Source organism: Mustela lutreola, chromosome 6 (genome assembly GCF_030435805.1).
Source record: "Mustela lutreola isolate mMusLut2 chromosome 6, mMusLut2.pri, whole genome shotgun sequence".
Lineage (NCBI taxonomy): Eukaryota > Metazoa > Chordata > Mammalia > Carnivora > Mustelidae > Mustela > Mustela lutreola.
The window spans coordinates 628441-864396 of NC_081295.1; the positions used below are offsets into that span (position 1 = coordinate 628441).

General features: G+C 52.6%; 3 protein-coding genes and 1 long non-coding RNA gene across 45 annotated transcripts; 3 read left to right on the forward strand and 1 right to left on the reverse strand.

Annotated features, from left to right (window-relative positions):
- Window positions 1-5690: 5690 nt before the first annotated feature.
- PHF10 (PHD finger protein 10) lies at window positions 5691-22189 on the forward strand. Of its 3 annotated transcripts, none has more exons than XM_059176490.1 (12): window positions 5691-5854; window positions 7171-7277; window positions 9315-9445; window positions 10079-10156; window positions 11111-11244; window positions 11338-11487; window positions 12113-12222; window positions 13220-13373; window positions 15943-16098; window positions 20415-20523; window positions 20791-20979; window positions 22000-22189. In XM_059176490.1, the coding sequence occupies exons 1-12, from the start codon at window positions 5768-5770 to the stop codon at window positions 22083-22085; spliced, it is 1491 nt and encodes a 496-aa protein (XP_059032473.1). In that variant the 5' UTR covers window positions 5691-5767; the 3' UTR covers window positions 22086-22189. The 3 variants fall into 3 exon arrangements, with proteins under 3 accessions (XP_059032473.1, XP_059032472.1, XP_059032474.1); XM_059176489.1 differs by having other exon boundaries at window positions 5692-5854; window positions 10073-10156; XM_059176491.1 differs by lacking the exon at window positions 5691-5854 and adding an exon at window positions 6121-6332 and having other exon boundaries at window positions 10073-10156.
- Window positions 22190-22861: 672 nt separating this feature from the next.
- Window positions 22862-23935, reverse strand: C6H6orf120 (chromosome 6 C6orf120 homolog). The gene is made up of 2 exons (XM_059176429.1): window positions 23814-23935; window positions 22862-23471 (listed from the first exon to the last, which is right to left on the reverse strand). Exons 1-2 carry the CDS (start codon window positions 23933-23935, stop codon window positions 22862-22864), a joined length of 732 nt encoding a protein of 243 aa, XP_059032412.1.
- On the forward strand, window positions 23647-221204 carry WDR27 (WD repeat domain 27). Of its 40 annotated transcripts, none has more exons than XM_059176478.1 (29): window positions 25183-32903; window positions 33086-33203; window positions 33548-33594; window positions 35128-35560; window positions 35681-36018; window positions 36210-36390; window positions 37730-37868; window positions 44086-44227; window positions 47440-47564; window positions 50259-50417; window positions 51820-51890; window positions 53516-53633; window positions 54473-54593; window positions 55673-55776; window positions 56704-56771; window positions 56985-57106; window positions 57517-57602; window positions 60019-60097; window positions 60859-60933; window positions 62697-62797; window positions 63993-64082; window positions 67273-67394; window positions 68279-68412; window positions 72224-72321; window positions 73628-73749; window positions 85566-85663; window positions 86557-86659; window positions 99612-99710; window positions 168181-169149. In XM_059176478.1, the coding sequence occupies exons 7-29, from the start codon at window positions 37799-37801 to the stop codon at window positions 168478-168480; spliced, it is 2607 nt and encodes an 868-aa protein (XP_059032461.1). In that variant the 5' UTR covers window positions 25183-32903; window positions 33086-33203; window positions 33548-33594; window positions 35128-35560; window positions 35681-36018; window positions 36210-36390; window positions 37730-37798; the 3' UTR covers window positions 168481-169149. The 40 variants fall into 40 exon arrangements, 29 of the variants coding, with proteins under 29 accessions (XP_059032451.1, XP_059032460.1, XP_059032444.1 ...); XR_009354392.1 differs by lacking the exons at window positions 35128-35560; window positions 35681-36018; window positions 36210-36390; window positions 37730-37868; window positions 168181-169149 and adding exons at window positions 49289-49402; window positions 113727-116354; window positions 116883-116931; ... (1 more) ...; window positions 117432-117536; window positions 151312-151602 and having other exon boundaries at window positions 25184-33203; window positions 33359-33594; window positions 50366-50417; XR_009354395.1 differs by lacking the exons at window positions 35128-35560; window positions 35681-36018; window positions 36210-36390; window positions 37730-37868; window positions 168181-169149 and adding exons at window positions 49289-49402; window positions 113727-116354; window positions 116883-116931; window positions 117432-117536; window positions 151312-151602 and having other exon boundaries at window positions 25184-33203; window positions 33359-33594; window positions 50366-50417.
- Window positions 207393-209037, forward strand: LOC131833340 (uncharacterized). The gene is made up of 3 exons (XR_009354402.1): window positions 207393-208025; window positions 208198-208323; window positions 208472-209037. It is a non-coding gene; the product is annotated as an uncharacterized LOC131833340 (long non-coding RNA).
- Window positions 221205-235956: the final 14752 nt, after the last annotated feature.

Here is a 235956-nt window from a genome sequence, read left to right on the forward strand (position 1 = left end):
AGCTTGAGGAGAAATGGTTGGTTAAGGGGACCTGCGGACAGAAGCGCATCTTGGGCAGCAGTGTCGGCTAGACCTCTACACGCCCACCTTCCTTAAGACCCACTTTTTCAGCCCTGCAGGGTAGGCGTACCTGCGGGGGACCGGCGAGGGGGGAGAATAGTTAGGAATCGTGTGTCAGAGTCCGAGCTCCAGGGCAGGGCAAGCAGGTGAGGCCCCGGGTGTATGCCTAATTAAGGGTGCCCTCAAGCAGAAGGATGGCCACAGAGTGGCCACCGTGGTGGGTTTGTCTAAGATGACCTCGGTCTGGTCCCCGCACACCCCTCCTACCACAGCCCCTCGAGCAGACGCTATTCTTCCTCTCCGTCCTTGACACAGCCACTCTGGCCTTCAGTGCCCCGGCTCCTGGCAAAGCCTCCGTGTGTGCTCATGCCTCTTCACGCCCCGTGCCGCTGCCGCCCCCGGCCCCTGGCTGGTTCCTTCTCAAGACAAGAGCTAGAGGACCCCGGCCTCCATCTCTACCGACTCCTGCTACCATTCTTTGTGCCTTCGATGTGCACACGGAAAGCTGTCTAGTGAGGCAGTCCCCACGCAGGCGCTGCTCTGCTATGAACAAACTCGGGTGGCCACAGTCTTGTCTTGAAACACCAGTGCCCCAGAAGCATGACTCAAATTTCAGCTGTTCTGCTGCACCGACTGAGGAGGTACATCACATCGAGCGGAGACCTCACAGCCAGTGCCCAGCCACAGATCGCCACACCGATGGCCCTCACGCAGCCCGGGCCTCCTCGCCAAGCCCGTCAGTGACAGGTCACTGCACCCAGTTACTCCTGCCTCGGGCCTCAGCACAGACAGCAAGGAGTGTAGCTGTATTGCTTCCTTGCCTCCCAGTGACAGCCCCACGGGGTGTTTTACAAAAATGGACCATAAAAAGAGTGTTTCTTTTTACGTTAAAATTTTGTTTTATAAAATGTGCCCCCAAAAGTTGAAAGCACATCAAAGAAATAAGTGAGGAGCTGACAGTGAAATTGGATGTGATTAGGAAATTTGAAAATGACAAGAATGAAGCCTCAGCCTGCATGAAGGTCCCGTCCAACAAGGAGAGAAAGCACGGTAACGTTGGGTCCACATCTGACTGTTTGTGTTGACGAGACTTTCTTCAGCTGTGGACAGAAGATGGTAACTAGTAACGGCAGAGCCCAGTGCGTCTGGCTAGCATTCAGGCCAAGTGTTGGCATTACTTGTCACGTCGAAACAAAACTGTTATTACAGACAGAATGAAAAGCGAGTTCACTGCACTCAAGTTGTGTCCTTTTGGAGGCCCACAGAGCTGGTTAGTGTTGAGCTCTGGTTAAGGTGCTGGGCCAGGCCAGGGCACTGCTGGGAACCCTGCATCCGGGTCACACAGATCAGTTCGAGCAGGTGACCGACAAAGGTGAAGGGACACTGATAACAACTTCACGTTAAGGACACTTGAAGGTGTCGTATGACATTGAAAACACAAAACATCAGATGTTGGGATGTTATCAAGGCACAAAAGGTAAGTGATGGCAGGAGAAAGCAAGTTCCAACTACTCTTGGCAAAGTGTTTACACAGAAATAAAGCACGAATTCTCGTGTTTTTCGTATTTATAATTTACTAAATATTAGTTTTACAATTTAAAAAATGCTCTATACATTTACAATTGGCAGTAAGGGAGTTTTAAACGTTTTACCAAAAGTTCTGGGCAATTATAAATTTTCTCTCTGACCACGAAGATCACTGTGCGGTCTCAGTTCCTGCGGTCGTTTCTACAGTCCAGTGCACTGCTGAAAACTGGGAAGTCTGTCCTCTAGCTTCCTGACTCCTTGACCAGCTCCCGTTTGGTGACCTCTTGCCCTGGCTCACCTGGCTCCTCCGTTCCCCCTGTAGACTCTGCTACCATCAATAGCTGTATGACCTCTGAAATCCTGGACGCCAGCAGGTTATTTTTATACAACCCTTTTCTGTCCTTAGGACTCAGCACTGTGGAATCCTACTGAAATCTCCATTCCATGCCATAACCCACCATTAAACAGCTCCCTTACAGACACACTCGGGTTCCTTTGCCTCTCTTGCGGGTCTGGGAAAACCCTTCCTGAAGGAAATGCATATTCATAGCCTGAATTCAAGCAGCTCAGTTTGACTGAGAACATGGAAAAACCAGACCGACTGGTTTGCCTTGAAGCTCCCCACCGGAAACAAACCACGTGGCCCCCAGGAACGTTGCTCCTCCTCCCCCTCCCCCTCCTCTCTCACTTCCGTGGGTGGTTTCACCTCCTATTTCAATCAGGAGAGAGAACGCGTCAGAGGAAAATCTTTCAAGTTTTCCAGCAGCGAGTCTCAAAACCTCCCTGCGCCTGCAGCCACATTCTGTTCCATCTTGTCGCAGTGGACCCACCGTGTTCTTGCTGCCGGCGGGGGGGGTCACCCAGGCCCTGTGCCGGCCGCAGGCCTTCCCGAAGCTGTCTCCCCCAGCTCCTGCACCTGGTGTCCCCTCTGCGCCCCCTCGCCAGCACCCAAGCTTGCTCGCCTCTGTCCCACCTTAAAGACGACCGCCCTGTTCTCTAGCTACCTTCTCTCTCCGGCGCTGGCGCAGACTTCCTCCCACGGGCACCACCTCGAGGAACTTCAGTCTAGCTTCTGAAGTTGTCACACCTTAGAAACAGCTCAAAATAATGAAGTTTGCTTTTTGGCCCCAATTTGCTAAATACAACGGACATTTCTCTGTTCTCATCTTATTCAGCCTCTCAGTTGAGACGGTTGACTGTTCCACTGTATGAAACGCTCTCTCCTCGGAGTTTACAGTATCTGTCACCTAGATTTCTGCTCCTTTTCTGTTTCCAGCTGGGTGCATATACGGGGTATTGATGGATGAGTGAATGATTCCTACGGTCTCCGTCACCCTACGTAATTCTTAGTTCATAGTTGCTTTTCCTAAAATGTTTGTGGAATAACTGGATGGACATTATTATTTTAATCCTACAAATGAGGAAATGGAGATTGAGAGAGATTAACAATTCACCCATTCGACACGGACCACGCGGCTATTATGTGACACAGTTGGTACTGACCACACTCTTACCTCATTTTATTTCCGAAGAGAGGGAGGGGCAAACGGGAAGGGAGAGAGAGAGAATCCCACGCAGGCTCCACGCCGAGCAGGGAGCTCCAGGCTGTGCTCAATCTCACCACCCTGAGATCAAGACCTCGGCCAAGATTAAGAGTCAGGTGTTCAGTTGACTGAGCCACCCAAGTGCCCCCAAAATCTTAACTCTTTAAATAAAAGATTTTATTTATTTGATGGGACGGGGGGGGGGGGGAGACACAAGCAGGGGTAGTGGGAGAGGGAGAAGCAGGCTGCCGGCTGAGCAGGGAGCCTGAAGTGGGACTTGATCCCAGGACCCCAGGACCAGGACCCCAGCTGAAGGCAGAAGACTGAGCTACCCAGGTGTCCCCAAAATCTTAACTCTCACCATTCGCTCATGCCAGTACCGTGTAGATTTCCCCCCAACTCCTGGCGTCTGCCTTCACGTACCCGACTCTCAACCCACGCGGGCTGATGTGCCTTTTCTCACCTCAGCGTTTTTCAGGCTTGAAACCCTATTTCCTCTTCCGATTGTCCCTTCACCTGGAGTTGTCCTACCTCAGTCTCTTAAGATACTTTTCAAATTCTATGTCAACGTTAAAATCGTAACTTTTGTAAGTTAAGCTGCCTTTAAATACATTTACATATTTGTGTCCTGGTCTTTCAGAGCCGAAACTGCCCGTGGGTAGGGATTGTCCTCCACAGAGGGTCTCCTTAGTATTCGGGCCATAGGGGCGCCTGGGGGCTCAGTGGGTTAGGCCTTTGCCTTGAGCTCGGGTTATGGTCTCTGGGTCCTGGGATCGAGCCCCAAGACCGGCTGTCTGCTCAGCGGGGAGCCTGCTTCCCTCTCTCTCTGCCTGCTTGTGATCTCTCTCTGTCACATAAACAAATAAAATCTTTAAAATAAATATTCTGGCTCTAATAGGATCATTGACTTGGAATGATGAGTTTTGAACTTGTGTCTGATCTAGAGACGGAGCACCCGAGGGAAGAGAGTGGACCAACCTCGGGGCATACATGCAGCTATCCTCCGCACAGGTCCGCACACACTTCATGCTGAGTTCTCCCCGGGATCTGAGGGGGGCCCTGAGCACTGAGAGAGTTTGGGGTTAAGCTGTTGATCTTTCTTTTTCAGCGGGTAGGGAAGCAGCTGGTCCGGGGCTGAGTGCGAGCAGAGTTTAGGTTCGGAGGGCTTTGGGAGCGTCCAGCCCTGGCGCCACTTCTGAGCGGACCCGGACAGGGTCAGGAACCGGCTGCCGGACCTGTGGCACCTTTCCCAGGTGCGTTCGCCGAGGGGAAGCAAAACCGCAGAGCGATCAGTCCCGGGCCCGCTGTCCGGAAGGAGGCCGCTCTCGGACCAGGACGTGCCCGCTGCGGGGTCCGCCCCGCAGGTCTGTGTTCCCTTGTCGTCGCACGGTCCGCCGTGTCCCTGGAAGGTTCGGTCCCGCCGTGCGCGGGTCGCCCTGCAGAGGCCCAGGTGAGGCCCAGGAACCGGTCCGTCCAGCCCAGAGAAAACTCTCCCCGCGTGTCGCCGCGTGACCAGCGGCCGTCGCCGGGGACCTCGGCGCCGCGCGGACCACACAGGAGGCCCCGCAGAGTCCGGAGGGTCCCCCCACCCCCGGCCGCCTCCCGGGCTCCCCGCGGAGTCCCGCGTGCGAGCCGCGCTCCAGCCGCTCTGGCCGGGGGCTGCGGCCGGCCCCCGCGCAGGTGCCCCGGAGGCGAGGAGGAGCGCGAGCCGCCGGCGGAGAACAAAGGCGGCCCAGGGCGGTGGCCGAGGCCGCCTCGCGAGGAAACGGGCAGAGGCCCCAGGGCCCCCCGGACTCAGCCCACGGGGACGGGGGCGGGGGCGGGACCGGGACGGGGGACCCCCGGGGGGAGGGTCCGTCGGGAGACCGGGGCAGGAGGACGGGGACCCCCGGGAGAAGGGGGCCGGGAGGAGAGTCCCTCGGCGAGGGGGGAGGGGCGGAGGGGACCCCCGGGGGCAGGCGGCGGAGGGTCCCGGGGAGGGGGCGGGGTTGGGGTTGGGGGCGGGGCGGCGGGGACCCCCGGGCGGGGCGGCGCGGGCGCGGTGGGAGGAGCGGGCGGGCGCGCGGCGGGGCCGGGCCGGGGGCCGCGGGGAGGGGGCGGCGGGCCGGGGCGGGGCCGGGGGCTGGGGCGCCGGCGGGAGGTGGGGCCGCGGAGCGCGCCGGGCTGCGGCGGGCGGGGAGGAGGCGGCGGCGGCGGCGGCGGCGGCGGCCGGAGGATCGCGCGGGGCCGCGGGGCGAGCGGGGCGGCGGCGGCGGCGGCGGCGGCGCGGGGCCGGGGGCGCGGGCCGAGGGGCGGCGGCGCGGCGGGAAGAGCCGGGGCCGGCGGCGGGGCGGGCTGACGCGCGGGCCGCCGGCGGCCTCCTTCCGCCCCCTCAGCCGCGGCGGCCGGGCGGCGCGCTGGCGGCGGCCATGGCGGTGGCGGCGGCGCTGGCGGGCCGCGGGGCGCGCGGCGGCAGGGGCCGGCCCCCGGGCGGCGGCGGCGGCGGCGGCGGCGGCGGCGGCGGCGGGCGGGCGGAGGGGGCGGGGCCCGGGCGGCGAGCGGCCCGCGCGGCGGCGGCGGCGGCGGCGGCAGCGGCGGCGGCGGCCGGGACGAGGCGGCGGCGGCGGCGGCGGCGGCGGCGCGGGGCGCTCGGGCTGATGGCGGCGGCGGCCGGGCCCGGGACGGCGCTGTCCCCGCGGCCGTGCGACAGTGACCCGGCCACCCCCGGAGCGCCGTCCCCGAAGGTAGGAGCGGCGGCCGGCGCGGCGGGGCGGGGACGGGCCGGGGCGGCGGGGCGGGGCGGGAGGCGGCGGCGGCGGCGAGGCCGGGCCGCGGGGGGTCGCCCCGCCGGGAAGGGCCGGAGGCCGCGGTTCCGCTCCGCCGAGGCCGCCCTCCGCCCGCGGCCCGGCCCCGTGAGGCGGCGGGGGCGGCCTGGCCGCGAGCGCGGGGCTCGGAGCGCGCGGGGCGGAAGCGGCCCCCGGGGTGCGGCGTCCCGGCCGCGAGCGGGGAAAGCGGCCCGGAGGCTGCGGGGCGGCGCGGGGCCTGCGTTGGGTCGGCGGGAGCCCCCGTCGCCCGCGAACTTCGCCGGGAACCGCAGCAGCCCGCGGCCCCCCCCGACCCCCGCGCCGCCCTTCCGGGCGCTGAAGCGCGGGAGGCGCCGTGTCCGCGAGCTCGGGGCGCCGCGTGTCCGGCCGGAGGCGCCCGAGAGCCGCGGGGCCGAAGGTGGGGGCTGGGCAGGCCGCGGGGGGGACGCCCGGGTCCCCGCAGGCCCCGGCAGGGCGCACTGAGCGCACGCGGGGCGCCGCCGGCGGAAGTGCTGCCGCGCTGCGGGGACTTTGCCTTTTTAACTTTTTCCGAGCGGTTCCACTCGGAGGCGGGGCGAGCGCGGCGGTCACGTCGCGGCCAACTTTACGGGACGCCGAGTGGCCCGCTGGGCCGTGCGGGGCGCGCTTCCCCGCAGGGAGCCGCCCGCGCCCGCGCCGCGTCTCCGTCGGCCGACACGGAGGGGCCGCGGCCGGCAGGCGCAGTGCCCGTGGGGACCCGGCGGAGCGTCCAGTCTCCGCCGTGCGGGACCGAAGTCGCGGCCGGAGGACCCGGCCCGAAACCCGTGCGTCCTCGTCGCGCGCGGCCGCGTGTCCTGCCCGTGTGTCGGCGGCGGGGCGGGGGGCGTGGGCGGGGACACGCTCGTGAGCGGCTGCGTTCGCTCGCCCGACCCGGCGCGCCTGCTCGCTGGGAGGTCAGGGCGCCGCTCGCACCGTCCGTCCCGCAGCTCCGGGCCGGGCGCAGGAGGCTCGCGCGGGCGCTGCGGGCCGGCGAGAAACCGGCGCGGGAGGCGGGGCGAGCGCGGACGCCCGCCGGGGACTGTGCGGGTCACGTTTATTTTCATAGTTTCCTTCCCGGTCCCGCCGCCCCGCGTTGCCGCCCGCGAGGAGACGCGGGGAGGATCCTTGTCCCTCGAAAGCCCTTGAGTGGAGCCTTTGGGCAAGTCCGCGGAGATGCGTCACCGCGCTTTGCTCCCCGCCTTCCCGTGTCTCACGTCTTCGCTCTTCGGGACGTCTAGGGTGACGCCGACGCCGACTCCAATGACGGGACGCCCGCATCCAAACGGCGGCGCACGGGCTCGGGAGACAGCTGCCGGAGTTGTGAGACGGCCAGTCAAGACCTGGGGTACGGTCCTGTCCCTGCCCCCGGTTCCCGCGCTGCCCTGCGGACCCCCCCCCCCCCCCCCCGGCCCGGCCCGGCCCGCCGGGGCCGAGGGAGTGACTAGGACCAGTACTTGGGTCATGTGCAGCGCGGGACGCGGCAGGACTTTGGCTGTCCCTGCGATGTAAACGTGATCGTGATGAAATCCGCGTAGAAAACCCACCGTCGTAGTGACACTGGGGTGTGTCACTCAGCGGCACGGCTGCGTCCAGCGCCCTGCAGCCGCCCCCTGCGCCCCCATGCGTCTCTACCGCGCGGAAGTGGGCCGGCCTGAAGCCGTGGCCGTTGCCACTGCCTCTTTCCCCGGCGCCGGCAGCCTCCGACTTCGGGTTCGCCTCGTGTAGATGGAATCCTACAGTTTCTGTCCTGTTGTGTCCGGCTCCTTTCAGCATCGTTTCTTGAAAGCTCCTGTTGGAGGCTGTGTCAGAACCTTCTTTCTCTTTAGGGCTGAACTGAGCTCCTTCGTGTGGACAGATGCCTCTAGTCTGTCTTTTCATCGGACGGACAGTGGGGTGGTTTCCCGCTCGGACTGCTGTGAACTGGGCTGCGGTGAACGCTGCGGGGTCAATAAGTGTTCAGTCCCTGTTTTCAGTCCCTGTTTTCAGTCCCTTTGGGTGCATCCCTTGGAGAGGAGCGCTGGATCGTGCGGTGATTCTGTGTCTAGCACTTGGAGGACCCACCAAGCTGCTTTCCACAGTGAGCACCTCATGTTCTGGTCCCAGCAGCGGTGCAGTGTCCAGGGCTGTGGGTTCTGTCCCACTTCTGTGAATGGCCATCCTGCGGGCCGTGAAGTCGCAGCCCGATGTCATTTGCATTTGAATTTGAATTTCTGAAATGGCCAGTGAAGTTGACCACCTGTCAGTACTTCTCTGTGGCTCCTTTGGGGGGGTGGAGAGGAAATGCAGAAAAGCATTTCTGAATTGGGTTGTTTGTTCTGTTGCTGCTGCACAGCGGGAGGTTCTTATGCGTTCTGGGTGTTCATCTCTTGCCCATCTGCAATTCTGACTCTGCCGGTTGCCTTTTCACTTTGTTGGAAGAGTCCTTTGATGCACAAAATTTTTAATTTTGTTGAAGTTTGAATCATTTTTCTTTTGTTGCTCATGGTTTTGATGTCCTATCTAGAACCTGTTGCCAAATCTAAGATCAGGGAGAGTTTCTGCTGTGTTTTCCAAGAGTTTTCTGGTCTGGTTCTTCTGTTGAGGTTGTTGATCTGTTTTTGAATGTGATTGGAGGTAAGGGTCCAATTTCACACTTTTGCATTTGGATATCTGATTTCCCAACACTGTTTTTGAGAAAACTCTACTATTTGGTCATTACTTCTAATTGGATGCTATTCTTGCCACTGTATCCCCTGGTGAGATTTAGAGGTTGGGTTGGCAGGTCCGGAGCTCTGTCGCTGGCTGGTCAGGACTAGGACTGGTCCCCGGGACTCGGACGGGTCCGCAGGGTTGGGACCGGGCACCTTCACACCGGGTCTGTTCTGTGTTTCTGGCTTTGTGGAGTTCAGGAGAACAAACAGTACGGTGTATAGTTCAGCTCTTTGAGAAACAGGTTTCTGGAGTTCTGCTTTCTTAACTGTTTGACTCGCTGAACAACGTGTGGGAAACGCCTTGGGCGGGAGAAATAGCGGAGTAGGTGTGGAGCCCAGGAGAGGGAATTCTGGAGGAACGTTGCCACCGATTTGGCCGTGTAGACCTCTTACGCCACAGAATTCCTCTACAGCGGGCCGTGCTGAGCCTTGGTTCTTTGGGGTGTGTGGTTGTGGGCTTTCGTACACTGCTTGCTTTCTCTCCCTCTGCCCGTTCTGTTGTGTTATTGGACGCACAAGACCGGGGGATCTTGTATGTATGGCAGAGTCAGAACACTGAATGAGAATTTAACTAATTAAAGTAGTTCTCTAAAATTCCTAAAAATAAAACTCAAAAATAGATCCTTAAAATAAAAATGAATAAAACTTAATAAAAGCCACATTTAAGGCATAATACATATTTCTCTGCTTAGCTTTAGCTACTACCCAGCAGAAAATTTGATAGAGTACAAGTGGCCGCCTGACGAAACAGGAGAATACTATATGCTTCAGGAGCAAGTCAGTGAATACTTGGGGGTGACCTCCTTTAAACGGAAATATCCAGGTATTACGTCTTAGTTTATGTAACAGATTAAGCCTGACTTTGAACTACTAGTAATCGTTTTTGATAAGTTATCAGCTTCTGGATCTTTGCGTATGGGTTATGTGTAATACATTGTCCGTTCTGCTGCTGATTTTCCCTACTCCTGTCACCCAGTACTTCTCTGCGCTCTCAGCTTGCTCTTATGCCTTATACATGGACTTAAAAGGACAATGTGGAAGGTGAATTTCCTGGGGAAGAGTCTTAGAAATAAGTCCTGTTGCGGCTGAAAGCAGCAGGAGTTTGATTCTTTCCCGTTGCTCCCTGGCCTGAGTGAGGGAGGCAGCTACATGGGGCTGTGTCTGGATTTGAGAAAAGCTGTCGGTGCAGCCAAGTTACTGTTCTTGCTTTGGGTTATTCTGTTTTCAACTTTAATTTAGCTTTAATTCCTTGAATTTGTAAGATTATTTGCGTGGTCTCTTTAGTAATCTTTGGAATATATAACACGCAGTACTTTTTTAAGTCCATAAAGAATTTAACTTTTTAAAAAAAATCTTAAAAAGGTTTTTAAGTTTTTAAAAGTTTGAAAAATGCATAATGTTACAAATGCAAAAGACTATTTTTCATAGTCTTTTGTTCTTTTCTTTGGAGATTTAGAGCGACGAGATTTGTCCCATAAGGAGAAACTCTACCTGCGGGAGCTGAATGTCATCACGGAGACGCAGTGTACTCTAGGTAACAGAGGCTCTGAACGGGGATTCTGAAAGCTAGGTGTTTATGAGGAGACACTGCATGGGGGTTTGTCCTCTTTGCTAAATTTAAAGTGTTTTACAAAATTAATGGCATAGATTGAACTATTTAAGTGCTAACTTGTTTATATTTGGTTTTTGTTAAAAACAAAAAAAGGAGAATGACATAACATTTCATAGAAGTGTGTGTGAGGGTGTGTGCAAAATTTGTATGGTAGTTTTTACAAGTCTTGGTCTTTATCTCTAGTGATGCACATTTTGCTCTGTTTTTTGTTCCGTGTGATTATCTCCATGCTTTGTTGCCAGTTTTTCTTTCGTAAACATTTTTAATGCACCGTGGCTACTTTTTAATGTGAAACCATGGTTGTTCATCATAGCAGTTGGTCTGACGCGATGCTCTGACTTTTGAAAATGGCCTGTATGACTTGCGTGTGTGCTGGTGCTTCTCGTGGAGTGTGAATGGACTCCATGTAATATTCCTAGTGTACTGAGTTTGAAAACTGAGTACTGCAAAACTAAGTACAAAAGACTACTGAAAAACTCGTTTTCTTCTAATATCCTTCCTTAGTTAAGGATATTAGATTAAGGATAATCCTTAATCTTCAGTGGCCTGTAGTTAGTATGCACCGTTATTTAGCCATTGCTTTTAATAAAGGGTATATGTTTGTAGTATGTTGAATCTTAAAAAAATGTGGTTGAAAAATTGATTTATTTTCCTTTGCAACTTGATGAGTTTCCTTTTTTAAGTGTTTGACCTTATATTATGAATATTGTTTGTTTTTTTTAAATGTATTACAGTATTTTCCCTTGACTACTGGAAAACTTTAAATATAGAGTAGATTAAAGAAAAAGCAAATTTTGAAAACTACTTTTGCTCACAGCCTTAAAAGAGGTTTTTTTTTTTTTTTTTTTTTTTTTACCTTTTTTTGGTGTAAAATAGGTTTAACAGCATTGCGCAGTGATGAAGTGATTGATTTAATGATAAAAGAATATCCAGCCAAACATGCTGAGTACTCTGTTATTTTACAAGAGAAAGAGCGTCAGCGAATTACAGATCATTATAAAGAGTATTCTGTAAGTATTGAGGTGACTGGCATCTCTTACTCGGTTGGGGAGAGTGACATGTGCAGTCACATGTGACTTCCCACTGTCATACTTTTATTTCAGCAACTGCAACAACAGAACACTCAGAAAGTTGAAGCCAGCAAAGTGCCTGAGTACATTAAGAAAGCTGCCAAAAAAGCAGCCGAATTTAACAGCAACTTGAACCGGGAGCGTATGGAGGAGCGACGAGCTTACTTCGACTTGCAGACGCACGTAGGGCTGCTTCGCGTTCTGAGCTCCCGAGCCTCCCTAGAGCCTCCCTAGCGCTCCCGGGGCAGAGCGGGCGGGGCCTGCTTTGCGGAACCGCTGTTGTTCTGTACCGGGAGCGCGTCCTTTTCTGCCCCAGAAGTTAAGACAGAACTTCTGACCATGTGCCTGTAATACTCTGCTTGCTTCTGTGTGTGAGTGTGTGTGCGTGTGTGTGTGCGCGAGGCAGAGAGAGGAGGGAGGGACGTGTGGTTTGCTCTGAGGTCGATATCCTGCTGCTTGTCCCAAAGGTTCTTTTAAGAAATTTCCATCTCCATTCACGTAAGACTCAGTTGCCACGTGAGGCTGAAGCTCGCTCTTCTCGTTCCGTAGATGAGGACGCGCGTGGCGTTGCCCAGGCCCCCTGCTCTCTGCGGGGGCAGAAGCGCACGCGTGTCCCTCAGCACTGATGGCTGCGATGAGCCAGATGCGACTTCCCTGTATAGCGAGAAACACTGTCCTGTGTCCTCGGGCTCTGGTTCCTAATGTCTCCTGCCGGGGAGGGGGCGCCGCGGAGAACGGGTGGCTCCGTGCTCTAAAACCTTGATCCCGAGGCGCAGTCAGTGTTGCATTTCTCTTCACCTTAACCCAGGTCATCCAGGTGCCTCAAGGGAAGTACAGAGTGTTGCCGACAGAGCGAACCAAGGTCAGCTCCTACCCGGTGGCCCTCATCCCTGGACAGTTTCAGGAATACTACAAAAGGTACTCACTGGTTTTATGACCATTGAGCAGAGTGGCCGCCCGACGGGCGCGACCACCTGCTTGTCCCCGCCGCACGCCCGCCCCTGCTGCTGCTGCTGCGCGCACCCGGCGAGCGAGAGTGTTGCTCGTCTGGCATTCCCGACGGATCGTCGTGGAAACTCAGGCTAGCAGGGGCATGTTGTTTGAGAATCTCCGCTTTTACATCAGCCTTAAACCTTACGTTCTTGAGGAAAGAGACTGTTCCTTAAAGGCTAGTGTGTAAAATAGAAAGTCATATTTAAATCATGCGTTAGCAGACTAATTTCACTTCTGGGCCAGCAGACTTAAAAGCAATATGCCAGGGTAGCAGGCCTTTGCTTTTTGCTGTGTCTGCTAGGCAGTGCTGAACGCAGATTGCAGGGTTTGGACAGGGGGTGATGTGGGCAAGGGTGGCCTGTGGGTGGGAGTGACCCAGATGTGTCCTCTGGTGTGGCTGCTGCTGATCTCTAGTGTCAGACACAAAGGGTTCATTTGTTTCTTCAATAATGTGGACCGCGTACTGGCGTGCGGCAGTGCATCCGTTGATGCGGCCTCGTCCGCCGGGGAGGCGGCCGCGTCGTCACCGCCCCCCCCCGGGTGGAGCAGCAGTGATAACTCGGGGAGCAGGGCTGGGGCGCTCGGGCCGCATGGCTTCTGTGCAGGGTCCTTAATTGCCACAGTTCCCGCTTTAGTCTGCTGACTTCTTTCCCTTCTTTTTGGGTTGAAGATGAAGGAGAGAGACATGATCTTGATAATAAGAATCAAATACGCATATTACACTCTTAGTCTGGTGCAAAAACGTTTAAGCTTTTTATTACTTTTCTTACTTGGTAAAAATGAAAACTTCCTTGTCACATCTGTAGTCATTTTCCAGAAGTAGCTGGGCTAGCAGGCACAGTGGGCTGCGTTTGAAGCTCGTGGGTTAGAGCAGCCCTGTTCCTCACAGACGGCAACTGACGGTCGCTTCTCTGAGCCGCAGGTACTCCCCGGATGAGCTGCGGTATCTGCCGCTCAACACTGCGCTCTACGAGCCCCCCCTGGACCCCGAGCTGCCGGCCCTTGACAGTGATGGTGACTCGGACGATGCCGAGGACGGTCGAGGCGACGAGAAACAGAAACACAAAGGGACTTCGGTAGGAGTGCTGGTCTTCACCAGGAGGTGCCCCTTCCCCTAGAGGGTTTGCTGATCGCTTTCCCAGATGTTGAATGGAACGTGCATCGCCACCCTCTTTTTGAAAAGGGGCAGTTGCATGTGCTTTCCTGAATGCTTTCATCAGGAAAATTATTTATTCTGTGCATTAGTAGAGACAGGCTATGGATGGCCTTTGGTAAGTTTTATTTTTAAAGTTGCCTTTCAGGTTATCACAGGCAGGTTCCAAAAGGGCACCGGACATGAGTTTACAGTCCTGTGTTGAACTGTCCTGGTTTGGGGAGTACATGAACTTGTGTTCCTATTGCTTAATTTTTTAAAAAAATATTTTTTGTATTTATTTGAGAGAGAGACATACGGTGACGGAGAGCACAAGCAAGAGGAGAGGGACGATCAAGCTCCCTGCTGAGCCGCGATTCCCCACTCTGGGCTTCGTCCCAGGACCTCGGGATCTTAGCCAAAGGCAGATGCTTAGCCCACAAGGCACCCCGTCCTACTGCTTAATTAATAATTTAGATTTCCTATAGGAAAATTTGAAGGTGTTATTATGTAGGTTTTTCTTGTACGACTTTTTTTTTTTTTCCCCTCTTTTTAAAGCAAAACGCAGTTGCATGACTGGGGAGAGTTAGTGTGCTCGGTGGAGGGTGAAGGAGAGCAGAGGGTTCGATGTGATCGGGCGCGGCGCGCTGAGCGGCTCTGGCCATTTTAACCCTCCTTACAGCCAGCCTGCGCCCGAGAGTGTGCTCCGTTAAATGGGCAGCAACAACTTCTAAAATATTTGATGATACGTGTTACGTAAAATGAGATGCTCTTCAGATATTAAAGCGATGGCGCCACTTTTTCCTGTCCTACTGGTAAAAGGGGAGCTGCGGCGGAAGCAGGATATATTGGGGTTGATTTTTACTCACTCTGCCATAGTAGTCTGTGGGGCGCCTGGGGGGCTCAATGGGTTGAGCCGCTGCCTTCAGTCCAGGTCATGATCTCAGGGTCCTCGGATCCAGCCCCGCATCGGGCTCTCTGCTCAGCGGGGAGCCTGCTTCCCCCTATCTCTGCCTGCCTCTCTGCCTGCTTGTGATCTCTCTCTCTCTGTCAAATAAATAAATATAATCTTTTAAAAAAAATAAAGTAATCCAGCATTTCAGGAGAGCATTTAACAGTTTATACCAAGATTTTTAACTTCCACAGAATTTGACCTAGCAAATATACTAACAGAGTTTACCTGAAGGATAAAATTTAATTAGGAAAAACATGGCCATTGTAGTGTTAACAGTATTTTTTATAATGGAAATTAGGAATAAATTTAATGTCCATAAATTTAAGGTGATACATTACATTTACATGACATGTGGTAAAATGCATATAATACTTAAAACAGTTGAAAAACCCATGAACACACACTCAGTGGAATCCAGTGTGTGTGTGTGTGTGTGTGTGTGTTTAAGATCTTATTTAAAGACTTACTTATTTTAGTGGAGTGGGGGAGGGTCAGAAGGAGAGGGAGAGAGAGAAGCTTAAATAGACTCCACACTGAGCGTGGAGCCTGACATGGGGCTCGATCTCACGACTCTGACCTCAGCCAAAACCAAGAGTCAGTTGCTTAGCTGACTGAGCCACCCAGGTGCCCCACCAGTGTTCTAATAAAATGAGGAATACGTGTAGGTGGGGTAAATGTTTGAGTGTGTGCATGTGTGAATCTGGGTATTTATGCAGACACACAACTGATGCATTCACGTTTCCAGGGGTTGTCTCAGAATGTTTATCAGAGTAGTTATGGATGACCTAATTTTCTCACTTAAAATTTTCATAATTTACTTGAGCATAGCATTTTTATTTAACTAGAAAATTTTAAATTAATAGATGAAGAATTCAGTGATGAGATATCCAAGTGTTAAACTTTGAACATATAAAGTATGTCAGATACTGTCATGAGGACTTGTGTGGGATGCAAGACGGAGCTTGAAGAACCCGTGACACTCACTACTCAGGAAGAATACCCACACTTATCTAAGACAGTGTATTTTTTAAGCAGTTTTTTTTTTTTCCCCTAAAGATTTTATTTATTTATTTGACAGAGAGAAATCACAAGTAGGCAGAGAGGCAGGCAGAGAGAGAGAGAGAGAGAGAGAGAGGGAGGCAGGCTCCCCACTGAGCAGAGAGCCCGATGTGGGACTTGATCCCAGGACCCTGAGATCATGACCGGAGCCGAAGGCAGCGGCTTAACCCACTGAGCCACCCAGGCGCCCCTTTAAGCAGTTTTTTTGTCTGAAACAATGCCCCCCGTGGTTGAAGCACCAAAGCCGACAGTCCTGTCGTGTTACGTCAGGAGACGGTGCGTTAAGGTACTGGCTGGCGTGAGTGGAGTGAGCTCTGAGCTCTCACGTATTCATAAGGCAGGTGGGTGACTTTTAACACGACTTCTTTCAGTCTGCACTGGAAAAAGCTTTTTCTATTTAGCTTTTTATTTTTAGATTGATGGAACTTTAAAACTTTTTACAAATCACAGTCCAGTCTGTGCATTCCAAGGAATTTCTGTTTGTGTTTGTGACCTCCAGGACAGCTCCTCCGGCAACGTGTCCGAGGGGGAAGGCCTTCCCGACGGCCAGGAGGAGCCTTTCCAGGGAAGACAGAGATCCAAGGACAAAGCTGCTACTCCAAGAAAAGACGCTTCCAAACGTTCTGTACTGTCCAAGTCAGTCCCTGGGTACAAGGTAGAAGAAAAAAGCCCCTGACTCTGCTTCCTTCCTGACCAGCCTCTTTCCCCGACATAGTTTTAACTCTGACCTCCAGAGCGGGGGAGCTCTGCCTGCCGCCCCCCACTCGCTGTTCTGTGGTGTGTGCCCTCTGTCGGCTGCCTTCTCTTCTGCTTTCTTTTCTTGGTGGCTTTGCTGTCACTTTGGCCTCTGGTTCAGCTTCTGTTTCTGGAGATGTACAATTTATAAGAAAATCTTTTTTTGACTTTTAAACAATAACCAGGCAAGTATGGGTTTTTAAAAAAATTTTATTTCGTAGGCAGAACTTTATAGTTTGTTTCCTTGGAGTAAAGAACGTCACTATCTGACGTCTAAAACATGCTAGTGTTGAGCAGAGCTGAGCTGTGAGGGACGGGTGGTTGGGCTCTTAGAATAAGCTGCCTCTTCCGGAAAGAGATCTGGGTTTTATCCCGTGAATATTTGATCTGTTGGCCAAATTTAGCTGACTCTGCAACGGAAAGTAGTACGACCTGTCACTTACACTGTGGTGATTTGTAGCGTAGCCTTGGCACATAGCGTCTCTAACTCCAGGACCGCGATGTAGGCACCATTTAGTGACATAGCCTGGCTCAGAGTAAGGCCGTGTGCTCTCAGCCATGTTTCTGTCAGCGTCTTCCCCTTCAGAAGTCTAGGTGAGAGGTGAGTAGCCTTACCCCTGCGTGGGGGGTTTGGAACGTCCTGGAAGAGGTGACATCAGCTGCACGGTTTTACGTTCTGGACAGTAATGGTAAGATAGACCATTCATACAGTCCGGGTTCTATCAGATTATGCCTTTTATTGTGGTTGTGAAGGTGTTTGGAAGGAGCGTCTTAGAGTAAGGCGAGGGAGCGGTTTGCTGAGTGGGACTGTTGAACCATCTTGTCGTGTGTCAGGATTGGGGTCGCGGTGGATGATCTTGAGAAACAGGTGCGTGCGGGCTACCGGCCAACTTCTCTTCCCCCGCTGGACCCTTCTTGCGGTCCGCTCGCCTTTCTTTTCCTGAAGTAAATAAAGCAACTTAGCAAATTAGTGTGTTTAATCCACATTCAGTTTGAAGATGCCTTTATATAATCAGTTTAAAAATATATGTTTTTTCAGCCTGTGGCAAGCAAATCTTAAGCTTCGTTTGGCAAAGGTCGGCTTCCAGGGATGGCTTGAATAGGCCGCAGACGTGCGATTTTATACTTGTTTTTACACGGATAGCTTACCTAATTTTTTAAATGTAAAAGCTGTAAATTAATGCTTCATAATTGAAAGCAAGTGAAGTCCAAAGAGTTAGTCTTGGAAAGCTAGCCTGCCGTGCGCCGCGGAGGGCACTGAGCACGGAGGAGACCGTTCACCACAAGCCTGGGTTCATCCTGGGTTCGGAGGGGAGAGTGGTGAGATACATGTTTTAATAGAGGCTGAAAAAGAAGAATTATTCCACAGTATCATTGATTTAATCTAGAAGAAATCCTATAGATTAACCTAAATTGATATTACTCAAGGGAGTGTAATATGCAAAATATACATTTTATAATTTCTGTGAACATTTTTAGCACCTAAAAATGTTTCAGGTGTTTCAAAGTTTGGAACAACCAGTATCTAGACTTAATACATTAATATGGACATGTTTGTTAAAAGTAACCTCTCTATGAAAAATATTAATAAGCCAAGATGTGCCTAAATATTCGGGTGCTGACAAGCTGAAGGTCATATATATATAAATATGTTGGAGTTACAAGAAATGACGACGTATCTGATGTCTTGCTTAATAAGATTCACTAGTGCTTGCCCTTAATTTGTAGGACAGTATTGTTTAGGTTACATTAACCTGCAGTGAAAGCATAATTGTTAGGATTCAGGCCTATGCGACAAGTTTATAATTAAAGTCTATACTATATTAGTGTTACCGTGAAAGTCTCCCTTATCTTTGGTTCTTTCCCGAGCAGGAAAGTCAGTGTATTGTGAGCCTTTTATTTGAGATGCTGAGAACCATTAGGATGGGTATTTTAATGTTCTTGCCAATAGTGAAGCTTTGATGTTGCAGTTACTAGAGGTAGAGCAGTCAGACACAGGGTCTGTTCCGTCAGTCGCCGCGGGAGTTACGCGCGCGGTTCCCTTCCTCCTCCGTGGGAGGAGTCTCCGTCAGAGACGAGCTTCCCGGCTGGCGGTCCTGGCTGTGAGCAGCGTGGCTTCTCAGAGAGCTCGGAGTGCTTGAGTGAGCAAGGAATTGCCATAGGAAATGCTACAAAGCTCTTTCTCTCTTTCTCTCTCCCTTCTCCACCCCTGCCACTCCCTCTTTTCATCAAGATGAAGACTATTGGGTAAGAACAATTTTAAGTGGCTCAACAAAATATTATGATTTTAAGCTTAGAAGTAAACCTAGAATTTTCTTGGTGTCCCTATTTATCATAGGTGTTTAATGTATATTTTAATGGCTGTAGAACTTGAATTGCTCTAGAATGTGAATGACGAGCTTGTGTTTGATTCCTTTTTGACGTTTGTAAAGGATCTCCTATAAGGAGTTCTTTTAGAATTTAATACTGTGTAGTTACGTCCCTGACTTCAGTGAGAGATATTCAAGTACTTGGTATGCCAGTATCTAACTTCAACTACAAGTATTAAATAAGTCTGTCTTTTACATTCAGTGCAGGTGCCATGGCCAAGAGTTCTTATTTCGGTGTATCGAGAGAGCTTTCTGCTGTGTGTTATGGCAGTTACAGGTGTGGTCAGCACCAGATCAGAACTTGGATCATAGAAGTGCACTTCCGGGTGTTTTGTATTTAGGTGTAGGAAACACAGAGAGAACCTCCTGCTTATTAGAATGTAGCAGCAGCAGTGGAGGGTAACTGCACTGTGAGACGCACACGGTGCGAGCATGGGACACGATCTGTTTGTTGGGGGAGCAGGGTATGAGGACACACGTACAGGAGATGTAGAATAGTTAACGGGAAAGTTCTCTATGTATGTTTTAACTTCCATATTTATTATTTTGTAGAGACATGTGTGATTGTTTAGAGTTACTGTTTTTATTATATTTATGTATAAGGTTGACTTTTTTTAAATAAATAAGCCAAAAATTATTTTTGAATGCCTCTGTCATCTTTTGCAAAGAAAGACAATTTAAAACATAAAAAATTTAAAGAATTAAGAACAAATTGTTTAGGCCTAACAGGTTTTGAAGGTGGCAGGGAGACATTCCAAAGCTGGAATGCTGTATACGAAGGTGGAGTTTCCTTGAGGCTCCTCTTTGTTTCAGTAACTTAGGAGAGGGACAGAGAAGATGCGTTTGGCGGGGTTGGAATAAAACATACCACAGTCCTGCTGAAGAGCATCTCCCGCAGGTCCTGTGCGCACATCGGCCGGCCCGTCTCCTCCTTGGCCCGTGCGCGCCCTTCCTTCTCTGCCTCCGTCACTTACGTGTTCAAGTAGCGTGAATGAACGTCGTCTCACTGTGGTCAGAGCTGTGGTGTTTGTATGTTCTCCCTCCCCAACGACCGTAGGTGCCCTGCATCTTTTCTTCTTCGTCCTTTCCAGTGTGTTGCTCAGTGTTATTTTAAAGCCCAAGTGCTTTCATCGGATTGAGCAAGTCTTTAAGCTGCACAGTGAATGGTACTCAAGAATATGAGGGTGTCTGTGATTTTTTTTTTAAGTTTTTTTTTTTTTTTTTTTTGGCTTGTCTGAAAACTTACTTTCCTCTTTTATGTTTTGTATCTCATGTGGAATGCTTTCTCCCTAAGCACAGGCTCTTTTATTATTAGATATGCAAAGGAAATAACCACAGCTTGGTTTCCAGAAACACTTATGCACATGACAACGTATGGATGAGACATCTTTCAATTAAAAATGTTAAAACAATGATTCTTGTAACTTAGATTTCATAGATCTGTTTTTACAACTTCGGAAAACAGTCCGTTTTTAAACAAGACCAGTATGTAAGCTGCTCCACACGGAGCCTTCCGTTTTCCGGTAAGCCCGACTATACACGTAATGGTCATTTGGTACCTGGATTTCCTCTTCCCGGTAATAGAGCAATTTTTCGTTGTAGTCTTCCCTTCTAGTTCACGAAGGGAGTGTAGGATGCTCCATTTAATCCTAACACGAGATCACGTTGTTGACAGAATTTTTAAAAGAGATCTGAGGCTTTTAGTCGGGAGGCCATTGTATGTTGAAAGCTGGCTCTCAAGTTGGGCCCTTCGAAAAGGTCCTCGTTAGCAAGTTAGCCAAGAGTAAAGATAAGGCAGTCACAATTCCTTATGAACCCACAGTAAGTTCTTCTGGCATGAATTTATAGCCCTCTTCTACCCTTCCAGCCAAAGGTCATTCCAAATGCTCTATGTGGAATTTGTCTGAAGGGTAAGGAGTCCAACAAGAAAGGGAAGGCTGAATCCCTCATACACTGCTCCCAGTGTGACAATAGTGGTGAGTACTGACCTGTCTTCTTCGCATTGTAACCGCCCTATTCATTGCTTCCAAAGCCAGGAGTTTTAGTTGTCAGCTAGACCTGAATCAAAGAATCATCAAATATATAGAAGAAGCCCATGTATTTTTCTCTACTTCTTATATTTTCATTTCTTTGGTGATTAAACATTGTAGCCATACTCGTGAACTTGAAGCAAACTAGCATTTTATTATGCCATATTAAGTTCAAAATTCTTTTGTGAAATACTAATGTTGGTTTTGGTTTAGGCCATCCTTCTTGCCTGGATATGACCATGGAGCTTGTTTCTATGATTAAGACCTACCCATGGCAATGTATGGAATGTAAAACTTGCATTGTATGTGGACAGCCCCACCATGAAGAAGAAATGATGTTCTGTGATGTGTGTGACAGAGGTTATCATACTTTTTGTGTGGGCCTTGGTGCTATTCCATCAGGTAAAGACTGGAAAAAGGAGGAACATTATCTTTGAGTGAAGGGATTATCCCAGCGTTTTTTTAAAGGCTCCGCATAAACACCATAAAGATCCTTCTGTTCATAAGACGTGACCAAAGCTGTGATTATCCAGATAACGTCCACCTGCTTTTCTTTGCTAGGCGACCCGAGTAAAAAATGGGATGTCCCATCCAGGTGCTGGAAGCAGAGTTCACCGTACAGGGAACTCATGTCTTTCCACTGGAAGAACTAAAAGCAAGAGCATCAATTTGTTTCAAAGCCTTGATTTTATTTTTAGCTCATCTATTCAGAAACTTAACAAAAACGACCGCTGTGCCTTTATAAATATTAAACCAGATTTCTATAAAATGAGGCAGCATGACAATTCCAGATAACTTTGGAATGAACACAGAGTTGGAGAATAAATCACAGTAATTGGACTAAAATATTACACATAATTGTGTAAATTTAGAACTTATTTGCATAGTTAACACTGTATAATACTTTTATAAAATACATGCCTCGAGCTAAGTTTCCTGGGAACCATTAAGAAGCAGGCGACTTGACTCGGATGGGAGTACGCGGCACAGCTCATCCCTGGTCAGCTTAAAGTGCTGTGTCTGGTGTGCGCCCGGCCTCGGGGCTGCCACTGGGCAGCGGAGGGAAAGGCTGAAGACAAGCCAAACTCTGTAACAGGTTTTATCTGAGGATTTCTGTATTGAACTCTGAAGTAGGAGAGTGACTGGATTTCAGAAAGGATCGTAGAAACTTTTTAAAATCAGTATCACTGTAGAGAATCGCCCCCGCCCCAGCCCCCGGCACCGAATTTCACATGATACTGATCGTGCTAATGAAGGGAAGTTTCCATTTTTCTCCTTCGGAAACTCGTTAGTGTCCTTCATGTCACAGATCCACAGAGAAGTATCCTTAGTGATAGCTAAGAAAGGAGAGCCAAATGGATTTAAAATTCAGTCCTAAAACATTAAATTTCATACTATATTAACTAACAATTTTTCTCCTAGGTCGCTGGATTTGTGACTGTTGTCAGCGAGCCCCCCCAACACCCAGGAAAGTGGGCAGAAGGGGGAAAAACAGCAAAGAGGGATAAAATAGATTTTTGACCCAATATTGTAATATGGATTTAAATGAAATATTTGGTGCCAACTTATTTACATTCTCCATTTTATGCCAATAAAAGATTTCTGAAATTAACTCCGTGCTTAAAATCTGCCAGTTGATTTGTTCTAAGCTACTTTTACCCTTGAAGCCAAGTTCAAGTAGAGAAATAATCATTTTCCCAAAGTGTTTTTAATCTCTTTCGTACTTTGGCTCTATGCAGAAGCGCAGTCGGAAACCTTCGGCGCTAGTCCTGCGCTGACCCCACAGGGGCTAGTCTTTGCGGGAAGCTGGGCTGATCCGAACTGTTTCCGGCCTATCCCGGGTGGCGAAGCAGTTACTCGGTGATGGGCGGGTCTGAATTCCGGGTGGCCCCGGGACATTTCCAAGGGGCCGGACCACCTTCGGGGCGGCTGGTACGGGACGGACCCGGGTCTGTCCGCAACCCCGGGAGGGCGCCGCTCCCTGGACCTGGGGAGCGAGCAAAGCCCCGGAAAGGAGGACCTTCCGGACGCGCTTCCACGCCTGTCCGAGTGCGCCGGCGTGTCCGGCCGGAGGGCCGCTCCCGGGCCCCCGCGCCCCCGCAGTCAGGTCAGCCACGCGGCGAGCGAACGGAACGAGTGGAAACGCTTTATTGCGCGCGTCCCGCCACGGGGATTCGGACACCGGGAGGAGCCCACTCCCCGCTGGCCCGTCCGTCCGTCCGGGCTGCGAGGGGACAGGACCGTATGGCGTGGGTCTTCCCGGGGGCCCGCGCCCGCCCGCGGCTCAGAACAGGACCTCCAGCACCAGCTTCAGGAGGCTGATGAGGACCGTCCAGAGCACCGACTCCTCCTCCGGGGGCGCGTCCTCGGGGGCCTGCGCGGGCCGGTGCCCCGGGTCCCCGCCGTCCGGGGCCGCCGCGTCGGCGAACGGGGCCGGCTCCACGCTGCGGTCCAGGTACACCTTCATCTCGAACGCGCTCTCGCGGTGTGACGGGTGCCCGTACACGCCGATGCCCACGGGCCGCCGGAAGTGCGCGGGGATGGCCACGGCGTCCGCGCCGCACGTGACGGACTGCAGCGCGTAGTCGTCGAAGCTGGGCTGCAGCGTGCTGTCCGACACGTAGAGGTCGGCGTCCCCGCTCACGCTGCGCATGCGCAGCACCACCTTGCCCTCGTGGTTCAGCCTCAGGTAGCTGTAGTTCCCGGCGCCGACCTGGCCCTGCACCACGTGCAGCAGGACCCAGGCCCCGGGCGCCTCGTCCTCCTCCGGGAAGCCCGCCGGGGACGCCGCCTGCCAGGCCAGCAGCAGCAGCAGCAGCAGCAGCGGCGGCAGCGCGCGCTGCCAGGCCGCAGCCATGCCCGCCGCCTGGGTCACCCGCTCCCGCGCGGACGTCCTGCCGGAGCACCGGAGGGCGCGCTCAGCGCGGGGGCGCGGCGCCAGGCCGCCGCTCGGGGCGGGTCCCCGGAGGCCCGCGGAGGACGGAGGGCGGGGAGAGGAGGGGGAGGGGCGGGGAGGGGGCGGGGAGAGGAGGGGGAGGGGCGGGGAGGGGCGGGGAGGGGCGGGGAGGGGGCGGGGAGCGGCGGGCGACCGAGCAGGGAGGGGGCGGGGACGCCGCGGGGGAGGGGGGGAAAGGGGAGGCGGCGGGGGGAGCCCGAGCGCGAGGCCGGGCGGAGGGCGGCGCTGGGGGCCACGGTCCTGCCCGGAGCGCGGGGCCGCGGGAGCCCTGGCCCGGTACTTACCGTCGCTCCCGGAGGGGTCCCGGGTCTGGAGCATCCGGGCCGAGGCTGGGCCGCCGCGCCGCAGCAGCCGGAAATGAGGCGGCGCCCGGAAGCGAGGCGGCGCCCGGAAGCGCGGCATGACCCGGAAGCGGAAGCGTCCTGGGCCTCTGGCGGAAACGACGAGAGGTTGTGGGCGCGGCGCCGCGGCGGCTGGTAACCAGGACGACGGGGCGGGGTGGGGCGCGGAGGGCGTCCCCCTTGCGGGCCGCGGTGAGAGGCAGGTGCCCCCGAGGCGAGCCGGTCGCGGCGCCCGTCCCCTGGCCTCGGCGCCCGCAGAAACCCGAGGCCTTCCGAGCGGATTCGGAGGCGCCGCGGCGGGGAGGGGCCGGGCCGGGCCTTGGACCGGGTCCGCGCGAGCCTCTGCGCTCGGGTCCCCGTCCGGGCGCGGCCGCGGGCGTCCGTGCGGTCCCGCCGCGGACGCTGGGGCCGGGGCGGCGCGTCGCGGGCCGCTGCGGGGGACGGCACCGCCGGGGCGTCTGCCCGCCCGTGCGGTGCCCCCGCCGGCCGCGCGCAGCCCGGGAAGCCGGTCGACGGGGGTCGCGAGCCGCGGCGCGGAGCGGCCGGAGCGTCTCTCGCCCTTTCCGTTTAGGAGCAGTTGTCGTTCCGGGGGGCCGCGCCGCCGAGCGCCTGCAGCGAGTCTGCGGGTTGGCCGCCCGCCCGCCGGTTCGGGCCCCGGGGCGGCCGCTCGGCTCCCGCGCGGCCCGTCAACCGCCAAGGACGCGGCCGGTTTGCCGAGTCTGGGACGAGCTCGCTCTCGGCGCGTCCTGTCGCGGGGACGAGCGCTCCAGCGGCCTCGACACGCTTGACCTGCGCCCGCGGGGTTCCCGGCTTCGTGGGCTTCCCAGATCCCCGGAGCTCCTCGACCTTATTCGCCCGAGGCCTTGTGCTGGGCCTCGTGCAGCTGCACTTGGGCCCCGTTCGATCCGGGATCCCGTCGACAACCTCCGCAGTCCGCGGTCGGGAGTCTGGGCGGCGCGGGACAGGACGCGGGGCCGGACGCGGGACAGGACGCGGGGCGGGACGCGGGGCGGGACGCGGGGCGGGACGCGGGGACAGGACGCGGGGCCGGACGCGGGACAGGACGCGGGACAGGACGCGGGACAGGACGCGGGGCCGGACGCGGGACGGGACGCGGGACGGGACGCGGGGCCGGACGCGGGGCCGGACGCGGGGACGGGACGCGGGGGCGGGACGCGGGGACGGGACGCGGGGGCGGGACGCGGGGCCGGACGCGGGGCCGGACGCGGGGCCGGACGCGGGACGGGACGTGGGGCGGGACGCGGGGGCGGGACGCGGGACGGGACGCGGGGACGGGACGCGGGGCCGGACGCGGGACAGGACGCGGGGACAGGACGTGGGAGGGATTGCAACCAAGGGGGCCGCTGGAAATCCGGGGCTCCGGGAGCTCAGAGCTGAGAGGCGCTCACCAGGGCCCCGGAGGCAGGGCCGGAGAGAACCCGGAGTGCGTTCGGCTACCAAGCCTGTGTTGTCTGGGCCCCGAGGCTGCCCCGGACGGTTCACATCCCCCCGCGGCCGCTGAATCTGTTCAGTCACTAAAACTCAAGTGAATAAACTTAAAGATCACGTTGGCTCTTGGGTGGTGCCGAGTCGGGCTGCGTCCCCAGCGAGCCTGGGAAGGAGCTTGGCTGAGCTGTAGGGACCGAGAGGCTTCTACGGGGCAAGGGCATGAGAGGGGCGGTGCTGACCACGCGCTGGTCTGGGCAAGGCCGCCTTCCTCGGGGAGCAGAAGGGGTCTGTGGGCCCGACGACCCCACTGCTGTGAGCAGGAGATTCCCGGCCGAGTGTGAGAAGTTGCACTCCTGGGGATGGAGACTGCGGTGAGATTAGGTATGAGGTCTCGGTCTGCTGCTGCGGGGTTTAGCACCGCGACTGCACGCGGCTCCTGCTCTCTCTGTAGCGATCAGATGCGGCTGAGTGCTCACCTCGAATCCTGCCAGGGTACATAGCGAGACAACAGACACGTTTCCCCTTTCCCAGAGCTAGACATTAATCAGGTATGTAATTGCGTGTGTATCTATATACACCTGACCTCTGAACAAGGCGGGGGTTCGGTGTGCCCCCCTCCCGTCCCCCCATATGGTGGGAGATCTGTGTGTAACCTCTGGCCCCCTGAAACCTGGCCGCTGATAGCGTACTGTGCGGGGGAGGCCTTCCCCGTAGCGTGAACAGTTGGCTGACGCACACTTCGTGCGGTGTCTGTGCTGTGTCCTGTGTTCTTACAGCAGGCTCCGGGAGACGAACGCTAAGGAAGGTGTGTTTACGGTGCTGACGGACTCTGTGTCAGTGGGCCTGCTCAGCTCCCACCTGTGTTGTGGAGGGACAAGCAAATCTGAGGAATGAGCTGGGTCACAGGAGGACAGCGAACGGGGCCAGGCACATGGGGCGGGGATGTGGTGTAGGATGAGCTCCAACAGCTGGGCTGGGCCACGGGTTTGGTCTTTATCTTCAGAAAGACGGGCAGCTGTTGGCAGCATCGAAGCAGGACATTGCGTTCATACCTCAGAGTTCAGTCATTCCTTGATGGTGGGTCCAGAAGGAGCTCCTTACAGACCTGAATCCCCCTCAGGCTGCTTACGGACAAGTAACAAGGACTGGCCTGGGAACCGGTGCATCTCAGAGAGAACTTCCCGTAACCCAGCAGCCAGCACCCTACGGGAATGGTGGAGCCCGGACAGTGAAGGTGGTGCCCCAGGTGCAATGCATAGTGCACGAAAGCATCCGGCTACAAACCTGAGAAACCTGCACCGGGCTTGGGAATTGGTCCTGAGTAAATGCAGGTGATCATGCCGCAGCTCTGGGAACATGAGACGTGGGCATCCCACAGCCCTGCGGACTGCGGTCCTCACTCCCTGCCTCCTTCCCAGAGGCGTCTGCGTCCAGCCCTGCCGGCTGCTGGACCGCTGCTGCGCAGACACGATTGTGTACGTGCTGTCGTGAATATACCCCTCTTTCCTCCGGGCTGCGGCCCGTGGGCGTTGGGCTGTTTCCAATTTTGGACTTGGGGACAATGCGGCTTTGAGCAAGCTGATGGGTGTCCTGTGGTCCGCGTTTCTTGCTGCGTGTGTCCGTGGTTCCGTGTGTCCTTGGCGGGGAATTGCCCGAGGTCCGTGCTGGTTCCAGCTTACCTGGCCCCTCCCATGGGGTTTGGAAGCTCATCTGCACTCCGTGTTCTGTTCTTAGTCTTTCCGGTGTGAACCATTCTGGCCTGTGTGTGTGGTTTTCGCCTCTCGTTTCAGTTTGCATCTTCTCCGGGTAGTTGGCCGTTTGGAGGTCTTTCATGAAGGGCCTTGTGCACATTCTTCTGTTGGCTTCTCTGTCTTAGGATCTGTACGAATTCTTTGTACGTCCTGGGTGTCTTGGTCAGCTTTTGGTGCTGTCCGTCTTCCCTACTCTGTGGCTGGTCTTTTCATTCCCCGAATGGTGTCTTCGGAGGAACATAAGTTTTGTGTTTGTGGATTTGTGTGCTACGATACGGTATTATCGTGGATGGATGTTACTGAAATTTCTACCTTTCTTGACCATCTAAATGGTAATATAGACTTAGACAAACATGGTTTTTTTTTTTTTTTTTTTTTTTTTTTTTTTTTCTTTCTCAGTATCTGTTCCTTTTATGGCAATAGTACTTGCATTTCCTTGAGAGGCACATCTTTTCCCTCTCCTGGCCAGGCCCCAGGGGTCACGGTTCATGACATGTGGGGCTGACTTGTCAGCACAGTTTTATCCTTCTGATCACATGGTAAATTCAAAGATGAGAAATGGCCCCAAATGGCCCAAACTCAATGACCTCAATGTTGAGGCTTTGGCAGGAAGAGATGGTCACCTTTCCCAGGGTGCCGGAGCTTGAGAGAGTGGCTGTGGGAGCCGCTGGCCAGCAAATGGCAACAGAAAGGAGAAAGGAGAGCCAGATAGACCGTCACAGCTCAGAGACGGAGAGGCCAGGCCCGGCTGGCTCAGGCTGCTGCACGGAGCCCTGCACACACCTTGCAGTTAAAGGCCTGCCCCTCCGGAGATGCCCTTTCTTCAAGGCCCATCCGGCTGAGCTTTCTCTAATCTGCACTGGGAGGGTTCTCACTGACAGGCAGAGTAGCTGTCATGGTGTCTACGCTGTGTCCCACTGAAGGTAAGGACCACCATTGCGTTTTATATTCTACTTAGTGCTATTTTGGACATCCTGAAGAAATGGATCTTGGGAAATGTATAATGATTTGCTTGTTTTAAGTTTATAGAATGAACATTTATGAATCAATATCTAGTTCTTTTTTTTTTTTTTTTAAATTTGACAGATCACAAGTAGGCAGAGAGGCAGGCTCCCCACTGAGCAGAGAGCCCGATGCGGGATCGGACCCTGGGATCATGACCTGAGCTGAAGGCAGAGGCTTAACCCACTGAGCCACCCGGTGCCCCAATATCTAGTTCTTAAAATATTTTGATACACATTACCAAATAGCCATAGCTCATGCATATTTATTTTCTTACCAGTGGAAAAAGTCTGCACAGGATATTTTTGTTTTATAATTTTAGTTATTGCCAAGTTGGTAGATGAAAAATGATATTCTTTTGTCTTATGTTGTATTTCTAGATTACTAATTTTTGTTGGGCTCTGGTATTAATCCTCTTGTGAATTTATTGCTCCTGTTTATTTTTTTATTTTAAAAAAAGTCTTTTTTTATTTTGTGTTTTTTTCCATCATGATACATGTACTCCGTCATCCGCATCACCCATCTTCCCCAGGCCCCAACCCATCTCCCCTCTGGTGACCAGCAGTCTGTGCTCCGTAGTTGAAAGTCTCTTTTTTGGTTTGTTTCTCTCTTTCTCTCTCTTTTTCCCCTTTTGTTCATTTGTTTTATTTCTTAAATTCCACCTGAGTAAGACCTTCTGGTGTTGGGAGAAACCATTTTGTGCTTAGTGTAACACTCTCTGCGTCCATCCGTGTTGTCGCGAACGGCGAGATTCCGTTCCTAACCGTGGCCGAGTGACACTCCGTTGTGTGTCGTCTTCTGCAGCCGTTTACAGTCTGTGGGCACTTGGGCTGCGGCCATTACTTGGCTATTGTAGATGTAAACATAGTGGTGCATGTCTCCTTTTGAATTAGTGTTTTTGTATTCATTAGGATAAATTCCCAGTAGTGTGATTATTGGGCCAGAGGGCAGGTTTGTTTGTGTGTTTGTTTACTTGAGAGAGAGAGAGGAGAGAGGGAGAAGCAGCTTCCCAGCTGAGTGTCTCCACTCAGTATCAGTATCCGCGCGTCTACCGGATGCAGAGCTCCATCCCAGGACCCTGATATGATGACCTCACCCAGGCAGATGTGTAACCAACTGAGCTGCCCAGGAGCCCTCATAATAGGGCAGTTCTATTTTTAACTTTTTGAGGAACTTCCGTATTGTTTTCCAGAGTGGCTGCAACTGTTTGCATTCCCACCAGTGCACGAGGGTTCGCCTTCCTCTGCATCCTCTGTGACACCGCTTGTTTCTTGTGTTGATCTTAGCCGTTCTGACCAGTGTGAGGTGATACCTCACATCTTCCTCGTCCATGCACCAGTCGATGGACACGTGGGCTGCTTCTGTAGTGTGCCTGTTGGAGAGATGCTGCTGTAAATACGGGTGCACATATCCCTTTGAATTAGTCCTTGTGTACCTAGTAGTGCAATGCTGGTCATAGGGTAATTCTGTTTTTAACTTTTTGAGGAACCTCCATGCTGTTTTCCAGAGTGGCTGCACCAGCGTGCGTTCCCACCAGCGGTGTCAGAGGGTCCCGTTTCTCCGAGTCCTCGCCCACACCTGCTCTTTCTCGTGCTGTTAATGTTAGCCGTTCTCACAGTGCGAGGGGTACCTCACTGAGGTTTTGGTTGGTATTTCTCTGATGATGAGTGATGTCGAGCACCGATTCATGTGTCTGTTGGCTGTTTGTATGTCTTCTTTGGAGAAGTGTCTGCTCATGTCTTTGGGTCATTTTTAATTGGATTATTCATTTTGGGGGTGTTAAGTCAAAAAGTTCTTTATAGATTTTGGATACCAGCCCTTTATCTGACATGTCATTCACAAATATCTTCTCCATTCTGTAGGTTACCTCTAAGTTTTGTTGACTGTTTCCTTTGCTGTGCAGAAGCTTTTTATCCTGATGAAGTCCCAATAGTTCGTTTTTGCTTTTGTTTCCCTGCCTTTGGAGACAGGTCTTGAAAGCAGTTGCTGCGGCTGAGGTCAAAGAGGTTGCTGCCTGTGTTCTCTAGGATTTTCGTGGACTCCTGTCTCACATTCAGGTCTTTCATCCGTTTTGAGTTGATCTCGGTGTGAGGTGTGAGAGAATGGTCGAGTTTCAGTCTTCTGCCTGTGTCTGTCCCGTGTTCCCAGCACCATGTTGAACAGGCTGTCTTCTTTCCATTGGACATTCCTTCCTGCTTTGTCAAAGATTCGTTGACCCTAGAGTTGAGGGTCCACTTCTGGGCTCTCTATTCTGTTCCATTGATCTACGTGTCTGTTTCTGCGCCAGGACCACGCTGTCTTGGTGATCACAGCTCTGTAGTAGAGCTTGACGTCCGGAATTGGGATCCCCTCTTCATCAGTTTCCCCCACCCTCTACTACCCCCCTCCCCCCCAGTTTCCTCTCTGTACTTAAGAGTCTTTTCTTTCGGGGGGAGTCTCTCTCTCTTTTTTTTTTCTTTGTTTTTCTCACACGTAAGTGAAATCATGTGATACTTGTCTTTCTCTGGCTTATTTCGCTCAGCATAATACCCGCTAGTTCCATCCACATCATTGCAAATGGCAAGATTTCATTCTTCTTGGTGGTTAGTGATACTCTCTTTACACATATGCCACATTTTCCTCATCTCTTCAGTGGGGAGATTCTTTTTTTTTTTTTTTTTTTTTTAAGATTTTTTTTATTTGACAGAGATCACAAGCAGGCAGAGAGGCAGGCAGAGGGGGAGGGGGAAGCAGGCTCCCCACTGAGCAGGGACCCTGATCTGGGGCTCGATCCCAGGACCTTGGGATCATGACCTGAGCTGAAGGCAGAGGCTTTAACCCACTGAGCCACCTTGGCGCCCCAATGGGGAGATTCTTAAACATTTTTTAAACAGTTATAATTTTTGATATATTCTTACACGTTTCGTACAATATTTTATGTTTGGGGGAAGCACTTGGTGGAGCCACACAGTCATTTCACTGCATCTGTCGGGGTCCCTCCCCTCATCACCAGCTACATGCTGGCCCCAGTGCTGGGCACTGGTTCCTTTAAAATAGTCAAACCTACAAAGCAAATTGTGGTACCCTTAAAACATTTAGCTATTTTTTTTATATGAAACTGCTTTCCATGTCTTGGCAGTTTGCAAGAGTAATAAAACCAAGTTTATGAATTGGAGAAGATTGTACATTAAAATATCGAGAATGTTTTTATTTTTTCTCACAAGCTCTTGCAGAATTTTCAAGTCTATGACAATTGCGTCTCGTTTGCTTTAACAGAGACCTTTTGTTCTGTGGGAGCGCGCGAGCTCTCCCTGACGACTGACGACTTTACCGCTTAGATCTCTCCGCTCGCCTGGTCCGTCGGCCTCACAGAAGCTGTGGTCAGGGTTTCCCGTCGGGTCTCCTGCCGGCGTGCTGGCTGCCTGCTTCTGGGGCGCTTCTCAGTAGCGTAGCTCGGGCGCACAGTCTTGTAGGTCTGCTTTGTGCTGTTCAGTCGTGACCACTGTCCCCCGCGCTTGAAGGTGCCTGTGGCCGACTGTCAGCGCCTGGGTGCTGTGTCCTGTGGGCCTAGCCCCCCGTCAGGTGTCCTGGAGGCTTTCTGTGGGAAGGCCCACCCCGTCCGCGGTCCTGGAAACTCTTGGGCCCATCTGAGCTGGCACCGTGGAGCTGCAGGATTGCAGCCTGGTGCCCTGACCCCAGCCCCGTATTTTGCCTCTGAAGGGGTTACTTGGGTCAGGGTGTGTGAAGGCCAAGGAGGGGCACATAGCAGGTGTTTGTGGCACTCAGCTGAGACCTGACTGGGGAGAGGCCGGCAGGTGGACAGCTGGAGGGGAAATCTTGAGACAGAAGAGACATCCGAGGTGAGGAGAAACAGCTCTTCTCTTAGAGCCAGGAGCAAGCCAGCATGGTGGGTGCGGAATTGAGATTTGTTAGCCTTGAGGGCCGCCGTGCCGCCGGGCCCGGGGGAGGCTGCCCTTCGGGAAAGAGGTGGTGTGGGCAGTCTGTGGTGTCCTCACCACTGTCGGGGCGGGGGTGGTTTCTAGATTGTTTTGTAGATTTGTGTGATCTTTCTTTTGGGTATTGAGGCCAAAGTCCTCTTGGAGGAGGCCAGGCCTCGGTGTAGATTGGGTGCGAGAGAACAGGGAAGGAAGGGCTGCCATTCGCGTGGGCTCGTGTCCCTGGAAACCAGAACATGTTTCTGCTGTGAAGAGAGATCTGGACGTAGAAGGGGTCGACCTGAGAGTCATCCGCTGTCCAGGCTCCCTGAGCCAGAGCCCTGTGCCTGGAGCGGGGACCGGGCCCCTCTCTCCCTCCCTGTCCCTCCTCATCCTGACGTGTCCGTTGCGCCAGACTGAAATGTGCGTTTTCCCGAGTAGCTTCGTTCAGCCCTCCGGCTCTGACCCGAGCTGAAGCGCAAGCCTCTGTCTGCTCCGTTGCCGAGCACAGCAGGCCGCCCCACTGGACGACGTCCCCTCTTGTAACTTCATCCCGTCGCCGCTGGGCACTGCCACCTGGTTTTCTTCTGCCTGGACCGCCCTTTTCCCCGTGAAGCCAGCGTGTGACGCACAGCTGGTCCTGTGAGTCCACTCGGCCACCATGGTGACCAGATGGTTAAACCCTTTGTCCATAGCCACGTCAGCACACTCTGTGGGTGAGCTTTTCAGGCCTAATGCCCGGAGTGAGGCGCGGTGGAGCGGGATCAGGGCGACTGGAGGACAAGGGAGAGCGCCTGCGAAGTCCTTAACCGGGAAGCGGGCAGGCTGAAGCGGCTTGTTAGTTTTGTCAACGTTTCATTCATTTGTGCTTTTATAAGAGGGAGTCAGTTAATCAGCGACTGTATCACCTCAGGTAATCGACTTAAAGGACACGATGTTGTGTCACCGTTGAACAAACCCAAGGGAGGCGGCAGGGGCCTCGGTTAATGTTGCACTTCACGACCAGCTTGCGTGGAGATTTGGGAAATGATTTCGTCTCTCGAGGTCCTTGTAGTGGTGAGCAATGTCAGTAACGACTTTCTGTTCGCTCCTCAGTGCTGGTGCCGGGCTCGTGCGCGGAGGACCAGCCTCATCGGCGCCTCCGGGAGGTGCTGTCGGCCCGCTTGCTGGCCGCGGGAGGCGTGTCAAGCAGGAAGAGGGGCCGCGAGTCAAGGTCTGTTGTAAAGCCCGTGGGATGAGTAGCTGTGGTGTGTGTGTGTGTGTGTGTGTGTTTGTGTGTGTGACCCCTCTGGGACCTTCAGTGATGACTTGGGAGTGGGGAGGGGTGGCGAGTAAGTGGGTGTGACGAGCTGTGGTGTCTGCATTCAGTGCCGTCCCGTGGTTGTCCTCTGCACACCTGTGCCCTCAGATCGCAGATGGAAGACGCCCGAGGGATTCTCTGTGCTGATGGCGGCTGCCTCGGTGATGTGCTCACAGAGAAGGGCCTGGTGGCCCCGAAGGAGCCTGTGGCCCACGTCCAGCTTGCTTGTAGTGCTCAGTACTGTGCTTTCCCTGCAGATGGGAACACGCTTTGTGTGTGGAGCACCGAGGACCCTTCGCACCAGGTATCTAGAAAGGCGTGTGTGTGTTTCCTTGGATCCGGTAACACAGGCGGCCTTGTGCTTGCCTGCCCGCTGCTCGGATGCCCCGGGGCCCTCCAGGACCCGCTGCAGGAGAGATGCAAACCCTGTGCCGGTGGTGGCGTCCCAGAAAGCAAACAGCCTGGAATCACCTGGTTAAAGAACGTTCTTGGGTAATGGACGCCTGAAGTGTTGGTGTGAATGTGACCCAGACAGGTTCAGTTTGTCGGTTTTACAGCACGTTCAGGAGGGTCACTGCATCTACTGCCGAATCTTTTACATGAAGCTGACAGTTTTAAAGACACTAGTTTTCATTCGGAAATTGCGTCATGGCCGGTACCCTTATGGGCAGGCTCTTGACAGTGGGTCTCCCTGGGCTGAAGGAGTGAATCTGGAGTGAATCCGGTGTCGGGACCCTCTTTCTGCTCACTTCGGGCTTCGGAGCCAGTCCCCTGTTTGCCCGAGTTCCCGGTGCTCCGTCGGGGGCAGGATGCGCTCGCGGTGGTCCCTGGGAGTCCCCGAGCGATGCCCCCACCGAGTCTCGGCGGGTTTAGCGCGTTTCTGCGCACGACTTGCCACCCGCGGGCGGGCTCTGGCCGCGGGTTCGCGACGCGTCGGTCCCTGGGCGGCTCCGGGCCTCCTCCTGGCGCATTTTGGTGCCGCTGCCGGGGCGCAGGGGTGAGTCCGTCCGGGTCGGCGGGTCACGCCGAGAGGGTGTCCGGGGCGCTGCGGGGCCGCGGGATCCAGGCTTGTTCGAAGGCCACGTGAGGCGCCCGCGCGGTCCGCGTCCGTCTGTCCGTCCGCGGATCCCAGTCGGGGCCTCCCGGCGCGGGCGGATGCGGGCGTCGGGGCGCTCGACGGCGCTGAAGGCGCTTCCAGGTTTGGACGTGCCCCTTTGTGACCGGCGCCCCGCGGCTGCGGCCGTCTCCGGCCAGGTCGTCCATCCGTCCGTCCGTCCGTGTCCGCGCGAGCTCTCGGCCGTGCGCGCCGCGGCTGCCGGGAAGGAGCCGGCGCGTCCTCTCCGGTCCCGCCGCTTCCCGGGACCGTCGCCGCGGAGCTGACCCGCGCCGGCCCGGCCGCGCCCTGCTCGTGGCCACGTCGGGGCCTCCCGGGACCGTCGCTGCGGAGCTGCGTCCTGCGGCCGTCGGTGGCCGCGCGGGTGGTCTCACCTGGCGCCTCGGACCACGGGCCGCCGCCCTCGCTGTCTGAGGCCGGGCCCGTCCGTAGCGCCCGCGCGGGGCCTCGTGGGGGCCGGACTCGGGGCGCGCCGCGGCCGCTCCCTCCGCGCGCGCCTGTGCGGGCTGCTCTGTCCGGCCCGGTCCGTCGGCTCGGCCGCCCGCGCTGGAACCGCCGCCCTCGGCCAGCCCCGTGGGATCTGCGCGTTTGCTGCTGAGGGTCAGGTCACAGGAAACGCTTACCTCGGGGGTATTTTGGCTCCATTTTCCGTTCTAGGGGCTCCTCTTGACCTTTCTTAAAATTGTAAGACTTTATTATTGTATTATTTTTCATATTTTAAAGATGACGTATTGGTTCGGCGCAGAGCACGGCGAGCAAAGCAGAGCGGGGAGGGCCGGAGCGGGGAGGGACCGGCTCCGCGGGAAGCGGGGCTCGTCCGGGACCTGGAGATCACGGCTTGAGCTGACAGCAGACCCCTGACGGCGGAGCCCCCCAGGCGCCCCAAGACCTTATAAATGTTTGTAAAGCAGTTTGAGGTTCACAGCCAAACTGAGGGGTGGGTGCCGGGATGTCCTGTGTAGCCCGTGTGCCACGGGTGACCCACGGCCACCTCGTGGTCAACACCCGGCACCAGAATCCTGCCTCGTTGCAGCTGATGACGCTCCGTGGGCACGTCCTGGTCACCCAGAGTCCACAGTGACCTCAGGGGTCACTCCAGGCGCTGCACATTCTGTGGCTTCGGACCCATGCATAGTGACGCGTGTCCACACTTCGGGTACCACGTGGAGAGTTTGCATGGCCCTAAAACCCTGTGCTCTGCCGCCTTCATCCTTCCTCCCCAACCCCGGCAGCTGCTGAGCTTTCCCTGCCCTTAGGGCTGTGCCTTTTCCCGTAGGTGGGGCCACCCAGTGTGTAGGTTCACACCAGCTTCTCGCACTGGGTGACACGGCCGAAGGTTCCTCTGGGTCTGCTCATGCTTCGACGGCTCATCCGTCTTTAGCTGTCTGGATGCAGCAAGTCTGTGTTTCCCTGCGGCTTCCGAGTTGTGGCGCTTCTCAACAAAACTGCCGTGGACATCCGTGGCAGGCTCGGTGGCCACACTTTTCAGCTCCTTTGGGTGAATACTGAGGAGCACGAGTGCTGCATCATCGTATGCGAAGAGATGATTTGGTGTTGTAAGAAGCCGCCAAACTGCCTTTCACAGCGGCTGCACCGATTTGTCACCCACTGGCAGTGAGTGAGAGACCCACCCCTCCACACCCACACTGGCAGGTGGACTTGTCGGAGTCCTGGGTGTTGTTACCCTGGGCGGTGAGGAGTCGTGACATTGTGGTCTTCATCCGTATGTCCCTGATGACTCATGACGTGGACTTTGCTTTCTTGTCACCTGTGTATCTTCTTTTGTTTTTTTTTTTTTTTGACAGAAATCACAAGCAGGCAGAGAGGCAGGCAGAGAGAGAGGAGGAAGCAGGCTCCCCGCTGAGCAGTGAGCCCGATGCAGGGCTCGATCCCAGGACCCTGGGATCATGACCTGAGCCCAAGGCAGAGGCTTTAACCCACTGAGCCCCCCAGGCGCCCCATCACCTATGTATCTTCTTTAGTGAGGTGTCTGTCATGGTGTTTGGCTCATTTTTTAACTTGGTTATTATTGTTGCCTCCTAAGAGTTCTTTGTATATTTTGGGAATAGTCCTTTATCAGACATGTCTTCAGCAATACTTTATCCCAGTCCGTGCTTTGTCTGCTCATTCTCTTGATGGAATTTTTATTTATTTATTTTTTAAGAGAAGTTGCCAGTTTATTCTTCCCATTATAAAGTGGAAACTAACACTTACTTTCACTTTTTAAATTTTTTTTTTGTGTGTGTTATGTTAGTCATCATAAAGTACATCATTACTTTCTGATGCAGTGTTCCAAAATTCATTGTTTCTGCAGCACCCCCAGTGCTCCGTGCAGTCTGTGCCCTCCTTAGTCCCCACCACCAGGCTCACCCATCCCCCACCCCCCTCCCCTCCAAAACCCTCAGTTAGTTTCTCGGAGTCCATAGTCTCTCATGGTTCACCTCCCCTTCCAATTTCCCCCAACTCCCTTCTCCTCTCCATCTCCCCATGTCCTCCATGCTATTTGTTATGCTCCACAAATAAGTGAAACCATGTGATAATTGACTTTCTCTGCTTGACTTATTTCACTCAGCATCATCTCCTCCAGTCCCGTCCATGTTGCTACAAAAGTTGGGCATTCGTCCTTTCTGATGGAGGCATCATACTCCATAGTGTATATGGACCACATCTTCCTTATCCATTCGTCCGTTGAAGGGCATCTTGGTTCTTTCCACAGTTTGGTGACTGTGGCCATTGCTGCTATAAACATTAGGGTACAGATGGCCCTTCTTTTCACGACATCTGTATCTTTGGGGTCAATACCCAGGAGTGCAATTGCAGACTCATAGGGAAGCTCTATTTTTAATTTCTTGAGGAATCTCCACACTGTTCTCCAAAGTGGCTGCACCAACTTGCATTCCCACCAACAGTGTAAGAGGGTTCCCCTTTCTCCACATCTTCTCCAACACATGTTGTTTCCTGTCTTGTTGATTGTGGCCATTCTGGCTGGTGTAAGCTGGTATCTCAATGTGGTTTTAATTTGAATCTCCCTGATGGCTAGTGATGAACATTTTTTCATGTGTCTGATAGCCATTTGTATGTCTTCATTGGAGAAGTGTCTGTCCATATCTTCCACCTATTTTTTGATGTGATTATCTGTTTTTTGAGTGTTGAGTTTGAGGAGTTCTTTATATATCTTGGATATCAGCCCTTTGTCTGTACTGTCATTTGTGAATATCTTCTCCCATTTTGTGGGTTGCCTCTTTGTTTTGTTGACTGTTTCCTTTACTGTGCACAGGAGTTTTTAATTTGTTGACTGTTTTTTTGTTGACTGTTTCCTTTGCAGAAGCATAAGAAGCTGCTGCACAGGAATTTTTAATTTTAATGGAAGTCCAGCCTATCGGTTCTTACTTTCATGGATCATGCCTTTGGTGTCTTATCTGAAAAGTTATCACCAAACCTAAGTCATCTGTGTTTTCTCCCATGTATGTATGTATGTATGTATTTAAAAGATTTTATTTATCTGACAGAGAGAGAGAGACAGCAAGACAGTACACAAGCAGGGGGAGTGGGACAGGGAGAAGCAGGCTTCCCGCTGAGCAGAGAGCCTGATGCGGGGCTCGATCCAGGACCCTGAGATCATGACCTGGGCTGAAGGCAGATAGTTAACGACTGAGCCACCCAAGCACCTCCCATGTTATTTTTAAGGAGTTTATGGTTTTCTTCGTTGTATCACCTTTGTCCCTTAGTCAAAGTTCATTTGACTGTGTTTCTGACTCTCTTCCTTCCCATAGATCTGTTTGTCCTCTCACCAGTCCATACACTTCCAGTCAGTGGAGCTTCCTCATGAGTCTTGAAGGCGGGTAGTGTCAGTCTTCCAACTCGACTGTTGTTCTCCAGTATTATGTGGCCATTCTGGGTCTTTTGCCTCCGTATAAACTTTAAAATCAGTTTGTTGATTTTTTTTTTTCAAAATTAAGGTTTATTTCCCCTATATGCATCTAATTCTTGTAGGTCATTACATTCGTCTTACGAAGTTCCGTAACAAAGTTGACCCCACACCAAAGGAGTAGTGCAGATGAAAAGGAATCCCATTCAGTGTCTCCCGTCCATGTTCTGTCAGGACTTTGGTTTTTATCTTGTGATGTTTCCTTCTGTGCTCAAATGTGGTCCACATTTGAGTCTAAAAAATATTTATATTTTAATGGGCTAACCGCTGTAACTTCTTTTATTTTGTTTTGTCTTTTTATTGTAGAACATTTCAAACATAACAAAACTAAGATAGTAAAATGAACGTCATGTACCTGTCACACGTTTTTATTTTTTAATTTTAACTCCAGTATAGATAACATACAGTATTACATATTTTTAATAGTTATTCCTATTTAACTTTTTTGTTAATCTTCCAAATGTTTTTGACTGGGATATTTTAAAGCCAAGTCAGTATATTTTAGCATTTCCCCTCTACATATTTCAGTATGTATCTTGAACAGATAAGGACTTAATATCTAGTAATTTTTCAGATATTAATGATTTTAGTTGGTTTATTTGAGTCATGATTTAAAAGACATCTGCTCATTGCATTTTGTTGGTATGTCTCTTATATGCCAGCTTTTCTGACTCAAAGTGCCTACAGAACAAGACACGAACACAGTGACAGCAGTGCCGTGATGCAGCCTTCCTGTCCCAAACTGAGTGCTCAGGTCATTTCTCTGTTGCTGCAAACCGCTGCAGTAAATGTCCTTTATGCTTATTCTTGCACATTTGTGTTTTTATTTCTACACAATATATTCCTACAGATTAGACAAGTCAAATTGTGTGTACATTTTAGATTTTTAAGATTATGCCAAATTTTGGAATAGTTTACATTCTCATCATTAATGTATGAGAGTGCTCATTCCCCATACCATCACCAGGAGCAAAAAATAAGGACTTCCTTTGGAGCCATGATGGAATAACAGGTTTAAACAGGGACTGTTATCCCCAACAAAAGAGGTACAAATTAAGTGAGCACTATGATTGTACCAACTTTCCACCTGGAGACACCTAAACTACCAAAACTGAAAGAGGAAGAGATAGAAAAACAGACTGATAGCCAGCAAATAAATTGAATCAGTAACCAAAAAAACTACCAACAAACAAAAGTCCAGGACCAGATGGCTTCACAGGTTAATTCTACCAAACATTTATTTTTTAAAAAATAAAAATTTAATTTTTATTTAGATTTAATTTTAAGTTAAGATGGGAGAGGAGAAGGGAGTTGAGGGGAATTAGAAGGGGCAGACGAACCATGAGAGACTGTGGGCTCTGAGAAACAATCTGAGGGTTATGAAGGGGCGAGGGTGGAACGTTGGGGGAACCAGGTGGTGTGCTGCATAAACAATGAATTCTGTTACACTGAAAAGAAATTAAATTAAAAAAAATTTTTTTAGCTTAATAATAAATACCCCGATTTTAAAATGAGCAAAAGATTTGAGGATATTTAACTAAAGAACTTATGCAAATGTCAAATAAGCACATGAAAAGATATTCAACATCTTGTCATTACAGAAATTTAAATCACAGCAAAATAAGCAAATAGTATACACCTATCAGTATAGTTAGCATCTAAAAGTTGACTACACCACATGCTGGCAAGGGTGAGGAGGAGCTGGATCTCATACACTGCCGGTGGGAATTTCAATGGTAAAACAGTTTGTTGATTTTGATTTGAATTAGATTAAGTCTATAGATCAAGTGGGGAAGAATTGACATCTCGACAATATTGAGGCTTTCTATCCACGAACATGGGATAGTTCTCCATTCCTTTAGTTTTAAAAATTGCTCTCAACAGTTTTATTTTTCCTCATAAAGATCTTATATAATTTTAAAAAACTATTTATTTATTTGAGAGATAAAGAGTGAGAGACAGTACAAGCAGAGGGAAGGGCAGAGGGAGAAGCAGCTCCCCTCTAAGCAGGGAGCCCAGTGCGGGACTCGATCGCAGGACCCTGGGACCATGACTTGAGTTGAATTGAAGGCAGACGCTTAACCAACAGAGCCACCCAGGTGCCCTGTAATTTTTTTTGTAATAGAGAAAGTGATCACGTGTGGGTAGGAGGCGAGAGAAGATCTCAAGCTGGTTCCATGCCCAGCGTGGAGCCCGACCTGAGGCTCAGTCTCACAGCCCTGAGATCATGACCTGAGCCCAAACTGAGTTGGGTGCTGAACCAACTGAGCTATCCAGGCACCCCAGAGATGTTACACAACTTTGTTAGATTTGTTAGCGTTTCGTTTGTTGGAGTGCTGATGTAAATGGTATTGTTTTTAATTTCAAAGTCTACTTGTTTATTGCTGACACATAGGAAAGCAGTGGAGTTTTGTATGTTGACTCTGTATCCTGCAACCTTGCTGTAAGTGGTGAGTGTCCGGAGCGTCTTGCCGATTTTTTTGGATTTTCTACACAGATGATCATGTCATCCATGGATAAAGACAGTTTTATTTCTTTCTTCTCCATCACTAGACTTTCTATTTCCTTTTATTGTGTTATTATATGAGCTCCGATTCCCAGTATAATGTGGAGGGGAGCGGTGAGAGGGATGTTCTTGCCTTGTTCCTAATCTTGGCAGGGCAGTTTGTAGTTTCTCACCTGTTCACAGATTAGCTTCGGGTATTTTGTAGATACTCTTGGAAGGTTGAGGAAGTTCCCCTCATTCCTAGTATATGTATGGGGAGTTTTTATCATGAATTGTTGGATTTTGTCATCTGCTTTTTTCCTACATTTCTTAAATGAACTGTCCTGTGAAGCAGCTACTATTTCTATTCATTTGTTCGTTTGTTTACTTGTTAGAGTGCAAGCACATATGACTGTGGGGGCAGAGAGAGGGAGAGAGAGAATCTTAAACAGGCTCTCGGCCCAGCTGGAGGCTGACACAGGGCTTAGTCTCATGACCCCGAGATCATGACCTGAACCAAAATCAAGAGCTGGATGCTTCCGTGCCTGAGCTACCCAGGCACCTGAACATTTTTTGTTATTTTCATGTGATTTTTCTTCTTTAGCCTGTTGATGTGATGCACTAATTGGTTTTCAAATGTCCAGCCAGACTTGCATATGTGGAATAAATCTCCAAATTCTACTTGGTCATAATGTATAATTTTTTAGTATATTCTATGGTTTGATTTGCTGATATTTTGAATATTTTGTTGATATTTTCATCCATATTCATGAGGGGTATGGTTTTTTAAAAAAATATTTTATTTATTTATTTGACAGACAGAGATCACAGGTAGGCAGAGAGGCAGGCAGAGAGAGAGGAGGAAGCAGGCTCCCCACCGAGCAGGGAGCCCGATGTGGGGCTCGATCCCAGGACGCTGGGATCATGACCCGAGCTGAAGGCAGAGGCTTTAACCCACTGAGCCACCCAAGTGCCCTGAGATATGGTTTTTAATTTTCTTTTCTTGCGATGTCTTTGTCTGGTTTTGTATTAGGGTAATCCTGGCCTCATAAGATGAGTAAGGAAATATTTCCTCTGCTTCTTTTGAAAATAGTGTTTCCCTCCATTTTCTTTCTTCAGTTTTCTGAAAGAGATTGTAGAGAATTAGTAAAATCTCTTCCTTAAGTATTGGGTAGAATTCACCAGTGGAACCATCTTGGTCTGTTGCTTTTTGTTTTAGACGATTATTAATTATTGATTTTTTTATACTTCCATTTAACTTTTTGAACGTACGGAGTAGAAGTATAATGATTGCTTTAATGTCCTTGTCTAGTAATTCTGCAGTCTGGGTCAGTTCTGGTTTGGTTTCAAGGCCTGCTGGATCTGGATGACCCATGGGTGGGTGTTTTCCATGATTAATATTTCTCTTGGTTTTTGACTCCTTGAATACCTGATTATTTTTGATTGACTGCTGGACATTATGTATGACAAAATGCACAGCCAGTTGGGCTCTGGGTGATCCGAACTTCTTTCCGGGAGAATTTACGCTTGCTTCTCGTAGCCGGCTGGCTGAGGGCACTGGCCGTCCCAGGTCACGAATCCAGTTGGACTGTGAGAACTTGAAGGTGGGCCTGTGAACACCTTCTCTTGCCCGTTCACTGTCCTTCCTGGGGCCTGGCCCTTCGGGTCACTGCTCTAGGCCTGGGCATTTGAAAACATGCCCTTCTCTCCTACCTTAGTAGGTGGGTATGCTTTTTTTAAGGGGAAATTTATTAAAATCCATTTGTAGTGTTTTAAAGGAAAAGCAACGCGCGGCGGCCTCAGCCTGAAGGTCGCCAGCCCTGTTCTCTGAAGTCTTTGTCCAGCTGTGGGATTCTTTGCCCTTTTCCCAGTAAGATAGTTCTGTTTGTGCCTGAAAAGGATGCATTTAACCACACCATTTTGGGGCTCCTACTGGAATAAGTGTCTCAGGTTTCAACTGCCTTTCCTGGGATTGCGAAGCCTGCCGTTGGACAGAGGTCTTCCCGGGTGAACGGCCTCCCATGTAGATCCTCCTCTGTTTCCTTCTCTGGTCTTAAGTCTTTGTTGCGTTCATTGCTCTCTCATGTCTTAAAGTGTATCGGAATGTTCTTGGCAATTTCCCCCGAGAACAAGAAGTTCTCATCAGGAGCGTGGTGCCGGTGAACGGGCCGCTGTGAGCAGAGCTCTCCTCGTTCTCGTGTTTGAGCGATGGCTTCGCATCCAAGTGCCTACTGTCTGCTGACCTTCAGCTTCTAAGTCCCTACTTAACACTGCCCGGTGACCTGTGTTCCCTCCTGGTTCTGGTCCCCCTGCTTATGCTGCAGTCACCCAGGGTTTCCGCCTGGGGCGCTGATTATCGATGCTTCTGCCCCTCCCCCAACCCTCCGTGCCCACGGGTCTGAGTCTCCGTCTCTGCCACCCCAGTTCAGGCCTTTACTGTGCTTGCTTTGGCACGTTTGGTCCCACTGTCCCCACTGCGGTCCTTCTTCCATACTTGCAGCAGTGTTGAAAGTTTGCTCGTCTGAAGACGAGTTTGCTTGTCTCCTGCTTCTGCTTGTACCGTTGCTGCCGGCTTCCCGCTGCCCACCGTGCTGGCAGCAGCCCGCACACAGCGCCCGGCCTTTCTGGGGCACCGCGGTGTCCCGCGCTTGTCCCAGGACCCTCTGACATGCGCCCTGTCGGCCAGCAGCCCGAGCCCTGCCCTCCTCTTGGGGGTTTGTCTTCATTGCCATATCTTTCATGTCCGGCGCAGCCTTTCTTCTCAGGCAGCTGGCACGGATGGGGTCAGCACTCGCCTAGTTAGTGACTGTCGAGGAGGTGGAAGAGCGAGGTGACCTGTGCGGCTTCACGCGTGCGGCTCTCGGAGTCGCGTCGCAAGGAGAGGGCTCACTCGAGGGAGTGACCGAGTAGAATATTAACAGGAATTTTAATAAATGGATATGTGGGGGCGCCTGAGTGGCTCAGTGGGTTAAAGCCTCTGCCTTCGGCTCAGGTCATGATCTCAGGGTCCTGGGATCGAGTCCCACATCGGGCTCTCTGCTCCACGGGGAGCCTGCTTCCCCCCTCTCTCTGCCTCTCTGCCTACTTGTGATCTCTGTCTGTCAAATAAACAAATTATATCTTTAAAAAAATGGATATGTGAACTAAATGTATTTGAAAACTCAATCCGTTTGATTTATTAGGTTCGAGATCATGCTATTATGTATGTTTTCATGCTTTAAGTGTCGTGTGTAGTTTCTGAGAGTTTCGTGTCTGTTCCCTCTTGCAGCCTCTGACCCTCGGAGGCCACCACGAGCCGGTTACTGCCGTGGCGTTCGGAAACGCAGCGAGCCCGCGCCTCCTCTGTTCTGCCTCACGAGATCATGTTATAACGTGGAGACTACACGAGTGCAGACAAAAAGCTCTTCAAGGTACATGAACATTGAAAATAGATTTTAAACATGTACAAAGGGAACAGCTCATCCTTCAACACACTTGGTTTTCTAACGGGGCTGGGAGAACTTTTACTCCTCCGACCCGGAGACCAGCCGGGTGTCCGAGGTGGGTGTTCTGCATGGAAGCGCATCAGACGCTCAGATCTCGGACCCCGGCCGTGTGTGAAGCTGACAGGATAGGCTCATTGGTTTAGGCTGCCGTGTGTTGTTATTTTGAACCCTGTGGTCTTTGTACGCAGGCAAGGGGAAATATTCTTTCCTTCAGGCATTGAGGAGCGGCAGACGTGTATCAGATGCGCAGGCGACTGGTTATGACTTGTGGGGAGCACAGCAGAGAGGGCAGGTGAGGGGGCAGAGGACGTGGGCAGACGCCCTCACGTGCTGCTGTCTCTGGGGAGGCGGCCTTTGAGCCAGAGGAGGGAGGGGGAGCCGGATGGCAGGGCTGGCGCCGGGCAGGGGCACTGTGCTGGGCGTGTGCTCAGGCCCTCTGTCCCGAGAGCTCTACCTGCAGGGCACGCCGAGGAGGGGCCCCATGGTAGCAGCACGGGGGGTGTCAGAGAGCGTTGTCAGGTGAGGTGAGAAGCGAGGCAAGGACCGTGTGGCAGAGTTTGAGCTTTAGGTCACGGAGCCCACGGAGAACTCCCAGGATCGCTCTAGAAGGCGAGCATGGGGGGTCTGAGGCAGCAGCATACGGAGTAGTTTATGCCTCATCTCGTGTACTTGGCAGTTGAGTGTGTTAGCACAGATACATATGCACAGCCGCATACACATGCATAGCTGCACACACACGTGCAAACCACACAGAAGCACAGCCACACACGCACGCATGTGCAAACCACATGCAAGCACACCACACAGCCACACACATGCACACACAGCACAAATGCACAACCCATGCACACATGCACAGCACACACATGCACATGTACACAGTGCAGAGTACACATGCACCACACACGTACATACACATGTGCACAGCTCACACGAGTGTAGTAAATATACAGCACACATGTAAATGCATCTAGCGGTGTATACATGTAGTAACGCAATCCCCTGTGTACATACACACATGCACATGTACGCTACACATGCACATACAGTCAGTGCACACACGCACACAAGTACGCACGATTCGGAAGCATGTTCATGTGCGTACAGCGCAGGCACACCCATGAACGTCGGTACACGTGTCTGTATGGACAGCGAAGCACGTGTTTGTTATCTGCTCCCACGGAGGTCTTTGTACACAAGTACCCTTCCCTGTGGGAATGGACTGCGCTCTTTGGAACTCAACGTGCCCGTGGATGCAAGTGGTCTGGTCCGTGGACAGGGGTGTAAGCCGTGCCTGAGCCATAGCCTGGCGCTCCCATCGGTGCAGTGGGAGGCAGCTGCTCCTGCGTCCCGGAGCTCCAGCAGTGGGGCTGGGTAAGCTGCCCATTCCTCCTCCAGGGAGGCTGCAGGGGCCTGGGCCGGCTGCAGCCCCACCAGGCTTGGTTTCCATCCTGTGGTGGGTGTGGGCAGGTGTGTCGGATTATAGCATGTCCAACATGATTGTGTTTGCACTTGGACTAGAAAGGACGTTGTGACCTGGGGCTGTCCTTGGTCACTTGTCCCCAGTCTCCTTTGCTGGCTCTGTGTCATTCTCTCATCTCTTCACATTGGAATGGGGGCTTTTCCTCTTTCCCATCAAAAATTACTGCTTTAGTGATGCCAGCAGGCTCTGACAGCTGCCCCCTCTGCTCTCGCCGAGGCCTCCCTCCTGCCTGTGGTCTCCCATGTGAACTGCGCCGGACCCCTGCACGCGGACGTCTGACAGCACTGCCGCTTGCCTGTCCCGACCGCCTTCCCCGCAGCAGCTCAGGTCACAAACTGTGGCACTGTGCTTCTTCCCTGCACACCTCCACACCCGACCGACCCCAAGTTCTGTCTGCTTTACGTTCAGACTGTAACCAAACCTGCACACTCCTCACCCCGTCCACTGCTCCCCCGCAATCCGGCCACAGCGGTCACTCAGCGGGGTACCATGTTCGGTCCTCCTGCTCCCCTTGCCCAGGCCTTGCTCTCTACTCAGCAGCCAGGGGTCCCTGGAAGACTGGAGTCTTGAGCACACTACACTTCTGCCCAAGCCCCCCAGTGCCTTCCCACCTCAGGCAGACTAGGGACTGACAGAGCTCTGGGACCCCCAGCCGAAGCCCCCGTCTCAAGGAGCAGCTGCACTTAGTCCTGCCCCTGGGCCTTTGCACCTGCTGCTCCGTCTCAGGATCATGGTGGGTTCTGCCACATCCTTTAGGGTCTACTCAAGTGTCTCCATTGCCGTGGGCCCTTCTGGCCACCGCCCTGGGCCCCAGTCCCTTTGTGCACTTTGCTTTTTCCGACAGTATTCACTTCCTTCTGTCATTGTACGTTGCTTGTTTGCTAACTTTGTTTATTGGTGTCTAACTGTCCTGGCCCTACCCCGGGGAAGCTTTCCACAAAGATAGGACTTTGTCTCCTTGTTCACCGATCTGTCCCAGGTGCTGAGGGAGATGCCTGGGGTAGCACAGGTGCCTGTTGGACACTCAGGGAACGAGACCATGGGGTTTTAGCCAAGAGAGAACTCCAGTGATGTGTGCACATCTCCCCTCTGTAGTCCGCGGGCTCACTGTGACATGACCGTGCTGGACAGGGCCCCTCCACAGTGGTGCTGAGTCCCGCTGCATGGTGGCACGTTGGTTGAGGGACGCTGTGTGAGGCTGCGGGTCTGCACATGTTGTCACCTCAGGCCTGCAGGCGTGCCTGGAGACATCCTCCTGGGGGTAGAGAGGCCCCGGAGGCTCAGGTGGGCACCCGGTGCCCTCCGCCTGTCTGACACGGACCTGAGCAGCTCACATGACCGAGATGGGAGCTGGTGTGGTCACGGAGGAGGGAGGGTTGGGACTATGCGTGATTCTGCAGGACCCCCGCGTCTGTGCACACGCAGCCTTCCTAGAGACCCGTTATCTGTGATGACGTGGAGTCATTTTCTGATGGTCGGTCCCTGCATTCCAGGGGACCAGAACTGTTTACACTTAATGTTTTTATGTCAGGGAGCTGAAGTCACACCTAAGCTCGTGGTCACTCTGCGTGCAATGTTAGGGGAGAGAGCCACATTGTCAGCGCCTTCCTGTGGCCTCCCAGTAACCTGCCACTAACGCCGAACCTCCATCTAGGGCTGACTCCTCGGGGGCTGGTCGTGGGCACCCTGCTGGGAAAGGTGCTGTGTTTGAGGTTGAGCCCGGACGACCGCGTGGCTGCTGTGTGTGCTGGAAAGAAGATATTTGTGCTGGATACTGCGGTAAGGCTTGGCACCTGCCGCGTGTGGGTGAGCACGGCTGCCCCCTCTCAGGAGCGGTACTGCTTCCTGGCAGTGGGGGAAGGTGTCCGGACCCTGTCCTCAGAGAGTTGCCCGGATCCCATACGGCTGTTGTGTCCGTCGTGACGCCGGTCCTTGAGATCAGGCCATCGGCACGCTTAGCAGGCGTGTTCGGGCAGATGTTCGCTGCTCTGATTTCTCCTCCTTTGGTGATTGTCCAAGCCTTCCCAGCTCCGTGCTTTGTTCATCGCTTTTCTCAAAGCCCGCTTCCTGCCCAGAGCTGGACTTCCTCACCTTCTCTTACCTGGGTTGGTTTAAGGAAATGTGTCTCCTCTTCTAGGCTCCGCGACTTCTACATCTCGCATCTGACTAGGAAACGGGGGCCCGCTGGGCTCTGCTGGGTGGGCATGAGAGAGCAGGGGTGGGCTGTGAGGGCGACCTCCTGTGTGCTCAGAGTGCACCCTGCGCTTGAGACCTGCTCCGGAGACGGATACCCAGGGCCTGGCCTTGGCTTCGGTTTGCCAAGTGAATGCAGTTGACCAAGCTGTTGGCCCGCAGGGAATTTTCTGCCCTATCTACTTAAAAAAATAATCTCGGTTAGGGAAGATGTCAGGCATAAAATCTTTTTTTTTTTTTTTTTTTTAAAGATTTTATTTATTTATTTGTCAGAGACAGAGGGAGAGAGAGCGAGCGAGCACAGGCAGACAGAGAGGCAGGCAGAGGCAGAGGGAGAAGCAGGCTCCCTGCCAAGCAAGGAGCCCAATGCGGGACTCGATTCCATGACCCTGGGATCAAGACCTGAGCCGAAGGCAGCTGCTTAACCAACTGAGCCACCCAGGCGTCCCAGGCATAAAATCTTAATTGGGGATTAGCCAATGTGTGCTAGGCAGTTTGGGGCACAGAGTGTGCCTTTCTGTGTTCATGTGATTCTCGGCTAAATTGTGCAACTGAGGCTCAGCGTGACACAATTTAACTGAATGCTCATGTTGTAAGTGAAGTCCCAGCCGATGGGACGCGTCGTAGGGTTCAGTGATTCCATTAAGGCACCCGCCACACGTAGCAAAGCTCACCAGCTTCGTATTGGGAGAAGGAACACAGAGAGCTGGGGGTACAGCAGGCATGTCGGCTGGGAAGGAAGCTGAGCTGTCCCGGAAAGAGAAGGCGAGGAGCCCGAGTCCGGCCTCGACCGCGCGGACGGAGGGCGAGGGGGCAGGTGCCTGTTCCAGACTGTGCGGCCCTTAGTGACCAGCTTAAGAACTTCGCTTTGAGAGACGTCAGCTGATCACAGAGCATGTACGCTGATGTCACACATGACCATAAATAGTGGAGGGAAACCGGTATGTTCCGGGATACGATGTCATCACAGACAAGGACCATTCCGTACTGTAGACGTTGGAGGTAGCAGAAATGTGCATTTCCTGACATTCAACCTGGGGAGTATCCGTGTTCTGATGCACATTATGGCCCCCCGTTTTATTTTTAGTTGTCTGGCGATAAGAGGCATAAGGGGCAGCATGTGCCCCCTCAGCTCAGCCGTCTTGAATTTTCACTTCTCGGTTTACGTACAGGTAGCCTCACATTTGGAAAGGGGAGTTATGCAAAGTAGAGCTTAACGGAAACCGTTTTCTGTGAGATGTGCATAACTTCTTAATAACCACAATCGCCGGAACATTCAGTTACTGATCTTTCTTCACAAATCCTCCCAGAGCCGGTCTACACTAGCCGAGCTGGAGGGTCACCGGGGCGCCGTGACCGCAGCCGAGTTCTGTCCGTGGCAAACACGCATCATCGTCTCGGTGTCTGAAGACAGGAGCTTTAAGGTCAGCCGTGGATACCGGAGTGCTTTGTCCACTGCCACCGCACACCTGTGATTTTATTTCTGCCACGCTCTGTCCTGAAGTTGGCCCGAGATGCCAGCTGGCATGTCCCAGCATTCTCGAGGGGCTTGGGTCAGCTCTGGGACCTTCCCCCTCAAATCCAGGGCCCAGGGGAGCTAGAACATTAATGGACTCCACAGTATTTCCCTGGGGGCCCAGAGCAAAAAAGCCATTTTCCAAAATCAGAGGCTTCGATCAGAACTCAATCGAGCTGAAGAAGAAAATAATTTAAGACGCCAGCTCTGTTCTCCCCCAGCTCCCAGCCAGCTGGTGTTAGCGTTGCTATGCTGTTGGCCCCGTGAGGACTTGTACAGCGGAACTGGAAGAAGAGGTGTGGGTGGTTTACACCGGCAGGGGCGGGGAGGAGAGAGACCGCAACTCCTTCTCGGTCATCTGGCCGTTTCCCTGTTGGGCCCGCCCCAGCCCCGCCAGCTGCCACAAACACACAGGCCGTGCCTAGATGCGTGCGAGGGTGCCCATCGTTTCATGAGGTTTTTGAGAACGGGAGCTGAGTTCGGAAATCACTAGAGTGGGTCCAAAAACATGCCCTGGCACCTTACAGACGGCAGGGAGCATGGCCGGCCCCCTCTCCCAGGCAGGCACCTGACAGATGGCGGAGACTCTGGCCGGCCCCTCTCTCTGGGTGCCGGAGATGTCTGCACCCTGTCTTGGGTCTTCCAGACCCGCAGGTGCTTCCTTCTGGAAGTGTTCGCTTTTTCCCATATGATTCTGAAATCTTTTATGGTGTTTCTACAGTTTTATTATGTATTATTATATATTTTATTATCTTCTCCTTCAGGTAACTGCTCACACAAATTAATCTGTAGCCGAGTAGACGTATCAGTTCAAGCTACATCAAAGCAAAATTTATGTGTATCTTCTGAAGAAATGTGTGTCTTTCCGAAGGTTTGGGATCATCATGTGGAATCACTGATCTACAGCTCCTCAGTGCTAACAGGTGCCTTAAAACTCGTGTGTCGGATTTGCCGGTGGGCTTCTTGGAGTCGTTATTTCCGCGTGTGTTTATAAGCTGGAGGTGTCCCACTCAAGGGGGTCGAGTTTCCCTCTCATCTACACCTTGTAAGGATTCACTGAACAGGTGTATTTCTTGAAGTTTTTAACTTAAAAGTAAGCTTATGCTTGCAGACTGAGAGGCATACTGGTGGGGGGGAGAAGCGTGCAGCCTGCCTCTGCTGTCCCCGGGAAGAGGGGCGGCCAGGCCAGCACAGGCTGCGTCTGCCTCGCGGATCGGAGGCTGTGCTCAGGCGGGAGGTTCTGTCCAGCCCCGAGCTCTCAGTCTGTCTGGCGGTGAGTCCCCCGTATAGGCCACTAGGTCTTCACACACGTCCTGGCTGGTGTCCCGTGCTCCCGGAGCTTGTCCTGCTGCCCAAGGAGCCCCTTTCTCGGGATGAGTCGCACAAAAATGCAGCTTAGCACACGGACCATGCCTCGTTACCCAGCGCCGTCCCAGAGACTCCGTGTGCTTCCTGGCGCCACAGCCGTGCGTGGAGGAGGAAGCTTTATCAGCTGGGATGCATTGTCAGTCTCAGGGACAAAACCCATTTCTTGGAATTCCGTTGACATTTTTTTCCTGAAATTAACTTGTGGAATTATTATTGGACTGTCAAGAAAATAGTTACTAACTCAATTTTGATGTCATTTAGTTTATTTAGGACATGTTTTTAAATGTCTATTTGTCTTAATTTTCCTCCTGAATTTTCTTTTTCTTTTTTAAATGATATTATTTATTTATTTGAGAGACAGAGATCACAAGTAGTCAGGGAGGCAGGTGGAGAGAGAGGGGGAAGCAGGCTCCGCGCTGAGCAGAGAACCTGACGCAGGACTCGATCCCAGGACCCTGAGATCATGACCTGAGCTGAAGGCAGAGGCTTTAACCCACTGAGCCACCCAGCTGCCCCAGTTTTCCTCCTGAATTCTTGACAGTGTAGATTCGGAATAACTTTTAAATGACATGCGAGGCAACAGTTCAAACAGTAAGCATCATTTAATTGCTGTTTTCCTGACTGATGCCATAAATGTGTTACTTCTGTTGCAAGTTTCATGGCTATTGGGTGCAGCATGGGTGATGGTGCTGCCGGGCCTGGGGGCACTGAGCAGTGGGAATGGCCTGTGCCAGTAGGGCCGGGCATCCGCAGGGAGCTGCTGTGGGCTGTGGGGGGGGCGGCTTCGCTCCCTCCCCACGCACGCACTTTCTCGAAATGTGTATACACTTAGGGTTTCTGCTTCCTGCTGCGGGAATTACTTATGGAGCGTTCAGACTGACGACAAACAGTAGAAGTTAAACTCAGATACCTTCAGCGAGAGTTTTGACAGATACATGTCGCGTGCCCCGTCCACAGCCTCCCCTCTCCTGAGTCTCCTCATCCACGCGGGGAGCCGGCAGCTGGTGACAGGATGCGCGCATGGCCAGGTGAGGGAAGCAGGACCTCCAGCGCCGCGGCCAGATGCCATGGTGACCACGTACGTGAGTGCCGCCGAGAGGTCTGTGCTCGCTCCCCTGTGCTGCTCCTGCTGGGAGGGACCGTGGGCCCAGGGTCGCGGTGGGGCTCACACTTACATGTGCCCACACACGGCCGGCACAGGAGCCAGCTGTACTGTAGAGTTTGAAAAAGACACTTGATTTTTTCAGAACTTACTTTTTTTAGGGGAGAAATTCAGGTGTATTCACAAAGCGTGGGTCCTGTTCTCTTCTTAAAAAGTTGCTGCTGAGTAATTTGGGCAAGATGCCCTGTTGGCAAATAAGGCAGCTCTCGCTCCTCCCATGGGCGGAGCACCTGGCCTCTGGCAGTTCGGGTCACCCCACGCGCGCGGTGTGTCCCTGTGCACGGGCCGCACCCCACACGCCGGCCGGGTGTCCCGCAATGTCAGCCAGTTGTGACGCCATCTGCCTGGAGCCCCGGGAGATGGGCCCCTTCACACGCCGCCCACGGAGGTGCGGCCTCGGGCTCCGCGTGACCTGGCCACTTCGGGACGGGCCTGCAGCCCCGCTCGGTTCCACGGACCTGCCGGAGCGACCTGCGGACCTCAGGGGACGCCTCTTGCCGGCGCAGCAGCCCAGTGCACGAAGACTCGGTGTGGGTTGGAGAGCACACGGCGGGAGGGCAGAGGCCGTGGGAGAGAGAACCTCGGCCACTCCCCACCCAGCAGAGCCGGGAGCGCGACCAGGGTTTGGTCCCAGGACCCTGAGACCCCAACCTGCGCCGAAACCAAGAGGAACGCCTCACCCACGGAGCACCCGGCCTCCCGCTGCCGACCGGTCTGGTCAAGGAGGCAGCAGAGGACGGAGACGAGCCCCAGACGGAGCCACACAGGGGGAGGTTGGGGAGGGTCCCCCTCCGGCGCGGACTGTGCACGGACGTGCTCAACGACCTGGAAGCTGGGACTCCCTGGAGGCCTCAGTACGCAGGCCTGACCGATGACACCGGTGGCCACTGGTGACGGAACCCACCCTCCAGCCCCCACCCCTCCCCAGGGTGGGCCTGAAAGGCACCAGCCTCTAATCTCGGGATTCATTCTCCTGGCAACGCGGCCCACCCTTAGGGTCTTCTCACCAAAAAACACCTTTGTCATTCAATGCTTGGGAAGTTCTTAGGGTTTTAAGAGGTCTGTGCTGGAAATAGGAAGTCCAGAAACGTGTATTTCTTGTTCTAAATCACAATATCACAGATGTAGTTTTGGAAACTAAGAAGTTATACTTTTCCTTTTGACAAAGGTCACTGCTCTTACTATGCGTTTTTGTCAGTGACGTGCCCACCGGACTTGTGGCTGTGTCCCTGGTGTTGGGTTTCCCTGGTGGGGATCAGAGTGCACGCCCTCTTGGGCTGTGGTTTATAAACTCGACGTCTGCGGAACGGGTGTGCGGGGCTTGGAAGGGGCAGGGAGGGGTCAGACTGGCAGAGGAGGGTCTGGCAGGCTCTCCGGCTGCGCGGCGCCTGTCTCGGGCTCCACACACACCCTTCTCTGGGGGCTGGTCCGCGTGTCCACCCGTGCCCTGGGATGGCAGACCTGCGGTCTGTGCCTTGTTGGCTTTTCCAGCTTTGGATCTTCAGTTTGGTTGAAGGACATCATTACCGTTGTGTGACACGAGTTGACCTGAAGAAGAAGAGAGAGAGTTTCTCCCGGAGGACTGAGTCCAGGCTGTGCAGCCTGCCAGGTGGGCGGTTTGAAGGGAGCACCGTGCAGGGACAGCTCTTAGTGGGCGAAGTCTAGCGTCTGACCTCAGACAGGCCCCAGCACCAGGGACAGCGCAGCTCATTCTGTGCGCAGGGGTGAGGTCCGCTGATGAGGAGAGCGCCCCGCCCCCCCGTCCCCTACCCCAGGCACCCTCTTCTCACCTTCTGGGGGTTGTCCTGGGCCAGCCCCATCTCTGCAGGAGCCCCTCCCTCTGCCCACGTGGTTTCCACGTGGCCAGGCCTTCCTCGCCATTTGTCCAGTGCCTGCGCAGCGCCACCGGCACAGGAGGATTGGGGAGGTGCTGGGGGTCTTCCTTCCTGCGGCCGCGCTGTCATCTTCACCTTCCGGCAAAGGCGTCTTTTCCCTGCTGCCCTCAAGCTTCTCATCACCGCTCTTCCTTCGGTTTAGTTCTCATCTCGTGTGTGTGTGGCTTTAGGCAGTTTCTTTTGGAAGAAGGTCAGAGATCACCTTTATCCACCATATCTGTTTTCTTCCTACTGCTTTCAGTCTTGGCTTTCATTGTTTCTTGTGTAAGTGCCGTTTATTTTAGGTGAACGTGATCCTGCTTTCGGAACAGAGTTAACCTCTGGTGTGCCTGGAGTCTCCCTTTCTGCCTGACAGGCCTCATACGGGGTGTGCTTGGCGTTGATCATCTCAGTCTGAGTCATGTGCAAGTGTGGCTGTTTTCCTTGATCGATAACAGATCTGAGTGGCTCTGACCCACATGCACTTCCTCCAGCGTCCCGTGCTGCCGGCTGTCTGCCTGCGACTCGGTGGACCCTTTAGTGCCGTAACTCAGGAGATCAGTTCTGTTCCTAGAAGACAGTTCGCATCCCAGCACAGACGGCTGGAAGGAGAGAGAGGAGGCCGAAGCAAGCCTCCCGGTCCTGGGTCTGGCGTCGTGCGATCTGTCCGTCATCCTCCCTGCCGAGTGTGCGGGGTGAGTGTGCTGAGCTGCCCTCATGCCCCGAGGAAAGCCTCGGAAGTGTGAGGTTCACTTTTTAGGAATGATTAAAATAAAGCCAAAGTATTTTTGTCTTTTGAAGTAATAATATTAAGTATTTTTAGGATTGCATATTCTAAGTCTTAAAGCTGGTAAACTGAGCAGTTGTTTTTAAGTTTGTTTAATAAATGGAATTGTTAATTTCGCTCAGCAAAGTCTAGGCAGATCGTGATCATAACAAGGTAAAGGGGGCGTAGTCGTAAGTCATTCTGAACCCCCCCATCTGCCCTGCCGCAGACAATTTAGAATGTACTGTCACGGCTTTCACTACGGAGTCCCGAGAGCACTAGGGACAAGGAGGGACGAGCCTCTGTCTTCCCGGACAAGGTGGGGCTTAAAAGGATGGGGAGCCGGCCTTGCTGTGGGCCAGGTCTGTGCACAGGCGCCCTGCTGGATCTGCCCCCGACGCAGGCGGTGCGGGAACGGGCATCTGAGATGGCCTGTGCCGAGGCTCCCTGAGGGTCGGCTGGGCTTCCTGCCCCAGATGCACAAGGACTGGTTTGGCCGACCCGGGAATGGCTGTGGGAGCACGAAGGCCCCCGAGAGCGCACACAGGATGTCAGGGTGGTCAGAGGCTCCAGGGGACTGAGAGGCCGGTGGCAGAGAGGGCGCCAACTGTGGTTCTGGGTCCCAGGTCTGGCCCAGCCAGAGGAGGCTTCTCCATTGAAAACTAGGGAGGCAGGTCTGTTTGCCCTCCCCGGGGCTCTGCGGCTTCCGTCTGTTTGCTGCTGCCCCGCGTGGCAGGACCCGCCGTGCCGCGCTGCGCCTCTTGCAGGGACGCCCCCTGGGCAGAGAGTCCCGTGGCCTCAGAGAAGGGAAAACCGTGCAGATCGTGATCGAGTTGGGATCCACTGTGGCTCTTTAGTACTTGTCTGCACCGGACGCCAGGTGTCCCCGGAACCTGAGATAGCAGCCGAGCGCCGGGAGCCGCCGCCTGCAGCAGCCGCTCGGGGTTGGGGGATGGCAGCCTGAGGAGGGGGATGAGCTGGGCGTTTTCTCTTTTCCCTTTAAATTAGTCAGTCTTCTGAGAATGCCGTGTGCTTATGGATCGGAAGCTCCGTGGGCCTGTTCCTATTTAACTTGGCAAGCTTTGAACTGGAAGCCGCCTTACATTACAAGGGTAAGGTCGAGTTCAGTTCCTCTTTTGCTCTGGCGTCTGGGAGACTGACCCTCTCGGTGTAGGACGCTTGGCCGTCAGAATGTGCAGCAGGTCACGGGCAGCCTCTGTGCATAGGGTCCCAGGGACACACTTCAAGTCTGCTCCCGGCTCTTGGTGGCGCTCCCTGCTCTTGGTCCCCAGCCCTCCCGTCCTCCAGGTGTGTGCAGGGCTGCCAGGGACACTTGTTTTCCTCAGCACTCCCGTGTCTGTCCCAGCTCTTGCCCAGGATTCCGAAGTCCACACCATCAGTGTTTCCCCTGGGGATTTAACACCATGATCAGGTGACTCACAAGCTTGTCAGACTCAACTTGTCTGAACGGAGCTGGGCGCCCTCCTGTCCAGCCCTGGTTCCGGCCCTCAGGTTCTGTGACCACCATGCGCGGAGTCGTCCCTCTGCCTCCCTGTGTGCCCGCAGCCAAGGTCGCCTCTGGATGCAAGTTCCCTCCCTTCTCTTTTAAGGCCCTCGTGGTTGGGGACAGAGTCTGAGTTCTTAGCTTGGGCCAGCCCATCCCCCCTCTTGGTGGGAAGTCACTGTGCCTTTCCTCACCTTCGGGACTTTGCTAGAACCCTCCAAACCTCTGCTGGCCTGAGCTCCTTTCTCTCCTCCGCTTGCCCTGGAAGCTTCACCTGAACCTGCTCTGGGAGCCGTGTTCTTCCCAGCTCCCCGTAGCTACAGTGTGTGCAGCGTCTGTGGTCTCTCTGTGGGCGCCCGTGTCCCCATGACTGTGGCTGCTCGGGGCCGGCGGGGGTCAGGGCTCTCGTAAGGGCCTTGCTCCTCGTGCCCCAGCAGCCCCAGCACAGGCCTCTGAGCACGGCTGTGTCAGCGAGGGGCCGGTCCCCCGCTTACCGCCAGCGTTGCTGCTCTGTTTCTCTTTGCCGGGAACGAAGACTTCAGGAGCCTCAGCATTCAGGTTGCCGGGTCCTGCGCAGTGGAGAGCGGAGCAGGGGGTGACAAGGTGAGTCCTGCCTGACGCATGTCTCCGGGCTTAGCTGCAGGCTCACTCGGACCCACAGAGGACCGTGGGGCTGGCTGGCGGGTCGCCGTCTCGTAGGCGGCAGGTTGGGACGCACACGGGGCCACGCGCGGCGACGGTGACTACTGACGACATCGCGACCGTGCTCACAGTGGGTGTCGCGAACGTGTGCTCCGTGTTGACTGTCCCCCGCAGGCCGTCTGCTTACTCACGTCCTTGTTCGGCCATAAGATCGCCTTGCTGGAAATCCACATGGCCGCTCTGGTGACGTCGCAGCGGAGGCACGCCGCGGGAAGGGGTCTGTCCGTGCTGCCTCGGTACGTCTTCCAGCGCAGGCTGTACGTGTGCCGCTGCGGCGGCTCCTAGAGTCCCCGTCCCTTCTGGCCTTAGGAGAGAAAAGTAAAGCCTAGTGAACTCCAGGTGTGCTAACCCTGTGTGAAACAGGTGATTGCTCCTGGCTTTACTTCTGTCTTGTGCAAGACCAAACGATGCCTCGTTGATCTTGCTGTAACCCAGGATGGAGTGGAAATTAGGAAATAGCACTTTGATTAAAAATACTACAGTGTATTTCTTAGAAGGGTAAGGACAAGCTTGACTGGTTGCAAACCTTGTGTGCCCATATGTACGGGCGTTACTAGCTGCTTGTGACTGTCCTGAAATGCAGGTGTCCTTGCGACGAGCCCATGTGCGAGTTTGCTCTCCTGGTGCTGTTTCTGTTTCTCCTTAGTGCCCACGTCCTGTCCACGTCTCCGCTGCGCTTCAGACCCGCTGAGGAGAGGGCGCAGCCGGCTCTGCAGGCGCCGTCTGGTTCGGGTAGTGTACTTGGGCGCTGCGCACCAAGCATGGGGTGCTCTCCGGGCCCGCGCGCGTCGGCACCTTTCTCTTGCTTTGTGAATTCATGTTGGGCAGCAAGAAAGTTCCACGATTCCTCCCTTCTGGTGTTCCTTCATTTCTCTGCCTCGCACATGGGCGTTACCTGCCGTTTGTGGTAGAGAACGTGCTAGATGTTTCTTTTCCTGAATTGGGTAGAAGTCTTAGGACTTCAGAAACATTTAGAAACGCTGATGGCTCTTGTGGCCAGAAGAGCAGTGGTACCTGTGGCCGCTCATGTGTCGCGGGAGCGATCTTTCCTTGCTCCTCTTTGCTGAAGAATTTTCACGCCCATCACAGACATCGTGCTGTTGGCCCTGTGGACGGCAGCACGCGTTTCTAAGACACGTGCACATTTGCTTACCTCGTCCTGATGCCGTTACGTGGAAACCGGGGCTAATTCTCTGGTGTCTTGTGTTAGCCAGCCCATATAAATTGTTTCCCATTGTCTCCAAAATTTTCCTCATTGTTTTATTACAAGCATAAAACAAATTCGTTTGTTGCTTTTTACAAAGAAATGACTTTAAGATGAACTTCTGTTTTAAGACGATAGACTTCGTTACATCCCATTCGTTTCCATTGTAATAATCATTGATAAGGGTTGGTTTTTTCCTTCAGTGACCAATCCAGCATCCTAATCAGTCTTGTTAATAAGCCCCTTATTGACCTAATTAAAAGCCAGTAGAATAGTAGCTCTAAGCAGTAGCTCATTCAGTCTGCTTTTATCTCCGTCTCTGGTGAGGGACGCAGCTCCTGGAGGCTGAAGTACCGGGCAGGGCTGGGCGGGTGGGCTCCACTGCTCGGACCTCCAGGCTCTCCGCTCAAGGGGATCCTGCCCTGCCCAAGTGGGCCCCTGTGTCAGCTGTCGCCTCCCTTCTCTGGGAGACCTTCTGACATCCTTGACTGTCGTCCTGAGAAAGACTGTGCAGAGCCCCCAAAGGCCACCCTCACAGGTCCCCTGCCGGCCAGGTCCCCTGGGGATCGGATCCGCCCCACCCCCTTCTGACCCCTCCTGCTCTCTCTGCTCCCCCCTCCCTCCCGCTGGGTCTGGAAGCCAAGCCCGAGCACTGCTCAGCAGGAAGTCGCTGCGGGTCCTTATTTAAGTAGCAGCTTCCTCAAGGAATTACCCATTCCTGTGTCTTTGTGTTACTCAAAGTGGAAGCAGTGTTTCACTCTAATGCTTTGGGCGTTTATTCAAATAGTATGCATTTACATATTCGTGAGCTTTCTTCCAGTAATTTCAAGACCTCCTCCTGATCACGTATACTAATGCCTCCGTAAGCTTATTATCTGATCCCGAAAATACTTTCCTCTTGGCTTTACTTTTCGTGGACACTTTTCCTTCCCCCAACACTGATGGGGAGAGGTTTTCTGGGGCCCCTGGGGTGTAGCTTCATCTCCAGGCGTCCCCTGAGGCGCTGGCCTCTCGCCCCCGAGGGCAGGGCTCTGTCTCCTGTGAGCCGGAATGTGTCCCCATCCCCGTCACATACCTGTCCTGTTAATGGTTTGCTCCTCGGCTTTGCTCGGCTTCGGAAGGGAACGCAGTCCAGGTTGTCAGGTTTGAAACAGTGCCAGAAACAGAACGAAATCTGTTTTTTTTTTTTTTAAAGAGAACTATTTTAAAAATAACTAAAATGTTATTCAATTATCCATTTTTCTAAAGTTATTTTTCTACTCTTGTACAGAATGCTCCTTTTGGATACCAAGTATTAAACGTATGTAAAAATAAGTAATTCTGGCAGATTTTTATCTCCTCTGAGAGAATTTTTGAGATTTATAAATATTTGTGGTGAGTTCACACAGTGTCAGAGTTTTTATGGGTCTGCAGTGTTGTGGGAGACTAAATAGGATAGTAGGTTTATTGCCATCATGTTTTAGCGGCTTTTCTTTCTTATTCTGCCTTATGGTAAACAAGAGCAGAAATGAGGAGTCTGAGTTCACTTACGATCGTGGCCGTTCTTGTCCGTAGGACAGACGGCGTCGCCACAGGTTTCCGGAGCGAACGGCTCCTGACAATGGGTCTTTATCGTCCCGTGGACAGAACTTCACACAGGCCGGGCGAGGATGTGGGCTGTGTGGTTGCAGCGCGAGCAGATGTGTTGGTCAGGAGTGTTCGGAATATGGGATGGTGACGTACGTTCAGTACCGTCCTAGGAACGAGAAAAACCCGTTGTTGTTTCTTACGCTTTTAATGCCCTTGATGTAACCTTCTTTGCTGGTGGTGGTGGGTTTGGCGTCAAGTGTGAAAGCTCTGAGGTCTTTAGGTCACAGCCTTGTCCCACTTGTGTGGCTTTCTGTTCTCGAGGCACTGTGTTCTGGTCACGTTCAATGGCTGCTACCTTTGACGCTTGTTTTACAGCGGGGCAGCGCGCCGTTAAGGACCGGCCCCTGGTCTTCCACAGCAAAGTGAGGTCGTCTGGGTACGCGTCCACACCGCGGTGAGTAAATGGCTCCGAGGCTGCTCGTGCCGGGACGTGCACACAGGGCTCCGGACACCTGAGCGCTCTTCTCCCGTCCCTGCTGCTGGCGTCCTGCCTCCTCTGTGCTGCAGCCCCTCCTCGGCCCCGGGGGACCTGCGGCTCCCGCAGCAGATGCAGAGCCTGCGGCGCTGGCCCGGGCCTGGGCCACCCTCTCCTGCGCCCCCCATCCTGATGGCTCTGGGCACGGCCTATGCAGAGTGTGCTGCTTGCCGCCTGCTCCGGGCCGCTTGGATGCAGGTGTGGGGGGCTGTGGCTGTGCCCCGTGCCACCCTGAGGCTCGCCACCTTGGGTCCCAGCATCGCTGGGGTCTTGTTTCTTCATCTGAGTAACAGGCCAGTACCGGGCGACTGTTCAGCTACCACCAATATGCGAAAATCCGATTTTATTAAAGGGGGGATTCAGCGTGACTTCCCAGCGATGTCACTTCTGCTTCTGAGTAGGTTCGCACATAATGTCCACAAATGCAGCTCAGTTTCTGATATGAGTCTGTAGTTTTGTTCTCCGGAAGGAGACTGTGTGTCCAGGATGCTTCCACAGGTGTCTCAGGGAAGGATAGTTGTTAGGGTTAAAGTAATTGAATGTTCAGTGTATTTCTAGTGTGGGACACAGAAAGCATAAATATATTTAAATATGTATGTACATTTTGCTGCAAAATACAGGTCTCTTAAGAAGGAAGCTTGAACTGAAATCTTTAAGGGTAACATGGTTTCTTTCCACAGCACAACTATGTTCTTGCCAAAGACCAACACCAGGAGCAGCGGTGGCCGCTCTTTCCCACGGAGCCACGGTCACAGGTGGTACAGCTCGTTCTCCCAAAGTAGACGTGATGTGATTTAGGGAGGCCTTTTGAGTACTTCAGGGGACTTTGTTTCCGGCAGGTGTACGGCCTAGGACATGTTTGGGGACGCGTTATTACTTGGCTGTACATGGCCTTGTGGTCACATTCGGTTCTTCCTTATGAACCCTTTTCCGGACAGGCTGCTCTCTTCATGAACTTAACAACTTAGGAATTTTAATTTTGGTTAAAATTCTGTTTTAGAAAGCATTGGGGTCAGTGAATGACGCTTTTGGATAAGTTTGTTAGGTAGTAACTGGATGGAAGACCGTGAGCACTGACAGGGCTGTCAGCCCGAGATGAGCTGGACTTGCTTCCTGTCCAGTGGGCGCTGCACCTGCGTGCGGGACCTCGGCCAGCACTGCTGGTCCCCGGGCCCCGTGCGCCTGCACAGGGAGGTGTGGGGAGACCCCAGGATGCTCCCGGTCGCAAACATGGAGGTGTCACATCTGGGCAGAGATTCCGGGTGGTGGTGCTGGCTGAAATGTCACTTGCTCTCGTCCCCGGCACATCTGTGCTTGGGCGGTCACTGGCAGAATGCTGGTTTCACCCTGTTCTGTGATGTTTCCTCTGCTCTGAGGCTCTTCCTACCCTACTGTGCTGCTCCTGTCTCAGCATCGATGGCAAGGATGTGACCCCAGCAGGTGCCCTCAGACCCTGTGATACCCAGACCGGGGGTTGGGGACAGAACACAGCACCAAAAGCTATGCTCAACTCTGCTTTTCTTGGTGACATTTTCCTATGAGAGCCCAGCTCTCCAGACGGAACCAGTGGCCTTGGACGCGTTTCTGGCCCGGGGGGCATTCCGCTGAGGGGTTTCAGTGAGGGGAGGACCCCAGACAATATCCTGGGCACAGGCCGGTGTTCCTCTGGGAATGGCTCCTCTGATCACCTACCGAATTTCACTCCAGAGGGGTGGCGCTGCCGGGCTGTGGGGCAGGCTCGCAGGGCCAGGCTTTCCAGCTTGTTGAGCCTCTGAAGGTGTGACAAAATGTGACTTGTCGCCAGTAACTTCCAGCTTTGACAACAACCTCTGCCGTGCGCCTGGCACCTTTCCAGACTCCCCAAAGTGTGTAGAACACTGTGTGACAGGTGGCTCTGGGCTGAGGTGGAGGGGCTGGTGGGGGGCACGGGGGTGTCAGGCAGGAGCCTGGCCTCCAGTGCTCTGGCCAGCCCCCGTGCCCGTGGCCTTGCTGCTGCTCAGAGGCTGCCGAACTACCTGCTGAAAATGAACCCGGAGGAGACTTTGCCTTAAGTTCCAAGCACCAAGCTTAAGACTTTGCCTTAAGCACCAAGGCCACCCCAGTGCGTGTCCTAGCCGTCGGTCCTTTTCCCCAAGCCATCCGTGGTCTCTTCCACAGACTGGGAATGTGGTTATTTTCATGGCAGATGCAGGCTGTGTGCAGAGGACGTGAGCAATTCACTGTGTGACGCACAGAGTAGGGAGCCGAGAAGGACAGTATGTCTGTCTCGCCGAGTCCTTGCACCGTCGCCCATGAGAAGCCCTTGATGGTTTGCCCTTAGAATGCATGTGTTTTGGCTCCCTGGGACGGAAGTGCACTTTGCGGAGCTGTTTCGTGGATTCGCATGCGTTTACGGGCATTCAGTGGGAGAGAGAGGTTGCGCGGGTAAACGGGAGAAGCCAGCATTTCCAGCCCCTCGTTTTGTTTCTTATCTCACTTGGGACTCTCTTCATCTTCATGGTCCTGCTGTTTCTTCAAGTAAGGAGTACCCTTTGGAGCTTTCTCTGCCAACCAGAGTCCACAAGCAGCTTGTCCTCGCGCACGGGCCGCCCGCCGCCGCCACCTGCGTCCAGTACTCAGGTACGCTGCGCCCGGGCTGCCTCCGCTGTATTTTCAAGGATCTCTGAACTGCCACTGTTCCGTCATAAATAGAGCTTTAGAAATCCTGGTGGCGTGAAGTTCCCTGGCATTGTTGGAGTCTGGATGAAAGTCAAAGGTCACGTTGCCCTTGAGTGGCCTGGTGCTAGGGCCTTTGCGCCGGCTGCCACCACAGCACGGGAGCTCCTGCGTTTGGATTTAGGGGCTCGCCTGGGTTTGTGCCCTGTGTGTGACCCTCCCTCTCTAGTGCTGGAGGGAGCCACAAGGGGGGTGAGGGGCTGGTTCGCGGAGGTTGGGGGAGACCGCTTAGGGCGGGTGAACCTTGATGTCCTCTGTGGTCACCATTGCTCCTCAGATGGAGCCTTTCCTGCCGGGCCCAGTGTGTCTCGGGCTGCTGGCGGCCATGTCACTCTCAAGTGCATTGAAACGCCTCTGCCAGAGTCTTCTCTGGTCTTCCTCGGGAGAGGAAGTGGGTGGCCCGGTGATCTGAGCTCTGTCTTCAGAGGCACGCGCTGTTTCTGGTTTCTAGACTCACCTCGAGGTGAGATGTGTTTGCCCTCAGTCCAGGGGGCTGGAAGGCCACCCCTCAGCATTTTGAGGGCAGTCCTGTAGTTTTCACTCCTTCCAACCATGCTGAGTTCCTTGCATTTTTCTGTGAGTGTAGCCCAAGCATGTTTGAGGCATGTGGGGAGATAAGATGCGTGCTGTGGTCAGTGAAGTAGCTTCGTGGTGTGAGAGAAGAGGTAAGGTCTTATCTCTGCTCCTGGGATTGTGTGGTAGGGTTAGCAATAAGGCTGCAGAATCGTGGGGGCCTCTGGCTTAGTTCTGCCCCGTGTTAGGGGTAGGGTTGGGTATTCCTGCGTGGCTGAGTACTGGGTGTCTTTACTGTTGATGGGAGGCAGGGTGCCTTGGGGTCAGGGTTCTCTGGGTTCAGAACCCCGTGCTGACTCTGACTAGCCCTGCGGCTCCTCACTTCCGGATCCTGTCTCTAAAGGATGTCCTGGGCAAGGCCACCTGGTGGCCCTGCAGAGGGTGATTGGCCACTGAGCACATGCTGTTGTAGGATCTCTTACTACCTGACAAATCGGGTTGGCTACAGATTCTGTATTTACCTGCTGCAAGCGTGACTCCTGGGAGCTCTGATTTTACAGGGATGTCCCTTACTGTGTTTAAGCAGGAGATGGACGGTGGCTCGCCTGCGGCTTAGCCAACCACTTGTCACTGGTCCTCCGCGCTGATCTCGCTGGGACGCCTACTGTTTTTTCAGGTATGATGTGTGTTACTTCTAGTTACTATGAATCACGGTGAGTCTCCTTGTCTGGGTACGGGTTGCTCTCCTGTCCAAGATCAGACTGGCCTAGAAGGAAGGCTTGTGTGGAGGTTCAGCGAGCTAGACGGGCCCTGCTGAGCCGGGCAGAGGGGGTGGAATCGGGGGGCCAGGCTGCAGGACCGTCGCGGTGCTCCAGTCAGGGAACACAGCTTCTCCAAAGTTCTGTGGGGGCAAAGTCTGATCTTCCCGACATGACTGAAGCACATTTGGAAAATTAGGAGCATCTATACATAGGCATTTTTTAAAAAGATTTTATTTATTTATTTGACAGAGAGAGATCACAAGCAGGCAGAGAGGCAGGCAGAGAGAGAGAGGAGGAAGCAGGCTCCCCACCGAGCAGAGAGCCCGATGCGGGGCTCGATCCCAGGACCCTGAGATCATGACCTGAGCCGAAGGCAGCGGCTTAACCCACTGAGCCCCCCAGGTGCTCATAAAAACCAATTCTTTAAAAAAGGGTGAACTTGAGTGAGAACGCGTTGCTTCCTGTGTTAAGTTCTCTGGCTGCTGTGGCCATCCTGCACTCCTTCTCCGAGGCATGGGGCCCCACGTCTCAGGCAAGGCCCCGGCCCCAGGGCAGGAGAGCACTCGGATGTGTCTCGTTCCTGTTCCTTCTGTTCCTGAGCTCTTTCACCCCAGTGTGCATGCGGCAGGGGCACCTGCCGTCTGAGGCGGGAGGCCGCCGGTGTGGCTGGGAGGGCAGGAGGGTGTGCGGCAGGGCAGCCGAGCTGAGTGGACGAAGGACAAGCCCAGCCCAGGTCCCTGCTGGGCATGCCGGCCTGCTCGCACCGGGGTCCCTGCGCCAGGCCTTGAGGTCAGAGCTGCTTGTGTGCGGAGTGGAGCGGGGAGCAGCTCCTGCGGGCTCCTGGTGTTGTCATTCGCGGTCAGCCCTGTCCCTGCCCCCCCGGCTCACGCCCCAGCAGGGTGCCCCTCACAGCTTGGCGACGAGAGCACGTCTGTTGTCCTTGGCAACTTCGTGGACCTTGTGTGGACGCCCAGGCTTGGAACACGAGTGAGCAGGGAGGGACGGAAGGAGGGGGGTGTCCCTGCTCTGCTGTGGATGACCACTTCATTGGCAAGAATTACACGCGGCTGAATGGTGGTGACTTCGCTGCGTGTGTCCCTCTGACGCGCGGGTCGTCGGCCTCGCCACTGCCTGGTGAGGTGGTGCCGGTCCGCGCTGTGCTCTGCGGCGTTGAGGAAAGGCTGAGAGCTTGTGGGCTTTCAGACACACTGACCCTCGGTGAAACCTCCCACGCGCCGTTCCTGGCACAGAGACCGCGTGGTGGCCCTGGCCCAGGCAGCTGTGGGCGCCACAGGGCCTGCGTCCTTCTGGGTAAAGCCCAGAACCGACACCAGGGGGCAGCAGAGCTGTGTCAGGGACTCCGCCGCTGTCGCGCCGCTCAGGGCCGCAGGGCACTCAGGTCTCGGGGCTTCACGGCTCTCCTGGGCGGGCTCTCCCGGGCTGGTGCAGCTTGGTCTGATCCGCGGGTCTCCAGCCGCAGCGCAACTGTCCTCGCGGGACGCTGGCTTCTGTGCTCGGTCATTCGTGGGCTGCTGCAGCCTGAGGCTGGCTGGTTCCGGGGAGACACAGAGGAAGGCAGCTGTGCTGTGGCGCTGGGGTGGCTGGGCCTGTCCCGTGTGCCCCGTGTGGCCCAGTGTTGTCCAGAATGCCCAGCTGTGCTGTGGTCAGGGCAGTCGCCCCAGCCTGTCCTCTCGGCCCCTCCTTGCTGCAGAACGCCCACGGTTTCATGTCCCCAACGGCCCATCTGCCTTTCCGTGGTACCTCTGCTTCTCCGAGCAGCAGGTGGCAGCAGCCTCGGGACCCCGTGGAGATTGCCTCCTGGCTAGTGACCTGTCCACAAGGCCTCTGAGGGAGGTGGGATGCAGAGTCGGCTACGAGAGCGAAGACAGATGCCCAGTGGGAAGGAGCACGGCTGGCGGGTGCTGGTGAAGGGGTTGTGGGTCCGGCTCCCCCAGGGGCGCATCCGTGTGCTCCCTTCCGCACCCTCAGGGCCTCGTGGACTGCTTGGGCAGCATGGAGCTGAGGCCCATGGGGGCAGGGAGCCCACTTGCAAGGACAGGCTGTCCCACTGACCCTTATGTGATGGGGTAGTTGACGGACCACTTTGGGTGCCCAGCCCCCAGCAATGCACACGCCCTGGAACCGAAGGAGAGGGCACCGCACCAGTGGCTGGGCCCGTCCCCGGACACTTAGGGATCTGACATCCTGTTGGATGGACTCGAGGAGGGGTCACATCAGGAGGCATGCTTTCGCTGTCTGCCAGGTCAGGGCCAGTGCTGGTGGCAACAGAGGTCAAGGGGTCATAGCGGCTCAAAGGACAGACTGCAGCTGGCATGGTGGAGCTTCTCTCCCGGGGTCTCAATAGGGAGTGAGAAACGAGTAACCGTGGAGTTCTTGAGCCCCTGGTGGGGGTTCCTTCTCATCTCACGCCTGCACGTCCCCCATCTGCTGCTGAGGCCGTTGTGGGGCGCGACCCTGTCACTGGCAGGCGGCCTGTGGGCGACCGTCCCAGAGCTGAGCTCCACCGCAGCCCGGGGCCCAGACCCTGACAGCCCTACAATAATCCGACCGTCTGTGGCCGTGCTCAGCAACTCCGCTGACCACCAGCGTTAAGGGAATGACGCTCCTTGAAGACGCGTTACTGGGAAGCCCACAGATTTCGGCACATCTTGTGATGCTACATTCTGCGCGTTTCTGCAGCTTATGTTCTTTTTTTTTTTTTTTTTAATATTTTATTTATTTATTTGACAGAGAGAGATCACGAGTAGGCAGAGAGAGCGGGAGGAAGCAGGCTCCCCGCTGAGCAGAGAGCCCGATGTGGGACTCAATCCCAGGACCCTGGGATCATGACCTGAGCCGAAGGCAGAGGCTTAACCCACTGAGCCCCCGCAGGCGCCCCACGCAGCTTATGGTTAATGCGCTTTTTAAACATAGGCTTTTTACTCAGCCTTTAAATGGAGTGGAATTCATGTCCTTGGGCTTCGGTGTCCCTGGTGCCACCAGAGCTTGGAAATGCCCTGGCTCTGTGCTCTGCTGGACTTCTGGTGGGACTGTGCTCTGCCAGATGGTGGTCCCAGTAGCCCCCTTGTCTCTGTCTTCCATTAGGTCACGACGGGCCGGTGAGCACCGTGTGCTGGAGCCAGGACAGCAGGTGGCTGCTCTCTGCTTCCCAGGACGGGACGCTGCGGCTGTGGTCGCTCCGCAGGGCAGAACACGTGTTGTGTGTGGTAACGTTCAGGGCTTCCCTGGCTAGCCCTGTGGTCCCCAGACCGGCGGTCCCGGAGGCATGCTGGCGCTGTCTCAGGGCCCTAGGCTTGTACCCTCTCCGGGAGTGTGGGATGCAGGGTGGGGGACTGCTGCTGGGCACCCACTGCGGTCGCTGACGCATCACTTTCGTGTGTGTGTGTGTTGTACGCGTGTGACACACACGGGCATGTGTACACTTGGACATGTGCATAGTTACCTGTTCGCACGCGCTTAGCGGAGACCATTTGGAGGCTGTAGGGGCAGTGAGAAGGGCCAGTGTGGCGATGTCGCGGCTGAGACGGGCAGGGGAGGGGTACCGGGGCCGTTTCCCCACGAGTCCGATCAAGGCTGGCGAGCGGCAGGTTCTCAGAGCTGGGTTAGCGTGGACCCCCTATGGGTCTCACTGTGAAAGGGGGACTCAGCTCCAGGAAGACCAGCAGGAGGGGAAGCCGTCAGACCGGGGGCTCCAGTGCGGGCACGGGTCTGCTGCGGCGCCGTGGATGCTGTCCTTTCCCACGCGTGACCCCGGGGGTTCTGGAGGGCACACCTGAGGGCTGACGCCTCAGAGCTGTGTCCACGCTTAGAATTTGTCCTTAATAACTGCACCACTGACGATGCTCACTGCCAAGTATCTACTTTATTTTATTGCCAAGTTTTTAAGTAGCCGGGATTCAAATACTCGTTACAGGAACATTTTAGTCACGTGACGTCGTTTAGAAGTGGTCAGAGGAAGACACACGGGAGAACTAGTGTCTACGTCCGCAGTGGGCATGTGGGTTGGTGGGAAACCGTCTCCGCGTGTCTGTCGCGCGTGTCTGTCGTCTGCCTCCGTTACAGGGGCCATGATTCCCGATTTCTGTTCCAGGGCAGGGACATGTTTTCCAAGCCCGTTGGGTCCGCACAGTTTTACTACCTGGACGCTTTCCTCTTGTCGTCTTCCGGCCCCGAGCTCCAGCTCCTCAGGCACCACATGGACACCAGCAAGGATGAGATCCGCAGGTGCGCGGCCGGCTCTTCTGCCCCTGCTCCCTGTGCTCGGGAGGCCGTGGCTCCTGCTGCGGCACAGGCGCTGTTGCACCAGCTGGAGTCACCGCACCTCGGCTCCTGGGAGAGCCGAGGGGTGGGCTTGTCCCTCCTCCGAGCTCGTCTGCAGGGCCGCGTGCGGGGGCCTCGGTGTGACCAGAAGCTCTGGGCTTCGGAACGTGGAGCTCTTGCCTTGGCTCAGCCGTGTCTCTGATTTATGTCGGACGATTCCTGCTGGGTGTGTAGTGAAGTTAAACCAAGAACCGTTTCCTACACACGCGCACTAAATACACAGCTCAAACGTGTTCGCACCTCCCTGTGCAAGTATTAACACTTGTTTTGTTTTCAGATTTTTTAAAGAAATAAAACAATATAGGGATATTCCGTGGCCTTCCCAGGCTGGCTCCCACCCCTTCTTCCCTGTTTTTTTCCCCTCCCGTGGCAAGTGAAGCTGCCGTCCGTCACCATACGCGTCGCCCAGGTCTGTTCCCCGTGTCCCCTGTGCTGCACTCCCAGCCCCAGGACCTGCGTGTCGTCCTCCCCTATTCCCACCCGTCCCCACCGCCCGCCTCCGCCGGCCACCGGGTCGTTCTCAGTGAGCATGAACCTGTTCTGTTCTGTCACTGCTGTTCCTTGTTTCTTAGATTCCACGTGCAGGGGAGCTCGTGGGGTATCTGCTTTTCTCCGACTTCGCTTAGCGTCCCACTGTCCAGGCTCATCCTTGCTGCACACGGCAAGGTCTCCCCCTCTCTGACGTCTGAGTCGTGTCCCTCGGGGCGTTGGATGGCTCATCTGTCCGTGGACACCCGGCTGTTTCCAGTCTTGGCTGTTGTAACTTTCCTCTTGTGGAGATTGGCGTGTTTGCTCCCGTGCCTGCAGCACACCTGTCGCTGAAATCCGAGTTCTGTTTCTGAGATTTAGCCACACTTGTCAGTTTGACTTCAGTCTCTTTGCCGCAGCTGTTAGGACATTTTATGCAACAAGATAAACCCATCCTGGATCAGAGGAAGACACACGGGAGAACTAGTGTCTCAACAACCCAAGATAAATTCCTCTCCCGTCCTCTTGTTGCCAGAGATCAGCTTCTTCCGACTCAGCCTCGTGCTCGAACCCGGGCGGCGCTGGATTCCTTGTGCCTGTGCGCACACGGACCCTGGGGGCGTGATTTCACTCGGATCCGCTCTGCTCTGTCGGCAGCGAGCCGTGTGTGGCACTCACAGTGAGGGCAGGTTTTGTCTTTCTCGGAGGCTGTCCTCCTGTCTCTGCAGGGGATGCTGTCCTCTTCCTGTGACTAAGCAGCTGACTGTGGTGCTTCATTCAGCCTGGGCCGGAGCCGTCTAGGGAGGAGGCTGACGGGCTCGAGGACTGTGTGCTGTTCTGTTCCACTGCTCTCATGTATGATTCCAAGGTGGCTGCTGTGGCTCCAGGCATCACAGCCATGTTCTTCCAGGAGCACAAAGGGGAAGTCCGTGCCAAAGCCAGCAGGCTGCAGACCCGGGAGCATCCCAGGCCTTTGGGGCTGGGACCTGTCTCAGGAACGCGTGGGCAGGGATGGTCGGGTTTATACACTGGCGGCTGCTGGAGACCCCTCCCCCATCAGCGTGTCGGTGGTCTTATCGTGGGGCTTCTGGAGTCTGAGCTCAGGGTCTGTCTCGCGTCACTGTGGGTTCTTTTTCACCCCAGTTGCTTGTGTCCGTCGGGAGACCTGTGGGCAGGTTTTCAGCTTAGTAGCCTTATTAGGTAGCTTTTCAGCTGTGGAGGAGGAGCACACCTGGCAGGTGCCCCCGGATCTCAGCTGGAAGCTTCGCCGCCTCCTAGGTCAGCCGCTTGGCTAAGAGCTGTGTGCTGAGGCCAGGATGGGTTTGGCTCAGGTGTGGTGTACCCAGGGGTCACGGCTGCCCGTGAGCCGGGCGTGGACGGCGTGGCCGGCCCACGGCAGAGCGAGCTGCGGGCTCCCTGCCGCGTTTCCCCCGCAGCTCCTGGCCCCTGGGCTCGCGAGGCCGTGGTGTGTCGTTCTGTGCCTGCCCCTTCCTGGCCTGAGTCTGGGGCAGGTTAGGGACTGAGTGTGACGAGCCTGGTGTTTCTGACGGCTTCCCGGTTTTGACAGTGCGGTTCCCTGGAAGGAAGTACTGTGTTTGCAGACCGTCCGCTTCCGGGCCAGCAGTCAGAGCCGCGGCACGGAGACGGCCTTCACGCCTCAGTCCTTCCGCGCCGGCCTCCCACGCGCTCGCGGGGTCCCTTGTGAACTGGGGGACCCTCCTGCGTGCTCGTGTGCGGCCCGGGCAGCCTCACTGCCTCCGTCTGGGGAGACGCTGCGTGGAGCTTGCTTGAGAAGGGCCCTTCCCGGGCCTGCTGCTTGCCTGGGCTGGGGCTGCTTTCCCGCTTCAGCGCCCGCGTCCGCCAGGGCAGGTGACTCTCGGGAACCGGCCAGGCGGCGAGGCTTCAAACGATGGGACGCCAGACCTCACAGGGCTGCAGGCATGAGCGCCCCTCGGCCCCGCTGTCTGCTCCTCGGGCAGGGCTCTGGCCAGCCCCTCAGGGTGCCGTGGCCCCTCTCGTGGAGCAGAGCCTCCCCTGCCCATCCACGTGGCCGGCTCTGCCACAGCAGTACTTGGGCCTTAAATACGGACGGTCCCTTCCCTGTTCCCACACCCCCAACGCCCCCTGATTTCAGACACGTGTGTTCTCCCTGGGCTCGAGGGATCTTTCTGACATGCCTCGCCTGGTCTGTGGTGTCTGCAGAGCATTCCCATGACTCTCCCCACGAAACGGTGGCTTTCTACCCCATTCATCACCTACTGTATGATCCCATGCATTTTTGCAACAGTGATGCGTAGGATCACTGTGTCGTGATCTTTGTGTCGTCACTGAGCTTCCCTTCAAACCTCTCCTGTGATTCTGTTTGCCCTTGAGTCTGTGTAGCTGACCCCTGCATATCTGTTGCCCCCAGGACCTGCTCCTGAGTCACTGTCTCTGTGCCTAGCCTGCATATAGGGCCGCAGGCCCCCGTGCAGCACTCACCGCCTTGTGGAAGGTACAGGCTGATGGCCTGTTCTTCCCCACTGCCCCCTGCCACGCAGGGCCATCCCCAGAGATCTCCCCTGGCTCTGCCTGGGCCACGATCACATCAAAATATAGCTAGCAGGTTTCTTTCCTTTACAAAATTGTTAGGGATTCTTGAGGTCATATGTTTGTTAAACCAATACTAACTGCTTGCATTATCCTTTAGAAAACATTAACAACATATGTGTTCGTGGAAATACAGATAATTTATAACTAGTTGGAAGTCTTCTTAAGTATACATAATTATTTTAGAATTAGGCGAAAAATTTGCTTTCTCACAGACAATAATGAATTATTTGGAGCTTTATATGATATTTTTTCATGAAGTTTTCCTAAAGGAAAAGTTAGAGTTTCCTAAAAAAAAAATTAAGGCAGCCGACTTACTCCTTTGATGTTATAAAATAGAATTATTAAGTGATATGAAAACTTTCTAGGGACGCCTGGGTGGCTCAGTTGGTTGGACGACTGCCTTCGGCTCAGGTCATGATCCTGGAGTCCCGGGATCGAGTCCCGCATCAGGCTCCCAGCTCCATGGGGAGTCTGCTTTGCTCTCTGACCTTCTCCTCACTCGTGCTCTCTCTCACTGTCTCTCTCTCAAATAAATAAAAAAATCTTAAAAAAAAAAAAGAAAAAGAAAACTTTCTTCATATTCAGCTTTTTAATGGCAGAATGCTCAGTTGTGGGAGAGAAACAGAAAGGTCGATTATCCTTATTTTTTTTTCAGATACAGACAGAAGAGCTGGTGCAGGCGTGTCTTCAGGCTCCGGACGACCGGTGCGACGGGGATTACCAGTTTATCGGCCGTGAACGACTTCTACTCCTGTATCCTCTGCTCTTGGTTTCCCCAGCCCGAGCTTCGGCGTCCCGGCAGGAGCGTCTGCTGAGGGTCCCGGCTCCAGGCGCCGGCAGGGGCCGCGCGACTCAGGGCGCGCACGTCTTCTGTGTCATTACATGCATAGCGATCCCATCTCCGTGGGGAGAAGAACTTCACAGGAAAACTGGACATGCGTGCGACAGAGCGCATGACCCACAGCAGGGTGATGTAACCGGCATTTCTGGTCTGTAGTTTATTGTACAATATGTAGTAATTTTGTGCTTTTAAAAAATGAACCAGTACACTTGGGATGAGCATCCTTCCGATAACAGAAGTCGGCCCTGGCTCTGGAGCCTGGCAGAAGTCGCAGCAGAGACGCCGAGTAGGAAAAGGAGTCGAGGAGTTTATTTTTTGACTTTTTTTTGACCGGCATCATCCCTTTTAGTTAAAAACATTGATTTTGATTTATTTAGAAGAAAAGCTCTGATCTTCAGGAATTCGTCTTATAAAATCTGAAGTTATTCGGAGGTCTAAGTTATGTTCTTTGAAGAGTTTTATAGTTGAAATTTCAGAAGGACTGAGATAAGGCATTAGAGGTTTTAGAGTATTTTAATTAGAAATGTGATGCCAGAGCCCCTTGGTACACACAGAGCACAACACGTAGCAGACATGTGTCCTTCCGAGTACTCTGGCCTTAAACGGTGCTTTCTGCATATTTTCGCATGAATGCTGGGCTAGTTACCGAACCTGGTGATCTTTCTCCCACGTACGCCACTGATGGCAGTGTTCTGGTGGCCACTGGACGTGGGTTTGTTCTGGTGCTGACACGAACCCCGAGTCCATGTGCTGCTGCTGTTGCCCCGAGTGTGGACGTGGGCAAGGCGTGGCTGGTGGCTCGCCGCGCTGGGAGGGGCGTGCGTTCGCGCGGCCGGCTCCAGGCGGCACTGTCCACGTTTGCACTTGCACTGCCTGGTTTGACCCTTAGACCGGTCTTCGGAGCTCCGTCCCTAGCGATGCAGCTGGGCTTCTGGCTCCTGATTGGGGCCTTTCCTGGACACCTCAGATCTCATTGCGCTGAAGTTAGACCTCTGTGCCTCCCGCTGGAGGTCTGCACCACTGGGTCTGCTCTCGTCCCTGGCTCAGCAGCCGCTGCTGGATGCCAGCGGCAGAAGGGGGGAGCGGGGCTCTGCGCGCAGACAGTTGTAGCGGTCATCGCTTGGGTGCCTTCTGGTGCCCCAAAGTACTCACTGCAGATGTGGGGCCGCCCTCCCCCTGGTGGACGGTTGAGAGGAGTTCCCTAACTACGTCACGCAGATCTGGTGCTTGCGGCTGGCAGGAACAGGACTCTCGAGGTTTTCGACCTCAATGCAGCGCGCAGTGCAGCCGTGATAGTGGAAGCCCATTCCCGGCCTGTCCACCAGATCTGCCAGAATAAAGTGAGTAAGCTGTTGACAGCGCTTATCATTTGTAAATTGTATCTTTAAGTGTTGGACTCGTACAGATGTCTGATGCAGGTTTCTGACAGTTTGCTAGCAAATACCCAATGCTATTTTTTTTCTTATCATCAGTTTTCTAGGCCTTGATGTTTGACCTTAGCAGATGGTTTAATATCGTATGGAATGTGAAACTTTGTATTTTTGTCTTTGATTATTTTCTGGGCCTATTTTTCAACTTTACTAGTGATGCAGTCACACTTAAAACTTGGTGGAGGGTTTGGGTGTTTCAGACTAAACAACCAGTGAGTCACGTAGCTCCTGCTGGAATGGAAGCCACCGTCAGGAACCAATGGTTTCCCTCTTCCAGATGCACATGCTCTGTCTGGACAGGGTGGGGGTTTAAGACTACCCCCAGCTGAGGGTTAGAGCCTGGAGATGAGAAGGGGTGCTGTTTTGATGAATTCATTGTCTCATACTTTAGTTTAAAAGATACTTTGCAAACCAAAGACCTCTAAGAGATTTGTAAACAAAACTTCTCTTTTTAAGACTACAACTACAATTTTGTTTTTTGATATATTTGGAATAACTTTAATTTATAATGCCTTCTGAAATCTGCATTGTGATTTCAAGGGTATCATTGTTCTTTGATTTCTGGGGTTTTTTAGAGGGAGAAAGAATCCTAAGCAGTGGGGCGCCCGGGTGGCTCAGTGGGTTAAAGCCTCTATCTTCGGCTCAGGTCATGATCTCAGGGTCCTGGGATCAAGTTCCACGTCAGGCTCTCTGCTCAGCTTCCTCCTCTCTCTCTCTCTGCCTGCCTGCTTGTGATCTCTGTCAAATAAATACATTAAAAAAAAAATCGTAAAAAAAAAAAAAAAGCATCGTAAGCAGACTCCACGCCCACTACCATCACCATCATTTTTTTTTTTTTTTTTTGCCTCTATAAACATATATTTTTATCCCCAGGGGTACAGGTCTGTGAATCACCAGGTTTACACACTTCGCAGCACTCACCAAAGCACATACCCTCCCCAATGTCCATAATCCCACCCCCTTCTCCCAACCCCCCTCCCCCCAGCAACCCTCAGTTTGTTTTGTGAGATTAAGAGTCACTTATGGTTTGTCTCCCTCCCAATCCCATCTTCTTTCATTTATTCTTCTCGTACCCACTTAAGCCCCCATGTTGCATCACCACTTCCTCATATCAGGGAGATCATATGATAGTTGTCTTTCTCTGCTTGACTTATTTCGCTAAGCATGATACGCTCCAGCTCTACAGGAAATCTTGAAAGGGGTCCTCTAAGCAAAGAGAGAGCCTGCAAGTGGTAGATCAGAAAGGAACAGAGACCATATACAGTAACAGTCACCTTACAGGCAATACAATGGCACTAAATTCATATCTCTCAATAGTTACCCTGAATGTTAATGGGCTAAATGCCCCTGTCAAAAGACACAGGGTATCAGAATGGATAAAAAAACAAAACCCATCTATATGTTGCCTCCAAGAAACTCATTTTAAGCCCGAAGACACCTCCAGATTTAAAGTGAGGGGGTGGAAAAGAATTTACCATGCTAATGGACATCAGAAGAAAGCAGGAGTGGCAATCCTTATATCAGATCAATTAGATTTTAAGCCAAAGACTATAATAAGAGATGAGGAAGGACACTATATCATACTCAAAGGGTCTGTCCAACAAGAAGATTTAACAATTTTAAATATCTATGCCCCCAACGTGGGAGCAGCCAACCATATAAACCAATTAATAACAAAATCAAAGAAACACATCAACAATAATACAATAATAATAGGGGACTTTAACACTCCCCTCACTGAAATGGACAGATCATCCAAGCAAAAGATCAGCAAGGAAATAAAGGCCTTAAACGACACACTGGACCAGATGGACATCACAGATATATTCAGAACATTTCATCCCAAAGCAACAGAATACACATTCTTCTCTAGTGCACATGGAACATTCTCCAGAATAGATCACATCCTCGGTCCTAAATCAGGACTCAACCGGTATCAAAAGATTGGGATCATTCCCTGCATATTTTCAGACCACAATGCTCTAAAGCTAGAACTCAACCACAAAAGGAAGTTTGAAAAGAACCAAAATACATGGAGACTAAACAGCATCCTTCTAAAGAATGAATGGGTCAACCGGGAAACTAAAGAAGAATTGAAAAAAATCATGGAAACAAATGATAATGAAAATACAACGGTTCAAAATCTGTGGGACACAACAAAGGCAGTCCTGAGAGGAAAATATATAGCGGTACAAGCCTTTCTCAAGAAACAAGAAAGGTCTCAGGTACACAATCTAACCCTACACCTAAAGGAGCTGGAGGAAGAACAAGAAAGAAACCCTAAGCCTAGCAGGAGAAGAGAAATCATAAAGATCAGATCAGAAATCAATGAAATAGAAACCAAAAAAACAATAGAACAAATCAACGAAAGTAGGAGCTGGTTCTTTGAAAGAATTAATAAAATTGATAAACCCCTGGCCCGACTTATCAAAAAGAAGAGAGAAAGGACCCAAATAAATAAAATCATGAATGAAAGAGGAGAGATCACAACTAACACCAAAGAAATACAAACTATTATAAGAACATACTATGAGCAACTCTACGGCAATAAATTTGACAATCTGGAAGAAATCGCCATCATTTTTTGTGTATGGAAAGTGGTCTGTCAACATTTCCATGACGATTCCTATTTTCTTTTTCATTCACTTGCTCTATTCTTTATTTCTTTCTGGGCCTTACTGCAGAGCCATGAAAACTTTAGATGAAACTTATTATGAAAATCTGAAAATCTCAGTCTGAGATTTATTTTTTCCATTTGGTTCTAAATTTGCTTTATATTGTTTCAGCTGATTAAATTGGAAATACAAAATAGAGTTTTGGAGTTTGAAATGCTTTTTACTTATAAAAAATATAACTAGTTTTAAGATAATGGTAAAGATAATTCTTTTAAACTAAACAATTTTCTCATGTTTTCAAAAGACGTTATTTCATTTTGAAAAATACTGGGATGCTACTCTGTCTGACAGCTTAGGGTTTCCTTCCATTCCTCTGTTCCCATATCATGGGAGAAGACTTTCAAATCTTTTCATCCATTACCTTTCTCTGTTGCAGGGGTTAAGTGAGATAATGCAGGTAAATCTCTTAACATATTCCTAGTTCATTAAATGACAACCATTCTTCCTGTAATTTTTAATTATAAATTTATGAAGGTTGATGGGCATTGCCTTAAAAACTCTCACTTCTCAAATCCACCTAATTTCACACAAGCCCTTTGTTCCTGTCACTGTTGAGGGTGGAGGCTCCGGAATGTGCTGTTTGCAGTGGAAGGTCGGAATCTGAACTAAGAAATCGCTTTCAAAGAAATTATAACGCAGACGGTGGTGGGTGGGGACAGGGTCATTTTACACCAAGCTGACTGTGCGAGGGCCGTCGTGGGAGACGGCGAGGTGCCGGTGGTAATGACGTTTGCGGGGTCCGGGGAGGACTGCAGAAAGTGCACCGGGCTGGGCCTCTCCCTGTCCCATATCGTCAGGCAAAACTTGATTTTAGGAGGAATTTGAAGGCACATAAAGTAGGTTGCCTTAGCCCATGCAGTTGGTGCATCTGGGCTAAAAGCCAGGAGGTTCCCTGTGCTCCGTGCGTCCTCACAGCCTGACTCCCATACAAAGACCCGCGTGTGAACGCCGGAAGTACGCCCAGTGCTGCCCGGTCAGCCACTGCCTGTGCAGTCTGTGTGTCTGTCCTCGGCCCCAGGCCCCACCTGCTGCCACCCCAGTCCGCTGTCTCTGCAAGGCTCTTCCTCAACGCAGTCGCACTCCCACTGCTGACTCCAAGTGACCATGTCACTGTCTTCCTTGAAACTCCTCAAGGTTCCCAGGGACTCGTCAGACAGAATTGGACTTGACTGCAGGCCCTTGCTGCCCTCCTGTCTCATCCCTCTGTGGACTTAGGTCTCAGGCTGGGCCTATGAGGGAATCTAGGGGTTGCTGAGCCCAGGCCCTCGTCTTATTCCAGAGATGGCTTCGGTGGGATGTGTCATGCTCTGGTGACTTTTAGCTCCTGGCAGGGGGCACTCGCCAGGACAGGAGGAGGCAAGCCCCCGGTGTTTGCCTGTGACACTCTTACAGGTGCACACGCTGTAGCTCACATGTATGGACATGGCGGGCTGAACGTGCATGAGCTCCGTCCTCCGAGACCCTGATGCATGCACGCGGACGCTGGGACACTTTGTGTCAGTTCCCTGAGCCGCATCAGCGGCGAGTGCGCCCTCGGCTGAAGTGCCGTGGGGTGCTGTGGTCTCGGGGCCACCGTACCGCGTCTCTGTGTCCAGGCTTGGGCCTTCCCCACAGCCGGGTCATGAGCCTGAGGAGCAGAGCTGGGGTCCGGTCCCTCCACGACTGCCACACTCACTACGGTGAGGTCGTAGGGGACGGTGGAAGCCAAATATGCCAGAGCCTGCCCCTTGTCCCCACCAGTCTCATGGCCTGCACCGGATCGGGACATGCAGATGCACACATGAACACGTGTACTGGTGTGCACACGTGTGTGTGCACATGTATCAAGCCAGTGACCGATTCATCTAGATGTGTGTCTCGGCGGGTCTGCACCGGCGCGGTAGTGAGCCGTGGAGTGCACGTGTGCAGGAGAGAGTGGGGTCCTCACAGCTGACGGATCGGGATCCTTCTGCAGGGGGGTGGGTTCACAAAGCCACACACACGCTGTGCCGAGGCCCCTCTGTGTGCTCTCTCTGAGGAGGTGAGGTGGGCACTGGGCCAGGCGGTACGGGAGTGGCTGCGTGTGCGTCAGGAGAGCAGCATGTGGGCCCATGCGGGAAGCCCGAGGTGCAGCTTGTGGGCTCTGGGCACCGGGTGAGCTCTGTTGCGGGTCCAGGGCAGCTGCGGTGGAGGCCGAGCAGGAAGGCGAGGGACCGCGCCGATGCTTGTGTGGGTGTGCGTGAGGGAGCTGCACGGGCACTGAGACCATGACCTTGCGCCACCGGCTCCGGCTGGAAGGGCTTGTGCTGCGCTCTGTGCGCTCCTCCATGGGCAGGGCGCGGTGCGCGGGGAGCGCGTGGTGCTGCGCAAGCCCCCTCCATGGAGCGGCGGGTGGGGGGCGAGAGAGGGACGGGTTGGAGCGGCGGGTGGGGGTGGGATCCCGAGCGGCCGCGCCAGCTTGCGCCGCGCCCCTGCACCTGGTGTCTTCCCGGCCTCCGGCCGCCGGGGCGTCCCTAGCTGCTGCATGGGCACACGCGCTGCTCCCTCCACTCCGGAGATGGAGCTCCCCCTGCTCGGGTAGCCGCCTGGGGCCGCTCCTGCCCACATGCTGGCTCCCTGGCTGGTGTGGAGAGCTTGGGGCTGCAGCAGTCCAGGGGGCAGTGGGCTTAGGATGGAGCCTGTGTCCAGGGTATGGTGTCAGACTGGACGGAGGGTCCCCTTCCTGAAGGACATGGGGTCTCTGGGACGGTGTCTCTGCAGAGCCCGAGGGAACTCCGCTCCGGCACACCGGTGCAGAACCACTGCTGTGAAGAGACAGCTGTCCTTCCTCCTCGGAGACACGGTGACTGCTCCGTCCCTCTCATGAAACCTCTCGTCGTTCCGAGTTTTCATGCATTGGCTGTAGGAAACTGCTTAGCATTTCTTCTCCATTAAGTAGCAGCTTATGCAATGACCCAACAGTAGCCTGGTCTACCTCAAATTGATGTGGTCGTCCAGTGACGACTGGTATTTTGGGCATCATGGTGGTGTGCTCTTGGGTGGGGGGTGTGGTATGAGGAAAAATAGTCCTGAGGTTTTTACTTACTGGGGACAAATAACTGGTTTGATTTCCTGAAAATACCCCTCTGAGTGGTATGTGACGGGAGGGTAGGACGGAGGGTGATAAGGTTACGGACGCTCACACTGTACTCTAATAGCTTCTTCTCCTTTTCTAAGCTTCTCTTAAATTTTTGTCCAGTTACACAATACGCATTCAAGTGTTCTGACTGACCGCGGCCGTGTGGGGGCTGCTGACCCAGCAGTGCTCATGGAGCACAGACCCTAAGTGGCCCAAATGTCCAATTTCCAGTAAAACGTGAAAGAGATCATTCCGAATTTCTCTCGAGCTCAGGAAGAGCCTAGCCACGTTCGGCACACAGCAGGAACGCTCTTGTGCAAGCGTGCGGCCGTGCAGACTGAAACGCCTCTCCTGGGGATTGCCCCGCGATTCTGGCTGGAGAAGCAGACTGTTCCGTTTCATCACATTCACAAGAGTTCCACAGCGAAACATGAGCGCCATAGTTTCCTATTTTAAAATGATGTGATAATATTAAGTGATTTATTTTTACAATGAAAATACAAAAATCTTTTTTTAAATTTATTTTTTATTTAATTTTGGCATAACAGTATTCATTATTTTTGCACCACACCCAGTGCTCCATGCAATCCGTGCCCTCTCTAATACCCACCACCTGGTACCCCAACCTCCCACCCCCCGCCCCTTCAAAACCCTCAGATTGTTTCTCAGAGTCCATAGTCTCTCATGGTTCACCTCCCCTTCTGATTTCCCCCAACTCCCTTCTCCTCTCCATCTCCCCATGTCCTCCGTGCTATTTGTTATGCTCCACAAATAAGTGAAACCATATGATAATTGACTCTCTCTGCTTGACTTATTTCACTCAGCATAATCTCCTCCAGTCCCGTCCATGTTGCTACAAAAGTTGGGTATTGTCCTTTCTGATGGAGGCATCATACTCCATAGTGTATATGGACCACATCTTCCTTATCCATTCGTCCGTTGAAGGGCATCTTGGTTCTTTCCACAGTTTGGCAACCGTGGCCATTGCTGCTATAAACATTGGGGTACAGATGGCCCTTCTGTTCACGACATCTGTATCTCTGGGGTAAATACCCAGGAGTGCAATTGCAGACTCATAGGGAAGCTCTATTTTTAATTTCTTGAGGAATCTCCACACTGTTCTCCAAAGAGGCTGCACCAACTTGCATTCCCACCAGCAGTGTAAGAGGGTTCCCCTTTCTCCACATCCTCTCCAACACATGTTATTTTCTGTCTTGCTAATTTTGGCCATTCTAACTGGTGTAAGGTGATATCTCAATGTGGTTTTGATTTGAATCTCCCTGATGGCCAGTGATGATGAACATTTTTTCATGTGTCTTATAGCCATTTGTATGTCTTCATTGGAGAAGTGTCTGTTCATATCTTCTGCCCCTTTTTTGATATGATTGTCTGTTTGGTGTGTGTTGAGTTTGAGGAGTTCCTTATAGATCCTGGATATCAACCTTTTGTCTGTACTGTCATTTGCAAATATCTTCTCCGATTCCGTGGGTTGCCTCTTTGTTTTCCTGTTTCCTTTGCTGTGCAGAAGCTTTTGCTTTTAATGCCATTCCGATCAAAATTCCACCGGTATTCTTCAAAGAGCTGAAGCAAATAATCCAAAAATTTGTATGGAATCAGAAGAGACCCCGAATCGCTAAGGAGATGTTGAAAAACAAAAATAAAACTGGGGGCATCACGTTACCTGATTTCAAGCTTTACTACAAAGCTGTGATCACCAAGACAGCATGGTACTGGCATAAAAACAGACACATAGACCAGTGGAGCAGAGTGGAGAGCCCAGATATGGACCCTCAACTCTATGGTCAAATAATCTTCAACAAAACAGGAAAAAATATACAGTGGAAAAAAGACAGTCTCTTCAATAAATGGTGCTGGGAAAACTGGGCAGCTCTATGTAGAAGAATGAAACTTGACCATTCTCTTACACCGTACACAGAGATGAACTCGAAATGGATGAAAGACCTCAATGTGAGACCATCAGAATCCTTGAGGAGAACATAGGCAGTAATCTCTTCGATATCAGCCACAGCAACTTCTTTCAAGATATGTCTCCAAAGGCAAAGGAAACAAAGCAAAAATAAACTTTTGGGACTTCATCAAAATCAAAAGCTTCTGCACAGCAAAAGAAAATACACAAATCTTTTATGATTTATTGATCTCTTTAAAAATTATAGCTATCATTTTTCCCTTATATATAATAAAAACTTGGCTGTTACTTCTTTTCAATGCCTGAATAAGAGATACACATTTTTGTGATTTGGATACACAGTGCTATACAGCTCATTTGATGTAAAAAATTAAATATGTAATAGTTGAAATAGTTTCTTATGGAAAATCATATCACACAGAGAACTTTTTGTTTTCTGCAGGAATGGTCAGTAAAACCCATATGATCTCCTTGAAATGTATTACTTTATTATCTTTTTTTTTCTTAAAGAAATGAAGTGCTTGGTCAGACACAATCTGCTCTGTATCTTTCTGCCTCGTTCTTCTTTGATGACCGCAAGTGGATTTGGTGCGGCTCTTTCCCAAGACACATCAAATGACGTCCGGGTCATGTGCTGTGTTGTTCTGGCCCATAACGGCAGCAGACTGTGCGTGTCCCTGTGCCACCTGATGCTTACTCCCCACTAGAGAGTTTCTAATTCCCAGTATGACTTTTTTTTTAAAAATCTAGACTTTATTTAGTTGTGTGCTTTTAGATTTCTACACATATGAGCTTGTTTTCGGTAAACTTTTTGTGGCTGATTTCTGATTTCATGGATGGCATTCTATGCACATGACCCATCTGGCACTGATTCTCCTCTGCTGCTGGGATTTCTGCATTTATTGAGAAACCGGCTCCCTGGTGGATTTTTATGGCTATCACGTGTGTGTGTATGAAAGGAAGGCGTTCTCGCCCACCGTGGTGTACAGATGTCTATTGGCCCAACTTTATCAATCGTACTCAGGTCATTCATGTTCCTAATTTTTTGTACTCTCAATTGTTTTTATTTATTAGAGAAATGTATTAACATCTCTTCCTATGATTGTAATCTTGTCTATTTTTCTTATAATTCTATTACTTTTTGCCCCATATAGTTACAGGCTGTGTCATTGGGGATATTTAAGTCAGCCTTCTTGTATTTCCCTTGCAGTGCTCCTTTTATGATATCTACAAACTATTTTTAATGAGGTCTTATTTGCCTGGTGACTATTTCTTCGAGTACTTAAGCAATCTATCTTGCCTTGTTTTCTTTAGTATATGCTATTTCCCCCCACCCTTCACATTCAGCCTTCAAAAATAATATTTTAAGAGCTTTTCTTGAAATCCAACTAAGAATCTTTTTTTTTTAACTTGTTTAGTCTGCAATTGGTATGATTATTCATACATTTTATGCTTTCTACATTAAAGAGAAAAAAAAAACTTCTGTATTTCCTATTTATTATGCATTTTCTTTGCTTCTTCCTTTCTTCTTCCTTAGTCTTAATTGGATTGATTGAAAAAAGATTTTGATTCTCTTTTTATCCCTGTGAATGCTTGTGGTTTTTTACTGGTTAGCTTCAGGAAACCGGCTATGCTGTAAGGTATCCTAACTCTGCCTTCCTGTTGAGCTAGGTCTGGGACTTGTTCCCACTCAGGGCCTTGCGCCATGCCCAGTGTCCGTGCGTGAGCTCTGGATGTGTGCTGGCCGGCTGGGGAACTGTCTGGATGTTAGAATTACAAGGTGTCTTGACCTTGTCATCGTTAGTGGACTGTTAAGCTCTCTTGAGAGGCGTAGCTGGGTGGCCACGAGTGGATTCCTCTGTCATGTTTCTCACCTGAAATGGGTATAAAACAGTTTACGTCTCATAAGTTTGTTAAGAGGATGAAATGTTCAGTGTTTAGAATGCTGTTGGCACAGAATTAAGACTCTGTTAGTCTGTTGTTGGGTTTATGTAAACCTTCATTTCCTATTTGTAACTGAGGAATGACCTTGACGTCCATGCACACTGCGAGGATAAATGCTTTCAGATGTACTTTATTACGTTTTTCTCTCTTTTTAAAAAAGATTTTATTTATTTATTTGACAGAGAGAGACCACAAGTAGGCAGAGAGGCAGGCAGAGAGAGAGGGGGAAGCAGGCTCCCCGCTGAGCAGAGAGCCCGATGTGGGGCTCGATCCCAAGACCCTGGGGTCATGACCTGAGCCGAAGCCACTGAGGCACCCATGCACTGAGGCACCCACCCACTGAGGCACCCATGCATCACTTTATTACATTTTTCTTAATAATATGGATATTCTTGGCATGGAAGGAAGATGGACATTTTTTTCTTGTGTTATGTTGGTCACCATACAGTACGTCATTAGTTTTTGATGCAGTGTCCGAAGACTCATTGTTTGGGTGTAATTCACTGTTCTCCAAAGTGGCTGCACCAACTTGCATCCCCACCAACAGTGTAAGAGGGTTCCCCTTTTGAATAATTATTAATGGTACACTTTAACCTTACGAACTGTTGGTGTATGTTTTTCACATATGAAATACCACTGAGAGTTATAAAAGTATGATGAAAGATCAAAACACTACAATATTAATACACCAAAAACTATTTTTAAAGTATAGATCATAATCCGTCTTCAATAAATTATCTGAAAGATGCTCTGAATGGGGCATTTGAAGTCTGAGATCAGTTATTAATGTACTGGTCATCACACCCAAAGCCCCCATGTGTCTCTGGCTGGGGTCACTTCAAGGACCCGCCTCTGATCCAATCGATCATCGCCTCCCCTCACACTGCAGTCAGAAGGAAAGCCGAAGTGACAAAATACCTCCTGGAAAGAGCTGAACTACACTCCAGGTACAGAACCATGTTTGGACGCAAACCTTAAATAACTAGGGTTCATAACAATGTTCATCTTGGATATCCAAGATCTGTAAAGAACTTCTCGAACTCAAACGCAAAAAACAGGTAATCATGTCAGAAAATGGGCAGAAGACATGAACAGACACTTCTCCAAAGAAGACATACAAATGGCTAACAGACACATGAAAAAATGTTCATCATCACTGGCCATCAGGGAGATTCAAATCAAAACCACATAGAGATACCACCTTACACCAGTCAGAATGGCAATAACAAGACAGTAAACATGTGTTAGAGAGGATGTGGAGAAACTGTTGGTGGGAATGCAAGTTGGTGCAGCCACTTTGGGAAACAGTGTGGAGATTCCTTAAGAAATTAAAACTAGATCTTCCCTAAGACCCTGCAATTGCACTACTGGGTATTTACCCCAGAGATACAGATGTCGTGAAAAGAAGGGCCATCTGTACCCCAATGTTCATAGCAGCAATGGCCATGGTAGCCAAACTGTGGAAAGAACCAAGATGCCCTTCAATGGACGAATGGATAAGGAAGATGTGGTCCATATACACTATGGGGTATGATGCCTCCATCAGAAAGGATGAATCCCCAACTTTTGTAGCAACATGGACGGGACTGGAAGAGATTATGCTGAGTGAAATAAGTCAAGCAGAGAGAGTCAGTTATCACATGGTTTCACTTACTGTGGGGCATAAGGAATAACACAGAGGACATGGGGAGACGGAGAGGAGAAGGGAGTTGGGGGAAATTGGAAGGGGAGGTGAACCATGAGAGACTGTGGACTCTGAAAAACAACCTGAGGGGTTTGAAGGGGTGGGGGGTGGGAGGTCGGGGTACCAGGTGGTGGGTATTGTAGAGGGCACGGATTGCATGGAGCACTGGGTGTGGCGCATAAACAATGGATCTTGGAACACTGAAAAAATTTAAAAAGGCAAAAAAACCCCAGAATTCTTCAAAAGGATATTTTTGGAGACCAGTTCTGAAATTGTTATAAATAAGAAAAATCTTTGCGTCTGTTTCTTACTTGACATTCACTGTTGTTCGTCATCATTGCATGGTTTATGAATTCAGCCTCTAAAGAGCACGTCTCGTTTCCTCCCCTTCGACCCTAGGGATCGTCATCCACCACCCTGCAGCCACTGCTGTATAACCTGTTTGCCACCACAGCTGCTGGGGACGGCATGAAGCTATGGGACGTGAGAACCCTGAGGTGAGGCCCGTTCCGGCCTGCAGGCCACAGGTGGGGGTACACTGGGGCACAAGGGCTCAGTGCCTGTGAACTCAGTTTGACATCTTTTTCCAAATACGGCGTGATTGTGGTGAACCCGTTCCCGCTGACGCATCTAAGAGAAGCCTGACTTATACACAGAACAGGTCATAGCAATTTGGAATGCTAACGGGAGAGGTGCTGGGCTTTCCTGTCTGTGCGTGTGCCCTGTGCCCTGAGGGTCAGAGATGCATGGAGGGGGCAGGTCATGAGATGCTCCTAAGCGACAGTGATGCCAGTGCACGTATCAGGCCGTTCCTGTTCTGTTACGGGGAGTGACCACTGAACAGCGCATGTAGCCGAGTGTCAGCAATGCTCCTGTGTGCGCCTGCACACGGCTGGGTCGCAGGGGTGGCGTGGACAGTGTCCCCGCTCTCCTCTGTAATGGCAAGGTGGGGATAAAAGGCCCTGTGACGTGTGGGGGCGTGATCCCAGGGGCCGGCTCTGGCGGGGGCTCGTGTGGCATCCTGGAGCCCCCGGAGCCCAGCCCCGTGCTGGCCCACGCTGACGCAGGCTTTCCTGGATCTGCCCCCCGCCCCCGTCTGTAACACTTTGTGGGTGGTTGGCCAGAGCACCTGACCTGCTTGAGAGAGCACAGCGCCTGCCCAAGTCTTCGATCACTGATCCAAGTAATCTGCGGTTTGGAAATGGTTGTTTTCTATTTTGCATGTCCAGGACGGCCTGCTGGCCTTTGATGACTCGTGAGTGCAAGCCTCAGCACTGGTTCGCCGTTGTCGGGCAGACAGCCTGTCTGCCTGCACGTCAGCGCCCTTGGCCTCTTTGTGTTAGACTTAAAGAATCATGTCTTTCTCCTGGTGTTTCTCCTTTTCCTATAGATGCGAGCGCTGTTTTGAGGGACATCCAAACCACGGATACCCCTGTGGGATTGCCTTCAGCCCATGCGGACGCTACGTGGCTTCTGGTGCGGACGACAGACACGTAAGTGCCACCACGGCGCGTCGCTTCGTCTTCAGTCCTGACCCCCTAGGCTCATTCTTGTGGAGACAGTTTATAAGCACGAACACCTTTAAGTGTGACGTGAGAGCTGTGACCGGCCCTCCTGTGTTAATTTTGGTGAGGCTTGATTTTTTAACCCCCCAGTCACACGTTAATTTATTTCTTTATCCATTTATCCGTCATGGCACAAGTTGTGTACCGCGTGGAAGGAGTGGCTGCACGCTGCTCTCCTGCGGATCACCAGGTAGCAGCAGTAATGAGTAAAGACCAGATCCGAGGTTTTCACCGGGAGTGTTTCTTTTGGATATCTTCGGGAACAATGTACTGATTTTATTGTTCGTTTTTCTGACTTTCCAGAGAGGCGCTTTTATTGGTTCGTAGGGCTTGGGAAGGGGAAGGACGCAGGGAAAGGGACTTGCAGAATCGGCCCTGGGACGGCGAGGACCTGGCAGGGTCCGGGCCACAGTCTCCCGTGCGTCCTGGCGGTCACTGCCTATCATGAGGGTGTCCTGCGTCTCCCGGTTGGCCACTTTGGGCCTGATGCACAGGCCCTGGTGACGTCTCAGCCCCGGGCCGGCTCCCTCACGCTGCGGTAGCTCTGCCACGGGTTCCCTTGGGGCCGTTCTGTTCGCAGATGTGCAGTGTCGTCGCAAGGAGCCGCCGTGTGGGGGTGTCCCCGATCAGCCCGCACTGCAGATCTGGTCACGGGTGGTGCTGGAGGGGAGAGCCGGGCGCCCCGCCTCCGCAAGCAGTGGTCCAGTTCACTGTCTGACGGGGTGGTCACTGTGGTGCCGCGGCCGCTGCTGGTCATCGTACTTGTTCGCCGGCGGCCCGGCGGACCCCGTCCTCGGCGGCTCTCAGGCTGCTCACGGCCCCTCCCCTGCCGAGGTGGTTGTGTGGCTGCGTGTAGGGGTGAGACGAGCAGACACACGCGGGCTCCAGCTCGCTTGACTCTGTTTCCCTGAGCAAAAGCGACGCCACCCCGGTTCAGCTGTGCTCACCGAGCCGCTCAGTGAGCGGCCCCGAGACCCTAGAGCCACACGGGCAGCTCGGTCCCCCCTCCCGCCGCTTGGTCTCGGGGTGCAGCTGCTCAGACAGAGCATGGGGCCTCTTTACTGGACGGGGTCACGGGCGGGGCTGTTCTGCTGTCCTGGGCCACGTTCCACTCTGCCAGCACCGGCTGGTCAGAAGGACACCCGTCCCTGGGCTCGGCCACGAGGTTGCATGACCCCGGGGGCCGCTCCTGGACGCCTCCTGGAGAGCTTGTGGCCGCAGGTGGCAGGCAGGTGCTTCCTGCTTTCATCGTTGTCTGCCGGAGGACCCGCTTTTCTCTCTGCCCCCGCCTGTGGCTTCTCATACCCTTCACCATCGGGTCCTTCTGCGCCGGTTTGTCGCGGTTCGGAGAACGTGTGTGATTGTCCGAGAGTCGAACGCCAGTTCCGACACTGTGACTGTGTGGCTGGCCGCGCACTCCTCCAGTAGAATCTCCAGCCCTCACTTTCTGACACTTGGATCTGTCCACACTTCGAAGTTTTCTGTCAGTGCTGATCTCACCGTCAGGGACCCAGTCCCCGGGCGCTGAAGGTGCCAGCAGGAACGCCCACATCTCTGAGCGCCAGACTCCTGCCTCAGGTTCTTACCTGATGGCAGATTGGTTTTCTGCTGCTTCCTCCTGTGGGGCACAGCTCCTGTGGAGCCTGCCAGTCTGAAGTCAAGGTGTTGGAGGGTTGGTTCCTCCTGGGGGCCCCGACGAACTGTCCGCCCCCGTCCCCTCCTGACGTTCGTCTGCTGGTGGTCATCTTGGTTCCTTCCGCAGTTTGGCTCTGGGAGATAATGCTGCTATGAACATAGGGCTGCATGTCTCCCTTCAAATGGGTGTTTTTATATTCTTTGGGTGGTGCAATTACTGATCCATAGAGTAGTTCTACCTTTAACTTTTTGAGGAACCTCCACACTTTGCACCAGCTCGCATTCCCACGAACAGTACACGAGGCTCCCCTTTCTCCCCGTCCTCACCAGCACCTGTTGTGTCTTGCGTTGTTGATTCGAGCCGTTCTGTCAGTGTGAGGTGGGATCTCACTGTGGTTTTGATTCCATTTCCCTGGTGAAGAGTGATGCTGAGCATCTTTTCATGTGTCTGTTGGCCATCTGGATGTCTTCTTTGCAGAAATGTCTGTTCATGTCTTCTGCCAACTTTTTAATCAGACTGTTTGGCTTTTGGGTGTTGACTTGTATGGGTTCTTTAGAGACTGTGGACACCAGCCCTTCATCGGAGACGCCGTTCGCAGACATCTCCCATTCCGTAAGTTGTCTTTTACTTCTGTTGATGGTTTCCTTTGCTGTGCAGAAATTTTGATCTTGATTTTCCCCCACTAGTTTCATTTGGGCTTTGTTTCCCTTCCATCCGGAGACATATCAGGAAAGTTTTCTATGATTGATGTCAAAGAGATAACTGCCTATGTTTTCTTCTAGGAGTTTAATGGTTTCAGGTCTCACATTGAGGTCTTTCATCCATTTTGAGTCTATCTTGGGGTGAGGTATAAGAGAATGGTCCAGTTTCAGTTTTCTGCATGTGGCTGTCCCGTGTTCCCAGCATCATTTATGGAAGAGACTGTCGTCTTTCCATTGGACATTCTATCCTGCTTCGTTGGAGATTAATTGACCGTATAATCGTGGGTTTATTCCTGGGCTCTCTGGTCAGTTCCACTGATCTGGGAGTCTGTGTTTGTGCCCATACTGTCCTGTTGTGTTCGTTCCACCCTTGTAGTAGATCTTAGGATCTGGGGTTGTGATACCTCCAGTGTTGTTTTTCTTTTTCAAAATTGCTTTGATTTTTTTTTTTTTTATTAATTTCAATTAGCCAGCATGTAGTACATCATTACTTTTGATGTACTGTTCAGTGATTCACCGGTTGTGCGTAACACCCCGTGTTCACTCGTCACACACCTCACTGCACACGTCGAGTTCCCTCCTTCACGCCCATCGCCTGGCTACCCCGTCCCTCCGCCCTCCCTTCTGTAATCCTCAGTGTGTTTTCTGGAGTCAAGAGTCTCTCATGGTTAGTCTATCTCTCTCTGATTTCTTCCCATTCAGGCTTCTCTCCCTGCCTCTGTGGGCCCCACGCTGTTCCTTATGTTCCGCGAGTGAGTGAAACCTCGTGATTGTCTTTCTCTGCCTGACTGACTTCACTTAGTGTGATCCCTTCCAGAGCCATCTGCAGATTCAGCGCAGTTCCTACCAGAATACCAACAACATTTTTCACAGAACTAGAACAATCCTAAAATTTGTATGGAACCACAAAAGACCCCAAATTTCCAATGCAATTATTTTTAAGAAGGAAAAGACACTTTAAAGAAAAAATTAACAGAGATAGCACAAGTGGTGGGAGCAGCAAACACAGCGGGAGAGAGAAGCAGGCTTCCTGCTGACAGGGAGGCCGGTGTGCGGCCCAATCCCAGGACCCTGCGGTGATGACCTGGGCCAAAGGCAGACACACACAACCGACTGAGCCACCCGGGTGCCCAGGAAAAGACCCTTTATACTGCCAAAGGCTAAAACTCACAAGGAAAACATAATGTCTATTCATCAATGAAGATAAACAGAAGAGCAAATTCGTAAAGCCGATATACAAGCACCGAAGCGGTAAGTAGCCAGACACCAATGATGGGACTTTAACAGATCCGTCTCTGTGCTCAGCGGACCAGCTGCACCAGCATGGTGAGGTTATGGATGGCGTGATCAGTCGTTTATCATCTTATAGACGTGCAGAGCTGTGGTTGCACACCAACAAGGAAGGCACATCAGACACGGGAACATGAACCATATATGAATCCACAGAAAACACAGCAAATTACAACATGAGCAAAAATAGCACTCTCTCCATGATGCAGTCAGCCCGTAAATCGGTGATGAGACATAAAACAAGAGTTCCTGCTCTGTGCGAACAAAAGTTCTGTCGGGGAGCGCTGGGTTTAAAGATGTAAAACAAAATGAAATTGTAGTATCTTTTGAAAACAATGATACTCCCAGCATGATATTTCAGTGTCTCTGGAGTATAATAGAGCAGTGCTTGGAGGAGATTTTAGGGAAGGGACAGTAGGTGAAGTAACTCTGTCTGTAAAGCAAAATAATTAAGTAGGACATTGCTTGAGATGAAAGACAGAAGAGACAATACTGACTTTTAAAAAACACAAATTACGAAATCAACTTCGGCTAACCCACATTTTTGAGACAGAGCTTAATATATAATTAATAACAAATGATGAGGGGAGAATGGAACAGAGGAACTTCTGAAAGTTGGGAGAATGCTTTTCAGTGTATGCTAATAAACATGAAAGGCATATAAAAATGGATGAGTTAACATAACACAATAAGAAATAAGAATTAGTGGATGACTTGCAGGAAATACATCAGAATTTTCCCAAAAGACAAATGAACAGATTAGTTTTTATAGAATAGAAAAAAAAAATTCCGAGAGTGTTTCTGCAAAAAAGTACTAGACCCAGATGATTTCTCAGGGGACTTTACCAAACTTTTAAAATCAGAAATTCGTAACTCTTGAAGGTAAATAAGGAAAGCTTCCAGATCATTTTTTTTGAAATGAACATAACCGATATGAATACTTGATGAAATTTCAGAGAAAATCTACATTTTACTTATAAATTCAAAAATCTTAAGTGAGATAGGAATAAACAGAATCTGACCACACGTTTACAATAATTTATCAATGCTCATGAGATTCCAGGACGGCTCAGTATCGAGGAAGCCATCAGCCACTGTAATGAGATTGTGTCATCGTTTTCACATATGCAGAAAAGCCATTCCAGCACAAGTCCCCATTCATTTCATACAAAACATCCCTTACGGGATAAATGTGTGGACGCTTGTTTTAAATGATAAAACACTTGTTCACATGCCAGCCTCTTACAGGGCAACAGCCGAGGCATCCTCTGATCAGGAACAAAGCAAGGATGCCCATGAGCCCCACCACTGTTTCATGGAGCAAGATACGAGAGACAGTTGTAACTGAAAAGGAAGAGTTGAAACTGTCATTATTCATAGGTGATAAGATTACATGGTCGTTATTAACAGTGAAGTCAGTCAGGAAAGTGTTGACGGGAGGATTTGAATTACTATCTGGAATTTCATGGTCTTTACCTATGAAAACAATGATCGGTGAGAGATAATGATAACGAGGAGAATCCATTTAAAAGACGCTTAAGAAGAATAAAATGTGGGGCACCTGGGTGGCTCAGTGGGTTAAGCCTCTGCCTTCAGCTCAGGTCATGATCTCAGGGTCCTGGGATCGAGTCTCACATCGGGCTCTCTGCTCAGCGGGGAGCCTGCTTCCTCCTCTCTCTCTGCCTGCTTCTCTGTCTACTGTGATCTCTGCCTGTCAAATAAATAAATAAAATCTTTAAAAAAAAAAAAAAGAAGAAGAAGAAGAAAATGTCCAGGCATAAACCTAATAAGAACTCTGCAAAACGTGTATGAAGAAAACTTAGTTTTTCCCCAGAAATGTAGACTTGAAAAAATGCAGTGTCTTGACTTTTCTTACATAGGATAATTCTGTCTCACAAAGAAATTGGTTCTCTGTAGGTAAATTGTAAACTTAACACTTTTGCAACAAAAACTGAACAGGTTTTCCTGTAGATAGTCACATTGTAAAATTATTTCAGACAGCAAAGAAGTAACAATTGTTAAGACACTCTGGAAAAAAGCATTATGTTGGGAGCAGAGAATCTTGCTTCACCAGTTTTCAAAAACATTGTTAGAAGGTCTCTAATTAAAACAGTGCACGGGGCGCCTGGGTGGCTCAGTCCATTAGGTGTCCGACCCTTGGATTGGGCTCAGGTCATGACCTGTGGGTCCTGGGGTCCAGCCCCGGCTCTGTGCTCAGCAGGGAGTCTGCGGGTGGACTCTCTCCCTCTCCTCCTGCTTGTGTGTGTCCTCTCTCTCCCTTGCTCTTTCTCAAAACACATCAATCTGTAAAACAGCCAGCGTGGAACGGCTGCGCACACATGAGAACGGGGTCCTCACGAGCACCGGCCACTGCTTCCAGCCCTCCTGCACGAGCTTGCAGAGCCCCCACCTGCCATTCCCTCTGACGGGCACCACAGTTCCCTGAAAGATGAGCTGCTTTCAGGTCAGTGGCAAAAAGATGGGCCAGGGGCGTCTCGTGCCAAAAGTAAAGGAAGAAATCGAGGAGTGATGGGTCAGGTCGCGGCCGCCGGGAGCAGCACCAGACCGTCGTCCAGAGAAGGCGCCACGGAGCACCGAGGGAGTCCTGACAGTAACTGATTTTAAAACCTTGCATATCTAGGTTCTTTCCACAGTTTGGCGACCGTGGCCATTGCTGCTGTGAACATTGGGGTACAGATGGCCCTTCTTTTCACGACATCTGTATCTTTGGGGTCAATACCCAGGAGTGCAATTGCAGGGTCATAGGGAAGCTCTATTTTTAATTTCTTGAGGAATCTCCACACTATTCTCCAAAGTGGCTGCACCAACTTGCATTCCCACCAACAGTGTAAGAGGGTTCCCCTTTCTCCACATCCCCTCCAACACATGTTGTTTCCTGTCTTGTTGATTGTGGCCATTCTGACTGGTGTAAGGTGGTATCTCAATGTGGTTTTGATTTGAATCTCCCTGAGGGCTAGTGATGGTGAACATTTTTTCATGTGTCTGATAGCCATTTGTATGTCTTCATTGGAGAAGTGTCTGTCCATATCTTGTGTGATATGATTGTCTGTTTTGTGAGTGTTGAGTTTGAGGAGTTCATTATAGATCCTGGATATCAACCTTTTGTCTGTACTGTCATTTGCAAATATCTTCTCCCATTCTGTGGGTTGCCTCTTTGTTTTCTTGACTGTTTCCTTTGCTGTGCAGAAGCTTTTGATCTTGATGAAGTCCCAAAAGTTCATTTTTGCTTTTGTTTCCTTTGCCTTTGGAGACATATCTTGAAAGAAGTTGTTGTGGCTGATATAGAAGAGATTACTGCCTATGTTCTCCTCTAGGATTCTGATGGATTCCTGTCTCATGCTGAGGTCTTTTATCCATTTTGAGTTTATCTTTGTGTATGGTGTAAGAGAATGGTCCAGTTTCATTCTTCTACATAGAGCTGCCCAGTTTTCCCAGCACCATTTAACACTCCAAAAGGAGTAACTAAAAGCAAACAAAAAGCAAACAAAGCCTGACCAGTTCCCATTTGGAGGTGACTGGGGCAGCGGTCCCTCACTCAGAATCATGTTCTTTTAAGGGAAATAATTCAGCAACTGTCTTGCCTTTCCTGTTTGGACACTGATACCCTCTTTGAAGAAGAAAAGTTATTTTCTTAGGAAACCATTCCAGACAAATGGGATGAGTGGCAGAGTTAGAATATTCCCCTCTTGCAATCTCAAAGTAATTGACTTTGGCGAGTGTCCTCAGTAGATGACATGATCAGATAAAGTCAATGGTCCCTAGACAGCTCGAAGAGACGTTTCTCCAAAGAAGACATAGTAGTGGCCTGCAGGTTCATCATGCTTCATCAGGGAAATTCAAGCCAAAAGCAGTGACACATCACCTCACAGCTGCTAGGATGGCCATCCTTGAAAATCCGGGAGATAAGTGTCGGCAAGCATGTGGGGAAATTGGAATCCTTTTGCACAGCTAGTAGGGATGTAAGTTGGTGCAGCCACTCTGGAAAATAGTGTGGAGGTTCCTTAAAAAATTAAAAATAGAATTACCATAGGGTCCAGTAATCCCACTCCTGGGTGTTCATCCAAAAGAATTGAAATCAAGAGCTTGAAGAGACATTTGCTCTCCTGTGTTACTGCAAAATTATTCACAATAGCCAAGATGTGCAAATGCCCCAAATGTTTATTAATGGATGAATAAGAAAATTTGGCGAATACGCGTAGTGGAATGCTGTTCGACTTTAAGAGAAGGGAGTCCTACCATTCGCAATGAAGTAGATGAACCCGGGGGATTTTCTACCAAGTGAAATACGCCCGGCCCATAGGACAGGTACTGCATGGCTCTATTTCTGTGAAGATTCTGAAACAGTTGCACTCACAACGCAGGGAAGTGGACTGGTAGCTGGCAGCCAGGACAGGCCTTGGGGAGACAGACGTTGGTCAAAGGCACAGAATATCGGGTATGCAGGACGAGTCTGGAGCTGTCGAACCCAGGTCCACAGTCAGCAGCACCACACCTGCACTTGCACGTTAACAGACCTCATGGGAAATGTTCTCACTCAGTTAACAAACAGGCTGATGGACGTTCTCCAAGGACGTTGTGCCGTCACACCCAGCCCTCCTTACCGACATTAGCATCATTCAGCGTGCGCTACGTTAGACGGTATGGGCATTCCTAGAGATATTTTGGGACACATCTCGCTAATAATCACCATAAAGTATTCTTATGAAAAATCAGTAGAAACTGGAACTGAATTGAGTCTTTGTAGATAATTTCTGGCTTAGGGCACATACACAGGGTGATGGAGCCATTGGAAGACATTATACAGAGGGGAGCAGACAAGTCCTGAGTGGAACATTCTTCAGGACACTGACCCCTTGTCTTCAGCGAGTCTCTGGCATGGGGGAAAGGATTGCTCCAAACAGCCGTGCTGGAGAGACGTAGCAGCCCCATGCGGACCCTGCTGGAGGCCTGCATGCAGGGACACTTGTGGACGCCGGCAGTGTGCTCTGACTGGACTCTCCAGACTTCCTCTGTTGCATCTGGGTACAAAACAGCAGCTCAAACATGCGCCCAATGTCTGTGTTTCTAGAAATCCTCACAAAGTACGGGGCATATCATCGTAGCAATTTGCTAAAAACGCTTCACAATCCTCAGTCACAAAAATTAAAAGGACAAAAGTAAAGAACAAACGTTTGGCAGGTGGACGAGCGGAGCGGGATCTCGACAATGTTGGCTTTGGGGTATGCATGTATGGGCGGGTTATGTAATTCCCCATACTTTTGTATATATCTGACATTTTTCATAATAAAGCCAAGCACAGACTTTGGAAACAGAAGCAGACACGAGACCTGGGTTTTTCCATTGTGCGAGCCCTGCTGTGCCGGAGGAGGACCCTCAGGTTCGAGGGAGGCGGGCTCTGTGTCCCAAGCCCAGACCCGTGGGATTTCCTCTGCAGCGGTGTGCAGTGATGGCTGCTGTGGGTTGAGGTGGGCTCTGGAGCTGCGTTCCGGGACACTGGCTTGAATCTCACCTTCTAGACAGATGCAGTCAGACTGTGGTGGCTCTGTCAGGGTGTTGCCAATGGCACAAGGATCCAAGCGGCGTTGTTGCCAGGTCCTCTGCCCCGACGTGTGATCACATTCTTGAAGAATGAAAAACAGGTCCCTCGAGATGACTGCTTATGTAAGTGGTCTTAGGTCCAAGGACGCTGGCAGAGTTAGAACGCGGATGACAACTCATGCAGGACTCCGCTGGGTGGGCAGCTGGCGGTCCACACCATGCCAGGGACCCCCTGCGTGGCTCTGCCAGACCACGGTGAGGTCTCTCCAAACCTGAGGGTGAGCCCAGAGTCCCACCAGTAACGTCCATTGTTCACGTGCTGGTGGCTCCGTGTGCCAAAATCCAGGGCTTCCTGACGGAGTCTTGGCCTCTGCTGAAGTGGGCAGCAGTTCTGTCCTCGTGGGATTAAATAAGGCTGGGGGCTGAAGCTGGGACCCCTGGGCCTTCTGAGAAAACTGTAATTCGTGTGTGTGTGGGAGCCAGAAAGGCAGTGATCTGAAGCAGCACGCACAGTTCTGGGAAACATTGCTTCTGGAAACACTTAAAAAAACACAAAAAACCAAAGTGAATGAGCATCTTCCCCTGCGGACAGCATCACCGCTGTTGGGAAGCTTCTGGAGTGCGCATTAACTTGCGTTTGCAGTGCCTTTCCCTTATTCTGTGCAGAAAATCCAGGCAGTGCGCGGCGAAGGACATGGTAAGAGTAACGTGAGACGAGAAAGTGGAAAGTGAAAGCAGCTTCATCTTGGAGGACACGGTTCAACAGAACGGCAAAATGCTCGCACTGAACTGGTCAGAGCAGCACTCGGGCTGAAACACACGGCCCTTCTGCTTGTGACTTTAGTTGCAGAGTGACTGACTTCCTAAGGGTTATTGCAAGTTTTATTCATTTCACAGTACATTTTAGCTGGGGCTGGTTTCCCTTGGGTGGGGAGGACTAGCTTCATGAGTTTTGTTTTTTTCAAAAGATTTTATTTGACAGAAAGAGAACACAAGCAGAAGGAGGGGCAGAGGCAGAGGGAGAAGCAGGTTTCCCGCTGAGCAGAGAGCCAGATCCCAGGACCCTGAGATCATGACCTGAGCCAAGGTAGAGGCTTCTCCGATGGATCCTGCCAGGCCCACCGGACTTAATGAAGCTAATTAAAACCTTGTGTTCTGCACAGGGACTGTAGTGGGTTGAGCTGTTATTCCTGTGTCCTCAGCATCAAACAGGTGCGTCTTGTGCATTGCCAGGAGACTGTGGCCACTGTTTGAAAGCGCAGCTGGTGGCAAGTATGTGTCTAATTAAGGATACTTCTGACATTTACAGCTGCCCACGGCTGCTTTTGTGTTGAAACCTGGCCACAACCAGAAAGATTAAGTGGATTCAGGAACCTTCCAGGCAAAAAGATGTTTCATTTAAAAGCGTTTTCATATGGAAAACAAAGGGCTGTCTCTTAAATGACCCTTATCTAGACACCTGTCATGATATCACAGCATCATTTTATCTGCTTTGTGAGATCCAGGGCCACAGCAGGGCCGTGCTGATTCCCACTCAAAATTCGGTAAACACGTAAGGAACCTCAGGAAGGACTTTGCGGACGCTGCTCTGAGAAAAAAGCACATCGCCCTCCAGTGCCCGTGCTCTCAGAGCCCGCCCACACCTGTCGGCCTCCCTGCCCTGGCCTTCCTGGGGAGGGAGGGATAGGCGGTCCCCGTCTGCCTGTCCTCTCCGGCCGGCCCCCAGGTGCGTGGGCGCCGCTCTGTCCGGACCCTCTCCGTGCCTGCTGTTCTCCATCTCCATCTCCGGCCGTGTGAACCAGAGCCGCCACCGGCTTGTACTTGGCTGGCTGCTGTAACTGGAGTTGTGTCCCACGCTGGCGAACCACGAAGCTGGTTCCTGAAGCTTTAGCCCTGCCAGCCCGATTCCCTCCCACCCCGGCCTCTTTCCCGCTATGTCTCGTTTCCTGAAACCCGGCTTCAGGCCCTTGCGCTTCCCTACCCCTTGGCTTCTTCCTCACCGTTCCTGCTCGTCTCTCATCTCTGTCATAAGTTCATGACCCAGGTCACAGGTCACTTTGATGTTGCGCACTGGCGGTCACCTAACTCTGGAGCGTGCAGAACGGGCTTCTCGGGCATTGGCTTCTCAGAGCACGGCGCCCCTTCCAGGGTGGTTTTCCCCGTGGAGACACCTCCGTGCTGAGATGTTTGCTCCTTGTGACTCTACGGGTTGGGATCCGGAGAGATTCAGGTGTGTGTGACCAGTGGATGCCTCCAAGAGTCCCGTTTTGTACTGGCACACGGTTTACATAGAGGACATGAAGTTGTGGTCGGTTCGCTCGTTTGAGGAGTTCTGTGCAGGTGTGTGTGGACGCTGCGTTCCCGTGGGCTGCCGCGGAGGAGCGAGGCCTGGTGTGGGTTTCAGCTCCCTGGAAACGGCCAGCGGGCGCTTGCACTGGCCGCACCACTGGCTAGTACGGCATCAAGGCTTTGGCGCCCACACGTGTGCACTGATGGCAGTGATGGAAACACGCCGAGCAGAGCAGGGTTCCGGTGAGGCCGCCACGGTGCCCCCGTGAGGGGCTGGGACTACGACTCGAGCAGCTGTGTGGCCTGGTGTCCTCGTGTGCAGAGCAGGGTGGGTGACGGCTGTGTCTTTGGAGGTGGGAGGATGGCACCAGGGCATCGGTGCGTGTGTCCGTGTGTCCGTGTGCAGGAGCCTGGGCTGTCCCTGTTGATGGTCACATGCGATGGGTGTGGGAGAGCTGTTGCCCTTGTGGGTCTCCGAACGGCGGATGTGGGGAGAGTCCGGGGTCCAGAAAGCCTTCAGTGTATGTACTGGTCATTTATTCTCTGCATGTGCTGCTTCCCCAGCGTGAATATGAAGGAATAGTCACCGAGGTGCCCCTAGAGGTCTTGCTTCTGCTACAATGTGGCATTTCTCTTTATTGCCAGTAGACTCCACAAAATACTTGTTTGCACTATTTGTTACTTAAAAATTCGAGTGGGGGGGCGCCTGGGTGGCTCAGTGGGTTAAGCCTCTGCCCTCGGCTCAGGTCATGATCTCAGGGTCCTGGGATCACGCCCTGTAGCGGGCTCTCTGCTCATTGGAGAACCTGCTTCCCCCTCTCTCTCTGCCTGCCTCTCTGCCCACTTGTGATCTCTGTCTGTCAATAAATAAATAAAATCCTAAAAAAAAAAAATTGGAGTGGATCTCTCATCTCTTACGTCAGTTCAGAATGGCACCCAGTCCCAGCCTTCTGTCCGTAAATTGGAGTGTCTGAAGGCATCTGTGTGTGTATTTACACACATACGTATCTTTTCACGTAGTAATACAACTAGAGAGGAGGGTACATTTTTACTTTTAGTTTTATCAGCATCCATACAAAATGTTCAAAGTATTTGAATTGCTCAAATTCCAGACTAATTAGCCAGAAGCAAAGAGTAGAAGGTCTTGTCAAGTTTACGGGAAAGGACAGCAGAACCCCACTTTGGGATCGCAGGCGAGGTTGGACTGTGGAGGCTTGAGGGGCTGCGGGTCCATGAATGCAGCGGGGACCTGACCAGGCGAGGAGGGGAAGGCGCGCATTGTGGGGTCACTGGTCTGTCCGGGACCTGTGACGGCGATGTCACCCAGCCGTGGGGGTGCTGCCGCCGTGCGCCTTCCCGGACCGTTGGCGCTTTCAGCGTGGAATCCCGTGTGTTTGTCTTGCAGGTGTACATGTATGACGTGGGCTCGAGCACGTTTTCTCACAGACTGGCTGGACACACGGACACCGTCACTGGCGTGGCCTTCAGCCCGTCAGTCCCTCAGGTACGTCTGCTCGTCCACGCCGCATGCGGCTTTCCTCGCGTTTTCTGTATCTGCTGGCCTTTGTTTGGGTGAAATCCCGTCACGTGTAGGGTGACGTGCCCATCATCGCGTGCAGGGACACCGACACGTGCGTCATCATTGGGCGCACTTGCTCGTGGCTGCAGAGGACATGGGCGTGTCCACGGGCACTAGTGTGAACACGGTCGTTGGCGGCCCCAGAGCAGCTGAGGGAAGGGTGTAGAGAATTCGGGAGGAAGAGCAGGACCACAGAATTTAAAGACATTCGTGGAGTTAGGAGAAGGTTCGGGAAGAGGGCAGCGTAGGCCGCGGGTCGGTCAACGGGACTGTGCCGTCCTGCAGCAAAGCCTGACTGTTCGCACTGGGGTGCGGCGAATATTGGGGGACGTCGGTTCAGAGGATAGCGTTACCGTGTGAGTGGGTCATCTAGCGGCGTGTGCACGGGTCCCCGCGTGAAAGAAGTGGGGCCGCCCTTCCGCCTCCCTTGCCCCCTGCCCCCCCATCCCCCACTCTGCCCACTGCTTCTGTCAGAGGCACCGTAGACACTCGGGCACACCTGGCTTTCAGTGACACTGGATGTCAGAGGCACGGATGCAATAGGCTGGCCGCGTCAGTGACCACAGAGCCCCTGTCTGTGCCACGGAAGTCCTCACGTGGCTCGGCCTGGCGTCAGCCATGACGTAGCCGTGTGGTGGGGTCATTCAGGTTCAAGTGTTCTCTGCACGTGTCAGGACACAAGGCCGTGCTGTGACGACCACGGGGGCCCTCTTTTCTGATTGGTCACACGTGTGGTCGTTCGCTGTCGGAGCGCTTGGATTGATGCTTGAATCCTCTCACTGCCCTGGCACCGGGCAGGTGAGCGAGGGTCCGGGAGGGAAGGGGCACAGACTGTAGCCGGGGCGGGAGGTCAGTGGGGCCTGTGGCAGAGGGCGGGGTGCGGGGACCGCAGGCAGGGGTGAGGTCAGTGGGCCTGGAAATGCAGTATTGGCGTCAAAATGTCTGCATAACGGGATGAGAACGGCTCTGAACGGCTGACCGTTTCCCGCACAGTTCGCGGAAGCACGGGAGGCGAGGGGAGCAGGCTGTCCCCTGAGCGCTGATTCCCGACGTGGGGGGAGGGGAGGTCGGGCCCAAGCTGGTTTTCTGGCTCTTCCTCTCGGGGAACTGGGTGGGCACACGGAACACGAATGAGCATTTTCAAACGTTAACGTGCGACACCGCAATTCACTTTATACAATTGCTGTTGAGTTTCCGGAATGGTGCTACAGCCCCCGCGCTCATTGTGTTTGCACATGCAAGTTCGTAACAAAAACCCTCGTTGTTCAAAAGTTTTGCATTTTGTCTGATCACAGCTCTCAGATCTGTGAATGCTTCTTCAACAGTGTCCTCGAGGTGTTTAAAAGTTTCTGTTTTTTAGTGTATTTGTTTGATTTTAAGACACACATTATCCCTTCACTAACATTTCCAAAACTAAAGCAAAACTCAGACTCCTGCTTCCTCTCAAGTGCGTGTCCTTCTGTTTACAAACTTGCTGGTACCCACCGACCGAAGTACCCGACTCGGCTTCTGTTCTATCAAATCGATTAAATGGTGCATCAAAACCACAATTTGGTATTTGTATTTGTCAAATAAGACTCCTCTGAGTTCTAATCACATCAACATTCAACTGTTAACCTATTAACGTGTTAGGTTTTCAAGCGCATGTGTAGGCGCAGACATGCCCGAGCGTGGTCGGAAGGCAGGGGTTCGAGTCTGCAGGCCGGGGAGCCCCGGTCAGCGGGGAGGGCGGGTCTGTGTCTCTGGGCGAGGGTGCCTCCTCCGTGTCCAGTCGGGCAGGATGCTGGACTCGTGCGGCGTGCTGCGTTCCTGGTGGGCACCTGTAATCATCCTCGCTCCTCACAAGAGGAGAAGAAAGAAACACCACCCCGGGCATGTGACGGGGGACACCACATGGCTGGGTTGGTGGCATGGGTGCAGTGGAGCCTGACAGCCCTAACCCCGCGACCGCAGTGGCTGCTTCCTCCACTCCCTGCCTCACCTTCCTGCATTTCTCCGTGGCTTGAAAGCTGGGTGACTGCCCTCGACTGGAATCGTGCTTGTGCTGGTCAGCCCTTTATTAACCTTTAAGCTTTTTCTCCTGGGTGTGTGGTCAGTCCCCGCCCTCCACGGTGGCCCTAGTGCTGGGTCATACTGGGGACGGTGCTGGACCTGCAGGTCCAGGGAGGAAACCCAGAGGTGCCCACACAGCCTAGGGCTGGGTGCCGTGACCCCAGCGTCATGAGCTCATTAGGGCAGGGATCACGAAAGCCCTGCAGAGTCTGCTCTGGTGGGTCTGTGTCGCATCTGGGAACTTAATTTAAGGGCCTTGTCCCAAGTGGCCGGATAGTACAGAGGAGGGTGCTGACCTTATGCCAGGGACTCAGCATGACTCGTGGAAAGGCAGGAGATAGATTGCTTGGCTAGATTTTTGTTAAATACATTTAATTATGAGAAGTATTATTCTCTCAAAATCAAAGTTTGGTTCTCTCAGAATACTGCTAGATATGGTTCAGGAAGTTGTGTTTTTCACCAGTGCTGTTGCTCAGTCATCAAAATAAGACTTGTGAGTCTTTTGGAAGAAGATTGCACTCGTACTGATGAAATTATTCTCACAAGGCGTGTGGCTAAGAGAGGACTCCGAAAATGAGCAGGAACCCTGGCAGCTCACAGGGAGCGTGGGCTCAGGCCCCAGAGACCGTGGCAGCATCTCACATCCTGCTGGGAAGGGCAGCCGAGTCCCCACGGCCCACGCTTGTCTCGAAGGCTGGGCCGTCAGCTTGCGGTCACTGTGCACACAGAGGCCACTTGGTGTACTTGTCCTAAGACACATCCATTCAGATATCGCGCTGTTTAGGGTGGGAACGTGCACCCGTCCCCAGTGATGTCCCTGGCTGGGACTGTGGCCGAGAGGTATGAGGAATCCAAACTCGGTGCTACAGAAGAGAGAGGACAGGTGTGTGAGCTGATGGGTTCTGGTTGGAAGGGACGGGGCCACCAGTGACATGGGAAGTTCAGGAAGAAATATTGGGAAACTTTGGTTTAGCCGTGGCAGAAAGCTGCTCCGTGTGCAGACAAGTAGGTGCGACTTGTTGGAGTGGGTGACCGGAAGTCACAGACGTGTGACCGGAAGTCACAGATGTGCTTGTCATCATGTTACAGAACTTACTGTGTCAGTACTGTAATCATCAACTTCACCTTGTGTCCAGTATGATATTATAAGAGCACTGATGTAAGATAATATGAAAGCACTTTTTCTGGTCTGTAAGTCATATATTTACCTATTTAATTATTGTGTTATGTTAGTCACCATAAAATGCATCATTACTTTTTGATGCAGTGATTCAAGATTCATTGTTTCTGCAGCACCCCCAGTGCTCCGTGCAGTCCGTGCCCTCCTTAGTCCCCACCACCAGGCTCACCCAACCCCCACTCCTCTCCCCTCCAAAACCCTCAGATTGTTTTTCAGAGTCCACAGTCTCTCATGGTTCGTCTCCCCCTCCCATTTCCCCCAACTCACTTCTCCTCTCCATCTCCCCATGTCTTCTGTGTTATTCCTTATGCTCCACAGTAAGTGAAACCATGTGATAACTGACTCTCTCTGCTTGACTGATTTCACTCAGCATCATCTCCTCCAGTCCTGTCCATGTTGCTACAAAAGTTGGGTATTCGTCCTTTCTGATGGAGGCATCATACTCCATAGTGTATATGGACCACATCTTCCTGATCCATTCGTCCGTTGAAGGGCATCTTGGTTCTTTCCACAGTTTGGTGACTGTGGCCATTGCTGCCATGAACATTGGGGTACAGATGGCCCTTCTTTTCACGACATCTGTATCTTTGGGGAAACAAAAGCAAAAATGAACTTTTGGGACTTCATCAAGATCAAAAGCTTCTGCTCAAGTGCCCATCAACATAATGCAGATAGATGGTTACATACTTAAAATGTTATATATAACCTCAAATCAAACTTATAACAGATAAACAAAAAATAAAAAGAAAAAATCAAGCATAGTACTAAAGAAGGTAATCAATCACAAGCAAAAAGAGCAAAAGAAGAAAGGAAGAGAAAAGTGATACAAAAACAATGAGGAAACAATTAACAATAAGGCAATATCCGTGTACAAACCTGTGTATCTCCTTTGTGCTTTTAACTTGGATTAAAAAATGAAAATTGTTTGTATTTTCATATGACTCAGTATGATCAGTGATCACAGTTGAACCTCTGTTTGTGTATCAGTCCAAACAGCTGAGCCTCCCAGTGATGATATTAATGATAGCAAATATTTACAGTGTGTGTTTCAGAAAATCAAACAAATAGGAATAGGTTTATTTTGTGGGAACAGGGACATCTTCTGAGAGTTCCAACTGCCACAGAGAGGAGGTTCTTTCAAGACCTAGCCTTTGTACTCAAAGTATCAATCAGTTCATAAAAATAAAAGGAAAATGGAAAATAATAGCATAGTAATGCCCACTTGGAAAAAAGAAAGCATATATATCATCATATATATATATATATATATATATATATATATATATATATATATATATATATATCATAAGTTAGGGGAAAAAGTTCAAAGCTCTGGACCTAACTTTGAGGGAGTCCTGATTTCCCTATGACTTCTGACTTTGTGACTGAGCCTGCCCCATATGGTCCAAAATTTCTTCTCTGCTTCCTTCATTATAGCTGATGGCTTAGCAAATGTAAGAATAGAGCATATTCATATGAACAGAATTAATGTTAAAGTTAACGGTGAGAAAAAGAGCAAAAAATTAGAAATTATAGCATAAGAAATTTTATCTTCAAGTAATCATATAGGGATATCATGTAAGTTTATCTTTTTTGCTTTTGCATTAATAATTTATTAGATGTTCACTTTTTATTTGATATTACAGTTTTGAGACCAAATAAACTTTTTTTTCTTTTTGGCAAAAAACAAAACAAAACAAAATCTTCTGCACAGCAAAGGAAACAGCCAGCAAAACAAAGAGGCAACCCACAGAATCAGAGAAGATATTTGCAAATGACACTACAGACAAAGGGCTGATATCCAAGATCTATAAAGAACTCCTCAAACTCAGCACTCAAAAAACAGATAATGTCAAAAAATGGGCAGAAGACATGAACAGGCACTTCTCCAAAGAAGACATATGAGTGGCTAACAAACACATGAAAAAATATTCATCATCACTGGCCATCAGAGAGATTCAAATCAAAACCACATTGAGATACCACCTTACACCAGTCAGAATGGCCACAATCAACAAGACAGGAAACAACATGTGCTGGAGAGGATGTGGAGAAAGGGGAACCCTCTTACACTGTTGGTGGGAATGCAAGTTGGTGCAGCCTCTTTGGAAAACAGTGTGGAGAGCCTCAAAAAAATAAAAATAGATCTACCCTATGACCCGAAAACTGCAGCATTTGAATTTTTAAGAGAAGTTGAGATTCAGCATATTTTAGGTTTACTTTCTTAGATTTTTGAAAAGTGGGAGCATTTTGCTTTTTAAGTTTTTTTAATTTAAAGTATTATATATTCATATATATTATATATATCTTGAATATATTTGAAATGAATCTTGACAATTTTATTTTTTAATTTAATCTTATTTTTTCAGTGTTCCAAGATTTATTGTTTATGCATCACACCCAGTACTCCATGCTGTACGTGCCCTCCCTAATACCCACCACCAGGCCCTCCCATCCCCCACCCCACTCCACTCCAAAACCCTCATAAACTTCATTCATTGCCTGAAGATTTTTAATCTGTTCATCATGAGTAACTTTAACACAAAAGGAAGGCACTTTGCTTGTGAATATTAACATTCACTCGATTTCTAAATATAAATAAGATATTAAATTGAATGAGCTTAAGGAAACTAGATCTTCATATTAGAGTCTTAAATAAACTGAATTGTAATTTTAAAGAGTCAGAATGAACGATCAATCTCTAGAATTGCTGTGGAGATGAGAGTGAAAAGGCATGACGCTGAGTCCTTCCTTCCCGTGGTCCCTCTGGAGAGTCTGCGGGGGCACGAGGACATGGTCCAGGTAAGGTGGGGGTCTGGGCGCCGCGTGGGGTCAAGCCCGCCATGTGGGGGCTGCCCGCGGTGTGTACGCGGAGCTGAGACCGCGGTAGCTGGCGGAGCTCTTCTGCCACCACAGCTGGCACAAAAGCCCAACAACAGTCCCGCGTGGCCTTAACCGTAGCTCAGTCTTTGAGAAAGTGGCGTGCACGGTGGCTTCTGGGAGTTCGTGGCCTGCACTCGGTTCAGGACTTGAAGGTCACGAAAGCGGCACTGAAGACATCTACCGTTGAAACGGGACACATCCCCCCCGTTTCTGGGGTGATGTCATTCTGCGTTTGGTCACAGACATCTCTGCCTTTTACGAGGAAGCTTCCTTAGCCCTGCAAGGCAGAGTGCTGGGGTTTGCGCTTGAGGTTGTGACCCCGGCAGTGTGTGGCCTGCTCCCTCTCTCAGCTGTGTCGGGAGAAGGACGGCCATCTGGCAGAGCTGTTTGTCCTCTGGACGGGAGGTGTGTGCGGTTCCACACCGCGCTCACTCAGGGCGAAGCCCTGACCCCTAAGCCCATTGCTGTGTGAGGCGAACCTACAGAGTCACGTCCGTAAGTCACGGTGGGTGCACGCGCTCGTCTTGGCGAGCGGCAGGTCAGAGTGGTCATCATCGGAACAGTTCTGGATTTTCTTCTTGTGTAGCCTGTTCGAAGGCCGGGAGCGCAGGGAGGATCTGCTCGGGCCACGAGCATGGACATTGCAGGCGCCTCCTCTGGGGAGGCAGGAGGTCATGGTGGAGCACGGACACCTGCTGGGGCCCCCCAGCCAGAGGAGACGCCTGTGCTGCCCTGGTGGTCGGTCCTGCCCAGACAGAGCTGGATGTTCTCCAGCGGTCTCCCAATGACGCTGAGTGTTGTAGCATGATCAGGGTCTTACTGTGGATATTACAGAACCTTTCTTCCATTTGTCACTGATGGAAAGGGTCCCTCTCCGTGCGCAGTCAGTCTCGGACAGAACCAGGCTCTTGGAAGAAAGATCAGTAATAGAGGTAACCACGGAGCTGATGCTGTCAGCAAATGTGAACATGGTGCTAGGTCTGCAAAACTCGCTTCTTAACGCTGAGGTCCTTGGTGATGGCCTCGTTACAGGAAGCAGATGGCCTCTCTGCGCGTGTCCCCAGAACGTTCTAGTGGTTCTGCAGTTCGGGAATACATACCATGGAGGGAAATTGTTTCTTCACCATTTAAAGTCAGGAAGGAAATAAATACGTATTTTAGACTTTTAATATCCGGTGAGGTGTTTTTAGTAGATGAAAGTTCATGACCGACCCCCTTACAATGAACAGAAGTAGACCAGGATCCCCAGTGTTCATCTGACTTAGAGTATCAATTCATGCTGGTGTTTCTAATTTAGGACATCATGTGGAACTTAATATTAAAGGTCCGTCTCCTTGATGACTGATGGAGAGCAAAGTTTCATCTTAGTATAAAATTTTACCAAAAAAAAAAAAAAAAATAGACCTTTCCTTTAGGCCTGGGCCTTCGCATCCCGGCAGGAAGAGAGCAGTGTCAGCGCTGCGCCCGTGGGAGGGGCGCCGCACCTCTGCTGGCTGCTGACTCCTGCTGCTGGGGACACCGGCTCTCCAGCCGCCGGAGCAGTAAGCGGGGGTCGGGGGCAGACAGAGCTGGCTTTCTCTTCTCCGAGCAGAGCACCTCTCTGGGATTGTTGCCTTACGAGTGCTTTGTGGAGAATGGCCTTTCCTCTTATTTTCTTTGAATGTGGAACTCCAATAGATCGTTCATTCACACGCCCGTGACTGTTGCAGAAAACACTCCCGCAGCTCACGAAAGGTGCGGGCTTCGGGTGAGCGGGAGGAGAGCGCGCGGGCTGCGGCTGTCGCAGGGCCAGACTGCAGTGCCGTCGGCGGCTCTTCCACGTGTGGGAGTTCTTGGGGGCCCTCCCGCCTCCCCAGCCTCCCCTCTGCGTCTTGGGCTGTGAGGCACGGCGCGGACTGTGGCAGGAGCAGGGCTGGAGCACCAGGCTGGGGAGCAGGCGGCAGCCGTGGTGCTCCTCAGACCGGGGGGCCGTGGGCGCTCTGGCCACGCGCAGGAAACCAGGCTCCAGCCGTGTGCGCCGTGTTGACACACAGACCGGAGGGCAGGAGGCACGCCGGCTGCCCTCTGCCTTCTCGTCCACGTGTCTGGTCCTCGTGGCGCCCACCACGACTGCCCGGGACAGGAAGAGCTAGTCACTGTCCAGCACTGGGTGCCGTGTGGACAGGAGTGGACGCAGGGGCCCTGGGCTGCGGAGGCCTCGTGGTCTTTGCAGTGAGCTGCGAAGTCGTGTCTCGCACGTGGCTCTTCTGAAGTTCTCCGGCAAGCGGGTTCTCTCTCAACACCGCCCCCCACACACCCTAGCCCCCGCCCTGCCCCTGCTCTGTCCCCATTCCCACTTTGGCCTGGGTGACTCCTTCACATGTGGACTCCAGGACCACTAAATTAGGCCAAACAGTGAGCCTTATCTTCATGGTTTGGACTTTCAATTTTAAAATAAGAAAATAATGTACTTTAATTATACTCAGTCCTTAAAAACCATATTGAAAGGAAAAAGGGGTTTGTTTCCCTGCTTGGTTCAGCAGTCTGTCTCCCTTTGCTCTGTCGTGAAGGAGTAGGTCTGTGCTCGCCCCTTCCACTCTTAAATATGATGGTTTGTTTTTAAATCACACTTGACGTTTTCGGTGGAAAATCAGTTCGGTCGGCTGGAGATGTGTCCGCGTCCGCACAGGCTGGTTGTGTGGGAGAAGCCCACGGGCCCCCTCGGTGCAGAGAGGCTGACTGGACCTTCCCCTCCCCCAGCACCTGCCACTCCGCAGGCTCTGTTCCGGTTTCTGTTTTGAGTCCGTGACCGTCCCCGCGCTGCCCTCTCCGGAATGGACGGAGCCATGGCCACTCTGGTGGCTGCCGTGGACCGCGCGGTGAGCGCAGGTTTTCCCCAGGAAACTTCACTGTCATCTCTCCGCGCGCAGCCTTTCCTGACCTCTGCCAGCCCTTCCGCAGACAGCCCTGCCCCGCGCACCCTCCCCACGCACGTCACCAGCCCACACGCGCCTGCCACGCGCAGGGCCGTCTCCACCCACGCAGTGCTCAGCGCCACCACCTGCGGTCCGGCCCATCCCACACCGCCTGTGTCTTCTCTGCTGCCTCCCTGCCCTCCCTTGCCCCTAGCAGATGGCACGGATGCTTCCTTCTGGGGCCCTCGTCTCCAGGCCTGCCCTGCCAGGGCCCCCCCAACCCCTGTCACCGGCCCTCGCCGGCCCACAGGCCCTGGTGGAGGCAGGCCACTGTCTGTGCCTGCACGGGGCAGGGTACTGTGTGCTCCCTCCAGATCTCGCCGTGCACGCGTCCCCGTTTGGATGCGCGCATTTAGTTCAAGACACTTTCTAGTCTCCTTTGATTTCCACACTGATCTGTGGGTTATCCAAACCCGTGCTGTTCTGTCCCCAAGTGTGTGGGGACTTTCCTGAGATCTGTCCTTTAATGACATGTGGAGGCCAGGCATGGCGTGGCCTGAAGCCACCGAACCAGGGTTCATTCACGGCCCAAGTGTGCTGGGGGGTGGGTGGGGCTGCGACATCTGTGTAGGCAGGTGGCCGTTGCTCGTTGTGTCTTTATCAGCCGGCAAGAGCGCTCTCGCGGTCCGTCCGTCCAGAACTGTGGGTTCCCTCCTCCCCGTAATGTTTGCTGCGAGCGTTTGGAAGCTTGCTGGTTAGGGCAGGACGGCTCTGCTCTCTGGCTTTCTTCTCTTGTGAAGTGTGCTTTGATCTGAAGGGAGCCACTGCAGCTCTCTCTTGATTAGTGTTAGGATGGTGTTTTCTGTTCTGTTTCCTTTTAACCCACTTGGGTCATTTATTTTCAGTGCATTTCTTATAGATACTAAGTTTTGTTTCGTTCTCTTAACCAATTTGACTGTCTCTGCCTTTCACTTGGTGTGTTCTGTGGTTCCATTTGATGAGATTATTAATTTTTTGAAAGATTTTATTTATTTATTTGAGTGAGGGTGAGAGAGAGAGGGAGCACGAGCACGGGAAGGGGCCACTCAGAGTCCGATGTGGGGCTCCATCTCCGGATCCTGGGATCACGACCTGCACCGAAGGCAGACGCTTCACGGATGGAGCCCCAGATGCCCCCACTGGACGAGATTGTTGATAAGATCACGTTTAAGCCTCTGTCTTGTCTGTTGTGGATTGGCCCGGTCTGATACTCCTCTCCATCTCCTGCCCCCTCCTGTGCAAGTAGATACATTGTGTTTGGTTTTTCCACGTCTTCACTTTTCCTGGCTTTTGTATGCAAGTCCGTATTCTGTTAACTTGCGGGGCTGCACAGGGGCCTGGAGCGCGGTCACCGCACACGTGTGGCTGGGCATTCATGGTGGCGAGTCACACGTCCTCGCAGTGCATGTCCCTTGTCTGTACAGAACTTGGCTCGTTTTGACGCAGTCGGTAGTTACCTCCTACAGAGATCTTATAACGCCAAAGCCTGTGTGTTCGCCACGCCATCCCACGTTACACTGCTGGAGCCTTGGTTTTCTTCTCTCTTGGTGGTTCTGTGGTTCTGCAGTCGCTTTCTTCTGCACAGACAGGCCTGGGACAGCACAGGCCTCCGAGTGTGCACGCGAGCGTCGTGGCTTCTGTGTCTGTGTGTACAGGGTCTTCATTTTGTGTCACACGACGTGTGCGTACACGAGACGCGCGTGCAGCTGCGAGGCTGCCTTGGTGATCCCGTGTGCGCTGGACGGGTGGCTGAGGGCTGCAGGGCGACCTCTGGAGTCAAACCCACAAGGCGTGGACTCAGCGCTCATTTGGCCTCTGACGCCGTGCGCGCTGCTCCCCGCACGCCGGCCATGGCGGAGGGCCCTTTACAACGTCCTTTCTCGGCGACGCAGCCACGACTTTTACCTGGAGCCAAAAAAAAAAAAAAGGGTTTGAGTTCATCGTAAACATTTACTTGTACTTTAATCACATTCTTCTTAGGAAGTGGGAACTGAGTTATCTTCACAGTGCAGAAGGGGAAACTGAGGCATGAAGACGCTGACAAGCTGACATTCTTGAGCGGATGCTGTGCTGTGTGGTCTGTACTCCGTGGAGCTGACGTCAGCCCAGCGTGCCCCGCACGACACACCCATGGCGCTGTGTGTGGACACAGACGGAGGTCAGGGTGCCCCCCGGGAGGGGCCCGGGAGACGCGAGGGGCTGGAGCTGCGGCCGCAGACGTGGGAGCAGAGGCCACGCTCTCCTGCCTGGGGAGGCTTGGGCACAAGCAACGTTTTCCGTCCTGGATTCACACACCAGAACTGAGTTCTACCACGAGACTTTGTTCCGTGGCGGGCAGGGTGTTCTGTTTTTTTCGATACGGCGATAGCTCTCTTTTCTTTAGCCGCGAGCTTTCAAGTTCACTTTCACATACGAGGTTCCAGTTCTGAAGCCGTTCCTTCCCGATGTTTCCCGCCCACCTCATCAGGCCACATCACGGAAGCTCGTTTCATTCCCAAGAACCTAGGAGTCCCACGTACCTTCCTTTAGGAAACCATTCTGTGGAATCTACGAGAGTCAACAGCAAAGCCGAAAATTTAAATTTAACACAGACTTGAAGATAAAGCCGGCTTTTGTCATATTACTTGTTTTAGTGTTCAAGTAATTTTCTATAAGAGCCAAATGTTGTACCAGAACTTGACCTTCCACCGTAACGCAGGCATAGCCTGTGCAGGTGATGCTTAAGACGAAACCCAGGTAAGGCATTGGTTCCGTTCGGGCTGCCGATAGCAGGGGAAGGAGGCTGAGCTACGAAGACCTCTGGGTCTGTCAGGGCCCCCCCAGCACGTGGAGAGTGCCTCGCCGTCTGTGCGCCACGTGGAGGATGGCCAGCGTGCACTGTCGGTGCAGGATTTACTCCAGGATTCAGAGGCGAGTGACCTCTGTCTGGCCAGCGAGGTCCAGACGAACAGCCTGTTGGCTGTACGCTGACGGCTCGCGCACTTGCACGAATACGATGTTGGGAAAGGCTTGCTCCAAGGTCCGCTGGAGTGTTTCTGGAAATACCAGGGTATTTTGGCCCCTGTCCTGGATGTTCCATTTTCACAGAGGCATGGAAGAGGCTGGAATGTGAACGTTCACAAGGTCGTCAGATTTTGGTGCAGCTGGGCCTCGGGTCATGCCTGAAGAGTCTGCTCTGGGTTACCTGGGAGCTGGTGTACTGGGTGTCTGCGGCTGAGCTAGCCTTCTGACTGAGACCCTCTGCACGCAGACACTCATACCCCGGGTTGCAGCCACTGGCTTCCAGCCACTTCCCCCAGAAGACCCATGTCTGACGTGCAGTGGCCACGCCTCCGCCGGACCCGGCCAGACTCCTTAGGTTGCACCTGTCTGTCTCCGACCCGGCTAGGGGGACGGACAGCACCCCCTCCTGATTCAGATAGCTCAGGGTCACTAATTAACATGCCTGAGACACAGCAGGACGTTAGAGAGGAAGGTGGATGGCGCCCAGAAGGCATCACTTGTGTCGGAGACGGGAAGTCGAGAGGAAGGTTGAATCCAGAGCCTTCTGATGAAATATGGGTCACACTTGCTTGTTCGAAGCCAGAACATCTCAGATCACAAAGGGCTATGATGACATGATCTCACTACTTTCTTACAGAAGCTAACGTGTCTCACAGACAGGAGGCCCCCAGAGCAGCGACGGGGATGTGTGTGCTGTTCATGCCCACGGTACTGTCCAGTGCAGAGAGCAGCAAGGAAACCATCTAAGGTCTACTTCTGACCCTCATCCTGACCATCATTTGTGAAGGGTTCGAGCAAGATATTTTTCTATACTTGGATACATTTTTTAAGGTTTTATTTATTTATTTGACACAGAGAGAGACAGCGAGAGAGGGAACACAAACGGGGGAGGGGAGAGAAGCAGACCCCCCGCCAAGCAGGGAGCCCAGTGCAGCGACCCAGGAACCCGGGATCATGACCTGAGCCAAGGCAGATGCTGAATTATGGAGCCCCTCAAGCCCTCCAATACTTTGATACTTTTAATCAAAACTGAAGTATTTTTTGAATAAGAATTAAAATGGTTGGGTGCCTGGGTGGCTCAGTGGGTTAAGCCTCTGCCTTCGGCTCAGGTCATGATCCCAGAGTCCTGGGATCCAGCCCCGTGTCAGGCTCTCTGCTCAGCGGGGAGCCTGCTTCCTCCCCCCCTCTCTGCCTGCTTGTGATCTCTGTCTGTCAAATGAATAAATAAAATCTTTAAAAAAAATTAAAATGGCAAGATTGAAGGTGGAGGCAGCCGGTGTGGACCGTGCTGGCACAATTGCGCTGATAGTGTGCTCAGAGTCATGTCGGAGGCTGGCTCTGCCCCTCTCGTAGGTAGGTGGTGGTCGCAGTCACTGTGACCCGGCACACATGTCCCTGGGATCCACGCCGCTCCAGACACAGGACATCCCCTTCACTGGCACCTTCCATGGCCCAGGGCAAAGAGTGTCCCAGCATCTGCCCCATAGCCTGGTCTGTCTTTTCTAGAGCACCAGGCAGGGGGACCCTTTCTGTGCTGCTGGTTGTCCTGGTGGTCCCTCCTGTATGTGATGGAGAGCTTTTCCGTTGGGTCAGCCAAGGAGGTCCTGGTGTTTCCAGTTTGGGCGTTCAGGACTAAAGCTGCTTCTGGTGCAGGCATCTGTGTGGAGACGTGTTCCCTTTTCTCCTGAGCAAGCAGATGGGGGCACGGCTGCGGGGCAGGTGCAGGCTCAGAACCTTCTAGAGCAGGTGCCATTCACACCCCCCAGCACCCCTGCATTTCCCTAACAATGCCTGATCTCGGACACTATGTCCTGTGATTATAGGCCTGTTTTTAACTGTTCATTATTACTGCTGAGTAGTAGAACTTTTTACTTTTTATTATTTTTAAAGGTTTACTTGTTTGCAAGAGAGCGCGTATGTGTTCGTGAGGTGGGGAGGGGCCGAGGCAGAGAGCACCTCAAGCAGACCCCCGCCGAGCACGGAGCCCCATGCGGGTCTGGATCCCACCATCCTGAGATCCTGACCGGAGCCGAAACGAAGAGTCAGGTGCCGCACGGAGCCAGCCAGCCCTCCCCCCCCCCCCCGCCCCGTTGAGGACGTGCGTTCCGGATACTCTCATAGGTATATGTGTTGCCTGTGTTCCCCTGACCTGTGGTTTGTCTATTTGTGTTGTAATGTCCCTTAAAGAACCTAAGTGTGGGATTCTTATGAAGAGCAGATTTTACTTTCTGGCCTGTCTGGAAACTCTTGCCATGCTGAAGCCTGCAGGGACATTCGCTGTGTTTTCTTAGGGGTCGTTTGTTGTTCGTGCTCATACTCAGCGGTTCATTCAGTGCTGTCAGCCTCCTGCTGTTCCCCAGTGGCGCGCTGACCTGTGCGCAATGCGGGGCGAGCTGTGCAGGTCCTCCTGGCTGCAGGTTTCCCGATCACGACAGCGTGTCCCGTAAACACACATTCTCTTCCACATGGCCGTGGCCGTGACGTTCTTTCTCTCCAGCTGACTCTGTCGTGAACGCTCGGTGTGAGGTGTGTGGCGTGCAGACTGTGTGCACCAGGAAGGCTTCTGCCCCATGGCGGGCTCTCGGCTGTTACGGTTTTGAGGCACCACAGGTTACGTGTGGCATTCTGGCATGCAGGGCTTGGCGTCCCTAAGCCCCACGTTGTTCGAGGATCAAGTGCAAGTGAAAACACAGCGTCCCAGCGTCTGTTCTCACTCCCTGGGCATGGCCAGCTGTGTCCTCGGGTCAGGTCCTGACAGCTGTGGCCGAGGCTGACGAGGGCTCCTGCTCGTCCTGTCACAGAACCTGGACTGGTTCTTCCAGTCCTGACAGAAGAGACAAGCCGCCCTGGGAGACCTTGGAGGATGGAGGTTTATGTAACGCTGGCCGGCTCGGAGGAGAGTCGTCTCCTAAGGTCTGAGCCCTGAGCATAGACAAAGGAGGGAGTTTATACGCTTTTACTCCATGTCTGTGCCACTTCTTGGTGGCCGCGGCTGGGAGGCAGGACGGACAACCTGGAATGGCCCTGGCACCGGGACTGGGTCTCCCTGCTGGACTGGCCGGCCGCCTTAGAAGGCTCATTTCCCTTCTCATCCCCTTTCAGTCCCCTCCAGACACCGAGTTTAAGGGCGTCGTCTTCATTTCCTCGGGGTGACAGTAAGGAAGGACCGATGGCATCTGGTCTCAGCGGTCTGTGCGGTCATTACCTGGTCAGGGTGTTCCGAGTACGAGGACCACATGCTGCTGTGAGGAGGGGCCAGACCGGGGCGGGGGGGGGGGCTCCCACCCAGTTGTCTGCCGGAGCGCTTCCCACCGCGACCGACTCCCTCCTGCCGCTGGGTTAGGGCTCCTCGGACACCCCTGGCCGGTCAGCACAGAGATTAGGTTCCCACTGCGCGGCTGTGAGCCGGTTTCGGAGCAGGAAGCCGGCGGATCGGACTGGCGCTGTCAGGCCAGGCCAGGCTCAGGGAGGGCGGAATGTCCACTGTGTGCTGTATCGGTAGCCCCGCACCGGACCAGGGACATCCTGACGTCGGCAGCACCCGACACAGCCTCAGGCTCACGAGAAGGGGAATGGCCGTGGGGGAGCGTCAGGGGCGACCAGGAGGTCTTGCATGTAAGTGGGACGTCGCTCCCAGGGAGGCTGGAGACCAGGGGAGAGACTGACGAGCGTGCAGGGTTGTCGTGGGGGGGGGGGGTGTCCACCCCCCGCTGGGTCGGGCAAGCTGAAGGCCGTGAGGAGGACCAGCGCACCGCGTCGCGGAAGGCCAGGACCGCCCGTGGTTGGGAAGACCGTGCTGCAGTGCGCCTGGGAGCAGACAGCTGGCGGCCGGCCGTGAGAGAGCGCCATCGTGGAAGCCCGGCAGCAGGTAAAACCTGCAGACAGGTAAGGGCAGTAGAGCACCGTAGGGTCACCCAATAAACAGTAATAATGGCAAGTCTCCGGGGAAAAGTCCAGTCAGAGGTGCAGCAGTGTAGAGTCCGACCCCCAGGAGGAGGGGTGCTGTGCCGGTGGGAACTAGGCACCACAGCGCACAGGTGTCCGTCCATCGTGGGTCTCACTGAAGGCGAAGCAGAGCGGGTCTGTGGGGTTTGGCTGGACTTTTACTGGTGTGGCTCCTCGTCCGGGTGATGGGCTGTGTTTGCTTTAGAGTGGTGGCCCCGCAGGGGGACACCGGAGACCTTCAGGGCAGTGGGGGTGGTTAGAAGAGTGTGGGGCCCCGTCCACTGTGGTGTGCGGGGGTCCCTTTTCCAGTCTTTGACCTGGACTGAGTCTCAGCTGGAGGGGTGCACCTGGGGCCCTGAGGAGTCGGGGCTCTTGGTGGTCACCTTTGTCATTCATTCAGGATGGCCCCAGGGCCTGAAGTTGTCTTTATTTTTTTTATCCCCAGCCTGACATACGTTTCCAGGAAGGCTCTCCAGGCACGGGGAGGCCGTCCGCACACTAATCTGAAAGGGGAGAAACCTAGCATCCTAGGGGTGCGGCGGGCACGCAGGGCGGCGGATCTGGCCGTGGGAGGTTAGTCCCCCGAGCAGACTTTGCCAGGGTCCCCTTGAGGGTGCGGTTCCTTCGCTCTCCTTTCCCTGAACGTCGTGGCCAGTAGGCGATGCGGAGCCTCCAGGTGATGCTGAGAGACGGTCAAGACCTGTACATCGTCTCCTACACATGCGGGCCCGTCGTCACTGTGCATGGTCGACGGCAGGCCGAACCAGGGCACGACCTCCCACGCGAGGACTTTGGCTACTTCCGGCTTTGCTCCGTCCAGAGTGCGTGCGCGTTATCACCAGGAGACGTCTGGGCCCCTGCTCAGCTGCCCGTCTGCGTCCATGTCCAGATTTCTGGGCGGCTCTGCTGCCCTCCTCCTCCGGACTCCTGGAGGGGCCGTGGCACAGGCCGGGCGTTGTGTCCGCGCAGGTCGTGCACGGCCGCTGACGGCTGGCTGCTGGCGGGTGCAGGAGAGCTCCTTGGCGGGGGGGGCCCTGCTGCCGTTTTCCCCAGGTGGGTGAGCCGGTGGTGTTCCTTGACTGGACGCCCTCCTGTTGTTAGGATGAAGACGTGCCCGTCTGGCATCACCCATCATCCCTTCGTAGTCAGGGTGGGTCCCTCAGCCGTGGCCCGTTTTGTCAGTGTAACCGGGGGGAGGGACTTCTCCCAGGGGTGTCCGTGCCATCGCCAGGGAAGGGACTCTGTCTGTGTCCCCACTGGCTGTAGTCTTGGCAGCCTCATCTGCCGGATGATCTCCCCGCACTATGGGGTCGTCTCCTTTCTGGGTCCCTTACTGTGTACAATTGCTACTTCTCTTGGAAGCCAGATGGCTTCGAGGAGTTGTAGTATCTTCCTTGTTGTTGATAGCTTTTCCCGCGGCAGTAAGGAGGCCCCTCTCCTTCTGGATGGCCCCATGTATGTGCCCAGGAGCAAAGGCGTACTGAGAGGCATGTGGAGGTTGACTCGCTTTTCTTTGCTGAGGGTGAGGGCTTGGGCTAGGTCATGGAGTTCAGCCCGTTGTGCTGGCCGTCCAGCTGGTAATGCCTTAACCTCCAGGACTTGAGTGATCACGGTCACTGCGTAACCTGCTTTCCGGGCACCCTCTCGTAGGTCACGGCTGCGGTCACTGGACAGCGTGAGCTCCGGATCCTTCACGGCTCGGTCCTCGGTCTGGACGCTTGCGTGGGCTTCATCAGTTGCCTCGGAGCAGTCAAGGTCTGGTTCCCTCTCTTCCATGGGGACAGTGGCTGCTGGGATTAACGTTCTAGCCTCAGGTGCATGGACTTGGCTGTGGAATTTCTGAGATTTCCTGAGCTGGGAAAGAGTGTTCCTCTCGGTGATTGCTTTGTGGGTTCAGAGGATTAGGATTTGTTTGTTTGTGTTCCATTTTAGTGGGACTGGAATGACAGTGTTTGGAGCTAGAGGGGTGTCAGGAAGCTGGTTTTTCTGTTCCTGGACCCAGAGTGTGGCAAGGCTCATAGCACATCTGCCCTCTCACCAAGACCCGTGCTTCCCGTCTGGCCCACCTCTGCGCTCTGCGGTGCGACTCCCGGTGCCAGGACCACACACTCCAGGAGGGGCTCTCATCGGCAGGTTCCCCGCTCACAGCAGTGCCGCCGTCCCCAGAGCACAGCCACACCCTGCCGTCTGGGGAGCTTGGCGCCGGAGCAAGTGTGGAGGCTCCCACGGCGGTCAAGGCTCCGATCATGTGTCGTCCCCACAGGCTGACGGTTTTCTGTTTGAGTTTGTGTGTGTCGAGCTGGGGGGGTACTGGTTATTTGCCATCGAAGATACTCGTCTGCTGAATATTGACAGTTCTGTATCAGAAGTGGGAACGCAGGCCATTCTCAGAAATGGACTCTAAAGGGACTCGAGGCGCTCCGTGTTCAACGTGTCCTGGACTCGAGGCGCTCCGTGTACGACGTGTCCTGGACTCGAGATGCTCCGTGTACGACGTCTGTCCTGGCCAACGCCCGCCTGCCTGTTACTCTCATGCAGTGACGTCTGGTGCAGGTGGCGGGCAGGTATCCAGGGTCAGGAGAAACACGGAGGAACGACCGCACCCGTGAAGAAGAATGCAGAAAGGGGCTCTGTTGAGAAGTACCAGAGGACGAGGCAGGGACCTTTAAGTGAGAATTTAATACTTTCCAGGGAAACGTGACTGTTGGCATTTATGCATGCGTGGTGCTGGGGGTGCGCACCACCTGCAAGGAGTTTCCGCGGGCCCAGGCTGGCCCTCTGTCCCGTGTCCTGTCCCCTCCCACTGACAGTCACGCGGATGTGTTCAGATGTGGACCGAGGCCGATGTCTTAACCATGTGGCCTGGCCAGGCGAGGCCTACACGTGGGTCCCAGCCGCCACCCGCCCTCAGGAGCCCTGCGTGGCCATTTCCGTGTGTATGTGTCAAGGCTCCTTAGGCCGTGTGGTGCTCAGACAACACGGGGGCCTCCCTTGGAATTTCCAGGACAAGCACGTCAGACTCAGAGGCAGAAGCCCCACGCTTGCTCGGCACCGGCTTTCCACGGACTCCCGTCTGTGCGGGGGAACTGCCCAAGCCGGCTGCTGCCGCGCACTCTCAGAGGGGAGGCCCCAAACAACCAGATTTTCACGGGCCGTGGGCATTCAGAAAATGAAATAAACACAGTAGAATAAACTACAGCAAATTGAAGTAGAACTGCAAAATAATTTTATTGTAACATAAGAACTAGACACAGCTGAAGAAGCCACGCAACGTGACCCCAACTCTGTCCTCTCTTGACACGTGACAGCAGAGGCACAATACTTAGTGGAACCCGGTGTTCGTTCAGACGAGCCAGCTCGCCTGGCCGCGGGACGCGGAGAAGGTTAGACTTGGCCAGAGCACGTCCTCAAGAACTAGTTAGGTGTTTCCAACGGAGGCTCAGCATCACTGATGAAGAAGAAGAGAGGCCTGAAGTGGAGACTAAGGTCCTTCCTTCCAGTGGGAGCAGGGAAGGGAGGGAGGAAGGGGAGGGGGAGGAGAGGAGGGGGGAGGGGGAGGGGGGGGAGGGAGAGGAGGAGCGAGGTAGGGAGATGCGCAGCCGCCGCGGCAACCCAGAGACCCAACTTCAAAGTGCGTTTCCTCAAACCACGACGGGAGAAAGGAACAGCAGAGGGTCCTGTGTTTAGATGTCACATGAGCCCAGATGACAGTTCTGGCCTCTGCTCACATGTTTCAACAGTGAATCACATCTGAAAGAAGGATTTGCCAGTGCGCGCTCATCACCGAGGACTGAAATGCTCGCATGTGGACGGGAGCCTGCGACCACAGGCTGATCCCCAGGGGGAAGCACACGGAGCGGGACGGTTTGTTGACGGTCCCCAGGGGGTTGCACACGGGGGCGGGGGTGTCGACGTGTTCCCCACGGCGTGCACAGCCCATGCTCTGGTGGTCTCTGTGGTGCTGTCTTCGGGTCCTCCGCAGCTACTACATGCTTTGCTAAGAGACCCTTTGGCTTGAGGCGACCCCGGGGCAGAGGGATCTGCAGGCCTGGACCGGTTCCCTTTCAGAAATCGTCTGTGGACCTTCTGTAGGTCTACAGGACACTTAGTGTAGGTGTAATTCATGGTGGACGTCAGACTCTTCTAGAAGTTCCCGTTTTAAAGTCTCTTTTAAGTTTCTTCTTGATAATTGCTCTGAAATTAGTTCCAGCCCACAGACTGAACTTTCGGAATAAGGTGCTTGTGAGTTGGAACCCGCGCTGGTCTCACTGGGGCCCCAGGGCTGCTACAGGCTCTGAATCCCAGGCAAGGCTCCCCGAACGCCGTGCCTTGATGTCATCGGGCCACGACTTCAGGACTCAGCGCCGCTTCAGATCACTGTGTTCTGGAAATGCTTTCTTGAAAATTTTAAGCAATCATCATGACAACAGTGTTTATTTCTAACAAAAATATAGGCCCCTGCCTGCTTCTGGAGCTGATTAGCTGGAGCTCTGTTCGCCACTGAGATGAGATGTTGACTTTGCAAAACCGCTCCGTGGGCTGGAAGCGGTGCCCCAGGTCCCACGGGAAGGCAGTTTCATGAGTCGGGTGTGCGTGCCCCGTGACCAGACCGTGCTGTGCACGCCCAGGGGTCACCTCGGCCTTAGAGCTGCGCTGTAGCCCAGGAGAGGCTACGAGACGGGACTTCCTGAAGAACATTCAGCCGCTGATTTCAGCCCTGTGAAGTCCTTCACCCTCTTCTGCAGGAGGTCGACAGCTCCTTGTATCTAAGATTCTTCAAATGCTTTGTATTCTAAATTCCAGTAAATTCTTCCACTTGCCCTGAAATTAGCAATTAACACAAAATGTTAAGCATGTTCTTTATTGCCTGGGATACTGGATGACTCCGGTCAGCTGACTGCTGAGGGCTCACTGCGCGTGCTCTGTGCCCCTCTGTGCTCCCCGCAGGATGAGGACCTCAGAGCTTCCACCCGACTGGACAAAGACACGTTGGCCGCCTGCTCACAAGGGCCTCACCTTCATGCTCTCGTGTGCTCTGCCACTTCGGGTGGGAAAACTCTGTACGCCTGTCTGTTCAGGGGAAAATTCAGAAACGGGATTTAAATGAGTCCGTGCCGACCCTGGCCACTTTGGAGCGGGATTGAAACGTGTCCTAGGATGACCTTCCCGCTGCCCATGGTTACCCGTCTGCCCACCTTGGCGCGCGAGGAGCAGCCGAGAGTTGGAGGTCAACGCCGGCCGTCTGTGGGCAGAGGCAGTGCACAGCACGAGGTCTCGGCACTCGGGGCTCGCCTCAGCCAGGGATTCGTGCGAGAACTGTCCTCAGGATGCGGCAGCTCCTGCCCCAGGGGACCTGCGGAAGCTCCGCTCTGGTGCGTATGGAAGGCAGGAGGGCGTGGGGCGGGGGCGGCAGGGGTGATGCGTGGTGCCGGTCCCCGTGCTGAGTCTGCCGACACGTGGATAGGTGTGTCCTTCTCCGTGTGCTGGTGTTCGGTTGCCTTAGTCCCCACGTTGTGGTCTGCACCGCACGGGCTTTTGAAGGTTGTATCTGGTATATGATTTTCTTTAGTTGTAAATGATGCCGTCTCTAACATTGGTCTCCTCAATTATCCGCATACGGGATGAGGTGGGATTCTGTGTGATGTGACTTTGGTCACGTTCTGGGCTTGCTCTTTGTGGTTTGTTTTTTGTGGAATTGTTTTGGTTGTTCAGTTGTCCTCTTGGGATTTTCTCCACAGACAGTCGTGTCATCTGCAGAGACAGACTGTTTTCTTCCCCGCAACACGCACATCATTGGGCCTCACTCTTGCCGTATTGGCCGGGAGCGTTCTGTCCCCCACGTTACCTGTGATGCTCGCTGTCGCCATTTTGCCGGCGCTGCAGACTCTTCATTCATCACTTTCGTCACGACGCGTGTTGGCTTTGGCCAAAAGCTTTTTCAGCGTCAGCTGATGTCCTGCAGCTTCCCTGCGGCCTGCGACTGGGGTGGGCTGCACTGTTCTGACGCTGCACAGTGTCACGCGTCCGCGTTGGGAGACCCACGGCACCAAGCGCCACCACCGTGATTGTAACCGTTTGAGAAGCTGCCAAAACTATATGGTGGCGGCATTATTTTAGAGTCCCACTAGCAATGTGTAAGGGTCCTGATTTCTCCACATCTTTGCTGACACTTAGTTTTGATTTTTTGGTTACCACTATTCTAGTGGGTGTGAAGTGGCACCTCGTGGTTTGATTTTCATTTCCCTAATGATTGATGGTGTGAGTATCTTCTTGTATGCTTCTTGGCCAAGTCTATGTCTCTAATGTCTTCTTTGGAGAATTTCTACTCAAATCCCTTAGAAAACTCTGTTGAATACTCTTCCCACTGTTAATTGGGTAAGCTGACATTCATTGTTAGACCCTCATCAGATGTGTGACCGGCGACTGTTTCCTTTCATCCTGCGGACTGTCCTTGCACTTTTTTTTTTTTTTAATTTCATAGTACCCCTTAGCTCAGGAGAGTCATTTTTCTGTAGGATAGAAGGTAGCGGTCTAACCCCCGTGCCTTTTTCACCTGTGGATATACCGTCATTTGATACCGTTTATTGAAAGAACGGTTCTTTTCCTGAATGGGCTTGGAACCCTTGTTAGAGGTCAGCTGACCATGGATTGTGGGTGTGTTTCTGGACACTCAGGTCCACCGCGTTGTTCTTTATGTCTGTCCTATAGCACTGCTGTGCTGACCGGGTTACGTAGCTTTGTAGTCAGTGTGGAGAGTGGGAAGTGTGAGTCTTCCGCTTTGTTTTTCTTCCAGATTGTTTTGGTTATTCAGGGTCTCTTGCATTTCCATATGAGTTTTAGGATCAGATTTTCTTCTTGTATGTACAAAAAGTTTTGATAGGGATTACACTGAATCTCTCATTGAATTTGGGGAGTTTGCCATTATAACAACATTGTTTCCATTTTATGAATATAGGATGACTTTCTGTTATGTAGATCTTATTTAATTTCTCACAACAGTGTTTCATATTTTTTGTTGTAAAAGTCATGCATGTATTTTGCTAAATTAATTCCTGAGTATTTTACTCTTTTCAATGCTATTGTAAATGAAATTATCTTCTTAATTTACCTTGAGAATGTTCACTGCTACTGTGTAGACGTGCAGCTCATCTCAGATGTCGATCTTGAATTCCACACCCTCGCTGCACTGGTTTATTAGTTTTAATGTCACTTTTAATGGAGTTTTTGAAACTATCAATGGATAAGGTCATATCATGTGCAAATAGAGATAGCTTTACTTCTTCCTTTCCATTTTAGATGGCTTTTATTTCTTTTTCTTGTCTAATTGCTCTGGCTGGAACCTCCACTACAGTGTATTATAGAAGTTCTGAAAACAGACATCCTCATCATGTTCCAGATCTTACGGAAAATTTTCAGTTTTTCACCATTAAGTGTGATCTTAGCTGTGGTTTTGTCATAAATGGTAGAGAAAAGTGTCCTCTGTGTCTAGTCTGTTAAATGTTTTTGTTTACATCAAAGGATGTTCCATACTTTAAAATTTTTTTGTATCTGATGAGATGTTTATGTGTTTTTTATTCCATTGTTACGGGGTATTGCATGAACTGACTTTTGTATGGCCTACTAACCTTGAATTCCTGGGGTCAATCCCACTTAATCATAGTGTATAAGCTTTTTGTATGTTGTTGCGTTCAGTTCCTCTGTATTTTGTTGAGGATTTTTGCATCTGTATCCATAAGGGATATTATTCTCTAATTTTCTTTCCCTGTGACATCGTTGCCTGACTTTTGTCTTAGGGAAATACTGGTCTCACAGAATGAGCTCTTAAGTGTTCTTTCCTCATCTGTTGTGTGAAAAATTTTTTTTTTTTTTTTTTTTAATAAACTTTTTTTTTTTTTTTATTATTCCTTTGACAGAGACAGATCAGAAGTAGGCAGAGAGGAAGGCAGAGAGAGGAGGAAGCAGGCTCCCTGCCAAGCAGAGAGCCCGATGCGGGACTCGATCCCAGGACCCTGAGATCATGACCTGAGCTGAAGGCAGAGGCTTTAACCCACTGAGCCACCCAGGCGCCCCTGTTGTGTGAAAAATTTAATAGTGATATTTGTTAGCAGAATTCAGCAGTAAAGCCATCTAGTCCTGAGTTTCTTTGTTGAAGGTCTTAATTATCATCTCCATCATCCTGACACTGACTTCGTCGTCTTAACTGTTACAGAGCTAGTTCTTCGTAAGTCAGTTTTGGTAGTTCATATGTTCATGTGATTGTGTCCGTTTCATGTCCATCCCATGACCTGCTGGGATGCTGTGGTTTGAGTTGTCGCTTATGATCATTTTATTTCCTTAAAGTCAGTCATAATGTCTCACTCCTGGTTTTAGTAACTTGTGTCTTCTCTTTTTTTATGCATTGCTTCCCCACCAACATAGATGTATAGTTATTATTTATAGTTATTGCTTTATGCATCTGTCTTTTAGATCAAGTTGAAAATAAAAGGAGTTACCAACAAAAGTTCATTTATGCTGTCTCTCATTTACCTGTTTAGTTACGTTTGCTGGTGTTCTGATGGACTTGAGTTGTTTCCTGGTGTCTTTCCATTCATCCTGAAGGGCTCCCTCCAGCATTGGTTGTAGGGAAGGTCTGCTAGCAACACACCCTCTTAATGTTTATCTGGGGATATCCCAATTTTTCCTATATTTTCAGAGGATAGTTTTGCTGGATATAGAACAATTGACTGATTTTTTTTTTCTTTCAGCACTTTGTTTATGGTACCCTGCTGCCTTTTGGACACCATGGCTTCTGATGAGAAATCCAGTGCTAATTGTCTTATGATCATTTGTACATGATGAATTGCTTCTGTCTTGCTGCTTTCAAGATTGTCTTTTTGTTTAATCTTGGGAAAGTTTCATTATAATATATGCTGGTATTCTATGAACTTACTCTGTTTGGAGTTTCTTGAGCTTCTTAGATGTATAGATTAATGGTTTTCATAAAATTTGGAAAATATTCATCATTATTTCTTCAGATATTCTGTCTACTCCTTTCTTTTCCTACTTTCTGGAAATGGCATATGTGTGTTGGGATATTTAATGGTGTCCCACAGGATCTGCTCCTGCTGACGTGTGTTAAAGCTCTCTGATTTTTCCTCTGCTCACCTGGATCTGCTGCGGAGACCCTCAAGTGAACTTTTCACTTCAGGAATTATGCTTTCCAACTTTGGAATTTCTATCTGGTTCTTCTAATTCCCAGCTCTTCATTGACATTCTCAGCTTGGTGACGTGTCATTCTCAGACTTCCCGTCAGTTCTTTAGGCATGGTTTCCTGTTCCTCCTTGAACTGACTAAAGTAGCTGATTGAAGTCTGTCTAGAAAGTCCAATGTCTAGACCATACTATCTTGTTTCCTTGCATGCCTTATACTTTTTTATTGTTGAAAACTCAGTATTTGATCATTGTAAAGTGATCCATCTAGTTTTAGACTCAGATTCTCTCTCCTTCCTAGGACTATTTCTTATTACTGCTTATTATAATTATCTTTATTCATGCTTTACTTACTTTTCTGAACTGATTCTGCACATTCTGCAAGTATTATTTGTCACTTGTAGCCATTGAAGTCAATGTCCAGTTAACTTGGCTGTCAACGAGTGATAGAGCAGAGATTTCCTTAAACGCTCAAGACCAAGCAATTTCCCAGTCTTTGAACAGGAGGTGTGTGTGTGTGTGTGTGTGTGTGTGTGTACGCACACACACACAACTTCAACACTCAGCCAAGCAATGTACAAATCTTTCTTTACATCTTCATAGAGCTTCAAGGTCAGTGAGAGGTGAGAATATAGGGCCTTCTCAGGTCATTCCTGAGCATCTATGCAGCCCTAAGCATGCACATGGACTTCTAGATTCCCAGGAATATGGCTGAGCTTTTCGAGCTCATATGGAAGCCTCCCCTTCCAAGGTTTCTGGTTTGTCTGTTTTTTCCCCAAATATTATCTATTGCCCAGCCAGCAGCAACTACAGCATTAGCCTCTGACCGTTGTAGACAAATGCTTTAACCCTAACTGGTACTGAGTTGCATACAACAGGACAAGCCTTTTGGGAGGCATCAGATAGGGCGAAGTACATGACTGAAGTCTTGTGCACGACACTGCTCTGCTCCGTCTCCTGTAGGCGGTCCGGGTATTAGTGTCATGGCCACTGCTGAGCCAGGACCTGGGAACAGAAAGATGTGCTAGTACCAGAGCCTTGGGATTCCTGCAGGGAAGGGTTGAGAGCAACCCAGCACCTAGAACTCTGCTGTTGAGCAAATGCTCTAACAGTCCTTTGATTTTCAGATTTATGAAGAAAAGCTAATTCTGACAATTATGCAGTTTTAAAATTGCTTTTATTGAGAGGGGCATAAGTTGGAGTTTCTTACTTTTCTGCTATTGTCCTCTTAGCTATTGTTATGCTTTACTTCTCCAGATGATTTTTGGAGTTATTTTTTCATACTGAGGCTTTGATTAGGATTGTTTTTAATTTTGGATCAATTTTCAGTGAATTGAGATCTTTATAATTTGGATAATTCATCCAGGAACATGATATGCTTTTCTGCTTGTTGGTGTTACCTCATATGTATCCTTGTAAATTATTTAAAAATATATATACTCCCTTCTAATGGAGACATAATACTCCATTGTATATACGGACCCTGTCTTCTTTATTCATTTGCCTGTTGAAGGCTGGCGGAGATTATGCTGAGTGAAATCAGTCAAGCAGAGAGTCAATTATCATATGGTTTTGCTTATTTGTGGAGCACAAGGAATAACACAGAGGACATGGGGAGAAGGAGAGAAGGGAGTTGGGGGAAATGGGAGGGGGCGACGAACCATGAGAGACTGTGGACTCTGACAGACAAACTGAGGGTTTTGGAGGGGAGAGGAGTAGGGGGTTGGGTGAGCCTGGTGGTGAGGACTAAGGAGGGCACGGACTGCATGGAGCACTGGGTGTGCTGCATAAACAATGAATTCTGGAACACAGAAAAGAAATTTAAAAAAATAAAATAAGATGGAGAACATGGAGAAGTGCTTGGACCCCTTCCAAGTGTAGCTGGTGCTGTTGTGGCATTCCAGGCTTTAGCTCAGATGAAATACTGCACGTTTGCAGAGAAATTCCAGTTCCACCGGAAACAGGAAAGTGTTGCAAAAACTTAAATGTGCACCGTAGAGTTAACATCTGAAGACTGTGAGTCTGACAGCTTGGGAGATGCTCGCCAGCATCTCTGTTCTGACCCGTATGGCAGCTGCGGGAGGCGTGGGAGCAGGTGAGGGAGGGGAGTGTTTCTCGGTGTGGACCCTGGACCCGCAGCACCGCCGTCACCTGTTAGGAATGCAGATCTTGGGTCCTCCACCCGGTCCTACTGGATACAGAAGTGGGTAAGGCCCAGCAACTGTTTTACCTGGACTTGCGGAGGATCTGGATCTCAGGAAGCTCTGAGAACCACTGGTGTAGCGGGGAGGTGCTTCTCAGTGTCAGCGTCCCGCTGAAGCTCCGGGCTTCCTTTGAGGACACAGGCTCTACCTGGGGAGGTCTGGGTGGTCTGGAAACTCTGCTTTCCAGCAGCCCTGCAAGCAGTGGTGGTCGCTGCTGTCTGGGGCCGCCCGTGGCTGAGGGCTGGGCTTCCGTACCCTTGTGCGTGATCCCAGCCTGCTGGCACTGTGCCCGCCTGCAACACGTTACTCAGACCACGCGAACGGAAGGGGAAAAGGTGTGCGTCCGTGCGTGGTGGCATTGTGCCTGCCCGCCTGTGTGAGGAGTGCGCGGGATGCCGGCTGCAGAGCTTCCAACGGGTGGCAGCTGGCAAAGCAGCTTTTCCTTCCTGTCTCCATCTTGCTCTGGGAACCCTAGTCCGTCCTGACAATGAACAGGAGCTTGCGAGGACATTAGGGACGCTCGACAGTAAGTTAACCAGCAGGGTCAGGCAGGTCCTTCTTAACGCAGTTTGTGCCGGCAGCCACGGGGCATTTGCTCAGCTGTGGCCACTGCGGTCATGTGGAAGGTCACATGGAAGGCCACGTGCCCCTTATGAGCCACGGGCAGGAGGGGAGCCCAGGCGTCCCGTGTTCCCTGACAGATGTCCTGTAAGGTCTTTGGCAGGTTGGAAAGTAGAAGGTAAGGTTTCACTTCTTCTGTAGCCTTGAAATAACGTAGCTTCCGACACGTGATGCCTTCATCTGAGGGAGGAATGCCCCCAGCGTCATAGGACAGTGTTCTGTACACAGCAAATTTGGGAGAGCTGTGCAGGAAACAGACGAAGTCCCATTCCCTAGATTTCTACCGTCAATGTCTCACTTCTTCACATGACCATCCTCTCAGCTTGCCTCCGTCCACTCAGGAATCCGTCTGATTTTGGATGCGTTTCGGAGTAAGTTTTATGTGTCAGTAGATTTCCCCTAAACCTTTGTTTTTAGCATAGTTTAACCTATTACTATCTTTTCAAACCGGAATTTTGCCCCCTTTATGAGCAAACCTTCCTTTTAGTGCCCAGGAGCTCAGTACTGTGCCAGGGACACAGTGAGGGACATCCCGCTGTGTCCAGCCCGTCCCCTGCGTCCTGGCAGCCTTGAGCTGGCCCAGCCAAAGGGTGTCTTTTTCAAGGACGCAGCGGGGGCCGACCTGTCAGAGGTTGTCTGCTTGGGACAAGAGCTGGCCCAGCCAAAGGGTGTCTTTTTCAAGGACGCAGCGGGGGCCGACCTGTCAGAGGTTGTCTGCTTGGGACAAGAGCTGGCCCAGCCAAAGGGCGTCTTTTTCAAGGACGCAGCGGGGGCCGACCTGTCAGAGGTTGTCTGCTTGGGACAAGAGATGACGGTCTATGGGACTCCCCGCTGGTGCGGCAGGGAGCCCTGAGTGTGCTCTCAACCCACCAAGACCCAATTCTAGTACCAATGAGCCTCTGCTGCGCCAACAGGTCTTAGCTGCCCTCCAGGAATGGGCAAGACAGTGGCCCCGAAGGTGTCCACACCCAAGTCCCCTGAATGCATGAATATGTTACTTTGCGTGGTAACAGGGAACTGAGCTGGATGAGGCCTGCCAGTCGCCTGACCTTGCCGCTGAGGCAGTCCTGGGTCACGCAGGCGGGCCCCGTCCAATCACAGGTCCCGGAGAGCAAGCAGAAGAGAAAGATGGGGTGTGGCCTTCTCACGTGAGAAGGGGCTGTGAGCCAGGGACTGTGGTTGGTTTAGAAGTAGGAACCCTTCGCCCAGTGGGACCCGTCTGGGACTTCTGACCCACGGAACTGTAGGTGCTGACCTGGTGCCACTTTGAGCCACTGAACGTTTGGTGGTTCGTCCTGCCAGCTGAGGGGGCGGAGCGCAGCGGGGACGGGCCGTGTCCTAGCGCGCTGTGTCGGACTCCAGTCTTCGTGACAGGACTTTCAATGGGACAGATGGGTCTCAGGTCTTGCCCTGTTGCCTCCATATTTGTACAGCCAGGGTCCTAGGAGGCCTGGCTCCTGCCTGCAGTGAGAGGGCCAGCCCAGCCACGGCCCCGTGCCTTTCTCTGTATGTGCCACGTGCTCAAGCCACCATTTCCCTCTCCCGACTTCTCAAGCCACCATTTCCCTCTCCCTGTCGGTGGGGCTCCTCACTCACTCCCCGGGCCGTGCCCTCAGCTCCTGGTGCGGCCGAGGGTCTGGCCGGCTGTCCGTGGGTTTAGTCGTGGGCGAGTGTCAGGCTGCTTAGCTCTACCTCGTTTACAGAGAACCTTCTGGAATAACTGGATCCCAGACCCACGCTCATGAAGATGCTGCTCCGTTGACTCACTTCCTTGGCCAGCTTGCTGGGAGTGGCGGCCAGTGCTGACCCTCCGGCTTGTGTCCAGCAGGCAGGGCCGTGTTGAGGCTTCTGGCCATCACTGGTCAGACAACCTTGGAATCCGAGCTTTGTCCCACCCGCGTATCCGCGGTGATTACCCAGCAGCGGGACCTGGCGGGAGAAACGGCTGCGGGTTAGATCAGACTCACTCTCACTCTGCCGGGGACGGAAGAGCAGGTCCTCTCAGGATGAGCCTCGTGAGCGGGAGGCTGGGGGAAAACCCCAGCAAGACCCCAGATGCTGTTTGCGTGGGGGCCTCGAGGCTGTGGGCCAGAGTGAGACGTGGTTACCCAGGGTCAGACGAGGCGGCCACAGTGGTCCTGAGACTAGACTGCCCAGGGGCAGAAAGCACGTGACCCTGCTGGACGGGAGCTCACCCGCGGTCTTGTGCTCTTTCCACACGGGCCACGGCACGGTTGCAGCAAACAGTCTGGCCGTGGTGTGTCTCCACACTTCCCCTGCAGACTAGGGTGCCATCGTCCTCTCCAACGACGGTCCCAGTCCCACCTGAGCCCCGGGGACCTCTGGGCCAGGTACTGCCATGGCCAGCCTGCTCCTGGGCGCCAGGGCCTGAGACCTGTGTGGGGCCAGCTCGTGGCCCTCCTGTGAGCAGGGCCATGTCCTCTGAAGCCTCGGGGATCAAGGCAGCCTTGTGAACGTGGCTCAGGCATCGTCGGGGACACAGGGATCCTCTGAGCTTGGACATGGGCGCCTGGGACGGGCGTTTCGCAATCCATGGTGAAGGGCCACAGAGGCAAGTGCTGTGATCTGGGTGGTGTGCGCTACAACTGACTCCGTCTTCCACCAGCACCAGCCGGGGTTTCTTTCTGGAGAACATTCCAGGATGTTTCTGGCACACCCGCCCCATTCAGCTCAGCCCACCATTGGGCGCCGCTGACACAACCTCTCAGGGAGCTGCTGGGGCCGCCATCTGACATGCAGTGACTGCCCGGGAGCCTTCCCCAGTCCCGTCCAGCCCCCTGGCGGCCCACCCATGGGCTCCCCACACTGTGCCGCTGCAGATGGGCAGGATCATGGGCACGTGCATGCAAGGTCCCTGCGCCAGCCCTGTGGACGTGCTGGTGGCAGGTGTCCTGGGGAAGGGACACGCTGCCTGTAGGGTCTGCGCTGAGAGCAGGCTCAGCGCACACACCCTGAGGCTTCACAGACCTGGGGCTTCCTTTACCCTGGACCCCAGTGCGCTGGTTGCCTTTCATACAAGACAAGTGGGAAGCTGTGGACGGCATCTCTGCTTCAGCTCAGAAACACACCGAGTTACTGTCCATCCTGCGGCGTAAGACACACTGACGGTTCTGGGTCCTACAGGACATGGCTGTCTGCCCATAGTGTTCATGTTTCTCACGTGGCCCGTGCACGGGTGTGTGTATGTGTGCGTTAGCTCTGGGGCTCCATGTACGTGTGTCCACCAGCACAGTCAAGGTCCAGGACATTCCGTCTTCGTGAGGATCTCTCCTGAGTCCCCTTTGTCACTACACCCATTCTCCCCAGGCCTGTCCTGCCTCCTGGAGACCAGTCACCTGTCCCGTTTCCCTCCTGCTGGCAGGCGTGTCTGTGGTCTCGCCGTGGAACCTTCTCTGACTGGCTTTTTCATGCAGCAGCATCCTCTGAAGACCCATCGTTCCTGTCCGCAGTCCTGGGACCTGGGCGGGCGCCCGTCTGCAGTGCCCTGTACCCCAGGCGGAGGGCGGTAAATGCTTGCACGACTGCGTGACAGCTGCTGGGCACGGTGGCTGCGTGTGTGTGTTCACAGGAACTACCAGACCCTTGTCCAGATGGCCCCTTACGTCTTACTGGGCACTGTCCCTCCCTGCTGGCTGGTGGGGCTGTCCGGGTCAGCCGGCGGGGCTGTGCCAGCCTGGCTCGGGGCCGTGCTCGCTCCGGGCGGGTTGCACGGCCTGTCCCCCGAGCCTCTTCGCCTTGAATTCTGCCGTGTGTGGAGTGTCGTTCTCTGGCTCCCACCTCTCTCTTCCAACAGTTGTGTCTGTGCAGCTGTTCTGTACAGAAATGAAGGAGGAAAAGACACTGGAAGCTTGAGAATTGTATTAAGCTTGTAGACCAAGTTGGGGAAAAGTGCCACCTTCTTGATTTCAGCCACCACTTCGCGAACTTACGCGTGTGCTTGCCCACGACCCCAGCCGCCGTCACTGGAACTGAGTTCTCCGTGAGAACTTCTGTCCTGAAACCGTGTCGGCTTCGGTCATGACTCTGGTTAATTAATTTCCTTGTTAGTTGATTGTGAGCTGACTGTTTTCCATTTTATTATCTTTTATTTATTTTAAGCTGCTGCAAATACTTCTTGGAGGAAGAAATCTTACCTGGTCAGTCGGCAGCAAATGCAGGAGGGCCTCCCCACAGCGGGTCTCACGTGTGCGCCCTCCGACGGGCTCATGAACTTACAGCTACAGGATGTGCCTTTTCTTCTTCTTCTTTTTTTTTTTTTAGATTTTATTTACTTATTTGACAGACAGAGATCACAAGTAGGCAGAGAGGCAGGCAGAGAGAGAGGGAGAAGCAGGCTCCCCGCTGAGCAGAGAGCCCGATGCGGGACTCGATCCCAGGACCCTGAGATCATGACCCGAGCCAAAGGCAGCGGCTTAACCCACTGAGCCCCCCAAGCGCCCCAGGATGTGCCTTGTACTTGCAGGCGTGATGTTCAGATCGTGCATTTTGTGTAACGTTGGTACAGTTTCTGCTCCCACATGACGTCGCGCCACGTAAGCACCCCCGGGCACGGGTCACCCGGCCGTGTCCCTGCAGTGTCCCCCACGCTGCAGTGTGCTCCAGTGCGTGTGTTCATGCCTGACAAAGTCCACCAGAAGAAGGCGGCCCCGGCCCTGCAACGCTCACAGGCTGTGGTGTCTGGTGCTGCGCAGACCGTCCTGGCAGGGAGGTGTGGTCGGAGCCTGTGCGGCTGCCGACAAAGGACCAGGAAGCACTTGTTCGGAGATCCGTGTGCCTGGTGTGGGTTCGGCTGGTTCTCTGGCGGGAGCTTTAACTCCTGCGACTGAACCCAGCCCTTCTCCGTCTGTTCCTGCTGACTCAGAACTCGTTCCCGGCACCTTGCGCGCTCCCCCAGTAACTCCGTGATGGCCCAGCGGGAGAGCCACTGTCCTCACCACCGGTCAGGAGGGACCCGAGATCCTGCAGAGTCACCACCTGGAGCCATGACTCAGATACAGCTTAGTTTTCTTTTTCATTTTCCGAGTAAGATACGGCGATCCCGTGTGGTAAGTGCCTCACTCCGTGGACTGCTCTAATGCCAGTGCGCGCTGGGGTCCCCCTTCCCACTAACGCCGCTTCCCCGCTGTGTTCTTCCTTCTGCGTTTAGGATTGTTCGTTCCCACTCTCCTCCCTCCAAGTGCAATATTTCACCAATTTATTTTCAAACAGTTTTTTTCTTCGTGTTTGCATTTAAGGCTATAAGTGTCTCTCAAAGGACCAGCTTAGTTTCAGCCAGTGAGTTTTGGCATGAAGCACTTTGGTTTACATTGAATTTTAACTACTTAAAATTTCCCTTATGGTTTCCTGTTTTCCTCAATGAGTTGCTTTTCTTCCCCCAAAGCATGTGACTTCTAAGCAGTTATTTCCAAGGGTGATTACTCGTAGGACCTCGGCCCTGGGGCAGTGGCCTGCTTCCCTCTTCTCTGCACGCTGGGAATGGACGGGAAGGAGAGACGCCGCGTGTCCGTTTCCTCCTCCTCTCAGCGCTCCCCACACTGTCTGCCGTCGGCTGCTCCTCTCGTCTTCCCGGGGACCCTGCTGTGTACTACTCCACATCGCTCCACATTACCACACCCGCGCTTCCTGCGGCTTACGGGTCGCAGACACGGCAGAGTTCTGTTAGCAGAGCCAGGCCGGACTGCAGCGCTCTGCACTGAGGTGGCGTCCCTTCCCTGGCCACTTCCTGTCAGTCCTTCCGTCTGAATGTCATGATTCAGGTGATAGTGTCTTGTCTTTCACCTGGACAACATCACACATCCACCATTTTTTGGGCTACTGACTTACTTAGACGCACTTTTCCAAATGAATTTTGCTGTTTTTCATCCTGGTACTTTGTTTCTTTTGTTTCTTTTTCTGTCTCTGCAAGGTGGATTGTAAATACTTTTCCCAGTGCTGGCTGAAAGCCAACAATTATTCCTCTCTCTTATGGTAACTGTTACCCTTAATACTGTAACCTCACACTTAGCTATAGGTTTTCATGGAAGAGGTCTGAAGTTGCTCTGTGCTGTTTCCTCCTGGACAGGATCAGGAGCTCAGCAGCTGCCCAGAGTGTGGGGACTGCGGTCGTCCAGGGTATGGAGTCATTGTTTGGAGTTTTGGTCAAATTCTGGTCACTGGTTTTCTCTCGAATCTCATTTCGTCTAGGTTCTCTCATCTCACCGGAATACACTTTTATTCATGATGACTTTCCCAGTAAGGTTTTGAAATTAAGTGATAAAATCTCTTGGTCTTTGTGTATCTGAAAATACCTCCATTTTGCCCTTATGCCAAAATAATAGCTCATCTCGGCATAAACATCTACACCTGCCGCTGAGCCTCTGAACACACCATCCCTTCGCCGGCGGATGCCGGACGTCGCAGATGAGGAGTCCAGTGTCCGTTAGTTCTGCGCATGTTGTTTTTCCAGCAGTGCCATTAAGATTGTGCTCTGGAGTCCATTCAGTGTAGTTTTTAAACTCATGGGTTTTAACTGATCTTTCTTTTTTTGAAAAATATTTTTTTATTTATTAATTTGACACGGAGGGGGAGAGATCATGAGAGGAAGAGAGCACCAGCCGGGGGAGTGGGAGAGAGAGAGGGAGAAACAGGCTCCCTCTAAGGAGGGTCCCCCAACACAGGGCTCTGTCCCAGGGTGTGGGGATCATGACCTGAGCCAAAGGCAGAGGCTTGACAACTGGGCCCCCCAGGGGCCCCTCATTTATTATATTTTTTAAATTAAGGTTTACTGATAAGTAGTTGACGTAAAGTTCATTCTCTGTGGCATAAAATTAAATAAGAGTTGATGGATGTAGTCCAAGTCAAGTTGGCGAGGTCCCCTACCAGATACCAAGTCCCACCAGATTCAGATAGAGAGTATCTACCACCCAGGTCCTCCGAGTCCCTTTGTAGTCAGCTTTTCCTTCCCGCCCCTGCCACCGACTTGACTTTTGTTCCTTATGTCTTTTCAGAAAGTCCTACACTTCGAGTGTTACACTGTGTTTGGTGTGTTTACTCTCACGTGTGCAATAACGGTTATGAGACTTTCTGTGCTGCATGTGTCAGTACTGTGTTCCGTCGTGTGGTTTCACACCTGTTTATACTAGTTCACCAGCTTGTGGAAGCTGTTGTCGTTGCCAGCTTGTGTGTATTACGAGTAAAGCTACAGAAGCATTCGTGAACACCTCTTTGTGCCAACACATGTGTTTAGTTTGTTTGGATAAATAACTTACATATAGAATTTCTGAGTTCTATATGAAATGTATATTTTATTTTATAAAATACGTGCCAAAAACTTTTCCCAAGTGGCCAATGTTCCCTTCCTCCAGCACTGAATGTATAAGAATTCCCCTTGTTTTGCAATGAGGGCAGAGTATTTCTTATTCTAACACCAGGTGAATATAATGCAAAATGTGATCATCTGCCCCTTTCAGTTGTGGACAAGCCTTTGTGAATCCTAAATAGAACATGGCCAACTGACTTCAGCTGTATGCTTAAAAAGGCATTTTGATTAAGTAGGATTTATCTCAAATGCAAGATTTGTTCAACATTGGAAAATCTAATGACTTAATTCACTATTTTGATAGAAAATATTTTGATTTATCTCAGTAGATGCAGAAAAAGCATTTAAATCCATTACTGTTTAGGATGAAAAGAAAATCTAACAAAGTATGAATAGAAAAGAGATTCTTAATCTGATGAAGGTTATATGCCAATATTCATAGGAAATATTATACTTAATAGATTTTACATCCATTCTCTTTAATATCAGGCATATGACAAGGATAACAACTCTTACAACTCCTTTTAACATAATATTGGAGATTCTGATCAATAAAACAAGTGAAACAAATGAGAGTAAAAAGGCTTGGAAGAGGAGAGACAAAACTCATTATTTGCGGATGGTTTGATTCATTTAACTGGAAAAGACTAATCGAATCATTAAGCTTTTAGAAGTAATATAATTCAGCAAAATTTCAGTAAATTTGCTGCATGTAATACTTACTAACAATCATCAGTGTCCCAGTAATAACTACCTGAAATTAAAATAAAAATAAGATCTCCTTTAGAATAACAAATAACACTTGAAAGTATCTAGGAGCTTAACTAAGAAAAATAACTATGGAAAAAACTTTAAAACTCCAATAAACTGCATAGAAGTTCTGAATAGTATTCCATATCCTTTCATAATTTTAGTAACAACTTAATAGAAGGTTGCCACTTCTTCACTAATTTATACATTTATTCCAATCTTAATAAAAATTCCAGCAGGATTCAATAAACTTACTCCAAAGAACATTTATTGGAGAAAAAAATCCATAAAGGCAAAGTCAACCTTATATTTTATTTATCAGATATTAAGACATGTCGAGTGAAATAAGTCAAGCAGAGAGAGTCAATTATCATCTGGTTTTGCTTCCTTGTGGAGCATAAGAAATGACACCGAGGACATGGGGAGACAGAGAGGAGAAGGGAGTTGGGGGAAATGGGAGGGGGAGATGAACCATGAGAGACTGTGGACTCTGAGAAACTAACTGAGGGTTTTGGAAGTAGGAGGGGTGGAGGTTGGGTGAGCCTAGTGGTGAGGACTAAGGAGGGCACGGATTACGGAACACTGGGTGTGGTACATAAACAATGAATCTTGGAACACTGAAAAAATAAAATTAAAAAAAAAAAAAGACCTACAAAACCATTGAAATAAAAATAATGTGACATTGGTTCAAGAGCTGAAATAAAGCCAAAAGAATATAATTGAGAATTCAGAGAGAGACCCATGTATATTTGGGGACTCAAAACATATTAATGTGGCGTCATAAAACAGTGGGGAAAAGAGGTATTATTTGGTACAATGTTTAGGGAAAATTGATCTCTATAGTGAGAAAAAAGAGAATTGTATTTCTGTTTAAACATACATCTAATGATTCAAGTATCTAAATGTGAAAGGTAAAACTATAAATAAATAGGGGAAATGTAGAATAGCTTTATGACCTATGCTTTGGAAAGACTTCATAAAACTTAAAAAACTTGAAAGTATAAAACATGAGACAAAAAAATTTATGAATTTATTTTCATGAAAATTAAAGATTTATTGTTAATGAAGACACCATCACAAAAGTAATGATTAATAAATGACTATAATATTTAAAACTGAAAAGTTAGTACAAAAACCGGATGATTCTTGCTGCACCTCAGATTCACTGGGGGCCTGTTTTTTTTTTTTCTGTTGTTTGTTTGTTTGTTTGTTTGTTTTTTAAAGGTTTATTTTCTTTATTTCACAGAGTGTGAGCAAGCACCAGTGAAGGGGTAGAGGGAGAGCGAGCGAGAATCTCCGTCAGATTTCATGTTGAGTGCAGAGCCTAATGTGGGGCTCAAATCCGTGATCCTGAGGTCATGACCTGAGTTGAAATCAGGAGGAGGACACTTAGCCACCCGAGCCACCCAGCTGTCCTCGGGCCTGTGCTTTAGCGTTACCCTTGGGCCTCACTTGCTCTCACTGAAACCAAATCTCTGTGAGTGGAGGTGGGTGCTTGTGTTTACGTAAGCCCACTCCATGCGATGAAGATTCGGAATGAGGCCACCGATGGAGGAAGATGATTGTGTGTACTGTCCTGGAGACTTAAAATGAATGTAGTTGTGTGTTTATTATTATTTTTCTTTCCTACAGCTCATTTTGTTTCCTCAATAACGATTTGATTTTTCCATAATTCTTAATAATTCTAGCTATCATCCCTTCAAATATTCTGTTTTTTCCAATCTCGTTGTTCTTTCCTTCTGGAACTCTTCTTAAGTGAATGTTCATACTCCGTCTTGTCGGCTAAAGTCTCCTTCACACTTTCTGTCCTTTCGACTCTATGAGCTACATTTGGGGTGATTTCTTCACACCTGCCTCCCAGTTTATAAATCCTCTCTTCAGCTGTTTCTTAACTGCTCTTAATTCATCAAATGAAATTTTATGTTTGATGACTCCGATTTCTAGTTTCACTTGGGTTGTTTTCAGTCTTCTAGTTCTTTATTATAACAGCTTATTCTTTTATTATGTTTCTAGCCATTTTAAGCATATTGATCTGCAGGCTATGTCCAATGGCTGTGTTGTCTACAGTGTCCAGTACTCCATTCCTGCTGAGCCTTGTGTCCAGTATACTTCATAGGGAAAGGTCCAGAGATGACCTTCTGCAAGCTTATCCTTGAGGGTCCTGCATGGTTTTTGTGGAGGAGTGGTCCCGGTGGTCTTTGGTCTGCTCTCCTGGATGCTCTGTGAATATAAGCAGCTGAGACCACTTTTTTTTTTTTAGCTAGTTCCTTGATATGGATTTCTTTTTGTTTCTCATAGCGTAGGTGAAAACTGCAGACTCTCTATGTGCTGCCCTTGGTTATGGATATTGGAGGTGATTTCCTCACCTCCGGCTGGGATGTCTCCTCTCCCTGGTGTCAAGGTGGCCTTCCCTGTCCACACTTCACTCAGGTCTAAATATCTGAATATTCTGACTTTTTACAGGTTTCTTGGCCCAATTCCCTTTATTATGAGACGCCACATCTGCACCTTCTGTGTTCACATGGCAGTTAACATCCATGTCGTCCCCCTAGCACATACATGCACACTTTGCTTTAACAGAAACTGTGATTTCCTTGGGTAGAAAGTGATGTCATAAACGTGTCACCCTGGGTTTTGGTTCTTTTCCTAGGTTTGCCTCTATTTTCCTGCAGCTCGTCCAAGCTCAGAACATGAGTCCCTTCAGGAGTCACTAGCCTTGACCTTGCAAGAGCAACAGTGAGGTCAGAACCCTCCTGCAGTGCATGGCATGCACACCTTTTCCTGGGATGTCCTGATTTTACTGAAGGAAAGGACTTGTCCCTCTCCCTCAGAATTTGTCTTTCTGTCTCACGGCACTTCTGGAACTTTCTACCCCCGTGGTTGTCCCAGGAGTAGCAAGTTACTGAGAAGATGAGCCTGCTTGGGCCCCACGGCAAAACTGGAACTAGCACAAACAGTGGCCGGAGCCCAGAGCTCAAGTGACATGGGATTTTGTTGCTACTTGTTTTGTCTGTCTGTCTTGTTTTCTTCTGACAACTTGGACTGGAAAATTAGAAACATGTGGTTTCTAAAGAGAAAGAAGAAGAAGAAAAGCATTCTGGGGTGGACACCGGGGATGGTGACAGGGTGACAGGGTGCTGGTGCTGGTGACGGTTGTGTCTACGGCTTCGGCTCTTCCTGACTCCGGAGTCCATATTTCTTGTCGAGCACGTTCAGACATTCTTTTTTTTTTTTTTTTTTTTTTTTTTTTATATTCCCACCCCCTTCTCCCAAACACCCTCCCCACAGCAACCCTCAGTTTGTTTTGTGAGATTAAGAGTTATTTATGGTTTGTCTCCCTCCCAATCCCATCTTGTTTCATTGATTCTTCTCCTACCCACTTAAGCCCCCATGTTGCATCACCACTTCCTCATAGCAGGGAGATCATATGATAGTTGTCTTTTTCTCTGCTTGACTTATTTCACTAAGCATGATACGCTCTAGTTCCATCCATGTTGTTGCAAATGGCAAGATTTCATTTCTTTTGATGGCTGCATAGTATTCCATTGTGTATATATACCACATCTTCTTGATCCATTCATCTGTTGATGGACATCTAGGTTCTTTCCATAGTTTGGCTATTGTGGACATTGCTGCTATAAACATTCGGGTGCATGTGCCCCTTTGGATCACTACGTTTGTATCTTTAGGGTAAATACCCAATAGTGCAATTGTATTTAAAACAGTTATGTAAAATAATATCTTGGTCAACTCCCTGTTTAACTGATCTTTTTTTTTTTTTTTAATTTTTTATTTTTTATAAACATATATTTTTATCCCCAGGGGTACAGGTCTGTGAATCACCAGGTTTACACACTTGACAGCACTCACCAAATCACATACCCTCCCCAATGTCCATAATCCCATCCCCTTCTCCCAAACCCCCTCCCCCCGGCAACCCTCAGTTTGTTTCGTAAGATTAAGAGTCACTTATGGTTTGTCTCCCTCCCAATCCCATCTTGTTTCATTTATTCTTCTTCTACCCACTTAAGCCTCCATGTTGCATCACCACTTCCTCATATCAGGGAGATCATATGATAGTTGTCTTTCTCTGCTTGACTTATTTCACTAAGCATGATACGCTCTAGTTCCATCCATGTTGTTGCAAATGGCAAGATTTCATTTCTTTTGATGGCTGCATAGTATTCCATTGTGTATATATACCACATCTTCTTGATCCATTCATCTGTTGATGGACATCTAGGTTCTTTCCATAGTTTGGCTATTGTGGACATTGCTGCTATAAACATTCGGGTGCATGTGTCCCTTTGGATCACTACATTTGTATCTTTAGGGTAAATACCCAATAGTGCAATTGCTGGGTCATAGGGCAGTTCTATTTTCAACATTTTGAGGAACCTCCATGCTGTTTTCCAGAGTGGCTGCACCAGCTTGCATTCCCACCAACAGTGTAGGAGGGTTCCCCTTTCTCCGCATCCTCGCCAGCATCTGTCATTTCCTGATTTGTTGATTTTAGCCATTCTGACTGGTGTGAGGTGATATCTCATTGTGGTTTTGATTTGTATTTCCCTGATGCCGAGTGATATGGAGCACTTTTTCATGTGTCTGTTGGCCATCTGGATGTCTTCTTTGCAGAAATGTCTGTTCATGTCCTCTGCCCATTTCTTGATTGGATTATTTGTTCTTTGGGTGTTGAGTTTGCTAAGTTCTTTATAGATTCTGGACACTAGTCCTTTATCTGATATGTCGTTTGCAAATATCTTCTCCCATTCTGTCAGTTGTCTTTTGATTTTGTTAACTGTTTCCTTTGCTGTGCAAAAGCTTTTGATCTTGATGAAATCCCAGTAGTTCATTTTTTCCCTTGCTTCCCTTGCCTTTTGCGTTGTTCCTAGGAAGATGTTGCTGCGGCAGAGGTCGAAGAGGTTGCTGCCCGTGTTCTCCTCAAGGATTTTGATGGATTCCTTTCGTACATTGAGATCCTTCATCCATTTTGAGTCTATTTTTGTGTGTGGTGTAAGGAAATGGTCCAATTTCATTTTTCTGCATGTGGCTGTCCAATTTTCCCAGCACCATTTATTGAAAAGGCTGTCTTTTTTCCATTGGACATTCTTTCCTGCTTTGTCGAAGATTAGTTGACCATAGATTTGAGGGTCTATTTCTGGGCTCTCTATTCTGTTCCATTGATCTATGTGTCTGTTTTTGTGCCAGTACCATGCTGTCTTGATGATGACAGCTTTGTAATAGAGCTTGAAGTCCGGAATTGTGATGCCACCAACGTTGGCTTTCTTTTTCAATATCCCTTTGGCTATTCGAGGTCTTTTCTGGTTCCATATAAATTTTAGAATTATTTGTTCCATTTCTTTGAAAAAGATGGATGGTACTTTGATAGGAATTGCATTAAATGTGTAGATTGCTTTAGGTAGCATAGACATTTTCACAATATTTATTCTTCCAATCCAGGAGCATGGAACATTTTTCCATTTCTTTGTGTCTTCCTCAATTTCTTTCATGAGTACTTTATAGTTTTCTGAGTATAGATTCTGTGTCTCTTTGGTTAGGTTTATTCCTAGGTATCTTATGGTTTTGGATGCAATTGTAAAAGGGATTGACTCCTTAATATCTCTTTCTTCTGTCTTGCTGTTGGTGTATAGAAATGCAACTGATTTCTGTGCATTGATTTTATATCCTGACACTTTACTGAATTCCTGTATAAGTTCTAGCAGTTTTGGAGTGGAGTCTTTTGGGTTTTCCACATATAGTATCGTATCATCTGCGAAGAGTGATAATTTGACTTCTTCTTTGCCGATTTGGATGCCTTTAATTTCCTTTTGTTGTCTGATTGCTGAGGCTAGGACCTCTAGTACGATGTTGAATAGCAGTGGTGATAATGGACATCCCTGCCGTGTTCCTGACCTTAGCGGAAAAGCTTTCAGTTTTTCTCCATTGAGAATGATATTTGCTGTGGGTTTTTCATAGATGGCTTTGATGATATTGAGGTATGTGCCCTCTATCCCTACACTTTGAAGTGTTTTGATCAGGAAGGGATGTTGTACTTTGTCAAATGCTTTTTCAGCATCTATTGAGAGTATCATATGGTTCTTGTTCTTTCTTTTATTGATGTGTTGTATCACATTGACTGATTTGCGGATGTTGAACCAACCTTGCAGCCCTGGAATAAATCCCACTTGGTCGTGGTGGATAATCTTTTTAATGTACTGTTGAATCCTATTGGCTAGTATTTTGTTGAGTATTTTCGCATCTGTGTTCATCAAGGATATCGGTCTATAGCTCTCTTTTTTGGTGGGATCCTTGTCTGGTTTTGGGATCAAGGTGATGCTGGCCTCATAAAATGAGTTTGGAAGTTTTCCTTCCATTTCTATTTTTTGGAACAGTTTCAGGAGAATAGGAATTAGTTCTTCTTTAAATGTTTGGTAGAATTCCCCCGGGAAGCCGTCTGGCCCTGGGCTTTTGTTTGTTTGGAGATTTTTTTTTTTTTTTTTTTTTTTTTTTTTTTTTATTTTTTATAAACATATATTTTTTATATACATATATTTTTATCCCCAGGTCTGTGAATCACCAGGTTTACACACTTCACAGCACTCACCAAATCACATACCCTCCCCAATGTCCATAATCCCACCCCCTTCTCCCCAACCCCCTCCCCCCGGCAACCCTCAGTTTGTTTTGTGAGATTAAGAGTCACTTATGGTTTGTCTCCCTCCCAATCCCATCTTGTTTCATTTATTCTTCTACCCACTTAAGCCTCCATGTTGCATCACCACTTCCTCATATCAGGGAGATCATATGATAGTTGTCTTTCTCTGCTTGACTTATTTCGCTAAGCATGATACGCTCTAGTTCCATCCATGTTGTTGCAAATGGCAAGATTTCATTTCTTTTGATGGCTGCATAGTATTCCATTGTGTATATATACCACATCTTCTTGATCCATTCATCTGTTGATGGACATCTAGGTTCTTTCCATAGTTTGGCTATTGTGGACATTGCTGCTATAAACATTCGGGTGCATGTGTCCCTTTGGATCACTACATTTGTATCTTTAGGGTAAATACCCAATAGTGCAATTGCTGGGTCATAGGGCAGTTCTATTTTCAACATTTTGAGGAACCTCCATGCTGTTTTCCAGAGTGGCTGCACCAGCTTGCATTCCCACCAACAGTGTAGGAGGGTTCCCCTTTCTCCGCATCCTCGCCAGCATCTGTCATTTCCTGACTTGTTGATTTTAGCCATTCTGACTGGTGTGAGGTGATATCTCATTGTGGTTTTGATTTGTATTTCCCTGATGCCAAGTGATATGGAGCACTTTTTCATGTGTCTGTTGGCCATCTGGATGTCTTCTTTGCAGAAATGTCTGTTCATGTCTTCTGCCCATTTCTTGATTGGATTATTTGTTCTTTGGGTGTTGAGTTTGCTAAGTTCTTTATAGATTCTGGACACTAGTCCTTTATCTGATATGTCGTTTGCAAATATCTTCTCCCATTCTGTCAGTTGTCTTTTGATTTTGTTAACTGTTTCCTTTGCTGTGCAAAAGCTTTTGATCTTGATGAAATCCCAGTAGTTCATTTTTTCCCTTGCTTCCCTTGCCTTTTGCGTTGTTCCTAGGAAGATGTTGCTGCGGCAGAGGTCGAAGAGGTTGCTGCCCGTGTTCTCCTCAAGGATTTTGATGGATTCCTTTCGTACATTGAGGTCCTTCATCCATTTTGAGTCTATTTTTGTGTGTGGTGTAAGGAAATGGTCCAATTTCATTTTTCTGCATGTGGCTGTCCAATTTTCCCAGCACCATTTATTGAAAAGGCTGTCTTTTTTCCATTGGACATTCTTTCCTGCTTTGTCGAAGATTAGTTGACCATAGAGTTGAGGGTCTATTTCTGGGCTCTCTATTCTGTTCCATTGATCTATGTGTCTGTTTTTGTGCCAGTACCATGCTGTCTTGATGATGACAGCTTTGTAATAGAGCTTGAAGTCCGGAATTGTGATGCCACCAACGTTGGCTTTCTTTTTCAATATCCCTTTGGCTATTCGAGGTCTTTTCTGGTTCCATATAAATTTTAGAATTATTTGTTCCATTTCTTTGAAAAAGATGGATGGTACTTTGATAGGAATTGCATTAAATGTGTAGATTGCTTTAGGTAGCATAGACATTTTCACAATATTTATTCTTCCAATCCAGGAGCATGGAACATTTTTCCATTTCTTTGTGTCTTCCTCAATTTCTTTCATGAGTACTTTATAGTTTTCTGAGTATAGATTCTGTGTCTCTTTGGTTAGGTTTATTCCTAGGTATCTTATGGTTTTGGATGCAATTGTAAATGGGATTGACTCCTTAATATCTCTTTCTTCTGTCTTGCTGTTGGTGTAGAGAAATGCAACTGATTTCTGTGCATTGATTTTATATCCTGACACTTTACTGAATTCCTGTATAAGTTCTAGCAGTTTTGGAGTGGAGTCTTTTGGGTTTTCCACATATAGTATCATATCATCTGCGAAGAGTGATAATTTGACTTCTTCTTTGCCGATTTGGATGCCTTTAATTTCCTTTTGTTGTCTGATTGCTGAGGCTAGGACCTCTAGTACGATGTTGAATAGCAGTGGTGATAATGGACATCCCTGCCGTGTTCCTGACCTTAGCGGAAAAGCTTTCAGTTTTTCTCCATTGAGAATGATATTTGCGGTGGGTTTTTCATAGATGGCTTTGATGATATTGAGGTATGTGCCCTCTATCCCTACACTTTGAAGAGTTTTGATCAGGAAGGGATGTTGTACTTTGTCAAATGCTTTTTCAGCATCTATTGAGAGTATCATATGGTTCTTGTTCTTACTTTTATTGATGTGTTGTATCACATTGACTGATTTGCGGATGTTGAACCAACCTTGCAGCCCTGGAATAAATCCCACTTGGTCGTGGTGAATAATCTTTTTAATGTACTGTTGAATCCGATTGGCTAGTATTTTGTTGAGTATTTTCGCATCTGTGTTCATCAAGGATATCGGTCTATAGCTCTCTTTTTTGGTGGGATCCTTGTCTGGTTTTGGGATCAAGGTGATGCTGGCCTCATAAAATGAGTTTGGAAGTTTTCCTTCCATTTCTATTTTTTGGAACAGTTTCAGGAGAATAGGAATTAGTTCTTCTTTAAATGTTTGGTAGAATTCCCCCGGGAAGCCGTCTGGCCCTGGGCTTTTGTTTGTTTGGAGATTTTTAATGACTGTTTCAATCTCCTTACTGGTTATGGGTCTGTTCAGGCTTTCTATTTCTTCATGGTTCAGTTGTGGTAGTTTATATGTTTCTAGGAATGCATCCATTTCTTCCAGATTGTCGAATTTATTGCCGTAGAGTTGCTCATAGTATGTTCTTATAATAGTTTGTATTTCTTTGGTGTTAGTTGTGATCTCTCCTCTTTCATTCATGATTTTATTTATTTGGGTCCTTTCTCTTTTCTTTTTGATAAGTCGGGCCAGGGGTTTATCAATTTTATTAATTCTTTCAAAGAACCAGCTCCTAGTTTCGTTGATTTGTTCTATTGTTTTTTTGGTTTCTATTTCATTGATTTCTGCTCTGATCTTTATGATTTCTCTTCTCCTGCTGGGCTTAGGGTTTCTTTCTTGTTCTTTCTCCAGCTCCTTTAGGTGTAGGGTTAGGTTGTGTACCTGAGACCTTTCTTGTTTCTTGAGAAAGGCTTGTACCGCTATATATTTTCCTCTCAGGACTGCCTTTGTTGTGTCCCACAGATTTTGAACCGTTGTATTTTCATTATCATTTGTTTCCATGATTTTTTTCAATTCTTCTTTAATTTCCCGGTTGACCCATTCATTCTTTAGAAGGATACTGTTTAGTCTCCATGTATTTGGGTTCTTTCCAAACTTCCTTTTGTGGTTGAGTTCTAGCTTTAGAGCATTGTGGTCTGAAAATATGCAGGGAATGATCCCAATCTTTTGATACCGGTTGAGTCCTGATTTAGGACCGAGGATGTGATCTATTCTGGAGAATGTTCCATGTGCACTAGAGAAGAATGTGTATTCTGTTGCTTTGGGATGAAATATTCTGAATATATCTGTGATGTCCATCTGGTCCAGTGTGTCATTTAAGGCCTTTATTTCCTTGCTGATCTTTTGCTTGGATGACCTGTCCATTTCAGTGAGGGGAGTGTTAAAGTCCCCTACTATTATTGTGTTGTTGTTGATGTGTTTCTTTGATTTTGTTATTAATTGGTTTATATAGTTGGCTGCTCCCACATTGGGGGCATAGATATTTAAAATTGTTAAATCTTCTTGTTGGACAGACCCTTTGAGTATGATATAGTGTCCTTCCTCATCTCTTATTATAGTCTTTGGCTTAAAATCTAATTGATCTGATATAAGGATTGCCACTCCTGCTTTCTTCTGATGTCCATTAGCATGGTAAATTCTTTTCCACCCCCTCACTTTAAATCTGGAGGTGTCTTCGGGCTTAAAATGTGTTTCTTGGAGGCAACATATAGATGGGTTTTGTTTTTTTATCCATTCTGATACCCTGTGTCTTTTGACAGGGGCATTTAGCCCATTCACATTCAGGGTAACTATTGAGAGATATGAATTTAGTGCCATTGTATTGCCTGTAAGGTGACTGTTACTGTATATGGTCTCTGTTCCTTTCTGATCTACCACTTGTAGGCTCTCTCTTTGCTTAGAGGACCCCTTTCAATATTTCCTGTAGAGCTGGTTTGGTATTTGCAAATTCTTTCAGTTGTTGTTTGTCCTGGAAGCTTTTAATCTCTCCTTCTATTTTCAATGATAGCCTAGCTGGATATAGTATTCTTGGCTGCATGTTTTTCTCGTTTAGTGCTCTGAAAATATCATGCCAGCTCTTTCTGGCCTGCCAGGTCTCTGTGGATAAGTCAGCTGCCAATCTAATATTTTTACCATTGTATGTTACAGACTTCTTTTCCCGGGCTGCTTTCAGGATTTTCTCTTTGTCATTGAGACTTGTAAATTTTACTATTAGGTGACGGGGTGTGGGCCTATTCTTATTGATTTTGAGGGGCATTCTCTGAACCTCCTGAATTTTGATGCTCGTTCCCTTTGCCATATTGGGGAAATTCTCCCCAATAATTCTCTCCAGTATACCTTCTGCTCCCCTCTCACTTTCTTCTTCTTCTGGAATCCCAATTATTCTAATGTTGTTTCGTCTTATGGTGTCACTTATCTCTCGAATTCTCCCCTCGTGGTCCAGTAGCTGTTTGTCCCTCTTTTGCTCAGCTTCTTTATTCTCTGTCATTTGGTCTTCTATATCACTAATTCTTTCTTCTGCCTCATTTATCCTAGCAGTTAGAGCCTCCATTTTTGATTGCACCTCATTAATAGCTTTTTTGATTTCACCTTGGTTAGATTTTAGTTCTTTTATTTCTCCAGAAAGGGCTTTTATATCTCTCGAGAGGGTTTCTCTCATATCTTCCATGCCTTTTTCGAGCCCGGCTAGAACCTTGAGAATTGTCATTCTGAACTCTAGATCTGACATATTACCGATGTCTGTATTGATTAGGTCCCTAGCCTTCGGTACTGCCTCTTGTTCTTTTTTTTGTGTTGAATTTTTCCGTCTTGTCATTTTGTCCAGATAAGAGTAAATGAAGGGGCAAGTAAAATACTTTCAGAAAGTGGTTGTTTTTCTGTTTCCAGAATTGCTGTTCTTCTTCTCTTCAATCTGCCGATGGATTTTCAGGTGTTTGCAATCTTTAGATAAGCTATCTAGCTGATCTCCGGCTAGCTGAAGCAGTCTCAGCTTGCTACTTCTCCGCCATCTTGACTCCTCCCCACGTTCAGACATTCTGATGACCACGTAATTCAGTGCCTTTCTGCTCAGCTTGTCGAAGTGGGGTTTCTGTCCCTCACTACCCAAAGAGTTAGCTACACCCCTCCTGTGAGTTCTCACAGCAACTTCCGGCCTCCCGGCCAGAGCAGTCAGAGACTCTGCATTCCCACTCTGGGCTGTACTTTGTCACCCGTCTTGCGTCCCACGTGTCTAGACATGTCTCTCTCAGGCTAACTCGTGTGCTGGTTCCTGAGGCTCCACCAGCCTTGCAGCCCCGGGCCCTGCTCCCCTCTGCTCTCTTCACCTCCGAAGGGCACCTGCACCCCAGGGAGCAGCTGATGCAGACAGTGGGGACGTGCAACTTGCATGCTGTTCATGGCGATGAAGATCTGACCTCTGGAGGTTGAATTCCGAGCCAAATTCAAATGAAACTCACCAAAATAAGAGCTACTATGTTTATGCCCTGGATCTTGTTGCTTATCCTAATGTTTCAAAAGTTTGGAGACAGAATTGCCCCCGCGATCTGAAGCTTATTTTTATGTTATGTGAAGACATGTTCTAAGAAAGGGTTATTAGTGTTTTAAGACGTCATTAGTATGAGGTTTGTTGCGGTGCTTTGCAGACTGAGGTATTTAGAACACATAAACCTCATTTTTTAAAAATCCCAGATGCATGTGATTTATAATAATTCTTTCTGATATATTCGAATTAGAGACAGATTTTAAAATACATTTGACACATGTCCATGAGCATAAGATTACTTGGGGACTTGTGGATAAGTGAAGGTTTGCTTCAATGTGAAATCTTATTGTAGTCATTTCTTTGAAATAAAGCCAAGTTCTCCTCTCAAAACAATAGACACTGTCAGGCCAAAATCTGAACTGTACACACCAGACCGTCACTCTCAGGGTTATGTAAGTGGTATCCTGGGTCTAAAAAGTGCAGATTTTTATCTGTATCTGTCCTTCATCTGTTTGGTCCACACGGTTCTGTTGGTTGCATCGTCCTACGCGTCTGGTTCTGGTGGGTGCTTGACACCCATGAGCAGATACAGCCCTTCTCACTCTGGGAAGGTAATGTCACCCCAGTACGTCTCCCAGATGGAGGTAGTGGGCCGTGACTTACTCCTCACTGTACGGCAGGTATGTGGTAGAAAATGTGTGACTCCAGGTCTGTGTGATCTGCACACAGAAACTCTGGAAGGGATCTACCATCGTAATCTGGTCATGGAATCTGAGATGCCTGTGCTCGGGTCTTCCAAGGCAGGGTGTCCGTGTCAGCCCGATATCGCTGTCTGTATCCATAGAGGAATGCGCCACACAGGGCATGGTGCTGTGCTAGAAACACTCAGATATGGTGCTTTTGTTCTTTCTGCATTTCTCATGTTTGATTCACTGAATCACTTAGGATAGCAATGACCCATCCGTGTCAATCAACATAACATGTCACCCAAGAAGTTGTTGATAGATTGATGTTAAGATATTATTGGGACGTCTTGAACCTGTCAATATCTAAGAGAACATATTATCTATCTAAGATATTATCTATCTTATCTAAGAGAAGAAGAAAAACGATGGTGTTAGGAAAGCCGAGGTGATCTGGGGATAGGTTTCCCGAGGGCGCACGAGGTGTGGACACCCGGGGAGCTGCGGGCACAGCACCCACCGTGTGTGGGCCGAGCCCACGTATTGCCAGGGGACACAGAGCCCTGCTGGTACACGCTCACGGGACGGCCGAGCGGATGTCTGTGGCAAGCGTCGGTCTCTGCATGCACTCTCAGGTGCGTTGCTTTCCCCTGCGTGCCTCATTGGCTAGTGGTCAGTGTGACTCCTCGCCACCCCAAACCCTGACTGGGCTCTGCAATGGACAGGATGCGTTGGTATGAGGAGGGGGGCCTTGGTCATGATGTGGAACCCTCAGGGACCGGCTTTGTGCCCCAGAAAGAGCTTCAGAATGCCGCCTTCTCCAGGTGAGGATGGAACCTCCCCTGGAACCCACTGTGCCTGCTGCCTTGGTCTCCTGGGTCCCAGCCCGTGAGCAGCACACCTCGGTGGTTCCCCGGCCGTCGACCTGGTGCTTTGCCTACAGCCCAGGCTAGACAGGCTCCCGGGGTTGCTGGGACGTTTCTGGAGCACACAGGATGAGCCAGACAACAGTGAGGCCCTCCTAGGGGCAGCCTGGGCTGTGTCCATGCGGCATCTCCGCTGGGCCCAGGTCTGCGCAGCTCCCCCACTGTACCATGCAGTGCCAGCTGCCCCTGGACTGTGCTCTGGGGTGGACAGATGGATGCATGGGATGCAGCCCCCACAACTGTCCGCTGTCACCCGCTCTCCAGGCGTGACCCGGGGATGATCCCAGGAAAGGGTTGCACCCCTGGAGTTGGGGATCTGTGTCCTGCTGTCCTGTCTTCCTCTCGGCCAGCGGCTCTTAGAACATCTAGATCTGTGGACAGAAGCAGTGAGGTCATCGCCTACTGACTATTTTCCTACGGATCTTCTACCTTTTCTAAGGCAGAGGCTCTTAAAAATCAAATGTACACATGGCTGCTTGTGATGTCATCTCCTTCTTTACCTGGCCAGTGGGCTCGGTGGGCCCCGGTGTCCCTGACGCAGGGCGCTACAGCGACGTGTGGCTGAAGAGAGGGAGGCCGCCTCGGCGCAGGTGTCACACGGGTACTGAGTCGCACGCAGCACCGCAGCGGCAGGAACCGCAGACAGGGGAGGGGAGGGAGGGACCAGCCGCGGGAGTACGCCTGTCCCTCGTGCCCTCGGGGCGGCCGTGCCTGGTGGTGACGTGGACTCCGAGAGCATTTCCAGGCCCACGGGGCACAGATGTGGGGGGGGGGGCACCCTGCAAGACCACAGGCCTCTGACCTCGTGAGTCTCGTCCAGATTCCTGACGGTAACACTGGATTGCTGGTGTTTGCAGGGGGACGAGGGGCTGCGGGGGTCATGCAGCTCCAGGAGGGTGTGAGGCCCCAGGTGTGGTGGCTGTGGGCACACGGTAGGGAGGGCACGGTGGGAGGTGGCCCCGCAGGGTTTGATGGGTTTGAAGTCACAGTGGACGACGTCCCAAGTGGTGATTCATGTAACGTTTCAAAACGCAGAACGCGAGGCAGTGTCGCTGTGGCCAGCCAGCGTCGGCGCAAGTGCGGCAGACAGCGAAGGCCACCTGAGATGCGGCGTGAGAGCGTGTGGGCCACAGTCCGTGTTCCCTCCTGGGCTCAGAGATGGGCTTTGCCAGCTGGCCCCTGGGGACAAAGCAGCAAGGAAGGGGCCTGGCTCCTTGTCTGAGGAGCCCCCCTCTCCGCCCAGTGAGCGAGCCGCCCTCCGCCCCGGGGAAGAGAGTGGAGCGGTGGGAAGCCGGAGGGCTGGGGCTCCGTGGCTCCCGTGCGTGGCTGAGAGCCGGCAGAGGCTTCTGCAGGCCGTCCTGTGGTCTTCCGGGCACGTGGCACTCGCTGGCCTCAGAACAGCCATGACACGTGGTTTGCAGTCATCAGCCATTGGTGTGGTGAGGTCACTCTTGCTAATGCACTTTGTTCTGTGCTCTAGAAAGTCCCCAGCGAGCGGAGCCCACACCGTAAGTGTGCAGGGCCCTCCCCTCGGGAGAGGGACGGAAGCAGACGATGTCCTGTTTTCGATTGCAGCTCGCCACGGTCAGCCTGGACGGAAACCTGCAGCTGTTCGGAGCCGGTCACTGACCGCGGGCGTGAGGGGGCTGCGCGGCCGGCCAGGGGTCCTGCTCGCAGCCCCACCGGGATTTGCGTCCCTTTGCTCCTGGCTCTGCTCTGCCACGCGCACGCCTGGGAGCTCCCTGCGCCTCCCAAGGGTCCCCATGCTGGACGACCGGAGTCGGCGTCCAGCACTTCTGCACAGAACGTGGTCAAGCTGAAACAGAATGTTCTTCAATAAAAAGTAACCTGGTGTTTGCTTCCTAACAGACTTTGTGGGGTGCGCACAGAGCAGTGGGTGGCGCGGCCCACCGGCCTTCTGACCACATGCCCTGGCTTTGCTTGGTGACTGGGGGGCTCTGCCCCCAGGTTGGCTTCTGGGCCTTTCCCCCCAGCAGCGGTGGGGTCCCCAGGGTCCCCCATGAATTCCGCAGACACAAACGGCTGTCCTGGGGTGGGCAGCAGGCGTCTTTCCTCTGACACTCCAGAACCAGGTCTTTCTGGGACCCCAGGAGAGTCAGGATTCTTCCAGACGGCGAACGGCTGACAACACTCAGTCCGCCCAGGGCAGAGCCTCTCAGGCCGGCCTGGACAGGCCGCGGGAAATGCCGGACGAGCCACCCCTCCTTTGTTCCTCTCCTGCCGAGAGATGTAGTGCTGAGTTCTGGGCGGGCTCCGGCCTCCACGTGGGCCGTCCACGCACCCACCACAGGTACACGTCCTTTTCCCGGCAGTGTTGGAGGAGCAAACTTTTAGAAAACTGATTTTTATTATTCCCAACACTTGGGAGTTATTTTATCCATTTATAGCAATTCTGTTGTTTCCCTTGTTAAAACGAAGTTACTTTGAAACTGGTTAAAAATAAGTGAAGCGTAATTAACAAGGCAAGAAAACCCGTGGAATCTTACTTCAAAGTCTTGATCTCAGTTACTGCGTTGGACGCCTCTTTCCGCACGACTCTCGGTTCTGGGGAGACGCACGTAAGGCGGCCGTCCGAGCCCGTCGGAGGGCACGGTTCTGGGGCGCTGCGGCTCTTACTCTGCTGTGCGGTCGCCGCGGCCTAGGCCTCCAGAACCTTCTCCTCTGGCAGGAGGGAAACCACCCCGGTCAGCTCCGCTCCACCCCACCTGGCCCTGCCCTCCCCCCCCCCGCCCCGGTCCGTGGATTCCGCTGGGGGGTCCCACTTCCTGGCTGGCTCGCGTCACTGACGGTGACATCCCCGAGGTCCCTCCGTGGTGCAGCAGGTACCAGCCGCCCCCCCACCCTCCAGCCTTCACGGCACTTGGGTCCCTCTGCCTGTTAAAACTTCCAGGACCCCCGTCCTCCTGCAGAGTCAGGCTGGGTGTCCCCTCGCCGCAGCCCGAGCTCCCTGGAAGCCAGGCTGTGGGCCACAGCGAGCTCCCTGGTCTTCTGTTTTCCTTTGAGGGACAGAGCCCTTTACAGAAAGTGCGTCTCACTGTGAAAGCAGATTCAGGGGCAGAGGGACTTGCCAGGGTCGGGGGAGCCCACACTGGGGTGAGGCCCTGAGGAGTGGACTCAGGTGTGGGGAAGATCTGAGTCTGGGGATGAGGCTCAGGAAGGATACGCAGGTGTGCGAGCTTGCACGGGTGTGTGAGGTTGCAGGAGTATCTGAGCTCGTGTGGGGTGTGAGCCTGCGTGCGTGTGAGCTTGCACAGGTGTGTGAACTTGCAGGGGGTGTGATCTTCATGAGTGTGTGAGCCTGCACAAGTGTGTAAGCTCACACAAGTACCTGAGCTCGCACGGGCATGCACGCGTGTGTGGTTGTGGGAGACGGCACTGTGGGAGTCCTCCCCAGCAGGACTTATTTGCCCGGCTGGGCTGTGCACACACGCTCACGTGACAGCTGGCTTGCCGCTGGAGCCCGCTCCCATCAAACCTGTGCTCTGCTAGGGTTCCCCATGCCCGCTCGCCCCTTCTCTCCTCAGAGAGCCCGGAGGACTACAGGAACTTCATTCCTGGCTCAAGACCTTGGCCCCACAGGACCACACGGAGCCTTCCCTCCCTCCTTGTTTCTGCACGCCCCAAGTGGCCCTGTTGGGGGGCCTGCGGCTCGTGTCGCTGGGTGCCGCTGTTAGCTTTGGGAAACTGGCTCTCTTGGAGAAGGCCCGCCAGTGCCCTGGGGTGATGAGCCAAGTGCATGGGCAGCAGGTGACCCACGTAGCCCCCGGGACCCTCTCACGTGACCGCAGGGAGAAACCCCGAGCAGGTCGCACCAGGGAGCCAGTTGAAGGAGAGAGGTGTGCAGACCCTCCTCTCCCAACAAGCAGCCACGACAGACATGTAACGTGCGGAGCTGATTCACGGTCTTCCGCGGGCCTCCTGGAGATCAGGAAACCGGCCGACTGCCCCTCGGGACGCACACATGTCGCTTGGGAGCCGCCCGCAGGCCCGCAGACCCTGCCCCTGCTGCAGGGTCCCTGCGCGGACGAGCGCCGGCAGCTCCACGCTCCAACCTCAGGTCCCGTCTCCGGGCCCTCGCTGTCTCGAGTGGAGGGGCACAGTGTTCACTGACCTGCCGGAAGGCTGGCTTTCTTATAGTCAACCCCCTTTTCTCTGCCCCACGGCCCTTCTGCAGCGAGAGTGCTGGGGTCCCTGCTTGCAGCTCTGATGGGGAGGCCACAGTGGGAGTGGGGTTTTCAAAGGGTTTTTCTTCTGGTGTCAGAGTAGGGCAGGGGTGGGGAGGCAGGCTGCCCCTAGGGGTCTGGAGCGTGCTCTCCCCATGGGTGGAAGGACCCCACAAATCCAAGGTCTTTTATCCTAAACAGAAATGAGAAGATTGGAATTTTTAAATTTCTAGGAAAAGATAGCAGCTTTGTGCTCCTTCCCTGAATGTGTCCATTTTCCAGGTAAACTAGTGAGAAGCTGCTTCTGTAGTAATGTCTGCAGGTGTCTTGTGCAGGTGCCTCGTCTGCAGGTGTCTCGTCTGCAGGTGTCTCGTCTGCAGGTGCCTCGTCTGCAGGTGTCTCATACAGGTGTCTCGTCTGCAGGTGTCTCGTGCAGGTGTCTCATCTGCAGGTGTCTCGTGCAGGTGTCTCGTCTGCAGGTGTCTCGTCTGCAGGTGCCTCGTCTGCAGGTGTCTCGTGCAGGTGCCTCGTCTGCAGGTGTCTCGTGCAGGTGTCTCGTCTGCAGGTGCCTCGTCTGCAGGTGTCTCATGCAGGTGTCTCGTCTGCAGGTGTCTCATGCAGGTGTCTCGTCTGCAGGTGCCTCGTGTGCAGGTGTCTCGTGTGCAGGTGTCTCGTGCAGGTGTCTCGTGCAGCTTCGAGTGAGCCAGGTTCTCCCCGACAACGTCTGCACAGAAACATTCCCAGTTTTGTGCTTTCCAGTGCAGCGGGAGACTCATTGGAAGTGAGTGTTTTCTTTGAGTGGCCTCAGACAGTGCCCTTTCCCTGGGCATCTGCTTTGTGGGGGCCTGAGCGGGCGGCCCCCCTGCAGCCCACGCTAGGTGCTCTGGTGCTTGGGAGCACAGTTTCCCTCCTCAGCTTCCCCTGCAGCTGACCCCGTCCTGACCTCTGCTTTCCACCATGAGCTCCCCGCAGGGACCCCTGGGCGGACGCAGAAGGACTCCGGTTCCTGGGCCTGGCCCAGGGTGAGGGGCCGAGCAGCCCAGGCCTGCAGGGTGGTGGGCAGAGAGAGCTCGGACTCCGTTCCTACCCTCCAGCGATGTTCTCATCTCGTCTCACTGCACATCAGGCTCCCAGTAGCCAGTTGCCTTTCTGAGCCTTGGCCAGACCCCACACTGTATCCCTGACAGCTGTTTGTCACCTTCTCTGTCCCTGCGTGTGGCCCGTTGTGCTCCAGACGACGTCCCACACCTGGTGCCGCCAGCCACAGCCAGACCCACTGGCTGCTTGGAGCTCCTTCGTCCTACTTGCTAGAACCCTGCCCTTCCCGGAGTCTTGTTTGCTGCTGCAGCCTCAGACCCGCTCAGGGAGTTGAGGGATGGTCTGGTGGCTCCAGACCTCCCGGCGCAACCATGGTGTCCCACGCGTGTGTGGCCACGGCTGAGGTTCATGTCGCTTTGCCTGGGCCAGAACCAAGGAGCTGGGCAGACACACTCAGCCCCTGGACCCTGCTCCTTGCTTCTTCCTCACTGGTGGGAGATGCCCTCGGCCCCCTCCTCGGAAGATAAGGACGTCCTCCCAGGGGCACAGCAGCTGCCTGGGGGCAGCCCACATGGTGTGAGGCACCTCTTTCCCCTTCGGTCCCCCCACCACCTGCGTCCGCGGCTGTTCTCCTGCCTTCTGGGGCCCATGTCCCCTACCCACAGGGGCCAGCCCCAGAGCTCCTTCCTCAGCACGAACCCCCCTGCCGTCTGCCCCGCGCACCCCGCTGCACCGGCTCCCAGCCGCCTCTGCCTTTCCCGCCCTTTGCCCCAGGATGCCTGTCCCTGGTCTTTGCCTGGAGTATTCTACAGCTGCCAACTGGCCAGGACGAGGCCACAGCAGGAGGGGGGTTTCCTGGCTGCCCTGGCTGCCTGTGCCCGTGGGACCCTCCCTGTAAGTCCTCCTCCGGCTTCACAAGTCCCATGACCACGACCAGGACAGCCGCTTCCCTCCTCAGCCACAGGACCATTACCCGAACGGGCGGGCACCTTGGGGAGCAGCGAGGCCATGTCTCTGCTCTGAGCACACCGCCAGCTCGCAGCGGGCACTTCGGGCGGCTCCTGTCCTCCTGCTCCTGCTTTCCTCCCGCTCGGCGCCTGCCCCCGTCTGGCCCTCCGGCCGGCTCTCCTGCACCTCCGGCCCTCCCTGCCGCGATCGCACAGGCTCCGATGCTCCTGCTCTTGGGGGGTGTGTCCTCGGGCTCAGCCGCGAGTCCTGCTGCCTAGGCGGCCGCGGCTCTCCCGGTTCAGCCGCTTCCGGGCGCTGCAGGCCTCTTGCTGTCTTGCCAGGACCCCGCGTGCCTGTGGCCCGTTCGGAGCCCATCACGGCACAGATGTCCCTCGTCTCTCCGCGGATCTGACTCCTCCTCCCCGCTCTGAGTCCGCGGGCGGGCCTCGTGGCCGGCCGCACACCGTGCTTTCCTCCCACACCAGCTCCCACGAGCCTGCAGGAGCCTGTCCTGAAACTTCGCTCACATCAGCCCTTCCCTCTCTCTCTCGGGGAGTGCAGCGCAGCGTTTTCTGGAGCCATCACACCCGTTTTCCTGGAGACGGGCTTCTCCTTCTCCGCATTTGTGCAGAGGAGGGAGAGCACGTTGGCGTTGGTGGGGGGAGGTTCCTGGCCTTTTCTTGGCCAAGCCCCCCGGCCCCCTGCGGCAGAGGAGGTGCTGGGATGCAGACAGAAGTGAATTCAACACTGGGCTGTGGAATTCGGTCTAAAGACGCGGGGACGTGGGGAGGTTGGGTGGGATCTGAAACCCCGCTGTGTCCGAGCGCACTAACGTGCCTTTTCTTGTGGGATGGAGTTTCCAGAGCTGAGGGGTTGTCAAAGGGAGCGGAAGACCCGGGGCCTTTGGAGCAGGGTGGCTGGGGGTGTGGGGTGGACAGCAGCCCACGGCCGAGACTTCCGGGAAGCGACGCCGCGCCCTGCCCAGCTGCCCCGTGCGTCCTGAGTGCCCTTCGCGTGTGGAGCTCCAGAGAAGCGTGGTCCCTGCCTGGGCCGGTGTGGAGCAGAGACAGCACACGCCGGGTGGGCAGGGGACGGACCGCCTGTGAAACAGCCACCACCCAGAGAGGGGAGACCCCGTGGGATCCCACCGTGAGCGAGGGAGGACTCCAGCTCCGACGCACGGAGCCGCAGACCTCGGCCGGCCTTGGCAGTGTGCACGAGGAATCCCGAGCACCGCCCTGGCCACAGAGGAGGGGCGTTGCTGGGCGTGTGCAGGGCAGCCTGCGGAGCCGGCTCTGGGCCACGGGTGGGAGGGCCCGATCCTGCAGGGGTGGAGCGCTGGGCTGTGTCCCCAGGAAGTGGCCATGGGCACATCACCCTGAGTGGAAGGTCGCCGGATAAACGGAGCCCACTCTGCCTACGGACGGGGAGGGGGCCGCGCGTGGTCCTTCTCCACCGGGGCCTCAGAGGAGGGTGCCACGGGGAGTGGCTGCTCTGACCTAGCCCAGTTCTGTGACCAGGCTCCCCTCGGGCTCCCCCGGGGGCTCTGGCTTCACAGCCTCGTGCATCGCCGCCCACCTCCCTGCCGTGTCCGTCCCCAGAGCAGCCGCCCAGCGTCAACGAAGCCCCTGTGTCGCCGGGGGGTGGGCGCCACCACTCCTGTCCCCCTGTCCCAGAACGTCCACGCTCCCGGGGAGCAGGCACCTGCCGGGGAAGCACAGTGGGAACGCCCGGACCCCAGTGCACTGCAGTCGCATGGGCCACGGTGCGGGGCCGACTCGAGGATGGCTCCCAGGCGGCCAGGCGGGGAGACGCCCAGGAGGAGAAGCGTCTTCCCCCGGCGGCAGCTGGACAGGTTCTTCTGTGGCGGGAACAGACTCGGGTGCCGGCAGGACCCGGCGGGTGCGCTGTGTGGGGCTGTGTGGGGCTGTGGTCTCAGGAAACGGACCCGGCCGCCCTGTGCAGCAGAAAACCGGACTCTGGGCCCAGGTCATTGTCTCCTCATATTTTGCCAGAGAAATCTCGGTTGTTGGTGCGACAGTTCTTTTTTGCTGTAATGGACTTTTTTCCCCAAGATGAGGTTAGTGATGAGACTGGCTAATTTGCATATTTGCAGGAAGTAAAGATTGAGGCAAATTTTTTTCATTGGGTTCACTTTGGCAACTTCTTAAAAAACTCCAGAGGGGAGCCTGATGCGTCTTGCGTGTGATTAAAGAGCCCGTCACCATTTTCCAAACCTGTACCTTTTGCATCCTCTCCGATTCTCACGTGCGAACGTGCGCATGGGGTCTTCAGGAAGCCTCGGCCCCTCTGCTTAAACTGCGTGCGGCGGCCTGTGGAGCAGCCCGGGCCCGGCCGCAGCTCTGCCCCCCCTCCTCCCTGTTGGCTCCAAGTGACGTTCCCACAAGGACCCTCCCACCCAGCCCTCTGATTCAAGCCATTCGTCTGCGTTTCGTTTTTCTAAGTTCAGAAGACGGCCTCTGAGAGCAGCATGCCTTTTTTTTTTTTAAATATTTTATTTATTTATTTGACAGAGAGCGAGCGAGCAATCACAAGCAGGCAGAGTCAGGCGGGGGGGTGGGAATAGCAGGCTCCCCACTGAGCAGAGAGCCCGACGCGGGACTCGATCCCAGGACCCTGGGATCATGACCTGAGCCGAAGGCAGAGGCTTTAACCCACTGAGCCACCAGGCGCCCCGCAGCATGCTTTTTAAAAAAGGATGTACTGCACCAAAAACTAACCATGTCTTTTATGGCGACTAAGGTAACACAATAAAAAGAAATTGGTTTTTTAGAGAGGGGGAGGGGCAGGGGAGTCTCCCGCAGGCTCCTCCCCGAGCACAGAGCGCGACCTGGGGCTCGATCCCACGGCTCCTGAGATCATGACCCGAGCTGAAACCAGGAGTCGGACGCTTAACCGACAGCTGCCCAGGTGCCCCTGGGTTTGCTAAACACTTAGAGGCCTCCCCTGCCCTGCCCCCAGCACCCGTGTCCTCACACACCTTCTCGTGGCCCACGTCCGCCTGCCTCCCAGGGGTGTCCGCACGTCTGCCGGCTGGTCGGGTTAGGGTGACTACAGGCAGCAACCCCACCGGGTCCTTCTCTCCTTCCGCAAGGCCCTGCAGTCCTTTCACACGCGTGTGCCCGGTCCTGCCGTGTTCTGTGCAGGAGCTGGCCCTCCATGCCCACAGAGCTCACGGGCTGCATCCTTGTGGACGGGCACAGCACGTACACGTGGGTGGACGTGTGGAGGTGGGAGCCGCGGATTGGGGGTCGGTGTGTTGTGGGGCGGCAGCATCGGGAACAGCAGGAAGGCCCAGGACTGAGCAGGTGACGGGGAAGCTGGGAGAGGCTGACCTCAGAGGCCACCCGTGTGCGGGGGTGGAGGCGTGTCCTTAGGAGGAGGCCACGGAGGCCACTGAGTGGACTTATGGGACATGCGATCCTGGAAGATTACGACAAGTGATAGGTTTGACTTGGTTTTCCAAAACTTTGTCTTGATGCCAAAAATGTGGTCTTATGAACGCAGGAGGACGGGCCCGTGAGCAGAAAGGGCTGCTGTCCCGGGATTGTGAGGAGCGATGGTTGCAGGCCGGGGGTTGTGGAGGGAAGGACCAAGGGAAGTTCCGAAAGGACTTGGGTCCGGCAGAGACTCACGGCCTGGCGTCCGGGGGCCTGGCTCTGGTTAGGTGGACGTGGTTTTTCCTTCCAGCAAAGCATGGACGTGAGGACAGTTGGGGGCTTCCCGGAGGAGGGTCACTCGGATCCTGTGGGGCCGGGCTGAGGGCTGTCGTCTCCAGCAGGCAGTCATGGAGAGGTTAGAGCGCACGGCCTCCAAGGCCACCCTCACTCTTGAGGCCAAGTGCAAGTCAGAGGTTTCCTGCGCAGCCTCCGATCCGGAAATCTGTGGGAAGGACCATAGGATGAGGAGCAGAAGGCGAGCTGAGGGCGAAGCCCAAGCCCCATAGGTGGGGGCCGCGGGAATCCTCCTCTGACCTTCCCGGCCCTCGAGCTGAGGGAAGGAGAAACAGACGGTGACTTAATGGAGATGCTAGCCTGTGGGACGGGGCCTCCTTCCGTTCACAAATGCGGTTGTGATTTAAGGAAAAGCACATTCTTACGGATCTGGAAGCCCAACTTCCAGAAGGAGACGCTCACCTGTCTTCACGTTAACGCCTCACTGGAGGGAAAAGCCCCCTTGACAAAGGCGAGGCGTCCAGGGTCCCGTAGGCCCTTCACATCTGACCTCCCTTTTCCTCCCCGCCCCTGTGACCCGTCGCCCTGACAGCCCTGGGACAGCGGCTCTTCCTGCCCCCAGGTCCTGTCCCCGGGCTTTAATAAAACCACCGTTTCGCACTGAAGATTCTCAAGAATCCCTTCTTGGCCGTCGGCTCTGGACCCCACCGACATTCACAACCTCCATCAACGGGACGCAGGGAAGGACACAGATGACACTGAGCTAAAGGACAGCACCCAGAGAAGGTGGGGTCCCCAGTGCCCTCTCCTGAGGACTCCGGACCCTGTCCACGTCACTGTATGGGACGCACAGGTCAGCCGTGCTCAGACTGGGGCATGCTTGGCCGTCTGTGTGGCTGACGTGCACCCAGGTCCGCTGCTCCGGGGGCCCAGACCCCGCCCCATGTCCCGCTGCTACCGGCCGGCCCAGGGCCCCAAGCACAGGCCGCCTGCTTGGACCTGAGGACCTACATGTCCGCCCGTCTGGCCACTGTGTTAATGAGCTTCAACTTTGACCTAAAGATATCTTCTTCGCCAGGGGAGGAATTATAAAGCATAAAGATTGTTTGCGCCTTTCTGGAAGAAAAATGGATTCTTATAGATTGACACCGTGTCGTCGACTCTAACTGGAGAAACATGTTAACGAGGAAACACAGTGAAAGGAGCCGTGCCTTGTCCCCGCTCGTCCTGCAGCGGCACGGCTCACTGCGACGCGTCCTGCGGGCGAGCGGCTCTGCTGACCTCGGCAGCACATTCCCCGTGGGTAAAGCCAGAGGAGGGCCAGTGCCTCAGCTGGAAGGCGGCAGCGCACGGGAGCTCCGGGCAGGACCCTCCGCGGCCCCAGGAGGACACGCGCACGTTCTGGACGTGGGACTCGGAGCCAACAGCCCAGAAAAAATTCTCGAGATGTCTTCGGTACAAAAAGGTGATTCTGTTGAAGCTCGGGGACAGGACCCACGGGTGGAAAGCCCTGCCCCGGGAACAAGCAGTGACCGTCCTCCACCCTCCGGCTGGGAGGGGCTGGGAGTGTCCGTCTCTAAGGAATCTGGAAGCAAGAAGGTTTCCAGGACCTTGAGGCACAGCTCTTGTCGGGAAAAGGTCACTCATTACGGCCTAATAAACCCCGAGTTGTGAGACCCGACAGATGTGTATCGGGCCATATGCTTGGGGGTGACTGCAAACACGTGTCTTGGGCGTTTTAGAGATAAAGGACGTTTCCAGAGGAATTTGTAGACGTTGAAGCAGACTTACAGGGTCCGGGGCAGGGCCTCTGGCCGTCAGCAAAGTAAGAACATCGAGGCAGCTGAGCCCCTGGAGGAACGTCACTCTGCTTCAGGGACCCGTCGATGGCTGTAGGTCGTAAGGACCTTTAATAGTTTTTCCTCTTGCTTTGTTTCGCGCATCAATTCTCTGAACCCGGACGCCGGGGCTCCGGTGGCTCTTGGCTTCCGGGTACCGCCGAAGCCTTCTGAGCTGCCTTGTGGGGACAGCGGCTGCGGGGCCCGGCCCGGCCTGCGGTGTGACGGCAGAGGCCCGCGAGGCCTGGGGAAGCAGACGCCGGTCAGGAGGCTTCGGGGCACAGCCATCCGGCTCGGAGGCCCCAGATGAAGCCGTCCTCACGTCCTGTGTACAGCGGCTTGTTTCTTGGTCTCCAAGTGCTACCAGTCATGCTTCAGAAGTGGGGGAATCCGCTTGTTTCCCAGCCGTCGGTCCTCAGAGCTCATCAGTGCAAGCACGGGCCTCGCCTTCAGACGGCCGCTCTGTCCCGCGAGCCTTTCTCCGTGTTGCTCTCCTACTGTTGGAGGGTCGAACGTGTCCGTGACTTCATTCTGTCGTTTCTTACGGCCGCGTTCTTGCACTCTGAGCAGAGAAGCGTTCCACACTGTTCCGTGCTTTCTGCGCAGCTGCTGTGTTTCCACAGAAACAAAACAGAGACCAAAATGATGGAAAGCCAGACCATGGAGACGGATCTACAGGTGACCTTACTGTGGACAGTAGAGTAAGTTAGACCAGGTGCCCGTGTGGCTCAGTCCGTTGAGCATCTGACTTTGATTTCGGCTCAGGTCACGATCTCAGGTTGTGGGATGGAGCTCCGCTTCCAGCTCAGCGGGAATCAGCTTGAAGTGCCCCTCCTTCCCCTCTGCCCCTCCTTCCCCACCCAAAGAGAATTCAAAGGCCGTCTTGGAATTAAAGCCAGAGAAGCTGACCTGTAGCACTCAGTAGGTGGTTGTGAGCAGGTCACACACGTGCCAGGGGAGGACAGACAGGTCCTTAGGAAGGATCCAGCTCCAGCACTGCGGGAAGGGCGGGCAGAGTCTGATGCTGGGGTGTCGACGCGTCTGCAACCTGAGCTCCAGAGCCAGACGAGACGCAGTGAAGGAGCGGCGAAACCAGAAGCAAGAAACACTGGCCAGGACTTCTCCTAAATTAAAAAAAAAAAAAAAAAAACCGGCATCAATCTGTGGTTGAGTCTGCGTAAAAGGACAGGCAGGAAGAAAGGTCACAGTCACTTCACCTCAATCCACGGCAAACCGCAGACGGAGGGAAGATCTCGGAAGCAGAGAAAAGAAATCTACTGAGCCTCAAAGGGATGAGGGCGTGGATGAGCGTGAACCGTGACAAGCAGAAGAAACGGAGGTGACTTCGGTCATGGCCTGTCCAGAAGCCGCCACCCCCCAAGGTGTCCTCAGAAACAGAGATGCTTTCCCAAAGAAAGGACTGGCGGGAGCTGTCACCAGCCGCTCGCTCTGCACCGAGACCAGGAGGGGGTCCTCAGGGAGACGGAGAATGGGCCCCACGGGGCAGAGTGACCTTCAGAAGTACAGGGCGCCATCACGGTCGCCGATGCTGGTAAATCTGGAGCAGTATTTACGTAAACGAGTGTGGTTCAGAGTTTAGAATCTTCGTGGCATTCAAGTGCGTGGAAACCCCTGCAGGTTGCGGAGGCAGAGGACGGAGCAGAGGTGCGAAGGGCCGGGCCGCCGGTTCTGGTCTGCCGGCCGGCGTGTCCACCCGCGGCTGTGACCGCCCGCGGCCGTGACCGCCCGCGACTGTGACCGCCCGCGACCGTGACTGCCCGCAGCCGTGACCGCGCTGTCTGGGTTCCCAGAGTTTTGTCTCAAGTTTTAAAATCAGGACGTTTGGTGCTCTGAGCGCCTTTGGCTATTTGGGTTTTGTTTTTTGTTTGTTTTGATTTGTTTTTTGGTGGTTTCCTTTGAATTTCGGGATGGTTCTTCCTAATTCTGTGAGTCTTCTCTCTTTTTTTCTTGGCTAGCCTGACTACGGGTTTGGCAATTTTATCTTTTCAAAAAGGGTAACTTTCAATTTAACAGATTTTTTCTGTTGTTTCCCCTCACGTATTTCATTTTCCGTGTTCCAAGATTCACGGTTTCTGCGGAGCTCTGCTCTGACCTTAATCCCTCCTTCTGCTCACTTAGGGCTCCGTTCCGCTGTTTCTAGGTCTTTGAGGGGTAAAGTTAAGCTATTGATGTGAGATCTTTCTTCTCATTGGGCATTTATCCGAACTTCCTTTCGCCGCACCCGCGCGCTGGGAGCGGAGCTGCTCTGTCCTGCGTGTCCTGCCACCTCGCGTCCTGGTGGTTTCCTCTTTGACTCCGCGGTTGCTCAGGAGTTAATTTCCATGTGTTCGCGGGCGTTCCCGCTTCCCTTTAGTTTCACACCTTGTGTTTGGACAAGATCCTGGAGATGATTTAACCTCGTTGGCTTTGGTAGGACTTCTTTTCTGAGCTCTCGTGGGACGTGCCCTGGAGAACGCTCTGGACTTGCGCTCGGCGGCTGGGTGGGCTCTGCGTCGTCTGCTGGCGGCTGGGCGGCCGGTTCCCGCTGCTGCTTGGAAGGGAGAATGGAACACGAGTCCGGGGGTCTGACCTTCCCGGCCACTTGGACCAGACACCGTGCGACCGTGAGGTGTGCGGTGGCAGAGCTTCCCCCCTGCACAAAACCAGCGGAAATGCTCCAGGCAGTGGCTGGCGGTGCCTGTGCGGGGCGGTCAGAGCCGATACCCCGGGGAGAGTTCATGAGATCAAACGGCACAGAGAGCTTGTGTTAGTGATGCTAGAGAACGAACACGGACCTTCGCTAGTAGCAAGTAACTAGACTGTTTACCGAGACGCGAGTCTGATCTTCCTCAATCCGCTGAAGACAACTTGAGTTCCAACACCAGAAGTTCTGAGTAGTATGTGTTTGATTTAAAAATGTTAAGATCAACTTCTAGAAGTCTTGGAGATTCATTTGTTTATAAGTTTTGGCATCCTACGGAGAGGGGACTTGATAGGCTGAGTGATTTCCTCTCCTGGCTCACCCGGCCTGCTGACTGCGTGGGGCTCCCTGACATTGGGTTACGGACCTGGACCAAATGCCTCTTCCAGAAAGAATCTTGGGAGGTAAACGTGAGTATTTCTTGAACAACTGTCCTAAGATTGGGTGGATGGAAAGATACATTTTCAAGTTCTTTAGTGTTCATTAGGCTCAAACCATTTTCCCTAGAAAATACAGTCTAGGTTTGCAGCTTGTCTCTAGCAAAATTGCTCTTGGTGGACTTTTCCTTTGCACCTGCCTTGATCCGTCCCAGTGTCCCGCGGCCGGCTGTGCCCGGTGAAGGCATCGCAAATGGCCACGTCTCAAATCAGACCTTCCTCGACAGCACACACCCCTCAAAGTAAAGTTCTATCATAAAAACGGAGTCAAAACCCGAGTTAATAGGCCATGCTCGTCATTACCTCTGATCCGGTGTCCGTGTCGCACACTGTCACGTCAGGGGAACGACCGCCAGAAAACAGGCTTCCCACTTTCACCGGCCAAAGGTAGATTCGACAAGATAAAATGCATCGTGGTGAAGCAAGTTCTAGTGTGGCTGGACAACAGCTGAGAATCAGGAGAACGGCATTTCAGCCGATGGTTTAAACACGTCCTTAGGGTCACCGAAGCCGCTGCCACGTGGGCTGTCCTTAGCCGTGCTACTCGCTTGTGCAAGACGGACCGGAAAACCTGCGGGAGTCACGAAGTTTGACCTGGAGAGTTTTGATGTTCTCCTTTGTTTTTGGTGCTGGTGAGGAAGTGTGCAGGAGGAGGCCTGGGGGTGTCCGTCCCTCGGGGGTGGCCCTCACTCTGGGGGTGTCCGTCCCTCGGGGGTGGCCCTCACTCTGGGGGTGTCTGTCCCTCGGGGGTGGCCCTCACTCTGGGGGTGCCCTCACTCTGGGGGTGGCCTCACTCTGGGGGTGGCCCCATGCTGTCTTCACCTGCCTGACTGCTTTCAGTCCTTCATTTTCTGGGCGGGAAGAAACACTGACTTGTTCTCGTCCGTACTTCTCCGGAAAACAGGCTGCGTTTGGGGAACAGGATGAAATGAGAGAAGTCGGTGTCACCGTGGTGGGAGGGACAGTGGGACGGTGCTTCAGAGCCATCCGTGAGGGACGCACACCCATGTCTGCTCTCACACGTGCGGCTGCAAATCCTCACCCCCCTGAGATCCGAGGACGTCCGTTGTGTGTCCACAGCACACCGCATCCATTCACGTCCGCGGACGGCCGGGCTCTTCCCGAGGGAGCCTCGGCTGAGCGCACGGAGAAAGCATCGGAGCCCAGATCCCTCCAGGGTCTGGCTTCCCGCACGGGCCCTGTAGGAGCCGCCAGCTCCTTGCTCGGCAGCAGAGGGCAAAGACGGCCAAACCAAGCGTGTACGTGTGTACCTGATGGGTCTGCTGATGGACCACCTTTATGAAGACACACAGGACACAAGTGAAAGCCCTGAATGACACGACCCCCAGCCTAGGGCAGCTAATGCCAAACCAACAGTCGGACCATGGGGCTCTTGGTGGAAAAGCTGTCCCTGGTTTTGGGAATCACAGAAAAGGGCATCATGAGTCGCGCACGGAGCACAGCCCCCTTGTGGCTGTCCTTCCTGAGGTAACTCTCCAGGGATATTTCACGGAATCCCCGCTCACAAGTTTGCAAGGAGTGTCACTGCCGCACAACAAGAAGAGAAGTGAGCTCGGAGAGGTGGCAGCTCAGTCAGGACTGGAGGCTGCCGAGGGCTCACGCGCTGTTCCGGAGGACCGGCCACAGCCCTGCAGCTCCCCACCACGCCTCTGCGCAGACGACCCTGCAGGTGACGTGTGTGATATTTGCCGGGCGCGTAAGGCCGAGGTTGAACTGAGCCATTAATTTCCGTTAACTGCTGAAAGGGAATGTGACTTAGAAGATCGCTATCAGGGAAAAAACACCCATGCCTTCATGATTTGGGCAATGCTTTGGGAAGGTATGTTTTTGGAAAATGTAGATTTTATAATTAAATAATACATTTTTGATGACCGAAGAAGAAATAGTGAATTCGGGGAGTTCTGAGAGCAAACTAACAGTCTGCACAGAAAGGACAGCGGAGGACCTTGCGCCCCAGATGACATTCTCTGGAGCCCGTGAGGGAGATGGACCCAGAAAACGGAGTTTATTGTGGAAAGAGCAGAAGAGCAGGCATCGGACGTGACTTAGAAACGCAGATTTTGTTTGGCTCCACAGTCCTAACCGAGTCACAGAAGAAAGTCTCTGAAATGCAGCGGAACGGATATCGGAGTGTGGATTTTCCGAACTTCACTGGGTTGAGGGGACGTCAGGAGTGCTTCGGGGCGGGGGGCAGCCCCCAGCAGGGGAAGGCCCGGTGATGGGGTGTCGTGCCGCAGCAGAGCCCCAGTGCCTCGCCCGGAAGTGGGGCGGCCGCCCGTGTGCGTTTGAGCTTGCACCTGCGGACCCCGTACGACTGCTGACCGTGGGGAGCAAGCCTTCCCACGGGGCGCAGTGTGGCTCGGAGTGAGATCCGGACGGTGGCCACGGTGACCTCTTCTCGAACACGGAAGGAAGCCTGGTTCCCCGCAGGAGCTCCGAGCACGTCTGTGGGGAGCAAACAGCAACTCGCTTGCAGAGAGCAGGGCGGCCGGTGCGCTTACCCTGGGTTCTGCGGAGCGAGGTCTGCACGGCTGAGCTCCTGAAGGGGACCCTGGGCGCAGAGCAGAGAGGCCGACCAGCCCAGGCAGAGAAGGGCCTTGGGGAAGCGTAGATTTGTAAGGGGAGAATCAGTAAAGAACTTACTGGGGGGCAGGGAGCATGAGCTCCTGTTTCCCCCTGATGCCTGCGGTCCCGTCCGTGACCCATTCCCCGCCATCGTGTGAAGCTGTTCTCTCTGTCAGGACACGATGCGGCCGGAAGCGTGGCCTGACCTGGACGTGTGCTGGGGCGGGCGAGTCCGCCACCGCTCTGGGGACCTGCTGATCCTCCTCAAAGCGCTGACTGCCGGCTGGCGTCTGGTGTTACAGGGTTTCCCGCTGGGGGCCGGCGCTTCCACGTGAGCAGACGGGCCACTGTGGACCCGAAGGCTGTGTGCTTGACGGGACAAGACTAACGCTGGACAACGGGAGACTCCTTTGTTCATCGAAAAATTCATCCAGATGTTCACGCCGCAGGCCAGCAAGTCCCGGAAGGTATTAGGAAAGTGCCCAGGACAGACCTGACGCTGAGAAGGTGAATCGTGTTTTATAAACGGATAACGCACTTGTGGAACGGCTGCTTCAAACATTTTGGGTACAGAGTCTCCTGCAGTACTGTTTCTAGACGTGTGGTTTCTCCTACTTATTCTGATTTCCTGGGGGAAGAAGAATACTTTCTAAGGGGAAAGATTTTTTAAGAATAGAACAACTGTAAGTTTTCCGCTTAAGAGTAAAACGCTGTCTGCTCAGCCCACGCGGTGGCTGCGTGCAGGCAGCCCTTCGGGGCTCTCTGGAGCGGGGAAGTTTGGGACCGTCCCATGCTGCATGTGGGACGGTCCCTCTCCCGGCCCCGGGCTATGAGCACCGGACCTAGAAGGCCCGACTGTCACATCATGTGTCCTGGAGGCTGGGAACCGGAGTGTGAGCTGCGGCATGACTTTGTCTACACCCGGTGAGAGGTCACGTGTGCAAGATGAGCTGCCCCCTGGGTGTTCTCAGTCCCCTGAGCGCCTCGTAGTAAGTGCCTGTGCGCCTTTTATTCCAGCACGAGGGGCTCCTGTTTCTCAGAACTGAACGGCCCGACCCGACACCTCTCATGCTCTTCGGGAATTACTCGGTGTTAGAAATTTGCAGACCACGTGGTCTAGGCATCTTGACACGTCTGCAGCCTCCCATCAGCACGGTGAGCTCTTCTGCTTTGTTCTGGGGGGTCGGCAGAGCGAGGCCCTGGGGGAGTGTGTCCTCCCCTCATGCGCAGACGCGGCGAGAGCTCACACCCCAAGCCCACGTTTGGGGACAGGGTAGGTGCCGTCGTGTTGCTTCTCTGTCTTGCTTTCAGAAATAAAGAATGTGAAGCTGGATCCTGTCTCTCGCTTCAGAAGCTCTCGGGGGTTTGAAGGAGAACCCGCAGGTGGGGGCTTCGCCGGCCGCGGGCTTGCCCTGTTGCGCCTCGGCTCCCGACGCGGCGACTCCCCCGGGACCTCCTGTTCGCAGCCGGGGGTCTGAGAGGCGCCGTCCTGGTGAAATGCTCAGTGGAGAGTCTGGAGCCTCGAGACTTGGGGCTCAGACGCTCTGGCCTGTGCATCTCAGACAAGGAAGCCGAGGCTTCGGAAGGATCAGTGCATCCCCCACCTTGGAGAACGAATGAAAAGCAGATTCTGGGACTAAAACTCAGTTTTCCCCCACTTCCAGTCCAAACACTCTTCATGGTCTTAATTATTTGAAATTACTTTTTTTTTTTAATTTTTAAACTTTATTTCTTCAGCATTCCAAGCATTGTTAATGCGTTTGGTTTGGTCACGTGTCCTGGCCTTCACGCGCTCCTTTCAACCGTCCCGAATCGCTGCCTTGTGTGGCACAGGTGCCCAGATGGCTCTGCGCTCAGGACGCCTCCGGACTCGATGCCTGGACGCGCGGGATAAATCCACAGTTTTCACGAGCTGCTGGCCGGCCCGGCCACAGGTGACCTCTTTCTCTTGGACTGTGGATATAATAAAAGTTTCCCCGTTGCCTTTGTCTTGTGTTTTTCTCTTTCTGACCTAAACAAAAGCACAAAAGATATTACATCTGAGCATGACTGGAAGCAGGTGTTTCTACACTAGGCACATGTCTCCTGAGAAGAACCCGTCTTGACCTTTCCTGTTCACGTGCGTGTGTAGGTGTTGTCTTTGGCTTGTTGGGCACGGGCTGGCTTCCCCACCGAGAAAGCACTGAATTTGCCCCAGTATGCTGTGCTGCTTCACTAGGAGAACCGCCGCAGACTCCCGAGCTAACGTGGGGAGCAGCGAGTCAGTCGTCCGCTCGCACTGTGCTTCCCGGAGCTGCCGTGCGCGCTGGGAGACGCGGCTTGTGCTCGGACACCCAGAAGAGCTGCCGGGGAGCGTGACTTGGAGTGTGGCTGCGCCTCTTGAGGGGGCCGGGGCTCTTCCCGCTGCTCCGTCCTTCACACAGAGGCGTTGGAAGCATGAGTATGAGCATCTGTGAGTGTGTGTGTGCGCAGTGTGTCTCGGTGTGTGCATGTGTGTGGGCATGTGTGTGTGCGAGCTTCTGTGAGGGTGTGTGTGTGCACAGTGTGTCCTAGATGTGTGCATGCATGTAAGCATGTGAGCATGTGTGTGAGCAGTGTGTCTCGGTGTGTGCATGCGTGTGAATATCCATCAGTGTGTGTGTGCACAGTGGCTGTGGTGTGTGCATGCGTGTGAGCACGTGTGTGTATTTGAGAATGCTGCTATGAGACCTGACTTAGAGGCCCGTGAAGGGATAGGGAATAGTAGTTCCCGTAAACACATTTAAGAGCTCATCTACAACAACGGCAGCCTCGTGTTCAAGTGTAAGGAAGGGTGAATGTTTCAAAAATGGTGTTCAAGAAAGTCGAGTTCTGTTTGTATAATGTTAGAATATTGGTCTCTACCATATATGAAAATAATGTCAAGATATGTTAAGAGTTGTATGTAAAACTCTGAATTGGGAAGAACCTCACAGTCACAGAGTAGAAAGGATTGGTTTGAAGACACACACCGTCTCACCTCTCATTCTCTTGTAAAAAATGCACCAAATGTCATAAAAGGGAATCTCGTTAAAAAATAAATACACTCAGAAAGATCAGATATACTGGAAGGGATAAAATAGCTATAAAATTTGGGGAGATAAAAGTTGGATGAAGGGTGATGGATTCGGCACAGGGAGTCCCAAGGGTTGGAAGACCCCACACATGTCACTCGGCTGGGTCCTAGCTCTGCTCATGGCTGCCTCGGGACTCCCTGTGCCTGCTGAATCCATCACCCTTAATCCAACTTCTCTCTATCTCCCAAAATTCTATTACCATTTTATCCTGTGAGGCAGGAATACATCAGAATCCTAGAGGCGAACACAGGTAGTAATCTCTTCGACATCGGCCACAGCAACTTTTTTCAAGATATGTCTCTAAGGGCAAAGGAAACAAAAGCGAAAATGAACTTTTGGGACTTCATCAAGATCAAAAGTTTCTGCACAGCAAAGGCAACAGTCAACAAAACAAAGAGGCAACCCACGGAATGGGAGAAGATATTTGCAAATGACAGTACAGACAAAGGGCTGATATCCAAGATCTATAAAGAACTCCTCAAACTCAACACTCAAAAAACAGATAATCACATCAAAAAATGGGCAGAAGACATGAAAAGACACTTCTCCAATGAAGACATACAAATGGCTATCAGACATATGAAAAAATGTTCATCATCACTTGCCATCACGGAGATTCAAATTAAAACCACATTGAGATACCACCTTACACCAGTCAGAATGGCCAAAATTAGCAAGACAGTAAACAACATGTGTTGGAGAGGATGTGGAGAAAGGGGAACCCTCTTACACTGCTGGTGGGAATGCAAGTTGGTGCAGCCACTTTGGAGAACAGTGTGGAGATTCCTCAAGAAATTAAAAATAGAACTTCCCTATGACCCTGCAATTGCACTCCTGGGTATTTACCCCAGACATACAGATGTAGTGAAAAGAAGGGCCATCTGTACCCCAATGTTTATAGCAGCAATGGCCACGGTCGCCAAACTGTGGAAAGAACCAAGATGCCCTTCAACGGACGAATGGATAAGGAAGATGTGGTCCATATACACTATGGAGTATGATGCCTCCATCAGAAAGGACGAATACCCAACTTTTGTAGCAACATGGCGGGACTGGAGGAGATGATGCTGAGTGAAATAAGTCAAGCAGAGAGAGTCAGTTATCACATGGTTTCACTTACTGTGGGGCATAAGGAATAACACAGAGGACATGGGGAGATGGAGAGGAGAAGGGAGTTGAGGGAAATCAGAAGGGGAGGTGAACCATGAGAGACTGTGGACTCTGAGAAACAAACTGAGGGTTTTGGAGCGGCGGGCGTGGGGGATGGGTGAGCCTGGTGGTGGGGATTAAGGAGGGCACGGACTGCACGGAGCACTGGGTTTGGTGCATAAACAATGGATCCTGGAACACTGAAAAAATAAAATCAAAAGGACAAAAAACCCCCATCACCGGCCACTTCTGAGCTGGGCCTGGGTGGAGCTAAGATCAGGCGCGATGGTGAGGATGCTGGAGATTTCTTCCTGCTTCCACGCCTGGGGGCAGCAGCCCCAATCCTGCCTTGCAGATGACTGTGACAGCGGAGGGATGCCCGGTTCTCGAGAGGGCATGACCACTGTCCCGGAGTGTGGCCAGTGCTTATTTGCTAGTGGTGCATGCAGGGCTCCTGGCCCCGCCCCTTCCTCATTTAGGGCCTGCAGATCAGGGGTCCGGAGGTCCCAGCGGACGTCAGAGGGCTTTCCGCCCACCAGCCTCAGAGAACTGAAGATGCAGATACCGGGGCTCCCAGCCAGCGGCCCAGCCAGACAGCCCACAGTCTCCGTCACATGCACCCGGGGCCACCCACCACCTGAGATTCCCCTCGTCTCTGTTCCCCGGTCACAGTCGTGACCAGAGAAGCAGGAGCGAGTGGAGGCCTGAGGCATGAAAGACAAAGCTCAGAAGATCAAGCAGAAAGTCGTCCGCTGGGAGGAGCAGAAACGGGCCTGCTGAGGGAAAGGGAATCTCCCACCAGCGGCCACAGGGACATCAGGAGCGGTTGCCTCTGTGAACCAGGAACAGGACACCGCAGATGAGGAGCAGCGAGAAGAGAGAACCACTCGGGGAGGAAAGGTGATTTTCACCTCTAGCAGAACTTAAAATCTCACTCTCCCAGCCCAGGACAGGGCACCCGGACAGAACGTCTCCTGGCTCGCATGCCCGGTGGTGGGCCCCTGCCCCGTCCATAGGCCCTGCCCTGACCTTCGGTTTGAGAAAGGCCAGCTTACATGGAGGCCTGGGCTCTGCCACCTTGCTGTGGTGGGGGGTCTCTGGCCTGGTCTTGAACAGCCTCGCAACGCTGGGAAGGTAAGGCCTTGCTTACGGTGGTGCCCACAGGGGCCTCTGTGCCTCTCAGGGAAGCTGGAGCCGTCACAACCCAGAGAACGTGGCCTTCCCTGGGGGCTTGCAGGGCAGGGTCACTGTCCCACGGCCACACGGGACATGCTTGCAGACACGTGCAGGTGCCTTGGAGTGGGTCTGGGCACACACGTTCATCCATGTGTTGTGCACGGGCAGATCAGACGGATCGTGCGCAGAGGCAGCGCTCTTCTCCTGGAGGCCGTGGCCATCAGCGAGCCCCCTGCCAGCTCTGTCATTTCTCCGTGACCCCCTCACTGCTGCTCAGATCTTCTCGAGCCACATGCTGGAGAAGGGAAAGGTGTATACACTCAGGCGCATCGGATTGTAACAGGGAAAATTTGCAACTTGTCACTAAACGGGACACTTCTGTCGCGTTATGGTTTCCTGGGCTAACGTTTGTGGTGGGCGCTCACAGACCTCACCGAGTCTGAGCGGCCGCATCGACGGCGTCAGCGACGTGCGCACGAGGACGCCGTGGGACCTTCCTGTGGCGCCGACGAGCGCGTCCCGCTCACCACCAGGGCTGCCTTCCCTGTCAAGTGCAGCAGGAGTGAAGGCGTGCGGAGACCAGGACGTGGGCTCCCAGCAGGGCCCTGTGGGGTAGAGGGCGCCCCGGCTCGGGGCCGTTGGTGAGATTCCGGGCTCTGCGGCGACGAAGGGACACGGCCCCCAGGGCCCAGGTGACTGTGAGAACGAGCCGCACGCCCCGCGTGGTACCAGGGCATCACCTTCCTCGGGACACCGGCTGTTTCCCACCACAGCTCCAAGACCCCGTCCCCCGCATGGCCGGACGTCACGGCCCCCGCAGCAAGGAGGCCCCTGCCCTGGGCCGCGTGTCCTCTCCTCTCTCGCGGGACCTGCCGGTGACAAGGTGTCTCTTCCTCGGTGGCCTCACTGCCAAGCCACGAAGGATCGTTTGCTATTTTGGCCGAAAGCTTCCTTCTCTTTGGAGGAAAATACAGTTGGCTTCCATGCTCGAGACAGATCTGGGAGTTGGCGTGCCTCGTCAACACGCCAGCGTGGTGGAGTCGCAGGTCGGGTGAGGCCCCCGGAGGGGTTTGAGGCTGCAGGAGAGGCTCTCGGTCCAGCGTGAGGGACACAAGAGCTTTGATGCTACAAATGGGAAAACTAGAAAAACCTGGGGAAACCACTGAACAGAACAGTCAACAGACACACTGGTGTGAGGTCACCCGGGCCGAGGACACAGCATGTTCTGGAAAGCCCAGAGAGGTCAACTGAAGGGAAGGGTGTGGGGAGGGGCTGACGCCTGTGCCTTGGGTTTGGGATCAGGGAATTGTGGTGCTGTTGACGGGTTATTTCGCTGGTTGTCAGGGAGAGCGCTGGTCTGGGACAGGGGAGCGAGTGGGAAGCAGAAGGGGCAGGAGCCCCGGTAATCAGAGGGCAGGTGGGGGCGGGCGGGGATTTGGAGACCGCAGAGGCCTGACCGCATAGACATGTCCTGGACAGGTGTTGCGTAAGTGGGCAGTTTCTGAGGGGGCGGTGCTGGGCAGGTGGGCCGTTCCTGAGGGGCAGGGGGACCTGGCACAGGCACGGGGGGCCCTGCCTGTCCCGTGAGTGTTCCAGGGGCAGAGAGAAGCCTGTCCCCAGGATCACGTGGGCGGGCCTCACCTGAGCAAGCGCCCTCCCCCTGCCCGAGGCCCGTCCTGATACTCCGTGGTGGCCTGGGCCACAGGTGGGCACAGAGACGTGTCCAGCTGGCATCACCTCGGGGGAGGTTTCTCCACGGATGAGATGAAAAGGCATTCGGAAGGGGGCGGGACCTCAGGTTCAGGCTGGTGATGCCTGGTGGGGACAGGCACGGGCCTTGTGGAATGGCTGACCCCTGTGTCCACTTGGCCAGGACACAGTGCCCGGCTGCTTGGTCAAATACTTATCCAGATGCAGCTGTGAAGGTGCTTTTATTTATATTTTTTAAAATAAATAATTCTTGAAGTATTTTTTTTTTGAAGATTTATTTATTTGACAGAGATCACAAGCAGGCAGAGAGACAGGCAGAGAGAGAGAGAGAGGAGGAAGCAGGCTCCCCGCTGAGCAGAGTCCAATGCAGGACTCGATCCCAGGACCTGAGATCATGACCTGAGCCGAAGGTGGAGGCTTAACCCACTGAGCCACCCAGGCACCCCATGAAGTTGCCTTTAGATGTTACCAAACATATGTGCCAGTGGGCTTTGAGTCAAGCAGCTGACCTCCCATGATGTGGTGGGCCACGTCCAAGCCGTTGAAGGCCTGAAGAGAAAAGTCCGGTGTCCCCTGAGAAGGAAGCCCTTCCAGGCCGCACCACGGACTCCTGTCTAGGTCTGCGGCCCCTGGAGTGCAGATGGGCTCTTCCCTTGGGGTTCGGGGTGTGCCTGGAGAGTGAACTTGCCAGTTCTCACAGTCCTTAAAATAAATCCTGATAGATACAGACAGACAGGCAGGCTGGTGTCCTGTTGGTTGTCTCTCTGGAGAACCCTGACTTGCCCCTCCTCCTCCAGGGAGCCAGGTAGGGGTGAGGAGGGCAGTTGTAGTCACAGGCTGTTCTTCAGCCACAGAGCCTACAGGAGCAGCTCCGTGGGTGGCCCCAGGACCAGGGTGTGCCTGGAAGAGGGAGGCCGAGGGGGCTTGGGGCTTCCGGGCCAGGGTGAGCCGGGAGGGCAGGGCTGGAAGATGCAGCTTGTCTGGGAACGTGGCGGAGGGCGGGGCGGGGGGCAGGTGACAGAGCAGCTGGTGAGCGGCGAGAGAAACCAGGGGCTCCTGGTCGAGGGGCACATGAGCCGTCTCAGGCAGACAGCCCAGGAGGAGACGCAGTCACGCGCTGTGTCCTTGAGCTTGGGTTGTCGTTGGGGGAGCGGCTGCTTTCGGAACAAGACTGGCCGAATGGACACAAGTGTCCCTCCACGGAAGGAAGAACGAGCGTTTCTGAGTAAGCGAAGTTGGCGTTGGCGCGGCATGGCGTCCGCAAGTCATGGGGACATCTTGTGATCCTGTCTCCGCGGTGATTCAAATTCAGTTTAATTAACATGTAGTGTATTAGTTTCAGAGGTAGAATTTCGTGACCCATCCGTCTCATACACCCAGTGCTCATCACATCACGGGCCCCCGGAATGCCCATCGCCCACTCACCCCGTCCCCCGCCTGCCCTCCAGCAGCCCTCAGTGTGTTTCCTGTGACAGTCTCATGGTTGGTCTCCATCTCCGATTTCTTCCCATTCAGTCCCCCCTTCCCTAATTCCTCTGCACTATTCCTTATATCCCACATACAAGTGAGACCATGTGATAGTGGTCTTTCTCTGATTGACTTATTTCTCTCCCCACAATACCCTCGAGTTCCATCCACATTGTTGCAAATGGCACGATTTCATTCTTTTTGATGGCTGCGTAATATTCCATTGTGTATATAGACCACATCTTCTTTATCTGTTTGTCTGCGGGTGGACACCAACAGAGCTTTTTCCACAGCTGGGCTGTTGTGGACGTCGCTGGGGTGAGGTGCCCCTTCAGATCACTGCATTTGTATCCTTTGGGTAAACACTCAGTGGTGCGATTGCTGGGTTGCAGGCGGCCCTCTGTTTGATTTTTTGAGGAATCTGCACAGTTTCCCGTGGTGGCTGCACCTGTTTGCGCTCCCATCAGCAGTGTGCGAGGCCCCCTTCTCCGTGTCCTTGCCAATGTCGGTTGTCTCCTGGGTTGCTGACTCTGGCCGTCCCGGCCAGTGTGAGGTTCACTGTAGCCTCGGTTGTCTTCATGGTAATTTTAATGTGATATGTAAAAAATAAGCTACCTGGAATTTAAAAAGCAGATGAATTGATCAGTTCTATTTTTAATACTTGAAAGGATGTTTTAAGATCACCACGAGACTTCTTTTCCCAAAGCATTTTTTCTGATAAATCCTATCAGTGAAAAATAAGAGAAACAAAAGCAAGCAGTTTTGATTTAAAATGCCTTCATTCCCAAAACGCTGGCCCAAGAACACGCCACAATCTCCTCATACATTTATGTCCAGTTTCTAGTGTGCGGAAGGCCCGGCAGTGGGGACGGTCTGATTCTGATTTAACCAGCGGGACCCCCCCTTCTCGGTCTGGAATGTGAGCTCTGATTGCAGAGACTTTGTAGTGACATCGACTGTCCGCTCAGATTTTCCTCACCAGAGATCCAGACCATTCCTTTGCAACAACAGAATCTCGGCAGGACGCGCTGCCCGGGAACTTGGAGAGAAGAAAGTTCAGAGGCGCAGTTGGGTACAGACTCTGGAGCTGGGTGACGGAGATGACTCCTTGCCTCTGGAATGTCACAGGCCCCCTGGTCATGCTCTGTTGGCGGGAGGAGGCGTTGTTTATGCCAGGCGGGAGAAGTCACTTAACTCATGTCCTTTGATCAAACATTTTTTTATGAGACCTGAATAAATCATTCTTCTAAAAGTGGCATCCCGGGCAGGGAGACGGTGTGCCTTTTTGAGGGATCCAGAAGCTGTGCTGCCCTTCCGCAGGGGAGAGGTTCTGCCTCGAGTGCCTTTGGCCTGACCCCGGACAAGCTCTCTGCCGCCTTCTCCTTCTTCTCCTTCTTCTTCTTTTTAAGATTTTTATTTATTTAACAGAGAGAGATCCCAAGTAGGCAGAGAGGCAGGCAGAGAGAGAGAGAGAGGAGGAAGCAGGCTCCCCGCCGAGCAGAGAGCCCGATGCGGGGCTCGATCCCAGGACCCTGAGATCATGACCTGAGCCGAAGGCAGCGGCTTTAATCCACGGAGCCACCCAGGCGCCTTGCTTTTCTTTTCTATTTGTAAGAGCTCTTTACATAGGAGGTGTTAGTCCTCCGACTGACACTGGGTGCGAGTATTTTTGCTCGTCCATTCTTGAACTCCTGTAAGCCTGGACCCTGATTTGCTGCGACTCAACCCTGAGCTGGCAGAGCTCACCGGGGATCTCGTAGCTGCCAAACCCCACGGGTTCTTGCCCAGCGCGAGCCTGCTCCCCGTCCCACTGGGCCTGTTCTCCCCGCCCATCTCGCGCACTCCTCCCGCCCCCTGCCGCACGGCACCCCCACTGCTTCCCCTGCCGCCCTTTCTGCTGTCTTCCTCGGCCTCCCTTGAGCGCTCCTTCGCCGCCGCCCTCACTGGCCGCTCCGAACTGACCATCTCTTCTGAGTTCATCCAAACTCCCCAGCACAAATCCCATGGCGCACGGGCGTTGAGGAAGGCTTGTGGCTGGATGTGGTGGCCCTGACCTCAGAGCGGGTAGGGAGGCTCCGTGCTGCAGGGGCCAGCCTGGCAGGCCGCCCACTCCGCTAGCCACACGCGGTGGCCCCGTCTTCTCTTCCTTCCCACCGCCCGCTCCCCATTCTCGCACACACAGCCCACGGTCAGCCAGACGTTCTTCCTAAATCCCCACCCCGTGGGCTGGCCTGTGCTTTACACTCAAGCACCTCCTGGAGTTTCTGATTCCCACGGGCAGGGTAAAACCCGGTGTGCACCGAACACTCCCATCCAGGGCACGCACACACGCCACGGGGCCTGCGTGCCGTAAGGGCAGGACGTGGGCAGCTGAGACAGAGACACAGAGGGATAGAGACAGAGAGACAGAGATAGAGAGAGACACACAGAGAAAGACAGAGACAGAGAGATAGAGACATAGAGAGATAGAAAGAGATAAAGAGACAGAGATAGAGACAGAGTCAGAGAGACAGCGATAGAAACAGAGAGACAGAAAAAGAGACAGAGATAGAAAGACAGAGACAGAGATAAGAGACAGAGATATATAGAGACGGAGAGAGAGATAGAGAGACAGAGACAAAGAGACAGAGAGAGATAGACCATGAGAGAGATAGAGATAGACAGAACAGAGACAAAGAGATAGATCCAAGAAGACATATAGACCGAGAGAGACAGAGACACAGAGGTAGGGAGAGATGGAGAGAGACAGAGAGAGGGTCAGAGCGGTCTTTGCCGCCGGACTGATTTTCTGGCTTGCCGGGTGCAGGCAGAGGTCCTGGAGTGTGGCCGCTGGGTCAGTGACATCCCCAGGGATATTTACCAGAGGTGCCGGCCCCGTGCTGGCCCTGCAGCAGACCTGGGCATCAGAGGGGGGCCTGGGGCCTTACTTTTGTTTGGGAGCCCCCCCTGGCATCTAGGGTACTCACTGGGGCCTGAGAACCACGGGGCGAGGAACTTTCGAAGGTCTCAGGCGTGAGGGGCTGACAGATGCGGGTTGGGGCTGAGAGGAGCTGGTAGGTCCCTTTCCCACCGAGATGTGGCCAGAGGGGCAGGGCGTTGTCCCCTGGAGGGGACTGATGGAGCTTCGCAGCGGGTCCCGGGGGGTCGCCTTACAGAGCAGGAGGAGCTGTGTGGTATCAAGCGTCTTTGTGATCTCGAGTGTCCCGGCTGTGTGCTGGGGGTCCAGCCGTCCTCAGCTGTCTGCAAACGCTGAGCCCCCGTGGCCTCCGTGTGCGCATCCCGGGGAGGCCCCTCAGGCCTGCGCAGTCTTAGCTCATTCATTTCTGAAGAGCTTCGTTTTCTTTACTGTGAGTTTCATATTTGTCTGTGTGGATTTCATAGCCAAGAAAATGCTAAAAAGTCACTAATTAAAATAAAAAGTCCTAAATGTTTTAACCTCGTGGCTTCGCCGTCCTGTAAGAGCAGATGACGGCGGCTTTCCCTAGAACCCACGATGTATTAAGAGCCACAGTGGAATTTGGCTCCAGTTTTGGGAGAACGAGAGACTCAGTGTCACCCTCGCACACCAGGGCTGGCGGGAGGCGGGTGTGCTCGCGAGTCACGTTCGGACGCCCGTCCTCACTAAGGAGAGGCCAAGCAGCGTCTCTTCTGGAGATGACTGAGTCGGGAACGTGGGGGCGCTCCCTCCCGAGAGATCGCGAGGTAGCTAGGGGTCCACACGGAGAGTTGTCCAGGGCAGGGAGGGCTGGGGTCTCTCTCCCCGCTGGGCCCCTGAAGTCTTCCCCTCTCCTAGCACCAGCCTCTTCTCCCCCTGCTCCCAGCTTCCCTGGCACATTCTCAAACCCTCACCTCAGCCCCTGGGGATGGTTTCTTCTCTGGTTCCCTGGGAGGGTCGTCTCCCTGGCTAGACTGTGAGATCCTCCGGCACTCCTTCCCACACCAGAGCCACCCGAGTCCTCTGCATCGCACACCGGGGAAAGCAGGGCTCACAGAGGCTCTGCGCTCTGCGCTTGTCCAGGTTCCCACGCCGGGCGGCACGGGGTGGGGGTCTGGGCCTGGGAAGCCGCTGCTCCGTTCCGTTTCATTTCCCACCAGCGGGTCGGACACCAGCCGGACAGCACAGCCGAGCACACGGTCTGGTGCGCAGGGAGCGTAGCTCAGCATCACGGCTAGAATGATGCTCGGCAATTGTGTGACTTCTTCAAAAAACATTTCTCCTGGTGACCTATTTCCTTGAAGCAAACCAACAAATGATTTCAGTGAGAAAACTCCACCTCACTACCTGCTCGTGTTTATTGTCAACAGAAGAACTGGAGTGAAGGCGACCGTGTTGTCCTGCCGTGGCGTCCTGGGGCCGGACGTGGTGTGACGCAGTGGGACGTGGACAGCAGCTGGATTCCACACGCGCTTCTGACCAATGGCATGCTGGGTTTCCAGCCCTTTGGAAGTACACGGGATTCCTAGTGACTGTTAGGCACGGGTTTCGGCCCCCAGAAAGACATTTGCTCCCTGGGAAATCCCTCTGCCATGGCCGGCGCCTGCCCCACCCCCAGCCCCTCCGCAGCCCTTTTCCTGCTGCTCCTTCGGTTCCTTTCCCCAGTAGATAAAAATAGCAAAGTGAACATAACACGTTCACAACACCATAAAGAAATCAAACCAGAGGTAAGAGGACAAGACGACTGGACATGAAGTAGGCACTTGCGTTCCCTTCTTTGTTTGAATCCAGCTCTGAAGTTGTCCAAGCACCATGGAAAGTTTAATAATTTGGAAAGAACATTTTCCTACAGCAAATGGATTTTTAGTCTGGAAGGATCCATTTACACTCGAGCTAGGAACTGTGGGTTTAGTCTTGCTCTTTGCCTGTGACGTCTTTGGCCACGTTGGTGTTTATTTAAGCTGAGAGAAACGTGCCCGCGCAGCTGAGGGAGAACGTCTGTGTGGGACTTGGGCACGGATGACTGTGGCCGCGGGGCTCAGCCAAACCTCCACGACGGCTTCCTTGGTTCCGTCCTTCGCGCCGCCCAATTTCCTACGATCTGCCGGTGCCCGTCTCTCTGGTTATGCTGACGGCCGTGAGCCGCGGGATCGCTTGCGTCTCCCACCAGCGACCGTGGCCTTTGTTAGCCAGTCCTGGGGACACTTCCTTCAGTTCTGTTGTTGCTGTTCCTACCCTCATCAGCCCTCTTCTTCCGTCCCACTGGGTGCGTAGAGCTACAGACCATCCAGAATTCTTACTTGGCAGACAGCCGTGGCTCGGGCATCGGCATCTGCTCGCCGAGCTGCACCTTTGTTATCTTCCGTCCCGAGCACACGATTTCACTCTTCGAATCTCTCCTCGAAGACCTGAGGGATCTGCTCTAAGTTCGCTTCTCCCACGGGAGCTAGGACACACCTTGCCCCTCCCTCAGGCAGTGTCTGCCAGGCCTGGCCGTGAGTTTTCCTGCTTCCCTGTGTCAGGAGAGTCATCTTGTTATTACCTGAAAACCAGTGTTTGGGATTCTATTTACTGTTGGGTGACCCGTCGTGGTGAGAACTTCCCAGTGTCCCTCTGATAAGCGGTCTGTTTTCAGTGATCGTTGCTTATCACTCAAACAATGTCTCAGAATTTTCTTTTCTTTTTGCACTCTAATTTTGCTTGGTTGTATTGGGTTGAAAATACCATTTGAAATGCAAGTACTTGGCTAAAGAAAGACCCTCATCCACACGTTACCTCTCCTTGCCCTAGTCAGAATCAAACCGTGGGTGGGCATAAGCTATTTCTAAATAACACTAAGAACTAAGCCATCTCTAACAACTCTACCAGCAGTAACGATTCATTCTCGTGTTTCCAAAGACGGTACTGTTTTTGTAGTGACTTGTGTTACGTGACCTATGCATTTACTAGAACCTAGTGTAGACTTGCCTCTCCACCCCACCCCCCGTCCCCAGGGAGCCTCTGGGGAAGAGCTGAATGGAAACAGGTTCAAGGTTGGCCAGGTCTCTGGCTTTCGTGGGGCTCAGCTCCTGACTTCTCAAAGACCGTGGGATTTCCTGTTCCTGTTGTGAGTTAACTATTCCAAGCTCCATGCCTCTAATCCAGATACAAACCTCTAACCAACAATGGACTTTCTGTGCAAACACCAATCCCGCAGTGTTTGAGAGAGGCAGAGGAGGGTGCAGAGAGCTTGGTGGAGGCTGGACCTGCTGTCCGCTCCATCCACTCGCTGGCCACAGACCTTGGACCCCTGACATGTGCCAAGCACCATACCAGACACTCTTTCTGTTTCTTAAATTTATTCATTTTTTATTTTATTTTATTGTATTTTTTTAATTTTTTTTTTTATTTTTAGCGTAACAGAATTCATTGTTTTTGACCACATCCAGTGCTCCATGCAATCTGTGCCCTCTATAATACCCACCACCTGGTACCCCAACCTCCTACCCCCCCACCACTTCAAACCCCTTTTGTAGCAACATGGACGGGACTGGAGGAGATTATGCTGAGTGAAATAAGTCAAGCAGAGAGAGTCAATTATCATATGGTTTCACTTATTTGTGGAGCATAACAAATAGCATGGAGGACATGGGGAGATGGAGAGGAGAAGGGAGTTGGGGGAAATTGGAAGGGGAGGGGAACCATGAGAGACTGTGGACTCTGAAAAACAATCTGAGGGGTTTGAAGGGGTCGGGGGCGGGAGGTCGGGGGAACCAGGTGGTGGGTATTAGAGAGGGCACGGATTGCATAGAGCACTGGGTGTGGTGCAAAAACAATGAATACTGTTATGATGAAAATAAATAAAAAATAAATTTAAAAAAAAAAGAAAAGTAACATTTTAGGACGTCTGGGTGGCTCATTCAGTTAAGCCACTGCCTTCGGCTCAGGTCATGATCTCAGGGTCCTGGGATCGAGCCCCGCATCGGGCTCTCTGCTCAGCGGGGAGCCTGCTTCCTCCTCTCTCTCTGCCTGCCTCTCTGCCTACTTGTGATCTCTCTCTGTCAAATAAATAAATAAAATCTTTTTTTAAAAAAAGTAAGATTTTGAAAACAAAGATTTAGACATATGTCGCAGGCCCTCAGAAAAGGGACCCTGATGCTTGCAGGGAACGAGCGGAGACCCTGTCCCGTCTTCCCCACTCTGGAGGTTCTCTGACTTCTGCGCCGAGACTCCCAGTCACCCTGCGTCCGCAGGACCTTGGCCAAGTGGCCCTGACCTCCCCCACCACCCACAGCTCTGCCTCTGTCTTGCTCAGCCTGCACGCACAGCATCTGGGTCCGGCCGCGGGCGGGGCTCTGGGGGGCGACGTCCACAAGTGCGGGGCACCCTGGGCTTTTCCTCGCTCTGTTACTCCTGTCGGAGGCGGTACATATTCACCGACTCTTCTTTTCCGTCGAATAGGTGAAATGATTTAGAGTTCCTGGTGATGTTTATTCACGCGCTCATTGACTTTTTCAACAGCATTTACTCTGTTTTTCAGGCAGCGTGTTAGGCCCAGGGGCTCACTGGCGGGCCGGACACGCTGCTTCTTCTCCAGTCGTGAGTGTCTAATGCGGGCAAATGAGGCTGTGACAACATGAAGCTTTAAAGTCCCTGAAAACACGACATTTAGGAAGTACCCCTGAACTTCTTGGACACTTCCGTGCATGCTGGAACAGAAAATGATCTTACAAAAGAGTTGTTTGGAGCCTCGCAAACCGAATCATCTCAAGGGCCGGGTCTGCGCGAAGATGCAACCCAGAGGCCCCCTGCTGAGGAGCCCGGCCTCTTCCGCGCGTGTGACTCACGTTTCCAGGGCTTTCGGCTTCTGCTGATGCTTCCGAGGGTGTGACTGGGGGTCCCAGCCCAACCCGAGCGGCCGGTGGGCGAGCGTCCTGCCGGGGGGGCTGTGGGGGGAGCAGAGAAAATGCTGCGTTTCCTTTGGCAAAAGCCACAGATTGGCCACGGTACGGTATCCCCCGTCCTGTGCTTCGTGGCACGTGGAGTTGCTCAGAAATTGGTGGCTCAGTCAGTTAAGCCACTGCCTTCGGCTCAGGTCATGGTCCCTGGGTCCTGGGATGGAGCCCCGCATCGGGCTCTCTGCCAGCGGGGGGCCTGCTCCCAGGTGATCGCGTGGTTCCTCCCTCCTTACCCTTCCCTCCACATCAGTCCCTTCTCATCCCCCCAACCCTCCCTGTCTCTCCTCCACACCCCTCCACATCTCCCCCTCCCCAGCCCTCCCCTCCCCCCTTCATCGCCACCCTTCCTTCAACGCGGACTTGTGCCGGGCTCTGGAACCACTTCCTGGCTACCAGGGTGGGGGGACCGTCCCGCCATCCAGGAGCCGAGGGTCTGATGAGGGACTGAGTGGGCAGGAGCGGGACCTAGAGCCGTGGGTAAACGCTAGCCTCCAGCATGTCCTTTCTGGAAGCACTCGAGGCCCGCCGCCAGGGGCTGGGGAAGCGCTCTTGGAGCCCCGCAGGCTGGCAGAAGGTCGGGGTCTCAGGTAACCATGAAGACCCCAAAGGTAAGAAAGAGACCCTACTACCCAGGGCCTGGAAAGACGGGACAACGGATGTTTGTTCTGAGAAGTTCTGTGTTTTGTTTATCACCGCAAAACAACGGGTCCCGGTGATGGGGATGTCCAGGACGTCTGTGCAGGTGGTGCCCCGGGGTCCTGTGCGTGCGGTGCGTGTCCCGCCGCGGGGGCAGGACAGAGGCTCGGGAAGAGCGCGAGCAGCCGGGACACCTCGCTGCTGGCGTTCGCGGCCCGTCACTTTGTCCCGTGACCTCTCTGCTCAGCGCTCTCCTCTGTGGAAACAAGCCCTGGTGTTCTTGGAGGGCTGAGGCACACCTGCTCTCGGGGTGCCCTGTCAGCGTCTCTGCGGGGACGCTCCCCCTGCCCCGGCCCAGCACCTGCCTGCGCTGCCGGGAGCAGGGACTCTGGCCTCCCCTCCTCCTGCCGCTCGAAGAGGCTGAAATGCCCCCCATGTTCCAGGGTCCCCATCAGGTCTGCTCCTCGCATCCAGCCCCGGCTGTCGGCAGGGCAGCAATGATGAGGAGGACGTGCACCCTGAGAAAGGTCGCCACGAAGGGGCTCTTGTGGGCCTGGGCCTCCTCGTTCTCCTTGGAGAGGCTTGCCCCGCGGGCCAATGACCGAGGGTAGCGTCTCCACCACATCACGCTGCCTCGCCGTGTCTCTCCGATGGAGCCCCCTCCCCGTGCAGTCGCGGCTGGCGGAGGCCACGTGGGACACGGAAGGAGCCTTGGCGACTCTGTCACATGGAATCGAGTCAGGGGTCCCAGACATAAGCCTCCCTAAAAATGTAGGAAGGAACATTTAGGGATGGATGCTTTGTAAAAGTCTACTTTACTTTATTAAACGATTTATCATGGAATTATTTTAATTATTTCAATATTATTATTTTAATGGTTAAACCCCTGAAAAGTCTCTTAAAACACCAATCAGGACTCCGTTGCCTCTTCTGGTGTTTCCTGTGCGTCCTCTTCGGAGTCCCCATGAAACATCAGGGAAACAGGAAAGAAATCACCCAGAACGGAAACAAAAGAGCCGTCACGATTCTCCGATTTGGGGCAGATGAGTCTGAATTACAGGTTTGGAAACTCTTCAAGTCTCCTTGGGCAGCCCGAGCGGAGGGAGGGCCTCTGGTGCCCGCTGGCCGCGCCCGCCTCGAAGGGGGCCCCTTCCCGTCAGCAGCAGGGGCCCCAGGGGCCTCGGATGGCCGTGCTGCCGCCTCCGGGAACCACCCTGTCCCCACCTGTCAGGAGACCCCACCCCTGTGAGGCCCGCGGGCTGCTGGGCTCATGCACTGCCCAGCGGGATTTTTCTGTCGTCTGATACTTGGAGCAGGTTTTTTTTTTTCTGGTTTAAGTTTGAAAATTGGAGGCAGAACATGGTAAAGATTCTGTCACAGTCTGGCAGAAAGATGGTCAGCGTCTGCTGGGCTCTGGAACCTGCGCGTTTTCTCTAGTCGTTGATTCCCACGGAGCTCCTCTCGGGGCCGAGGTCCTCTGGGGGCCGAGGTGAGCAGAAAGTAGACACTCATCCGTGTTGGTGGAGACTCGACTTCCCTGAGTTTGTCTCATTTCCATTAGAGATGACTTCATGTGCCGCACTCAGCTGTCTTACGTTCAGCTGTCGTCAGCGACACGTCATCAAGTGTCACGGGGTAGTCCTCTGCTCCTCCTGCTCGCTTGTGTGATGGGTGCTTTTAAAAAAACTTCTAATCTTGAAACAATGAAAAAATAAAATGAAATTTAAAAAAATAAAAAATAAAAGGGCAAAAAAAATTTTAATAAAATTTTCATTTATTTTTCTTTATTTTATCTTTTCAGTGCCCCAAGAAAAAAATCTCATTTATAGAGCAGTAAAAGTCAAAATAGTATGAAATGAGTTTAATAACAATTAAATCTTTGTGAGTCGCTTTGATTCAGGAGTCTCTCTTGGAAGCAGAACGTGAGTTTGAGCATTGCCTTGTCAGTCGATCTTTAGATACGTATCTGATAATAACATTGTCTAAAGTGATTACGACTAGCGGGATAAGCAGTTTAAACGGTCATTTAAAACGACTGCCGGCACTCACCACTGTCAGCCGCTGTGACTTATTACCTCATCTAAAACCGAGGACCTCAGGTGAGGCAGGTTGTGAAGCCTGGATTTTACAAATTGACGAGCAAGGTTGAAACCCTAAGTGCCTCCCTGAGCACGTGCTCTCTGACACCTATAATTCCTCCCAGCTATCAGCGGGACCCAGTTAGATGTCTTCCCTGTGTGTGACTCTTATAAGATTTCAGGAAGGCTTTGTGGGTTGAATTGAGCTCACTTTGGTGCATACTGGTGAATGTGTTTCTGTGACTATTGCATTCAAATAATAATCAGTTCGTGACTGCCTCTGTCCTCAGCCCTGTCCCCTTCGCTAGGGAAAGGACTCTCCGTTTCATTCATGGCACTCTATCTCAGGAACCGGCTAGAGCCTGGAGGACAATAAATAAATGTCCTCCAGAGCCTGGAGGACAAAATAAATACACGAAGGGAGGACTTTTATTTAAAGAGTTTTCTTCAAACTGTGAATGTGGCCCCAAGGTTTTCTGGAACCTGACGTTGCTAAGAAATGGAAAGCCAAGAAGAGACCCTAAGACGTGGCAGAATCTTGGTGATGCCAGGGAAGAAGCAAGACGCTTAGTAAACGCAGCTTGTTCTCAATCATGTGTTCTGAGAAGCGCATTTTCCACGAGGATGACAGTGCTCGGGGTTAGCTTTAGTGGGATGTGTGGGGGGCACTGTCACTTCTGTGTCCTGAACTGGGGTGGCTTCTTGAACTGCTCCAGTCCCCAGCTCTGCTGACCATCTCAGGGTTATGACGTGTGTACTTGTGGAGAAAAGATGAGTCTGTCCGCAGAAAATGTCGTTAGAGTCACACAGACGTGGCTGTGCGGCTAAATGACCCCAACATATGCTTCTTCCTGGGTTGTGTGATGCTTGTGGCAACTGTTGTCTTTACAATTTTAATTTATGTTATTCTTTTATTTTAAATAAAGATTCTCATGTGTTCCTAGATTTATGTGTATAACTGTCTTAAAGAGAAAACTGTAAAACATTCAAGCCACACAAAACTTGGGATCCTATGCTTATTAAAATTATAAAAATTAAGGGGACTTTTAACGTCCCTAGATTTTTACATACTGAATAACATGAAATACACTTTTATGGAATAGAAACTGTAGAGGTTACAAGAAGAGATTGCTCAAACCACATTAGTTGTTATGAGAAATGATACTTATCTCTCTTGGTGAGCATTCCCTGGACTAAGAAGATGAACAATATAGAAGATGATCTTATGAAAGTTATATTTACTTGTGTGTGTGTGTGTGTGTGTGTGTGTGTAACACAAAAAGCAAGGTGTGTTGGGTGCCTGGGTGGCTCAGTCAGTCAAGCAGCTGCCTTCAGCTCAGGTTGGGATAGAGTCCCATATTGGGCTCCCTGCTCAGCAGAGAGCCTGATTCTCCCTCTCCCTCTGCCTGCTCTTCTGCCTAATTGTGCTCTCTGTCAAATAAATAAATAAAATCTTTAAAAAAACCAGCAACAACTAGGGTGTGCCTGGGTGGCTTAGTCGGTTGAGTGGCTGCCTGAGGCTCAGGTCCTAATCCTGAGGTCCTGGGATCGAGACCCACATTGGGATCCCTGTTCCGTGGGGAGTCTGCTTCTCCCTCTGCCTCTCCCCCTGCCGCTCTTCCCTCTCTTGCTGTGTCTCTCTGTCAAATAAATAAATCTTCAAAACAAACAAATAAAACCCCAAATCTGAGGAGGAAAACAGAAATGCTAGACCACATTACATTTTATCAGTAATTACATTAAAAGTTGATGGTCTAAACATTCCAAATTAAAGACAGAGATCGTCAGGGTGGATCAAAAGCTTCAAACAAGAAGACACGGGTGGGTTGAGCACGGAGTGTCGGCAAAAACAGACCGTGCATATGTGGAGAGGAAGCCATTGGTGTCGAAGAAGATGACCTTCGGCGTGGTGGACCCTGCTGGAGGTAAAGGGCGAGCTTGCAACGGTGAAGTGCCCTTCTCTTCGTTAGGGAGTCGGCACAACCACGGACGTGCTGGTGCCCGATGAGAGACCCTCCAGCCCACGAGGCCAAACCGACCAGATTAAAAGTGGGGGTGGATAATGACTCGCTGGAGCCGGGTCTTAACACTCTCCTCTCCGCGCTGATAGGCCAACTGCACAGTCAAGACGAAGCCTGGCCCAGGACCCAGCATTGCTCGGAAGGGTTTCCTGGCTGGAACTGGTCGGAATGTAGGCTCGGTGTGGGGAAGACCTGGCTTGTGGTTGCGAGTCCTCTGGGGAGGAGGCGGGGGTTCCCCTCCTGCAAGGCTGTTTGGATGCCCGGGCAGGGCCTGCTTCTCTCGGTGAGGCGCTGGCAGCCCCTCGGCTCCCTCCTTAGGCTTCCTAGGCTCCTTCTCTGCAGACAGGCCCGGGCGGCGCTTGCAAGAGCCCAGGGTCTCCTTCGAGCCCGTCCGCTGCCCGGTAGCTGACGTAGTGCGTGGGTCCCCACGTGCACTTCAGGTTTGGGCCACTGAGGGTTCCTTCCTTCCTGCCCAGCTCAGCAGCGCAGTTAAAAAGATGATTTTCAAATTGCATTTAGCACTTTGTTTTCAGCAAGAGAGATTCCAGGAAACGTAGTTTGTCCTGAGGGCAGAAATGGGAACTACTTTCTGGAAAACATGGTAAAATCAACGAGTAGCGCGCACTCTCCGTCACCGCCGTGTTGCCTCCCACAGCAGAGAGAGGATGACCTCGGTGGCCGGCCCGCGGAAGGGTTAAATCGAGCGTGGCCGGCCCGCGTGGCGAAGGCGGCCCGCAGCTCCTGGGGTGGGGACGGAAGGCGAGGGGCCGCCGCGGCTGCGACCAGCCGCTCCCGAGAAGGAGCTCTGAGTGTCCTTGTTTGTTTCCAGCAAGTGTTCGAAGCGTTTGCCATTTGGAGGAGTCACCCCGGTTCCCAGGGACCACAGGCCAGAAACATTCCTCTGGAACCACCGAGCGGCCTTCCTGACTTGCCGCGGGTGCAAAAGTGCAGGCTTTCACTTTCTCCGCTCTGCATATTGGAGACCCGATGGATGAAGTGGCCCGGGCTTGACCCCCCCGGGCCCGAGACTGGCTCCTGCAGGCCGCCCCGAGCTCCAGCTCCCACCCTGGGGCTCTCCGTTCTGTGACGCTGCTTCAGCTTGCTAGGAACCCGCTCCCTCGGACCGACCTGGAAAAGCCATTATCATCCCTATGATGCACCGACGCTAGTTAAACACACACCCCTTGTGGGTTTGAACAGTGTGGGCCTCTCGCAGCGGTCTGCCGAGCCCCGGAATGTGAGCACGGCAGGAACACACCCCTCCTGCTCTTCTCACCTCGTCCTGGACGTGGCAGGCGGAGTCTTGGCTCTCTGTCCCAGTCGGAGACTTGGCTGTGGCTGGTCTCTCGCTGCTACTGCAAAGGCCCTAATAACAAGCAGCTGAGGACAGGGCGGGGCCCAGGCTTGGACGAGGGACGGAGCCTCCCCTCGGCGAGGTCTTCCTGCCGCAGCAGAGCCCGTGTTGTGCGGCTCGGTGGGGGGGGAGGGGGGCTGGAGTGGGAGGCCGTTTTGTGCGGCCCCTTGGGGGTGACCTGCCAGTTTGCTGGGGCACAGCTGACTGGAACGGAAAACAGGCATTTAGAACAGGGAAGTTGTCGTCTCAGAGGAAAAGTAGCAAAAGAATCAAGTCAGTGAAAGTTTAGTGCTTTAAAGCCAACATATTTCTTAACATGAAGATGAGCGGAAGACACAACCACTCAGCCAACACCACACACCGCCATCATCCCTGCACTCAGGAGCAGACTCCACCCCAAAAATAGCAATAAAGAAAAACCAAAATGAATATGAACCCAAACCAACCCTCCCCCACAGACGAGTGTTTTAGTGACAGACCCGACCTGGATGAAGGGGGGTTGGCAGCTTCGGGGAGCCGCTGTCCGGACTCAGGTGGGAGCTGTCAGCCCTCCCCCGACCCTCCTGCCTCCTGCTCTCCAGCCCCGCTCCAGAAGAAGGGCCAGAGCCAGCTGGACTCGGCTGTGGCATCTCGATCCCTTAAACGAGTGGGGCGTTATCTCCAGAGAGCACGTGTGCCGTAACACTCCTCCTCGAATGCGACGCCGGCAAAGGAAGGCGGGACAGAGACGCAGCGGGACAGATTGTTTGCAGAGAACATTCTACAGCATTCCTCAAAATGCTTGAATCCAAACAACCCCTAATGCACGGAAGTCGTCAGTCTCTAGTATCTCTTTAGAACAGTTCCCTGGACGGCCCGCTGGGGCGGCTCCCCGTGTCCCCACCGGACCCGAGGCTGAAGCGTGGCCTGCGGAGCCGTGCTCTGCGGGAGACCCTGAGACCCTGAATAAGTCTCTTAGGACAAAGACCTGAGGTGTGCATTTCTGTGTTTTAATGAGATACCAGGAGACTTGCTTAGAGCCCTAAGTCAATGTGTTTGTTAACAGGACACTCGAATCAGGACGGACGCCTTCCCAGACTGTGTGTTTCCTCCTTCACTTGTGAGGGTGGGAAGCGGGAGGGCGAGCGCCCCACGGATCCCCCACACCACGCTCGGGGCCCAGGCCCCCCTCGGCCCGGTTGTGTCGGAGCCACTCTGGGCCTCCGTGGGACAGTCCCGTCAAGTCAAACGTGTCTGAGCAGTCCACGGTTCTAGTTTTTAGCTCGTTAGGTATTCTCTCTTAAAATAATTGGAAACACATCTGCGGTTTTGTTGGATGGGGCACTGGGGTATTTGGACAGTTTCATCTTCTCTCTTGCAATCAGCTTCTAGATTACGTGTCTTCAGTCTCGGCTTTTATCATATCCTCATTCTAACCCTTGAAGTCACTTTGTATGTATCATGGGGTGAGACCCAAACCCTCTAGTCGGGTTCCAGTGTCTCAGCAGATGGTTCCTCCCTCCTCTCTGTCCGCTGCTTCCCGAAGCGTGAGGTCTCCCTCCAGAGGGCTGTGTCCTGGGACCGTCTGGGGCTGTGGGCAGCGTCTGGGAGAGAATGCCGTCTCCAAAGGGAGGCCCTGCAAGGCATGCGTGCCAGAGGGACCTTCGTCCCTGCTCGGGGATCACGCTGGTCCTCCAGGGGTCCTGGCGTGGGAGGGCCTGCGGGGCAGCCCCGAGCAGGCCGTCAGCCCACCCGCCTCTCATCTCACAGCCTCACGAGCACGCGCGTGGGAAATGGAAGTCCCTCCACCATCCTCGGAATCCTGGGCTGTCGGTCAGCTGAGCGTGGCCTGGCCCTACAGGAGTGTAGGACCGGTGTTCCCTCTCCACCCAGAGCATCTGTCCTGGGTCCTTGCTTTGGAAACAGGCCCAAACACCAGGCCAGGGCTCTCTTGTTCAAGTTTATTTACGCCAGAGCACAGTTCCAGAACTGATTCTTAACAGAAGCTGATACACGAAACCGCCCCGCTGGACTGAGGGAAGACCTACACCGTAGCACACGTGCGTTTTAAGCACCTTGTATGTCTTTGGGAGCCTAAGAACCGGTCCTGTCCACCACGAGATTTCTTGAGCTCGTGTGTGACTTCTCCTATGTCCCCAAAGCTGGAAGGACTCGTCCGTTTCACTGTTGAATCCCTGACACAACAGGGAGAGGTGAGTGCCGGGGGAGGGGCGTCCCGGGGACCACACCGGCCTGCGAGGCCCCATAGCTCACCGGATGGTGGCACTCTGCCCCCTGAGACTCCCCGGAAGGTCCGGAAGGCGTCAGGGTCTCCACGGTAAGACCCCACACTGTCCTCGCGAAGGGGGCACCACGCAGGGCCGCGCTCGGGTGTAGGGAAGTGAGCCCCTCGCCAGCGGAGCGCGCACCTGAGTTATCGGGAATGCTCCTGCGCGGTTTTGTCTACTGTCCCCCACTTACTTGCTTCTTCGGTCCTGGGTCGACGTCAGTGTGGACTCACTGCGGTTTCTGTCCGGGCTACAGGCCGGTGCGGCTGATTCTGCTGCTCTGGCTGGTCCAGCCGGGCCGCTGGGGCTCTGGTGGTTGCGGTCCCCTGGCCGCCCGCCGCCCGCACTTTGCCGCGTTACAGGAAGCTCCGGGCTCATCGGTCCGTTTCCGACCCGGTGGTCCTGGAGGCGGTCGTTTCTGCACGAGCCTGGGGCGTCCCCTGGAGAAGGGCGCGTAGAGGCCGCCATCGGGGCTCCGGGGCGCTCAGGCCGCCGCGGTGTGCCTGCTTCCAGGCGGCCTCCGGGCGTGTGTGCGCCGCGTGTACTGTCCCCCGCACAGACAGGGCGGTGTCGTCATTTCTCTGCACGTCGCCCGTTTCTCCTCCTGACCCGGCGGCTCTGACCGCGCCCCGGGCCGCTCTCGCCGGCCCCCGCGGCTCGTGCGCCCCACGTCTCTGGTCTTCTCAGCACGAAGCAGATCCCGGCTGCTCTTTCTTTCCAGGGACTCGGGGCACAGAAGTCTGTTTAAGGTGCTACGTTGAAGCGTGTTTGTTTTCGTGAAGTCTCCACTGCGGCACGACAGCGTCTCGGACGAGGTGGCCGACGCGGAGGGCAGGACAGCTTCGCGCTTCTGGCTCCTCCCGCCCGCGGCGCAGACGCTCCGCTGCGTCCTGGACCGAGAAGCCCCCTTGCTCCGCAGGTGCGTCGGGGAGCGCGGTGCTGGCCGGTGTCCACAGGGGACCTGCGTCAGGGCCCCGGCTGCGGGCGTCCCTTCTGCATACAGACCACCCCCATGTCTAGCCCTCCCGTTCTCGCCGGAGCTGATCCCTTTCATGGCAGGACACGGAGAAGAAAGTTATACTTGTATTTTTGGTACAGAGCCACAGATATTGATAAGAATGTGATTTATTTATTGATTTATTTACGGCTGGGACTTGCTTTTTGTCTTTGGAGAAGCGTGGAGTCACCAGGGCTGTGGGGAAGAGGCAGAAGGAGCTGGCTGCCCCCGGGTGGGCTCGGGGGGGCTGTGGGTCCGGGGGAGACAGAAGGACCCATTTCGTCCCAGAACCTACAGCTTCTGTTGGTAGAACAACCCAAGTTTAATGATCAGAACATTCACCGTGCAGCACCCTACACGTCCTCGTGGCTATTCTGTGATTGTGATTTTTTGTCTCTGGTTTCCCCAGAAGCTTAGGGGAAGCTTGACCTTTTAGTGGAAGAGCAGAGGTAGAAGAAATGGCCAAGTCTTCTTCTGCGTCACAGGCAGCGCTTTGGCTCTTTGTCTTATAATTAAAGGACTTAATTATGGTCCTCCGCTGTCCTGTGCTCCTGGGTTTAATGCTTCCTCTCCGGGATCCGAAATTACTGTTTCTCATATCCACCACATCTTATTTCTTAAACATTCTAATAACACTGCAGTTTATTAAAGAGATTTTTATGTAAAATTAAGTTATTTTAAATACTGGGCATGCTCAGGAAGCCAGCAGTCGTGACGGTGATGGTAGAGTGACACACGTGTCTCTGTTTTCTTGTGACTTAGCAGGGAGTGTGTGACTGTGGTGTGTGAGTGGGGGCCACAACGTTCACTCCCTGGATGGGGACAGCGCTGGGTGTGACCGGGGCTGGGAATGAACATGCACTGTGCCATGGCCACGGCCCAGGCCAGGCCCCAGGAAAGGAGATACCGTGGGCGTGCTATGAACAAGGCCAGTTATAAACCCAAGATTGACCTTTTGGTTGTCCTCCTTAAACACCGTTAGGACCCCCCCACGCCCCCCTGGTTCCCTGGCCTGATCATCTCGCCCGCCTGCTCTTTCCGAGTGGGGCGGGGGAGGCGTGCCGCGAGCGGCGTGCGTGGGGACACACGAGTCGGGAGGGGCTTCCCTGAGCAGACTCTGAGCTTATTCTCAGAAAGGCTGAGATGCGTTTGGATCAGGGACCTCTGATCTGAAGAGCACCTCCCAGACCCCAGTCCCCCTTAGTTTTGTAAACCGGGCAGCTGCTGAGTGTGCCACCGAGGGTCTTCTGGCGTGAAGAGGCGGTGACACAGAAAGACGACTCTGCTGTGTGGAGGCTGGGGAGGCCACAAGGTGGGAGGAACAGATAGTGGCCACGGCCACGGTGCTGGTCGTGCAGGAGCACAATGGGGGGAACCGAAAACATACGAGCCTTCGAGGGCCTCTTTATAAGAAATAAGGAATTAGAACTGTGAGTGCAAAATGAGTTAGGAAGTATTCCTTTCGGCATCAGTATGGTTGGATGCAGGTGTGTTCCTGAGGCTGTTCCTGGACCGGGGTGGCCAGCGGTGACAACCACGCAGAAGCCCTGGGAGCCACGCACTCCGAACAGAGCACGCCCCAGTGCACAGCACAGGGATGCCCAGTGATGCCCAGGGTCGCCAGTCCACTGACACAGCAGTCTCCCGTGTTTGCTGTGCCAACAGCTAACTTCTGCAAGGAAAGTGTGTGCATGTGTGTGGTCATACATGCACACACGCACTTACACATGCACAAGTACGTGTGCACACACGTGTGAACACATGCGGATGCGCATGCACACACACACAGCCCCACATGCATGCACGTGTATGCACCCGTGTGCACACACACCGAGCCACACATGCACACCCACACACACGCACTGATGCACACAGACGCATGTGTGCTTGCCCATGGTGCATGTGCACACGTGTACACACATGTGAGCACACACAGACGCATGCACACGCACACACACACCAGCTGAGAAATCTTAATATTTAACCTTCTTGAGCCTCACGGATAATCCTTTCCCTCTGGGCCGGACGTTATTAGGATCAGAATCACAGTGGTGCAAGCAGAGAATTAGTGGGATATTTAGGGGAAGCAAATATCTTCAGGATGCAGAGACTTAGTGGGTGTGGCCAGAAAGGACACAGGAGGCGCCTGCGTTTCTGACTTCAGCACAAATTAAGCACGGAAGAAAGTGCACATTTTGCGGGAGGCAAGTCTTAAAAATCCGCCTGTGTCCGTGAGGAAGCCAGCGGAGAAGAGAGAGCAGCAACGCCTTTTGTTGGGGCGATTTCTTGTTGCCGAAGGGGGAGGGACACACAGCTCGTGAGTTTTACCCCCGGCCGTGGCCCTGGATCCCACCCTTGCTCCCGGCGTCCTGGTGCTCCACAGTCTGCACCGGGGAGACTGCTGCTGAGCAAGGTCATTCTGCAGTTGGCAGGATGGACTCGTGGGTGGAACTTTTAAATGTTAAGATCGTTTTCATGCCTTTATTTCATCAACGCATTGTCTATGTTAGGACCCAGTTCTGGTGACCCACGGTGGAACAATGTTATGTAATACGGCATTTTCCAGCCAACGGTTTAATAGGTCACGCCATCCCTGAAACAGGACTGCGATGTGCACGTTTCTGAAACCTGGTGAAAACGTTCGTGTACAAGGGACTTGTGTCGGGTGTGGAGAATCTGAAGAGGCAGAACGAGCCGTGTGGGGCAGAGTAAATGTGTCTGGGTCTGGGAGGGAAGCGTCCCCTGTCTTTTAGAAAGCCGTGGGGCGAACGAGAGGCCTGCAGACTCGTGACACTGCTGGAGACCACACGCTGGATTCCAAATTAGCAGCTTTGGGAAGTTGAGGGAATATCTAAGTGCTACGCATTTCTTAAACTTTCCCAGAGTCCACTTTCGAGCAGAACGGCTTGTGCTTGAAATGTGCCCGAGCTGTCGCCTGAAGGCTGCAGCTTGCCGGAGCCTCACGGGTGAGTGGGCCCTGGGAGGAAGGCTGGCCCGTGACGGTCGTCCAGGGCCTGGCCTGGGAGCTCGCCTCGGGGTTCAGGGGCTCAGGGGGCTGCCTCCTCCTGTGGGGCAGCTGTGGACAGGCTGTTTCCACCCTGCACGTGGACCACAACCTCTGGGGCCCAAACTCCCGGAGGACGGGTGGTGTGCTTTCTGGGGGTCTGGCTCAGCCTCTCTTGCTGTGAGGGGAAAGGTGTGCCTCTCGCACACCGGTTCTCCGCGGGCTCTTGTGAGCGACCCACAGGTCCGCAGAGAAGACGGTTCTTCGGAAACTCTGTCTTGGGGTGGCCACAAGCAGCAAGTACACCTTTGACACTGGACAATTACCCACGCGAGAGTGGAATTTGGTGTTCAGTCAGCACCGGGAGGCCACCAAGCACCCCACTGCCAGCCTCTCCTGTGCAGCGCCTGCCACAGGAAGCGAGTCACTGCTCACCCCCAGAGCCAGTGGCTGTGCAACACCACAGGGAGGAAAAGTCCAGCCTCACAGGGGGCTGTGGAGATGCTCTGCTGGGACTAGAAGTCTTGCAGTGGCCGGTGAGGGCAGGTGCCAGCGCCTGGACACCCTTAACTCCCGGGGAACCTGCCTTGGGTGCCTTCTCGCCAGCCACATCCACTCACCTGATTCCCTCGCGTGCTTGGGGCTCAAAATGCCTTTCCTGCTCGTCAGGATCCCAGTTCCGAGACAGCTGCGCAGTACTCCAGTGTGACCCGACGGAGGCAAACAGTTTGAAACCCGGTGATGTCTGGGCTCGGGGACGGGTGCTCTGGGAAGCCGCCTGGCGGAGAGGGGGAAGCCCAGCCCCGCTCCCGCTCGGCCGCAGCAAGTCCTGCGGAGCCGGCCTGTCATGACGGGACCCAGCCACTGCGTTGGGGGAGGGAAGTGGCCACCCTGTGCCGCGCAGCCCCTGCCCCCGCCAACACAGGCTGGAAAACAGCTTCCCTGCGAGGGACACAGACTCTCTTAAGCTCTCAGAGGGGAGACGAGCTGGCAAAGGGCCATTGGTTGGGAGGCGTCTGCGGTGGATGCTAAGACGCCGCCAACAGGCGGTTGATGTGCACGTGCGGTGTCTGCGATTTCTGTCTCAAAAAGCGGGAAGTAGTAGCTGGGGCTGCTGGACACAGCTCTCGGGACGCCACCGTCACGACAGACACCGCCGTGTCCTCCCACTCCCCTTACAGGGGCGAGGAAGTGCCAACAGCGTCCTGCTGCGCCGCTCCTTCTGCCTCGCCCCTCCCCGGGCCTCCGGACTTTGCAGCGGGCCTTCTCCGCGTTTCCCGCGTGCCGAGCCCCGCCTCGGACGATGCCACCTCCACGCCCCAGTCCACACAGACACTCGAGCACACACACGGCTGCTGCCCTTGGGTGACTTCTGCTGGACTCCGTGTCATCTGCTGCGGGAAGCTCCCTGGACCTCCTGCTTCACAGGGCAGAGCCACCTGTTCTACTTTCCTCGCGGATGTCACACCCTTGTTAACCGTGTTTTTTATGACTCCTCTTGGAGAGTCGGTTTCATCTCTCTGAGCGTGAGGCAAAGTGTGTCCCGTCCGCTGGCCTGCCGGCAGTGGCCCGCACCTGGCCCAGGATGTGTTCTGCACCTGTCTGTGGAAGACAGACCCAGCAGATGGAGGGTTTTCACGTGCTCTCTGCCAACCCTCATCTCTGTCTCCCGTCATAGTCCCAGACTGCTGTGTGATGCCCAGTTCCGCTTACACAGCTCCTGGAGGTCATGCTGGCTAGGCTGGTGCAGCCCACATCCCACACGCACGGATCATGGGATAATTCCGGGCACCAACTTTCACGCCTTCGACTCCTCTCCACATCCCCACACCACGCCAGTTCAACACCGGTTACGTTTAAACCTTTCTTTAATAAATAAGCTAATGTTGAGAGCACCTCTGTGTGGAGCCATGGAAATATCAGGATATAAGAGAAATACAGGTGAGTTTCTGTCATTGCCATATGCTGTGTTAGGAGATGTAGGTTTGTGAGACTGTGGGCTTAAAACTCCAGTTTTTCAGTCAGAAAGGATCATGCCATGCCACTGCCTCTTGCTGAAGGGCTGGCGTTCGTATCCTATGTTGCCGGATCAGCCCAAGTTCAGGCATGACTTCTGTTCCATAACCAGTACTTGCCACACGTGCTTGGTGGGCAGCTGGAAATGCCACCTGCTCCTGGCATTGGAAGCTAGCTTGAAGCTGTGGCTATTTCCAAAGAGAGGCAGATTCCTTACAATTATCCCTGAGAGATTACTTTTTGGCATCCCTCCTTCGTCAGGATTCTTGGTTAAGACAAGAATTATTTATTTCTACAGGGGTTTTTCCATGTTCATGAGGTGACAAGGGTGTCTTGTTGACCCTTTCCTTATGAAGCCTTAATGACCCCAGAGGCTGGACCTTACATGACCAAGACATCAGTGGATGGTGATAGGCGTGACTTCTTCAGGAGATCTTGAGATCGATTCTCTAATTTCCCTTTCTGTATTTTCATTGTTAGTGTATAAGAAAGCCACTGATTCCTGTACATTGACTTTGTATCCTGCCATGTTGCTGAATTGCTGTATGAGTTCTAGTAGTTTGGGGGTGGAGTCTTTTGGGTTTTCCATATAAAGAATCATGTCATCTGTGAAGAGAGAGAGTTTGACTTCTTCATTGCCAATTTGGGTACCTTTTATTTCTCTTTGTTGTCTCACTGCTGTTGCTAGGACTTCTAATACTATGTTGAACAAGAGTGGTGAGAGTGGGCATCCTTGTCGTGTTCCTGACCTCAATGGGAAGGCTACGAGCTTTTTCCCATTGAGGATGATATTTGCTGTGGGATTTTCATAGGTAGATTTTATGAAGTTCAGGAATATTCCCTTTATCCCTATACTCTGAAATGTTTTAATCAGGAAGGGATGCTGGATTTTGTCAAATGCTTTTTCTGCATCAATTGAGAGGACCATGTGGTTCTTCTCTCTTCTCTTATTGATTTGTTCTATCACATTGATTGATTTGCGAATGTTCAACCATCCTTGTAGCCCAGGGATGAATCCCACCTGGTCATGGTGGATAATCTTTTTAATGTGCTGTTGGATCCTGTTGGCTAGGATCTTGTTGAGAATCTTAGCATCCATATTCATCAGTGATATTGGTCTGAAATTCTCCTTTATGGTGGGGTCTTTGCCTGGTTTGGGGGTCAGGGTAATGCTGGCTTCATAAAAAGAGTCTGGAAGTTTTCCTTCTGCTTCAATTTTTTGAAACAGCTTCAGGAGAATAGGTGTTATTTCTTCTTTGAAGGTTTGGTAGAATTCCCCAGGGAATCCGTCAGGTCCTGGACTCTTGTTTTTTGGGAGGTTTTGATCACTGCTTCAGTCTCGTTACTAGATATTGGTCTATTCAGGTTATTAATTTCTTCCTGGTTCAATTTTGGAAGTTTATAGTTTTCTAGGAATGCATCCATTTCATCTAGGTTGCTTAACTTATTGGCATGTAACTGTTGATAATAATTTCTGATGGTTGTTTCTATTTCCTTGGCGTTGTGATCTCTCTCTTTTCCTTCATAATTTTATTAATTTGGGTCTTCTCTCTTTTCTTTTGTATTAGTTTGGCTAATGGTTTATTGATCTTATTTATTCTTTCAAAAAACCAGTTTCTAGTTTCATTGATGCGTTCTACAGTATCTAGTTTCTATCTCATTGATCTCTGCTCTAATCTTGATTATTTCCCTTCTTGTGTGTGGAGTTGGATTAATTTGTTGTTGATTCTCCAGTTCTTGAAGGTGTAGAGAGAGCTGGTGTATTCTGGATTTTTCAGTTGTTTTTGAGGGAGGCTGAGAATCAATTCCATTTACTATAGCCCGAAGAACCATAAGATACCTGGGGATAAACCTAACCAAAGAGGTAAAGGATTTGTACTCGAGGAACACTCATGAAAGAAATCGAAGAAGACACAAAAAGATGGAAGACCATTCCATGCTCTTGGATCAGAAGAATAAACATTAAAATGTCTATACTGCCTAGAGCAATCTATACTTTTAATGCCATTCCAATCAAAATTCCACAAGTATTCCTGTCTCACGTTGAGGTATTTTATCCATTTTGAGTTTATCTTTGTGTACGGTGTAAGAGAATGGTCGAGTTTCATTCTTCTACATATAGCTGTCCAGTTTTCCCAGCACCTCCATCAGAAGGGACGGATACCCAACTTTTGTAGCAACATGGACGGGACTGAAAGAGATTATCCTGAGTGAAATAAGTCAAGCAGAGAGAGTCAATTATCATATGGTTTCACTTATTTGTGGAGCATAACAAATAGCATGGAGGACATGGGGAGATGGAGAGGAGAAGGGAGTTGGGGGAAATTGGAAGGGGAAGTGAACCATGAGAGACTGTGGACTCTGAAAAACAACCTGAGGGTTTTGAAGGGGCGGGGGGTGGGGGGCTGGGGGGACCAGGTGGTGGGTATTATAGAGGGCACGGACTGCATGGAGCACTGGGTGTGGTGTGAAAACAATGAATACTGTTACGCTGAAAAGAAATAAAAAATTTAATTTAAAAAATTCCACCAGTATTTTTCAAAGTGCTGGAGCAAACAATCCTAAAATTTCTATGGAATCAGAAGAGACCCCAAATTGCTAAGGAAATGTTGAAAAAGAAAAACAAAACTGGGGGCATCACGTTGCCTGATTTCAAGCTTTACTACAAAGCTGTGATCACCAATACAGCATGGTACTGGCATAAAAACAGACACATAGACCAGTGGAACAGAGTAGAGAGCCCAGTATCGACCCTCAACTCTAAGGTCAAATTATCTTTGACAAAGCTGGAAAAAATATACAGTGGAAAAAAAGGCAGTCTCTTCAATAAATGGTGCTGGGAAAATTGGACAGCTATCTGTAGAAGGGTGAAACTCGACCATTCTCTTACACCGTATACCAATATAAACTCAAGATGGATAAAAGACCTCAACATGAGGCAGGAATCCATCAGAATCCTAGAGGAGAACATAGGCAGTAATCTCTTCCATATCAGCCACAGCAACTTCTTTCAAGATAGGTCTCCAAAGGCAAAGGAAACAAAAGGAGTTCATGAGATCTCCTGGGGGCAACATGGCAACAAATAATCAGAAAAGTCCCCACACAGATAAGAACATATAGGGGTATGAAATCTGAATGGCCAAAAGCAGACTCAAGTGTTTCCAAAAGCAACTGCCCAGAACCTGCTGTTGACAGACTTGGAGGAAGGCGTGGTAGAGAACACACAAGCAGAGGCTCCAGAAGAGCCTCTGGCTCGCGGGTCTTCTCGCTGAGCAGGCGGCAGCATGAAATGTGCACGCATTATTGTGCTTCAGAGGCCAGTAGCCAACGGTGAACCCACAGAAGTTATCTTTCTTTTTCAACAGCTCTTCTTCCTCCTTGATGAGTCTCCAGGTTGCCTTCTTCTAAGTAAATATGGGTTCGGCAGTATTCCACTTACATTGCTCTGTACTAAACTATTAAATGATTGGTATATCCTATTTTGGAGGAAGATTCCAAGTAAGTTATGAGATTGATTCCACATGATGTGCATTGTCCAAACCAACGTTACGTGGTCCAATCGAAGAAATATTCAAGTAAGATTGGGAGCACATGCTGGTTTCTCTTTTATCATGATTTATGCAACACATTTAAAAAAAACATATTTGGAAATTTAGAGAACATTCAATAGAATTCTGTTATTCTAGTAGTAAATTTAGAGTAATTCTATTGTGTCACTTAAAAATTTTGGGTGCATACAATTCATGGGTCTCTGTGAGACAAATATGCTTGTCTTATCCTCAAAGGAATTGTATACTTCTCAAATTCCTTGATTAAAGCCAATGGTTTTATTTGTTTATAATTCTTTTAGTATCATAAAATAAATTTGCATTTAAAAGCATGTGCTATAAACCGTGAGTTGGGTCTAGGTGCTCAGGTATTTCTCCAGGGTCATGACAAGATGCTGGCTACATTTTCCCTCCCGAGAGATCCTTCCAGGGAGCATTAGGATGAATGTCGGGGGTCAGTAGTCCAGGCCTTGCTCTGGCTGAGCATGGAGACAGGTCCTTTCAGCTGATTCAGAATGCAGCTTCACGATTGGTGTCTCACTGGCAGCCCACTCTCAAATGCCAGCCGACCTCAGGTTTGTGTACTGCTGCTCTACCATGCCCAGAGACAGCAGAGTAGCTTCCCATCTCAGTCTATACCCAAGCTGTTTAGAAAAGAGTTTAAACACCCTCATTTTCTATTTTCACTCATCTTTCACTATCTTATTTCTGGAGGTTCTACTGAGGCAGCTGATGGAAGAGCCCAGTTACCTTGAGGGCTATTCCAGCAGCTCTTCTGGGTGCTGCCCAGAAATTGCCATCAGTTTCCCTCTAACATCTCTCCTGAGAGCTCGGCATGCCACCAGGCACACTGATGAAGGGATGAAGGGACTGTGAGGCTAGGTGGTGATCACTGCTGCTTCTTCTTCCTCCGCTCAGCAGGCTGCTCTTTGAGATGGCGACACTACAGGCTCAGGTGTCGTCCACCACCTTCTATGTCTCTTGAAACAAATTGCACTTTGCTTTGGCCTCAAGTATCTTGAGTTTTATGATTTAACTATATGGTCAAAGCTACATCTGCCATTTATAAAATAAAACCAGACATAGAGACAAGAATTCAAGATATTCATGGGTAGCTTTAAACAAATGCCAGTAAATATAGTATTTGTGTGCATTCAGAAAAACAAACTCTAGTAACCATGTGAACAAGAGAGGCTAATCAAATCTGTTGTTAATATTTTAGCTTTTAGTCTATATGGCTCTGTGTGTGCATGTCTGTGTCCTTGCCAATGACAGAAATTAAGAAGACCACACAAATTTGGCATCCTTCTTCTCTTGTTCCAAGTAGATTTGGGATAAATTATAATAAAAACCATCATTTATGGACAACTTAATTTTAAAGTGAAATATATATATATATACATATACATGCATATACACATATACATATACCTGAAATATATATATATATATACATGCACACATATTTTATATGTATCTATAACTATAACTATATATATGTATCTCTCTCTATATATATAGATATATACATATATATGTTTTCTCCTATACCTTGAGCATGATGGATGATAGTAGAGTCTGGAGTCTAACTTCCTGGATTCAAATCCCAGCTTCATTCTTACTTGCTGTGTAACCTTGGATAAGTCAGATCATTTCTCTTCATCAATTTCCTTGTCTGTAAAATAAAGATAATAATAGCTCCTGACCACTTATTGTTAAGATCTGAATGAGTTACTACTCGTAATGCATTTAGAATGGAGGATTAGAAATGTTTGTTAATGCATGCATACTGTATCCTTTATTTTTTTGTATAGCAGTGTGAAGTGGCGTTATTTTCCCCTTTATTGAAAATGAAGACTCTGGACTTTGAGAAGTGAAGGGATTTGCCCCAGACTCTCCAATGGCCTTATTCTCTCAGCCTTGAATTCTTTGATTTATTTCAGCTGAGGCATGTTTTGAAAGGTTATATTCTCAGACATTTTTCACTGTATTTTTAGACCATTATCACCATCACCATCATCACCATCACCATCGTCATCATCGTCATCACCCTCATCACCATCATCACCATCATCACCATCACAATAGTCATCACCGTCATCACCACCATCACCACCATCACCACCACCACCATCATCACCATCATTACCATCATCACCATCATCACCATCACCATCATCACCATCATCACCATCACCATCATCACCATCATCACCATCACCATTGTCATCATCGTCATCACCCTCATCACCATGATCACCATCACAATAGTCATCACCGTCATCACCACCATCACCACCATCACCATCACCACCATCATCACCACCATCATCACCATCATCATCACCATCACCACCACCATCACCATCACCATTGTCATCACCATGATCATCACTGTCATCACCACCATCACCACCATCGTCACCACCACCGTCATCACCACCATCACCACCATTATAGTTATCATCGTCATAATCGTCATAATTTTCATCACCATCAAAAGACTTTCATTTATTGCTTAACTATTTGCATTGGCCTTCTAGAAGCTTTAAAACTAAAACATATTTTCCTTATTCTTTCCAGTGTATTTATTAAACACTAAATACAGGCTCACGCCCTGGGGGAAATGACAGGGTTTTCTTACTTTTCAGCCTCATCCTTCTTGGGGTCAGAGGCTGGTTCTCTGAACAATCACTGGTTTTATAGAATCCATTTCACCAGCTCCACGGGTGTACTCTCCCAGGACCCCAGAGCAGATCCTGACCCCAACCTGGTCTCAGTGTCCTGTTCTCATAAGAAGAAGAAAAATTTATTGAGCCCATTAGTATTAAGCTGAAAATGATTATTATTACATATGTAAATGATTAGAAACCAAAACCAAATGTTTTTTAGTCCTAAGATTTTGTATTTATTCCATCTGAAGACAATGGTAATGGAACAATTCTCAAAATATTGGAAGATGACACAACTATTAATCAATATTGTTCTCAAACAATCATTAATAGAGATCCATTGGCCATCCAAAATATAGCAAAGGTATTTTGTATTCCTAGAAAGGCTTTAGCTGGAGAAGTCATTTTAGTGTTGTCTACAAGTTACCACCCCAAAGATACCTACTTCCCTGACTGCAAGTATTACCCAGTGCACGAGTGGGAGGAGACTATTCTAATCTGTGTATATACTCTTCTCTCATCATGACCCCCTAGCGCCATGTTTGGATGTACGCACGGTTGCATGTGTATAGCTCATTTGCATGTTTATAAGGGTTAAAAGTGCGTGTGTCTATGAGCATTGATGTCCTTTCAGACAACTGTGCGCAAGGATTCAAGGGATAATGTTCTCGGTCTCCTGTTACAGAGACCGAGCTCAGTTGCGGACCTGTGTCCTAGCTCTCCATCCGACAAACTCTCCAGCTTGCTACAAGACCTCTGCCTTTGGAACAATCGGATGACCTTTCCAATTCAGGTCCTCTCGTTTTTTCCTTTTTTTTTTTTTTTTTTTTTTTTTTTACTGAGGTGAAGTTCACAAAATAAAAAATTAGCCATTTTAAAGTGAATAAAATGCATTTAGTGCATTCACAGTGTCATGCACCTACCACGTCTGTCTAGTTCCAAAACACTTTCACCAACTAGAAGGAGGAGTCCCCTTTTTTGCTGCCCCAACCCTGACAATCACCAGTCTGCCCTCCGGTAATTCTATATCAGTGAGGTCACACCATGTCATTTTCGTGCCTGGCTTCTTTGGCTTAGCGTCATGTCTTCAAGGTCCATCCACACGGTGGCCTGGGTCGTTCCTCTTTGTGGCTTGATGACATCACATCGCCCGGGTAGCCACGTTCCTCTGTTGACGGACATTCGTTCTTTTCAGTTTGGGGCTTCTGTGAATAGTGTTGCTGCGGACACACGTGTACATCTGCATGTTTGACCTCTAACATTTTCGAAGTCTTATCAAAAGGACATTTCGTCTTTGGAATCAATATTTATTTATCAGGAAAACATCATTAGACATTTAATGTGAGAAACAAAAGGATAATTTGTTGTATGAAGACACTCTGAGCTTTGATGTTCCTTATTAAAGCATACATGTTTATTTAAAGCCCCAAAGGACCTTTAAACCCTACTTGCTTTCCTAAATTGTATGATTATTATGGGAAATGGTATTTATAGCTGAATATTTTATAAGTATTAAACATGTAAACACTCCACTATGAATTCTTCATCTGATGCCAGAAGAATTACCCTGGGTCGTCACTGTCTGCAGAGAGTCAGCGTTCAAAGTCGTTAGAAACCAGCACATTTGAAAGGGACGCCCTTTTCCTTACTCTCTCTGCCCAAGCAGAGACAACGTGCATTCGCAAAATGCCTCCATAGTCATGGTGTGCACTTTACTTTCTTTCTTTGTTTAATGTTTGTGACTTACATCTCCAAATAGAAACTTGAAATTACTGACTTACTTTCTTTGGACTCATGGGTTCAGAATTATGGGCTGTGAATTCAGTTTGCCACGGACGCTCCGAGTGCACACGGCTGGCCGGGTAATCATCATTAGTTCACCAGTCATTTATTGTCGGTGCCACAAGCACGAAGCTGACGCAGATTTCTTCCTGTCGGCCAGATCGCCTGGTGGAAAAGAGTGTGGGTTCTGTCAAGGGGTTACTTTCTCAGTGTGTATTTTCTACCTTCCTTAGAGGGGAGTGCGGGTGAACTTTAAAAAGGCTTAAAGCGTTACAGAATGAAATCCTTATCTAGGGAGGAAATTTTTACCATCCAGTGGTGTCAGAAAAAGAGGACGATGTATTCAATGACAAGGAATGTCTTTATATTGTTAAGATTTGGACAATATCTTCCACAGATCGAGTCTAAAATAGGAAAACATCAGCTTAGGAAGCAGCGTGAACACTCAGAGTCCGTGAGGCGCGTCCACGCGCTGCTGACCCGCCCTCCTCCCCGGGCACCAGCAGGCTCAGCAGAGCGGGCACCCCTGCGTCTTCACGGACACAGGCTTCATATTTCTGGGGACCCATGCGCGTGGGTGCTGGTGCCACCTGTCCCTACATTTCCGACGCTTCTTGGTGCAGGTACGCCGCTGTCACATTATAATAGAGGAGGCGGAGACCCAATTCTCTTCAGCACACGGGATGAGTGCGGACGATGCCAGACGCTCACGGGAAACCCTGTGGTTGCCGCCCCGGCCGCTGAAGCAGGTCACTGAATTCAAGGGAAGTGGACACCCAGCTGGCTGCCTGCAGCGGACGTGGGGGCGGTGAGGATTCTTCCCGGATGAAAGGTGTCCAGCGCATCCCCCTGTCAGCAGGTGGCCACTCGGTGTCCTCAGAGGAGGCGGACAAGCGGGGCTCGGCAGTGGTTTCCGTATGTGACGTGTCAGACGTCGCACAGTAGATTTGTCAGCTCTGGGCTGGGGAGCCCCAGGCTCATGGCCCCATCCCTCCTGCTCCCACACAGCCCCTGAGCGGGCACTGGGCTGGCCACAGCACAGGTGCGTGAGTTAGTCATCCATGCGACTGGTGCGTGCGTGTGTGTGTTCGTGTGTGCGTGCATGTGTGTTCATGTGTGTGCATGTGTGTTCGTGTATGTGCACGTGCGCGTGTTCGTGTGTGTATTCAGGTGTGTGCGCATGTGCACGTGCGTGTGTTCGTGCATGCGCGTGTGCATGTGTGTGTTCGTGTGTGTGCATGTGTGTGCATGTGTGTGTTCAGGTGTGTGTGTGTTCATGTGTGCGCACGTGTGTTCAGGTGTGCGCGCATGTGTGCATGTGTGTGTTCGTGTGCGCGCGTGTGTTCAGGTGTGTGCGTGCGCGTGTGCGTGTGTGTTAGGTGTGCATGCATGTGTGCGTGTGTGTGTGCATGCGTGTGCTCCTCGTTGCAGGGGATCTTCTCAGCACAGGAATTACACGTCATAACAAGAATTTCACTCCAATAGGTGATCTCCACTTCCAAAGGCCCATGCCACAGGTCACATCACCTGTGCACACATCACTCAGTGACAGGGACAGTGCCCACACAGGTGATGGAGCCCAGTCCGCAGGTGCAGCCACGAGCCCCTTCTCTAGCTCCCCACTTCTGTCACCTCTCTCCCTCCAAGGCCCTGACTAAGCCATCAGGTCCCCATCTCTGTAGAGGTAGATGGACAGCCTGCGTCTGTAGGTCTGTACATTCTCCCTTTAGGTGCTGGGATGACCAGGCGTGTGGTTAGAGCTCTGGCCCTCAGTGGTCTCCAGGGCCGCCCCGACTGGCTGTCATGGTGCAATACGAGGGGTGTCTCCGTTGACCTGGTTTGACCTTCTGGAGCCTCCGGTCTTCTGGTTTTCCAGCTGCACATCTAAGAATCAGGACACAATCCCTGACTCTCGTGGAGGGTCGGGGCAGGCTCAGCCCAGGGAGAGTGTTTCCCTCCAGGCCGGTACCTCCAAATCCCCAGCACCTGGTGATACCATTCCTTCTCCTCAAAGCAGGGTGAGTACTCTTGGGAGCTCCTGGGGGATAAGTCAGCAGAAATAAGACCAATAAAGAAGGATTGTGTAAACCAGATCCCATTAGACTTAAGCACAGACAGCTTTCATCTGCGGCCAACCCAAAGGCTCCTAGAGATAGAAACAGGAGCGTGGTTTTTTGTTTGTTTTTCTAGGAATGTTCAAAGCACAAAGCCAGCAAGATGTGCTCATCTCAGCCAAAGAACTGAGTCCTCATGGTGAAAGCCACAGGAAATCTGACACTCACCTAATAGTGTCGCCTGGAGGAAGAGTATCAGAAAGTATTTATTTAACAGTTTGATAATAATAGCCAATTTGGGGGGGGTATTTCTATCCAGAAACTGAGTGTTTCTACCCTATTAGCAACTGCACCAGATTCTCAGATTAAATGTCTGGCCTGACCGACCTTCCTTCCTTCCCATAACATAGGTGGTTAAGGACAGAGCTGGCAAGTCCATGTGACAGAAAAGCCCTGAAGTCCGCGTCTGTCTCCTGCAGGCACCTGTTCTGGGCCTTGGGTCTGTGGCATTCCCGCCGCTCACAGCCGGCTTTGCCCTGGGACGGAGGCTTCGCGTCGTAAATACTGCTCTTAGCAGGATGCGTTACCTCCAAGAGGAAGGAGCCCGGTTTTCCAGAAAGAGAGTTTTTTTTTTTTTTTTTTTTTTTAAAGATTTTATTTATTTATTTGACAGACAGAGATCACAAGTAGGCAGAGAGGCAGGCAGAGAGAGAGGAGGAAGCAGGCTCCCCGCAGAGCAGAGAGCCCGATGCGGGGCTCGATCCCAGGACCCTGAGTTCATGACCTGAGCCGAAGGCAGCGGCTTTAACCCACTGAGCTACCAGACACCCCAGAAAGAGAGTTTTGATCCTGGCAATAAGGGTCTTTAATGCAAGGAGCTGGGGCACGTGACCTTGAAGAGTTGCTCGCGTTTTAGGTTCTTGGGTTTTCAGTGGGACGGATCGTGTCATCTGGCACCCGCATTGCTTTGTGTAAATAAAAGTGGAGTAACCAAGGAAGTTTATTTCTCAACATGTGCGCGCTTGGAGGGAAGAGCCGCTTTGGAAGGATGGTAAGGTGTGCTGAGATCAGGAGCTGGACGCACTGGCCGCGTGGAGTCCCGCGGCCGGCGCAGCGTGGTGCCCTGCGCTTGCCCCCGGCTGGCGAGGAGGGCAGTGCCGGCGTGCCCACAGCTCCCTTCGCTCTCCTCCGGTGGCATCGCGGCCTGTCGCCGCCCGGACGGGAGCCGGGGCGACTCATACTGCCTCCCTCCGCCGCCGCCCAGAGCACGCTGAGGCAACTGAGACACTCCTCTCCCCCTGCCGTGGTTGCCAGGCCTCACACCGGTCCCGGCGAGACTGATAACGAGAACCGTGTGGGCTGAATTAGCCGATGTTAGAGCAGCACACGTCTGGGGCGTGAGGGCAGGCGGTGTCTGGCTGCGGGCGCGCCCGAAGGAGGGAACAGGCACGTATGCGATCCGGGAAACACGTTTCTGCCCACAAATTATCTGGTCATTTGGGGTGTCCCTCTCCAGCCGCTCTGGGCTCCGTGGAAACAATTAGGCTTTGTCGGCCCGCGGACACGGTCTCTCCCGCTGTCACTGCAGCAGGACACTGTCCCTGACATGCGGAGGCGATCTGGCCTCTCCTCTGGGCCAGACACCTGTAAAACTCAGCGGGAAAGAGCTCCCGCCGCTGCCCAGACTCCCCCGCAGCGGTGGCGGCTCTCGGGGAGGCCGTGGAAAAGCCGCTGAGGCCCGGAGCGAGGCTGGGGGCGGCCGCCGTCGAGCGCCGCGGAGCCCATCTGCGTGCGGGGATCGTCCTTGTCTCCTCGGCCGAATCGGGAGCTCGTAGCGGCGTGCACGGCCACCGGCGGCCTCTTCGGATTCCCCAGAGCGGCTGCGGTTCACCCTGCCTAACCTCAGCGAACTGCCCACTCTGCTCGCGCCGGTGGCCTCCGGGTGCCAGGCCTCTCCCTCACGTGACAGAACAGAAGCCCCCGGTTCCTCCGTCCCCAACACCCTGCGAGCTGCCACGACGCTTCCTCCTGACACCCCGAGGACAAAGCAAATACCCGACGGGTCCTTTTACGAAGCAGCCGGTTTGGAGACGAGCGTGTTTGCGTCTGCTTGAGCGCAGCGTGACTCCTCGAGCTGCGGCACCGCCACGCCGAAGTCCTCTTTTCTGCGCGAGCCTCTTCATCACGGCCGCTGCAGAAAACACGGACGCGCCGTCACGGGAGGGCGGTGGCAGTGAATGACCTCAGGGTAACCCCTCCACAGACAGATGCCGCCGTATTTCTCAGTTTGAAATACCCGTGACATCCCCTGAGCCCACTGGGGTGCAGACGGAGCCTCGGGGCAATGTTGGGGACCTCAGCCCAGCATTTTCATTGAAAGGTAGATTCTCTTCTCTGTGACGAAGGCAGCCCCACGGCCTGGCTCTCCATGCTCCCGGCCGGCCATCGGTCTCCCTGAATCCGTTTCCACCCGACCCTCTGCCTCTCTTTGGGATGAGCCCCCAACTGCCCGTGGGTCAGGTGCGACTGCCTGTGGGGCTGGCCTCGTGGGAGGGCCTGGAGAACTCTTGCCTTCTGAAAGCCGAGCTTCTGGCTGTCCCTTGGGAACCAGCTGGGCTGACCCGGGAGCTGATCAAAGGCAGTGGGAGTGGAGGAGAACGGAGCCAAGCGGGACGGGAGGAAGGGCCGGTCCCCGAGTTCTTCCCAGGGGCCGCTTGCACAGGGAGGCCCGAGTCCCCTGCGGCCTGGCAGGTGGTGCCTCTGAGGGATGTGGACTGGGGCACTGGTCCATGGGCCTCCTGAGATCTCTCAGCTGACCCCTCCCTGGCTGAGCTGGCCTCTGGGGCTCCGGAGACCCCTGGATCCAAGAAGCAGAGGGAGGCAGGTGCCTGCTTCTGGGCACACAGGATGCCTGGCCCGGCCGAGAGCAGAGGAGGCTTGGGAAGGTGGCAGGGGCACAGCACACACCTGCTTCACTGCCCTGCTGAGCCCCTAATTCCCAGAAGCCCGAGGAACCAGGGGCTGTGGTTGTGATCTCCTCAGGGCGGTAATGGCCCGAGTCCTGGGATGACTGCTTGGCACTGCCAGGTCCACGTGGGCGCGGCTGGTGGGCTCCAGCCCAGTGTCTCCCGCCAGAGCGTCTGGCTCTGCCCCGAGCTTCGCAGCCCCCACAAGTCCTGTCGCCACACACCTCTCTGTTCTCACTCCTTTCTCTGCTTTTCTGCCACACGCACGAGTCTGGAAGTCCCGTAGAACTTCCCAGGAAGCAGATCCTAAAATGCCGGTGGATGGGCTGCTGGCTCTTCTCTTCGTAACCCAACAAGCAAATCACCAGGATCAAGCCCAGGGTCCCGAGTCCTCCTGAGTCACCCTCTTTGCCCTTGCAGTGGACTGAGCCGGCTCCCAGGTCTGCTGAGGCTCCGTCGCTCGTGTCCAGAACCCCCGAGCCTTCTGTGAAGTCTGTCCTGCACGTTTGGGCAGGTCCCGCATGGACGCCCAGAGTGAGGAAGAGAGACCACCAGCCCCAAGGACGACTCCGGGTGAGGGACGGGGTCTAGACTGTCATCCTTGAGGCGGACACAGACGCAGCCCAAGGACGGGGCCCTCTCGGCCTCCTGTGGCTACTGTCACAAATTTCTAGACTTAGCGGCTCACACAATTCTTCTGCACTTACTATCTTGCAGCTGTGAAGTCTGAAATAGTCCTTAGAGGAGAAAACCAAGGTGTCCGTAGGGCTGTGTTCCTCTCTGGAGGCTCCAGATGCTGGAAGTTGCCAGAAGCCCTTGGCTCATGGCTCTTCTGTTTGCAACACCAGGGAATGCCGGCAGAGTGTTTCTCAAGATGCTGTCCCTGGGCGTGCCACTCCCTTTCTAGGACCCTTGTGACTGTGTCGGATAATCCAGGATCATCAACTTCCCCGTCGGAGGCTGACCCGTTAGCAGCCCTAACTGTGCCTCCTGTTTCCTGTGTAGCACAACACACATGGGTCCTGGGAGCAGGTGTGCAGATCTCCCGGGGCACGGGCAGTACGCTGGCACCAAGGGCTCGTCCCAGCCGAGAACGGGGCTACAGCTGGAGGCACCGTGGACTCACCAGCAGCGCCTGGCACCAGAGCAAGAGCCCCCGCGGGTTCCTGTGCTGCTGAGAATGGGAACTGGGCACCTGCGGGGCCGGACTGAGGGGGCCGAACCTGTTTCTGAACCTGGGACCACGTGTGGGGCCAGCTGGGCACGGTGGAGGCCTCCACTCTCCCTCCCTGGGCCGTCCGGTCCCACTGGCATCCGTGCTCCTTTCCTGACAGACGAGCTCATTTTCTTGTCTGTTCCGTGGGCTGCATCTCCTTCGCGCTGTGATTTTATACCTACTTGAAGCTTATGTGCCTGACATTTAACGTATGCATTATTTTAGCCGACAAGTGTTTTTTATTTTATTTTTTTAAGTTTTGATACTGTTTAACTTTTTATTTATTTCCTCATCGCGTCCGGCTAGCCGGCACAGATTGCGCCGGTGTTTTACGCGCGGCCTGACAGCCGCCGTCTTCCCACTGGAATGTGTAGCTGGTTTCCAGCTAACGTAGCTACCGTTCTGGTCAGGCTCCTACCTGTCACCTTCGCTCGCGCCGCCCAAGAACCCGTGTTGAGCAGGAGCGCGGAGTCGCCGAGACGGGCCAGCAAGCCCAGCAGGTGTCCAGGATGGGGCCGCGTGGAGCGTCTCTGCCGCGGGCACAGGCTCTCCGAGGGTCTGGGAACGCGCCTTCTGCAGGGGCTGGTGTCGAGGAACGTGGGCGGCCCCCGTGGGGGTCACGTGACTCCCCACACTGAGGACTCGATTTAAAGCTTCTGCCCGGAGACGCGCCCCGTGTCCCCGAGCCGGCATCCAGCTGCCGCCGGCCCGTGTCTGCCGGTTGGTTTCCATGGACTCTCGTCAGGGATTGGTTCTAGACGGGAGAATCCACAGCCGCTTTCTCTCAGCACGGCAGGCGCGTCCGTTCCAAACCAGGCCTCCCTCCCAGCCCTGCCTTCTCCCTGTCCTCCTGTCACCTGGCGGACGTGTCCGTCCTTCTGCGGCCGTGACCTCCCCCCGGACGCTCATTCTCCCTCCTTTTTGACCCGTGGCCCCTTCCGAGTTCTGTGGACTGTGCGACACTGTTGGGTCCGGCCGCCGGCTCCCCGCGTCACCGGCCCGGCCCCTTCTTCATTCTGCTCGTGGGTCGGCACTCGCTGCCCACGAGCTGCCCCGGCGGGGCTTCCTGCGCACTCAGGGACCGACTCCTGACCGGCCGTTCGGGCCTGCTGGGCGGAGGAGGCCCCTGCGACGCTTGGGGTCACACGTGCTTGGGGAATTTTAACAAGAACTCCTGAACTCATCGGCTACTGTTTGCCCCAGGATCGCTGACGGAAAAGGACTCCAGTGGGACATATGCCACACGCGGCTTCTTAGAAGTTTTTAAAATTATGAACGACGAGGCAGCTGGTCGCAGTGTCACTGCAGAGCTCTGACGGAACGTCTGGAAGACACTTGCGCACTAGAGGACGCTGTGTCTCCGGCTCCTCGCGGGAGAGGTCGGGCCCGGCGCTCCGGCCGCCAGACGGCCAACGGGCACTAATGTCTCATGTCTGGTCTCAGACTTCCTTAGGAGCCCAAGGGGAAGCCACAGACTTGGCACATTCTGGATTTGGGGGGAGGCGGGAGCCACGGCTGTGCCCAGAAACGCAGCCCCCGGCATAAAGCCCAGAGCTCTCCATGGTGGTAACAGGAGATGTTCCAGAGTCTTCCCCACAGACACGCCGGCGGACGTTGCACGGGAGTCTCGGCGTGTGTGGGTCGTCGCCCTCCCCAGCACCCCCAGAGGATGATCCTTGGGCAGCGTGTTTTCCACCAGGAGAGGCTGGAGGCCGTCCATGCAGATGCCCCTGTGTTGTCGCCCTCTGCAGGCCTGGGTCTGGGGCCTCCGTTCCTCCGGCTCCCAGCATGTGGGAGACTGGGGCTAAACCCCGTCAGCTCCTGTACGGGCATCTGTGGGGAAACCTGGGTTCGGCCCTGGAAGGCCTCTCCGGGTGTTTCCCTATGAGGATGGAGGGGACACGGGGGCCGAGTGAGTCCGGCTTCTCCCGTGTGTTCCCTGCCCACACCCTCTCCATGCACAGTCAGGCTTCGCCTGGACCCCGGGGTCATGTTTTCGTAGCGTCAGCACCAGGAGCCAGAGAGCGAGGGGCCGTTTAAGGCAAACAAGCTGGCCGTGGGGCTCTTTCCCGCCAGGGGCACCAGACAGCCCCCTCACTGCTGGAGGGACCGCCTCGAGCGTGAAGAGCCCCGGAGAAGGTAGAGGGAGCTGGCCGGGGGGGTGGAACCCCAGTGAAGCCTGAGTGGAGAAGGGGTGCTTTAACTGGGGGAGACTGGCTTCTGGCTTCTGAGACTGCCCGGGACCAGATGTCCGTGTTGTACCGGCTGCCTGGACCTCCAGCAGGGGAGCGGGCCTGCGCGTGGGCCGGCGGTCAGCCCGTGGCCCATCGGCAACGGTCTTCTCGTTCAGCTGCTTCCACTGCGTGATGGCCATGAGCAGCCCAGGTGCTTTATGTTTCCTGGAGGGCGTCAGGGCTTTGGACCAAGTTAGCCCGTCCTGAGGCTCAGAGAACTAGTCTCACATGAGCCGTGCCTGTGGGGCCGGCTTCCGATTCCCTGACGTGTCCGTGACCACCTTCCTCCCCGCCTCCTTCTCGTCCAAGCCGGACGCCTGGCACCCGCTCGTCCTCACCGACGTGGCCAGGGTGCGCCAAGGCGAATGGAATGTGGATGGTGGAAAATACCGAAAACCCAGCAGGCCATCACCCAAAACCAGCCGACCCCAAAGAATTTCCACAGGATTCAATTTCAAGCTTTGACCAAGGCTTTGAATACTTTACTCCTGAGCCAGGCTTGGGTAAAAACTGAAATGAATAAAACGCGGTGCGGGAGTGGAAAAGGCTCGTTGCTTCCTGCCTGCGGAGCCTCCGGCGTCCGACCCCGTCCACGGGTGGCCGCCGTGCTCGGCAAGCACACGCAGTGCTCTGTGAGTCTGGGTCATGTGGCTGGGCCCTGGCCGCGGTGCAGTTCCTTCTCCCTGAGCAGGTGGTCCACCAGCAGTTGACACAGTCAATGGCAGCGAGACAAAACCAGGCCAACTTCCCCAAAGGGGCACCGCCTCTCCAGGTAGTCAGGGTGGTTGCGTCGGCGCGGTCTCCCTGAGCCGAGACTGGCTTCCGTCTGAGCCTCTGTGGGGCACGACGGGCCCACAGCTGCCCGGGTGGCAGGAAGAGCACCAACCCCGTCCACGGGGGTCCCCTTCTCCCCATGCTGTCTGTGTTGCTTTCGGGGGCCGGGGGCCGGGGGCCCGGCCGTGTGTGTGTACGTGCCCCAGAGCCCTGCTACAACGCTCCCTTGCAGACCAGCCGCGCAGGACGATCCCGGGGTCGTGACCTCACTGCAGTTTTCGTAAGAGCTGGTCCGGAGCTGGACAGCATGGTTGGAGAGGGACAGACAGACGGCTAAGCTCGCTCTGACTTCAGACTCCCCGGGGCAGCATGTGGGCACAATTCCTCTCTGACCCTGCTGGCTCCGGCCCACGCTGGGGACAAACGGCCTGAGGACTTGGATTCTGGAGACCAGGTGGAAGGGACAGGCCCTGAGGTCATGGGGCATTGGAGGGGCGGTCACAGCAGCGTAGGGAGCCACCGGGGGGCGGGGAGTGTTCCAGGAGGCCGGATGGCGGGTGGGGGAAAGGATCAGAGAGACAGGGGAGTGAACGGGTTCAGTGATGTGTTTAAAAATTTCATGTACCCAAATCCTTCCACTGAACTCTGCCAGCTCTGGGCTTCCACGCCTGGTCTTCGATGGAGACGGTCACCGATGATCCCTCCTCATTCCTTCCTAACGCGTCTGTGACGCACTCTTGGAGAGCCACGTGGGTCAGGACCCCTAGCAGGAGTCCAGGGGTCCACAGGTTCATCTAGATCTTCCCGCTGCCACAGTGGGGACCGTGGAAAGTCATCGGTGGTATTAATTTAATAATATGTCTCATTTAACACCATATATCCCACACCTGAGCATTTCGGCGTGCAGCGAACATGAAGACACTTTATGTTTCTCTCGTGTTCGGAGCCTACAAACTGCGTGTGCGCGTTCTATTTCCCGCACATCGGCCCGGTCCGGCCAGCTTTCCGGGCTCAGAGGCCCCGGTCAGGGTGACCTCCATGACCACACAGCGGTCAAGGGGCTCACCTCCGAGGTTATTGGTGCTGCACTCAGAGCAGCAGTGTCTTGCGTCACAGGAAGGGGGATGGATCGTGTGGATGTGGACGCCGCCCAGTTGGGAGGGAAGACGCTGGGGTGCGGAGACTTGAGGGTGCTGCATGCGGGAGTCCGTCACTTCTGGGTCCAGACTGGTACTGTGCTGCCTGGGTCACATCGCTTGGGCACCACTGGTCCTTTGAAGAACTCAGCACTCTTAGAGGAAGGACGAACAGCCCAGGCTTTCTACTGAGAAGCATTGGCTACATCCTTAATCTAGCCAAAACGGATAAGCGATTACAAACATCACTAGTTAGGCATAGAAACAGGACATGTGTTCCGTGAAGAAGAAAAGAGAAACATAGATGTTAGATTGACCAAAAATGGACTTTAAAGCAGCTTTACAGACATGCTTACTGATTTAGAGGAAAAGATAAATATGGAGGAAACAGAGCAGAACCAAGTGGAGAAATGGAAATTATCGAAAAGAGCCAAATGGAAACTCTAGAAATATAAAAATATAATGCCTGAAGTTTGAGAAAAAGAAAACTGAAAGGCTCAAGAGATGAACATAGAATAAAGATCCGTGGAACTGAAAGACAAGCCACTAGAAGCTCAGGTTTGTAGCTGCACGGCAGCGAGGACTCCAGCAGAATCCGGCGGGCTTCCTGGTGGAGGAAGCGTGGACAGAAGCCCGTGGGGGATACAGGGCGAGGGGGATGCCACAAGAGGGTTCTCCTTATTCTGTATGTAAACCCACCCCTGGCTCAGCCTGAAATGTGACTCACCCGTGCACAGAATAGACCCAGATCAGCATAGCTGGGGCTCAGAGGGTTAAACGTTCGCTTGAACTCACCCTCACGGCAGGTGAGAACTATGGACTGAACCTAACCCGGAGCTTAGTTTGCTACAACAAAACTAACAACAGCTTCAAGAAGGTGAAGACGTAACCAAAAGTCGACACAAGATAACACTCACAGTGTCCAACATACAATCAACATCTATTTAACATACAAAGACTAAGAAAATGTGACCCACTGTCAAGAGGAAACACCACAAGAGGCCGACCTCGAGACGGCTCAGGTGCTGGCACCAGCAGCGGTTGTAACTGTGCTCATTGAGATAAAAGGAAAAAATAATTTGAATGAATAGAAATACAGGCATTATCAGGAGGTAAATAGGATAATAATTAAATCTACGTATGAGATGGAAGGTCTGGAACTGGAAAATACAATCTGGAAAACGCCACAAGATGACCTCAGTAGCAGAACGGAGGTGACGGGAGGCAGCAGAACTGGCCACGGAAGAGCGCAGGAGGGAGAGGGGAAGGAACCGAGCAGAAGCCAGGACCCGGGGCCCGTCCGAACGATGCAGATCAGGCAGCGGGGATCCCAGCGGGAGAGGAGAAAGAGATTGGGCGACAGGTCGGTCTGCTCGGGCCTCCGTGACAGGACACCCCCCCCCCCCCACCGTCACCGTCGGCTTCAACCTTGGAGCCAGCAGGCCTGTCTGGGAGCGCGCGCTCCAGGGGCCCACCAGCCCCGGGGCCTCGTGGCACAGGGGCAACACGTAACGCTCTCCAGCCAGTGCCACAGTGCAGACCGTGCCGCCGTTGGCCCCCCAACTTTCAGGGCAGTTCCCCAGGGGCTGTCCATCTGATGCCAGAGCGCTCGGAGGGAAATTGCAGATGGTGCGCTATGCTGGGGGTCCACGGCAAAGGGAAGACACACACAGCGCCGCTGCGGACTGGAGGATGATGGCTCTCTGGCAGAGTCCCGAGATTTTAGCCTAAAAACTGACATCCCAGGACTCTTGTTTTGCCTTCACAGAAGCACAGGCTTGGGGAGAGCCCACGGGCATCGACGGTAGCAGTTCGTGCCTGTGTGCTGGTCCCGTGGAAGCCTTCCTCGGCAGGCTCGGCTGGTTCTCACCATCTCACAGTGGATCTGTAACCTCGGGGTGTGAAAGGCCAATGCCCGCGGGACCTCAGAGAAGCCCTGAAACCTGCTGCCAAAACCGAAAACACGTACAGTCCATATATTGTGTCCTAATTCACGTACGTGAAAGGGATTTAAAAATCAATAATGTTTAGTTGAACAGACCATTATTACTTTGCTATACAATTCTGAATTTAACTCACAACTAAGATCATTAGCCTCTTCTAGGTTAGAAGTCACGCTTTTGTTTCCCTCAGGACTTAGGAAACAAGTGTGAGTGTCTTCAATGTCAGATGAAGATGGGAGAGGCTATGTCGGAAACTCGATTTATATTCATGTGACTTTCACGGCAGAAGATTTAACTTTTAGCACATTTAGAAGCACATTTAGACCGAGGAAGTGTGTTGGCTCCTGGCTGCTTCCCTGACCCACTGAGGGGACGGTGAGCTGCTTTGTGGACAGCTCGGCTGCACCTGTCGGAGAACGGAAGGATGTGGCTGTGGGTCCCAGGCACTGGGGTTACGGCCAGGCTCTCCCCTGGTGCTGTGGGCTGATTTCATGGGACGCATGACCGTGAACGCTGGGGGAGGTTGTAAGACGTCAGATGACCGGTGTTTAAGTTCGCATGTTTTGATGGGAATTGTGGATTCTCTGTGTCACTTGCATTTGTGCCTGGTAAAAGCCGATACAAGGGTTTTTTAGACTAAAATAAGAATTGTTGAGTTTTGTTTTACGGGCAAATGTGTGGTGTGGTCTGCGGGGTGCGCGCTGTGGGCCTGTTGGATGCGGTGTTCCAGAAGTGTTCACGAAGTCAAGTTGACCAATAGTTCTGGGCAGACCAGCTCTAACCCGGCGGGTGCTTTTGTAATCGGTCGGCTGGGAAGGGGTCTCAATGCCTCCAGGGAGCAGGGCGCCTGCTTCTCCTTGCGCTTCTGTTGGATTTGATTCCCCCCAATTTTTCTTCTGAAGTTTGTTTTCTCTAAAACCAGTGTAGCCGATGCAGCGGTCCTTTGCTTAGTGTTCATGCGGGATCTTTCGCCGTCCTCCTGCTTTTAACCTGTGGCGAAAGCTCTTACCTTCCAAGTGCATCTTGTGTAGACAACAGGCGTCACATCTTACTTTATTCTCCGTTCTTGAAGTTCCTCTTTCAGCGGGTGTTTCCAGACCCTTCACATTTAAAGTGATTGATGACTGGGGTGCCTGGGGGACTCAGTCAGTGAAGCGTCCGCCTTCGGCTCAGGTCATGATCTCAGGGTCCCGGGATCGAGCCCCGCATCAGGCTCCCTGCTCGGCGGGGAGCCTGCTTCTCCCTCTGACCCTCACCCCGCTGTGTCCTCTCTCTCTGACTCTCTCTCTCAAATAAATAAATAAAATCTTAAAAAAAATAAAGTGATCGATTACTGGCATATTTCGATTAATATCTGCTGTGTTTCCAGCTATTTCCTCTTTACTGTACTTGTTCTCTATCTCCGTTTTTTTCCTACTTTTCTGCCTTCTCGGGTTTTGAGCATTTTATGATGTGATTTTATATCCTATCTTAATATATTATTTATACTTCTCTTATAAACATTTTTATTTGATGTCTTAGAGTTTGCAACATGAATTTTCATGGAATACAAATCCGTGAATACCACCGGACCCCTTTGTGGGTGCTGTAGGCTTCTTGTAACAAAGTATTCCCTTCGGCCCTACTTGTGCCATTTATTTCATTATCCATGTGCTGCTGGTGCCTGATACATTGTTGCTACTCATAGGATAATGTAAACACGTTATCTTCCAGATCACTTAAAAATAAGACAAACAAAGTATTGCACATTACCTTCTTTTACGCTCCTTATCTGAGGGCACGTTCATGAATGAGCCTTCCTTTGCTTTTGGATTCTCCAAGACATTTGCTATTGCTACTTTACTTTAGAAGGATGATTATTCTGAATATGGAATTCTAGTTTGGTGGATGTTTTATACCTAAACTTCTAATATTTCATCCCACTCTTTTCTTGCTTGTGTGGTTTCTGAAGAAAATTTAGTTATAATTTATATCCTTGTTCCTATTCAGGTAGGTTGGGGTTTCCCCCCCTCAGATTTATTTAAAGATTTTTTCTTTGTCTTTATCTTTCCATAGTTTAAATGTGACTTGTCTTATGCCAAAGCGCACGTGTGTGTGTGTGTCTGTGTGTGTGTGAGTTCAGTGTTCATCCTGCTGGGTAGTATTTTCTGAGTTTCCCGGATCTGTGGTTTGTTTTCCATCAATAAATTTCAGGAGTTGTTTTCCTTGATTGCTGAATCACGGGGTAGTTTCGTGTTTAACTTCTTGGGAACCTCCATAGTGGTCTCCCGATGGCGGCACCTGTTTCCATGCGCACCAAGAGCACACGCCGCTTCCCCTCTTTCTGCCTCCTCGACAACACCTACTGTGTCCTGGGTTGTTGATTTGAGCCATTCTGACAGGTGTGAGGGGAGATCTCACTGTGGTTTTTTTTTGTTGTTGTTGTTGTTGTTTCATAAGAGTATTCATTATTTTTTCACCACACCCAGTGCTCCATGCAATCCGTGCCCTCTCTAATACCCAGCACCTGGTACCCCGACCTCCCACCGCCCAACCCTTCAAACCCTCAGATTGTTTCTCAGAGTCCATAGTCTCTCATGGTTCACCTCCCCTTCCAATTTCCCTCAACTCCCTTCTCCTCTCCATCTCCCCATGTCCTCCGTGCTATTTGTTATGCTCCACAAATAAGTGAAACCATGTGATAACTGACTCTCTCTGCTTGACTTATTTCACTCAGCATCATCTCCTCCAGTCCCGTCCATGTTGCTACAAAAGTTGGGCATTCGTCCTTTCTGATGGAGGCATCATACTCCATAGTGTATATGGACCACATCTTCCTGATCCATTCGTCCGTTGAAGGGCATCTTGGTTCTTTCCACAGTTTGGTGACCGTGGCCATTGTTGCTATAAACTTTAGGGTACATATGGCCCTTCTTTTCACGACATCTGTATCTTTGGGGTAAATACCCAGTAGTGCAATTGTAGGGTCATAGGGAAGCTCTATTTTTAATTTCTTGAGGAATCCTCACACTGTACTCCAAAGAGGCTGCACCAACTTGCATTCCCACCAACAGTGTAAGAGGGTTCCCCTTTCTCCACATCCTCTCCAACACATGTTGTTTCCTGTCTTGTTGATTGTGGCCATTCTGACTGGTGTAAGGTGGTATCTCAATGTGGTTTTAATTTGAATCTCCCTGAGGGCTAGTGATGATGAATATTTTTTTTTTTTTTTTTTTTTTTAGGGTGAGGGACAAATCCCCCAGCCTGATGTGGATTCCCTTCCTGTCTACCTCCCCGTCACAGACCCTCCGTGTGACGTCACCTAGGTCTCCCCAAACTCTCATCTTCTCAGTGTTTCCCCTGAATGCCTTGTAAGAGGATTACATGTTAGAAAAAGGTTTCCAACTGACAGAATGGGAGAAAATATTTGCAAACGACATATCAGATAAATGACTAGTGTCCAGAATCTATAAAGAACTTAGCAAACTCAACACCCAAAGAACAAATAATCCAATCAAGAAATGGGCAGAGGACATGAACAGACATTTCTGCAAAGAAGACATCCAGATGGCCAACAGACACATGAAAAAGTGCTCCATATCACTCGGCATCAGGGAAATACAAATCAAAACCACAATGCGATATCACCTCACACCAGTCAGAATGGATGAATATTTTTTCATGTGTCTGATAGCCATTTGTATGTCTTCATTGGAGAAGTGTCTGTTCATATCTTCTGCCCATTTTTTGATATGATTGTCTGTTTTGTGTGTGTTGAGTTTGAGGAGTTCATTATAGATCCTGGATATCAACCTTTGTCTGTGGTTTTGATTTGTATGTCCCTGTTGATTGATGATTCTTGGCTATCATGACTTCAGATGTCTTTTGAGCTCTATTATTTGTCCTTCTGGTACTATAATGACGTATTTGCTAAATATTTTAAAGCTGTCCTGCAATTCTTTTATATTCTGTTCTGGTTTTTTTTTTTTTTTTAATGATTTTCTCTGTTTGCATATCAGTTGGGCATTTCTACGGACATACCTTCAAGTCTCTGAGCCGTTCGTTCCTCAGCTGTGTCCTGTCCACTGATGGGCCCAGGGGTTTTCTGTATTTCTGGTCTGGCCAGTGTTTTTGTTTATAGCAGTACCTTTTGATACGTTCTTGGAGTCTCCATCCCTAGCCCTGTATGAGCCATTTTTCTTGCATTGTGCATACTTTCATTTAGCTTAGAGCCTTAATGTATGGATCCCCGACCTTCTAGAGTCCTGCTCTGATAACCCCTCAACGCTCGGCATGTCTGTGTCTGGTGAGCATGCCAACTCTCTTCATGCTGCTCCATTTCTGGTCTCTTAGTGTGGCTCTTCGTCTGCTGGCTGGCGGGTTAGAGCGGACATACGAGCTGTGCAGTGAGCCTTCAGCAGGAAGTCGGCAGGACGCGGGCCTGGCTGTGTCCCCTAGGGCCGAGGTGCCAGGACCTCCATGTCCTTGTGCTCATCTCCCTAAGACCTTCTCCTTAGCTAACATCTTTGGGCTGAAGTCAATGGTCATTAGAGGGAGCCCCACCTTCCCAGTACAGTGTGGGGAGGGGAGGCATTTTATTTATTTACTTTTTGGTTGACTTTTCACATGTACCTCGCTTCTGGCCCTGGGCTCTTCCCTCCACGCGAATCTTGGCTTTTTCCTTCCTTAGCCGAGCCTGGGGGCTGGTGGTGGCTGGAGTCCCGGATTGCTTCCCTCCAGGCGGGACAGGAGAGCCCTTCCCCAGACGTGCGCCCTTGCTGTGGAGACCTCTCTGTGCATCTCGCGAACTCATGTCCTTTCTCCCCTTTCTGCCGCCAACACGAGGCCTCTTTCTCGGCTCCTTATCACAAGCAACTGGGAAATCTGAGAGGCGAAGCCCACAAAAGTGGGGCCCCGGAGACCGCCGCCCAGGGGTTCTCCTTCACGACTGTCCGCACTCCGCTCCTGCAAAGTCGCTCGTCCAAATGCCACGGAGGCATTCCCACCAGCCCGTGGCCCGTGTCTCTGTGGGTCTCGGTGCACCTGCCCCTTCAGATTTCGGGGGGATTGAGGGGTTCCCTGTGACCTCCGTTCTCCAGTGGATCTAAGCAAAGTTGCTGAATTTCAATGTTTTTCCAGGATTTTACTGTTGTGAGGAGGAGAGGGGGTCCACGCTCTCTGTGTGTCAGGCTGGAACTGGAATTCTCGTTTTGTGTTTCATTTTGGGGACTCGCCGCGTCTTCTGGCTTTCCTGCTGTACTTCATGGGTGCGGAATCTTCTTGGGAAATATCAGCTCTAGTTTCCAACTGGTTTAAAATCATCTGCCTTTCTAAGGCTGAAGAATAAAAAGACAAGCCCAGCACTGGGAGAGCTTGTCTGTAACTGCTGCGTCTGGTCAAAGACTCGCATCCAGACATCAGTCATAGTATCAGAACTCACGGTGAGAAAACAGCCCATTTACATCAAGCAAGACGGATGACGGGCGACAAACGATCCCATGGAGAAGTGCCCCACCTCCGCAGACGAATTAAAGCCACACGTGGCAGCACCGCCCACCATGCCCCAGCTGGAGTGTTTGTGAGTGACAGACGGACATGGCTGTTCGACGTGTGACGATGACAACCAACTTGGGAAATGGTCCGGCATTTTCTTAAAACCTAAACCCACTCCCTGTGTGCCGTAGCCTCTGCTCCTACTTACCTAAGAGAAAGGCAGGCATGTGTCTTAGCAAATATTGTGCATGGATGTTCAGAGCAGCTTTATTTTTAAGAGTCAAAACCCAGGAACAACTCAGAACTTTATCAAAAGGTTCATGGTTAGGGTAAGAGCCAAACAGCACAGTCCTGCTCAGCATCTTGGAGGAGAGGCCGTGTGGACCTGTCTTGGGACAGTCATGCTCATCGAGGGAAGCCGGACAGAAGAGTGTGTCCTGTGGGTCCCGGGTATGGACGTGTGGGCGGTGCACGTCCGTCTGTAGGGACAGAGAGCAGATCAGTGTCTGTGGATGACCTTGGGGAGCAGGGAGGAGCCCGACGGAAAGATCTGGACGGCGTGTGGGATCTTGCAGGGAGCGATGCACAGACTCTTCATACTGATCCCAGGGATGGTCTCACCGGCGACATGTGTCAAACTTCCAGACCACACACCTCACTTCACTTACCCGTCGATAAACTCCTAAAGTTAAAAACAACTGAAAGGTCGCATGTTGTTCAATTCAATTTATGGAAATTCTAGAGATGGAAACAGCAATCCATGGTGACAATGGGCCGGTCACTGTAGGCCTGGGGCCCAGGTGGGGGGACACGTGGGGGTCTTGGGGTCAGGGACTCGCTCTGCATCTTGATGGCAGTGGTAATTCCCGCACGCTCGTTTGTCAGAGCTGGTCGCACGCTACACCTGAGATGTGTAGGACACTCAGGACATAGATTATACCTCAACGTGTCTTATTAAAAACGCCGAGTCTGGTTGCTGAGTTTGGTTCTGTGGGGTTCTGCTGGGGAGACTTGGGGGGTTAAACAGCCCCGAGAAGAATGCACAGGGTTCTGTGGGGAACAGATACGCCAGTCGTGTACCGAGCCTGTGCAGTGTCCTCAAGGAGGGAACGGCTCCTACGCTGGGGTGTTCCTGGGTGACTGTCAACGCATCTGTGTCAGACAAATTTTTACAGAATGTTTGAAACAGTGGGACGAGTCTTTTTGTTCCCCGTGAGGAAACCCCGCCTCAGGAAGGTGCTGACATGAGTTCAGAAACGTTCACACCATCAGAGATTCATGGGAGCAGAGAAAACACTCTGTTCTGAGGCTCTGATTCAACCCACTTATTTCTAATTCTTATTCCGCAATGAAGGAATTAAAACCATCTGATTTAGTCATGTTTGCAAAATGCTCCTATTAGTAACTACTTTGAATGTTTTAATTGTGTCTTTTTATAATCGTTTGGTAACAGCCCCCCTTTTACAATCGTATGCGGAGCTTGGATGTAGGGTGAGTAACATAAATGACTTTTAGCATCTACGACAGTCGTGTGTGATGTCCAAAAACATCTCGTTAGCCTTTCCAGAGTGGGCTCCTGCCCCGGAGGCTACGGATGGTTTTAATTATTTGTTGAAGAGCGCAATCTACAAACTATTGAACTCTGATGGGACGGAAAGATTTTTCTGAGCCCACAGACAGGCCTGCCCGGCAAGATGAAAGACGGAGCATGAGTCACCTAGTGGAGGGAGCTCTGGTGCCTTTCCCCAGTGAGGGATCCCGGCCGCTGCCTCGATTGTGCAACCCACGGCCTTCTCACCACGGGGCCGGGGTCAAGCGCTGGCCGGGCGGCGCCGCGTGTCCCAGCGGACGTGCCCCCCCCGCCCCACCGTGCGGACCCGGCACCTGGAGCGTCCCCCGTGCATGAACCCACTGACGTGAGGCTTTCCTTCAGGTTTCTGGGGCCCAAGGGACGCAGACAGTAAGCAAATGTCAAGGAGACGTCACCCAGGGGGCGCGCTGGGTCCGCAGCCCCGCGGCAAACACGGCAGGGGCCGGAGAAGGGTGAGGAGTGAGCCCGAGTGGCCGTGAGAGGAGGTGGGAGAAGCCGTCGAGCCGGGCTTGGAGCTTCGGGGGGACAGGCTCAGCGTGGTGCGGGGGGTGCTGAGGACGCAGAAACCAGGCACGTGGCCCATGAGGGTGTGAGTGTGATCACAAACGAGGGGCGTAGGTCAGGGTCTCGTGATGACCGAGAACTCCTTCTGTTTCCGTGTCCTTGTGCTACCGTATGGTACACCTGCCCGAGCACCTGAAGAAACGGCTCAGCCTGTGGCGCTACCCGTGGTCTGAGCAGCCGTCCCCATGCGCCAAGGGTTTCCAGCTCCTGGGACAGCACTCCTGCCCTCGTCAGAGATCCGCAGCCCCAACTCAACTGCAAGGTCGGCGGACCCCGTTTAAAGGAGCCACCGCAGACCCCCTCCCGACGGAGGGTTCCAAGCGAGGCTGGCAGAGGCCGGCACTGCTTCAGACAGTGGGGCGGGGCTACGAGTCTGCGAGTCTGCGAGGGTGTCCCCGGCTCAGGAGGGGTGCGGGAGGCGGGGCTGCCGTGCAGGACACCGAGGGTGACGGGGCAGCGGGGTGGCTCGCAGGACATCGACGGACAGCCCAGGCCTCAAGCCAGCCACACAGGTAGGCAGTGTGTCCGCCGTGACCCGGGTCACGGGGTGTCATGGGAGCGCAAGGGGACGTCCTCTGCTTGCTGGGCACGGGGAGCCGTGAGCAGAGGAATCCTTCGAGGCGAGTCTCCCAGGAGAAGGCCCCGGTGAGGGACACGGCAGGAGGAGCGGCATTTGAGGCACAACAGCATCTGCAAGGACCAGACCCGGAGGAGCTGGCGGGTCCACACTCGTGGTGCCCAAAGGTCCAGGCTGGTGTGCCGGCTGCAGTGGCTGAGAGTCCTACACGTTCCCGGGACGTCTGAGGTTTCTGTGGGGCCAGTGGACCACCAGCCACGGGAGGCCAGGCCTCCCCCGAACGGGATCTGTTTGGGGTGAAAGGAAAGTCCGGTTCGAGTGTGGACAGGGACGAGCTCGAAGGCAAGCAGAGGTCATGGGGGGTCAGGACTGTGCGCCCCTTGAGGGCTCGGGCTCAGGACTGGGCTTCCCTCTCGGGCTCGGGCTGGCCTCCTGCGGCACCGGCCCGCAGGAGTGTGAGGCTGAACGTCCGCCCGGCAGGGGCTCACGCACGGAGCCCGGGTTATCCTCCCCATGGCCATGTCCTGCCTCCCCAGCTGCCGGCTTCACCAGCTGCGTGACACTCTCCGGACTTCAGTTTTCTTCTTTATAAAACTGGAATTCTAACACTCTGCTGTTCACATGGGGGCTCGTAACCAGGCCCTGTTAGCAGTGACAACCTGTGCACGGGCGCTTTGCCACTCCGTGCTGCTCTGGGAGGGGGCCAGCCCCGTCGGTGACTCGGGACAAGGACGCGGATCCGGATCCGGTTGGGACACTCAGGAGGTAGGTGTGTTGGAGGAAGAAGGAAACCCGCTGTCGACTATCCCAGAGGCCCAAGGGGAGTCTGGGAAGAGACGGTCCCGTGCTGTGTCTGAGGGGACCCCAGTGCGGAGGAAACATCTGGTTCAGAGCGTCCACCTGTGACTGGGAAGGCAGAGCTCGAGGGCGTGTGGGTCTGGATGTGCGAATCTGGAAGGGTCCACGGGGACACCGAGGTCATGGGACGGACGCGGAGGGGCACAGGGAAGGGGAGGACCGAGCCCGGAATCCGCGCGCGGGACGGGGCGTGGGGAGGAGCCGGGAGGGGCGGCCGGGCCGGAGCGGAGGCGCGGGTCCTGCGCGGGGTCCTGCCGCCCCGGGTGTGCGCGAGGACGCGCTGCTGGTCCGTGTCGTGTGCGTCCGGCGTCCTGTGAATCCACCCGCGGTGGTCTCGGGCCAGCCCGGCGCAGACCACCCGCTCCAGACGCGGCTCCATTCGGCCCGAGCAATCCGCGGACGGCGCGGCCACGTCCAGCCTCTGAGGCTTCGCCACGCCGCGGCGTTTCGGCTCCGGCGTCTGCACTTCCCGCCGCGGCTTCTCTTTCCTGCCCTCCCTGTGGCGCGGCCGAGCGAGGGGCTCGGGCCCCGGAGCGGCTGGAACCGGTGCCGGCTCCCGCACGGGGTGGGTGGACGGTGGTGTCCGGAGGGACAGGCCGTCCGGGGCCGCGCCGGCGAAGAGCCCAGAGCCGTGGCTGCTCCGACGACTGCGCGGCGCCGGCTCCGGTCCGTGTGTGGACGGGAGGTCCCCGAGCTCGGCGCGCCGCCCCAGCGGGTCACACGCTGTTCCTCCTAGCGCAGCGCGTGCGGCGGGGAGCCCTCCGTCAGGGCGTCTTCACAGCCACGAGCAGAGCGACGGGCGTGCGGTCCGTGTCCGTCCTGCGATGGGACGTGCGTGACGGCGGGTCCACACGGGACACGCGGGCTCACGCACGCGTAGCAGCCTCCGGTGACACACCGCTTGTCTGGGCGGGCCTGGAGGGTCCTCCCGTCCACACGGGCTCCATCTGTCTGTCCCGCAGGCGCTCTGCCGCACGTCACCTCCCGTGGCTGAGCGTGATAATGACGGTGGCACCATGGTCTTGGTGCAGCCCCGTGTCCTCAGCTCCATGTGCGGACCCGGCTGCTCTCACGGTGGAGGTCCGGACGTGCTGATTTGCTCACATCGGAGGCGCCGTGGCCCTTGTCCACAGCGGCGCAGCCGGTCCGGAGGTCTCGCGGGTCCCTGGTCCCCGTACACAAGCCGAGCTCTGTGTACCACGTCTCACTGCTTATTAATCAAGAAATAAAGGAACAGAAGAGAAAAGGGAGAAATTTTCTCACCTGGCGTTAGCCGCAGAAGTGTGACTGGCGCAGGCCCGCGGCGCTGATGACGCCCACGAGTGATGCCGTTGCGGATACTTCACACTCGGCATGAACTTACTTCCCAGCGTCTGCTTCACGAGAACTGGTGAAAGCTTGGATAAGAGCATCAAACCACAATATTGATAGTCTCCGGACCCGCGGAGCCCGGGCAGCTTCCAGCCACCGGCCGGAGGACGCCGCGTGCGGTCCGGTGGGGACGGGGGCCTGGAAGCCGGGCTCTGAAGGCCGCGCCAGCAGCCGCACCGTGTTCCCAGAAACGAGCCCGGGTAACGGGTGACCAGGCTGCTCTCCCGACAGGCTTCCGCGAGGACCTAGTCCGCAGCACGAGGCTGCCGCAGGAGCCTTCCCGAGCGCCCCGGAGACGCACGGGCAGAGACAGAAGCGGAGCCTCCTTCCTACGTGTGCCTGCGGCCTTGGTGGCCTGGGCCGTGCACCTCTCAGGCCTGGGGACATGCATGGGTCTCCCACCGGCTCCACAGCGTGGGGCAGACGCTCCCCCTGGACTTTCGCACCCTCGCCCCCAGGCCAGGTGCTGCCGGGAGGCCGCGTGTTGGGGCACAGGCCCCTCGCCCGTAGCTGTAGCTGCGGCTCCCAGGAGCCTGCAGCCGTGGGAGCAGCTCTCCCCGAGGCAGGAGGTGGAGGCGGCAGGCGTTTGCGGGGTCATCCCAGGCCACGCACTCTCCCAAGGCAATGTCCGGGGCGATCTCCGCTCCAGCAAGCCGTCGAGGTGACGCTTTGATCAGAGCAGGAAGGATTCTGGGTCGCTCTGTGATGATTTGGCCGAGGGGGTCTGGAGGCGTTCCGCGCCGTCGCTGGCTCTCCACCACCACCCCTGCTTCGCTTCCCGCTCTCCAGGCTGCTCTTTGCGGACCTCCTTGCCTGGGTCCAACCCATTCACCCCTGCCTGCTGGTTCCTCCCGCTGGTGTCTCCCATTCCCTCTTCCCGCGCCTGTGCCTCCTCCTTCTCCTCCTGCTCCTCCTCCTCCTCCGTGGGGGAGCTGGCGGGCACCCGTGGAGTCAGCACCTTCTCTCCGTAGCCGCAGGGCTGGTTCTTCTCTGCGGTCCCACTTACAGGGCTTAATGCCTGCACCCTTGGGAGGACGACCAGCCCAACGTGAGCCTCACGGCTCCTTGCATTCCCTCGACCTGTACCCCGTCTTTTTCTCTGCCATGACTGAATACTTCCCATTCCGTCTGTGGCCCATGGTCAAAGTCTCAGCCCCATCCCTTGTGGGAGAGGCCAGCGGTCCTATCCGCCCCCGGCCCACAACCCACAACTCTGCTCCATCTAGCAGAGAAGTCCGCGTGGCCCTTGTGTGGACTAGGATAGAAGTCGGGACCGCTCCCTGTGTCCACACTTTGGCTGGGACAGTCTCTGTAAATGCAGACCTGGCCATGGGATACATCTGGTTGAAAACCATCGGCTGCCTGTTACTTTGCCAGATAAGGCGTAATCTGGGGCACATTCTGCAGGGGGAATTTGGCCGTACTTTTCAGAATCCGGAACTCACACACCCTTTGCTCCTGTATTCTAGGGCAATGCTGTCATAGGTGGGGACAGCATCCAGAGGGGCATAAACACTGGAGCAGACCCACACTAGCAAAGCCTGGAGGCCTCCCGAGGGCCCACCAGCAGGGACGCCGGCTGAGCAAAGGCTCATCCAAACCACACAGTGTGCTGTCGTGGCACATGGTGCTCCACGGGCCAGTCTCCAGCGGCGCCGTGTTCTGTCCAGCCCCTGGGAGCCCTCCAGACCCTGCCGTCCGTGTCTGCGCACAACTTCGCCAGCTCTGAGGGGCACCCCCCCCCCCCCGTTTCTCCAGGGAGCCCCGTCTCAACACGTCACTCACGTTGCGTCTCTTCACAGACCTTCTTCCGGTCATCCTGAGTGGAGACCGTCGTTCGGTGGAAAGAGTCACCTGTCACTGGATTGTGTTTGTGCGTGCGTGTCCTCCACAGACACAGGGCTGGGGGCCGTGGGGAACACAGCGGCAGGTGCAGGTATGGGCAGGGGGGCTTGCTTTCCACGAAACATCCTCTCAGATTTGTTTTAATCTTGTGCCATATGCCTTTATTGTGCATTTGGAAAAAATGAAATTAAAACAGACAAGCAGAATCCAGAGCCCTGGTGTTAACAGACAGGGAGGCCAGGCTCCTTCAGCACAGCCCTTTGGGGTGCGGCTGCCTGGCTTCCGTGGCCTGCCCACCGCTCGCGCCTTCCGGGGGCCGGGGAGCACTTTCTTCTGCCCACGTGTGCCTCCCACACCTGTGTCCTCCCCTGGCTCAGGCGGTGTCCTTCTCCTGGGGGCTCTCCTGCCGTCAGCCCTGCACCCCCCCGGGCTCGGTTGGGTGCGGGATCCGTGGAGCCCGCGTGCTGGCCTCTCCTCCTTCCCTCATTCACGGAAACGTCCCGCACAACTGCGCCACAGCATGGGAGGGAGAGGTCGCATCTCGGTCCCTAACTGTCACCCACATAACCGACGCTCATTAAATCGAAAGCGATTCCAGTTGGTGTTTACCTCCAGGAGCTGGAGCTGTCAGCTCAGGCCAGCAGCCCCCTGCCTGTCTGGTGGCTACGGGTGCTTCCCCCCCCCCCCCCCCCCGTGGTGCTCAGCAGGCGATGGGAGGTTGCCGCGGGCGCCCCCGTGACCGCCTGAGCGCTGCTGCGGTGCTGAAGGTCGGCGACTGGTCGTGCTTCACGGAGCACATTGTGTATCGTCATTTAGCTGTTACGTAGTTTCTTTCAGAAAAATAACTGTCTCCCCACTGGACCTGACCATGTCCTGAAATTAACTTTGATTTTGGGCAAATTCGTTCAGAATAAATAAATGTTAATATAATAAGTTTTCTGAGGGGTCTGAAGCGGTGGGGGGTGGGGGGTCGGGGAACCGGGTGGTGGGTATTGGAGAGGCATGGATTGCATGGAGCACCGGGTGTGGTGCAAAAACAGTGGATACTGTTACACTGAAAATCAATCAATCAATTAATCAATCAAGTTTTCAGTCAAGGGGCACCTGGGTTGCTCAGTGGGTTAACACCTCTGCCTTCAGCTCAGGTCATGGTCCCGGGATCCTGGGATCAAATCCCACGTCGGGCTCTCTGCTCAGCAGGGAGTCTGCTTCTGCCTCTGCGGCCGCTCTCCCCGCTTGTGCTCTCTCGGGCTCTCTCTCAAATAAATAAGTAAAATCTCTAAATAACAAATAGAAAGGCAGGAAGTGCCAGCATCTGCATGAGTTCTGAGAACTGCGCTGATGCTATTGCTTCTCACGGTTTCTGTTGAGGGGACGCGTGCTCGTCCAGACTAGGCCCTGGGTGAGTCTGTGGGATGCCACCGAGGGAGGGGGACAGACACTGTCTCTCCGAGCGTCACTATCACAGAACAACGTCCTCCCCTAGCAGGTTAGGGGTGGTGCCGACTCGGCCAAAGGAGGGAAATGTGGAGGTTGCTTCCTTCGCTCCCCGTTTCATCTGCCTGGAAGCTCTGGGTGGGCTTACGTATACGCAGCTGTGCTCTAACGGGGCAGCTCAGCTCGTGCAGAAGCTGGGATCTGGAGGGAGCACGGAGACAGCTGCCACGGGCTGTACCTGAGGACACCGGGGACCCCCAGTCCAGCCTGCGTCTCCCGGGTTGGACCTGTCTGTCACGCCCACGTGCCTCTGCAAGCTCGGGCCCTGCGGCGGGACCTCCAGGGGGGCGGCTGGGTGCTGTGAGCAGACGGGGGCAGGCTTGGGGGACTCTGCTCTTGTCAAAGTGAAGGTTAGAGAACTTGGCCTGTGATAACATCCCCGGGTCCCGAGGCGGTGACATGTGCTAGATCTGCATGCTGGGTCATCGCCCACGTGGGCCCCTGTGAATGTGGGTGGGCGAGCGGTCCTCGGGCTCATTCCTTCACCCTCACCTGGCCTTTGTCTCTCCCTCCAGGATTTTGGCAACAAATACTGTGGAAGCCCCTAAAAAGTGGGGAAACCTTCAAAAAAGAGTGTATGTATCTAACAGTTAACACACAGACAGCGTTCGGCCGAGCATGTCTCAGCGGGGTTGTGAATTCCAAACCAGCCGAGCAGCGCTGTTGAGTCCGACACTGGAGGGGACCCCTGGCTCCCACTCTGCCAACACTGGGGACGCCCACGACAGTGGTGCTGGCAGTCGCTCCCCGTCTGGAGCTCAGTGCCCGCTGCGTGCTGCCGTCTCCGATGCTCAGCAGACCCAGTGAGGCTCGGCTGCCCTCACGGCTGCTTTACGGCAGGGTCAGGGCTGCACCCGAGCCAGCGGAGCTCAGAGCTGGGCTCCCTGCTTCTCCCCATGCCTGCGCTAACCCTCCTCACCGGAGGCAGAGTCGAGGCCAATGCTGGGACTGTGTTTCTCCCTCAGTTTAGTAAGAGCTTTCAGGAAGCTTCAGGCACGTTGGTTGCTGTCATTGGAGTGATACTTTGTGCCTCTGTTTAAAGCTAAGGAAATACTTCAGGACATTTAAAATTCTCTTACAAATGAGGCACACAGATGACGCTTCTGCAGTGCACTCAGTGCGTTTTACTGCTGGGAACTGAATGTGTTGGACAGATTTTCATCACATGAAGACGATCATGAGCCTGCGTACAACGATGTTGAAACAGATGTTTGCACGGAACGGGTTATGAGCTGAGGGCAGGCCGCGTTATATAAGGACCCTGAAGGCATTATGCCTGGAGACACAAGGCAGGTGCAGAAAGACAAACACTCTATGATCTCGCTCCTATGTGGAATCCAAAGCCAAAGTCCAGGAGGAGAAATCAGATTTGTGTCACCAGAGGCGGGGAGTGGGTGGGTCAGGGGGAATTTGAGGAAGGGGGTCAAAAGGCACCAAGCTCCGGCTGTAAGATCACTGAGGGCAGACTGTGGCAGTCCCTGCTGTGGGGTGTGCAGGAGAGCCACGGGGAGCAGGTCCTAGGGGTGCTCATCACAAGGGACAAACACTTCTTCTCTTGTATCTACGGGAGAGAGAAACTTACTGTGGAGTTTGTTTTAGAGTGTATGTAAGTCCAATCAATGTACCGTCCACCTAAGTTTCTGCAATGCTGCATGTCAATACTATCTCCATAGCAACAGCAATAAGACAACAAAGAGAAATAAAAGGTATCCAAATTGGCAATGAAGAAGTCAAACTCTCTCTCTTCACAGACGACATGATTCTTTATATGGAAAACCCAAAAGACTCCACCCCCAAACTACTAGAACTCATACAGCAATTCAGCAACATGGCAGGATACAAAGTCAATGTACAGGAATCAGTGGCTTTCTTATACACTAACAATGAAAATACAGAAAGGGAAATTAGAGAATTGATTCCATTTACTAAGCACCAAGAACCATAAGATACCTGGGAATAAACCTAACAAAAGAGGTAAAGGATCTGTACTCGAGGAACTACAGATCACTCATGAAAGAAACTGAAGAAGACACAAAAAGATGGAAGACCATTCCATGCTCTTGGATCGGAAGAATAAACATTGTTAAAATGTCTATACTGCCTAGAGCAATCTATACTTTTAATGCCATTCCGATCAAAATTCCTCCGGTATTCTTCAAAGAGATGGAGCAAATAATCCAAAAATTTGTATGGAATCAGAAGAGACCCTGAATCGCTAAGGAAATGTTGAAAAAGAAAAAGCAAACAGGGGGCATCACGTTACCTGATTTCAAGCTTTACTACAAAGCTGTGATCACCGAGACAGCATGGTACTGGCACAAAAACAGACACATAGACCAGTGGAACAGAGTAGAGAGCCCAGATATGGACCCTCAACTCTATGGTCAAATAATCTTCGACAAAACAGGAAAAAATATACAGTGGGAAAAAGACAGTCTCGTCAATAACTGGTGCAGCTCTATGTAGAAGAATGAAACTCGACCATTCTCTTACACCGTACACAAAGATAAACTCAAAATGGATAAAAGACCTCAACGTGAGGCAGGAATCCATCAGAATCCTAGAGGAGAACATAGTAATCTCTTCGCTATCAGCCACAGCAACTTCTTTCGAGATATGTCTGAAAAGGCAAAGATAACAAAAGTGAAAATGAACTTTTGGGACTTCATCAAAATCAAAAGCTTCTGCACAGCCAAGGAAACAGTCAAGAAAACAAAGAGGCAACCCACGGAATGGGAGAAGATATTTGCAAATGACAGTACAGACAAAGGGCTGATATCCAGGATCTATAATGAACTCCTCAAACTCAACACACACAAAACAGACAATCATATCAAAAAAAGGGCAGAAGATATGAACAGACACTTCTCCAATAAAACTGAAAAGGAAACAGTAGGCTTTGAGTGTGCAGGAGTATTGAGGGAGGATTGACTCTAATAAAAACAAAGAGAGACAGGAACGGTGATGTTCACGACTCACCTGCAGAGACCAAGTTGCATGTAAAGATGTGCAGAGATACCATGGAAACAGGGATTCTGATAAACACCAAGGCTGGGCACTCATACATTGTTTATTCTGTTGTTACATGAAAAGGATTCATTTGTAGCCGTAGAGAACGTGCTTGCTTTTACAAATGCTACTTGGTACTTCTAATTATTAATTTACCATCAGCTTTCGGAAACAGAACAAATCACTTTTGTAATTTAATGAATATGCCACCAATGTTAATGAAACATCAAAAATTTAAAATACTCCTTATTTATCCATTTTTAGAGAGGGGGATAAGAATGGGAGAGGAAGGAAGAGAGGGAATCCCAAACAGACACACTTGGTCCTGACCTAGGGCTCGGTCTCACGACCCTGAGATCATGACCTGACCTGAAATCAAGAGTCAGATGCTTCACCACCAAAGCCACCTAGGTGCCTCTTAAAATGCTCATTTAAATCCATCACAATTCCTGTATACAGAGAAAGTCACTTTTGATCTCTTCTCAAACAGGAACAGAAACTACACTACCATCGGAACATTGAGTTTCATCATAAAGTTAGAAAGCTGTTTAGCTAGACAAGAGATAAGAATCTTGTGAGGTCTTTCTATGTAGAAAGATACATTGACATAATTAACATCCAAGTAATGTCTACCATTTAAAACTAAAAATTATAAATAATTATGTCATCCCTTCCTATAGAACTTAACAGTTGTCAAGGACTTTCACCCATGTTTTATGTTAAGCCAAGTGTACCCTAGGATGAACATGAAATCATTAATTCAATCCTGTATCCATAAAGAACATGAACTCTCGGCGGTATGGCTGTCTCCTGGTCAGATTCTGCTGGGGAAGCAGTTATGA

Bases quoted from the DNA above. Each gene is read 5' to 3' on its own strand.
- C6H6orf120 (XM_059176429.1), bottom strand. From the start codon at position 23,935: ATGCCGCGCTTCCGGGCGCCGCCTCGCTTCCGGGCGCCGCCTCATTTC. The intron at 23,472-23,813 runs GTACCGGGCCAG...GTGCTCCGGCAG, and splicing joins CCCTCCGGGAGCGACGGTAA to GACGTCCGCGCGGGAGCGGG.
- WDR27 (XM_059176458.1), top strand. From the start codon at position 33,017: ATGATTTCGTCTCTCGAGGTCCTTGTAGTGGTGAGCAATGTCAGTAAC. The intron at 47,565-49,288 runs GTAAGGCTTGGC...AAATCCTCCCAG, and splicing joins TATTTGTGCTGGATACTGCG to AGCCGGTCTACACTAGCCGA. The intron at 64,083-67,272 runs GTATGATGTGTG...GTCTTCCATTAG, and splicing joins GACGCCTACTGTTTTTTCAG to GTCACGACGGGCCGGTGAGC.
- PHF10 (XM_059176489.1), top strand. From the start codon at position 5,768: ATGGCGGCGGCGGCCGGGCCCGGGACGGCGCTGTCCCCGCGGCCGTGC. The intron at 7,278-9,314 runs GTACGGTCCTGT...TTCTCTGCTTAG, and splicing joins ACGGCCAGTCAAGACCTGGG to CTTTAGCTACTACCCAGCAG. The intron at 9,446-10,072 runs GTATTACGTCTT...TTTTCTTTGGAG, and splicing joins CTTTAAACGGAAATATCCAG to ATTTAGAGCGACGAGATTTG.